Source organism: Podarcis erhardii (assembly GCF_964252035.2).
Source record: "Podarcis erhardii genome assembly, chromosome: 9".
Taxonomy (NCBI): domain Eukaryota; kingdom Metazoa; phylum Chordata; class Lepidosauria; order Squamata; family Lacertidae; genus Podarcis; species Podarcis erhardii.
Window position 1 is genome coordinate 59,005,798 of NC_138512.1, and position 288,358 is coordinate 59,294,155.

The 288,358-nt window shown below is 43.7% G+C and overlaps 1 protein-coding gene across 1 annotated transcript; it reads right to left on the minus strand.

The window, feature by feature from the left end:
- Positions 1–2,952: 2,952 nt before the first annotated feature.
- On the minus strand, positions 2,953–199,165 carry BANK1 (B cell scaffold protein with ankyrin repeats 1). Its single transcript, XM_081876829.1, has 17 exons — positions 198,993–199,165; positions 167,899–168,300; positions 124,804–124,931; positions 124,240–124,378; positions 120,754–120,896; positions 113,441–113,564; positions 105,431–105,627; positions 32,644–32,752; positions 29,827–30,126; positions 24,938–25,201; positions 15,853–15,921; positions 12,125–12,303; positions 9,701–9,764; positions 8,233–8,262; positions 7,289–7,359; positions 6,195–6,246; positions 2,953–3,883 (listed from the first exon to the last, which is right to left on the minus strand). Exons 1-16 carry the CDS (start codon positions 199,006–199,008, stop codon positions 6,235–6,237), a joined length of 2,247 nt encoding a protein of 748 aa, XP_081732955.1. The 5' UTR covers positions 199,009–199,165; the 3' UTR covers positions 2,953–3,883; positions 6,195–6,234.
- Positions 199,166–288,358: the final 89,193 nt, after the last annotated feature.

Sequence of the window (288,358 nt, forward strand, 5' to 3'; positions counted from 1 at the left end):
AGGGAAATGCCTTAGTTTCTTTCAAGCTTTCTCTCAAGAAGGGAGGCAGGGTTATTCTTTGAACAAAATCCTTGTGCATAGCAGTTCAGCCAGCTATGCAGTTGTGAAATTGCTTTTAAATTAGAATTGGTGTACAATCTGAGTTTACCAACCTGGGTTGTCAGTTGTCCCATATTTGAGACATGCTTTCACAAAAGCCCTCTTCAGGTCTTCAGCATGAAGGCAAGGACAGGCAAGTGGGAACACAAAGTGTGAGCCTATCCCTTCAAAGATGGTGTCACGGTCTGGTCTACGGGCGATCGAAGTCCCGGCTGAGGACGTCGGGACCGGGGGCAAGATGGTGGGGTGGGAGCAGGAACGAGAGTCCAGAAACCAGGGATCCGAGGGTCAGGAAGCAGGGAGTCATGATCCGAGGGTAGAGAAGAAAGGAGTCATGAAGTCAACGGTCCGAGGGTCAAGAAGCGACAAGTCAAGAAGCCGAGGTCTGAGGATCAGGAAGCAAGAAGCCAAAAGCAGCAAGGCAGGAAACGTGTTGCTGTGGCAAAGAGCTGAAGGGAAATGCTGACCTTATATCCCTTCCTGGCTCTTGCCACCAGGTGCAGTGAGTTACCAAGCGGCCTCACCTTGCCTCTCCAGTACAAACTTAGGAAGGCCCCAGTCCTGCAAAGCCCTACTGGTCACAGGGCTTGGCTCCTGCACATACTCCTGACAGATGATGTCCATTCTAAGCACACTCCCTGACAATGCATGGTTGACATTAAGAAAATAAGAAGAGCACTGCTCTATCAGGGCAATGACCCACCTAGTCCAGCATCCTGTTCTCACAGAGCACAAGATTTGCTTTGTGTGTTTAATAATATTAATAAATTAATAAAAGAATAAATATCCTGCCTTTTCCCCATAACTGAATGCTCATTTCTGTAAATAACAAGGCAGTATATTCTGTTGTTGTTATATAATACACATAGCGAAACACAGCTAGCCCTTTAAAGTTGAACTTCTCTGAATTTTGTAATGTAGTTCTCCAGTCAAATAATGTGAAGAAAATGCATATACTAGGGTAAAGGTGTGCATACAAATGCATATATGAGAGTCACCCTTCCCTAATTCAAGCAATGTCAATTTGCAAGGTCACTTATCATAAATTAAAGCTAGAAGTTAAAAATGAACTTGTTTCTTTCATTTATTATCACATTTGTATCCTAGTGTTTCCCCATGAAACTCAAAGGTATATTCATGCGTCTCCCTGTTTTATTCTCGCAACAACCCTGTGAGGTAGGTTAGGCTGAGAAACTGTGACTGGCCTAAGGTCACCAAGAGAGTTTCATGACGGAGTGAGGATTTGAACCCTGGTCTCCCAGTTCCTAGCCCAACTACAACACACTGTACTTAAATTGTGTGTGTGTGAACTTAAAATGAGCTTGGTTTATATCAATTTCTTGCCTCTGTTGGTCTTACTTAGATTCCATGTGCATAACCAAGGCATCCTTTTTGGTAGCAAACATCACTGAACATAGGGGGACTACTTAGTAAATAAAATGGAGGCTGCACCTGTAGAATTTAGCACTCTGTTTATCCTGGGAATCCTATTAAACAAACACCGAAATCCAAATACTCTATGTAAACATTGTATTTTGTAATCATGCTAATAGGTGTCGATAATTAGTGCTGATTTACATGCAAATGCAATGTACAAAGATGCAGTTGGATGTTCTTAGGGGGGAAAGAGCTAAAATTAGAATGTAATCATTCCTCTTGGTGAATGGGAGATATTCCTGTAAGGTGCCACAAATTACCATTTTGAATAAATAAATGAGGCCCTGCAACAAAATGTTGTTGGAGGGGGGGGCACCCGTCTACAGTGGGGAAGCCCACTTCTTACTAGAAAAGAGGGCACTTGGAAGGCATAGATCAACATTTGCCTGTAGGCAAAGTCTTTTTCAGAGGTGTGACTGAGTACTTGGCGAACAAGTAAAGGTAAAGGGACCCCTGACCATCAGGTCCAGTCGTGGCCGACTCCGGGGTTGTGGCGCTCATCTCGCTTTATTGGCCGAGGGAGCCGGTGTACAGCTTCTGAGTCATGTAGCCGGCATGACTAAGCCGCTTCTGGCGAACCAGAGCAGCGCACGGAAACGCCGTTTACCTTCCTGCCGGAGCGGTACCTATTTATCTACTTGCACTTTGACGTGCTTTTGAACTGCTAGGTTGGCAGGAGCAGGGACTGAGCAATGGGAGCTCACCCCGTCGTGGGGATTCGAACCGCCGACCTTCTGATCGGCAAGCCCTAGGCTCTGTGGTTTAACACACAGCGCCACCAGTGTCGCTTGGCGAACAAGTACTTAGGCTCAATTGCTAGCAGCGGAAAGCTCAATCTTGATCTATGGCAAGGTGCCAAAGACCCAAAACATTGGCAAGAGATGTCTGGGGACACCACTTGATTGACAGGGGGGAAACTTCTTGGGCCAAATTGGAACTCCAAATGGACAATGTTTGGCCCACAGGCTTCATGTTTAGAGTCTTTAGAGTCACAGAGCTGACCTGACTCCATCTGAGAAGAGATTTGAAGGCACAGAGCAGGCCACCTGATGAGATGTGTGCTTTGAGAGGCACCCTTCCTCAGCTGGAAGAACTTTGAAGGGTGTAACCATGCATAGGGGAGGTGGGGGAAAGGAGATGAGGTTGGGACAGGCTGGTTGGACACTGGTTTAACAGCTTCAGTGTGCATGCTCACATGCACTGTATAAACCCTGCAGTTCATGTATTTTGGGGGGCAGTAGGGATAGTTTTTGGACCCTCTTTTTTTTTTTTGAGAGTCAACGTGTGTCTGCAGACCTTAAAGCTCCCAGGTGCTGCTGACACCTCCTTCCTGTGCATGGGTGCTGCCATTTTGGCTACAGAAACAACAGCATTCACCCCCATAAAGATGGGAAATGAAAGGAATTATCACAGTGGTTTGTCAATAGCAGGACTGATAATTTATTCAGTTTCATGTATACCTCCTTATTCTTTGTCAATGAGGGCACATAGCAATATACAGAAATGAAATGCACATGAAACAATTGGAAAAATGTATACAGAATTCTGACAATGGCAAAGCTCTCATGCCTTATTCCCTGGCCTGTTCATTTTAATTGACATGTCTCTCACTTCTCTTGCTTGAAACAGAAGCCATGTTGCAGCGTCATGTATCAGGACGGTTAGGCAGGTGCCAGTAAGTTCATTTAACGCTAAGTTCTGGTGGGATATGTTGGGGTGGCGGCAGTCATATGACAATTACAAGCAGCGAACCATTAAAAAAAGTCCCGCCTCTGAACTTATTGGTGACAAAGGTTTTTGTTGCTTTCAAGAGCTCAATTTGTATAATTGTCCAATAACTTATGGTCACTTTGGAAAGCACTGTGCAAGACAGCACTTTGAAATAGGTTTCTGAGGACCTTGGAAGCTCCTTTCAAAGCGCTATATTATAGAGCACTTTGCATCGGGGTTTGCAGGCACTGATGGGTGGTGCCTGCAAACTCCCTTTTGTCTGAAGCAGGGTTCTACCTGCTCCACTCCCCATGCCTTATATGGTGTCAGGTGTAGGTTAGGTGGGTGTGGCTCGGTCAAAAGTGCCCTGTTGGCTAAGTGGGGGGATGCCTGGCAAGCCTCCGCTAGGGGTTGGTTCCCCAGCAGAATGAAAACATCATTTGTTTTGCCCCTGTTAATTTGTTTGCAGACTCCACCGAAACAAAGGCAAGAGGAACATTTGAAAAGGAGGCCTGTTGGGTGGGGACTTTTGCTTATCCAGTCTTCAAGGCTCAACTTAGTGCAGCAGAGTTTGCTGAAACTAGGATCATCTCTTGGTGATGCAGAATGATCGCTGCAAGGGGTCCAACAATCTGCTCTAAAGAGAATGGTGAAAAAGACACAATTACTGGGCAAACTGTTACCAGGCCAGCATATAAGAATAAAACAAAAGACTTATTGGCCAGCTTTCAATGCTTAGCTCCCCACCCCCACTCAGTAATAAAATTTGCTGAAAACCTCAATGGCAAGTTTGTCTGCATGGGTTTCTAATTCTTGTCTTGCTCCTTTAAGCTGATGAGAAGTGAGATTTCCCCCGTTAGGTTCTGCTAAAAATACCCCAAAATGGGTATTATAGTCTTTATTATATGTACAGTTATACATATAATATTATGCTCTGTGACATAAACTCAGAGCATGGGATGTGTTCTCAAGTTCTACACTATTGCTATTTTGGAGTGGGATGCAACCACATACCAGGAAATTCTAATTGCACAATTATAGCTGATGGGGTGGTCTTGTGCAACAAACCTGCTTCCTCAAAAGACTGGACTTTTTGTGATAACGGATGTGGTGGTAAAATGTCCTGGAGAGTGTGGGATAGCAGTTGCTCTGATGCAAAGCCATCTCACCTCCATGCAAACAAAATAGAACAAATGTTTATTCAGGCAAGAATGCTGCTTAATCTCCCGGCACACAAATCAGAATGAAGGCAGAATAAATAGGACCTCTGGAAGCACCCTTAAACTGTTGTTGATTCTTAGGGTTAGCATTAGAAACACAGATAAATATGGGGGTGCAAAATATCTAGACCTTTAAATATAAGGCTGTCAACTAACAGGTCAAAATTTGTAGGAAAGAAGCACGCAGCATAAACTTCTAAAATGCACCCAGCATACAACTTCTATATTTTCTCCCTTGTGCGGTCAAATCTAATAACTTATATCTCTCGGGATGTTTATCTGATGGAATAATGAATGTAGAAAAGAAATAATTAGAAAATGAGACACAGGTGGCAGGACTAATAATTTAAAACAACACCCCTTTGGTGCAATGTACAGTGGCAGGGAGGAGAAAGCTATTTTAAAAAGGAAGAAGAATTCCTGCAGAATGGAATAATGAGATGCCCCAAGTAAGAAGGTCATCCTCATTAAGAAGACCATGGTAAAATTTTTGCTGGAGGGGAAGACAATGGTAGGTAAGATATGTAAGGCACAGCTTTTAAATGACAGCTAATGCATCATGCACTGATCAGATAGTTAATTAATGTTTCAGCCATTCTCAGAATTCCAAACCTTTGAAATTCTGGAAGACAATACAGTTTAACCCATTGGTGGGCTGAAAATACAGCCATGTAAAAGGACACTAACACCCACACATGCACTATAGTGGCCCTGAAGCAGCTAGTACAGTGGTAACCTCGGGTTGCAGACACTTCAAGTTACAGATGCTTCAGGTTACAGACTCTGCTAACCCAGAAATAGTACCTCGGGTTAAGAACTTTGCTTCAGGATGAGAACAGAAATCGTGCAGCAACAGCATGGCGGCAGCAGGAGGACTCATTAGCTAAAGCGGTGCTTCAGGTTAAGAACAGTTTCAGGTTAAGAATGGACCTCCAGAACGAATTAAGTTCTTAACCTGAGGTACCACTGTAATTTATACGGATGCCTATTTTCCTTTATTGAATCAGGTTACAGTACACTGGCTCATATATGTTTCACAGCATACGCTGGTAGTTATATTACCTTAATACCACCACCAAGCAAATTTCCTTTCAGTAGCAGAACTGAGCCCATGTTCCTTTTTCACACAAAATTCCACCTCTGGGTTTACCCCGGGCATTCTTTACATAAGAAAATAAGAGGAGCCCATCTGCTGGATTAGTCCAATGGCTTGTCTAGTCCAGCCTCCTGTCCTCACAGTGGCCAATCAGATGCCATGAGAAGCCCCCAAAGCAGGAACTGCCTGCAACATCACCCGCCCCACTTGTCACCCCCAGCAAATAGCATCCACAGGCTTACTGCCTATAGCAGCGGAGGGAGAACTTAGCTTTTCTTTGTTTCAACCACCCAATTAGGGAAGGGGAACCTTTTTATTGCTAAATAATTTGGAGCCAAAGAACTGTGTTCTCTTTCTCATTTTGTGTGTCTTGGTTATCTTACTGTACCCTGTTTTGATAACTTCTGGCTGCGACGTGGCTTAGAAGTCTGAAATACAAAGTAAAATAATAAAAGAAGTCTACTGAAAATCGCTCTGATCTTCTGCCTGCCCCTGCCTTAAACATTTCAAATATCCAGCAAGCGTTAAATAAAGTAAAGGAAAGAAGCTGGTTTATTAATGAAAATGAACCAAAGAAGCATAGGGAGTTAAGCGATGTCCGTTTGCAAAGTGTGTTGTATATATGCCATTACCTCTGTTATCAGGAGACGCCTGCTCTTTCCCTGGTGGGTTTCAAAGCAGAGTCTGAAATAACACATGCTGTTCATGAACACTGTTAAGGATCTGGAAGTGGTAGCTATTGACATAATAAACTTTTTAATAAATATTTAAAACCAAACAAGCATCTGGCATATGCCCCAGTGACTTGTTACTGTTGGATTTTCTATGTGGGTCTGCCTTTGAAAAGCTTACAGAAGCGGTCCAGAATGGGACTGCCAAGCAACATGGAACACACCTCTCCAATTTTGGAGCATGGGGGTGTGGGTAAAAAAGCTGCGGGACAAAACCCACCACCAAATTTCAGGGGCAGGGGCAAAATTTGGAGGAGGATAAAGCTTACTGCTACTACTTGAGCATCTCTAAATGGTTGCTGGGTGGAAGCTGCCTATCCTCCTTTCTCTGTAATGATGCTATGACATTAAATATAATTGCTTTAGAAGAGTGGGGTGGGGACCTGGACAAAGGGGAGTGCTTTCTTCATGTCATCATAGGATTTAAGTGTGGCCATTCTGCAATACCCCTTCATGGATCACTGCCTTGTCATGGCAAAGAGGCTTGAGTAACTCTAAGAAGCTATGAGCTACGTCGTGCTATGAGCTACCCAAGATGGACATGTCATAGCCGAGAGTATAGACTAAATGTGATCCACCTGGAGAAGGAACTGGCAAACCACTCCAGTATTTTGCCAAGAAAATTCCATGGACTTAAAAAAAGGAGAAGCTTTGAGAAGAAAGTGAGAGTTTCCAAGGCATGCTCTGGTTCATTGGGACACAGAGAGTCGAACATGATTAAGATGACTAAACAACAAATTCTGCAATAAATGCTCATATGGAATAGGCCATTGGAGGTATACAGTAAATGGTACGTGGGGGCACAGAATGATGTTTTGAGGTCTGACATCAGGATGGCATTTATTTCCAGCAGTTCCTAATTGACTGTAGGACATTCATTCCAACATATTATCATTTAACGATCGATATGGGGAAACATATGCTTCAGAATCAGCACTTCTGAAATTTAACTTCAGAACTAAAACACACAATTTTGGGGAAATCTTGATACATACCTGCTTTGGAAACGGATGGGTGTACACAATGCCTTCAGCACTAAGACTTGCTTTTCGTCTCGCCACGGGAACTATCAAAATAAGAAAAGGCTTGCAACTTTTAGCGTCAAGCTGGTTTGGAACTGTTTGGTACTGATATATTTGTCTTACAGCAGGCAATCCAATTAAGATAAGAGTCTAGCATACACAAGGTTTAAAGCCTTACATAATATGGGCCTTGTCTACTTGAAGGAAGGCTTCCTCCCATAGATCTTTTCTTATGAAAAGAGATCTCCTGAAGGTGCCCTCTTCTGAACACCTCTGCTGTCAAAAGAACAGCCCCAAGACTACCTTAGGTGTGGTACCCTAGTTGTTGAGCTCTTTGGCATGGAAGGGACACCTGAATACCAGCTTTGTTAGAGGGTGGTTCAGGGGGACATTTGCATTATACCCCAGACCTGATGCCTGTTCTCCTGCCCTTTTTAATTAACAAATGACATCATATCATTCCAAGAGTGCATTACTGGAGGGAAGAGCTCAATTAATTTGCAATGATGGATAAACGAATGAGAGAAAGAGAAGGAAGAAGATGTCCCATGACCTTCCCTGGTATTCCCCCCCACCCTGAAGTTTACTAAGGTTATGTACCACACTTAAAACTGACCAGTCCTTTTTTGAGGGTCGGGGGGGGGCATTATCAAACTTTACCCATCTCAAATTTGGCAAAATGGAGGTGGGTGGAAAATCTTTGGCTCAGTGCTAAAACAAACAAACAAACAAACAAACAAACAAACAAACAAACAAACAAACTGCTTTCTTGTGATGGTAGTCACCAGAACAGTGAGTACCAGCACCACCTCTAATTTTTTTAACCAAAAAAATACTATTCAGTAGATGCCTATTCAGGAGGCACCTTGTAGACTGGCTGTAGGCATGATTTATGAGGTAAAGGTATTGGAACTTACCATCTGGATGGTGAATAATGGTGATTTTGTCTGTTAGGAAGAAAAATAAGCCGAAATGTGGTTACAACAATTGGTCGTGTGGGGTTTTTTTAGTCCAGTCTTTCCCCAAGTGCCATTTGATCTGCATTCATAGAATTGTGAGCATAGATCTACCTCAGAATTTCATATTTTTTCCCATTATTCCAGGGATGAGGAGCCTGCAATCCTTCAGCTCCTGTCATCCCTGATCATTAGCCCTGCTGGATGGGGAGGTTGGGAATTGTCCAATGATACTTAAAGGGCTCTGCATCCCTGCACTGTGATCTTAACTACACTAGTGTGGCACTGAAAGTGGAAGTTAGTGTATCGGGATTGGGCCAATATATCCATTTTGGTTTCTCTCACTTTCTCCTTTTCCCTAATTTTAAATCAAGTTCTCCACACTTCTACATCAGTTTGAAAATTTGTTTTTTTTAAAAAAGTCCTCATGAACATTTATCAGCATTTTTGTGTGAATTCTAATATGTACATTTTTTTGTATGCAGTTCCCCCCAATTTGAATGCAGTTTCCCATAATGTAATGCTTTTTGGTACATTATGTTCACTAATACGTACACTTATATGCATGCTTTGCACTAGTATATACGTTTTTGTACACATTGCTTGGCTGGAGAACTGCATTGCAAAATTCGGAGACGTGTGGCTTTCAAAGGATGACTGTGTTTTGGTTCTCATATTCTTTCAGAAAGTGTGAACTAGTTAAGTTCACCTTGAAATGGAAACAAAGTTAAACTCTTTCTAGTGGAAGGCCGGGTAAGAGAAAGGTCCCACAGGCATACAAATGCCCTTCCCGTGGAAAAAAAACCAAACACTTTTCATGTTGAAAAATGCAGAGTGTATTCTTTCACAGTCTCTTACCAACCCCGGACTAAAGAAGGCGGGGGATACAGAGTACTGTGAATCACCTCTAAAGTGATCACTGCTATTCCTTCTCCTGTCTGGGGGCAACCATAGAAAGCTTCCCTCCAGCCCTCTCCATGTTTCTGCCAACCTTCTGTAGTGCTTGGTTTTTGTTGATGAGTTGTGACAACTAAGACACAAATGGGAGTAGTTCAGGGCAGGGATTGTTCGGCCCCTGACAACTCTCTATAACTTGTTAGGGAGGCCTGATTCAAACTTTGAGCATCCCTGGTATAAACAGAGGATTTCCTGGTCCAAAAATACTGAATTGCTGTTCAAAACACGTTTCTTGATTCCATCGCCTATAATTTTGGCATTCCACACAGCTGCTCATAATTACTATTATGAATCATTTTGTGTTCTTCTATGGGAAGGCAAGTCTCCGCATTTGACAAATTGTCACAAAACTATGGAGAAGCCTATCAAAATCTTTCCATGGGCTTCACTAGTCTTTGGTTCAGGCCTTGAAAAAAATATATATACAGTTCCCTTCTGTAGCTTATTGAAATGCTAGTTAAATGTAATTTACCATACGTGCTTTCCTCCTCCGGTCTTTTTCTGATAATAGAGTCTCTGAGCTGGCGTATTTTTTCCTTAAGTAAGAAACAAACACACAAACAACAACAAAAATCAATAGCTGCAGTTGATTGTTAAAAATAATGAATGAGTAGCTGGAGGAGTTGGGCTTTTTAGTATTCTGCACACTTAAGCTTCCTAGCACAGGAAATCATTTTAAAAGACATTGGGGGGGGCGGAATCTCTCTCTCTCTCTCTGTGCTTTAAAAGAGAATCTTGGTAGAGTTATGATACATAAAGATCTCTGGAAAGTTTTCTCTAAGAGCAAATGCAATATCTCCACAGCTGCCACCCACTCCCTCAAGAGGCAATAATTGCCATCCATATGGGCAGCTACCTTGAATTTCATGGCCAAAATAAGAAAGAAGTATTTGTAACCACCCAAGAAGCAATGAGTTATTAGGAAGAACCTGTTCAGCTTTGTTCTGTCAACTTTAGTTTTGCTGCCCAATCACTCCAGTTGTCTCAAAGAAGGACAAGTCAAGTCTTCTCATAATGGTTCGGGTGTCATGCTAAACCATGGCTTGAATCTGGCTTGTTTCCAACCAGAGTTAACATTAACCATAGTTTGTATGTTTGGACAATGATGGAAAATCAATTGCAGCTATGTGAAGTCTCAATATTTTCAGGGCTCTTTAAATCCAGCTAATTTCTATGAACACTCAAATGCAAATGGTGAGGTGGACTCCAGAAAGAAACTTCTGCAATATTACATATATTACAAATAAACTAAGAGAGTCAATGTAGGTGGTGCAGCAACTGTGGCCAAACCCTGACCCACACTCATTAAGAGCATTGCAAAATCCCACATATAAATCCAATCCAGAGGTTGCACTTTTGGTCTAATAAACTATGCTTTAACAGATGGGGAATGAGCCCTGCGCCCATGTACTCTTGTCACTCTCCTCCCTTTCATCTTTTAAGGGCCTAGCTTTAGTGAAAACACGATTGTTCCTTAAACCAACTTTCCCATAACATTCAAACAAGGACACTGTAAAAATTGGAGACTTATTTGAGGGATTTTTCTGTCACTTCCTGTTTGGCATTACCATCACTAGTATGGTCACTCTGAAAATCAGCCCCAATATATTCTCCTAATATACACACTTTTGCAAGCAATTTTCCATAGTGTCATGCATTTTTTTAGGATATTTGCACCAATGTATGCATTTTATGCAACATTTTGCATGGTAGACGTATTTTTGTACACATTACTGGGTGGCAGAACAACACTGCAAAATTTGGATAACTGCAAAATTTGAAGGATGGTTGAATTTCTGCCTGCACATTGTATGGAAAGTGTGAATTAGCTAGCTTTGCCTTTGAATGTGAATTGACTCAAATTTCTCCTAGACCCCTAACTATGAGAAACACATGTGGATGTGGTCATTAAAAATGCATGCATGTCATGAAAGTCCTAAAATTTGATTTGTATCCTGGCTATATGTAGAACTATTCACAAGAGTGGGGCAGGTCAGTGGCAGAATTGCCTGCTTTGCCTGCAGATGATCCCAGGTTCAGTTCATGGCATCTCCAGTAAAACAGATCAGGTGGCAAGGGATGGAAAGGTCTCTGCCTGTCAGGTTTGGGGGAAGCGGCTTCCTCCCACCCTTCGGCCGTGGATAAGCAGAACAAAGCGAAGAGAGTCTCTTACCATTTAAAGATATTTTAGTTATCACAGCGAAAGAACAAAGAGTTCTTTCTTTGTTCTGCATGGGACAATGACAATAAAGATATCATATATCGTAAAGAGTCCATTCTCAAAGTAAAGGTGCTCCCGATTAAGGTTTCCACCTACTTCCCCCCTCATCACCCTCGTCACTTCCTTGTCTTGCAACCTGATCTTGCAACCACTATGCCTTCTATGTAGCTACCTTATCTAATCTCTTTGACCTTGGACTGAGCGGCTGGACACATTCCAGCGAACCAGAGTCTGTCAACTCTCTTTTTCTTAGTTCTTCTTCCCCTAGCTGTTCCCCACTCAACTCTGCCCAGCTCTGCAAACTCTGCAAACCACTGCTCCAAATCTATACTGCTCTGCTGCTCTTGGGCAGCTTCAGGATCCTGGTCAGGAAGAGGGGGAGGCTCCCACCATTCCTCATCAGAGCAGCACTCCTCAGCCTGGTCTCTGACACTGCCTGAGATCCTGGAGGGATGCTGACAGCCAGAGAAGATAATACTGGACCTCATGGACAAAGCGACTGGCTTAGCACAAGGAAGCTCCCTATGTGTCTAACGCTGGTACACCCAACTCAGGTTTGAAGACACACAACACAGGAGAAGAAGGAAAATGTGAAACCCACTAAAACTGCAGAGATATCTTGATAAACATAGCAGCTAGCTTGTAACCACCACACAAAATACACAAGGCTTCTACCTGCTGGGTCGCTTCTAATCCACTTCTGTGATTCTGCCATTCTTTAAATTTCTCCAGAGCTTCATCCACAGAAAGTATCCCCTTCTTCACCTGCTCCTGCAATAGGATGAGCTCTTCTTGCCTCAATGGGATGCTTGGCTTGACGGTGCTGTATGTGGTCCTGTCACCTTGAGCTTTATCTTCAGGGAGCAAATGCAAACATTCAGGACAGAAGCAAAAACCCTTTTTGAGCTGCATATATGATAGAAATCTAGATTTCTGAAGCAGAGAAAATGGACAGCCTAAGTGCAATTACTAGATACCTTTTCAGTGTGGTATAGTGGTAAAATGATATAATGGTTATCATATCAGACTAGGGGTGGGGAGACACAATTTAGTTGCCTAGGCTAATTTCACTATATTTCAGCCACACAGGGTTGTTGAGAGGATGCAAATGGAAGGGGGTGACCCACCTTTAGCCCCCTGGAAGAAAGGCAAGATATAAAGGAAATAAATACATAAATCCAAACGGTAAAGGTCTCAATGATGGGGGGAAGATGTTGCTTCACCCTGACTCCTTAGAGACACCAGAACATTTAGCTTATTTTCCTTGGTCAGCTTTTGTATTATCAGAGCTTTGCCACAACTCCCATTAAGACAGGGATAGTAATTTTCCAGATGATAGTGGACTCCAGCTCCCATTAGCCCCAGCATGGTCAATGGTGAGGAATGATGGAAGTTGCTGACATACAAAATTTGGATAACTGCATATCTCCCATCCCTGTACCAAGAGATGAGTAACAGGTAGACCTTTCCCTAGGACCTTGTGTGGTGTAGTGGTTAAGAGCGGTAGTCTCGTAATCTGGGGAACCGGGTTCGCGTCTCCGCTCCTCCACATGCAGCTGCTGAGTGACCTTGGGCTAGTCACACTTCTTTGAAGTCTCTCAGCCCCACTCACCTCACAGAGTGTTTGTTGTGGGGGAGGAAGGGAAAGGAGAATGTTAGCCGCTTTGAGACTCCTTCGGGTAGTGATAAAGCAGGATATCAAATCCAAACTCTTCTTCTCTTCTTCTCCCCTCCCTGCTAGGTCAGATTTGAATCTGGATCCCAACTGGAATATCAATAACTTTTAAGCTCCAGGATTAAATTCTATGTTGATAAATGAGACAAGTGCTGGCAGGGATTCCAATATCTAGCTGTGATGAGGGTTTCATCCTGGTACACAAAGCATTCACATTCATGGCCATTTGCCTGATTAATTCACTCTCTGTTGAATTTAGTTGTCGTTGGAGTTCCTTTTGTGAGACAGCACTGTACCATTAACTAATTATGAAACTCAAGAAAGGAATCACTGACACATCACATTAAGGCCAGGCCCTTTGGTACATAAGCAAAGACAGGAAATCTAGCACTACCAAGATAGCTTTCCACAGCAACCAGTGTGCACACCACACTTTCCTGAAGACAAACTCTGTGTCATACTGAATTATCTCTATACTAGAGCTGTACACCATTGTTGTTGTTGTTTAGTCGTTTAGTCATGTCCGACTCTTCGTGACCCCATGGACCAGAGCACGCCAGGCACTCCTATCTTCCACTGCCTCCCGCAGTTTGGTCAAACTCATGCTGGTAGCTTCGAGAACACTGTCCTATGCAATATTTTTCTTTACAGCATTGGACTGTATACAGCTTAAAGCAGCTCGACATCCACTTGAGTCGGTGCTGGGAAGGTAAAATAGGTTGGCCAGGAAGCTCACTTGCATTACAGTTGCCTGGCCTTCATTGTATTCCGCATGGATGAAGATCAGACATTCGGTTTGCAATCATATGCGAGGCGTAAGCTGCATTGCACACAGTGGAACTTACTTTGGAGGAAAAATATATGGGGTTGTGCTGCCTGGCAACTGAAGGATGATGTGCCAAAACTCCCCATGGAAGTGACCTCGAAACACGTCAGAAGTGCTGGTTCAATTAATAGCATGATGGCCAATTAATGATTAGATAGGAACCCTGTAGTAGTAAGCTGGTGATGATGAGCTCTGACTAATTTTCTGTAGAATAACATGGTACCTCCTCCGTCATGTTAATGCTTCCTTCTTGTGTGAGGGCTCTTTTGTGGTCCCTCAACCAACAATATATGGATCCTCATTTTATTGTCTTGTACCAGTGAAAAGCTTTAAAAGATTCTGATTTGCAGTTTTTATTGTACCCGGTGGGCTACTTGTAGCATGGTAGCATGGAGAATCTGGCCAGCCTATTAAAAATGCATTTATTTCAGCAGGTGATTGATGCTTAGAAATTATTTGAACTTGTAGAGCAGTAACCTTGGACATCGGTGAACCAGCAGCGTCAATAATACCGATATTTAATCATCTCCTAGGAAAATGTTATAATGCCGCTTGAAGGTTATGGTAAACTCACTGCTCATAAAAATGGAACAAACAGTCAGGAATTCTCTTTTCATTGATTAAATGGCTATGAACACAGTGGTGTCCTAAACAGGTCACCAGATAATATGCTGACCGCCAACTCTACATATTTGCTCAAAAGAAAGTCCCAGTGGTCTGAACTGGAGCTTCTCCCTTGCTAATTGTACATAGCTCTGTATCCTTAAATTGTTGTCCTGTCCCAGTAAGGACCCCTGACCATTAGGTCCAGTCGTGGCCGACTCTGGGGTTGTGGCGCTCATCTTGCTTTATTGGGCGAGGGAGCCGGCATACAGCTTCCAGGTCATGTGGCCAGCATGACTAAGCCGCTTCTGGCGAACCAGAGCAGTGCACGGAAACGCCGTTTACCTTCCTGCCGCAGCAGTACCTATTTATTTACTTGCACTTTGATGTGCTTTCAAACTGCTAGGTTGGCAGGAGCAGGGACCGAGCAATGGGAGCTCACCCGGTTGCAGGGATTCAAACCGCCGACCTTCTGATCAGCAAGTCCTAGGCTCTGTGGTTTAACCCACAGCGCCACTCGCGTCCCTGTCCCAGTAAAGGAAGTTACAAAATCTAAACTGCATCCTCTTGGAAACTTCTGATTCTCTGGGTTAGAACTTAAGAGCTTGGAGGTCAGTAGAGTTGCACAGCACAGCTCCTGACTGAGAACTATACCACTGGAAGTGGGAGGCTCCCTTTTCTAATGCCTTGCAAGTAGACAAGTAGTAGATCAAGCATAGCTTTTCTTCCCAACAGTGTTATTTCTGTTGGGGAGCACTAAAACAAGTCCTGAAATGTGATGTTCCAAGGAAAAGGAGGAGGTGGGACTGAGCTAGTCTGGGATCTGCTGGATCCTGCACCAGTCTTGCTGTCATCAGATGATGGTGTCAGGCCTGATCTGGACCTGATCTCTGTACCAGTTATTCTGCCCTTCCCTTCCACTGCTCCTCCTCTGAGTGGCTGGGCTGTGGCTATGGCATTGGTCCTGTCACTCGAGAAAGCTCTGCTGGCTGGTTGGATTGTGCCCTAAGTCTCAATCTAGCTCTGTAACTGTCACATTTGCCCTGTGATTGCTACTGTTGGCAGTGCAGCTTGGCAAAGAACAGTAAGAAATGAGAAAGGACTGTAGAAGAATAGATGCATTTAACATCCAGTCCTAGACTGACAATGTAAACTTACCCTGCCACAAGTTGTGTCAGGGAACCAGCAAATGGGAGTTTTTGCAGATTGTTGCATTGGGTTATTATACTGCCATGAACAGCCTCTCTGGACCATATATATATATATATATGTATATATAAATCAACAAAATCATCATACCTGGTTTTCTGGCAGTGCACAGCAACTTCTCATTACCAGCATGAGTTCTGGTTGCCTTCTGCTGAAAAACTACACGAAAAGGAAATTAGGAAATGAAAGATGGCAGCAGAATAAGTATGGTGATTACTTTTCAGAACTCCAGTGCCTCACAAGAGCATCCAAGGACCTTGAAAACAGATTATAAGGAAATAGCATGAGCTCTCACAGTGTCGATGGGCATCATTTTGGAATACTTCTGGGTAGAAGCAAATTCAGAAGTGCAGAATCCCTTCATGATGCTCACAGCCATGCCTCCTTACAGCCGCACCCCCTCAAAGTCACACCCGTACTAAGATTATACAAGCGTCTTAGATTATACAATAATCTCATAATCATACAATAATAATACTAATTAGGGATGCATTGTAATGCAGATCTCTCTGTGTTGCCTTTCAGATAGATCTACAATTTTCTGTGCAAATGATTTGGACTGTTCCAATGTCTGTTTTTCAGAGTTCCTTTGTCCATAACAAAACTTGCACACCATTCTCTTCAAACTGAAGCACCTCCCTGCAGCCTTGCCCTCCCCTTCCTGGTCCAGCTCTCCGCTGCCCCAGACCACACTTGATCACACATGGTAGGAAGCTTGGTTGTGTCGACAAATAGAGAGGACATATCCGTCAATCTGCTGATTTATCTCATTTTCTCATTTCTCAAATCTGAAGTTCAGTTCTCCACATTTTCTCACCAGGATGTGATTTCTTTTTACACATATAGAAGTCCTCATGATAACACATCATTCTAGCAGGAATGTTTCCTACAAGACACACATTTTTGTCTGCAGTGGTATAGTGGTTAGAATGCTGAACTAAGACCTTGGCTCAAATTCCTACTTAGGTCTCTGGGTGACCTTGGTCCAGTCACTGTCTCTCTCAGCTAAACGACCTCACAGGGCTGTTGTGAGGATAAAATGGGAAGAGGGGGAATTGTAGGCACTTCTTGAGTGAGGTAGAAATGTAATAATAAACAATAAATAAAAATAAACATGCACATCTTTGCAAGTTGTCAGGCAGTGGGCTGAAGAGGAATGGGTAGAGACCGCTGGGAAATGATGGGAGAGGAAGAAGAGGAAGCACCAGGAGGGTGACAGCTGACGGACACAGTGTTTTTAGAAAGCATTCCAGAACTCCCCTCTCCCAGAACATGGCAAGCCTTGAAAGTAAGAGAGCAAACAGCTCAGAAGCAGAGGGCCCTCAGTGCCACCCGTAGGGGAGATGATGATGATGACAAAAGAGGAAGTGGGAGGAAAGGGGGGGTGAAGAGTCACTCAGGACAGTGCCACTATCCCAAGAGGCTGTGTACAAGCCTTTCTCTGTAAATATTGAATAAAAAGCAGATGGTAAGAACTTGTCTTGTATGTTCCTGGCAACTGGCCATGGGAGTTGCTTACTTCTGCCTGACACAAGAATTCTCCCCCAATATAATGTATATTGTGTGTTATTTTCATCAATATATACATTTGTATGCATACTCTCAGGGGTCAGCAAACTTTTTCAGCAGGGGGCCAATCCTCTGTCGCTCAAACCTTGTGGGAGGCCGGACTATATTTTGGAAAAATAAAATAAAAAATGAACAAATTCCTATGCCCCACAAATAACTCAGAGATGCATTTTAAATAAAAGGACACACTCTACTCTTGTAAAAACACATGGATTCCCAGACCATCCACGGCCAGATTTAGAAGGCAATTGGGCCGGATCCGGCCCCCGGGCCTTAGTTTGCCTACCCATGGTCTACCCTAATATACACATTTTTCTATTTGTTGTTTGGTTGGAGAAGTGTGCTGCAATTTTGGCGGGAAATTTTGCTTATGCTCAGGGGGCAGGGCAGGGCAGGGCAGCAATGAGGTTAAGTGAACCAATGGGCGTGCCAGGCTGTCTCCACCAATGTGTCTGCATTGCCCAGACCATATTGCTGTGCTGTCCGCATCAACCCAGTATGTGGCACAGCCACTACTGCCAGGTGACAGGCTCCACAGTGCCACCCCACCAACATGGCCACTCCTGCAATGCCATCATGTTCACGCCAGTCTAGTGTCAACTGCTAGCAGCAAAGGGGTCAGGGTTTGAAGAGAATTCTACCCTACCCAATGGATGTAAAGTCATGGACAGGCCAAATGTTAATGGCCAAGGGCAGAAAAATGAAGAGTGTGTCCTCTAACAAATTACCCGAAGAGAAAATAAATTGGGTCCAGGACAGGGATACATTCAACAATGTCCCTGATTAGGAAGTACTTTAACTGATAGGCCTGGGTATTTCTGCTGAGTTTTGCAATGCCACAGCAATGAAATAAATGGAATTACTTCTCCAGCTGTTCAAAGTCAAATTGCTAGAACCACTTTACATTCAGCGTCTTGCTGAAAATCATTTTCAGCTGGCAACAAACACTCTGAGTGGGCGAGGTAAGAGAAAATAAATTATTCACTTTTTTTGGACGGAATTAGGAAAACATGTAACTAAACTGCAACACAGCAGGCACACGGGCATGCTATGATGTGAGGAGAAAACAGTGAAGAAACATGTTGACATTTCTCACAACACTTAACAAGCCAAGGCACACGATTTTGGCAATGACAAACTGGAGCACATCCAGTGAATGGACAGCATATTGAAGGTCTGGAAACTTAGGTCCTATGAGGAATAGGTGAAAGAGCTGGGTATGTTTCACCTGGCAAAGGGATGATTAAAGGAAGGAATGGCTGCATTGCCCCATAGAAGATGGAGGAGATTTGTTCTCTCTCTGTGAGATCTTGTGGGTTCTGTGAGATTCTGCAAGAATTCAATGAGTTCTTGTGAGATTTCAGCAAGATCTTACCAGAAGCTGCTGATACTTCACCAGGGGCTGAAGTGGTGGGATGAGTGAGGTGCCCACAGGGGTGCCACCTCGTGAGCTACTGCTGCCCAAGGTGGCTGTTTCACCTTGTCTCATGGGCAAGCGGACCCTGCTCTTGCTCCACAAAGGACCTATGGGTGGAAATGGGTGGAAGTTGTTTGGCAGTGGAACATACTGCCCAAGAGCTGAGGATCTTTCATCCACTGGAGATACTTAAGCGGCTGATGGATGACTATCTGTTAGGGGTGTGTAGTTTTATCTTGGGTTGTACATTCTTTATTGATAAGGGGTTTGGACTAGATGAACCATAGAATCATAGATTTGTACAGTTGGACATTATACCTGGTCATCTAGTCCAACCCTCTGCAATGCAGGAATCTCCGTTAAAGCATCCATGACAGATGCTTAAATCTCTGCTTAAAAACCTCCAATGAGTCTACCACCTTTCAAAGAAGTTTGTTCCACTGTCAAACAGATCTTACTGTCAGAAAGTTCTTCATGATGTTTAGTCAGAATCCCATGACTTGTAACTGGAAGCCATTGGTTTAGGTCCTACTGAAGTTTGCTCCATCTTCCATGTGACAACCTGTTAGATATTTGAAGATTTCTATCACATCTCCTCTCAGTCTTCTCTTTTCTGGGACAAAGATACCCAACTCCCTCAACTCTAAGGCTTGGTTTCCAGACCCTTAATCATCTTGGTTGTCCTCCTTTGCACACATTCCAACTTGTCAATATCTTCCTTTAACTGTGGTGGCTAGAACTGGACACAGTACTCCAGGTGTGCTCTAAGACAGAATAGAGTGGTACTATTACTTCCCTTGAACTGTTGATGCAACCTAGAATAGAATTCACTTTTTTTTGCTACTGCATCACACTGTTGACTTATGTTGAGCTTGTGGTCTACTAAGACCTTGAGATCCTTTTCACATGTACTTCTTGCAAGCAAGGGTTTGAATGGATCTGGTTCTTCTTGCCTCTATTGAAATTCATTTTGTAGTTTCGGCCCAGTTCTCCATTCTATTAAGGTCATACTGGATCCCAGGGCCTTGGACAAAACCCTGTGGCACCCCACTTCTCACTTTTTCCCCCAGGATGGCGTGAACAACCAGCTACAAATCCACTTAACTGCTTTGTATGGAGAAGAACCTGGGTTTAATCCCCAGCATCTCCAGGTAGGATTTGGAGAGACCCATGCTTGAAAGCCCAGAGAGTCACTGCCAATCCGTGTGGACAACCCTGTACTAGATGGACCAATGGTGTGGTTCAGTGTAAGGCAACTTCCTATGGCTGTGGAGGCAGGTGGGGGCAGTCATCTGCAGCTTTCCATTGACTCCAATGAAACTTTTGAAAATTTACGCCATCATTGCAGGTAGAACTGATCTTTGAGCAAGCACAGGTCCTGCTGGACTCATTCTGGTTCCCAGTACATAAGCACCTGCTTTTCTAATGGTGGAGTAATTATTGTATATTGATTTTGTGCAGAATTGCTTTGGGAATAACGTACTTTAAAGGGACATTTATGAGATGGTGTCAGATGATATAGTGAACCAAAGCAAGAAAGAGCTATAGAGACTACATTCAAAAAACATTAACTTTGGTGAATTCAGTTCCTTCTCTCTGATCTTATTTTCTAAGCTTTCACTATCTAATGTAGGATGTTGAGGCAGCAAAAAACTGATTTGCTCCATTGGAAGCACCACCTGTTATGACAAAAGCCCTCAAATATCATTGATGACATTATACAAGTCTTGTTGACTTGAAGGAAACACTCGATGTGAATGAAACAACATTAAGGGAAATTGTGCTTTGAATGAGAATGTGCCTGCTATCAGACCGTCAAAATAAAACTGCAGTTCTTGCAAGAACTCAGGCTGGTGGGTGGAAGGTTAAGAGATGTGCCCCCTTAAATACATTGCATCCCAACAAAGCTGAATGCCAATGAATGGGCCAATGAAGGCAGACTCAGAGACTGGGTTAAATTGTTCAATCTGCTTGTTTTTGCTGCTTATTTTAATGCTACAGAAACACTAGCAACATGGTTCCATTTACTATGAAGACGCCATTGCTGCACAATGCAGCCCTCCCTTTACCCCCAGTTGGACTGGTGAGGGGCCCCTCTGAGCCACTGGGGACCATCAGTCACTGCTGGGTTGGGGCAAGTAATGACCCCAGGCCTGTATATAAGCCTGTATTGGCCACTTATGTTTTCCCTTCATTGCCTAATAGCAGCTATGGTTGTGATGTCTTGAAGTGATTTGCTAACGGAATTGTCATGGTGGCAGGAGAAGAGTTAGTCCCTCCTATGCAAAAACAATTTCTTTACAAACTTGATGGGGGATGCATTCACACATATTCAATGTAGTACCTAGTTTTGCTTTGAGGCTGCATTTTTTTGTACAGTTACTTGAGAATAAGCTCTGTTTCTATTATTATTATTATTGCTATTGTTATTGTTATTATACTTACATACCACCCTTTACCCTGGGGTCTCAGGGCAGTTCACAGAATAAAATCAAAATATAAAACCACAAAATACATAATCAGAATAAAAAACAACCCAACCCCCCCAACCACACATTTTAAAAGGGCATTGGATGTCAATCAAATCAACCAAAGGCCTGGTTAAAAAGGAATGTTTTGGCTTGGCAACTGTCAGGGAACTGCCATCGGAGCCAGAGGAGGAGGGAGGGCTCCAGAGGGATGCTGGAGAGCGTCCCGGGAGGGAGAGAGGCAGCCCATCTGCTGGGGAAGGAAATCAGTGTAGCACCAGTGGAGAAGGGGGGCAGATGGGGGAATCGGCAAGGGGGCTCCATGACTCCTCGCCGGAGACCAGCGGGGAGAGCACGGGTCCTCCGCTGCCCACACCCTCCTTGCACAGAAGACTTCCGCGCAGGGAGAGTAGGCGGAGACTAGGCGTCAAAGAGCTTCTTTGCTGGAAGAAGTTCAAGAAACGCACACTGACGGATTCTGCCAGCGATTGAGGCAGCCACGGATGGGTGGCTGTCCGGACAGAAAGGGTTCACCCAGGTAACCCAGCCAAGCGTGGCGCCGATTTATGCACGAGCAACCCCTAGAACCATTACAGCACCTAAAGATGTCTAATGAAGGTACCAGGTGAACCTCCCTGGGGAGAGCATTCCACAGATAGGGAGCCACTGCTAGAAGGCCTGTTCTTGTGTTGCCACCCTCTGGACCTCTTGAGGAGGAGGCACATGAAGAAGGGCCTCAGAAGATGATCTCAGGGTCTGGGTAGGTTCATAGGAAAAGAGGCGGTCCTTGAGGTAGTGGAGTCCTGAGCCGTTTAAGTCCTTATAGGTCAAAACCAGCACTTTGAATCAGGGCCTGGAAACTAATCTGCAGCCGGTGCTGTTGGACCGGGATCGGTGTAATATGCTCAAACCGTCTTGCTCCGGTGAGGAACCTGGCCTCTGAAATCTGCACCAGCTGAAGTTTCTGAACCAACTTCAGAGGCAGCCCTACATATAACGCATTGCAGTAATCTAACCTTGAGGTTACCAAAGCATAGACAACAGTAGTTGGGCTATCCCTGTCCAGATAGGGGCGTAGCTGGGCCACCAGCCAATGCTGCTGGAAGGCACTCCGGGCCACTGAGGCCACCTGAGCCTCAAGCAACAGCAAAGGATCCAGGAGTGCCCCCAATCTATGAACCTGCTCCTTCAGAGGAAGTGTAACCCCATCTAAAGCAGGCAATCTCCCACCCATCCGGTCTAGGAAACCACCCACTAACCCACCCTCAGTCTTATCTGGATTGAGTTTCAGTTTATTGCCTCTCATCCAGTCAATTACTGAGGCAAGACACTGGTCCAGAACTTCCACTGTCTCACCTGCAGATGTAAAGGAGAAATAGAGCTGAGTGTTATCAGCATACCGCTGACAACATACTCCAAACCTCTGGATAACCCCAACCAGCAGTTTCATGTAGAACGTAGGGGGTAGGATTGAGCCCTGTATTGAAGGTTCCATGGGGCTGAAAAGCACCCCCAAGTAACACACTCTGGGAGTGACCATCCAAGTAGGACTGGAACCACTGCAAAGTGGTGCCACCCACTCCTAGTTCGGAGAGTTGCTCCAGAAGGATACCATGGTCGATGGTATCGAAAGCCACTGAGAAGTGTTTGGATTTAGATTTGATATCCCGCCTTTCACTCCCCTTCAGGAGTCTCAAAGCGGCTAACATTCTCCTTTCCCTTCCTCCCCCACAACAAACACTCTGTGCGGTGAGTGGGGCTGAGAGACTTCAAAGAAGCATGACTAGCCCAAGGTCACCCAGCAGCTGCATGTGGAGGAGCGGAGACGCGAACCCAGTTCACCAGATTACGAGTCTACCGCTCTTAACCACTACACCACACTGGAGAAGTCGAGAAGAATTAACAGGGACATGTTTCCCTTGTCTCTCTCTCAACAGAGGTCATCATACATAGTAGAACTTACTTCTGAAGAAGCATGCACAGGTTTTCAATGCACATCCCATGGAAAGCAACAAGACTTTACCATAAAGTATGTTGACGACTGGAATGTGTTTGTGTAGCAAATCAAAGAGGGGCAGGGAATTACAACAGCACTAAGCAGGCTTCTTCCTTGGCAGTTCTATCCAGGGATGCCAATGAGTCAGCAGGCACAGAGACTGAAGTATCCCCCTTAGGCCTGAGGCAATTCTCTAAGGTCAGAGCTGAACTACATGGCAGATCACTGTAAGCAAAACTGCACCTGTCTCTGTGGTTAAGCTGTGCTAACTTCAGTCTCCTGGGCAGATGATCCTGTGCCTTTAATGAGCACAAACCTTTTGCTATGTGCTACGAAACAAAATGCTCTCATGCATTTATTTAACAGTTATTCTGACATTGTGTAATTGGAAGCATATTGAAATAACCTGGTGAGGAATATTAAGAAGCCAAGGAACAGGAAGGAAGCGCGCCGAGAGTGCACGCCATCTGGACATAAAGCCATTTGGCACGACGGCGTGGCTTCGTCTTGATGAAATTTCCCTATGTTACTGAATATTTATCTGAGTATAGATGGTGCAATGATTGAGGGCAGGGGGAGGTGTGTACGTAGTAAGAGAGCGATCCCACTCTTTCCTGAAGGGGACAACATGTTTTGCAATGTGCACCTGATATTATTGCAAACTGAAATAAACATTGGTGGGGAAACATTTCCCTGCTTTAACCATTTTTGTATGTGTAGCCTTGCTGGCTGGGGATGATGGGAATTATAATCCCAAACACCAAGACGACACCAGGCTGAGAAAGCTTGATCTCAGCTTACTCCATTTCCTGAGCTGAGACATTTAGTCTTCAACTGTTCATTGCCTTTCGCTAGCTAATTACACATAAATGACAGCCTTGAGATAACTACCACCCCCAGATTCACCGCCAAACTCCTTGTTAAATGAGAATCTGTTTACAGATCATCCGCTGATGTTTTCAGTGCAAAAAAAAGAAAAAAAAGAAAAAAAGCTTTCTCCCAAAGGCCTTGTGAAGTGTAGTTCCTTAAGTGAGCTAGGAATATCCAGTTAATGATTCTTAACATGGTCTATATGGTGCCTCTGGCACCAAATCACGACAGTTAAACTGGTATAAAACTGATGTAAGTACCTTAGAAGTTCTCAGGGGTCTTTAAAAATAAAATAAAATTAAGAAACATTATTCAACTTGCTTGTTTCCAGTCTGCACTGATGCTTTCTCTTTTCCTGTTCCTCAAGGGCAGGACTGCTACTGCAGCAAATCAATGCTGTTGTGTTATGTTGCAAACCTCCCTGTGATCTTTGGATGCAGGACAGTATATAAATTTAATAAATAATGATAATAATGCCTGGATTCTAGCATTGGGTACTCTATGGGTGGACTCCTGATAGGCACTTAATGGAACCTGTGGCTGGTTTGAATAGAGTTTAAAAAGCAGATTTAACGAAAAATGCTTTGGTGCCTGAATCTTGCTTCATCACTGGCAACAGGACAATATCCTGAGCAGGTGTTAAGGGACACATAGCTCTGCCTTCCAACCCATACTAACTCTTTATCCACTAACAAAACCATAATATTTAAGTTTTTTATGTGTTGTGTTTTTCTGCAAAGAGCTGAACATGAATGTACAAAGAATGTTAGACTGAGATTATTCTGTATATTTACAGCAGATATTTGCTGGGCATTAATGGAACTTTATTAAAAGTGAATGGCAAACAAAAGTTACCTTGTGCTATGTAAGGAGTGCTCTCCTGTTTTGTGGGTGCAAACAAAGGACGAGGTGCAGGCGCTGGTGGCCGGTTCATAATAAAGGACCTGCCACCTTTTCTTCGCTCTTTGTTGTCGTTGTCAAAAATGATATCGTACACACCATCATCCACAAGAGCAGAGCTGTATGGATCTTCCTCTTCTGATTTCTCAGATTCACCTTCTTCTTTCTCCTCCTCGTGTATCTCATCGGTTTTCTTTTGTTCTTTCTCTGCTTCCCATTCTACAAAACACGCACAACAGCAACATCATTATCCAGGCTCCTGGGTTTCCAGGGTGAATGAAAACACCACCATACGCCTGTTAAAATAAGCCTTAGTAAAAATCTTTGCACGTTGCATACAAAGACCATGTATACCTCTATAAATTGGACAGCTCAAAATCACATTTATTCCCTTAAAACTACAGTTGCCTGCCATTTCTATTAGAGGCAAAATGGCCTTTTAAAAAACAATACAAATTCATCGGGATGAACTCGTGTAAACTGCTATGTAAATGCTAAAAAAAAGTATTATGGGCTCCTTATAATTGTGTAATCTGGAGAGGTGTGTGTCTCACTTTAAGAAAAAAAGAGTAGTGAGGATGTTAGACAGTGCGAAAAGCACAGTCATTGCTGGGTACTTTAAGGACTTTTGGGAAACACAAATTTGACCAAAAATTGCATATACTGTACTAATTTGTATGAACAGGGGCTTCTGGTTGAATTAAGACTTTGGGGGACTGGTGTCTCACCGGGGCAGATATTTTGCACTGTTGACATAGAAATTCTGCAAAAACCATTCTCAGTAAGCCCAGATTCAAAACTGCAGGGGTGGGGGGACATCATGGGAGAAGCGTAGCTCTGACTGAGTGAAAAACAACCAACAGATGAGATGCAAGAAGGGTTGTGCATGTACAGTAAAAAACACACACGAAAATCCTTGGGTTGAGTAAGTGTTTCCATAGAGGAAGAGATGATGAGGTGCTGGGGTGGCAGAAGGTGACAGAAGGTGGTTCAACAGCCAATTTGACATATTTTTCCTATATAGGGAAATTTTTTCACAGACCTTTTTAGCACTCTACCCTGTAATGCATTACTGAATAAGAAATCTGACTGATTGGGAATCTGGTTTGAGTCCCCATATTGAACTTCCAAAGGGAATTTTCTCCCACACTGTCACTACACCAAGTGTGTTTTTTAACCAGTTGTTTTTAAAAGGGGGAACAAGAACAGATATATCCTACTGAGGAATGAAATCTTCACTGAATGTGCTTGTGCTGCAGTTTAGCGGCAGCTTCAACTGCCCCGACTCCCAAAGAACCCTGTGGAATGTAATCTGCTGAATGCTCTAGCCCGACGCACGAGCCACTAGTGTGGAGAGCCATTCTGTGATGAAGCAGGAATGGGACCACGTTTTTAGCTCTACCCTTCCCATTGGGGCTTTTTCCACCAACACCTACCCATTAAGCCCCTGCACGTGAACAGTTGCTTGCTCATTGAGGTTCCTTGACAAACACCTGTATTTGTCAAGAGTCTGGTCTTGTTTCAACACAAAATGCCCTAGACAAGAGTATCCTATGAAAAGGGCTTCTGTTAGAGATGCCTGATTCCCCCCCTCACAGAACCTCAGTCCCCAGGGGCTCCCTGTGGAATGGCAATTTTATTAAGCCAGTTTGAGTACATATACTCTGTACAGAAGGTTTCCTCTCAGCAATACCAAGGTTCCTGTCAGCATCTCTCCTCCCTTTTCTGGAACTGGTAGAACATTGCATCCCCCCCAAGGAACCCAGCTATTAGATTCATAGAATTCTATGGTTCTAATAGTTAGAGTACAGTGGTACCTCGGGTTAAGAACTTAATTCGTTCTGGAGGTCCATTCTTAACCTGAAACTGTTCTTATCCTGAAGCACCACTTTAGCTAATGGGGCCTCCCGCTGCTGCCACACTGCTGTGGAGTGATTTATGTTCTCATCCTGAAGCAAAGTTCTTAACCCGAGGTACTATTTCTGGGTTAGCGGAGTCTGTAACCCGAAGCGTCTGTAACCTGAAGCGTCTGTAACCCGAGGTAGCACTGTACTTGGGAAGGCTGTTTTAGGAAATGGCTATTACAGGAGTATTAAAAGAAATGCTTCAAACACACGAAAACTTTTCACACACTACACAGGTATTCGTTATCTCTACACATTTTGTCCTGCTCTAGAGAGTAGGGTTTGAACCAGTGGCTTCTAGTAACAAGAAAGGAGATTCTGACCAAACAACAGGAAAAACTTTCTGACAGTAAGAGCTGTTCAACAGTGGAGCAGTTTCTCCTTCCTTGGAGGTTTTTAAGCAGACGTTGGATGGCCATCTCTCTCAGCTAAAGGAATCTAAAGGAATCTTTAGCTGAGATTCCTGCATTGCAGGGGGTTGGACTAGATGACCCTTGGGGTCCCTTCCAACGCTACAATTCTATGATTCTATGTACAAGTGTTTGTGTGAAAGAAGCTCCAGGTGCCCATTCAGTTCAGCTACTGCATACAGAGCAATGCGGATAGTAAACCCATTGAATGCAGCACATGAAAAGACCTACAATCAGAGATATTTCCTTGATGACTGTTAACGAAAGGCAAATTAAAACAGAGAGCATTGGAGAAAAACAAGTGTGGCACCCTGTGTTTCATATGAAGAAGAGTCCCTTCCCAACTTGCCATTATTATTACTATTATTACTATTATTATTATTATTTTTCCACTTTGTTAGCATTCTGACCTCCCAGCTTCCACAGGGGGCACTCATGCCACTGGCAAACAAAGGATGGCAGCAGTGGGTTGACTCCAGGTTGCTCTGCAGCTATTCTCCTGCAGTACCTGCAGCAAATGACTCTCTAAAGAATGTGGATGGATGACTCATTATGGTTTCTCTTTGAAAAAGAAACGATCGCACCCCTCCCAAAGATGAAACCAACCTAATGCTTCACAGAAACACAGCGCAATTAAACTGAAAGATTCATACAGAAAGCGCTTCAGAGGGATTCGGCTTCATCCCCAGGATATTAACTGGCACTGCCTGGAGTTAGTGCGCACGTCTGCCTGCTTAGAGACACGTCCGTGATGCAATAGAATTATTCATGTGTGGCGTCGCCATGTGCCAGTTTGGCGGGCCGACGAGCCATTCCAAACCCTTTCCAATAAATCCTTTGATCCCTTCTCCCCTCCTCTGTCGGCTGCTCTTGTGGGAACAGTGGCACTTCAAGGGCACAGCCACGCAAAAGGTGATTTGGCAAGAGAGCAGTATCTTTATCATGGGCAGCAGCACCCACCAGACTATTTTGTCGCAACACTTTGCACATTTCTATGCTCCATAGTTATATTGGTTTATGTAAACCAGTTATACCTGCATCTATATCTAGATCCAATATTGATAGGGCTGGTTCAGGTGAGATTTTCTACAATAGCAGGGGTCAGCAAACTTTTTCAGCAGGGGGCCGGTCCGCTGTCCCTCAGACCTTGTGGGGGCCCAGACTATATTTTGAGGGGGGAAATGAACAAATTCCTATGCCCCACAAATAGCCCAGAGATGCATTTTAAATAAAAGGACACATTCTGCTCATGTAAAAACACCAGGCAGGCCCTACAAATAACCCAGAGATGCATTTTAAATAAAAGGACACATTCTACTGTTGTAAAAACACGCTGGTTCCTGGACCGTCCGCTGGCTGGATTCTGAAGGCAGTTGGGCCAGATCCGGCCCCCGGGCCTTAGTTTGCCTACCCATATACAATAGCATTCAGAAACTTGGAGGCCTCCATATATTGCAGAATTACAACACATGTCGCCCCTGACCATTGGCCATGGTGGATGGAGCTGACAGGGGATGAAGTCAAACAAGATCTGGCTCCCCATTCCTGTTCTAAAATTACTCTGCTTTACACTGGGTGACCCCATTTACAGCATTGTGTAGATAGCCCAGTCAACGCTGGCACAATGACAAGGTTGGTGCCAGGCAGACCTCCCTATGGAGAGCATTTAATAAACAAGGAGCTACTACAGAGGAGGCCCTTGTGGGAGGGCATTAAATGTTTCACATGTGCAGACCTCACTTTTCACCATGTGTCTTGTTATGTACTGAGTTGAATAGGATCCAAAAGGCAGCAGTCTGATTGGTCCTAGAACAATAGGATCCAGAATGCAGCAGTTTGTTTGGTTCACAGGAGCCACCCAATCCAGCTCCAGGTGGAAGTGAATCCGCAACCTGATTGGCCTACAGGAGAATCCCGGAATTAGCCAATCATGTGGGGCCCATTGTGTAAATAATGTATATAAAGCAGACATTCTGGGGGAACTTCCATTCCTCCTCACCATTATGAGCTGAATAAAGAGCATGAAATCCACTCTCGACTCCAAGTATATTTCATGTCTCAATGCAGAAAAAATAAAATGTAAAACATGCAAAATTAAAAATGAGTTTTAAACATCAGAGAGCAGAACATCGGCACAGCATTCATGGTGCAAAGGCTTCCTGAAATGAAACCACTTTAACCCGATGTCTGACCCTTAGCAGGAATGGTTTCTGCCTGGTTTCTAATGGGAGAGAATTCCACAGAGTCGTGCTCCGGTCAATGCAGGAATGCTACTGGTGCTCCCCCAGGCAAACTCAGTGATCAACTTGGAGTCCTGGGCCAAATACACTAGTGCAAGAACCTTGAACATGGCCCCAAAGCAGTTGGGAAGTTACTGAAGGTCTTTGAATGCTGGTGCCATGTGCTCATGGTAGTCTGTTCCCATCCCCAGCAACAGGCAGCATAAAATGGCTGCACGGAAATATCTAGATTAATTAAATAAATACTGCAAATATTTTGGGAGGATTTGTTTGCTTTCATGACTCCGTACCTTTGGTCCAGTTGAAAACCTCATCTTGTCTTGCGGTGGTAAGTGGGATTCGAGGCGGCAAAGGTGGCCTCTCAGGGTAGACCACATCTTTGCTTCTTCCTTTAGGAGCCTTCTCCTCCTTCTCCTCCTCCTCCTCCTCACTTGAGCATTGTGGATTTCCCCCTAATTTATTTTCTTCTTCTTCTCCTCCTGTTTTAGCCTCTCTTTCCTGTTCATCTCCATCACCAACCATTCTCGAGTCCTTCTGGATTTTCCAGCAGGCTCCAGGCTGTTCTCTTGGGATTGGCCTGGCGGCTAATGCTGGGGAGGACATGTTATCATTATTTCATTTTAAAATACAGTATGCGATCTGGAAGCATTTCATATTTCACAGATTTCCACTGAAGCAACGGCAGCACTGCTTATAAAACTTTCATGAACTAATACAGTGGAAAAGCTGACACATGTATAACTCCAGTGAAAAAGCACCTAAAATATTTATTAAATGAATGGTGGAGGTTTTCATTAGATTTTGTAACTTTCCTGTGTAACATATTCATGCGTGTGATAATGTTAGGCTTTCTCCAAATGGTGGTGGAAACCCAGATCTGTGTCTGCTCCCCTTTGCGCACGCACCCCCACTCCGAGCTCAAATTGCTCGATTATGAATGCAGCACAGCACATAGAAGTGAGTCGAGCAAGCTATAACTTATGCAGCTGTATGGGGTTATATATTTTTAATAGACTGTGACTCGCCAGCTTATCATTTGGCATTCTTTAACATGGAATAAATGTTGCCCTTAGGAGAAGAAATGTTAGAATTGCTGCAAAGATGGTCCTTTAATGGGTTTGTGAGGCCCTGGTGTCTCACTGAGCACACATATAAAGGATGAAGCCATCCAGAGTAGTGGGGAAGGCAAATGGCTTCCACATAGTTGATTTTTTTTAAGATACGGTCTCTATTTTGGATGAAATGATGCCCCTCGTGCATTCCATTTGCTTGCAGCTGCAGTTAACAATGCCTTCGCCTATTGAACTGCCGACATCTGAGGCTGGGATGTGACACAGCTACTTGGCACTGGCTTCATTTGAGAGGTCTGGCCGACTACCAACAGTGGCAAAACTAAGGGTCATTATAAAGCTATAATATAGTGGCTCCCCACCACCCATGAACCACTTGAAAATGGCTGTGGGTCTTGGTAGAGCTCTTAATGATTTCTCTGCCTGTGTGTAGCATAGATGCTGTATGCCTTTTAACTGCCTTTTATTGCTGGGAGAGATCATCAGGGAGTTTGGGCTGGGCATTCATCAATATGCGGATGATACCCAACTCTACCTCTCTTTTAAATCAGAACCAGTGAGGGCAGTGAAGGTCTTGTGTGAGTGTCTGGAGGCTTTTGGGGGATGGATGGTGGCTAACAGATTGAGGTTGAATCCTGACAAGACAGAAGTACTGTTCTTGGGGGACAGGGGGTGGGCTGGTGTGGAGGACTCCCTGGCCCTGAAGGACAAGGGGAACAGCCTAGGAGTCATTTTGGATTCACAGCTGTCCATGGAGGTGCAGGTCAATTCTGTGTCCAGGGCAGCTGTCTACCAGCTCCATCTCGCATGCAGGCTGAGACCCTACCTGCCCACGGACTGTCTTGCCAGAGTGGTGCATGCTCTAGTTATCTCCTGCTTGAACTACTACAATGCGCTCTATGTGGGGCTACCTTTGGAGGTGACTCAGAAACTGCAATTAATCCAGAATGTGGCAGCTAGTCTGGTGACTGGGAGTGGCCGCCGAGACCATATAACACCGGTCCTGAGAGATCTGCATTGGCTCCCAGTATGTTTCTGAGCACAATTCAAAGCGTTGGTGCTGACCTTTAAAGCCCTAAATGGCCTCGGTCCTGTACACCTGAATGAGTGTCTGCACCTCCATCATTCATCCTGGACACTGAGGTCCAGCGCCGAGGGCCTTCTGGTGGTTCCCTCACTGTGAGAAGTGAGGTTGCAGGGAACCAGGCAGAGGGCCTTCTTGGTAGTGGCACCTGCCCTGGGGAACACTCTCCCATCAGATGTTAAGGCAATAAGTAACTATCTTACTTTTAAAAGAATTCTGAAGGGACATCTGTTTAGGGAAGTTTTTAATGTTTAATGCTGTATTGCGTTTTAATATTCGGCTGGGAGCCACCCAGAGTGGCCAGGGAAACCCAGCCAGATGGGCTGGGTATAAATAATATATTATCTTCTTCTTCTTCTTCTTCTTCTTCTTCTTCTTCTTCTTCTTCTTCTTCTTCTTTTTACTTCTTATATTCTGTCTTACAGTATCACAAATCGAATTCCATCGAATTCAGATGGTAGGGGTTCTTCACAGACCACCCGAAGTGGATGACCCTTTGGGAACTCCTGGGGAGCTGGTTAGGACTGGCTGCCAGGGACATGGAATTCCTGACAGCTGTTTTGACAATGCAGTGCAGTGAGGAACTTAGGTTAGTCCAAAGGAGGGACTGGTACCAGCCTCCTTTTGCTACATAGCCAAAGGTGCTCCTTTCTAGACTCAGATAAGGAGCTATGGTCTTCAAGACGGCCACTGGAGTACCTGTGGAGTCCTGGTGCTTGTGTGCAGTTTAGGGCAAGGGATGCTAGTGGTAAAACACCAGGAATACCAGAGGATGGAGTGTGCTCAAGGGGAGAAGAAAATGGCAAAAAGCTAATGTGCTTTAAATTAACTAAGGTAGAAGCTGCTCACAGAACTGTAGCTCTTCCCTGTGGATGTATGCATTACGACATATAAATTTATATTGTCACCGTGGAGAAGAAGTAGTGTTGGAGATCTCTATACCAGAAACGTACAAAGTCCATTGCAGAGAGATTCTGAGCTCATCATCACCACGTAAGTGTCATCTACGGTCTCGACTTCTTCCTCCTCCTGATTGTTGCTTTCCTTGCTGTCTTCTTTTATCTGGGAGGGAAAAGACCAAACAGTGCTCAGTAGCAGGAGTGTCCATCAGGGTTTCAGTGCAGGCCACAGAGCACAGTTCTGGAGCCAGCCATGCAGATCTCCCATCTGGTTCCCTACTTTCTGCAGAACTGGTTTCCCTCTGAATGAGCTTTTCCTTCAACACAATCCAGTTCTGTAAAAAGTGTAACAGGAGACAAAGGAACACAGGGAGAAAACATAAAAGGTCGACCCCCTAATTGCAATAAGTTAAAGCTGACAACTTGTTGGCATGTTTGCACAGGAATTAATCAGCTCTTTTTGTGTGTGTGTTGGTTTGTTTTGCAAGCAACACTAGGCATAGACCACAGCAAAAATCCAAAGAGCTATTTTAGGAGTGCCCAAGCACATCTGGTGCAGCAGAACTTCTATTTGATAAACATAAGCCCCAAGGTCCCTTTGGCTAGAGGAACTAATCTGGGAATAGGGAAGCTCAGGCATGTGGGTCAATGTGGCTCTCCAGTCCTTTGTAGTGTTGGAAATCAAGCCTATATAGGGAGTAACTGGCAACACTCCCAGGCACCCGGCTTGGTCTCCTGCTGACCTCTCTGGCTGCATTCCCAGCAAGATCCAGGCAAGGTCGCGATAGGCGATTCTTCTCAGCGTGAGAAGAACACCCCCCCCTCCCTCCTGCACTCCCGGCAGGGAAAAGGAGATAGACAGAAACGTTTTTACATGCTTTTATTTCTGTCTTTGCAGCATTACAGAAAACATGACTGCTCTCTTCAAGCTCCAGCAGTCGAGAGACAAACACCTCCTGTACTTACTGTACAAGAGCAAGAGGAAGAGCTCATATTACACTCTGAGCTAATTCCGGTGCTTCGCACTGTGAATTGACTGTCCCTCTGTTTCCCACGGACAGTCACAACATTCCCATCATGTTTACTTTTCAAGATAGCAGTTTGCAGCTGCATTGCTTCTATATCGTAACATGTAACTGGTCCTTAGGACTCTCCCCAAGCCACAAACCCCTCTGGCCTTTGCTTTGTATCCCCCTTGGATGTTTTTTTGCCTGGCCAGAACATATCTATGAAATCTAATTCTAAATCCCCCCTTCCAATATACTAGGTTCCTGATCAGGATCCTCCACACACTTATGCACACCAGTTAAAAAAACAAACCCCTGTATTTAGGGGTACAGATAGGAAGCTAACATATTGCTGAGGTTGGCCCTCACTTTACTCTGTTCTTTGACTCTCAGTCAAGGTACTTGAATTTGATTGTCTTTGCCCTGTATCAGCATCTCTCTATTGTCAGAATCAATGTTGGCCCTGGGCCATTTGACATCACTCCCTTTCTGATTTTGGGGCCAGCGCTCATGTGATACAAAAGCTCTGGATAGAAGATTTCTGACTGGATCTCATGATTTATTTTTTTAAGTGCCTTTCCCATTCACCACACCCCTTACGAATGGAAAAAAGATGGCACCATATATATTTCCCAGGAGAGTGACTTTGGCCACCACCAAAAAGCTTTTATTGATGAGCCAAAGAGCAGGACCCCAGTAGCTGGTTGTATAGCCTTTGCAATCTCATATGGATGCAAGATTCTTGATACTCAAAAGGGGTACACATTCTGAACAAAAAATAAAGTCTGCTTTCAGCAGCTGAATGATTTGACTGATACACTACACTTGTATACACATTTGTTTATTTTGCATATTTTATTCTGTCCCTGCTAGTTGTGGGAGAGGAGAAACAGTTATACAGGCACAAAAGCAACCCCCTGCCCCCCCCAGGCAATCCCAATAAACCCCTTTTCTGGTTTCATACATTTCACCTGTTTTTACTGCCACGAGGTCTAGAAACATGTCTCTGTTTCTATGGAATCACCCTGCTGAAACACTACCCAATGGTACCCAATGGGGCAGAACCATGATGGATAGGTAGGTAGCAAATTACTTTTTGTACTCACTTTGAATATTCTATCTGTTGGGGGTGCTAGTTCACTTGCCAGTGCACCGGCAAATTGCATTAGGTTGTATTCTACTTACAGCAGACCTGAAAATAATGACTAACTTAGGTTTAAAAATTTCAATGGGTCCACACTCAGTATAACCTACTTGTGTACAACTCAATGCCTTTTTGTTTTGTTGTTCTCTGTTCGACTCTGTGAGGGCTTACATTATATTTTATTTTTTCATTTTAACAAGGTAGTACTGCCTGGCATTTGCTTTTGAAAAAAGAGAAGACATTTTCAAGGCTGGAATTTAAGGAGCATATGTTGGAACTCCCTCCCTTATGGAAATTTGCCAAAAGCCTGAACATCTTTTAGACATGTTGTAAGATCTTTCTATTCAGCTTGGCCTTGGCTGTCAGGCTTTGATACCTGCTCAGCTTTTGAGCTGCTCGCCAGGATCATTTATATGAGCACAATTCTTTCCCAGGCCAGCAAAATACATGAGACCAAAGGGATATCCACAGGATAACAATTCCCCTGTTTTTCTCCCTCAGTACTACATCAGGCCATTATGGGAGTCAGAAAGCTGTGTGAGAGACTGCCAGGAGTCCCTCAGAAGTGATTTGCTGTGTTGAGCAGAGCTGGTGCACTAGCTTCCTGACAGGTGGGTTGATGAGAGAAGGAGAGATGAAGTGGGGTGGTTGATGCAGTGCTGTCACACTGGTGGAGCTGATCCAGCCCTCCTGCCAGTGCATTTGCTGTGTGCCAGACTCCCCACTGCTATGTCTCTCAACCAGAGTGGTGCATGCTCTAGTTATCTCCCGCTTGGACTACTGCAATGGACTTTACATGGGACTACCTTTGAAAGTGACCCAGAAACTGCAACTAATCCAGAATGCTGCAGCTAGACTGGTTACTGGGAGTGGCCGCTGAGACCGTATAACTCCACTCCTGAAAGACCTACATTGGCTCCCAGTACGTTTCCAAGCACAGTTCAAAGTGTTGGTGTTGTCCTTTAAAGCCCTAAACAACCTCGGCCTGGTATAACTGAAGGAGCATCTCTATCCCCATTGTTCAGCCCGGACACTGAGGTCCAGCTCTGAGGGCCTTCTGGAGGTTCCCTCCCTGCGAGAACCAGGCAGAGGGCCTTCTTGGTAGTGGCGCCCACCCTGTGGAACACCTTCCCATCAGATGTCAAGGAAATAAACAACTGCCTGACTTTTAGAAGACATCTGAAGACAGCCCTGTTCAGGGAAGTTTTTAATGTTTGATGTTTTATTATGTTTTTAATTTTGTTGGGAGCCGCTAGAGTGACTGAGGAAACCCAGCCAGATGGGTGGGGTATAAGTTGTTGTTGCCTCCCAGTAAGCAACAGTGTCCCATCTGCTCCACCCCACCCAGCGATCCACTTTTGGTCTCCCCTTCTTTGGGGGATGAGCCTGAGAATTCTTAGTGAAAATTGCCCTCTGGGCTAGAAAGCAAGTAGCACAAGAGAGGCCCATTGTTACAGTACCTCACTCATATCTGACTCTGAGGATTCCAGTTCAGATGTCCTAGCACAGAGATAGGAAACTCAGGCTCAGGGACCACAAGTGGCCCTCCAGGGCTTTTTATCTGGCCCTCAAGTCTCTTCCACTCACTAATCCCACTTTTCACCCTCCTTAGGCATTTTTGCCTGACTGGCACATATCATTGATAACACCTCTAGTTTGATTGGATGAAGGATAGAGAGAGGTGTGTGCATTAGTTGCCCCACCCACTTTCATCTGTGCCCCTGCCCACCATTAGCATGTGGCCTAGAAATGAATGAGGCCATTGGCCTGTAAGAAGCTTCCTATTCCTAGCCTAGCTTTTCCTCTGCTCCATCAGAGTCAACAGCTGCTTCTATTTAAGGCTCAGTCTGCTGCTGAAGCAACATCTGAGGAGCTCTGCTCTCTTGATATCTCCAGCTTGAGCCCTGCATGGAACTGTCCATGGTATCTTCCCATCCTCTCTGCTGAGGTCAGTGCTCACAACAGAGCTTCTGTATCCCTATCCATCTCAACTCATGCTTCTTGAGCAATCAGAGAGGGTTCTAAAATGTATTGGGAACCTTCATGAGTGCAAGAGGCTCTCCAGCTCATGGAGGGTGATGCGAAAAATGACAAGGGAGGTGAAGCTAGCACACCTGTCCCCACAGTCCCATCTTGTGATTAGATTACATGCAGTGTTGTTGTTTTCTGTCAGTATGCATTGGCATGGTGTACCGCCACCTCTGTTCCCCCTGCCGCCATCTTGCCACCACCACTTGCCTGCTACCCCCCTTTTGCTGCTTCCTCCTCCATCTCTGCTGCTTCCCACGACTGCAGGCACAGCCTCCCAGAGCTGCTTTGGCACGACCCCCCCCCAAACAATGTCAAAGCATCATTCATTAGCCACCTTCCCAGAAGACGCTTGGGTGATTGTAAAGGTCGCACCAAAGCACCTCTGCTCTGGCACATCAGGTGGTGGTAATGATGAACAATCCCACCCCAGCTGTCCCCCCCCCCAAGAGAGAAAAGACACATATCTCTATAAGAAGTATCTATTGGGAGGAAAATAGGGTTGATAGAGTGGAACTATGGCTGGGAAAGAAAGAGTTAAACAGCCTCCCTTCTCTGCCGGAGGAGGTGGCATCAAGATTCACATATTCATATGCATAACGCTCAAGAATTCAACATTTCAATCTATTTCAAGGCCCACTTAACATCAGAACATAGATTCTGGGGCTCAAGTCAATGGCTTATCTAGCACAGCATCCTGTTCTCACAGTCACCAACAGACAGGACACAAGCACAACGGCACTCTCCTCACTTGTGATTCTTAGCTATTGGAATTCAGAGGCATACTGCCTTCAACAGTGGAGGTAGATCATAGCCATTGTGGCTAGTAGTCACTGTCTGTACAAATGCCATTGCTCTACATTTTATATCAACTTTTATTTTATTTTTTGTATTTTAAAGTTGTAAACCACCTTGGGTGCCTTGTGATATGAAAATGCAATGTAATCCACTAACCATTTTAAGATGTCCATTAAGAGTCCCAGCTTTCTCTATCATATACTAGTCTCCATGACAGATAACCCTATCCATCCTAGCTGGAATAACTAGAAGACAGGATCACACTGTTAGTCTGAAAAATGCAGTATCAGTATTATTATTTTTGACAAATGCCCAAACCAGATAGCACTCCAGCAGTGTTTGTATTGCAAAATGCTGCAATATACAGCTCATAAATATGAATGGTCTCTAAGAACTGGCCAGGTATGGCAAGCTTCTTCTTCCTCAACCAAACAAGCAAAACATTCCCCATGCCTGTTGATTAATTTGTTTCTTGTGCTATATTGACCTTTAAAATAAAGTGAACAACAACAAAAACAGCCCTCTGCAAATGAAAGGTCTCTGGAATTAGCCCATTAAAACTTGCACTCAGTTCTCCTCAGTAATTCATGCACTTCATGTTGTTTGAAGAGTACAGTTAAATCTAAAACCTTGAACATAATCAAAATCTTTTATGTTTTCTTTCCCTCTTCTCTTTCAATCGACATCCAAGCCACCAAACTGGCTCCCTTAAAACTGCACAGGCTTTTGCCTAAGGACGGAGGGGAGAAATTCACTTTTGTTTGCATTTTAATGAGAAGCTACCCCATCTGCACTTCTCAAACCAGTATGCAAACCAAAACACAGCTGTCCTTCAAAATTTGAACTTCTCTGAATTTTGCAATGCAATTCTCCAACCAAATAATATATCTGCAAGTAAGAATGCATGTATTATGCATAAGATAATATTATGTATAAAAATGCACAAGATTAACAAAAAGCGGTAAGAAGGGAGAGCAGAGAGGGCTAATCACTAGCTATAGCACATAGACAAGAAACTGAGCAGACAAACAGGCCATGTGGTCACCATCTTCTCTATGGTCAGATATATTGTATTGTATTTGAATAATTATTGCTCATGGTAACATTTTAAAAAGACATCTCCAAAAACAACAGCAGATTTAAAAAAATAGGAGCTATCCTGGTAAAATAAACATATACAGTCAAGCCAATAGTGGCATATTTTCAGTCCCACAGTGAAATGAGTAGAGTTTAAATCAGTGTAATGGTGGATTGCAGCGCTTTTCTCCAAACTAAGAACCAAGCTAGAAGTAATGCTAAACTACGAGTAGGGAACCTGTGGCACTCTAGATGTTGTTGCTGATGGGAGTTGATCCAACACTGATGGCTACTGCTCAGGGAAGAACTGTTATCCAGCAATATCAGCCAACCAACCAATCTTTATTATGATGATCACAGATCAGCCACATTCAAAAATATCTAGAGGGGCACAGGGTCACCATCCTTGCACTAAACATGTTGTTAGAAACCACACCAGCATTTTTAAACAATTACCAATAGGCATGTCACTACTACCCCTCAATATTCAGCATGTCCACAGTATGAAGAGAGAGAAGATTTAATTCTTGACTTCCCATGAAATCCACCAGCCCCAGCATGGCTATTAGCCTTGGATAACACTCCCACTGTTCAGAAATAAAGCATCATCTGGTTCTGCAAACTTAATCAACCCAGAAACAATATTTCCTATTAAGTTAGCAATGCCTCTCTAAGATTGCTCCTTGCTATTACGGGAAAGCAAGTCATATCTGATGCAATATAGATACACATCTACCTATTGTCTCCCATTTCTCATTTTCTCTTCTTTAAAGACTGAGGACTAATTCTGCACTCACCCTTATTCACAGTCTACAAAACAGAATGAAGGGAGCTGAAATGAGAATTTGAATCACACACACACTGTACACAGAAAGCACAACTGGGGAAAAAATGTTAGCAATTCCTGTTTTGTTTTATTTTCTTGGTGAAGTGTTTTGCCTTCTTTTTTCAGCAGTTTTTTTCCCTAGATGCCAAGGACTGTTTCTTCTCTATCCCACTGGCCCCAGCAGACAGGGAACGGTTTGCTTTTACATTGCCAGTATATAACAATTCGCAGCCCACCCAGCGATATCAGTGGGTTGTCCTGCCTCAGGGCATGTGGAACTCCCCTACACTTTGTCAACATTTTTTGGGTGAAGCATTGAAACCTTTCCGCATGCGCCACCTAGAGGACAAGCCTTTGTGGGTTCCAGCTCAATGCGTGAAGCCATGGCGAGTCCCTTCAATTGCGGAAGTGCCTTCCCCACCATCTGCCTCGCCATCCTTTGTTGCACCGTTATACAAGGAAGAGAAGCAGACGACCCAGTCCAGTTGAAACCACCATATTTCACCTTATCAGCTGGCAAGCTGCAGTCGTCAGAATCCTACTCTGGCTGGCAGCATCCACGGCTCAGCCACTCTTGAACTAGAAGAACTGTGTTGTTGAATAAGACTTTTAGGGGAGAAAATTATCATAAGATATGGAGGGATAATATTTTTGTACAAGATATCATTATGTTTGCCAGTTTATTGCATGCTGCTAGATGCTGGCTGTGCATGCACATACCCCCTTTTGCCCGTCATTCAGGCTTAATGCTTCATGGTGTGCCTGTCAATGGATCTTTTCAATTTACAAATGTTATATCACCTAACCAAACTTTTTGGCCTCCAGTACAATTGACCCTCCAAGAGCCTGCCTCAATTTGTTTCCAAATTAAAGAGGGGAAAGAATCATGGGGCATATATCCAAACTGTCAATATACATTGAATTTCACCTTTAATAGCTCTTGTTCTCTTACAGGAACATACAGTGACCAATCTCAGTGCTATAGGAGTGACACCAGTGCATGTCTAAAAATTAGAAAAGAAACCTACCATGCAAATTGGAGTCTGAATTCTTCTATCCCTGGCTTAGCAAATGCTGCTGATGAGCAATTTCATATCAGTTCTTTATTTACTGCAGCCTTTACTTGGTCCCAACAGAGTAGTAATATCAGCTAATTACTCCAAAGAGAGTTATGGTTGCTTTGTGGCAGATCCATGGGCATGGTTATATTCTTGGCTTCCGGATGGAAGTTGGCTTCGACATTTATTGATTTTAGTGATCATTATAGTAGTTATTTGTGTTATTTTGTGTTGCTGTATACATTGTATTTCTTCTTTAATCTCTATATGTACTGCATGGTTCTCCGGTCAGTGGCCTGCTCCCACCCTTACAAGAGTCGCTTATCGCGCTCGTTATAACCGTATTGGTACTGACATATATGATTCTGATTAATAAAATAAAGAAAGAGGGCATGTGGGAGTCATAAAGCCAAGGCAGAGGCTTGTAAATACTGCAGGGTGCCCCCTGACATTCCTCTGGGCAATGATTACCTTATATGGTGACGGATGCAATAAAAGCCTTGACCGGATGAGGTAACAGGAGACTTTGGAAAACGGCCATGCGGCTGGGAGGACAAAGGATAATTAAAAGTTGCCGGAGGAGAGAGGTTGGAAGGGGCTGCCCGGCCATTATGAAAATACTCTCTGCCTCATTGTGTCTTCTTCTTCTTCTTTTAATAATATTTATTGAACATTTTCAAATATAACAGAAAAAATAAAAAATAAAAATAAAACATCCATTTTATAACCTTATTTTCATTGATATCCTTTCAGGACTTCCCCGCCCCACCCCCTTTTGTATTCCAATTCCTTCAAATAGATTCAACAAGTTCTTACCCCAAATTTTAAACTTATTATGATTAACCCAATGTTAAAAATGTTTTTCCATCCCCTAAAATCGACCCCGCTCCCTTCCACGAGTTCCCCTCTTTAATATGCAGAACAGGTTAAAATAAAAAAGATAGAAAACAGAATAAAGTATAGTTTAACACCCTTTGGATTCCAATATCCCCCCCCCTTTCCCGGTTGCGTTTCCCAGTGTCCATCCCTGCTGTCATCCTGGAGATCCCACATCTAGGCCGAAATCCTTCACAAGTCCACTTTGCCGTCTTTTTAAAAGTCTTTGCCGCCTTTTTGGTCATCTTTAATTTTGAACGTCCAATCTTGGAAAAAAAACTCTATCTCAAAAAGGCCCATTTTTTCCATCCAAATCTCTATATTCAAGAGCAAAAACTCCAATTTTGTTTCTTTAGACCTTTCAAATCTGGATGTCCCAAATGTTCCCACTTCCAACTTTATCCAATTCTTATTGTTCATGTTGTTCTTGTTATTCTCTCTCCTCACTTTCCTCTAGTTTCATTTCCTGCTCCCCTGCAAAAATGTTCTAATTCCAAAAGCTTCTAAGTCCTCTACAGAGGCTTTGTTATTCAGGAACAAAACTTTACGTCAAGTCCCTTCCATTCTTCAATAGATAAATCCATTGTCTCCTTTAGTGTAGAGACCTCTGTAGACAAAATAGTATTCCATTTCTGCAGTTTCCCAGGAGATAAGAAGTCCTGTTCAAATTCCATACCAGCAATACTTGTAGTGTCCCACATCCCCCCTAGAGGGATTATAGTAACTCAGTTTCCTTCCAGATCACACCCAACAGTCAAAGTAACTTGTTATTCCTTGTTTTAAACAATTAATATCCAATTTGTAACGAATATAACCGGCAAAGTCCTCGTAACAAAGTTCTCTTTTTATTCTTCAACTTTGACAGCTCCTTTGACAGCTGTCAAAGCCTCTGTTGCTCCTCTCCCGGCGCTCTCGCGGATCGCTCCCGGTTCACGGGGGGGTTGCCTTTTAGCTCACATTTTACTTTTCTCCTCCAGCCCAATCTTATAGTTTTCCATCGTGAAATTAGTAACTTTATCAAAATAAGGTAGCACTCGATCTTAGTTGTCAAATCCTTTGCTTTAATTCCTCTACAACCGGGGGGAGACTGACTTCCTTTTTGCACCTCCCCCGCTCGCTCCGAATTTAATTCCCCCCCCTTTTTAAGTCCAGTTTCCAATTACTCACGGGTTATTCTTTTTGATCCAAATTTTCAATGGAAGAAGTCAGCGCTCTCCGCCGAATGGCATGCGGCTTCGCTCAGCAGGGGAAGCGGAGGACTCATAGCACCACACCCCCCCGGCACCCGCTCCGCAGCCTTTAAAAAGGCTCCTTCACGGGTCGGGGGGCGCAAACGGTGCCCGCCGAGTCACCATGCCCATGGGTTTCAGCGCCCATGGTTTCTGAGGGTCCCCGCGTCGCCGGCGCGGTAGGACCCAACCCCTGCCGAGCTGGCTCCCTCCGGAGCTCGGAGGGAGTCCGCCATTCGGCGATGGCGCCAACCCGGAAGTGCCATTGTGTCTTCTTTCTATGCTATGCTAAGCACCATCTATGACGGCAGGATTCCGTCAATTAACGACATTTTATAAACCGTTTTGAGGTTTTATACAATCAAGTGGTATAAAATTTTATGAAATAAACAAACACATTTTTAAAACATCTATGTATGCATCAAGGAGTAAGTGTAATTGCAATGTGGACACCAGTCTTTCCTGCTGCAGCTTGGGTGGCATACATCTTTAAAAACCTGCCTGCACACCTCTGGAAACCCTACTGTGATAGAACCAGGGTTTCCAGAGGTGTGTATACAGGAAGAAGTATAGGTAAGGTAAAAAGGTAAAGGACCCCTGGACGGTTAAGTCCAGTCCATAGTGACTATGGGGTTGCGACGCTCACCTCGTTTTCAGGCCAAGGGAGCAGGTGTTTGTCCACAAACAGCTTTCTGGGTCATGTGGCAAGCATGACTAAACCGCTACTGGCACAATGGAATACCATGACAGAAGTCATAGTGGAAGGAAACGCCGTATACCTTTCTGCTGCAGTGGTACCTATTTATCTACTTGCACTGACGTGCTTTCGAACTGCTAGGTTGGCAGGAGCTGGGACAGAGCAACGGGAGCTCACCCTGTTGAGGGGATTCAAACTGCTGACCTTCTGATCAGCAAGCCCAAGAGGCTCAGTGGTTTAGACCACAGCGCCACCCGCATCCCTAGGAAGAAGTATATTTGCTCCTTAACATGTATACTTACCCATCCTTCTCACTAGGGCAGAGAAAAAGGAATAGATGTGTATGTGACTTTTCACATGAAGTGTGCCTGCATGAGTGTGTATGAGAGAGATGCATGTGTGATGTGGTCTGAATGTATGTGGTGAGTGCATGCATGTGCTGTGTGTGAGAGTGTGTGTGGTTGCATATTTTCCTTGCCACTGGGTACCAGGGAACTTTTACTTAGTATTTGTCATTATTAGACAGCAGTGGCATCACTGTGTGAACTTCACAACCAGGACTAGCAGGATGTAGCTGACTGCATGAGGTTGTCCAGGGCAGGTTGGGGGAGCAGCAATAACTGCAAACTCTCTAAATTTTGTGTTATGCCATGCCGCCAGGGCAGCCATGTTGTGGCTGGTGCCCATGGCTCTTTCTCAAAATTCAAGACAAACCCACAGATCAAAAAAGATTGGCAGCTCTTGTATAAATGTGACATCTTCAGAATCCTATTGTAGCTATGAACTATGCAATCAAGCCTTGCAATTAATAATAAACATTCAAAAATGCAGCTCCCTAGATATTTAATGATTGTTCAGAACAAAAATCTCTTTGTTTGTAAGCCACTTTTAGCTTCTAATAGCAGTCATGTAATTTCGTGTGTTTTAGTGCCCTTTCCCAACAACAAATTCTTTCTGCCGCTCAAGCTGAAGACAAAAAAGACATCCAAGAAGGTGTTTCTGATTGCTAATTAAAGCCAGGTACAGATATTCGGTAGTGAAAACTTGTCTCGGGTTCCTGCAGCGAACTGCATGGGGAAATTTATTGTGAAGAAGCAGCTGTCTACAATAAGTAGGCTAGAATATTCTTAGGGGGTTTATCATGTTGACTAGTATTAACAACTCAGTAGATGAAGCATTAAGGAAGTCAGACAGGGGTGTATGATTCACCTTCATAAACACCCTGGGTTTATCCGTGCTACAGATTTCAGCTGGCTTAATTGTCATTGGACGGATCCACACTATTCATTTGAAACACATTTGACACACGATCCATTAAGGTTGCTGGAAATTTCACCTTTGTGAAACAGTCCCATTTCTGGGACCGAAGTTTACCCCCTCATATAGCTAAACTTCCCACCACGCTTCCCAAAATCCAGTTCCCAGGATGCTCTGGGGAAAGTCATAGGCTTTAAATGTGCTTTAAGTATACAGTGTTCACACAGCCTTAGTTATCAGTGGAGTAAATATTGCAGTGGAGTTCTTGGATCTAACAACAAGAAAAACAACAACAACCACATTAAAATATGTTAAATGTGGATTTCAATGCCAATGAGAAGAATGGCCTTATGGGAGAGCACAAGTGTTCATAGACTGGAAATGGAGTGATTTATCTATCGTTAGTTTGGGGGCACCTTTTGCTCTCAAGCTCCACTAGTTTCCAGCCAAAATTTCTCTTCGAAGAACTTTCAGATCAGCTTTACTTGTATCATAAAGAAGACTGACAGTGTCAGATATAAGAGGGCAATCACTTCTTGCAGGAAGATAGGGAGATTGGGGTCTCCTGGAGCTTCCCGTTCCAATACATTATTTGGCAGTGCTTATGAGAAGAGCAGACTCCCTGGAAAAGACTGATGTTGGGAAAGATTGAGGGCACAAGGAGAAGGGGACGACAGAGGACAAGATGGTTGGACAGTGTTCTCGAAGCTACAAACATGAGTCTGACCAAACTGCGGGAGGCAGTGGCAGTGGAAGACAGAAGTGCCTGGTGTGCTCTGGTCCATGGGGTCACGAAGAGTCGGACATGACTAAACGACTAAATGACTAAACAACAACAACAACATGTGGTGTAGGAACACCATCAGCACACTCTTGGAGGCAGGATACAAGGGTATTCCCTGAGATCTTTGGACTGCATGAATAGAGCTGCAAAGGGCTGATCATCACCTGGAGAACTATTTCCACACTTTGGTTATGCTTGCATGATTGAGTACCACACAGACACCCCTGTATTTTGTTTTGTGACAAAACTGGACATTCTTGTAAATGCAGAGCTGCCACTGAAAACAACAGCCGGTTGTCTAATTTCTCCTTCCCTTGAGGCGAGTAGAATTTACTTCGTTTTGTGATGACGTGACATTCTGCATTTCCCCACTTTCATTTCAAAATGATTGGCAATGACATGGGCTGAGGAGAACATCACTGCCCTCTTTCTCTTAACGTTTGAACACAAGAGCATTCTGCCATATAGTGAAGGAGAATGTTGCATATATTAAAAAGCTGATTACTCTGTGAGGATAATATGAAAATGATGTCAAAATAAACCATTTCTGGAGGGGGAAAAGAGAGCATCTCTAGATAGATATTGTTCTTTTCTAGAACATTGTGAACATTACTAAAACAATTCCAAATACTTTCCATTCCACATTCCCAAGAATGATAGCAGTGACAGGAAGGGTCATGGGCACAGAGAAGAAATGTTTTCTCCATATTGCACAGAAAGACAAAATGAGCAATTATTTTTATAACGGGATACAATAATGGTGAGTGCTTCCTTGACCTTTCTGGAGTTGACTGCCTTATATTCATTGAAATGACTTTGGCAGTTTTCAGTTATGGAAGATAGCATACAGTTTGTCTTTCATAACTCAGGGTGTCATGAAGATTCTTGGAGGAACTGACAAGAGCCCTCTTTCCTCTACCTCAAAATGTGTGCAAGAGGTTTTGTGACTGTGGAGGTTATGTACACTAGCAGCTATTGATAGTCTTATCCCCCATGAAAGCTTGTGTGGAGCTACTGAAGTTTCTCTCCATTTAAATATGCAGGTTCATTCCTCCAGTTTTTTATTCTTCTGAGATGAGCAGCCCACATCAATGTGTGAGGAATTTCATCTCTGCAAATTTCTCTATGAAATAACTGCACCTACACCTCTGGGACATGGACCATAACTGAGCTGCCCACTGTATTCCATTTTCTACAAATGTTGCAAAGCAGCTCTTGAGTGCATCCCTTCACCCTGGCCTTTGATACCTGAGGTATATGTTTTCAGAACCTACCCTGTTCCTGTGATTGTAATTTCTTTTAACTGTTTTTAATACTGAATTTTAAATTGTTGCAACCCAATCCTGGGTATTACCTGAAGGGTGGGCAATAAATTTAATTATAATAATAGGTTGCCTTCTACTCAAGAGTACACCCACTTGAATTAATGGACTTAAGTCAGTAATGTCCATTAGCTTCAATAGGTCTACTCAGTACGACTTCAGTAGGACCAGTACTGAATACCCACTACTACTAACAATAACAATATATTTCCCCTTCTTTAGATACACACTCCATGTTCCTTGTGATAGAGCAAGCTGCATCATCACCACCATCTCTGGTTTGCCATATCTGGCTCCATCCCCAGAAGATCCTAATGGCTGGGTTTAACCTACACATTCTTTCCACTTGAGTTTCTACCCATGCCTAAATGGAATGCCATGCTGTTAGCATTGTAGATATACACTTTTATTCATTAAATATCACATATCTCTATGCCGTCACCTAGCAACCAGGCATTGTGGATCTAAGCATTGTGCCTCCTCTCACTTCTGCATTCATGTTGCTAATATACGCACACTCTACAATGTAAAATATTCAATGAAATATGTAACTGGAAATGTTTAAGTATTTATATTCATTTTCACCTGACCCTGCTTCTCCACAGTAGCGAGGGTACCCATAAGAAATTAGCTCCATCCATTTGCTCACATGCCTAGAGACAGGATCAACTCCGTTCTTTGGGGAAATTAATCCAGAAGAGTATTTATGGTTCTCTAATCCTGTCTGATTGGTCCTGCCAGCCAAGAAGAATGTGGGAACTGTGAACAAAGCAGCATGACGTTGTGGTGATGATGCTGTTGCACAATCTAGGAACTTGGCGAAGAATGAGAGGAAGCAAGAAATGATGGATGGATGGATTGGAAAAGGAAACTGGGCTTAACAAGTAATACTGTGCTATTGTCTCCATTACACACACTTACACTGAGTTAGAGTGTAAAGAGTAGAGTAGTGAGTCTAGGGGGGTGTTCCAATGGATGGGGAAAAAGTGAAATTTTAGGAGGGATTTGAAGGGGTCTAAAGAGGCATTATGGAAGGCAGCCAAGGACAAAATGCAGAGTCAGTGCAGGGAACAGGAGGCACTTGAGGGACTGATGAAGCGCTGTGCATCAGATCCGGCCAAATCCTGAAACAATTTGGGCCAATATCGGGGGAGAGTGGGGGTTGGGCTTTGGCTGATTTGGGTAGAGACAACCCCAGATTGCCCTGAGCTGGGTTGGGTCACCCAGAGCAATCTAGGCCTGGTGTCAGTCAGGAAACAGAAGCAGACGTAGGAAGAAGTAGTAGGAAGAAGCCTGGGAAGGAAAGTTGGGCAGGAAGAGAGAGGAGAAGCTGCAGGGGTGGGGGTAGGGCTGTGCACAGCCTAAGACTGATGAAGTACTGTATTTTTCGCCCTATAGGACGCACTTTTTCCCCTCCAAAAATGAAGGGGAAATGTGTGTGCGTCCTATGGGGTGAATGCAGGCTTTTGCTGAAGCCTGGAGAGTGAGAGGGGTCGGTGCGCACCGACCCCTCTCACGCCCCAGGCTTCGGGCAGATATCCGCAAACCTGGGGAGCCCGCGGGAATTCCCGCCAGGCTCCCCAGGCTTGCAGATAGCAGCCTGCATCCTGAAGCCTGGGCCCGCCTGGGGGAGGGGAAAATATATATTTTTTTCTTTATTCCCCCCCCCCCCAAAAAAAACCCTAGGTGCGCCCTATGGGCCGGTGCGCCCTATAGGGCGAAAAATACGGTAATTCATTATGAGTAATTCTTTACACTCTTTGTGGGGCTGCCCTTGATAATGGGCAGTCTGACACTCTATTTTTTTCTCCACACTGCTAAACTTTTTAACTTTTTAACAACTGGAGTAGCAAACATTTACTAACAGCAATAATGCCACCTGCATTCAGTGTCTAGGTGGGTCATCTGGTTTCCTCCCAATTGCAACAGTAAGTTCCTGCCCTTAGCAAAACACTTGACTAACATATTTGAATCCCCCTGTAACTGATGTGTGGGTGGGAAGAATATTCCTTGGGATTTTATTTCTCCAATCCCTTTGCCAATAGGTTGTTTCATATGTTACACAGCCACTCTGAGAAGAGGGTGCTGGACTAGATGGCTGTTTGACCTGTTCCAGTGAGGCTCTTAAGTTCACTCTGGAAATGACTATTGCTGTTGTGGGTGACTTGTCCTGAATGGGCAAGTGGATGGACTCCAGTGGCGTAGTGGAGGTTGCCAGTGCCCAGGGCCATGCAGGGAATGGGGTGGGATGGAGGGAAATGGACCGAGTGCACATGCGCATTCAGCTGCCTAATGGTGTCAGCATCACCCAGGAGCTTGTAGCAGTAGAGCCGTTCCATTGTCTGGAGAGGTCACTTCCTGGTTTGTATGGAGAAGCCATTTTCATTGAAGCTCAGCAATGGAAGCACACAACTGTATTGAGGCAGCACCGGGTGTTGAAATTTTGCACCCATAACAATTTTGCGCCCAGGGCAACTGCCCCTATGCCCTCTCACGCAGAGTGAGAATCTATCCATTTGCCCATGCATGGGACAGTAGCGGTTTCTATTAGAGTGCTTAGGGAGCACAGCTTGTGAGTGGTGGTATCAAGTGACAACAGCCACTGGGGATCATTCCAAGCATTTGCTTCTCTGTACAGGAGAAGACAGATGCTAGCAACAATCTCCAGCTGTCTGCTCCTTTCTTCCAGAAGCTTTAATCTATCCAATCCCTTCTTTAGAGCAGAGATGTGGAAATTCATCTCCCTTGGGAGAAAATAGATACTTTTCATCAACTGTTTAAGACCACTGAAGTGCTCCAGGCCATGGTTTCATAACACCTGTTCCAAATACAATTAAGTTAGATTAAAAATGGCCTCTCTGTTTATATAGCGTTTGCGTGGTTTCCAAGCGGAGGAAAGATCGAGCCACAGTTGTCATGTTCCTTAGATTGCTTTCAGGTGCCACTTTTGCTTTGCTCATTATTAGGGTGGGAATAATTTGTTAGTTTGTCAGTTTATGATGGCTTCACCATCCTTTGCCAATCCCAGGATCACTGATGTGGGGAAGGCAATAAAAAGCTGTAATTACCACTCAGAGTGATAGTGCTAGCTAGAGGTGGGGAATGTTTTTCAGCTCAAGCTCTGCATTCCCTTCTGCACAACCTTCCCAGAGTCACATGACAGTAGTGGGCGGGGCCAGAGAGAAAAGTGGGTGTTGCTTTTTGTTACAGTAGGCTAGTTTCACTCACATGCACCTTTCTACCCTCCAACAAGGCAAGCAAAGTGCATTATCAGAGTTCAAGGGCTTATTCTTACCAGGCAAAAAGACTTAAGGAAGGTGGAAAGCAGGGGCAGTGAAGACCCCCCCCCCCGCTGATCTTAATGCCCAAGAGGAACTGCAAAGAAGCTGAAGTCTTGAGGAAAGGTCCACAATCATTAAGTCAAGCCATGGTGAAATGGGTGTGATTTTGCATGGACTTCATAATGTAAGTCAGGAAATAAGTGTGGCCTCAAAACATTCCCTATATTTTCTTCTCTCTCTCTCTTTTAGATGAATGCACTTATATCCCTCATTATGTAATCTCTGGTGAAAGAGCCCAACACGTTCATATAGTGCAATTAGTATCTTGTAACCAGGGAAGCTGAAAGGAAGTTGTTTGAAGTCATGCCACAGCACTTAAGAAGCAAAGAAACTAATATTCAAGATGAATAGCCACATTTCGGCACCCACAATCATTTCAATAATTTGAGCACTAGGACAATTTGAAGGAAAACCAGTCATTGCAGTTGGGTCTCATGGCAGCCAGCAGTTGTGACCTTCTGTAACATTATGTTCTTTCTGCAATCTCTAGTATGCTTAAAACATATGACTTTTTACCAGGCTGCTGGAGATGACAAATGAAGAAGCATAGTCTCCTTTCAAGCATATACAAAGGCAATCCATCACTAATACATCTAATTTTGTTGTTATTGCTGTTTGGTGTTATTGTTACCAACAGCCTTAGTGTGTCCCTTTGCTTGCATCACAGCAGCAGTGGAAGCTAGACTGGGCAGGTGCACACCTGACCTCTGTCTGCCTGCTTTGCTGCTGCCACACACTGGGAGAAACAGGAGGAAGGGTGAGGTGGCAGCAAGGTCAGCTTGTGCAAAAGTATGCACACGCTTGCCTATGTCCCCCAGAGAGCAGCAACACATAGTATAATGCCCAATGGATTAGAATCAGCTAACAGAATCAAAGACTAGGTGTTTACAGAATAAATTCAGGTTGTAAAAACACACAGAGAAACACAAAGGATATCCAGCTAGCTGAAATATAACTTTTACTTATTAATGAGAAATGCAAACAACCTTGCAAAGAAATGTTACAGTTGAAACTGCTAGCATGAAGAAGCAACTCCACAGGAACGAGAGTTTCCATGAATGGGAAAGGAGCAGTGCTTTTTCCCAGGGGGGCGCATACCCTAAACATTTTGTGAATTTAAGTTTGGCCTCATTGATTTCAATATGAGTAGGAAAATGAGAGTACCGCTAAACATTTTTAAAGAAAAAAAGCACTGGAAAGGAGTATCCAGTATCCAGCTTCTGTTTGACTCTTTCCCTCATTCTCTGACTTCCTGGGCTTTTTGAGTTTTTCAACTGAACCTTCAAGAAGGCCCATGCCTTCTCTTCCCCCTTCTGCTTGCGAGGGGTCGGGGAAGGAAGGAAAGGGGAAGGTAGAAGTATTTTTTCCCCTACCAGGGCCAGCCCAATACAGTCTGCTTTAAGGGGTGATAGAAAAGATGGCACCCACTGCCCATTCCACATACAGAATCCTACTGGACTTGTAGCTGAATCTTCTTTCAACATGTGTGATTCAATAGCATCGTTGTCTGCATTTGAGGCAGCAAGACCGATTAGGGGCTCCAGGACAGACAGGGAATGTGGCACCAGAAAAGAATTGTTGGGGAGCAGTGGGTGGCTCAGGGGGATCACCCAGGGGCTGTTGGTGTTGCTCCCAGGATTTTCTGCCTTGGGTGATTGCTTCACTCTGTCACATAGTAGGGCCGGCCCTGCTATCTGAGTCACAAAAAGATGCAGATAAAAGTTTGTGTACTTTGATGAAGTCCCACCCCCAAAGAAGAATAGTAAGCTCAACACAGGTCCCAATCAGTTTTTAATTTCAGTATACGACTTCAATTTGTGCTCCTACAGCCAAATGCCTGAGATGAGATATGGCTTTTCATCCTAAGTGGCCATCTGGTATATAGCATAGCAATTCAAATAACTGCAGATGCTTTTGCACCATTGCCTTCAGAAACAATAAAGGAAAAAGAAAGCTGAAATTGGCAAATTGAATTTACAGTTATATACAGAAATGCTAATGCTGGGGAGCCATTTTTATTAACTTAGAAGGAAAGCTTTTGTCTCTATTTGAAGTGCAATACTTTCTCAGTGTTTCTTTCATTCTATATAGTATGAAAACCAAATACCAAGGGAGCAAGTCTGAATTCAGAAAAAAAGAGGTTTCCCTTAATTCATTTCCCCCTGCTTCTTCTTTGACTACAATTCGTCTCAGACATCTGCACTATTTTTTAAGACAGAGGACATATATGCCACTGTTTAGGAGACAATATAATCACTGCACACTTTCCAATATTCTGCTGAACTCCATGGCAGCACATTGTTTGCCAATCCAGACGGCATTGAAATGTGTGTGCATGGTTTCTCACATTCAGTTGTGTTCGGCAGAAGCACAAGCACACTTCAGCTGCTTTCTCTTTTGAAAGGTCAGCTCTAATCAAATCAATTCAACAAGAAGCAAAGACCATGCTGCTGTCAAACTAGCCCACCACACAACATGTGTAGCAGAAAGTGATTCACAATGGAAGCCTATACATGCCTACTCATATGTACACCCTACTGAGTTCAGTAGGACTTGCTCCCAGGTAAGTGTATATAGGATTTCAGCCTTCGTCTCAATTTGAAAAAAAAGATTAAGATCTCAAGTGTAAATTAAATCTGTCAGGGAAAGAAATACCATATTTTTCCGTGTATAGGACTAGGTTTTTTCCCTAAAAAATATCGTCCAAAATTTGGGGGCGTCTTATACATGGATAGATTCCCCCCATTTTCTTAAATCGGAGTCCCCCCAAATAGGGGGCATCTTATACATGGGGATGTCTTAACAGACGGAAAAATATGGTACTTAACTCAGACTGGTGGTGTAGATTATTATGCAGGAGAGCAGGAAAGATAGTATGCCGATAGTCATCTGGCCTTGCAACAGGATACTGGAAGAACTTTCAGATCTCTCCCAATACCATGGGTTCATTCATATATAAGAAGAACCCTGCTGGATAATATCCTTCTAGTTAAGGATGGGGTACATATGGCCCTCTGGATATCCAACTCCCATCAACCCCAGATGGCATGGTCAATGGTCAGGGATGATGGGGGTTATGGTCCACCAGCACCTGAATGGCCACAAGTTCCCCATGGCTGTCCTAGCTCAACATTCTATTTCCCAAAGTGCCCAATGAGTTCTCTCTGGGAAGTCTACCATCAGATCATGAAGTCAATAGCACTTTCTTAGTGTTGTTTTGTAATAACTAGTATTTGGCGGCCTTCTGTCTCTGAACCTAGACATACTGCATAGCCATTATATCTGGAAGATAAACCTTACCCTCCATGAATTTCTTCAATTTTCCTTTAAAGCTATCCAAGTGAGTGGCCATCACCATGTATTGTGACAGCAAATTCCATCACTTATGAGTCATGAATGGAGAATGACCATGAACAAGTACATTCCTTCCCTGTTCTGAATCACTCGCCAATCAGTGTCATTGAATGACCCCCCCCCCATTATGGGAGAGGGAGAAAGAGTACCCCACCTCTATTTCATACAGGTGCCTTTGGAGGAGTCAGCGCCATGACCAGACTTACTCTGAATTAGGAAAGAGTGCAACCATTAAGCAGCTATCTGTGGTTACTTAAGGCAGACTATTTCTCCTGCCACTCACAGAATCTAACAGCATACCGTTAACTTATGATGCAGGACTATGCAAATGCGGCTCCATGCATTATTTATAGCTAGGCTGACAGTGGTGTGAAAAAAACCTCCTTCCTTCAGTAAACAAGCAAGGGCACAGTGCATATACTGTACTAGAAAAGTTGCATTATTTACTATGTGTTTATAATTATTATAAGTGCTTATTTATATAAGGTCAAGCGATGGCCTCTATGGATGTTGTGCAAGAAAATGCACGCAAGCGTCCAGAGCCTGCACAGTTTAAACATGATAATTTTTTGCGTCGTTCTTTAGTATGGTATAGTCGTTGCCACTCAGCATCTACAGTTCCAGTTGCTTTGCTATTCTGCACCACAAATTCATCCAGGCACTTTGCATATTCTTGAGGAATAGCTGAGAGAATATCAGATGTGTCCCAGGGCATTCTGCATACCAAAGAGGCTGCTCTGTGTAATCTAAGAGGCAGGTGCTAGTCCTAGCAATCTGTGAGGGTGCTAGGACGCAGCTCTGGTCCACTGACATCAAGCGGGTTCTTATGCATTGTCACCAGCCCTATAGAACCCTTGGTCAGGTTCCAAGACCACAATAGGTCCTTGGTGGTGGAAACCTCCAGAGCCAGTTGCTGACATTCAGCCTTAACCCTTGAGACAGAGGATCCTGAAAGAGGTGCTACCTGAAAACAAGACACCCCAAGACAAATTTCTCAGAGGAACCAGACCCCTTTATACAACAGGTGTCACGCTCCTTAGTGCCTGCTCACCTATTCAGGGCATGTAAAATGTAGGAAGGGACTGAGAAGCAATGGAGCGCTAGGCTCTTCCAGGCCTATCCTTTTGATCTGTTGAGACTGGCAGAATGGGGCAGGGCAGTGTTGTTCACCTGACTTCCCAACATGGAGGTTGCTGCAGGGAATACAGAGTGAGAAGGACAAGGTGCCAGGAAGGTCAATTTGGTGCAGACACACTGGGAACATTGATTTGACCCTGTTGCTGTGCCTGCCCTGCCCCAACCTCCCTGCTACCCCACTGTCCACTGCTATCTTTAAGGATCCTCATATTTCAGGAAGGTAGCAGAACCTGGGAGGGATAGACTGGTCCAAGAGAGATAAAATGGAGCTCTGGACTACAGCAGCTTCAGACTAAACACTCACCCATTCAATCAACATATGAGCTAAAGCTGCTCTAATTAGCTGTATCCAGCTTGAGGTCCAGGTGTATAATGGGAATGTTTGTGAGATACACACAAAGGATTCCTTCCAGTCAAGGGGCAGAGCAAGCTGATATGCATGATATCAGGGGTGGGGCTAGTCACTGTGACCGCACTCTCTGCTGAAGTGTTCATTCAGTACAGGACTATTTCATCTGAAGAGCTCTTGCTGGGAGCAAGTGGTCTGCTTGGCGCTCTCCAAGGTATTGAAACTCAAACCTTATCCAACCTGCTGCCTAATTAAGCTATCCTGTGATGTTTACTACACCCCATTTGCTCTTCTCATGGTCAGAACAGGAGAGGGAGCTAAATGGTTGGTGATGGTATTGAGGAGTGGAGCTTCTGTGTTTGGCAATGATCCTTTCAGGAACACACATGAGATTTATGATGCCACTTTAACACAAAGTGCAAATGGAATTCATTGCTCTTTTCCTTTCAAGTGAAATGATGAGCAAAATCTCTTACCATGCCTTCATTAAAATTCAGTAATGCTACCAAGTAGGGCAGACCAGTAAACAGGAATCTACCTTATACTGAGTCAGCCCACACAATTAATATTGTTTGCATTGTTTACATTGATTGAAAACATCTTTCTTGGGTTTCAGGTAAGACTCCCTACCTGGAAATACCAGAGATTGATTTTCTGCAAACCCTCTATCATGTGCTCTACCACTGAGCTACAGGTAAAGCTACTTTGACAGCCAAATTTGTTATTTTGATAGCCAAATCCAGGCAACATGCAAACTCCTGACCTGTCTAGAACACCAAAGCAAGAACTTTGAGTTCTTTCCCTGCCATTAGGCAGACTCATGTCACCCCCCCCCTCTAGCTTTGCAACTTTACAGTTCCTTCCTCATATTGCACAAGCCCTGTTTGATATTTTTGTCCCTTCAGTATGTTTTGCTAGAGGGCAAAAGAGCTGAAACTGAAAGTAGAGGTAGAGGTGAATCATCCAGACCTTCCTGGTCTGGGTACAATGCATGTACTCCAATTATCTGTATAATTCAGAAGGTCTGTGCCACAAAAACATATGGCATTTAGTAAATACAGTGGTACCTCTGGTTACGGATGGGATCCATTCTGGAGGCCCGGCCGTATCCCAAAAAGTCTGTAACCAGAGGTGCTCTTCTGTGCACACGATTAAGCGCTTCTGTGCACACACACAGTACACAGATCACTTCTGCGCATGCAAGCTGCACACAGATCGCTTCTGTGCATGCACTCGTGGTGAATCCCGGAAGTATATACTTCTGGGGTTGCCACGTTCGCAACCCAAAGATTATGTATCTAGAGGGATACGTAACTGAAGATACTACTGTAATAGGGATAAATGGTGACACATAAGTGAAAGGGCACTAACAAAGCAAAGAACATCATTTTTAAAATACAGAAAATACAAAAAATAGCTGAGTAAACTTTCCCCCCTGTAGCTAGCCAATTGTCTAACAGAGAAGAGGAGATGGAAGATTATTGGATTGTGTTCAACACAGAATACAGCTAGCTTGCACATTTCAGATTCTTGTACAATCTTACAAAGTAGAAGCCAGAGCCAATTATTTATTGACTCGGACTAGATCCTAATAGATTGGAGAGAACCATATTTCCATGACAAAATGTTGACCTTTTGAGGGAAAAGTGTGGTCTCTAATTCTTAAATCACTTTGATAGGCATTGGACAGGAAATCTCAGGTGCCTTCTCACAGATATTGACAGAGTCAACATTGTTGGGAAAAGAGATGGTTAGAGACCTATTAATTGGTGTATTTGTAATAATACAATGGTAGATCTGCACAGGGAATTGGTGCTAGAATGTGGGCAGACAGCCTAGTCCCCAAATCACAAAGTCAGCCTATTACTTTGTAGGCAGAGTGACTGCAAAAGAGGAAACTTCTCCAAAAATGAAAGATTGAAGTAAAAGGTAAAATCTCTCTAAAATGCTTGAGGTGATTTAAAACCACAATAATGGTATGTGTACAGGAAAGATGCCAACCAGGTGAAGAGAATGCAAGTGTGGTTAACAAGCAGAATCAAGGAAGCTATTAGAGAGATGAGATTTCTTTCAGAAAATGGAAGTTTTGCCCAAACCAAGAGAAACTTTGGCAAAAGTAATTGATAGCAGGAAGGCATTGAAAATACATTAAGGAGCATATTGCTAAAAACATTGAAACCAACAATAAAAAGTATTGGTGTGCATCAGAATCAGGAATCAAGCTAGGGAGGGGACTGGAGTTTTGGAGGACAAGGGAGTCAAATATGTGTTAAAGGAAGAAAATTATATAGCAGAGAAGCTGAATGAATTATTTACATCAGTCTTGGATGTGGCAGGTGTAGGGCAGATCCCTGTCCCTGAACTAAGTTTTAGGAAGGAGATTAGAGGAACGGAGGCAAACAATGGTGGCAAGAGACAAAGTTCTAGCCCTTAATGACAAATTACAAAGAAAGAAATCACTGGGTCCAAACGGGACCCAACTAAAACTCCTTTAAAAATTCAATTGGGAAATTGCTTGACCTGCTAAGTTCCCAGCTTCTTATGTTTAGCAGCCTAGATTTAAACCATAAAGTTCTGCAACAAGTATGAGACAGATCATATAGTATTCTCAGAAACACAATGCAATGTTTCAGCAGGTGATGCTATGGCGGGGCTGCAGTGCTGCTGAGTCAGTGATGCTTACAGGGAGGGTCAAGGTCAGCACAGTGCAAACAATGATCATTGGAAAGGCAGTTTGGCCCTGACGCTATAGCAGCTTTGGAAACACCCATGCTGCTACAAGATTTAAACTCTGCAACAAAAACAAAAAACTCTACATTGCACTATATAAAACCCTACTCAACAGGAAGAAATATGATTTAGAATATGATAGACAAAAATGGAGTCCAGAGTTAGGGGTACAGATAACAAATGATATATGGGAGTCAAGTATAAAATCAACAGAAATAACCTCTATGGATCTAAGACTAAGACTTATTCAACAGAAAATATTATTCAGAGTCCACTGGACTCCAGCAAAACTATACCAGAAGAAAATAACAAGTGCAGACAACTGCTGGAGATGTAGGAGTAAAAATGTGAATTTAGTACATATGATGATTAATTGTCCCATGATAAGGTGAGGATATTTATAGCAAGAGTAATAAAAAGAAATTGTTATTTAGAGGAATTGAGTTGAATTCTAAATTATATTCCGGAAACGTGGGAGATTACAAGGGGTCAAAAAAAATATGGATGTACTGTGCTATATTAGAAGCAAAAAAAACTTGTTTTGATGAACTGGAAGAGCCGCAAAAAAGATTCCATTGAGCATATGGATTGATAATATGGGCATACGAATGAATCGCATGTCAATGCAAATTAAGAATGGATAAATATGAAGAAATATGGAAGGAATATTTAAGCGATAAGGCAGATAGTGGTGGGAAGTAGGGGGGAAGAGGTGGGAAAATATTGTTAAAAAGGTATAAAATAGGTATATCAGTGTATTCAAAGCTGAAATATCAAATTGTGTTATTAGTGTTACTATTGTTTTTGTTGTATGTGTCTTTTGCGGTTGTTGTTTGTACTGAAAAAATGATTAAATAAATAAATTACAATGATCATGGATCCTCAGGAAAGACAAGGATGTGGGAAATGAGCACTCACATTTTACATTGCGGGTGCCCTTTGTGGGATCGCTTGTGGTGCTACAGTTCCCAGGGAGCTTACTGGCAAACAGGGGCTGGCTTGCCTCTCAGTGTTAATTTTTGGAGGTTCACGCCCAGCCTCAGTAATCAAGTTTCTTGCTGGGAGGTGGGGCCAGCCCCATTTTTAAACAAGGAGTGGAGCCCACAATAGCCAGGCAGTCAGCTCTGGAGATTCACCTTCCTTTACCCTCCCTTTCTTTCATGTTTCTTGTTTCCAGGTTAACTTTTCTTCCTGTTTAGCAGGTGCTGCTACGGTCTTTGACTGGTTGCTGTTGAAGGACTGGAAAGAAATTTTCCTGCATTGGCAGGTTTTGTCTTCTCCGTAGCAATTCGTCACAACTTTGGTGGTTATGGCCTTGGATGGAATCCTTTAGTCTTTTCTTCCCTATATTGGGGTGTGTGGGTGAAGTAGTGACTCACCCCCCTGCGGCGGCGATTTCAGGGTCCCCCTCTTAAAGGGGTTATATATATGGGTGTCACTGGCCATACACTGAAAAGTCGTCAGTGAACTACGCTGCTTGGCTGCCTGCTACATTTATGTCTCGCAGAGCACCCCCATATCCCACATACCTTGGTGAGCCCCAGTTACCCCCGGCTGGGGGGCTGGCAGGGAAACACGCCCAAGGCCTAAGCCAAGGTCTTCCCACATTCGGAAGTTTAATAAAGTTGTGGCCTAATTTTAATTCCATATAATGTTGTCAGAGTCTTTATTCCTTCCTTATGATCCTGGGGGGCTGTGGCTGTTGCTGCCTGGTCACGCAATGCTGGTACACCAGCAATGACCATGTTATCTCTAGGCTCACTGGTGGTGGGTTTGCTTCCTCCTTCACCTCCCATGGATTTTTTGGGATACAATCTCTTTTTCCTAGCAGAGAAAAATCCTTCCATTGACTTGCATAGGAGAAGGGCTTGTGTAGAAAGGAAAGTCCCTGTTGTCCCAGTGAGGGGTGGGTTTCTGCTCTAGACAGTTTACTGAGAATACTATGGGTGTCTCTTAATTGACTTGAACTTGGACAGGGAAGGCGTAGAGGCATGTGAAAAACCAACACTGTTTCTAATTCCTCCCTAAAATATCTATGGTTGGAGCAACCTGGAAAAATAATTCACGGTTATTAAAAGCTAGCCCTGTACCTCAAAATGAAATGTCTCCACCTCTCCACCCATTCCTCTCTTGAGCTCTGGGCATCTCCCCAGGCAACCTGGATTTATTACTTGTGGTTGTGCTGGCTCTGGGGGCTTATGGCAGCATAGCCTGGCTGAGCTGGGAACCTACTGGCTGAGTTGGAGATCTGCCACATTCCAATTCACTTCTGGTGAATCTTGGATAGTGCCCTGATAATTTTATCCAATGAAGGAGAAGTTGTATTTCATTGGGAAGCCCATAAGACCTTGACTAGCCATGGCCAACCATGCAAGTTTGATATTTCTGATGTTTCATGCATGGTGTTAATGTCCTCCTGGAATGCTTATAAATAATACCATGCCATTTTATTCTCTACACTTGTGAATTAATCTTTTTGGAGATACTCTGAAGGAGAATTACCATGTACCAGCAAGAGAATCATTTGTGTTGATTTTTTTAAAAAAATCGATACACTCGTTTTCATTCATAAATAATGAATTTATAACCCCACTTGGCCTTGTAAGAAAGCAGAAATTACAAAGAAGTACCCCTACCACAATCAGGATAGTAGATTGTGGAACTCGCCGCCACCCTGAAACAATAGGTGGCTTCCAACATCGGCTTCCAGAAAATTTCCAGTTTGATTAGAAATAGTAATTTTAAGACTACATCATGGGAGCTCTCCACACTGCTCAACAAGGAAAAAGCAAGTTATATATCAAATAGGGTTCAAATGGGGTAACAGTGGTCTTCCAGAAGTTGCTGGACTACAACTCCCTTCAGCTCTTTGCTAACTGGGGCCAATGAGAGCTGGAGTCCAATAACATATGAAGGGCCACTGATTCCTCAACTCTGGTTTAAATAAATAAAGGTTTCCTGGGTAGATAATGAATGTTGCATATTGTTCTTGGAGCATCTATTGCTGTTAACTCTGAAAATGCAAAGTCCTCCCCAGGTATTTGTTTCTCCATGTGATGCTCTGAACTGACTGAACGGCCTGTGTCAACAGGAGCCTCCTTACCTGGCCCTGGCTCCGCCCCCAAGCCACCGCCAATTGGTTGATTTGAACCAGAGCCAGGCAGGAACTCTGCAGTCCAGGGGACAGAGCAATGGCCAGGCAGCTATGGTGTGACTCTGGGGCCCCAGGGAGCCCACGCTGGGTTGCAAAAGCCGCCCACCAACGAAACTGATGAGTGGTCATTGCATGAAGAAGGAAACAGAGATGAGTACACCTGCCACATGCCCTACATCTCTCTTGTTGTCCATGAGCCAGAAAGTGACCAGCTGCAGTGTGGAGTCTATCTTGTTGTTGTAGGTTCCCAGGGTAACGTGGAATCCTGATTTTCCAGAGTTTTACATTGTGCCAAGAGCCTCCATGAATACAGCAGGCTCCCTCTGTAGAAAGTCATCCCCCCCAACTCATGGAAGATGATAGTGACACGCAAGTTCACTTCCACCTCCTTCTCCATGCAATGTTAATTGCCCAAGGAAATAACTGAGTGAAGGAGGCTTAAAACAGCGTTTAAAAAGAATATAACTGTCTCCGTGCAATTGCTTAATCTTAATGTTTCCCCCCTAAAGTAATCATTACATTAATGAACATTGGAAAACATGTGATGGTTAACAGGAAATGTGTATAATTGTTCTCATTGCTTTATAACATTAAAGACATCCCCAGCAAAATGAGGACCAGAAATTTTACATAAATTGGGTTAAATCCATAAGGTGGTGCTATTGTATTTTTATTTTTTTATTTTTGCTTTATTGATGTGAAGATGGTGATCCTAGTGCAACAGAGGATGTGCATGCTCAAGGTATTGCAAGTGCTCCTTTTGAACTAATAGCACAAGCTTAGCAGTCTCTTGATCTATGCAGGCACTATATCACAATGCCCTGGGCAATGTATACACAATTCTTTACACAACAGAACCAGACTACACTGCTTTGTCAGTTTGTCCTGTATGCTTCATTTTTCAAATGAAGTTTGAGAACAGGAAAGGAAACCTCTAGGCCAGAGATAGCCAACGAGGTCCCCTTCTAGATGCTGCACAACCTCAACTCATTGAACATGCTGGCTGAGACTGTTGGGACTCAAAGCCTACCTCAGAAGGCAGTGGGCTCTTCTTCCTTGGAGCTCCCAGGTTTCTTTGGGGGAAAGGCATGACTATTTAAAGTGCTATGGTACTGCTTTAAATGTATAGTGCAGATGGGGCCTATGTTATCAATTACAAAATATTAGAAGTAAGGGGGGGGGGGAGAGAGTGAAGAGAAGTGGTGGCATCTTGCCTCACCTCAGGCAGTGCCATGTCTTGTGGCAGTCCTGATGTGTGGGGGGTGGGGCAAGATTCAGCAATATAGTCATGCATCCTCCATAGCATGCAATTAGGCCCCAAGCTGCCAGAATCTCACACAACTAGGACTAGCCTCCTGAGAAACAGTTTCTACTCAAATGCAATTTTGGTTTTAAACGCATTGTATTTAAAAATGGGGTATCAGAGTTTTGGGGGGCTAACCAGGTTGGGATAGCAGGCTTGTTGGATTTTGTAGATTTTTCAGTTTCGTTGTTCTGTATGGGACAATGACAATAAAGATTATCGTATCGTAACTGTGTGAACAATATAAGAGTTTTCTCAGTTTAGCCCAGTTCAAGTGATAAGAGTGTCGAGACAACACAGTGGCAGTTTTTCCTTCTTCTCTTCCTCACTGCTGCAGACAAGCAATTAACATTTTGAAGCATGCAATCTGATTAGCACTAAATCACTGTCTCACAGCCAACAAAACTCTAGAAGCTGTCAATGGTTATAACATGATCTAATGCATTTGAAAATCAACCAAGCATTTCACTTGTTGGTCTACTCAGCAATTAAACTTGGATGCGATGTACAAAGAAGAGAATCATTTGGCCCTGGAATCACTGCGGCACAGCAGATAAGAGCTCCGAGCTTAGAGCAAAGAGATGTTGGTTCAGATTATCAAAAAATTCATTGGGCCAGGAGAACAGATGATCAGGTTTTTGGGGGAGGCAGGGGTGATTTGATAGGAGCAGCTCACCGGGACTGCTGGGAGCTCCTCCTGGTGTCGGCTGGGTTTGCTTCCCCCACCCCACTCAAAGCCAAAGCAATGCTATGTCATCACAAGATGTTGTGTGGCTTCCAAGAAAAGGATAAATGGTGGCTGCTGCCTCAGCAGTAATAAGTTTGTTTGGGCCACCCTCCTCCCTGAAAATCTGTCCCCTGCACCCTCCAAGCTCAATCTGATTTTAATTTTATTTTTTGGTGGGGAGCCAGGACTGATTAAAGTTGTATGATGATGCTTTAAATATTTTAAAGGCTGTGCAAATGGGAGGTTCTACCTTAGGTTCTGGGGAATCCCAAAGCAGCTTCCATCAACATTTAGAAAAGAATAATCCAAAAACAATGAACAAATACAAAACATCCAAGAAGACTACAAGTACAATCCCATCCTCCATATTGATGGCTGCTGTGGACAGGGGGTAGGATTTTGTATGGTTGACTCTCAGCTTGCATAATGATGTGCTGACAGCTGAACCCCAGTTTTGCCTGGGCAGGTGGAAAGCTACCAGCAATTGGAAAGCACTGAAACAGGATGGTGAAAGGGTGTAGCACTTGTGGTTTAGGATATGCTGGATCCAAACCCCTGCAGGTCCTTGGAAGGATCCATTTTTGGGGTCCTGTAGCCTCCCTGTAGCTGGGGCAGTACAAAATTAAATGACACTACCCCCACTTCTGTCCTGGCTCCCGTGAGCTGGCAGAGCTTGGATGTGGTGGTAGATCCATCACTCTGCTCATTTCTGGCCTTATACCTTAATTAAATCTCTGATCTATAGAAAGCAGAAGCAGAAGAGCTCTTCACCCTCATCCCCAAATGAATGCTACACAATCAAACACAAAACACGACCATGTTCTTGGAGCCCCACACAACCACTGATGTTATTTAAGTGAATCGTGCCAACTAATTTATACCTATTACATACTATGGCTTAGTACTACTGCGGTTAAACAGAAACAGCCGCCATGAATAGCATTATGAACTCTGAGAGTCCACTCTGTTAAAGTTTCAAGTGTGTGTATCAAATGATGAAGAAACAAGCGTTGCTTAGATGAGTCCTCACCCAAATCTTCCTTATATCTGCTCCCCTCTGAATGTTCTGACACAGGTACTCAGTTTATCCAAAGTGATCAATGAGTTAATTTTAAAGGTCTGACAGTGTAATGTAAAATTCTGCTGCTGCCTTTCACTAAGTTATTTGAAACAGGCTGTAAACTGAAATTAATGGAATTATGTTTTGGGGGGTTCTTGTTTTTTGTTTTGTTTTTAATAGCGGTTCTCCCCGCCCCCCCCCCATCATTCAGCATTCCTATGGATGTGATGCAGGGAAAGAAAGAAAAAGCCCTGTTACATTTTTTGTATGTTTGTTCTCAGTGATCAGCTACACAATTTTGCAATCGAAAAAAACAAAAAAAATATGATATAGTGTTTGTAAAAGGAAGCTCTCTCTCTCTCTCTCTCTCTCTCTCTCTCTCTCTCTCTCTCTGTGTGTGTGTGTGTGTGTGTGTGTATCAATGCTTGCTTATGTCAGACCAAAGATTTACACAGCTGAACAATATTTTTCTATGGGTGGTTCAATCCAGATGCTGTAGGAAGTTTTTAACAGACTTCTGGCATAGTTAAAAATACTTTGATAGAATCTGCCAACTGCCAACACCCTCCCCCCAAATCATCATGAATAACAGGCCCCATATCCAATACTGTATGCATGGAATTCCACTCATGTAATGGGATTTCCCATTCATTTCATCTCCTTGCACACTCCTTGCACATGCTCAAAATCTGGAGCAGATTTTGAAAGTCCACCAGGAATTACACAAGTGGAATTCTGCTGCACTAGCAGAATGACAGCATTGGACATGACCCTATGGCTGCAACTGAAACTCCCCTTACACTGGACTGTGAAGATATTGGTTTGAGGGCAGACATTCCTCCACTTGCTTCTGCCAGCTCAGTCTGCCTCCTGTCACCATGAGTGGCTGGACTGTGCATGCAACAGTAGCTCCACTGCTCTCCAGAGCCTTGGCAGTGACAGGAGCGAGTTTGGATTGCTGGCTACTTAAATGGTGACTCCTGACACTGTGAATGTTTAGGTTTCCTGTGTAGCACATTACTCTTATCTTTTTACCAACTGCACTGGCTCCCAGTGGAGTACAGGGTCAGGTTTAAGGTGCTGGTTTTGACCTTTAAAGCCCTATGCAGCCTAGGACGCATGTACCTACAGGACCGCCTCCGCCCCGCGGAGGACCTTAAGGTCCACAAATGACAACATTTGGAGGTCCCAAGTCTCAAGGTGGTTAAATTAGTCTCAACTAGGGCCAGGGCCTTTTCAGTACTGGCCCCGACTTGGTGGTACACTCTCTCACAAGAGACTAGGGCCCTGCGGGACTTGACATCTTTCTGCAGGGCCTGCAAGGCAGAGCTGTTCCACCTGGCCTTTGGTTTGGACTCAGTCTGACCCTCCCCGTATGGTTTTGATCTATGGGCTACTTTTAAAATGAGGCTGCGTTTTAAATTGCATTTTAACCTGTATTTTAAATTGGTTCTCTCCCCCCCCCTTATGTTTTTACTGTCATTTTACTGGATTTAGCCGCCCTGAGAGTGGAGGTGGGGTATAAATAAATTTATTTGATAGAATTATTATTATTATTATTATTATTATTATTATTATTATTATTTACTGGGTCAATGACCCATCTAGTCCAGCATCCTGTTCTCACACAATGGCCAACCAGACACCTGTGGGAAACCCAGGATTCAAGCACAAGAGCAGTATTCCTTCCTGTGCTTTCCAGCAACTGGTACTCAGAAGCATCGCTGCCTCTGAGCATGAAGGCCGAGCACAGTCATCCTGACTAGTAGCCACTGATGGTCTTATCCTCCATTAATGTACCTAATCCCATTTTAAAGCCATCTAGGCTGGGGGCCATCACTGCTTTCTGTGGGAGTGAGTTCCATAGTTTAACTATGCATTCATGTACAGTCGTACCTTGGAAGTCGAACAGAATCGTACCTTGGAAGTCGAACAATTGGAAGCCGCAGAAGCCCCTTCGGATGTTCGGCTTCCAAAAATAGTTTGCAAACCAGAACAGTCACTTTCAGGTTTGCGGCATTCGGGAGCCAAAACGTTCAAGAACTAAGCTGTATGACTTCCAAGGTACAACTGTACTTTCTTTGATTTGTCCTCCGTCTTCTAATGTTCAGTTCCATTGGACGTCAATGAGTTCTGTTCCATTGGACGTCAATGATATGAAAGAGGGAGAAAACCTTTTTCTCTATCCATGTTTCTTCATGTTGTGCATAATTTTACAATCTATCATGCCACCTCTTACCTGCCTATTCTCTATGCTAAAATCCTGCAATTCCAAAATGTTCCATCCCTGTGGTCATTCTGGTGGTCCAAAGTGTGCGCCATTGCCTCTTTCAGCGCTAGATCAGCCTTCTCCAACCTGGTGCCCTCCAGATGGTTTGGACAACAGCTCTCATCAGTCCCAGCTACTATAGCCAATGATCAGGGGCAAGGGGGGTTGTAGTCCAACAAATCTCAAGGATGTCCAGTTGGTGAAGGCTGCCATAAGCTATTCAAGCAGAGCCTGTTCATTGCTGTATAATGTGTGGTGTGCCTGGCTCTTAAAAAATAAAATAAAATTACTTCGAAGTTGTACTAGGCTGTAGGCACTCAAAAGCTAATCTCTCAAAGATTCTAAGCAAAAAGCCAAACAGCTTCTTGTGAAGGGACTTAAATGGAGAGCCTTAATAAACCAAACAGTAAAAAAAACAAAAAAAACAAAAAACCAGCACTTATCTAAGGTACCTTAATACATTTAGATTGCCCCTAGGGCTACAACTTTTAAAACAACACTGTTTCTGAAAGCCATACATGCATATTACAAGGTCTCATTCCTCCCCTGTCCATTATATCTTACATAAGACTGCTAACTGGATTCATGTCTATAGAACTACTCTGGGGCAAACTCCATGTAGTTAAAATACAGCTGTATGCAACTCGGAGGTTTGCTCTCTCAAGAGGGAGGTTTGCATTGGGGAAGGGACAGGAGGGAAGTAGATTGCAAAGTTTGCTTATGAAGTTTCTTTCCATGGTCTTGAGAATTGTAGTTTGGAAAAGGCACTTGGAGTTCTGCGCTAGACATCCCTACAGCCCACTTACCAAACTCGATTCCTGGGCTTTCTGGGGAGAGGAGATGGATGTCAAACTCATTTAATTCTGTAGTGTCAATGTATCCTGAGCAAATTCAGCTGACTATACTCCTCCTGCACATTAGAAGAATGCAGCCAGAATCTATCCAAAGACCTGAAACAGGTTATATCCGTCAAGCCGATATGATTCAATTTGAGGTATTGGAGAAGCATAGTCAACATTTTACTAGAGCTACTGACCTTTTGGGGAGGATATATGAGAGAACAAATACCACCAGGTTCAAGAAATGATATCATTATATCACACTGTAAAGAAAAGGTGGATTTAACCAGCATATGAGCTGGAAATGAGTAACAAAAGTATGAATCCCAAGCAAAATAAAATAGCTATTGCTACATTATATAATAAGGAGGTTGAGCTCCATTTTGTCTAGCTAGATCATACGTTGCAAGGTTATATTCCTTCTCCAGGAGTTTATTGAAAAAGCCTTTGGTTGGCAAATCCCATCTTAATTAAGTTTATTGATTCCAGAAGAAGGAAAAAGTTTGGTAGGTTCCACAAAGCAAGAGTGTGGCATATTGAATGAAGCTATAGGATACATGACAAATTAATCAATGTGCTTCAAAGTTATTACGATGAAAGGAAGGACCAGGAAGATTGGGTCTAGATCTGAGAGAATAGTTGTATGTAGCTGAAGCAAATGCCAGTTCTTTTTGGCACTTTTAATAGATTGGGCTGTGAAGCATGCATCCAAAAGAGTAGAACAAGTGCCTTTATAGCAAGGATGGAGCCAGCAGTGACTTGGTGGGGTGGGGAGCAGGCAGCTGCACCTCATCCTTGTCCTGATGAACATAGTGCCCCCAGTGCGTGGGAGACAAATCAGGAGTCACCAAACCTTCAGTATTGACTAAGCAGAGATGAAAATGGAAAATACAAATTCTAGGTCTGGTATTTGAGATCAGGTCTGAAGGATCAGGGTTTTGTTCCACACTCCAGATACTTCAGAGAGTGATGCTGAGGTAGAGATAATATCTTTGACTATGTGAGTCAGCAGGGATTGAACCTGGAACTAACTGCATCAAAAACATGTGCTCTACCCCAAGCTATGGCCCTTTCAATCTAATATCGAAGCATGTGTGATACATGTGTACACATCCTGTTGTATGTATGTATGTATGTATGTATGTATGTATGTATGTAGGGACGCAGGTGGCACTGTGGGTTAAACCACAGAGCCTAGGACTTGCCAATCAGAAGGTCAGCGGTTTGAATCGCCGCGACGGGGTGAGCTCCTGTTGTTCGCTCCCTGCTCCTGCCAACCTAGCAGTTCGAAAGCACATCAGAGTGCAAGTACATAAATAGGTACCGCTCTGGCGGGAAGGTAAACGGCGTTTCCGTGCGCTGCTCTGGTTCGCCAGATGTGGCTTAGTCATGCTGGCCACATGACTCAGAAGCTGTACGCTGGCTCCCTCGGCCAATAAAGCAAGATGAGCGCAGCAACCCCAGAGTCGGTCACGACTGGACCTAATGGTCAGGGGTCCCTTTACCTTTACCTTTTATGTATGTACATATGTATGCATACTATTTGTATTCTGCCCATTAACAATGTTTTCTGCATGGCTAACAATGAAAAAAACAACAACAATAAACCATAAGAGTCAAGCAAGAACCTATAACTATTGGAAAAGCATTGTATATGAAAAGCATCCTTCCTTCAAATAAACACAGAGGAACAAATGGGGGGGGGGGACAGTGAAGCTACTAGACTAGGGATACCACAAGCTCATAGGAATGTCGGAGGGGGAGAGATTCAGTTAGGTTCATATTGTAATAGGGACTTAAATCCTAATTCACTGTTCCCAAAACAATACAGGGATCAAATACAGCTACAATTTTGATTTTAATTAATTTTTATAATGTTTTTATAATGTTGTATTGTTTTAGTGTTGTTAGCCGCCCTGAGCCCGGCTTCGGCTGGGGAGGGCGGGATATAAATAAAATTTATTATTATTATTATTATTATTATTACTAGCCTTTGAAAGTCACACTTTGCCAAATGTGACGCAGTGCTCCAGCCAAATAATGTGGACAAAGATGTGTATATTGGGGGGCAGTGTGCATAAATATGCATATACTACTGAGGGGAAGCACACAGAAATACATGATACTAGGGGAAATTGCTTGCAAAAAAATGTGGGTTTTTTTAAAAAAAATGAGAAATGCACACTAAAATGCTAACAAAATCTTGTGAGGACTTTTTAAAATAAAAAGCTTAACTCATGAAGAAAATATGGAGAACTGAAGACTGGAAAAAATTAGACACCAAGAGAAATTGAAATTGACAGATTTGCCCGTCCCTAGACATCAAACAAAAGGGCACCAGCAGGCATAGTGCAGCACAAGGAGCAGTAATGATGCTGATGGCAGTCTTCCTATAATTCTGATGAAGCAGGGTTCAGAAAATGAAAAAAAAAGTTGAGCACATGCTAGAAGTAGATGAGCTGTGGAAGTAATCAGTGTTTTGTAGTACTCAGCAGGATTTCTGATTACATCTATTGTACAGTTTCAGCATTGTATGATTTGGGACCCGTGGATGCTCTCTCCAGCAGTAACTTCCTATGTGAAGCCATACTAAAATTAATGGGAGTTGTGGTGTGATTGAGAAGGTGATTTATATTAGAACACCAGGTGTCATGGGCTGCATGGGGTGCGCATTGTGTTTAATGGTAGCCACAGAGAAGTTACACATACAGAAAAGCCAGTTTCAGTTTGCGTGGACCAGAGTGCAGAAAGAAAAGCATCAACGTCTTTGCATAAGCACCATAAGAACCATGACCTTCCCTCTCCTAACATAAATTTTATAGATTCAGTTTTAACATTTTAACATATAGGTACAATTTTAACATTTATGGAATGTCATAGAAAATATTAATGATATGAAATGAAATATATCTTCTAGCTTTCTTCATTTCTAGTCATTCCTACCTTACAATTCCTATTTTTTTTTTGGGGGGGGGGAATCTAGCAGTATGCAAATTCATTTGGAGGGGTGCACAGAAATTAGGGTGAGTGTCCTCTGCAGCGCATCTCCTATTCTGATCCCTTGAAGTAGCAACACCACAAATTTAATATGGCCAAATTTACAATATTTTGTGGCGTTATATCTTTTAATGTTGTACAGGTAGCAGTGGATACCCCAAATCTCTGCTTCCTGAGATACTTTGGGATAAGCTGGGATCTCATAGCCAGCATGGGGGAGAGTGTTTCCTTCCTTCCTTCCTTCCTTCCTTCCTTCCTTCCTTTCTTTCTTTCTTTCTTTCTTTTAAAAAAAGGAGGAATGAATGGGGTGGACAATGCAGAAACCCAGCATTTTGACCTCCAAAGCCCCACTTTTGTATCTTTTTTTTGGGGGGGGGACTGCATCACCATTTAAAAATGGCAGATCACATTTGTAAGCACCTGTCTGATTGGCTGCCATTTATAAAGACCTTTGGTACTCTTTGGTGTAAGATCAAAGCAATCAGCAGGTGGAATTGGTTATGGAAGCGGAACAACACCGTGGAAGGACTGGAAGTGTCATGAACGTATTAGGCAATATCTGAAGCCTGTGAAAATCAATAGGGCAGGGGGAAGCTTCTGCAATTAAATAGATGTGGGTTAGAACTAGGGCTGTGTTCAGCCCCACCTCTTACCATGAGCCACTCCATGGCTCTGACCTGGGAGGCCCTGCACAGGCTAAGCTGCCCTGGGCCAACCTGGGGAGCAACTGGCCTGCCTCAGATATCGTCCTGAAGTTGTGTTCCCTCTCCCTGACCAAACCAGTGGGGGGGTCAAATGCACGGTGCTTCTTGTCAATTATGTGTGATGGTACTTGTGAAGCAATACCTGCACTCCACAGGATCAATGCCTCTGCTCCTCAGGCACCATCAGGCTTTTACCTTCTTCCAGGAAGATGCAGCTGGTGGTCAGATAGGTCTCAGCCTTTTGGCCTGAAATGTGATGCTTGCCAGTGCCCTACCTCCTGGCAACCCCAGATCTCCCTGGGTCATCCAGCCCACCGCATAGGGATCTGTGGCTGTCTCAACCTGAGGCCCCAATCCCTCCAGATAAGCCTGTTTTGGGTAAGGAAGCCAAATTTGGTACACAGCCCTAGTAAGAGCCTAACAGTACAATCTTTTTGTATGTGTGTGTGTGTTCATAAGTGTGTCCCAATGTACTTAATGGTGCTTACACCCAGGAAAGTCTGCTGAGGACTGCGGCTCGAATAAAATGCCTGCACAGCCATAGACATAATTTCCTCTCTCTTTAAAATGGAAGAGAAAAACATCTAAATGTTTAATGTTTCCTTGCTTTAGCCAATAATGCTGTTTTCAAGAATAAATTGATAAAGGGGAATAAAAAAAGAATTGAACGGGACAGCTGCCAAGTACATTGAATGAAAGCTGTTATGATGATGAATGATAATTTATTTTGCTGTACCTTATATCAGTCTTCTGTGTTCCACTGGGTTTTTTCCCTAGGAGTTCAAAATTCATTGATGGTTGAGGCTGGATTTTTCACATCTATTTAGGCTGTTCCATTTCTAAACATGATTGGTATGGCAGAAAAAGTTCAGGGGCATATGAAGATGCGTTTGGCAGCCTGACCAGTGAGCAGGAGATATAAACTGGGGGAAACATTTCATATTTCCATAGTGTGTTCTCGGAATGCGGCCAGGATTCAACAAGGTCTTGCTTCTCAAGCTTGAATTATATTTTGGGAGGGAGTATTTTAAGAGCACTGGGTTTCTCTTTTAGACTTCATGAAAGTAGAAAAGAAAAACAAATGATGTAAGCATTCAAAAAGCATGTCATGCATTAAGTTGTGTTAAGCAAGAGGCAAGATCTCTTAGGATTAAGTTACGAGAGGATAGATTTTGGCTGAAAACAAGGATAAACTTGTAGATGGTAACAGCAGTTTGGCAACCAATTATCTAGATGTGCAGAGGGCTCCCCATTGTTGGAATATCCTTAAGAAATCGTAAGATTTTGGTGATGAAGCTAAAAATGAAGGTAGCTGAACTGCTGTATCCAACATTGGCAAGTTGAGGGGGAACTACAGTGGGCTCCAGGGCTTCTGACCAATGCTTCTGTTAGTATATTTAACAAAATTAATGCTTCTTTCCCTTATCTATATTTGTTATGTACTGAGTTGAATAGGATCCAAATGCAGCAGTCTGATTGGTCCTAGAACAATAGGATCCAAAATGCAGCAGTCTGATTGGTCCTAGAACAATGCAGCAGTATGATTGGTCTGCAGGAGCCACCCAATCCAGCTCCAGGTGGAAGTGAATCTGCAACCTGATTGGCCTACAGGAGAATCCAGGAATTAGCCAATCATGTGCGGCCCATTGTGTAAATAATGTATATAAAACAGATATTTTGGGGGAACTTTCATTCCTCACTACTATGAGCTGAATAAAGAGCATGAAATCCACACTCAACTCCGAGTATATTTCAATATTCCTCTAAAATTTCTGCTGGATGGAAGACATCAGGGGAAGGGCATAGCTCAGCAGTGGAACATCATCTCCTTTGCATACAGAAGTCCCAGATTCAATCCCCAGCATCTCGCGAAAGGAATGGTAGGAAACTCTCTCTGAAACCATGGAGGGCCACTGCCAGTCAATGTAGGCCAGGCACAGGCAAACTCGACCCCCTCCTGTTGTTTTGGGACTACAACTCCCATCATCCCTAGCTAACAGGACCAGTGGTCAGGGATGATGGGAATTGTAGTGTCAAAACATCTGGAGGGCCGAGTTTGCCTATTCCTGCTGTAGGCAATGCTAGGCTAAATGGACCATTTGGTCTGACTCAGTATAAGGTCACTTCCTATGTTTCCTATGATCTTACTGAAGCAGTAATTGAAGGAACATTGCTGCAACACCTCCCGTGCTGTGATGTGAAAACAATACTCTCATTCATGCATACAAATAGGGTGTTTAACTGTGAGGGCAGAGAAGCATTCTTGCCCTCCTGCATTTTGCAACTCTTAAAAAAAGAAAAACACCATGATTTCCTTCACATTGGGAACAATGGTATGGAAACTAGGTGGAGAGACTGAGAGCAGCTCCTATGTTCATTTAAATTTCAGCTCCACATGGTGGCTATCTTAAATAGGAGCAGTGTTAAGAAAATTAAAATTGAAGTTTTTTCTGCATCCATAGGTAATTTTGTTTATCTTAATGACATTTTCTCCCTGCTCCCCCCCCCCGCCTCCATTTAGCCAATCTAGCACATCACTTGCATTTCTAAGTGGGGCAATTTCAGCACCATTCATGGCTAATTTAAGCATGGCACAGGTGTGATGTTCAGAGTTGCATGAGGGGAGGAAAACTGGTGTTAACTCCCACCTCCAACTGCTGGCCCTATGTACATGTGGTTCAGCAAAAAGAAGTGTCTCTAATTGTGGAGACCAAGCCTATGCACATATAGTTTCTATATCCACAGGCTTTTCCAGAAATTATGCTGGACCAACAGGTGCCACAATTTATTTATTTGCTGCTTTCAGGTGCTGCCCTTTTTTGCAAACAGCTCTAAGTGGTGCACATAGTTCTCTCTCTCCTCAATTAATCCCCACAAGAACTCTGTGAGGTAGATTAGGTTGATAGACAGTGACTGGCCCAAGGTGAGCTTCACAGCCGAATCCAGTGATACCTTGGTTCTCAAACGTAATCCGTTCTGGAAGTCCGTTCCAAAACAAAGCGTCCCAAAACCAAGGCACATTTTCCCATAGAAAGCAATGCAAAATGGATGAATCCATTCCAGACTTTTAAAAACAACCCCTAAAACAGCAATTTAATGTGCATTTTACTCTCTAACAAGACCATTGATCCATAAAATGAAAGCAATAAACAATGTACTTCAGTCCGTAGCTGAACTGGGTTCCACTCAGTCCCAAAAAAGAGAGAGCCACAAAAACAAAAACACAAAATAAAAAGCAAAAACAGACAGACCTCAGTGTAACACTCAATATGGAAATATGGCACTCAAAACGGAAGCCTAATACTCAAAACAGTGCAAATTCGGCTTCTGAAAAAAGTTCGCAAACCGGAACACTTACTTCTGGGTTTGCAGTGTTTGGGTTCCAAGTTCTTTGAGTCCCAAGGCATTTGAAAACCAAGGTACCACTGTAGGGATTTGAACCCTCTAATGTTCTGGTTATTGCCTTCACTCTCACCCCTTGTTTGTCCCTGTAAGCAGAAGCAATGCAGCCAACCAGAAGTCAAGTCATCCCCAAATATAGCCACACACACGTGGAAGGTAGCAGCAGGTTTAGGGGAACCCCAAGGTTTGCACAAATATGAACACAATATTGTTTGGGGGGAACCTTAAGAAGGAACCCCCAAACTGCCCAGTCAGAACACAGCTTGTTCAGTGAGCACAGAATGCTGGCTGAGGGATGCAACGGTGCAAAATGGAATGGAGTATCCTAAGCCCAGAGATGCCACTAATGGAAGAGGAAATGGCTTCCTGATTTCAGATCGCCTCTCTAAATTAACGGGGGTAGCATAAACAGAGTAGTGGGGGGGGGGCAGACCCTCTTTCAGAGGAGAGCTGCTGGAATTAGTCTGTAACTGAAATCTGCCCTACTTTCACGGAATGGCTGAAGTTAATTCGTGAAACCATACTGTGTATATTAAAAAGGATGCAATTAAATATTATTACATTATACCAGGTCAGCATTGTGTCATTAATTCATAGCTTCATTACTTTTGCTATAAAGCACAATTTTCTTTTTAATTTGCACTTATGATTCAGGCTCAGCACAGCCATGATTCCATCCCTCCCTGAACTCTACAGAGGAAATTGCCAGCAAAATTCACACACAGAGAGAGCCGAAAGCAGCATGTTCTATTAGAGATAATAATCTACTGCCCATTTCCAAACTCTATGCGCATAGAACATTCTTAGTGAGTGGAGACTTCCCTCTTTTATTGTAGCATTGTGCCCCCACTCCCAGGTTTAATTTTCTCCATTTAAAATCAATGAAGCTTCAAAGTGCTACTTATTTTCTTATTGTATTGATGTCCCCTTCCCCCCAAATCTAAAAGATGCCAGCTAAAACCCCAAAGCATGAAGAAACGCAATGCCAACCAGTGCTAACTTGTTACAACAAAATCAAGATGAATGCATCACCATAAAATATCAATTTGTATGAAGATTTAGTAGCTCAAGCAAGGTTCTGGGGCAGGGGGTGGAGGACAAAGAGCTTTTGTTCCTTTTAGCAATAATTCAGGTTCCTGTTTTTGCCACTTGCGCTGAAGAAGAAACTCAAAACATGCTAGAAATGATGATTCTCAAAACACTTGTGTCAGCAGAGTGGCAGGATTAAATTGTGGATTAAAGGCAGTTTAGAGGGATTTATTTATTTATCGTTCCACTTTTCCCTTTCTGAAAGAAGCACTGTGCCTTTTATTTTTTTACAGTGGTGCAAGGCAGAAATTCAACAGGTGCACTTTCCCTGATATGTATTATCTCAACCTCAGAGATTCAACAGGAGTGGGATGGACAAAGGAAAAAGTGGGATTGTAGCAGCAGGCTTCTCGCCTGATTTATGTGTGGGCATTAGAATATCTGTAGATTGGTTACTGGGACAGATGTACCACTGCTGTTTTGTCGTTATGTTGATCGGCATTGTGATTTTATGCCTGTGCGAGCCACTTTGGTATTTATTTTATATTTTTGAAATATAAATTCTCGATAAATTAGTAAAAAAATAAAGACTCTCACTCTGACCAGGAACTCTGAGTAAGATGTGTGGGTGTGGATTTTTGTGTACTGGGGGTTTCTGTCCCTGCTCACATTGCTCAACAATACCCTCACTGCAGCAGGACAACTTTTCTATTACCAAAATATTACATAGTAAGATACAGTGCTTTTTTCTGGGGGGACACAGGGGTACACATACCTTTAAACATTTTGTGAATCTTTGTACTTTTGTCCACTTGAAAAGGTAAAGGTAAAGGACCCCTGACAGTTAAGTCCAATTGTAGACGACTCTGGGGTTGCGGCGTTCATCTCGCTTTACAGGCGGAGAGAGCCAGCGTTTGTCCATAGACAGTTTTCCCAGGTCATGTGGCCAGCATGACTAAGCCGCTTCTGGTGCAACAGAACACCAAAACCAGAGCAGTGAAAAGAAACACCGTTTACCTTCCCACCAGAGTGGTACCTATTTATCTACTCGCATCGGCATACTTTCAAACTGCTAGGTTGGCAGGAGCTGGGACCAAGCAATGGGAGCTCACCCTGTTGCAGGGACTCGAACTGCCTTCCTTCTGATCAGCAAGTGCAAGAGGCTCAATGGTTTAGACCACAGCGCCACCCGCGTCGCTTTTTGTCCATTTACTGTATTTATTTTCCTTTATTTGAACTATAAAATGGTGATTTTCTTGAGTCAAAATGAGAGTACCCCTCAACATTTTTTTTAGAAAAACAAAAAGCACTGGTAAGATTCATACGTGTATGTGGGTATAACTCCAATTTGAAGTCTATATTAGATTTGAAATAGTTTCATGCAGGTTCCCCCCCCCCCCCCGTTAATGTTTTTGCAGTTGCTTTAATTGTTGGTTGCTTCAGGATATTTCATGGGAAGCGACTCAGATACAAAATGAAATTTGTACAATTAGCCACCGATTGCCACTTGAACTCATGCAAATACTGTAATGCAAACTAACAATGTCGCGTGCACAATTTTGAAAGCTGCTTCCTTTCTCGTTGCTATTTTCTATTTTGATCTGCTTCAGTCAAAGCCATCCCCGCATGCAGGAGCTGGGCATATTGAGTTTTTGTTAGTAGGAGACTCAGAACAATGAGACATGCTCTGTTGCTAACTCGCTGTTCATTGTTCACTGCCTGGAGATAAGTGCACTCTGCCAAGTTCAGTGAAAATCAAAAAACCTTTTGAGGTTGCGGTAAGGAAAATTAAAGACAAACCCTGGCAGGTCTGAATTCCGACGGTATCCAAGTGAAATGTAGCAGATTAAAGCTGACTCATGCATCATTTCTGAAGTGTTCCCCCATCTCTGTTTTATTAACGTTCGTTGCAGTATGCTTAAGGACATTAGGCTAATCAGTACAAAGATTCAGAAGATTGAAAGGAAACAGTGAGGAAATTACTGCTTCTTTTCTTCCCAACTGGTGGCAACAGGTTTGGGCAATTTGCAGGGATGACTTAAGCTTGTCTCATTTTCTGCTGAAAGTAAACGGGATCATATACCTACCATATGGAAGTTAACAATGGAGCAACAAAAAGGGATTTTACATGCTCTAATAGTATCCAAGAGACTGATAATTTTGAACTGGAAGAATAAAGACATGATCTTCAATCAGTGGATTGATAATATGACAACACTTGCAACTTACAAATGGACTGCTTACAGACGTAGACTGCTTGGAAAAATACAATCATATTTGGAATGAATTTGTACAAAATGTAGTATGCTATTAATAGTAGTATAATAATATCAAATTTATAAAAGAATGTATAGGTGAGGGTATTTTGTATATATTTATATATATATTCCCCCTTTACAAAGTTTTGTGTGTGTGTTTTGTCTTTTGTCTTTTTGTATCACTTTATTTCTTTATAATTGAAACATTTTCAGTAAAATATCAATTAGAAAAGACAGCTGATTACATGTAGTCGAGATGAAGTCTACTATAATTAATTTTTCTCTTACAATGCACAGGTGTCCTGGTTAGCTCCAGCAGAACAAAAAATAGCACAATGAACAATATACAGTTTTCCCATTGTTACCATGCTGCAGCTGAAAAAGCAGCTTTTCCTGCCTTTCTCCAGCCACTCGGCTTACACACCCTCCAACATTCCCCTGATCATAGAATCATAGAATCATAGAATCATAGAACTGAAGAGTTGGAAGGGACCCTGAGGATCATCTAGTCCAACCCCCTGCAATGCTGAAAATCAAGATGCAAGAATGCAGCACCACAGCGAGTGCAAGTGCTGCCGCAAGCACCAGTTCACCTGCGGGACATTCCGGGGTTAAATCAAAAGCTGAGATAGCTTCTGGGATTCCAGGAATGTCCTGTTAAAATAGGGGTGGTTGGAAGGTGTGCACTTATGTGCCAGATGGGCAGGGAATAATAATAATAATAATAATAATAATAATAATAATAATAATAATAATGGGCTTCCTTTTCCTTGCCCTTCTACTGCCTTGGCCATCTCTAGCTTAACTTGTGCCTTTTCTTTTCTTTTGCATTAAGAACATGTACCCCTTTCTGTTTCCAGAACCTGTAAGCCATGGGTAGGCAAACTAAAGCCCGTGGGCCTGGATCCGGCCCAATCACCTTCTAAATCCACGGACAGTCTGTGAATTAGTGTGTTTTTACATGAGTAGAATGTGTCCTTTTATTTAAAATGCATCTCTGGGTTATTTGTGGGGCATAGGAATTCGTTCATTTCCCCCCTCAAAATATAGTCCGGCCCCTACAAGGTCTAAGGGACAGTGGACTGGCTCCCTGCTGAAAAAGTTTGCTGACCCCTGCAATGTAAGTCATTTTTTCAGGCACAGACCCCAGCCTGATCTTCTGCTTCCCTCCCAGAAGATCCACTGTCTATGGTCTTTCTCCTTCAGAATGTTTCTGGACTTTCCATGATGATAAACAGCATGTAGTATTAACATAGCATGTTCAAGGATTCAAAGCACTTCACATCCTTTTGCTGTAAGCTTCTGTGATGACAGCTCTGCAGCGTAGGTGGTATTATTCCCACTTTGCAGAGGGCAGAGCTGAGGCTGGGAGAACAGTTGCTTATCTAAGGCCACCTAGAGACTTCATGGCAGAGGTGAGATTCAAACTAAAACCTTCCTGATTTGTCAACTTAGCCTCTTAGCCCACTACACTATACCAACATCCCATTATTTCTAACATTTTTTTTCTGTGCCGGCTCCAGATTGGGGCAGCAGAAGGGCCCAAATTGGAAACCCCAACACTAAATGGGCAAGCTTCCATCCATTAGATCTGGTGCCAGTTCTATCCCACGCCAGTTATGCCCTGTTTCAGGGCCTTATGACAGCTACTTCACTGCATGTTTGTCAGCAGCAACAACAAACACCTCTGTGGTGGTCAAATGCTCTTGCCCCACTGCACCCTAAAGCCTGCTAGTAGCAAAGATCTTAGACCCAAACTGAGGTAAACCTGGGTATTATGCAAAGGGTGGGAAAGCATTATAGTAGGGGAAATTGCTGTGCAAAATATATTTATTATTTACTAAATTTATATCACGCCTTTTCTCCCAAAGGAGTCCAGGGTGGCAAAATAGGCATGCAAAATTGCATACAAAAGTACTCAGGGGGGGAATGCACTAAATTCCTGTTAATTTTCATGAGGGCTTATTTAATTCACAAACTCATGTGAGAATGTTGAGAAATGTTGGGAAAATGAGAGAAACCTAAATTGACAGGTGCGCCCTTCCCTACTTGGTTCTGAGACTGTTCAGAAGGCTTCCTCCTTTTAACTTTTTGCGCAGCGCGTAGTGCAGAATCTTTATAGAAATACAGTGGTGCCTCGCAAGACGAAAAGAATCCGTTCCGCAATTCTCTTCATCTAGCGGTTTTTTTGTCTTGCGAAGCAAGCCCATTGACGGCTTAGTGGCTTAGCGCTGTTAGCGGCTTAGCGGCTTTTAGCGGCTTATCGGTTTAGCGGATCAGCTGATAAGCGGCTTAGCGGCTTAGAAAAAGGGGGGGGAGGAAAAAACCCCCGCAGGAACTCGCAAGACATTTTCGTCTTGCGAAGCAAGCCCATAGGGAAATTCGTTTTGCGAAGCGCCTCCAAAACGGAAAACCTAGTGGGTTTTCCGTCTTGCGAGGCGTTCGTCTTGCGGGGCACCACTGTAATAAATACAAATACTATTCTTCAAATCCCTGCTAAGCTGTGAAGCTTGCTGGGCTGCTTCTCCCAACCTCACTGACCTTACTGGAGTGTTGTGATCATCAGCTAGATAACTGGAGGCAAGACAGAAGAGAGAATTCAAAGAAAGCAGCTTTAAGCCTCAAGGTTAGATGGGATGATTTTGTTTTGTTTTGCCAGAACATTTCAAGCCTCACAGTTTGTTTGTATGACTTCTAATTCACACAAAAGGGAATGAGAGTGATAAGAACAAGAGACGATGGATGCCTTCTGCCAAGTGTTGACTCAAATTAGATCCTGACATTTCAGCCACAAAGGATGGTGGGTGTATAAGTGACCTGTTGCCACATACCTCTTTAAAACAATCATGATTTTGACATTCCAACAAAATCTTTGTTCCACATACATATGTCGGTATAAAGTACTTCCGAAGGATATTGCAAAATGGATTCTGCATATTGATGCACATTTCCTTCCCCATCCACAGATCAGTAGCATGATGAAAATGCAAACATATTTGAAAGGGTTGGTGGGAAGAATCCTAAACTGAGAGTGAGATAGTTAGTTGCTTGGGAAATGTATCCCTTAAAATTCCTTATATACATTGCCACAGGACGACAGTGGAAGCACGCAGTAAGGGTATCAGTAAAAAGGTAAATGGACCCCTGACCATTAGGTCCAGTCGGGGCTGACTCTGGGGTTGCGGCACTCATCTCACTTTATTGGCTGAGGGAGCCGGCGTACAGCATGACTAAGCCGCTTCTGGCAAACCAGAGCAGCGCACGGAAACACTGTTTACCTTCCCGCTGGAGCGGTACCTATTTATCTACTTGCATTTTTGACATGCTTTCGAACTGCTAGGTTGGCAGGAGCTGGGACCGAGCAACGGGAGCTCACCCCGTCGCGGTCATTCGAACCGCTGACCTTCTGATTGGCAAGTCCTAGGCTCTATGGTTTAACCCACAGCGCCACCCGCATCTCTTAGGGTATCCGTACCTACCTACTAATTTTTGGATAGCCAGACTTCAGACAATGGAGAACTTCAGCCAAAATTTTAAACACGTTTGCCCATATATCATAGACAAAATGCATGACAAGTGGCATCACATGATATATTTTTAGTAGATTGTACCTCAATCTGAAGGAAGACCCATAGACCGAGTGGTTCCTTGTGTAAATTACTGTCATTAACATTTTTTTAAAGAGCATGGGAATGCGAGAGATAGGTAATATAGTGTATGTTGACAGCTACAGAACAAGTTATGACATTTGGACTGAACTTTGCTTAAGTCTGTATTCTGAAAGTTCATCAGTAGCACAGATTGCTAATATTAGTGTTTAATTAGCAGAAAAAGAAAGAAAGAAAGAAAGAAAGAAAGAAAGAAAGAAAGAAAGAAAGAAAGAAAGACAGGCTGACTCCCCTACCCCAAAAGGGTCCCCCTTCTCCCCTTCTTTCTCCAAGAGCTTTAATATAGCAGTTACAAATTCATTTGTCACTACCGTAACTATAGAGAGGAGCAGCGACAGCAGAGGGAATTGTGAATAGCCTCCAGCTTGCAATGAGAAAATACAGCTCTGGACAAGGTTTGCAAAAGCATCAACATTCTAGGACATGAAGCACAGAAATGATATGAATGATATCCATATTTCTATTAAACACTTGGGGTGCAGCCTACCCAATGCAAAACACTTATGAGCAGAGGCAGGTGTGCTCTTAAATCTGTCCCATTAAAACCAGTCTGACTTGGAATGCAGTTTTTAATATCCTGTTGGGAGCCAGCCAGATGGGTGGGGTATAAATAAATAAATAAATAAATAAAGATGGTAGTTGGTGGTCAATGTTCTGTTCATTGGTGAGTTGGAAGGGTGGTAGCTGTTCCCCAGTAGGTTGAGAGATGTTGTGTTGTGAAGATGCTGTTTGTTCTTCTTTGTCTTGTTGTTGTGTGTGTTGAAAGTACTCCTTCAGGTGTATAGCCAGAACAAACATACCCAGAACAAACTTAGTTGGTGTTGGAGGAGACTCTTGAGAGTCCCATGGACTGCAAGAAGATCAAACCTCTCCATTCTGAAGGAAATCAGCCCTGATTGCTCACTGGAAGGACAGATCCTGAAGCTGAGGCTCCAATACTTTGGCCACCTCATGAGAAGAGAAGACTCCTGGGAAAAGACCCCGATGTTGGGAAAGATGGAGGGCACAAGGAGAAGGGGACGACAGAGGACGAGATGGTTGGATAGTGTTCTCGAAGCTACCAGCATGAGTCTGACCAAACTGCGGGAGGCCGTGGAAGACAGCAGTGCCTGGCATGCTCTGGTCCTTGGGGTCACGAAGAGTCGGACACGACTAAACAACTAAACAACAACAAGGTGCTACTGGACAATTTGAAAAAAAAATTTCACTGCATCAGACCCACACAGCTACCTACCTGAATAATAATAATAATAATAATAATAATAATAATAATAATAATAATAATACTATGGTGGATCTGCCATTCCATTCTGTCCTGAAACTCCTGGCTGGGGTGCTTTGGGTTGTTCTGCCCAAAACCTGTATCTTTCACTGATGTAAGAGGCGGTAAAGCACATTCAGTATAAAAACAGCTTGAATTATTTGCAAGAAACAGAAAAAAAAAACAGCCTTTAAACCAACTAATTAAACTGCATAGGTGGGGAAAAGTACATTGACCACAACTTAAAAAGCAGGAAGCGGATCACCAATTAGCTAGGCAGCCTGTGGAGTTGATGCAGAAAGTGGACCAGCACCAAAGCACTGTTAAATGTCCAGCTGGTAAAAATGGCACAGAACAATGTGCTTCTCTCAACCCTATATTATCGAAGCCCTTTCAGCTTTGCATTCTGTCAACAAATTATTGCCTTGCAATTATCATGGCCAGGCAAATTGGTGCAAAGCTTATTGAACAAATGTGCCTGGCAAATAGAGCCAGTGTAGTTTAGTGTTAGACTTTTGACTAGGGAAGCCTAGGTTTGAGCCTTAGAGAATGACAATGATCCAGTCACCCTTTCTCAGCCTAACCTACCTCAAAGATAAAATGGGGTAACCCCACCTATGTGTACCATCCTGAGTTCCTCAGAGGAAGAGTGAGATAAAAAGGTTAGGAATAATAAATTTAAAAGTACCATGCAGCTGATGATAATTTACATTACACAATTCTCTGTGTCTCTGTCTGCTTGTCTGTCTCTCACTGAGTATAATTCAGTAGCTAATATACGCCTCCTGACCATTCCTGAAATGCTACTTTAATAGAACACTCCACATTTTTAGGTCTAATAATCAGACAAAAAAGGAGATTGTGATAAAGAGGTGAAAAGTACATCTTGTGAAACGCCGTTTAAAAGCTCCCAGAGATGAGCCCATGGAAAAGATGTCATAGAAACTCCTCAGCGACGCAGTCCGTTGTCAATTATGGTGGTAATAATAATGGGGGGGGGGGGAGCCACAGAAAGCTATAGTCAGCAAATTTTTAAAGTGCTAACCTGTAGAAAATGCAGTATAAACTCAATCTAATCAATAAAGCTGCAGCCTCAGAATACACATTATGTAGATTGCTTTCATTCTCTGCACTCAGTGAGGAATTAAAAGGCTAGCAATACACAGGGTGTTTGGTGGGCAAAGTAATGAGAATTTTCAGCACCCTTTTTGCCTCTATTTTCCAAAAGTCGTTCATATATTCAACAAATGGAACTTTTGGAGACAATACTAAGCCAGATTGGCCAAAGGTCGGATTCAGTATAAGGCAGCTTCCTATGTTCCTATACTTCATCCTCAAGTGTCATTTCCTGCCAGAAACACCACATTTTCTGTGTCTCCTGGCCCAGTTTTTTTTTTTTTAATAATTTTTATTGGGTTTTTACATTTTATAACAACAAACACACACACAAAGACAAAAACACACAAACACACAAATACAATTACATACCCTAATTTTCTTTACCCACTTTCATTGACTTCCCCCCACCCCCTCCTCTTACATCCCAGTTCCAAAATTAATTCAGCAAGTTCTTACCTAACCTCTTAAACATAATTCATATTGTTTTTAAAAATTAAATTCTTTTTGTTTATCTATATTCAACTTATCCAATTCTCTTATAATCATTAATTTCTTTTTTTTTAAGGTCGATCTAACTTCCCTTCCACAAATTTTCCCTTTATTATATTAATTATAGGTCACATTGACCAAGTAAAACAAATCATAACATTTTATAGTTCTATTCTCTCTCCCCCCCCTGCCCCGGTTTCTGTCCCTTCCCAGACAAATGTCCAAAAAACAAACAAAAAATAGTTCTTAGCCCGGATTCCTCACGTCCGAGGCGTCTGATTCTCTGTCAGTCCCTCTCTGCCAACTATATTGGTAATCCTCTTTGTTGGTCCTAAGACCCCGAAGGAGTTCAGTCAGAGTCACATCATATTTTCTTTCATCCAGAATGTTAAAGAGTGTTTGCTGCGAAGGACCATCTAGTTTTCCATACTCAAGAGGAAAGTCCCAATCATGTTGCTTTATTCTTTTTAGTTTTAATATTCCAAGTACTCCAGGGACTTCTCTCTTCTTCTTTCTCATCTTTCGCAGGTCTTCTTGCTCATACTCTAACAATGCAGATTCCTGGTTGATATTTTCCACTTGTAGTGTCTGAACTCCTTCTTTCTTCTCTGTCACTTCCAAAGGCATCTCTTCCTGGCCCAGTTTATTGAAAGCGGAAGCATACAGAGCTTGTGATCTAGGAACCACCCCGCACTGTTTTGTTTGTTTGTCTGTTTTGTTCTTTATCATGCTGAATCCACAAATAAGAACCCTGGAAGGTAATTCTGAGCATGTCAGAGGATTGCATGCAAAACCCAAGATGGTTTTCTGTACAGTGGTACCTCAGGTTAAGTACTTAATTCGTTCCGGAGGTCCGTTCTTAACATGAAAGTGTTCTTAACCGGAAGCACCACTTTAGCTAATGGGGCCTCCTGCTGCGGCTGGCGCCGCCGCACGATTTCTGTTCTCATCCTAAAGCAAAGTTCTTAACCCGAGGTAATATTTCTGGGTTAGCGGGGTCTGTAACCTGAAGCGTCTATAACCTGAAGCGTATGTAACCCGAGGTAACCACTGTATAACCTCCTCTAATGTTTTTGCCCCCTTGCTTTCTCCCTTTCCGCTTTAGCCCAAGGGTAAAGGCTAACTGCAGGGACACGGGTGGCGCTGTGGGTTAAACCACAAAGCCTAGGATTTGCCGATCAGAAGGTCAGCGGTTCGAATCCCCGCGACAGGGTGAGCTCCCGTTGCTTGGGCCCTGCTCCTGCCAACCTAGCAGTTCAAAAGCACGTCAAAGTGCAAATAGATAAATAGGTACCGCTCCGGCGGGAAGGTAAACGGCGTTTCCGTGCACTGTGCTGGCCACATGACCCGGAAGCTGTACGCCGGCTCCCTCGGCCAATAAAGCGAGATGAGTGTCGCAACCCCAGAGTCAGTCACGACTAGACCTAATGGTCAGGGGTCCCTTTTCCTTTAAAGGCTAACTTCAGGGGCTGGAGTGGGCCTGATCCCCATTTCAAGCCAGACCCAGACTTGAATTAGGTTGGACATGTGCCTGACTTCATAGCAAACACTCTTCTTTTCATAGGGATCCTATCTTGAAGGTCTTTCTGGTCTTAGTCCAGTTTAAAGAACCCTATCTTTATATTAAGAACCCTAAGAAGGGAGAAAAGAAGATGCTCCGAAGTTGCCTATCAGCAGGTAGAAGCACCTGGTCAGCAGACTGAGCAGGAACACAGGTTGTCAGGTCATAGTCTTCTCCACTATGACCCTCTTCATTGAACTTCTTCAGCATCACTATAGGAAACTATAATTCCCACACATCCTGGCAAGAAATGGCAGCTGAAAACATATTTGAGAGCAGGCATACATTGCAGCTGAGACTGGGGATCAGGGAGAAATTTGATTCGGCTCACATTTAAAGCTGAGCCTGCCTAATGCACAATATCTAAAACAATATGCAAATTGAAACACTGCCATCCTTCAAAATTTACAGCTCTCTGAATTCTGCAATGCAGTCTTTCAGCTGAATAATTGTGCACAAAAGCAGTGATCCATGCAACGGTCTTCTCCAGGCTTGACTACTGTAATTCGCTCTATGCGGGGCTGCCCTTGAAGCTGTCCCAGAAACTCCAGCAGGTGCAGAATGCTGCAGCGAGGCTCCTCACGGGGTCTCTGCCATGGGAGCATATTCACCCAGTGCTTTCCAGCTGCACTGGCTCCCGGTGGAGTACAGGGTCAAATTTAAGGTGCTGCTTTTGACCTTTAAAGCTCTTCACGGCCTAGGACCCTCGTACCTTCGGGACCGCCTCTCCCGGTATGCCCCACGGAGAGCCTCAAGGTCCATAAATAGCAACACCCTAGTGGTCCCGGGCCCTAAGGAAGTTAGATTAGCTTCAACCAGAGCCAGGGCCTTTTCAACACTTGCTCCGGCCTGGTGGAACGCTCTGCCTGATGAGACCAGGGCCCTGCAAGATCTGATTTCTTTCCGCAGGGCCTGTAAGACAGAGTTGTTCCACCTGGCCTTTGGCTTGGAGCCAATTTGATTCCCTCCCTCTCTTTCTTTTTTCTTTTCCTTCTCCTCCTGCGATGAGGCTACATTTTAATATTTTAATGTTGTTTTTTAATTTTGTTTTTAAGTTGTAATCATTCAACTTGTTTTTATTATTGCTTGTAAGCCGCTCTGAGCCCAGCCTTGGCTGGGGAGGACAGGGTATAAATAAAAATTATTATTATTATATATATATATATATATATGTATGTACCAAAGGAAATTGCTTTGCATGTAAATGCATAGATTAATGAAAAGAACATACAAAATATCAGGATGAATTGCTTTGTGTCTATCAGGCAAAATTACATGCAAAAATGCATATATTAGGATAAATTCTGCCACCGCCTCCTTAACCACCCATGGTAGCCTCTGCGGGGAAGCCATGGTCTGAGGTGATGGAAAGCAGCCTGGGGAGCCCTGTCCAGAGCCCTGTCCAGGCAGCCAGCCACAAGATCCTGAAATCCCACAGCCAGAGGTGCGCCCTTCTCTCTGACCTGCTGCCCCTCCCAGCTGTTCCCAGCCTGCTGCCTGAGGCCACTGCTTCAGCCAGGTTAATGGTTGGGCCGGCCCTGCCTCTCATTTCCAAAATGTGCAGCCATCCCTGGTATCTGAATTTAAAATGCAAAAATGTTTAGAACAGCCCCAAACAAAACTGAACTGTGGACAATATTGAGAAATGCAATGCCAGGTACCATAAAGGATCTATGCCAAAAACTTCTCTGGCGGGGGTGGGAGGGGGAAGGCAGGCTGCCAAAATGAATGGAAAGATCAGTTTTATTCCCTTCACAGGCTTATTCACCAAGAGTCTTGCAAATTAAACTAAGAGAATTTAGTACAGCTCTAATAATGAGGTACCACATTTTTTTCTGCAAGGGTGATTTATTGCTTAATTAGGAAAATTGTCCTTAGGCTCTGCAACAATAGATCAACCATTAAGAGACGACATTGTTCAAAGCTACTGAGCCCATTATGTGAAAACCTGGTGTGTGTGCTGTAGAAAAATCCATTCTTGCCTTGCGTTGGGGTTGTTATGCGTTAGACAGCTAAACAAGGTTTCAGTGTCTAACTACTAAAATGACCATCATTCTAATGAGAAAGAAGGTTAAGTGTGGGTGGGTGGGTGGGTGGTGGTGTGGGTGGGTGGGTGGTGGTGACTCTATTTCCTGCAGTGACACATTGTGGAATGCAATTGTGGAATGCCTGTACACCAGGACACACTGCACTCCTCCTATAATGGTTGGACATGGGATAAACTCAGCCCTTCCATGCCATGACTCCAGCATCTGAAACAGGTAGCATATTTTGACCCCACTCCTTCACTTAGATCCAGATTGCAGCTAATGGTTTTTGTGCCATACAACTCAATAGGAAAGAGGGGGCATTAAAGAGGGACCCTTCTTGATTGGTGTTGTCACATCCTTGGATTTTGTTCATATAAACAAACAAACAAACAAACAAACAAACCCCACCCATCTGGCTGGGTTTCCCCACCCATTCTGGGTGCCTCCCAAAAGATTAAAAACAGAATAAAACATCAAACATTAAAAACTTCCCTAAACAGGATTGCCTTCAGATGTCTTCTAAAAGTCAGATATTTCTTTTATGGGAGGGCGTTCCACAGGGCGGGCACCACCACCGAGAAGGCTGTCTGCCTGGTTCCCTGTAACCTCACATCTCACAGTGATGAACCACTAGAAGACCCTTGGAGCTGGAGCTCAGTGTCCAGGCTGAGCGATGAGGGCGGAGATGCTTACATAAGTGATTTCTTAACTGTGTTTGGAAGCGGACATGTGTCTAAGGACGACAGCCCAGGAAATGTTGTTCCCCCCAAGAACATTAGCTCTAAGAGCCCCTCCAGATTACCTATTTATTAGGGTTGTGCACAGTCCCCATCCCCCAATCCACCCCATGGCCCCAATCTGGGCGACATCTGGGTGATCAGCCCCGAGTCACCTTGGAGACCATACATACATAATTTTCTTTGTATGCCTGCCTGTACCAGCTACCTACCCCTGCCTCAGGGCCTGTTCCTGCCTAGGGTCTCCTTCAGCCTCCACCTTCTCTTCAAGCCCAACATGGCTCACTTTCTCCTTCTTGTTGTTATTTGGCATGGCTGGCTGGATGGTTGGCTAGGGGCCCGCCAGGCCAGAAAGTCACAGCCTCCCACAGCAGGGATGATGGGGGCCATGCATTCAGTATCAACATGAAAGGGCCTTAAATACATAGAGGCTTCTCTATGGAGTGGAAAACCCCAAGAAGCCCTTTGGTATGTGCTTCTAATGTCTCTTCTCACTGAGGCCAACATTGCGCCTGTAGAGGTATGGTGGCACATGCATTGGTGATAGGGTTAATTCAGCATGTGATGGGGTAGTGTTGAAAGAGGCAGTCTTATTGCCCCCTTATTGCCTTCTCTAAATAGACGTTGGGATGCAGGTAGTGCTGTGGTGTAAACACCTGAGCCTAGGGCTTGCCGATCAAAAGGTTGGCGGTTCAAATCCCCGTGACGGAGTGAGCTCCTGTTGTTCGGTCCCAGCTTCTGCCAACCTAGCAGTTCAAAAGTGCAAGTAGATAAACAGGTACCACTCTGGCGGGAAGGTAAATGGCGTTTCCATGTGCTGCTCTGGTTTCGCCAGAAGCAGCTTAGTTATGCTGGCCACATGACCCGAAAAATCTGTCTGCGGACAAACGTCAGCTCCCTCGGCCAGTAAAGCGAGATTAGTGCCGCAACCCCAGGGTCGTTCACAACTGGACTTAACTGTCAGGGGTCCTTTACCTTTACCTTTTTTCTCTAAATAGACATAGCGCTTAAGTCAAGTGCTCTAAACTCTTTTCTGCTGAAGCACTAACTATAAGCTAACAGCAATCATTCACAGTAGAGGAAATGCTCTGATTAAAAAGCAACTTGGCCCATGGGGAGGTTACACACCTAAGCCCACTTACTTTGGAGTAAGCTCTACTGAATTCAGTAGGACTTACTTCTGAATAGACACAGTTAGGACTGCATTGTTATTCATGTCCTGGGACCCCTCAGGGAATGCACATGTCTGAGCTGCAATGGAGTCAGATGAAGAAATAATGCCATTGCTACAAAGACAAATGAAGCCAATTATTGATCCACACAGGCTCTGAAGCACGTTACATCATGATGCTATCTAGTGTGCCGCAGTCCCGATGGCTATAAATGGCTTATTTCTTGCAGGTGGTCAGCAAACTCTGTAATTTATCGTTAGAACGCTAGTGCTTAGGGGACCCCAGAGATTTTTTTCTTTTTAGCCTGGATTTTTTCCAAAATTGATTTTGTATTGTGACTAGCCAAGTTGTTACCTGTTGGGCAAACAAGCAAACAAAGAACACCACTAGAGAGGAAAATGAGAATGCACACAATCACACTGCAGTGCAATATCTAACGTGGAAGTCAAGAGCCTATGATATATCTCAGCTGGGGAATTAAAAAAATGACAAATGAAAACCTGTCTTGCCCTTCCAGTTATGCTGCATAATCATGTGCAGATCTTGTTTAGGTAATGCAACTTGTTATTGCAATCAGAGGAGAATAAGAAGCTGTTCACGAGTGAAAAAGGTGTTTACCTGTGCATACAGACAATTAAGCTGCACACTCATACAGTTATTCAGATTTAATGTTCAACAAGGATACAGTTTGGGTTCTTGTGCAGTGACAGCTAGTACCTGTGTTCAGTGTAGTGTGTGAATAAGCCTCCGAGCATAGCCTAAGTGTCTACACATGCTGAAGAGCAGAAGATCTAGGAAAACATATTTTTTGTGCTATGTCATGTGATGGAGAGAAGCAGGCAGTTCAGGGTAGGGATTGAGGAAATTTTCTGTTAGGCCCAGATTTTAATGTGAACCTACCATAAAATGGGTCGGCTGTTCGAATCCCCTTGGCCAGTAAAGCCAGATGAGCACCACAACCCCAGAGTCGTTTGCGACTGGACCTAACTGTCAGGAGTCCTTTACCTTTTACCATAAAATATGTGCAAACAGGCATATAATGAGATAAAGTGTACATAACATTTTTATTTTTAGATCTGCCCTTTCCTCAAGGTGGCTTGCACCTTGAGTTCTCGCCTTCCCCGTTTTATTCTCACAAAGCAACCCTGTGATGTAGGATGGGCTATGGGTGAATGACTGGCTCGAGGACATATCCTTCCACAATGCCTCTTTGTGGTTCCCTTCCCTTTCAAGCCAGCCAAATTTAGAGTTTAGTGCCCCTGCCTAGGACCAGTGGCGAAGCTGCATGCTCCGCTACCGGGGGCAGAGAGAAGGCGGGGGCGTGGCTGGCACCCCAGGGGGCATGGCACACACCCAGGGGTGTGGTGCGCATCCCAGGGGTGTGGTATGCCGCCCGCCGAGGGCATGGTGCGCGTTCTGGGGGCGTGGTGCACCCCCTGGGGGTGTGTGGTGCCCAGGGCGCCCAGGGGGTCAGCAACGTGTGTCCGGGGCAGCTGTCGCGATGGCACCCTATCGGAATAGTGGTGCCGGGGGCGGTCCGCTCCCTCTGAACTCCCGTTCCTCCGCCAGTGCCTAGGACTGGCTCCAGTTTTGAGGGATCCTTCAGCAATATCACCTCCGGTGTGCTCCTCTCCATAGGGGGGTTTGCCTGCTGTTGGCAGCGAACAGCTACCCACCATTTTAATTACCCACAATGCCCCTGATGTAGCATGAAATTGGACATTGTGGGTAATTAAAATGGCAAGTCCCAATGTGGGGAGGAGGCTGCACAATATTGATGTGCCATAATGCCTAGGAGTTATTGTTAATTAAACTGATGGGTGACTTGCAGACCCAACCATCAGAGATGAGGGTCCCAGGACCATCATAAATAAGCTTCCAGAGAATAGCCCTGCTTCTGTCCATCTAGCAGGTGATATGACTCAAGACAAATGTCCATTCTTTTTCAGTGACCATAGTAAGTGAAGAGAAAGAGATATTTGCTCAACAACAATACGCCTCCCACAACTATTAAGGGCCACCATAATATGTTTTCTAGAATACGCCTTTTTTTTTGGAAGAACGATTCCAGTGTGGATGGGTTGTTACTAGCATTATAGCCCATGAGTCTGCCAAGCCGCTTCTTCTAGGCAGATATGATGGAAGAGTCAATATCATGACATGAGCAAATAGATGAGCATATAATGAAGGATGATCCATCTTCCTAATATGGATAGACTCAGATATAATACCTCACTTTGGAGTTACACCGCTTGTATTTATTTTTGGTGCTATGCTGTTGCAACAAAATCTCAGCTCAACTAAGAAATGGATATCTCTATTTCTGCTGCTGCTTCTAGTGCAGGCAAGAAGGGCAACATGAGGAGATGCAGCAGGGAGGCACACACCCTTCCAACCAGCTTGATTGCTCTGATTGGAAGGGCACATGCCTGTTGCGTCCTCCTGATGCCTTGCCAGCCCCATACTGCTTTGAGAAGCTGGGATGTGGGATTGGACTCACAAAGCAGCGCGGAGCTGGCAGGGGAGGTGTGAAGAGCAAAATGCACCCTTGAAGAAACTGTGCACCGGGCAATGGCCTCCCTTGCAATGCCCATGCTTTGCCTCTGCTCCTGATGGCTGTACGTTGCCCACAACTCACTTCCATAAAGCAGCATGCTCAACATGCAAGCCTGATAGGCCTTCATCTTTGTTTGGATCCTTAGCATCACATTCTCCCATACCCTTTAGGAGCGGTGAGCCATTGCTGTAGCATCCTTGCCAATAGGCTTGTCTACTTCAGTGTTGATGGAGACGTTGCTGTTAGAATTCCTGCTCTGTGATTGCAGCCATGGGATTGTTGTCTTTCACATGACGGTGTATGTTTTGACTCCACAAGGTGGGAAGTGACGGAGACAGGATGTTTGTGTTACTGTGTTCCGTGAAGTGGGACTATTGTCCTTTGTTCTTTCTCTTTGCTGTCTGATGCTAGAGAGAGAGGGAGCCATGTTGCAGTGCTCCGTGTGTGTTTATATGTAAATAAATGTAGATTAGCCAAAATGCTGAGTTGCTGAGGTCTGTTCTGCAAGCTGCAAAGACTCTGTGGATCCCTAAGTGTGTTGATGTCTGTTGGCATGGGTCGCTGTGATGTTCGGGCTGAAGAAAGCTTTTGAAGCTCCCAAACGATCGACCAGGAGAGAGAGAACATGCCAGTCGGGCATGTGTCTCTGCCAGGGTCCTACTCAAGAGTAGGACAAGCTCCTGACAGTTGCTGGCTATGGTGGAATCCAGGTAGACAAAATTGTCTACTCCCTCAAGTGTGTGGTCACCAGTGCTGATGTGTGGAGGATATCACCCAAATCAAAGCATACGAATAGCCCTCCTGAATCAAGCCATTGGCCCATCTAGTCCAGCGTGCTCTTCTCACATTGACCAGCCAGATGTCCAAGAGAAGCTCACAAGCGGGACCTGAGCACAACAGGACTGTCCTCTCCTATGTTTCTAGCAAATGGTATCTGGAAGCATGCAGCCTCCACTGTGGAGACATAGCATAGGCACTATAGCCACCATTGTTCCAATGCCTGTAATTAATAGGAGTACATAGCCCCATGCCTGTAACTGAATAAGAAAAGAAACTATGTAGCTGTATGCTGTGTGTCTAGCAAATATTTGGTTGTGTTGTGCATGGAATTGCCAACTTCATAAGCTACCTGGCTGTTAAAATCAGAGTTAGTTTTAAGACTTCCAGTTCTTCTGTGTCAGGAAGTTGCTCCCCCCGCCCTTAGTTTTGGCTCTGAATGTACTCCTTCCTCTCCAATAAGCAATTTTCACTGGCAGCTTTGGAAAGCACAGATGGATGCCCAGTGCCCACAAACTAATCAGGGCACATCTGGGAAAGCCCCAAACTACATTCATAGTAATTAGCAGAGAGGCCACCACAACCCCTGTGAATCAATGTACTGATGAGGGCTTGCGGGACTGACAATAAGCAGAGGTGCAGGAAGGTTAATAAGAAACAGTATGGGTGAACAGGTCATGGTTTGGATAAAAGTGGGGGAGCAAATAAGGAGCCTTTTGTCAATAAATGCAATGGTATTTTTTGGCAAATATACTTCCCAGACTGTCAAGTGACTCACAGCACAGACACCAAAGTACAAAGGTAGCATAGGAATCTATGCTCACATCCATTGGCACCACCAAGGCCAGAATGCTGTGGGGGAGGGGGAGAAACTAATGTGATCACATGTTCATGCCAAACTACCAAACGCACACTTCCTGAACCAATAAGCAAACCAAAATACAGCTCTCCTTTGAAATCTGTGCTTCTCAGAATTTTGAAAAGAATGCATATGAAAATGTGTACATGACTGAAAAGCGCAGGCAAAAAAATACGTTATGTGACAATAACGTACATAAATGGATTCTATTAGGGTGAAACTGCCTACAAGAATGCACCCGCTAAGCAAAATGGAACACAAATGTGACTAGTAAGGGAAATGCATGCAAAAATGAGTATCAATTTTCATGCAGCCTTCTTTTCTTCGCCAAGAAAAAGCAAATGTATGCAAAAATGGAGCAAAACAAACTGAAGATAGATCCATGCTTCCCTAGATTGCTGCCATTCATGAACCCTGTTGCACAGAAAACTCAGAGAATGAGGTAGATTATCCTGCGTGGCTCGAACCCTGCACATTCCACACTGTAACATTTAATTGCACATCCCACTTGCTCCCCTCTCCTCTAAACCCACTAATTTATGTGCTCAGTTATATAACAGGATCAGGATCCCAAGTGTCCATGCAGGTTATCCGCCAAGCTTGGAAGGAAGAATGATGTGAAAGATGGACAAGATATGAAAACCAGTTTCTGAGCAGCTTCAGCAAGGGCAAAACTCATTATGTTCCCTGTAACCCACTAACCACCCCACATATGATCTCCTGCATATTCATTGTCTCATAGCTCAGATTTTCCCCTTGAAGAGAATCATCTGAACCTGACTTTATGGAAACTTAATAGCTGTTATTTAAGAGGACTATCCACCTTTGGTCCCCCACCCTGCACTCAGCTCTCACCTTTGGCACCTAGAAGCTGTCAGCATGCGACAGTGGCCAAACCCTGGGAAACAGCTTTGACTGGCTGGCTAAACCAGGTGAAGGTAGCCAATGGGTCTTCCCCTGCATGCAAAGACAGGCTCTGGTGGATTGAGCAGACAAGACCAATAGGAGGTCCAATGGTCAGGAAGGCGTTTTCTGTACATGCTGTAGAGGGAAATGAGTGGCAGAAGGGCTCATCAACCTGGGAAGGCAGCCTATCTAGGAGAAGGAAAACTCTGATCATAAAATTCTGCTTCAGGAGAATGAGAAAGGCTTCAGGAGTAAACCCTGAGAAAAAACCTGCAGAAAAAAGGCTAAGGAGTATACCCTACATGAATCCCAGTACCTCCATGAAGTTAAAAGGTAAAGGACCCCTGGACAGTTAAGTCCAGTCAAAGGTGACTATGGGGTGCAGTGTTCATCTCGTTTTTAGGCTGAGGGAGCCGGTGTTTGTCCACAGACAGCTTTCCGGGTCATAACTAAACTGCTTCTGGTGCAACGGGACATTGTAACGAGTGCCAAAGTGCATGGAAATGCTGTTTACCTTCCCGCCACAGCGGTACCTATTTGTCTACTTGCACTGGTGTGCTTTCAAACTGCTAGGTTGGCAGAAGCTGGGACAGAACAACAGGAGCTCAGCACAATTGCACAGGTTCAAACCACCAACTTTCTGATCCTCAAGCCCAAGTGGCTTGGTGGTTTAGACCACAGCGCCACCTGTGTCCCCTTTACCCTTTTACCACCATGCACACTGCCCAGGAGAGGTCACTTCAGTGCTGCAAACACAGCAAAAACAATGTGGGAGGAAGCAGTTATGAGTTACTGGTCTCTGCAGCCACAGCAGGCGCTGTGATTCTCCAGTAGATTGACTTCAACCCCAGAGGTGCACGTCATTGTCTTTTGAGACAGAAGGATGTCAACAACAATTTGCTGTTGTCGCCAGCAGGTTCCAATGTGAGTTACAGCAATTCAAAATTCAAAATTAAAAGCAGTTAAAACAGATTAGAGGCACAGGAATAGGGTGGGCCCTGAAAACACATGTCTCGGGTGTCAAATGTCAGGGTAAAGAGATGCCTCTTCAGCATTTGCCAAAAGCTGTATTGTGAAGAAGCCAGACACACCTCTGTATGATGTTTTGAACATCTTTTTTATTGCACACTGCTTTGAGACTTTCAGGAAGAGCAGTCTAAACATGTTGTCAATGCATAAAGGGCATGGTATTGGCAGATAACAAATTGTGTAGGGGAGCCATTGATACACCATGCTTGGGGGAGTTGCTCCACGTCAGGAAATTGCTGTTGTGTGAAATGGCCTTTGGATTTCAACCTCCTAAGGGTATAGCCCTGCCTTTGGCCAGAGCTGTGTAAACTGTTATGCTTCCTTATGCAGTAACAACAGTTAATAAAAAGTCGTTGCTTGCCAGTAAGTGTACCTGTCTCATCAGTGCAGTCTCGCCTGATTAATTAAACAAAGGTACATGTAGAAAGAAACATTCCAATGCCCAGTATTGGGCTCAAGCAGGTCCAAAAGGCTCATTGGACCCATCATTTTCTCAAACTAAACTAGGCAGCTGGGTAAGAAGTAGAAGAACAAAGCATGTTATGGATTTTTCTCCACGTCATGCAGGCCCTACACTGGTCCATGCTCTAATGAGTATGGCAATCATTGCACTTAAATGGCTCTTTTGCTAACCACCAGGACACCATTTCAAGGTCTATTATGGAGGACTGTCAATGGGCTGATTTGCATTAAGCTACCAGTAACAGGTTTCAAAAGTGCATTTTAGCTGGAATCTTGATGCCTGCACATAGCAAATTGTCTTCCCTTGCTGAACATTAACTACACCGGAATCAGTGTGAGCTAAAAAGAAAAAGAGATATCTCCAGTCCAGGAAAACTTGGGAAAGAAATGTAGCTGCCCATAGAGTACTTTGCTACCCATAACGGTGGTGATCCTGTGCATGCTTATTCAGAGATAAGCCCCACTGTATTCAGTGGGACTTATTGCCTCCTAAGAGTCTTTAGGATGGCAGCCTCAATAAGAGATTCTCAAGTTTACCATTACAAGTTTCTCTCAAAAGGTTCAGATGACCCCTTCATGCATGGAAATATTGTGGAAGAATGGTCCTGGGGTGGTGTGAGCTAGCCCCATCCCTGCAGCCAATGTGCCCAGAAGATCATGTTGGATGGTTCCCTATGAACATACCAAGGTACACACATCCCTACACAACGGGGGAACTCTGGTCTAATCAATGTATGCATGTGTGTGTGTGTGTGTGTGTGTGTGTGTGTGTGAACTCTCTTCAAGCCATACCACTTAAGATAGTGGCTTGGAACACAAATACCTGAACAAGCACCTACTCTCATATCAACCTGCCCATCTTTCGTTGGGTATAAGCAGCCTTGCATGCCTTGCACAGCAGAGTGCACAGTTGAGACTAACAGATAGGGGAAAATACACTTTGTGGTTTCCCACCAAACTCTCAAGCTCCACCCTCTCTCATTCTCTTGCATGAAGCAGCCATGAGAAACTAGCTCCCATATACACATGCATCTCAATGATGTAAGTGTCTGTACATGGACACCACACTGCAATGACTCAACAACCATTGGGAAAAAAAATCAAGGACAAGACGTGTAACATTGTGGAACAACTGTCTTATGAATGACATTAAACAAATAATAATATAGCATATTTATGAGCACTTGCAAGTAAGTCAGAACTGGCCAAAAAGAAAAAAGAAAACCCAAGATGAATGGCAATGGTAATTAAAGGTAAAGGGACCCCTGACCATTAGGTCCAGTCATGGCCGACTCTGGGGTTGTGGCGCTCATCTCGCTTTATTGGCCGAGGGTTCCGGTGTACAGCTTCTGGGTCATGTGGCCAGCATGACTAAGCTGCTTCTGGCGAACCAGAGCAGCGCACGGAAACGCTGTTTACCTTCCCGCCGGAGCGGTACATATTTATCTACTTGCACTTTGACGTGCTTTTGAACTGCTAGGTTGGCAGGAGCAGGGACCAAGCAACGGGAGCTCACCCCGTCATGGGGATTCGAACCACTGACCTTCTGATCGGCAAGTCCTAGGCTCAGGTGTTTAACCCACAGTGCCACCCACGTCCCATGCAATGGTAATTACAAGCTTACAATATGCAGTCATTTGAAACAGAGGCACATGAGGCCACCACCTCACACTTAAGCTAAGCAGGTTTGGGTCTGTTCAATGCCTCTGTGCTACAAATTCTAGTGGATAACAGCAAATTCAAGTGGATAATTGCAAAAGCAGTTTTGATTAATTTTTGTGTTCTTTGGGGGCAGTTGCTAGGGTAACTCAGAGATTAACTCCCCAGTCTGCTTGCAATTGACTGTAGCCATTTAAGATACCCATTTGGGGATCACTCTTTTAGCACTGAACAAAAAATGATTCACCTTTATGTTATCTCAGTGCAAATTATTTTTTTATTTGAATACTGGATAAGAGATATGACTTGAAATTCAAACTTTGCATATTTAAGGTGTAGCTACGGGAGGCAATTAAATATCCGGTGGGCTTCTTTTAAAAAAGAAAAGAAAAGAAAGAAAAATGTGTTTCGGGGGTTTTGAGTCAGATAGTCTAATCCTATCATCCCACCATTTTTCTGGTTGAAACTGCCAATCCAAAGCTGCCAGATGAGGTAGACTATATAGGGCTGGATCCAGAGAAGTATGTATAAAATTGCAATTGTGTAATTGTGCTTTCTTGCACCCCTCTGCAGACCACTATGCTCCCTCAATCCACTCAAAGGTCTGTAGCCTTATTGGAGTTCACCGATTGGGTCTGCGTTGCGCCCAGACAGGAGGAAGGAAGTCAAATGACGCCGAGGGTTGGTTCAGAGAAAGAGTTCTTTATTTCTGCTCTCCAGAACAGCAGAAAGGCACCTGCATGGTGTGTCCACAGCAAGTCCAAAGAATGAGACATTTCATGCAGTATATATATATCCTCCAGGCACCCTCTTCCTCCTTCCCCAGGACTCCAACCACGTCAGCCTATGTACGCAAGTTGACATCACATATGTTCCTGCTCCGGCACTCTTAACCATAAAAGGGATTTCCTTCCTGCACTCCTGACCACAAAAGAATATTCCTGTTCCTACTCCTATCTTGGAGCCAGAGGTCACCATCTCCAAGAACACGCTCTGGCACTGTTCCCAGACTGGGTCTGTGCGTCTTTTGTGGTGAGGATATAAGATAAGGCACAGATGCGTCTGTGTCTATTCTACTGGTAGAGTCAAGGCCAGCCTTGCCGTCACAAACAGATAAAGGAGAGAGCTGTGTTCTTGTTAGGCATTTGCTCAACAGCTCAAGTTTATGTATTTTAGCTAAGGAAAAATAGGGATTTTGGTGCAGTTTAAAACTGCCTGCACAGTCAGTTTTGGGTTTGGGAAACCCATTCCTTCAGGTCTAGGGACCCTCTAGAATAGTATGGCTTGGGCTATTACTTTTGGTGCAGAGGATGTCTCCCTGCACTGTGGTCCAAATTCAAGTCTGTTACTATTTCGTGAATGTTTAAGTAGAGATGCTGAAGAGCATCATAAAATCTTGGCCTATCAGCCCATTAACACTTCAGAAACTGTGTAGTCAAAAAGCTGCTGGTACAGGAATGATGGAAGAGGTTTTCTCCCCTTATGTGTGGGAATTGCATAAAGGTTGCAGAGGTCTAGTTGAAGGTGATTAAAATGATTAGGCACAAGGGGAGAAAGTCAGTTGTTACCAATGTTATTCTTCAGGTTTATGCTAAAGATCATGTCAAAATACCTTCCTATCGATTCACTGGCAATATGTTGTTGACTGTACAGATCTCAGCAGATATAAAATAAAGCTCTGCTGCAAATCCCATCACTTAAGGAATGGCTAATGAATTGTGGAGTACTGCCAAATTGGCTAAATTAAAACAATTTGTTCATACTAGACAAAACAAACATCTATCCAGAGGGAATTTGCATATCAAATTTGTTTCTGGTTTTTTTGCTTTTTGTTTTAACTAGCCTAGTTATTTTTTTAAAAGAAAACTCTAAGTCAGTATTCACACACTAATAGCATGACAGAGTGTGGTGGTTTACAGGAACCAAGGTAACCTGTTTACACACGTGTCTCCCTCAAAAGGAAATGCAGTACCAACAAAAGGGGAGAAAATAGGACAAAGATTTCCATAGGCTACTTTTTTCGTAAATTTGGAAATAAGTGCTGGCATCCATCTGTCATGAGAGACAATGGAGTGTGCCTCCGGGGGTGAAGTCAAACTGTGGGAGAATCACAGCATAATTATTGTAATTTAAATAGTAATACAATATATCTCACCTTGATGGGGAAGACTGTGATCAGGTGACCTATGGACGCTCTTCAGAGCAAGCATGAATGAGCTTAGGATTGATGGACAAGGCTTCTCTCCCTCTCCCTCCTAATTATGGTTCTTTATCTTTAAACTGGACTTGGGTCAGATAATAATAATAATAATAATAATAATAATAATAATAATAATAATATATTATTTATACCCCGCCCATCTGGCTGGGCTTCCCCAGCCACTCTGGGTGGCTTCCAAAAAAATACTAAAACACTGCAATACATCAAACATTAAAAGCTTCCCTAAACAGGGCTGCCTTCAGATGTCTTCTAAAAGTCTGGTAGTTGTTATTCTCTTTGACATCTGGTGGGAGGGCGTTCCACAGGGCGGGTGCCACTACCGAGAAGGCTCTCTGCCTGGTTCCCTGTAACTTGGCTTCTCGCAGTGAGGGAACCGCCAGAAGGCCCTTGGTGCTGGATCTCAGTGTCCGGGTAAAACGATGGGGATGGAGACGCTCCTTCATATATACTGGACCGAGGCCGTTTAGGGCTTTAAATGTCAGCACCAACACTGGGTATGTTCTCTGACATCCTTTAAAAAGAGAACTGTCCTCTACAATGTAGGACACATGACCACACCTAGATTTAGCTATAGTTGGAGGCAGTTGTGTTTTCAAATTCCAGTTGCTGAAAACTGCAGGGAAGAGAGAGTGCTCTTGTGCTGAGAATCTGCTTTTGACCATCCCATAACCATCTGGCTGGCCATGGAGAACTTAATGCTGGACCAGATGGGCCATTGGCCTGATGCAGCAGGCTCATATTATGTCCTTCTGAGCAAATTGCAAAAGACCTTGGAAGAACTGCAGCTACCCTAACCACCACTTTTTTAAAATTAAAAAAAAATATGGGCTATTAAGGGAAGAGAGGAAGGTGTCCTGTACTGAGTCAGAACATTGGTCTATCTCAGTTGTTGCTAGACTCCCATAATCCCTGACCATTATACTAGCAGGGCCTGATGGGAGTTGTAGTCCAATGACAATTGAAGGGCATCACATTAGCTATCTCTAGTTTATCTAGCACATGGGTAGGCAAACTAAGGCCCGGGGCCAGATCCAGCCCAATAGCCTTCTCAATCCACCCCGCAGACGGTCTGGGTATCAGCGTGTTTTTACATGAGTAGAATGTGTGCTTTTATTTACAATGCATCTCTGGGTTATTTGTGGGGCATAGGAATTCATTCATTCCCCCCCCCAAAAAAAATAGTCTGGCCCCCCACAAGGTCTGAGGGACAGTGGACTGGCCCCCTGCTGAACAAGTTTGCTGACCCCTGATCTAGCACGATCATTCTTGACACTAACTGTCAGTGGCTGGCTAGGATTTCAGACAGGTGTCTCCCCTAGCCCTATCTAAAGTTGTTTGGGATTGAAGTTGGGACCTTGTGCATGCAAACCAGATGTGCTACCACTGAGCTGTGGTCCTTAAGGCATTATGGACATAGCTGTCAATGTTTCCCTTTTTTAAAGGGAAATTCCCTTATTCCTCGCAAGAAAAGGGAAAAGTTGACAGCTATGGTTATGGAGACTTAGAAATATTTGGAGGTAAATTGGGGAAATTTGCCTAAGACAAGAAGAAAGGCTTACTTTTCATCTCTTCTACATCTACTCTTGTAACAACCATACTGCCCCAAGAGGAAGGGATGCCATGTGTTTGGGCAGTGGCAGAGTTGGGCTTCAGTGGTAGAAGAGGATGGTTCAAATTGTTGCGTGGAGGATGGGCACTGCCAAGAATCCCTGCACCGTTCAGCCTTTGAGACAGTTTTCCTGGGCTTTCAAAGTTTGCTTCTGAGCCTAGCTTAGGAGAAGTTCGCCATATCATTAGACCTGTACATCTTGAGTTGTTCCATGGCAGAAAAATCGAGCACTGCTATTGATGTTAAAATAAGCCCCAGGTTCAAAACCACTTGCATTATGTATGAGGACCAGCTTTAAAACTCTAATGGGAAAATTCCTGGAAGGATAAGATGGAATCGTTAAGTTTGGCTCCAGGCCACAAGGAAAGAGTGACTGCTTTTCCATATTCCGCTGCATTATATTAGTACAGTGAAACGAAAGCATTCTGCAGTCATAAACAAATGAAAATAGCATAGATCAGCTATTTTCCTTTCAGCTGGTGAGTTCCAACCTCACAATTTCCAGAGGACCTGTAGTTCTAGCCTAACATTTGGTTGCAGTTTGCAATAAGATTTCTAAGGGGGGGGGGGGAGGTGTTAGCCAACTCCTTTTGAGCCTATTGCCCAAGTCAAATCCAAAGTATTATGGACCTATGGATCTCCTGATGCTCTTGGACTCACTCCAATTCTCATTAGCCCCTGTCAGGATGGCCAATGGTCAGCGATGATGGGAATTGGAATCCAACAACATGTGATGGGTCACAGGTTCCCCACCCCTGTATAAAGGTAAAGGTAAAAAGTAAATGACCCCTGGACAGTTAAGTCCAGTCAAAGGTGATTACTGGGTGTGGCGCTCACCTCGCTTTTCAGGCCAAGGGAGCCGGCGTTTGTCCACAGACAGCTTTCTGGGTCATGTGGCCAGCATGACTAAACCGCTTCTGCAAAACTAGCCATGTTTTTTTAAAAAAGCAGCGAGCAAAAGGGGAGCCATTTTGCCCACCTACGTTCCTATCCACCACCACCATTCCAAGCAACAGATTCTCATCTGAGGACTTCTAGCTCAAATCGAGCTCCAGAGCACAAAATCTTGTGCTGCAGTCTTAGTAGGTATGCATAAGAACATAAGGAAGACCCTCCTGGATCAGACCAAAGGCCTGTAAAATCTAGTTGTGTTTCCACAGTGACCAATCAGATGCCTATGCGTAGACCACATGAGAACAATGACCCACTGCCACTGTTGTTGCATTGTTCAAATATGTAAACTAAGTGGAAAAAACTTCCCAGCTTTACTGAAAATCGTTCTGGCAAGAGCACAAAATCCTGCCTTTTAGTCAAAAACTTCTGGCAACCGGCCTAGAGGTCTGAAACCCAGCTAGGCTCGGTTTCCTGCCTGCCTGGTTGGTTGGCAAACTGAAATGAACACCACAGGAAGGTACTATAGGACAAACAGCTATAATTGCCTCAGACCTAAGAACTAATCTAAATACTACGAGGGAAGGCATTTTTTAAAAAATGAAGGAACAGGAACCCTTGTGTTGAACTGAAAGTTTTTTGGAGAGGATTTTCAGTTTGAGTTGGGTGGGGGTGAAAAGGGCTACCAAAGCTGGGGGCAATTTTCCATGGGGAATTTGTCAGAGGATTAATGGGATTCAGGAAGGGGGCATTTTCATTAGAGACATAATGAAAATTTCATTCACAGACATTGCCGCCACCACATTCTGTGATGAAATGTAGTTGTTTAAAAGGAGTGGATTAGGATCCCACCAATGGTAAGCCCATTCCTGCAACCCCTTTATAGAATTAATCACCTTGAAATATTGTCTAACCCTGCTCCATTGTCTAACACGCCCCCCTCCATTTTTAACCTGCAAATGGGATAGTGAAAGGAGGGGTGGGAGAAGACATTTTCATTCAGCACTATATATTAGAAAAACAAAACAAAAGAGCAACACTAGGGGTGCCAGTCACTGTGACTGGAATGAAAATAAGTTTTCAATACAGTACCACAAACAGGACAACCTATGCTCATTTTTTTAAAAAAAACAAAACAAAAAACAAATAACTCTGATCATTTAAATCAGGGGTTGGGAACCATACCCACAACCCAGTCACACACTGCACTGTCACAGTGTTGCTTAGCAACCAGGCAGTGTGGCAAAATCTCTTTCAGTGAGGTAGAATGTGCTCTGATTGGCTGTGTATTTCTGATAGAGTTTTTCCTCTGCAAGTTTGGCTGAATGCCTCCCTTCTCTATACAAGGCCTGATCTAAGAAAGACAAAACCTCTCTGTCCCTTTCTCCACCAATTATACACTGGTTTTGTTCAGTTTGCTCAGTAAAGTGCTATCAGGACTTTTCTTTCTGGACTCCATGTGCCTTAGCTAGCATGAGCTATGATCTACAAAATCCCCCCTGTCATTTTCAATACACTGTCATTTTCAACCTCAGCTTTGGGAAGCAAAGCCTTTCTTTATTTCTCAGGGTTGCATCAAAGAGACAGGAAGCTTACCTGTTATACACTGAACAATCTGCATGATGTGGTTTTTAACACGTACAACAATATGGTGGCTTCCATCCCCTGCACCCCCACATTTTTTTTTGCTTTAACTGTGGATTTATGTTCTTTGTACTTGGATCCCATCCACACCATTTCAGTAGAGAAACAGGCCCTGCCTTACACTGCGTGAGGCCAGCCTAGATGAACTCCCATAATAAGCTCACATGCCGGGCAAGCTGTTCTTTCTCCTTTCCTCCTTCTGTGATTAAGAAATGAATATGGACATTCTGGCTGCATAATGCAAGAAGCTGAGAAGGAGATAAATGTCTTTGGCAACACCAGTCCACTTAGGGGGCACAAGTGCATTTATGTCTCATTGACTCCAATGTGAAAGGTCTGAGCACAGGCTCTGTTTCCTTTCCCATTGAAATAAGTGGGAATTTAAGTCTGCAATCCCACACACACATCTCTGGAAGAAAGCCCTATTGATCTCAATGGGACTGGTTCCTCAGTAGACATGCATAGAATAAAAACCTCGAATTAGCATCCTATATCCTTTTAAATGTGTTTTGGGGGAGTCATTGGTTTGCTTTGCATTTGTTCTTGTTTTCAGAATGGACTTCGTGTTTCTATCTTGCATTCTTATGCTGTAGATTGCCCTGAGATCTTCAGATAAAGGGTGATATACGGATTTAATACATAATAAAATAAAATAAAAGGTGCTTAACTTTGGATGGATCATGCCTACATCTTTTAAAGGGAAAACAATATCCTATTATGTCATGAAAAATTACACAGTTGTACAAAGCCTGTTTCTTTATTTTCATGAATACTGTATATCTGCCACCCCACAGGCTGGCATTGCAAATTTGGACCATTTAATCTGGAAAAGTGATTATTCATTTATAGTCCACCTTACCTTCCTCAAATAAGGCCAAGGTAGTGTAAGTGGTTCTCCACCACCTCATTTAATCCCTACAACATCCCTGTGAGGTAGGTAAGGCTGAGAGGCAGTGATTGGCCCAAGAGCACCCAGTGAACTTCATGGCTGAGTGGAGATTTGAACCCTGGTTTCCCAGGTCCTAGTCCGATGGTCTAACCACTGCGCCACACTGACTCTCACTGCAATCGCTGCAAGTGGATCCAAGTCATTACCGCACACATCTCACAAAGCACGGAGACCTGGAACAATACATATTCTTATGGAACTGGGCTGTTATTCTATGCTACATGCACCATTAGCAGAAATTCAGTGTGTGGAAGTAAAAGCCAACATATATCTGATTATATCACTGTCTCCTTCTTGTTCAGACATCCAAATGCAAATTCCACAGCAATGAATATGCTCCCCTTTCTTTAGGAAAATCAATATTCCTGGAATCCCTAAATAGGACAGTTGCCCCCACCTCTTTTGAACCAAACTGGCTGCACTGTGAGTTTGTAAGAAGTTAGTTACACATATTATATGAGTTCTATGGATAAGTAGGTACTTACTGACAATTCGGTGATGATTTTCTGAATCTCCTTATAGCCATACTTTTCTGCAATACATGCTGGGGTTTCTCTGTACTTATTGGCTATCCCGCAAGCCCGAATTGCATCAGGACATTGGAGAAGAAAAGCAGTAAGCTTCTTTAATCCAAATTTAGCTGCACAGTGGAGAAGAGTAGGAAGCTCTTCCAAATGTGAGTCTGCATTGGGTGAAAAGGCATAAACAAAACTTTCAAAAAAATTTATTTTACGTCTATAGTTCATATTGCAAATTTGAGTGTATGGGGAAGGGCATTCACAAATGAAGGAGTCATGTGGTATGGTAGACAATGGACTTGGGAGACCCACATTCAAATGCCTGATAAGACATGATGTTATGTGGGTGACGTTGGCCCTGCCTCACACAGCTGTTGTAAGGGTAACTTGGGGAAAATCTCATGCTCTTTGGAGAGCGAAGAGGGGTGCAAATGTGATAAATGAAGAATAAAAAAAGCTATGGTTCAGGGGTCGGCAAACTAAGGCCTGTGGGCCGGATCAGGCCCAATTGCCTTCAGGATCCGGCCTGTGGATGGTCCGTAGATCAGCGTTGGGATTTTGCGCCATTCAATTTCTCCCCCTCTCCCTCACCCCCCCTCCTCCTGGCTTCTCACCACTGTTAAGTTGTGGGTGAACATATCAGACGACACAGCGATTCTTCAGACAGCTCTTGTTTATTCACAGGCTAGAACAGAACTGAACTGAAGGGTTCAGCCAACCTGCTTATATAGAGCTCAACTACAAAGCAACAGTAACAACTTTCTGTAACTATCCAATCCCTGAATGTCACTTTCAGTTCCTTACTTGCATATGTGGACCTGAGTGAAAACTATATACAGTATCCCCCTGTCCCAGGGTGAGAACTTCAGTACATAACACCCGCCCAGCCTCGAGGAGGAAGGGGGCTGGGCTGAGCTGGCTGAGCGCCATTTTAAGCAGCCCCTCTCCAGAGCCAGCCCTTTCATACCACTCATATTCCCTCCGCCACCGCCACCGCCCTGGTGCTCCTGGGGGCCAGAGAGCAGAGGGGACGAGCTCGCTCTGCCTACCCACGGTGGCAGTCCCAGGGAAGGTAGGCTGGGGGTGTGGGTGGGGAGGAGGACTACTTGCCCCCCTCACCTCTTCTTCCAGCTCCCCGCCCCCCGGTGCCACTTCTTCGGCCCGCCACAAGGTCTGAGGGACAGTGGACCGGCCTGCTGCTAAAAATTTTTGCCGATCCCTGCATGTGGTTCAATCAGAACTTTCTAAATTGCCCTCTGTTTCCAGATTAACTATCCTCCTTAGCTACCATCTCTGGGTGTTCATCCTTGAAATGCAAGTCAAAAGCACATAGACTCTACAGTGGTACCTCGGGTTACAGACGCTTCAAGTTACAGACGCTTCAGGTTACAGACTTCGCTAACCTAGAAATAGTACCTCGGGTTAAGAACTTTGCTTCAGGATGAGAACAGAAATCATGCGGCGGCAGTGGGAGGCCCCATTAGCTAAAGTGGTGCTTCAGGTTAAGAACAGTTTCAGGTTAAGAACAGACCTCCAGAACAAATTAAGTTCTTAACCCGAGGTACCACTGTATACTGTAAAAGGATAGGGATGGTGGTGCATGCTCAGGTAGAGGATATCTTAAAAGCTAGTATGGCTGATAATGTGGATTCCTTCATTTTTAAAACGGAGGAAAGAAGTTCTACAATGTAAGCAGGCTATGGATATTTGTTTTAAGTGCACATTTCCCCTTTGTTGCCTAGTTAAACACAACATTTCTAGAGGGGATACGCTGTAATAATTGGGCATATAATAGCTTCGTTCCATGGCACAGAATTACAACTGCAGCTAAAATGTGTGAAGAATATCGGTTTGCTAAGCATCCAGATTATTTAGGGCTGTAATAGTCGCTGAGCATTTGGGGATGAGGTTGTTAAGCACGGCTGCAAAATAGCAGGTCAAGAGCTCAAAGTATCCCTTTTATTTTGTGCCTGGGATGCTTGTGAAGAAGGTAAACTGAAATCAATTGATTGTTACATAGCACTTAATTGTTAACACCTGGAGCAGTGTCAATGGGGAGGGGGGAAGACAGAGTTCTTGCTCAGCATCATTAGGAAGACACATTTTTAAAGACAAGGGATAATTGCACAAAACAATCCACAATAGCATGGGTAGATTTCAGGGTGAAGGCAATGAGGAATGATAACCTGTGTTTTGTTCATAAAACATCTAAGTTACCTTCCCTACCCTAATCGAATGCCCGACATGACACACAATGCAATAAAAGAGCCACACCCAAATGTTCAATTTAGGAACATAGGTAAAAGGTAAAGGGACCCCTGACCATTAGGTCCAGTCATGACCAACTCTGGGGTTGCGGCGCTCATCTCGCTTTATTGGCCGAGGGAGCTGGCATACAGCTTCTGGGTCATGTGGCCAGCATGACTAAGCCACTTCTGGCAAACCAGAGCAGCGCATGGAAACACCGTTTACCTTCCCGCCTATTTATCTACTTGCACTTTGACATGCTTTCGAACTGCTAGGTTGGCAGGAGCAGGGACCGAGCAACAGGAGCTCATCCCATCGCCGGAATTTGAACCGCTGACCTTCTGATCGGCAAGCCCTAGGCTCTGTGGTTTAACCCACAGCGCCACCTGCTGCCTTAAATTGAGTCAGGCCTTTGGTCCATCAAGTTCAGTATGGCCTACACTGACTGGCAGCAGCTCTCCAGGGTTTCAAGCATGAGTCTCTCTCAGACCTACCTCAAGATATCATGGATCAAAACTGAGCCCTCAAGCATACACCCCTAGGGATGGAAGTGATCTGTCAATTTTGATTCTCCCACTTTCTCATTTTTCAGTTTTCCACATTTCTGTAGCAATTAGCTATTTTTTTTTTTAAAACTCCTCATAAAATTTCAGCAGCATGCTAGTGTGATTTTTTCCTATTAAACATATTTTCGTATGCAACTTTGACTAATGTACAGATTCCCCCCCCCCCCCCGCAAGCAGTTTTCCCTAATGTGATGCATTTTTGTTTGCTGTTTTCACTGAAACATTCATTTAAATGCACATTCCCTCCCCCCCCCCATAGATGTGCATTTTGCAAACGTCATTTCGCTGGAGAACTGCATTGTAAAATTTCGAAATGTGAGAATTTCAAAAGATGCCTATGTTTCAGTTGTTTCCCCTTGGGATAGGGACTTGTTTTCTCATTCTTCGTTAAGTGTCGTAGTCACACAGGTACTATATAAACAACAAGAAGAACCTCCAGTTAAATGGATCCCAGAGAGCTGATGTTGAAAAACACCGCCAACAAAAAGTAGGCTAGATCAGGCTTCCTCAACCTCGGCCCTCCAGATGTTTTGAGACTACAATTCCCATTATCCCTGACCACTGGTCCTGGTAGCTAGGGATCATGGGAGTTGTAGGCCAAAAACATCTGGAGGTCTGAGGTTGAGGAAGCCTGGGCTAGAAGGACCAATGATCTGGCTCAATAGAAGACAGTGTCATATGTAAGCCTTTTATCAGAATATTACAGTCCTCTTTTGCACTTATATCCTACTACAGTGGTACCTCAGGTTAAGTACTTAATTTGTTCCGGAGGTCCATTCTTAACCTGAAACTGTTCTTAACCTGAAGCACCACTTTAGCTAATGGGGCCTCCTGCTGCTGCCGCACTGCCGGAGCACGATTTCTGTTCTCATCCTGAAGCAAAGTTCTTAACCTGAAGCACTATTTCTGGGTTAGCGGAGTCTGTAACCTGAAGCGTATGTAACCTGAGGTACCACTGTATTTCAAACTTAATTTGAAGGAGCATAAATACATTTTTAGAGTGCAGTAGATTAAGCAACCTTCACTATAGAAGGCATTTGACCTCCATATGTTGTTAGACTCCAGCTCCCACAAATCCCAAGTAACATGGCCAATGGTCAGGGATGATGGGAACTGTAGTCCAACAAAATCTGGAGGACCACAGGTTTAGATGATATTAGGATGAACCAAGTTGGGGATTTACAGCACATTCCCATGCATGTCTACTCAGTCCAACTGAGTTCATCCAGATAGGTGCATATGGGATTGCAACTGATATTCTTTTATTATCCGCATTTCTCTAAAAAAACAATAAAAAACACCTGCCCCCTAACTCCCCCGCTCTAAGTGTTTCAAACAAAAAAACAGCATTTCATGTAGGAAACGCTAGGAAGCAATATAGTTTGAGCTATTATCTCTAACACGTTTCCTATGTAGAAGAATCTTGCATAATTATATGCAATTAGACCTAACTTTGACGTTTGCCTTCTAGAAAGAAACACCCACAACCCACATATCTCCCCTGTGACGTATGTCCTATGGCACAGAAAGTTTGCTGTGCATGCATCATTGCGCAGTTGATCAGCAGCATCAACTCAGGAGTCAGGCAGTCTTTGCTAAGCACAAGGGAAGGGGAAACAGGGCCGGGCCAGACGACCAAACTGCATTGTCAAATGCTGTATTATTCATTATCTGTTCAGAGGAAGAGGGTCTATGAAGGCAGCAATGAATGCAAAACCTCCTGCTGTGCTCCATATTCCCTGGATCCGATAGCAGGGATGAGGAACATGTGGCTCTCAAGATATTGTAGGAGTACAAATCCCACCAGCACCAGCCAGCATGGCCTATGGTCAGGGATGCTGAGAGTTGTGGTTCAACAACCTCTGGAGGGTCACAGCTTCACCACCACCCTCTGTGCTGATGGTCCTTGAGCCAGGAATTCACATGCTTCTTATGTATTATTCATGTTGTATTTGGTGGCGCTGTGGGTTAAACCACAGAGCCTAGGACTTGCCGATCAGAAGGTCGGCGGTTCAAATCCCTGCGACGGGGTGAGCTCCTGTTGCTCGGTCCCTGCTCCGGCCAACCTAGCAGTTCGAAAGCACCTCAAAGTGCAAGTAGATAAATAGGTACCACTCCGGCGGGAAGGTAAACGGTGTTTCCGTGAGCTGCTCTGGTTCGCCAGAAGCGGCTTAGTCACGCTGGCCACATGACCTGGAAGCTGTATGCCGGCTCCCTCGGCCAATAAAGCAAGATGAGTGCCGCAACCCCAGAGTTGGTCACGACTGGACCTAATGGTCAGGGGTCCCTTTACCTTTACCTAATCCAAAGAATTCAGTCTGTTTTATTTACATGCAAATAATCCAGGCACACATCCCTCCAGTGAAACAAATGAGGAAGCTACTCCAAGCAGAGGAAATGAGCTTTCTTTTCGTATCAGATTGCTTGATCAGTGCACTGATATAATCCTATAATCAAGGGAACTAGGCAGGACCTGGGGCTCCAGATGCAGTTCAGTCCTTTTCTATCCATTGTTTTAACTTAGGTGCAAGTCATTGCTTAACCCTCCCATTGAAAAGTGCTTAAATCTTGTTGGGTGTTCCCTATGACATCCTAACAGAAGGCTTCACTAGGTCACTGCAACAACAATCTTCCTCAGGCATTCAAAATGAACATGTGAAGATGGCAGGGGAGAGTTGTGCATGCAAACCCCACCTCAAGGTCCCCATCCCCACATTATAAGGTCCCTGATTGTTAGTGGATCTCCTGGATAGGGCTATTGTTGTATCCAAACATGCGAAGGTTTTTTTTCTAGACTTATCTCTCGGCTTTCAAAAGCCTCTCCCTTACAAACCCAGTGAGTGGCAAACCCACATTTATTTCAGAGATGTCCTTTATTTTCTTTATTTTCTTCATCAGTTCAAGAGCCAACACATGTGTTTTACTTATTAAGCAAAATGCACATTTTCTTGTTGTTATCTCTTACTGAATGGACAGTGCTTATTTCCCTCCCTTGTTCAGAACCCATTGTAATTACCAATAATTACTACTGTTGACCTTGTAAACCTACATCTTGAGTATCAGCAGAGAGAATCTGAATGCATGTGCAGCAATTATCTCCATAAAAACACAGTTCACCACAGCATGAGGCACTTGCATGATGCTGCAATCCTTTCGAATCCAGATGCTCTGTGTTAAGGAGCCAGCAAGGAACATCTGGAGGCGGGGTTTCAGAGAATCCAGCTATCTTTACCCTACCCCATTCTTCTGCACCTAAAGAGTTACTGGGACTGCAGAAGTCTTACTCCTTGAGTCTGTTCTTAATTGCAACACGGCTAAAATGCATTTGCTGTCCTGAGTCCTCCTCAAAAAAATTCTCTGCTACTGATTCTGAGGTTGAATTTGGAACACTGAACATTCAGAGTTGGTGCTTGATGTACATTGCATTTATTTAGTCACAGCAGAAATTGTTATGACAGGTGGGATGTATTTGGAGGAAGAACATATGAGTGAAGAAAGCTGCCTTCTTCTGAGTCAGTGCATTGGCCCACCTACTTCAGTCGACAGTGACTAGCAGTGACTCTTCAGGGTTTCAGACAGGAACGTTCCCAATCCAGCTACGATCCCTATCTCTTCTAAAACACAGTGGCTCCAGACAGGGGCTCAGGAGCAGAGGCACAGGAGAGGGAGGAAATGGAGAGCGAGGGGGAGGAATCCGAGGGGAGTGTAGGCAGTGACAGTGGTCAGAGGGATTCCATGAGCCTCTCCAGCGAATCGGAAGATTCACAGAAGGGAGCGCCGATGGCCAGGGCAAGGGGGGTGCCAAGGGGGAAACCCCAGAAGGAAGGGGCCAGCGGGGACTCCCAGAGCAGCAGTTGGAAATCAGGACCAGCTTCCCCACCAGAGCGCAGTGGGGGGGAGGAGTCCCAGGCATCGGGACCAGTGTTCTCACCACCAGCGAGAGGAGATGAGTCAGGATTGACCACGCCTCCATCAGAGAGCGGGGAAACGTTCAAGAGGAAAGTTACCGGCTGGGCGCGCACGCCAAGTTCAAATGTACAGGCGAGCGGCACAGCAGGTAGCCTGGATAGGGAACCAGGTCCTAAAGCCCGCCGGAAGGAGGGGCAAGACTCAGGGGGGTCAGCGTCAGAAGAGTTCAGAAAGGATGAAACCCCAGGGGGCAGAAGGACCCAGAGCAGGAAAGAACAACGGAAGAGGTGGAGTAAGGCTAGAGTCTTAAACTGGTGCCTAGGGGGCGGAGACTCAGATGGAGCTTCGCCAGTCTAGGTTCTAAGACGTAGAGTTGCACGCTGCGGTTTGGAAATGGAAACTAATCTTCAATAAAGACTTTTATACGTTATTACTGACTAGCGTTGGTCCTCTGTGAGCTGGGACCTAGAGGCAACTCTGACACTATCCATCGTGAAATTGAACCACACAATGCTTCTTACCTTTGGGACAGTTTAAAACATGGAGTACAATGGGTGCTCAAGAAGTTGGTCAGGTGTTTGGTAGGAGCACAGAATGCAAGTGTGAGGGACCCATGACCCTCCAGATCCTGCTAGATTCCAATTCCCATCATCCCTGACCACTGGCTGGGGCTGATGGGACTTGTAGCTTAACAGCATCTGGAGGACCATAGTTTCCTCATCCCTCAGCGTTGGGCTTAAATAAGACATGATTGTCACTCTCATTGTGACATCCAGTCATTTGTCACTTTCCAAAGACACAGGCATGCTCAGAAGATGCCTCCCCCCGATAGAATGTCTTAGCTCATTATACGTATTGATTTAGTATTGATTATGAATCCCCTGCCCATGAGAAACCACCATACATTCAACTTTTAGCTCAACCTGCAACAAAATGCCACATTGAGGAGCTCAGCCATTCAACCAGCCCTGTCCTTTTCTAGGATTCACCAATTCATTCTCCCCCTTTCCTTTTCTGTTTCCCCTCAAGGGAGCACTCCATGTCCTTTGGCAACTGAGCATGTTTAGTCTTCATTGGCTTGTTTTTTATCTCTCCCCCCCCCCTCCTGGAGTCCTGCTAAGACTTTCTCTTTCTGCATGGATGCTTTGGGCTACATACAGGTCAGTAAGTTCCTTATTACTGTATCTGAATGGACACCCTAAGAAAGGTCTTCTTTGGCAACCGAAGAGAGTAAGGAACTATATACAATACTTACCAGTCTGTCGATGATGATCCATGACTTCATTTGGAAAGGCGCTGAAATTGTGAGAAATGATTGGACTTTTCAATAAGAATGTGAGAAGATTATCCACTTTCTCAGCAGAGGAAAACTTGGAAGCCTGTGTAGTGAGGAGGAGAGAAGAGAGGAGAGTAATATGAGGGAAGGTGCACATTCATTTTATCATCCAAAAGCAATATACTGAACAAAAACAAGTTCTTTTTGGGGCATTTTACATCACTGAGGCTGGAAACAGTCAAAGGTTTGAGGTGGTTTGAGAAGACGGATAATTTCCTAGATGGGTTTCAGGGATTACAATGGGCAGAAGATCTCACAGAAGATCACAGTTTCAAGAAAAATGTTTCTGCTTGTGAAGGACCTTCTGGTTACTAAAGCAGCAGTAGCAATCTTCTGTGGAAGAGGTCTTCTGATGCTGAGCCACCTACGCAAGTAGACTTCTCAGCTTCTGAAGGCTGCTCAGTGTCTGAATGGGTTCCTACTTCTTTTGAATGGTTTTGCTCCTTTCAAGAACACTATGAAATCCTGCCAAGCTTGCTTCCAGAGATGACAGTGGGATAAGTGGCTGCACTCTTATTATTATTAATTAAATTTGTATACCACCCTTCATCCATAGATCTCGGGGCAGTTCACAGCAGAAAAATACAAGATAAAAAAGCAAAATACATAATGAAAATGAAAGCAGAACAATAACCCCACAAACACATTTCCAAGCGTGTAGGATATCAATCATCCAAAGGACTGGTTGAAGAGGAATGATTACATCTGGCCCCTAAAGGTGTACAATGAAGATGCTAGCTAAATCTCTCTGGCGAGAGCATTCCACAAACAGGGAACTACGGAAAAGACCCGTTTTCATGTTGCCACTCTCTGGACCTTGTGTAGAGGATGCACACAACAAAAGGCCTCAGATTATGATATCCACATCCAGATAGGTTCATAGGGAGAGAGGTGATCCTTGAGGTATTACAGCCCTGAGACATTTAAACCTTAATAATAATAATAATAATAATAATAATAATAATAATAATAATAAATTTTATTTATACCCTGCCCTCCCCAGTCAAGACCAGGCTCTAACACCAGGTATAAAACAATTGATTAAAATACAACATAAAAACAAGATTAAAATACAACATTAAAATGCAGCCTCATTTCAGTAGAAACTCAAATAAAAAACTTTTTGGGGGATGAAAACGTCAGTGCTCTCCACTGCAACATCTCCACCATTATCACTTTCAGCTCTGTACACCTGGATGCTGTCATTGGAGACCTGTCTCTGGGTGCCTCTGCCTTGAATTGAGTGATCACCAGGGAGAGGCTTTCTTGGTAGTGGCGCCACAATTTGTACAACTCCTTCCCGTTATCTGTTGGCACGGTATGGAATTGGGTGGCATTTAGGTGCCAGGCAAAGTTGTATTTTCCAAGGGCATTTAAAACAGCTTTTAATAGTTTACTGGCTCCTGCAGTTTTATTACTGCCATTATGCTGTTGCTGTTTGGTGGTGTTTTATTGCTTGATTACGTATATTTTATTGTTTTAATCTGATGCCTTAAGAATCTAACCCAAAAGTCAGGGTAGAATTATTGCATTAAAGAAAGGAAATTACTCTAATTACACGAATTGGCTCTGAAAGGTCTGCATTGTTCTCTGTTTTCTGCCTTGAATTGTGCAAAGGCTGTGTTTCAGAGACCCTGGGCAATGTCATTTTCCAGGGTGCCTAAGATTTTATCTAGTATGGATGTCAAGTGCCAAGGAAACTAACTCTCCCAGCCTTTTTGGATCTGACAACTGCATCCTAGGTACAATGAGCCCTCAGGCATATGGTTCACAGTCCGAATTGGAGAAAATACTTGGGAAGGATTGATGCTTGACTTGTAAACTATGCTATTATAAATTGGGCATAAAAAGCTACCTTCTACCTTGTCAGGATATTTGGCAACATCGATGGCTAATACATTTTCTCCTTTAAACATTTTCTAAAATCCAAAGAAAGCTCATCTTCTGTCCCTTAATTCTGGGGTTTTAAATTATTAATGCAATAACGATTTTACGAGGTGAGTAAACTTTGGAAGTTCCATTTTGCTTTCAGTTTATGGCAATGTACTTTTTAACAGAACAATAGTGTCCTTAAAAATGTGCGGTTGAAAGGAATTTACTACTGCCCTTAACCAAGTGCTAATAATGTAATGCATCATTTTTTATTAATCCTTTTGTTATGAACGTAATGCCTTAGGCGGCAGACATGGCAGATTTGTCACAGGAAAATGAGACTGTCTGAATTACAAACACAGCTATTATTTTTGTTCTTGCTTTGCAATTACGATATAGACATGTCAAGTGTACGCAGACTGGCCACTGTGGGACAAATGATATTTCAGGTCCTTTCCTCTCTTACAATAGATTTTCTTTTCCCATTACATGACATTGGCAGAGGCAGCTTGTGCACTACAGAAGCTTTATTCTCTATTATATGGTATGGCTGCACTCCTGAAACGTAGAATAAGATATCTGGATGGCAAATCATTTGCTGGATCAAACAGCTGCATGTGATTTGATTTATTGCTTTATAAAACAATTTGCACCACTTAATATATATATATTTTTAAAAACCAATCAGTTTGCATCAAAACAATACAAATGCGACAATATTCAATACAATTTGCTAAAATTAGATAAAAACAAAACACAACTGTTTCATATAAAATGTATGAGTATAGCACACAAAAGCAGACATGGAGTAAGTTGACTGCATATGACCATTCATTGTTTTTCAAGAAGAGGATGGGACGGTGAGGTTGTTAACTAGATTTGCTGTTGTGTTTCAATGATCCCTCCCTGCCCAATCAGGGGTGCTTTGCTTATGATCTGGGTCATTCACACAGAGACAATGGCTTGAAACCTTAGTTTCCTATCCCAATTAAACAAGGCTTATAGTAAATCTGCCTGGAAACAGATAGCAACTTGATGATTTACAACAGTACTGTAAACGGGGGGGGGGGGGGAGATAATGATATCAATTCTGTAACATTATCAAGCCACTGTCAGGAGAAACAAAACCAAGGTTATTTTCACAAATTGCCATACCAGGCCAAGATCACACAAATTTGTGTGTTCAGACCCAGAGACCTCCCCTCTAAATAAAGTCATGCTTGACTCAAATTTTTGTTTTGGTTATTGGCAGAATTTAGGCCACAACTTTATTGATTACAGAAGGTGAGTGGTTGCATAGGCTCAGGTTCGACTAGCTCCCTGCACCCTTGCAGGCAGCGCTGACGCAGGGTACCAGCATAGGTCAGCCAAGGGTGAACACCTGGGTAGCTGAAAAGCTGGGAACAGACTATGTTCACCTCCCAGATGCCCCCCTGGACTCAGGCATGGGCACAACCCCCTCTTGGGGGTTGACCAAACCAGATGAGTCCCTGGATTCCTTTAACAGAATACCCTTCACATAGGGATGGCGAGACCGTTCTCCCATCCCTATCACCTGAACCAGTGCCTATCCGGAACCTTACAAGTTGTGACGATTTGCTACGCGGCAGGCGAAACCCAAATGGCAACCGCCAACCAGCCAAGTGGGGAAATTCCTGCCATGCCCATGTCCCAATGACAGATGACACATGATGGCATAGCAAGGTCAATCACAAAATGCCCTAAAAGTAGGGAGAGGTGTGTGGGTGTTCCAAATGCATGAGCTGAAAGAGAAGCTCTGGGTCACATGCATGGGTATATATAGGTCCCTTGTATATAGGTCCCTCGATCCATTTAGACTGCACCCCATTGGCCAGATTGAACCCAACATCGAGGGACCTACCAATCGGGTGTTGTGGCTGACCAATCTTACCCACCCACAACACAGGTGGTCAGTCTCCAGGTCTCACCGCAACACGTGCCCTCTTTTAGGGACATGATTTAACAAACTGCAACAGACCGAGTGATCAAAAGATGAACAGATACTGAAAAGCAAACTACATTCCCATGCACAGCACATTACAGTAGTCTTATTGTGTAGCTGTCCACATATGGACCACCATGGAAAGGTTACCCCTATGCAAGAATGGACTTAGTTGGCACAGCAACTTAAGTTGGTAATAGGTTACCTAAGCCTCTAGTAATGGCAATGGATCTTGGAGCACCCCCAAACTATGACCTGCTCCTTCAGTGCAATCCTGTCAGGAGCTGGTACACATCATATATATGCATTGCAAGTGAATGTTTTTCACTGAAAACATATTAATTAGTTGGACTTGGCCAATCTATCAATCGTAGATTTCAGATGTGAATTCTGTGACACTGGAACTGCCTGCTAAGGATGAATTTTCAGTTGTGACCATTTTGGTATAAGGCAGATTTCCCCAGTCTGGTTCCCCACAGATATTTTAGAGTGTGATTCCCATCAATTCCACCCAGCACAGCTGACTCAAAAATGATAGCAATTGTCGTCCAAAACATCTGGAAGGCACCAGGTTGGATAAGGCTGGTATAAACATTTCCTCATGCACTGACTAAGAATGACATAAAGATTTTCAAGAAAACTAACAAGCACATCAAATCCACGCAACCAGATTCTCCTCAACTAGACAAGCAGAGCATTTTTAAAAAAGAATGACACTCTTATCCATCTTTCCATATCAGAGTCCTTGAAGTGTACATGTATTTGGAAAATCATGTCACAATATTATATGTCTAATGACGTTAAACATATTTATTTTAGAAGGTCAGAAACAGTAGACAATTTAGTGAGCCAGCAAAAAAAGGGAACGTTTTAAGATGCCAAATGTATCTGATCCACAGCAAAAAAATAAATAAAACAAATCATGTTCCAAAGTTGGTCAGAGCATAATGGGAAGATGGGGAAAAGTGATGAATTAGCTGTGCACGAGGTAAATGCTGGTGGAAGAAAGAAGTGCTGCCTGCTTGGCATTCATAAGCCATGCGGGCACTGAAGTATGACTCTGCTGATCCCTGCTAGTTCAGATGGCAGATTTGGGACTAGCAGGATCAGTGTGGGCAGCTGAACTGCAGGTAAGTCTGAACTGCAGGTAAAGCCTCCTGTGCCATTCAGTAAGCTCATACTGGCAGTATTTCTCTGCCTACAATGCTGCCTGGACAAGCCACAAGTTGGCTTTTCTCCAGTAGGACTATGGGCAAAAAGACAACAGAGTCAACATTATGAAAGCAGCCGAGCGACCCTGATGCTCTCCAGAAATCTGATGTTAGACTGCTATTTTATTTTAAGGAAATGATGCTCCACTCCTCTTTATCATGATCTTTCATGACATGAAAAACTACTACACAGTGATTCATTCTACATTCTCCAAAGTGTAGTCAGCAAATTTTGCGCATAGTGCCACTTGAAGCACTGATAACGCCAGCCTTGGTATGGGAAAGAAAGTTAGCATCCAGTTGTTTATCAGTAGGGGGAGAGGTGAGGCATCAGGGAAGTCAGCACAATGCAAATGCATCAGCAGGAGCACCACATTGGCTCTGCCAGTGTGTTTGCACTTCACTGACTGCACTGCCTTCCCAAGCACCCCCTTTCCCTCCCAGTAAGCAACAGTGACCCATCTGCTGAGAAGCTAGCATAGCAGCTCCACACCATTCAGAGAGCCACTTGTGATCCACTGACCACAGGGATATCAAAGAGCTTTGGGATTGTGGATACTCTTTTTTTCTAAGCTTCAAGAATTGGCCCTTTTCAACAGCTTGGGTGGTACCTGTGCTTTAGCTTCATAACTCTGGATTATCAGGTGCAACAACAACAACAAAGATCACCGCATAGATGGGCACATTGGGTATAGCAGAGGCTGCCAACATCTTGCCCTCCAGAAGCTGTTAAATGCATTTTTTATATCCAACCTTTTGGTCCAGAGCTCCGCAAAGCAGTGAACATATTAATACAAAATAAATAGACAATAAAGGTACAAAAAATATAATCAATCAGTCAAAACATTATTTATTTATTAAATCTGCATACTGCCTTCATCTGCAGGTCTCAGATTGGTTTGCAACATATAATTACAATATAAAAAACCACACACACACAAAAACAGTATAAAAATAAGAACAAAAACAAACCAATAATCTGCAAAACAAACCAATAAACCCATAGGAATCCCCAAGAAGCTGGCAAGGCAGACAAGGTCAAGTAACACATTTTTTTTATAACATAAAATAGCAAGGTCACAAAATGCCAATCAATCACACTTAATATATGTTAAGAAAACCAATTAAACTTGTGGCAAGGAACAGAAAAAAGCTCCAATAAAGCCATCCCTATCTCTCAACTAGCTGATGCTTTGTAAACAATGTACTCAAGTGTACTTCCTCCCCTCCTGTTTCTCACTTGGAGAGACAGGTTCAACCAATAAGCTGTCCCCCAGGGACAGAACCCAGTTTACTTTCCCGTTGCAACCAACTGACAAAATACCCATTAATCACACAATATAGTGACCATAGCATGAAGAAAAGTATGGAGAATCATACAAATCTGGCACACAACACTCACTTTCCTCCCACCTCTCACCCAGGACTCCAACTTCTACCTACCCCATCCAGCATGGTTAATGGTCAGGGAGGAGTCAAAGTCCAGCAACCTCTGGCAGGGATCCCATTGACCACCGCTGCCCTATAGAAAGCCATTGAGGTCTAGCTGAAAGACTTCTAGACTTGGAATAGGAAGTCAAATCCTTGCTCAGTCTAGAAAATCACTAAGTGACCTCAAGACAGTCATTTCCCCTCAGTCTAATCTGTCAAACAGAATTGTTGCAAGAAATACAGTGGCGGTGGCAGCAAGTTGTGTGTGAAGAGAACCCAACAATTGTTGTGCTGAGCTAATGGAGAGGGAAGGAAGGATAGCAATTTAATAAATAAAACAAACAAGAAGTGTGGGTTCTACGTACACACTTTCAGAAGGATAAGCCTTATTCTTGCTGTTACGTCAAGGTTGTGATTGATTTCAGTTATTAAAGTGATTGCTTATTATAAATAAGCACTGTTGAGTCAGGAGGAACAAATGTTTCAAATCTGGGAAGCATCCTGCATGTTTATAGCATTGGACAGACAGCAACAAACAGCAGCTAAGCAACAACAATTTATTTTTTGTTGGCGATGTTATGCCTAGGCCTGTTATCAACTGGTTTCATCACTGTTGCTTCTTATTGATCCATTCTCATTATTCTTATTAGATCAACGTATGGCATTTACAACACAATGTACATTCTCTTATCTCATATTGGCACATCTCCTCCCACCTTCCTTTTATTAACTTTTAACACTGCAATCATCCTTACCTGACAAGCAAAGACTATTGGATCAGCCACTTTCTGAAGAATGCTTTCAATCTCCTCAACGGCTGTGTAGTATTCAATCTGTGTCGAAGCTTTAATGACTCCCTCACAGTAGACATTTACGTTTACAAAGCCAGCAGGAAAATCTTATAAAAGAGAAATAAAAAGCACAGAGGATAATAAGAGGACAGAGAAAAAGAGAAGGATCATCACCACCAACACTTTTCCACCCATCAAGTACAATGAATACAATTCACTGGCAGGAGACATTTTCGGTCATCCAAATTATCATACCCCCTGTTTCACCTATTTAACTGTTACATGTATCAACGTGGTCAGTGCGTTGTCCCACAAGCAAGATATAGGCCATGTTTGCACCATACATTTAAAGCACTATGACACTACTTTTGTACTCTTCCAATCATTCTGTCTGCCCAAGCATTCCAACTTGCCAGATGGAAAGATCCCCGTTTGCACTGTTTGGAGAGTCTCCTGACCATCCCCCAGAGCCAATGGGGATGGGGCTTGGGGGAAGGAAATGGGGGGGGGGAGCCCTGTTGCACAAGCAGAAGTCCTTGTGCTGGGCTTCTGCTGATTTGGTTTGTTAGGTGAACACTGCCCTCTGTTTACAGGGAGAGGTAGCCAGACCTGTTGAGCCTCAACATCACTTCAACAGCATCCCACAGGAAATGCGAGCAGCACAGAAACAGAGAAAGTTTGGGAACCACTGTGGTGTTATTATTTGCTGCCTTTACACTTAGTACATAAAATGAATCCTAGTGACTCAAAGTGTAAAGGGAAGTTTTTAATGTTTCATTATGTTTTTGTATATGCTGGAAGTCGCCCAGAGTGGCTAGGGCAACCCAGTCAGATGGGTGGGGTACAAATACTGGTATTATTACTACTGCTGCTACTATTTCCTACTACTTCCTACTTCCCCCAAGAGTGCTGCTGTTTGTCAAGGGTGCTAAGAGTCCCCCATTCCCCATACAGAGTTTCCTGTGAAGAGGGACTGGAAACTGTAGGTATGAAAAGGGAATAGGGCCCTCTGAACAATTTTCAGTAGCCTTAATAAACTTCAGGTCCCAGAATTCCAAGGGGAAAGCTATGGTACTTTAAAGTGGTATCATGCTGCTTTAAATGTATGGTTCAAATGTGGCCGTAGGAAGGCAGGCTTCACAAACTCCAGATGTTATGGAAGTTCTTAACCCGAGGTACTACTTCCGGGTTAGTGGAGTCTGTAACCTGAAGCGTCTGTAACCTGAAGCAACTGTAACCCGAGGTACCACTGTATCTCATTTTATTTAGTGGTTTTATATACTGGATAGGGATATAATAGCTTATATTTTAGCTGTACTTATCTGTTTGGTGCAACAACAACAAGAATGTCAATCACGTAACTTTGGCAGCATGCATGATTGCCTGAATATTTTGGGACAGGAAAGCATCAAGGCACATCATTTTATTGTATATAGCCACAGGCTAACCTATAGCTCAGTGGTAGAGCACATGCATGCAAAAGGTATCTCATTTCCTGGTATCTCCAGGTAGGGCTGGAAAGTATTCCAGTCCGAAAGCTGGGAGAGACAGTGCCAATCAGTATCTCCTGTAGAAAGCATGATACTGTTTATTTATTATTAAATCCATATCCCACCCTTCCTCCTAAAAGATCCCAGACTAATTTATTAGGGGGCTGGGGGCAAGGATGCCAATAGATGCCTTGATCCCTTGCCATTAGATCTTATTCATCTGAGTCACTCACTATTACATTTAAGGGTAATTGACCTCTGCATACCAGATGCAAGGGTCAAACAGCAGGAGAGAACTGTTGCCTTCAGACTGTAAGCTTCCCAGAAGCACCTGGCTGGACTACAAGATGTACATTTAATTCTGTCTAACAAGAGCTTCTTTTAGCAGTTGGCCACCTAACATAGATGAAATGTACCACCTATTTTCTTCTGTCAGATGTTTGGGAGGGTATCATCAACGATGCCAATAGGACTTCCCAAGACATGGTATGATTATTGGGCCCTGCTCACAAAAGACACGAAATTGCATAAAAATTATATATGTATTGCTCCATATGCAAATTAGAGCCCACTTTTGTAGATGGCATAAATTGGGGGTTGCACACAAGGAGTAACATGTCTTAGGGACAGAATGGCAACAGGTAAAGAAATATCATTTCCAGACCAGAAAAGCCTTGATCTGTTGACTTCTGCCTGGCACATAAGCTGTTCAAGGTACAAGAAGCTTTAAAACATGCAAGGAACTCAAGGCTCATGAGCTGCAAAGCAGTTGCACAGAAACTGGGATGGAGTGGATCATGAAGATAAATGTGTTCTTTCATATCTCAAATCCAAAGACAGCCCAAAGCATTTTGCTGCCTGGGGTGAAGGAAAAATATGATGCCACACATCCTTCCCTGTACAGAAACTGACCGGATTAGTTTCTTCAACACTGGTGACAGGGCAATGTTCTCCACTGCACTTGACGGCAGCAGACTGTTTTAGGGGACATGCTGTCTGGGGTGGCTCCCTCGTGGTGTCTAACAGTAGGGCTGGCCCTGCTGAAGTTCTAGCACTGGTAACATTTTGAATTTCTCTTTTTAGGTGAAGGGTTATCATTGTTTGGGAAGAGAAGTACAAATGGTGCAAAAGAACTCTAGAGGCTATTAAACACCAAAGGAAAAAAAATGGTTGAAGAATTCAGTATGAATAATTGTCAGGCAAAAGACCAGAAAAGGGGCGGGGGGGAGATACCCAAGCAACTTTCTGTAAAGCAAGAGAACATATTGCTAAGATTCATATAGTAATAAGAGAATATGTGCATCCACATTTTATAGAGGGAATAGATTGAGAATAGCAGTCTGTGACTAATCAATGACATTTTAAAAGACTGCCACCTGCCATTTTATCACACATAAACAATCCAATAAATCCAGTTTCTCATGAGCCCTGTGTTTTTATGTCTGTGCATTAATAAAATAGCACCCTGCATTCAAAACTCATGGATCAGGATCACCACAAAGCGGTGCTTTGAAATGGGTAGAAATTTTATTCTTTTAATTTGCTTTATGATGTGAAACAGCTATACACCTTTGCAAGGTAGTATTCAAACACAAAAATGGATAAATATATGCTGTGTTCTGATTGGAAGCAAAACTCTGTGTCAAAAGGCCAGTGAAGAGAGGAGGACTAGAAGGTGGGTCTCACCTGATCTCAGGTTGGTTGCATCCCTGCTGAGGGAGATAGTGACAGACTCTGCCAGTGCATTTGCACTGCACCAACCTTACCACTGCCTCCCCACCCCCTCCACCTCCCAGTAAACAGCAGTAACCAGAGGTGACATGAGCACTTCCTCCTTAGTACATCGTCTAATGCTACTCACTCACTTGCCTCTTGAGTCAGAATTTTACCTCCAGTAAGCTACTGGAAAGGAGACAAGAACTATTGTTTGATATGAAATATCCCTGTCCCCATTTCTTACCTAAAGCTTTCATATACCTGACCTTCTGACTCCAAAAGTGTGGCTCAGTCCTGATCCATTTGTTCTCTGTCACAAATTCAATCACCACTGAGTCATCAGGAACTTCGTCTCTCAAAAGAACGAAAATTTCTCCAGGATTCTACAAAGTAACAGTTACATCCAATTAGCCTTTCACATCAGGAAATGAAAACCAAACCAATGGAAATGACAAATTCTCATTGTGGGTTTTCATGTACGTCGCTTGAAACATTACCAGGAGGCATGTTTTGTCTGGATACATAAGGATATAAAAATGTTGACAGCCTACTTCACCACAGGATGAAGATGGGATTGCCAATGGGTACTGGTGGAAGCAATGGAGGCTAGTCCATTATGGCAAATGGGGCATTGTCCTACCAATCTGCCCTCAGAGAGCCCCCACTTGCTATCTTCTTCCATAGAACCATCATCCCCAGCCACCACTGCTATACGTTGAGCCACTCTTGGGATAGAAACATTTGAAGAGTGGTGCTTTTATTTCTCTTTTAAAAAATAAAAATAAAACAACAAATGGATAGATCTTACCTCACATGATATCCTTGTTGGCAACAGTAAGACTGCTGGGCTTTCTAATGTTTCAGAAGTCGCCTCAGTTTCCACACGGTGGTTTTCTAGCTTTAAGCTCCTTTTTAAATCCAAAGACAAGGCCTCATCTGCCAAAGAAATTACACTAAGTTCAGATGAGGGCAACAAAGATGGACAGCAGCAAGAAAACAAATCTTGGAAGGAACAGTTGAAGGAACTAGGTATTGTTTAGCTGGGAGAAGGGAAAGGGTAGTTTAAGGCTTAATAAATGTATAACCTGCTTTATGAGGGGATTTTTTTTTCATAAAGTAGCAAATAAGATAACACAACCAATACATATATAAGTTTTAAGGATTTAAAACATCCAATTAATTAGTCACCTTAAAAGGCCACCACAAAGCATAATCCATGTACTATAAGCAAACCAGCAGTTTGTGCTCCTTCTGAGGTAGTTTGTTTACCTTTGGTCCCCACCCTGCACTCAACTCTCACCTGTGGCTCCTAGAAGCTGTCAGCATGTGACAGAGGCCACAGCTTTTGACGGACTGACTAAACCAGGTGAGGATAGCCAATGGGTCTCAAACCCTCGGTGAGTTAGGGACTTCCCCTGCCTGTGAAGACAAGCTCCAGCGGACTGAATAGACAAGACCAATGGTGGGTCTCACAGTCCACAAGATGGTTTTTGCATGCACTGTAGAGGGAGGTGAGGGGCAGTTGGGGCCTTGGGAATATTTAGGGGACTAGCCTAGTCCCCCTAGTCCACTGACCACATGCCACTGCTGTGGAATCTGCTTGAAAAGGTGAATTCCATAGATGTGGGCTGTGTTCATATGCCCACCGGACACACTTGGAGCCCTCTTCAAATATCTGCAATAATTGTCACTTAGAACAGAAGAAGCACTTGTTTTCTGCCACCTAAGAGGGCAGGATTACACCTCATGGGCTTAAGTTACAGGAGCAGTTTGCCAATGGAACCAATTACTTTGAGGGATGGTGGGTTTTCCACGAGTCACGTCTCCCAAATTCATTCGTTCATCCGTTCATTTTATTTGTATGGCACTTTTGCACACAGACACACAATCATGCTCAAAGTGGCGGACAACACAGAAACAGGGATGCTTTTAAAACAAATACCGCAAAAAGAATTTCATAATAACACAGCAAAACAATAACATAGCAACGAAAACAGTGACAATAGAAAATATAAGAACATACCCAAAAAATCATATTGCAAATCAAAAGATAGCAAGTACATCGCTGTACCAGAACCCTTTCGGTTAGGAAAACTTTAGGAAAATGATTTAATATTTCAGAATATTAAAGTTAATGCTAATTAGACCATTTTTAAAAAGTTGCTTGCAAAGCATTAAAAATGAGCTTGGCTATTTGGCAAGGTCAAGAGTGCTTCTTAAATTTTCACAGCAGAACAATTTCTCATTGTTGCTGTTAATGTTATATTTGTTTACATAAGAGGTGCATATTCGGCTCTTCAGATGAAAAAGAAAACAATCCCAGAGTGGCTAACATAATTAAAATGCTAGAATAACAATAAAGACATAGAAAAGAGCACAAAGCAATATAAAAAGGAGTAGCATAAAGAATCATCAACCCTAAATTTATTGGTGTTGAGAGTTTTGTTGTTGTTTAGTTGTTTAGTCGTGTCTGACTCTTCGTGACCCCATGGACCAGAGCACGCCAGGCACTCCTGTCTTCCACTGCCTCCCACAGTTAGGTCAAACTCATGCTGGTAGCCTCAAGAACACTATCCAACCATCTCGTCCTCTGTCGTCCCCTTCTCCTTGTGCCCTCCATCTTTCCCAACATCAGGGTCTTTTCCAGGGAGTCTTCTCTTCTCATGAGATGGCCAAAGTACTGGAGCCTTAGCTTCACGATCTGTCCTTCCAGTGAGCACTCAGGGCTGATTTCCTTAAGAATGGATAGGTTTGCTCTTCTTGCAGTCCATGGGACTCTCAAGAGTCTCCTCCAGCACCATAATTCAAAAGCATCAATTCTTCGGCAATCAGCCTTCTTTATGGTCCAGCTCTCACTGGCATACATCACTACTGGGAAAACCATTGCTTTAAGATGCTGTCTAGGTTTGTCATTGCTTTTCTCCCAAGAAGCAGGGGTCTTTTAATTTCGTGACTGCTGTCACCATCCGCAGTGATCATGGAGCCCAAGAAAGTAAAATCTCTCACTGCCTCCATTTCCTCCCCTTCTATTTGCCAGGTGGTGATGGGACCAGTGGCCATTATCTTCGTTTTTTTTTATGTCGAGCTTCAGACCATATTTTGCGCTCTCCTCTTTCACCCTCATTAAAAGGTTCTTTAATTCCTCTTCACTTTCTGCCATCAAGGTTGTGTCATCTGCATATATGAGGTTGTTGATATTTCTTCCAGCGATCTTAATTCCGGCTTGGGATTCATCTAGCCCAGCCTTTCGCATGATGAATTCTGCATATAAGTTAAATAAACAGAGAGACAATATACAGCCTTGTCGTACGCCTTTCCCAATTTTGAACCAATCAGTTGTTCCATATCCAGTTCTAACTGTAGCTTCTTGTCCCACATAGAGATTTCTCAGGAGACAGATGAGGTGATCAGGCTCTCCCATTTCTTTAAGAACTTGCCATAGTTTGCTGTGGTCGACACAGTCTAATAATAATAATAATAATAATAATAATAATAATAATAATAATTTATTATTTGTACCCCGCCCATCTGGCTGGGTTTCCCCAGCCACTCTGGGCGGCTTCCATAAAAACCAGAAATACACTAAAATATCACAGATTAAAAACTTCCCTGAACAAAGGCTTTGTTGAGGGTAGGTGTTTGGTTTTAGCAGTCTATGATGTTCCATAGACACCAGTTTCTGAACTACAAATACCATGTTTCTTTACCTCTTCATCAGAGATGGGGGCCTGTGGTCCTCCATATGTTGTTGGACACCAGTTGCTAATAGCCCCAGGCAGTATAATCAATGGTCAATGATGATGGAGAGCTCAGTTGGTAGATCATAAAACCCTTAATCTTAGGGTCACAGGTTTGAGCCCCACATTGGGTAAAAGATTTCTGCATTGCATGGGGTTGGAATAGATGACCCTTGTGATCCCCTTCCAGCTGTACCATTCGATGATTCTGTGAACATCTGGAGAGCCACATGTTCCCCATCCCGGTTCTGTTTTACACAGAGTTCTTTGAAAACCAGTGGTCTTTTTCAAAGTGGCATTTTAATACCAGAGCTAAACATTTCACAGCCATGCAGCTAAATAACCGTGGACTGGAGGAGATGCTTGTTTCTCTGGCCTTCATTACCACCATTTCTAAATGTAAATGAACAATAAAGCAATTTCTCACCTTCAGAGACATTTCTAGCAAACAGACCACATAATTGCTTTGTTTTGTCATATAGCCAATGGCCTGTAAGCTTGTACCTTGTGGGAGGAGCACTTTGAATAATGGGGCCTTAAACACAGGTCCTTTCTTTCAGGATTCAAACATCTGAACTCATTAGCAGTATCTAATGATGCTTAGACTGTGTTCTGAGCTGGAAACTAAATAGAAAAATCTATGGCCCAATCCCCTTGGGTATTTAAGGTACACTGCTGCTGAGAATTATAGTCGATCACAAAGGGTAATGCTCTCTCTGAGGCTGCTTTCTTTGGCATGCTTTTGACAAATATCTATTGCCATTCTTTGTGCCAAAAGAATTAATCTCCAGTTGCACTTTATATCTCAGCAATCAAATATTAGCCCAGTATCCATTACATACATTTACTGTAAGAGTGATGCATTTAATTGAGTATTGTGCTGAGGCTTTGAGTTTTATTTCAGCCTTTTGCCTTAATTCATATTACTCAGTACCTCGTTTCAGCCAGCCTTATGCAAAATCATTTGGACTGAATTATGACTTTCAATTCCACATTTCCACATGAGCAGATGAAACGGCTTCAAAATCACACTTTTTATTTAATTAATTCTCACTACCCCAGCCTTTCTTCCAAGGAACCCAAGGTGGCAGACATGGTCCTCCCCACCCCACGCTATGTTTCTCCTCACAACCACCCTGTGAGGTAGGTTAAGCGGAGAGATAACAAATGGCCTAAGGCAGGGAAACTGGATGAGGTTGGCAGGCCGCATCCTGACACCTCACACCACCCTGCTGGCCCTGTCCACCTGTGAAACACCTCACATCACCATGATTCCCTTTTAAACAACATTCTCCAGCTTGGGTTTTGTTTGTTTGTTTTTATTTTTTTAAGAAACCCAAATCCTGAAATGGAAAAATACAGCTACAAAATACCATTGGCAAAGCAACAGCAGTGAGTTCTTACCAGCTCAGTTAAGAGTGGCTGGTCTCAGAGGGACACTGCTTTGCTATATATAACTATGGTGACATAAAATTGCCTATCAGATGATTCTCACATTATTTATTGGAATTAAGCATCATAAATCCTCATCAGCATGATTAGAATGCCATTAACAGGTGTTTTTTCATCCCTCCTTGGCCCTAACAAATCAATTGCTTTCACATCTGCCTGCACCTTATATTTCCCCAAAGGATTCCAGAGATCATATTGTTTTTCCATTTTCTTACTTGCATGCTGCTGACCCTCCCCTTCACCCTCCAGGCTTTGCACAATTCACTTTAGTCAATCACTCAGCATTGATTGTTGAGTCTGGAGCATTCCCCATCTATCTTTGTGTTATTGGATATATTGTTTACTTTCTGACCATTTGTCTTGTCAAGGGCTTGTTCTGTTCTTTCTAGTACTGCTGTCTCACCTTTTCATTTAGGTGTTGTACCTCTGAGACAGTAAACTTTCATTCCTGATCTATGTGGTCAGCAATATGCCCCCCCTCTTTTCTCTTGCGGATTCGGATGGGAGGATTTGTCTGTTTTGGTTCCCTCGGTTTCTCATTTTCAAATCTTGCATGAAGCTCTTCATACCATTCCTGCAGCAATTTGTGATTTTTACCTTTTTTTTAAAAAAAGAACCTCATGAAAATTCAGCAGCATTTTAGTGCAAACTTCCTCAAATATACATATCTTTGTATGCCAGTTTGATTAATGTGCACATTTTTGCAAGCAATTTCCGCTAAATTAATGCATTTTGGTATGTTGCTTTCATGAATACATTCATTTTTGTGCACATAGCCCTCCCTAATATATGCATTTTTGTAAACTTTGGAGAATCACAAAACTGGGATAAAGACTCTCCTCCCTGGAAGAGAGGGGAGTGGTTGTGGGCGGGAGCCCGAGCTCCGGATTGTATCCGGATTGGCGACCAGGCCTTATACCGGAATGATGGGGTGCATCTCTCAGACACGGGGAACGACATTTGGCTAGATCATCAGCAGTATTTGGGATTGGTTGCAGCTGTGATGGTATTGGCGGTGAGCCTTTTTTGGCTCAGGTGGCGGTTAGGCATCGGAATAATGTGTTGTGGTGTGTTGAAGAACTAGGTGTGGCCATCGCCTATGCCTTCAATTTTTGGGTATTCCGTTAAAGGAATCCGGCGGTCGTGTACTCTGTCCGATGCCTGCTTGGTGGGAGGCCATGGCACGACCCTCGGTGACATCAGGGGAGAGCCTATAGTTGGATTAGCATCAACAGGCTCCACCTACTGGTGAATAAACCCCCTTGTTTTAGACATCCAATGCCTAAGCCAATACCTTATCTTTTTTTTTTTTATAATGATATTTATTAAATTTTTGTTTAAACAATGAAAGACATACATAATAACATAGTATTTTCCAATATCCACATTTCATTCTCATTGTCAGAGCCACCCTGGGTCCCAGCTCACAAGAGACCAAAGTCCAGTCCAAGCTATATACAAAAGGTTTTATTGAAGATCATTGTCGTCATTACATCCAAACTCCGTGGCTCCGCATCTGTTACCCTTAGATGTTAGAAGTCCCCTCTGAGTCCGTCCCTCCCCTGCACCAATTTAAGAGGCTTGTACTGCTCCACCTTTTCCTCTCTTTCCTTTTCCGCAGGGTCTTCCTGCCCCCCTGTCTTCCCTCTTTCCGGGACTCCCCAGAGGCTGAGTCTTCTCCCGCCTGCTCCCCCCTCCTTCGTGCTTTGGCACCAGGCTCCTCCTCAGAGCTCTCCTCATTTCCGCGCGCCTCTATATTTGAACTTGGCGCGCGTACGTTGCCTCTGACCTTCCTTTCTACAGTTACGCTGCTCTCGGTACTACACTCCTCCCTTTCAGGCAGGACGTCTTGCTCCGAACTCCTCCCCCTTCCTCCTTCCTGTCCTGCTCTTTCTGACACACTGGCAACTCCCCCCCCTCTACTCCGTTCCGACGGGGGAGCTGGTCCCGCTTTGCCACTCCCACTGGGGATTCCCTCTTCGTTCCCCTCTCTCTGACTGATTCCCTCTCTATTGCCCCTTGGCCTGACCAGGGGGGCTCCCTTCTGGGAATCCTCTGATTCGCTAGACGGACTTTGGGACAACCTCGGCTCGTTGTCGTCCTCTTCCTCCTCGCCCTCGCTCTCTGTCTCCTCTCTCCCTAAAACCCTGACATCCATCCCCCCCTCGAAGCCCCCCCTTCCCCCCTTCCGCTCATCGGGTGCAGGTTGTGGAAGCTGCCGCTCTTCGGAGGCGGACGCAGGATACAGATTCTGCACCTCCATCTCCTCTGTTTGCAGTTCGTTGTACGAGTGTTCGAATTCGGGTTCTTGACCCAAGGTGTTCTCTTCTCCCTCCTCCATTGGTACCTGGTCCGGTGCTGCCTGCCAAGGTCCCGTCAGCCATTTCCTGCGCCAGTCCTCCTCTGGTTGCTCGTCCCACCAATAAGAGGGTTCTGTGTCCACCCCCGAACACGATCCCCTGGGCGAGTTGGAGTCCGGCGACCTTTCTTCAGCTGAAGAAAAGCCGTGGAAAGTGCTGCCTGAACATGTGGGCGTAAAGAGCCAGTCATCAAAGTACTCGGCTGGCATGGGTCTATGAGGGAAAAGGGCATGGAACTCGTCTTTTAAAAGAGGTTCGTCTAAGGCGTAGCCCGGCACCCAACCATTGGCACTGACTGGGGCACCCTCTCTGACTAGAAAATATTCTACTCCCTCTTGCCCCCATCTCGAGTCCAGGATCTCTGTGACCTCGTTGAGTGGTTCGGCCCTAGGCGCCCTCTCCCTCTCCTGTGACTTAGTGTGTTGTTGCGTGACTGTGTCAGACTCCTGAAACCTGTGCGGTGCCTTGTAGGGAGTGAGCACCGATCTATGAAAGACCGGGTGCACTCTGGAACCTTCGGGGAGGGCTAGTCGAAAGGCTACAGGGTTGATTTTAGCCTCCACCTGGTACGGCCCTAACTGCCTGTGCCCCAGCTTCTTCTTGGCCAACGACTTGGCTGGCATCGCTTGGGCCGCTAACCACACCCAGTCCCCCACCTGGATCTCCTCTCCCTCTCTCCTGTTTTTGTCAGCCTGCACCTTATATGCTTGCTTGGCCAGCTCTAAATGTCTCCGCAACTCTTCGTGCACCTCCTGCAGCTCCGCTGCAAACTGGTCGGCTCCTTGCGGCACCCCCTCTCCCGGTGCCACGAACCCCGGGAAGGTTCTGGGGTGACGACCATTGTTCGCGAAAAACGGCGTCACCCCCGTGGACGCGTGCTTCGTGTTGTTATAGGCAAACTCTGCCATCGGCAGGTAGTCCACCCAAACTGCTGGTCGCTGGTTGGCGTAACATCTCAGGTACTGCTGCATGATCGCGTTGACCCTCTCAGCTTGGCCGTTGGTTTGTGGGTGTCTCGCCGATGTGAGGTTGATCTTGACGTTCAGGATACCTAAAAGCTTCTGCCAAAAATTGGAAACAAACTGGCGCCCCCTGTCGGACAGGATGGACTGCGGCAGCCCATGCACCTTGAACACGTGATCGATGAAGAGTTTGGCAGTCTGTTCCGCCGTCGCCACCTTTGCGCATGGAATGAAGTGCGCCATCTTGGTGAACAGGTCCACAACCACCAGTACCGCCGTCTTCCCCCTGGAGCTGGGCAGGTCAGTAACGAAGTCCAGAGCTACCCTCTCCCACGGTTGCTGTGGCGTTTCCAGCGGTTCCAACAGCCCCGCTGGCTTCTGGTGTACTGGCTTGAACCTCTGACAAGTGTCACACCTGGCGACGTAATCCGCTACCTCTCCACGCATCCGGGGCCACCAAAAGTCTCTTGCCACCAGTTCTATTGTCTTCTCCTTACCGAAGTGGCCCGCACTGGGGGCGTCGTGCAACTGCTGCAGAACCTTTGCGCGAAGCTCGTCGCTTGGCACGTAGAGGGCACCTTTGCGAGTTAGCAGCCCGTCGCGTAGTTGGAACTCTTCGCCACTCTGCACACCTCTGCGCAATTCCTCCATCTTGGACTGTGCGAACTGATCCACTTGCAACGCGCGTCGCACCGCGTCCAGATCTACTGTGGCGGCAGCGCACGACCACGCCTGCGGTGCGAAAATGTGCTTGGCTGCTACAGGCGCCGCTTCATCGAGATATTGCGGTTTCCTGGATAGCGCATCGGCTATAACGTTGGAATCTCCTGGGACGTACTCTATCCGAAAGTCGAAATCCGCGAAGAATTCCGCCCAGCGCATGTGCCTCTGGCTTTGGAGCTTCGCCGTGCGCCAATACTCTAGGTTCTTGTGATCCGTGCGGACCTGTACTGTGTGCTTGGCTCCTATGAGGAAGTGTCGCCACGCTTTGAAAGCTGCGTGAATGGCTAACAGCTCCCTGTCCCATATGGTGTAGTTTTGCTCCGCTTTGCTGAGCTTTCTGGAGTAAAAGGCACCGGGTCTCCAGTTTCCATGTGGATCTTCTTGCAGGAGTACGGCTCCAACCGCTCTGTCTGACGCGTCGGTCTCTAGTCGTATGGGCTTGCCTGGATTCACGTGCAGCAGCTGCTCCTCGGAGGCGAAAAGGCTTTTAAGCTTCTGAAAAGAGCGCTCCGCCTGTTCCGTCCACACGAACCTCTTTTTCTTGGAACTGAGAGTGTCCGTGATCGCTGCCGTCTCCTTTGCAAAACCTCTGATGAATTTGCGGTAGAAGTTGGCGAAGCCGATGAATCTTTGGACTTCCTTCCGATTGCGAGGGCTCTTCCAGTCCAACACCGCGCGGACCTTGGCGCTGTCCATGGCCAGCCCCTTGTCGGACAGCTTGTAGCCTAGGAAATCCACGTCCGTCACATCAAACTGGCACTTCTCTAACTTGGCGTAGAGCTTGTTCTCCCGTAGTCTCTGCAGGACTTCCTTTACGTCCTTCTCATGGGCCTCCTCCATTTCCGAAAAGATCAGGATGTCGTCGAGGAAACACACGCATTTCTTGTAGAGAAGTCCCGCTAGCACGTGATGCATAAATGCTTGGAAGACGTGAGATCCATTTTGGAGACCAAATGGCATAACTCTGTATTCGTACGTGCCCAGAGGCGTGAACATGGCCGTCTTCCACTCATCGCCCTCCCGGATGCGTATGAGGTTATACGCTCCACGCAGATCCAATTTGGTGAAGATCTTCCCCTTCCTTACGGTTGCCAGGAGATCATCTATCTTGGGCATGGGGAAGGCCTTGGGTTTGGTCTTACTGTTTATGAATCGATAGTCCACAATGAGTCTTTTCTGGGGCGTGTCTTTCTTCTTTACAAAGAAAACAGGACTGCCCCCCACCGCTTTCGATTCTCGGATGAATCCGCGCTTCAAATTGTGCTCTATGAACTCCCTGAGTTCTTGCATCTCGTCCTCAGACATGGAATACAGCTTTGCAGTCGGCAACTGCGCCCCTGGCACCAGGTCGATGGCACAATCATAAGGCCTGTGGGGCGGCAACTGGTCAGCTTCCTTCTCGCAGAAAACCTCCAGGAACCCCTCGTACTTGCGGGGTACTGCCTGCACCATGCCAAGTTGCAACTGCTGCTCAGCTCCCTCCTCCTGGCTGGACTGGATGCAATGTTGAGCACAGTACGATGAGCAAAAGGTGATCTGCCGTTGGTACCACGCTACAGCAGGACTGTGTCTCTCCAGCCAACTCATGCCTAATACTATAGGCGTGTCTGAAAGGCGGGTGACATTGAAGCTGATGACTTCTCGATGATTTCCAATCCTCATCACCATGGGAGGCGTCTGTTGCACAACTTGTCCTCCTAGCAATTTCCTGCCATCCACCGTGACTACGTTCAGAGGTGTTGTCGCTGGCAGAAGCCCTATGCGATGCTGCTTGACAAAGTGCGTCCCCACAAAATCTGCGTTGCTCCCAGAATCAATCGTGATGGGGACTTCCAGGGTGGTTCCATTCGGCAACTGAAGTGTTGCAGTGAGCTGCACCGCTGGCTTGGGTGGTAAAGGGTCTGTGCGTTGCAAAAGCGCTGGGGACTGCTCTACAGATTCGCCTGGCTGAGCCCCAGCAGCTCTGCTTCCAGCCAGGCACTGTCGTTTCCCTGAGGTTGCTCTGCTTGCATCATTTCTGCTGCAACAGTTGCTAAAGCTGCAGTGTGTTTCTGCAGCCTCTGGGGACACTCTTTCGCCATGTGCTGTGCACTGTCGCAAATGTAACACTTCCTGGTCCCTCTAGGAGGCTTTGCCTTCACTGCACCGGAAGCTGGGGCTCTGGCTGTTGCTTGAGCCTTAGCACCACCAAGTTCCATGGGCTCCTCCCCCTGCCTTCCCAGTGGCGAAGGATGTGACTGACTGAACTCCCTGGGGATGAAAGAAGACGTCCTCGCTGGTGGACGCACCTGACGTTCTTCCTCAGTGTGCCAAGGACGTCCCTCGTGCCGTATCCCAATCGCCAAAGCCCTCTGCACAAGCTCCTCCAGGGTCTGGGGTCTGTCTCCCCTGGCAAGTTCATCCTTAATGGGACCGCTGAGCCCCTCCCAGAACAAATCCCTCACAGGTGCACAATCCTTCTCCCAGCTTAGCGCAGTCAGTAAAGCAAAAAATCTAGAATGGTACTGACGCACAGTGGCTTTGCCTTGCCGCAATCCAAAAATTTCCCTGCGTGCAAGATCCACATCTACAGTAGACTGGAAGCAGGCATCCATCGCTTTAATGAATTCATCTGCATCGCGGCGGGCAGGGCCATCTTCACGCCACAAATTGCGCAACCAGTCTCTGGCCGGCCCATGCAAGTGAGAAACAATAAACCCCACTTTCTCCTCCTCATCCTTAAAGTCATGACGAAGCAAGTGCAATGCATACAAAACGTCTGCTCTGAAACTGGGGTAGTGCTTCAGGTTCCCATCGAAGTGGGTGACTAGGCTGCCCCCCCTCCGTCCAAGTCCAATCCCCTCTGATCTGGACCCTGGGAACCCTTCCCTGCTTGCACGTTCCCACCTTGTTTGCAGGTCCTGGCAGCGCTTCTCCATTTCGTCATGCTTCTTCTGAGACGCAAGGACTGCAGCAGTGAGTTCGGAAACTGTAGTTCGCAGCGCTGTCAACTGCTCCTCCGCAGTCATGGCTGTCACCGTTCGTGAGCTTTGCAAAAAAAAAAAATTTTGCGTTCTTTGGAGGGGACTTTCTGTCAGAGCCACCCTGGGTCCCAGCTCACAAGAGACCAAAGTCCAGTCCAAGCTATATACAAAAGGTTTTATTGAAGATCATTGTCGTCATTACATCCAAACTCCGTGGCTCCGCATCTGTTACCCTTAGATGTTAGAAGTCCCCTCTGAGTCCGTCCCTCCCCTGCACCAATTTAAGAGGCTTGTACTGCTCCACCTTTTCCTCTCTTTCCTTTTCCGCAGGGTCTTCCTGCCCCCCTGTCTTCCCTCTTTCCGGGACTCCCCAGAGGCTGAGTCTTCTCCCGCCTGCTCCCCCCTCCTTCGTGCTTTGGCACCAGGCTCCTCCTCAGAGCTCTCCTCATTTCCGCGCGCCTCTATATTTGAACTTGGCGCGCGTACGTTGCCTCTGACCTTCCTTTCTACAGTTACGCTGCTCTCGGTACTACACTCCTCCCTTTCAGGCAGGACGTCTTGCTCCGAACTCCTCCCCCTTCCTCCTTCCTGTCCTGCTCTTTCTGACACACTGGCAACTCCCCCCCCTCTACTCCGTTCCGACGGGGGAGCTGGTCCCGCTTTGCCACTCCCACTGGGGATTCCCTCTTCGTTCCCCTCTCTCTGACTGATTCCCTCTCTATTGCCCCTTGGCCTGACCAGGGGGGCTCCCTTCTGGGAATCCTCTGATTCGCTAGACGGACTTTGGGACAACCTCGGCTCGTTGTCGTCCTCTTCCTCCTCGCCCTCGCTCTCTGTCTCCTCTCTCCCTAAAACCCTGACACTCATCTTTAGACTTCCTCACATCTCTTGTTCCTGCATTCTAAACTCATAGATTTTGCTAGCAAATTATTAACTTGTTTCAATTCATATAATGTAATTTTCCAATATTAAATCTCAAATTTTAGAATTTAAATCACTCTTTTGGAGACTTAATTATAACATACTATTTATCCAAAATTTGTCTTTTCTTTCAATTGCATTAAGATTTATATTCCTTATAACTAATTTGTTGGAGCCATACTATTACTAATCTTACATCTTTCTTAACATTCATACAGTTTACAATATTTTTGTAGATAGTCCTTAAATTTCTTCCAGTCCTCCTCCACCAGTTCTTCTCCCAGGTCTCGGATTCTGCCAGTCATCTCCGCCAGTTCCATATAGTCCATCAGTTGCATCTGCCATTCTTCCAGTGTGGGCAAATCTTGAGTTTTCCAGCATTTGGCGATGAGTATCCTTGCTGCTGTTGTAGCATACATAAAAAAAAGTTCGATCCTTCTTTTGCACACTCTGGCCGACAATGCCTAAAAGAAAGGCCTTTGGTTTCTTAGGGAAGGTATACTTAAATACCTTTTTCAGCTCATTATATATCATTTCCCAGAAAGCCTTCACTCTAGGGCAAGTCCACCAGAGGTGAAAGAATGTTCCTTCAGCTTATTTACACTTCCAACATTTATTGTCAGACAAATGGTATATCTTTGCAAGCTTGACTGGAGTCATGTACCACCTATATATCATTTTCATAATGTTTTCTTTCAAGGCATTACATGCCGTAAATCTCAAACCTGTGGTCCATAACTTTTCCCAGTCAGCAAACATGATGTTGTACCCTATGTCCTGTGCCCATTTTATCATAGCTGATTTGACCGTTTCATCCTGTGTATTCCATTTTAGCAGCAAGTTATACATTCTTGAAAGTATCTTAGAGCTGGGTTCTAACAGTTCTGTTTCTAACTTTGATTTTTCCACCTGGAATCCTATCTTTTTGTCCAACTTAAAGACTTCTTTAATCTGAGCATAATGTAACCAATCTCGCACTTTATCTTTTATTTTCTCCATACTCTGCAACCTCCAGTTATCTCCATCTTTTTCTATTATTTCCCAATATTTCAGCCATTTGGCCTCCATATTGAGTCTTTTCGGGGCCTTAGCCTCCATTGGTGATAGCCACCTTGGGGTCTTATTTTCCAATAAGTCTTTATATTTTAACCAGACATTGAACACTGCTTTTCTGACAACATGGTTCTTAAAAGCCTTATGTATTTTAGCCTTGTCATACCACAAGTATGCATGCCATCCAAAAGTATTGTTAAATCCTTCCAAATCTAAAACATCTGTGTTTTCGAGGAGCAGCCAGTCCTTCAACCAGCAGAAAGCTGCTGATTCATAATACAACTTTAAGTCCGGCAGGGCAAAGCCCCCTCTTTCTTTAGCATCAGTTAATATCTTAAACTTAATTCTGGGCTTTTTGCCCTGCCAGACAAATTTAGAAATATCTCTCTGCCACTTCTCAAAACACCCCATTTTGTCCACAATCTGCAAAGTTTGAAACAAAAACAACATTTTTGGCAATACATTCATCTTAATAGCAGCAATACGTCCTGACAAGGAAAGTTTCAATCTTGACCAGACTTCTAGATCCCTTCTAATTTCAGACCAACATTTTTCATAGTTATCTTTAAATAAATTCATGTTCTTCGCTGTTATGTTTACCCCTAGGTATTTTACTTTTTTAACCACATTTAATTCTGTCTCTTTCTGAAACCTTTCTGATTCTAAAGAGGTCAAATTTTTTTCCAAAACCTTGGTTTTTTGCTTATTAAGTTTAAATCCCGCCACCCGACCAAACTCATGAATCAGTTGCAATACCCTTTTGGTACTAGGCTCTGGCTCCTGTAAGGTCAATACTAGGTCATCTGCAAATGCTTTAAGTTTATACTGTTTCGCTCCAACCTGAATACCTTCCACCAACCGGTCTCCTCTGATCATATTTAAGAGCACTTCCAGGACCGATATAAATAACAAAGGGGAAATAGGGCAACCTTGTAGTGTTCCTTTTTCAATTTTAAACTCTTCCGTCACCACATTGTTCACTATCAATTTTGCCTTTTGCTCCGAATAGATTGCCTCTATCCCATTCTCAAATCCCCGCCCCACTCCCATTCCTTCCAAGTTTTTCTTCATAAACTTCCAAGAAATATTGTCAAAGGCCTTCTCCGCATCTATAAATATCAACACTGCTTTTGTATTGATATTTGTTTGCAAGAGTTCCAAAATATCAATAATGTTCCTTGTATTAGCAAACAAATGTCTACCTGGGAGAAAGCCTGCTTGGTCCTTATGAATCACTTCATTTAACACTTTTTTAAATCTACTTGCTAAAATGTCTGCAAATATTTTGTAATCCACATTCAGGAGGGAGATGGGGCGGTAGTTCTTAAGTTGTGTCTTTTCAGTTTCTAGTTTGGGTATCAATGTGATGAAAGCCTCTTTCCACGACTCCGGTGCCTTCTTCCCTTCCATAATTTCATTGCAAACCTCCATTAATGGGTGTATCAGATAGTCTTTCAATGTCTTATAATATTTGGAGGTGAGTCCATCTGGCCCTGGAGATTTGCCCAGTTGCATGTTCTGAATGGCTTCTTCCATCTCTTGTTGTGTTATTTCATAGTTCAGGATTGTTCTATTTCGCGGAGACAACCTTGGTAAGCCATTCTTCTTTAAAAATTGTTCTATCTCCGATTCGTTTTGCGGCCCTTGTGTATATAATTGTTTGAAATATCTCTGGAAACACTTTCTGATCTCCATTGGGTTCTGAATATTTCTTCCTTCAATTTCTAAATTTGTTACCGTGTTCAGTTTTTGTCTCTTTTTCAGCTGCCATGCTAGCAGCTTTCCACATTTATTTGCCGATTCAAAGGATCTTTGTTTCATTAGCTTAACTTTCCATTCCACTTCCTGATTTATCAATTTTGAATATTGTGCTTGGTAATGTTTAATTTCTCTTAGAATCTCCTTTGATTTCGGTCTCAATCTCAGCTTCTTCTCACCTTCCTTAATTTTCTCCAAAATCTTGTCTTTTTTCTCATTCTGTACTTTTTTCTTTATAGTATTCTGTTGTATCAGAAACCCCCTCATAACCGCCTTACTTGCGTCCCAGACAGTTCTTTTTTCCACCGTGGTGTTCAGGTTTATCTCAAAGTAGTCCTTCAAAGCTTTTTGGGCCTTTTTAATAATCTCCTGATCTCTAAACAAGTTGTCATTCATCCTCCATCTAAAGGAGCCGGTTGAGGTTAGTCTCATATCAATCTTTACAGCGTTATGGTCGAAGCAGGTCTTTGGGCAGATTTCCACTTTTTTTATCTTAGGTGCCAGGCCTCTAGTTGTCCATATTTGGTCGATTCTTGTCCATGTCAGTTGGGCTTCAGAAAAGAATGTTCCTTCTCTTCCTAGAGGGTTCTTTGTTCTCCAGATGTCAATCAAGTCCATGTTGTCAGTCAATTCAAAAAATGTTTTAGGTAGTCTGCCTTCTTTTGTTACATTTTGGCTGTGCGACTTATCCATGTTAGTTGATACCACCCCGTTCATATCTCCCATCATAATGATGTTATCATAGTTCAGATAGTCCAGCATTATCTCATGCAGCTTCTTATAAAATTCCGATTTTCCCTCATTTGGCGCATAAATTCCTAATATCAGAAACTTTTCTCCTTGAGTCTGGATCTCAATTGCCAGAATTCTTCCTTGTTCATCTTTAAATAGAAATTTTGGTGACAGGCTCTCTTTTGCATATATCACCACACCTCTTTTCTTTACTCGATCCGAACAGATAAATTCTTGGCCTAATCTTTTATTTATTAACACTTTTCTATGTAGCCTAGTCACGTGTGTTTCTTGCAAACAAATAATATCCAATTGTTTTTTTTTCAAAATATGAAATATCCTTCTCCTTTTCTCCGGGATGTTAGCGCCATTTATGTTCCAGCTCAGAAGTTGCAGAGACATCCTGGACAAATCTGTTATTGCCCTGGTGGTGGTATCTTTTTGTCCTGGTCTTCAGACCCCACAGGTGTAGGTGTGGGTAGAAGCTGTGGTCCGGCCCCTGAAGGTCTTTCAATCCCTTTCTGAAGGTCCTCTCCGTAGATATTCAAAAATTTATCTCTATCTTCAGCTGTTTTAATTTTCACCTTCTTCCCTCTGAACGTAAAAGATAGTCCTTGTGGAAATTCCCACCTAAAGATAATTAAGTTGCTCCTCAACAGCCTTACTAGTTCAAGATAGGTGGATCTAAGGTCCAAAAGTTGTTTAGGAATATCCTTGTAAATCTCTGCTCTTTTGTCCAAAATTTCAAGTGACTTTCCGTAGTGTAGTCCTAGTATTTTGTCTCTTTCCTCCTTAGATCTCAAAGTAATCAAACAGTCTCTGGGCTTGTCCTTCCTTGTTAATTTCCCAAGTCTAAAAGCGGTCACAATTTTAAAGTCCTTTTCTTCCTCCAAAGGCCACCACTTGGAAAATTCCTTTGTCAAAAACTCAATTAAGTTCCCTTGTTCGGGTTCAAGTTCTGGTATAAACCTCAATTTTAAGTTATTTTCCCGGGCCTGAAGTTCGATCATGGACAGATAGGCCTGCTGTTCCCCAACCTGCTTGTGCAGTGGTCTTACCTCCTGCTCCAGTGCCTCAGTTTTCTGGATGGCTTCCTCTGCCAATTTCCGATTTTCTACAGTGGATTCAGATAAATTGCCAATTGCTTGAGTGTTCAAGGTAACTTGTTCAGTTAGCTTGTTGACACAATCTCTGGTCTGATCAATTTTTGCCGTTTGTTCATCCACTTTTTTGTCTAGGCCTTCTAGTTTTTCAAGTATTCTGTCTAATACTGAAGCAGATCCACCTGTTGCCATATCTTCTCCCAGCAGATGCTCACTTTCTTCTAGTTCCAAAACATCAGGAACGGATGATCTGCGCGGCTGTGAAAGTAAATTCAAGGTTGTTTGCTTTTTTCCTCTAGCCGCTCTTGTTAGTCTCCCAGTGCCACTCATTCCAATTCTGTCTGCTAGTCAAGGTCAAATTGAATATGTTCCCATGAGAATCCACACGCCCATAAAGTAAACAACCAAGTAGGAGGAAAGGAAACCAAAAGGAAAGTCACATATGATTGTAAATCCAAAGCCCTCTAGAGGGAGCCCACTTATATTGTAGGGAAGAAGTCAGATTATTAATATCAATTGTTTAAGTCTTCAAGATTTTTCCAAATTTCAATACTTTAAAAGCATTGTCCAAACAGCCTTTAATCTCCGAAAGACCTTCAGTTTAGTTGTGTTTAGCAGAGTTGGTCTCAGAATATCACAATGTCTCAATAAGTGCAGAATATAACAGTTCAATGTAACAGTTCCACTAAAGCTCAGCTAGTAATAACTCCAGCAACAAAGTATCAAAATCTTGCAATCTGACAATTCTGTTATCTAGGCAGTCCGACTGCCTGGGATTCTTTGTCAATTTGTAAATCCAGCAGAACAGGCGAAACACAGTCGTATTTCGAAATAAGGCTTTTAAAGAGTTAAGTCCCAACGCAACTTGAATAGATGCAAGAGTTGATTGCCTTTTAGCGCCTCTTCAAAGGCTCCAAACATCAAAGTCTTTGCTTTAAATCTTAAGCAGTGGCAAGAGAAGGACTTCCTGGTTTCGTCTCTCGCTTTTAGCCGAATTAGCAAAAATTTATCCTCCAAATCTTTCTTTCTTTTCTTACTCACGAGTTGTTGGTTTCAAGCCAAATGTTCCCAGGAAAAGAGGACAGCGCTCACCGACAGCAGCTACGCGGCTTCACTCCACAGAAAGAGCGATTGACTCACAGCACCGCGCCAACCCTTCCACGTTCCGGGACCTCTTACGGGGTCCCTTCTACGTTTCGGGGGGCGATCCTGGTGCCCGCCGAGTCCCACGGCCACAGGCTTTCGCTGCCTGTGGTTTCCCGATGTGGGTCTCTGCTGCGCTGTAGCGGACGACCCGTTTCTGCGGAGCTCCCTCTTCGCAGTTAGAAGAGGGCAGCCATTGCCGGACGCGCCGCCTCCAGAAGCCTAAGCCAATACCTTATCACTGCTGTAATCAATAAAGTTGTGGCCTTTTCTTGCCCATTAACCTTATATCACGTGTCCTTGTGTATTCATTCCACATTGTGGGGGTTGGGTCCTCGAACCACAAGTGTGAGTTTCAAAGGATGGTTGTGTTTCAGTTCTAATATTGTTTGGAAATTGCAAATGGGATGCATTTGCCTCTAAATGCAGAGCAAATACAATTTATTCCCCATTCCTACTTGCAGCCCTAAATACTTAACATCTTCACCAGACTGTGCTTTCCATTCATCCCTAATACTTTGATAGTTTATGAAGTCACCTTTACAACGTCTCTGTAAATATCTGAGCATGTTAATGCCATCCCTTTCTTCCTCCTGTGAAGCCAAGAGGAGGAGTTTGGAAGCTTCTGCTTTGATTTAATGATGGTGTCCTGTGCCCCCCATTGAAATCTTGGCTCAAACATGAATTTATGAGGTTTTGAATTTATTATTGTTAGATCTGCAGAGGAGGTGGGGGGGATCAGTGAGTGCATGATGACAGATAAGCAACAGTGATTCAGATTTACAGTAGAATAATGTCTGTGCATTTGCACAGTGCATATAATGTGCAAAGAAGTCTTTTGCAGTTAATCAGAATGTAAAGCACATCAGTGAAGTGAATGCAGCTTGTGAAGATGGTATATCCATTTTTTTTTTAAAAAAAAAATCATTATTTTAAAGTATTTATAAACCAGTTAATATTTTTGTAAAAAAAAATTCTAAGCCATGTCCTTGAAGTCTGATAGCATATGTCACTCAATTTTCAAACCCCTTTTTGAATGATCACCTTGAAGGCATGGCTTTCCCTTCAACCAAAAATGCCTTCCTTCCCATTTTCCCCATTTTTATATGTTGCTTTTCTGAAAATAAAATTTAAAAAAGCTCTGTCAGCTCAGGCAAGGAGACTGCTGGACAGAGAGATGGAAAATTAACCCGGCAGAATCCCTAATCTGTCCTGATTTTCCAATGTCAGGAACAAACACTCCCCCAAACTAGATAGAGCTTGGAGAGAGAGGTGAAATCTCTATAGACCAAAGCAATTCCCCCCTCCTGATGCTCAAGTTTGCCTTGATGCTGCACTAAGTACCCAGATGAACATTGCTGGGTGTGGAACAGCCACCCTGCTCTTCCACTGAGATCTCAGTGATATGGACCAGATCAGTCTCCATAAGCAAATCATGGATGAAGGAAGTCTTACTCAGAGCCAACCTGGCATTCAGCTTTCACGGTCACAGACCTGGGGGCTGGCTGATGGGACAACTGGAATTTTCCAGATTGGAGGAGGAGCTGGCACATGACACAGTCACTAACTGCCTGTGGCATGTGCCCTTTACTCAGCCTGCCCCACCTCCCAGTGAGCCAGTGTGGTGTAGTGGTTAAGAGCTGTGGACTCGTAATCTGGGGAACCGGGTTCGTGTCTCTGCTCCTCCACATGCAGCTGCTGGGTGACCTTGGGCCAGTCACACTTCTCTGAAGTCTCTCAGCCCACCTCACAGAGTGTTTGTTGTGGGGGAGGAAGGGAAAGGAGATTGTTAGCCACTTTGAGACTCCTTAGGGTAGTGATAAAGCGGGATATCAAATCCAAACTCTTCTTCCTCTTCTTCTCCCACACCATAACTCCCTTTGCCCAAAACACATACGCCTCAACTGCCCATACTAAATCAGGCCATCCCAATTGGAGGGAGGACGTGTTCTTGAGAGCACGGCACCCAAAAATGTCTGACATGGTGTCCTGCCCCCGAAAGACGTTGGTGTGCGATCTTGTGTGAGACCGCAGTGTTGAAAACCACAAGTTTTCATTCGCCGCGTGGAAGCGCATCCCGGAAGATGTGCACCCCGGTTTTCTGTGGCAACATGTTGGAGGGTACGAGGAAGCACATATTTTTCATGTCAGGCCCCATGTTATGTACAAATTCACTATACATCAGGTGATGATGTAACCGTAAAATAAGATAAAAAAGGATTCGGAAGGTATGCAGGTCTAAAGACTAACTGACTAGGATAATCCTAAATGCCATGCGTTGATAAATCCAAGTCTGATGGTTCCACATCTCGGGGATTATGTAAGGAGACCTCCTGAAGAGCAAACTGCACGCAGTGTGTAAGAAGACACTGGCTTGTCCGAGGCTTCCTGCCACTAGATGGAGCAGCAGAGGCATCTTATGGCAACGAGAACTGTCCCATCGTCTTCCTTCCCTGCACCCATTCCCTTGTAAAGAAATATTACATTTCCCCTAGCTGGATAGCCCTGTCCATCAACGAACAGGAGGATAAGCCAGTTTTGCCACTCGAAAGAAATAAGAGTAGGACACCAGCACTTTCACTTAAAAACTACACATAATTCTGTTGGGGAGCGAGGAGAACTAAGCTGTTCGCTTGCTCCTTCTGTTTCTGACAGCCCCAGGAGGAAAGGGTGGGTGGGCAGCAAATGCGTGGGCGGCAGAACACAGGCATCTTGCCCCTGCACTGTTCCATATTCTGAAAACACCCATTCTCCTCTTTTTAGTTCTGACAAGATGCAAATGAAATGAAAGAAACACAAAAGCCTGAAAGCCGTTTTTACACTCTTGACGCTGGAGAATTCAAGGCTCGCCCTGCTGGAGGATTTTTCTGGCAGGTGGGAGAGCACGGTTCATTTGCTTCCTCGCTCTGCAGTCTTTTTCTCAGAGCAACGCTGAAGCTGGGGTGGGAGGCGTAGTGTGGGAAGTAAAAAAGAAGAAGCATTATTATTATTTTTTAAAGAAAAGAATGTTTAATTATATGCTTCAATCTGAAGGGCTTGGGTGTGAATGAAAGGTGTAGCATCCACTTGGGTGGGGAGGGGGTGATTGGCTCATTAATGAGCGCCATCATTATACAGAATAGATTTAACTTTAAAAAAAGAAAAGAAACAACCTGAGACAATGTAGTATTAAGGAATTGATCAGGCTAAGGTAGGCAGAAAACAGAGTAATTTCTGTAACTAAGGTTTGAGGATAAATGCTGCAGGCTGCTGATTTGTTGGTTCATTGGTTGCTACTTTGAACTAGAAAATTGCACGGGGAAAGCAAGATATACTGCTGTTATGTACACATTTTTGTTGCAGCTGTGTTACATGTGCAGTAGTCTTCCATCCTCATAGGCTATTTGCTCACTTTAGCAGATGATGCCATCCACAAATGCATACAGAGTTGTCCTCTTTGTTGACATGAATCTCCTGCAGTTTTCAGGGTCTCTTTCTTGTCTAGGGAAGGGGAAATCTATCCAATTCAGTTTCTCTCTGTTTCTCATTTTCCCACTCTTAAATTCATTGCTCCACATTTCCACATCCATTTGTGATTTATTTTTTTTAAATCCTCTTGAAAATTCACCCACATTTGATGTGGATTTCTCCTAATATTCACATATCTGTGTGTTTTCTCTAATAAACACATTTTTGCAAAGCAATGTCCCCGTATTGTAATGCATTTTGACAATGTTGCTTTCGTAAATATATGTATTGTTATGCACACTTTTCCCCAGTATATGCATTTTTTGTAGACATTACCTTGTTGGGGAATGGCACTGAAAAGTTCAGAGAAGTGCACATTTTGATAGATAGCTGTGTTTTGCTCTATGTATCTGGCAAATTAAGATGGCAGATAGCCCCCAATGAGCAAATGTGTTTCTTTTTTTAAGGGACAGAAATGGGATTGGCAAAACAAACCTGGGGCTCACCCCCCTGGCCCAGCGTCTAACACACCACCTTTTGCTGAACTCAAAGAGCAGCAGCCCTAAATCTGACATGGAGTTAGGCATGCTTGATTTCAATGATGGATAGGAAGTGACAATCTTTCAGCCAGAGTGCAGGCTCCATCTGCTACAGTGGTCCCACTATCACCCTCTGTGTTTGCAGTATAGACTAGTGGAAAACCAGTGTCAGCTGAAGACTGGTGCACCTGTGGCCTGACTTCAGGGATTGAATGTGCATCCATTTCCCTGAAACATGGTCCTGCAGGTGCAGTTGAAATGCCGCTGTGCCAGTGCATTGCTTCTGAGGACAAGTCCCAATAGCTGTGCCAGCACAATGTCAAATAAAACAGCGTTCGCGATACATGCTACCGTGTCTTTCTGCCAACACAAAACGCTTAGGAATGGAGTGTTAGGCATATTGAAATGGTGTGATGACAGCTGATTTGAATATGTACGGTTGCTTCTCAGTGGCTCTGGAATTAGAATACTGGGCTCCTTTTCGTGCTTTGTCACGGTTGCTGGTTGTCTCAGGATTCATTCTGAGCTTGATTCTGCTGGTGGGGGGAGACCATAATTCAGTGGTGGAGTGCAGATGGCTTCAGCCTCGAGCCTTGCTAGGGATGGGCAGATATGTCAACCTCAGTGTCTTATTTTTCCGATCTTAATTTCAGTTCCCATCATTTCCGTACCAGTTTTTTAAAATATCTTTTTTAAGCCTTTGTGAAAATTCATCAGCATTTCAGTGCAAATTTCTCCATGCACACATGTTTTTGCAAAGCATTTCCCCTAAGGTAATGCATTCCTGCATGTTATTGTTTTTACCAATATATGAATTTATACACATTTGTGCACACATTACTTGGCTGCAGAACTGCACCGCAAAATTTGGAGCTGTGCAAATTTCGAACGACGGCTATGTTTCAGTTTGTGCATGACTTTGCAAAGTGCAAGTTAGACGAGTGCACCTTTAAATGGGAATTGAATCAAATTTCTCCCCCCATCCTAATCCTTGATCTCATTAAAAGAATAAAGTATGAGTGTGATGTGAAAAATAAGGGTAAGGGTACAGTTGTGATGACAAAGCTGGCAGTAGCGTGGGCATGATGTCAGAGACAGGGAGGGGGCAGGGACCAAGATCTGTGGGAGGTGGCATTGGGGATGGGGGCAGTGTTGGTAGTCATGGACAGGTTTCATGTACTGACAAGTAACCCTAGGTGCTCATTCTTCAGAGCATCAAAAGATATATTCAGTAACTAGGGTTTGGATGAGCATTGCAATGTCATTATGAACATGCACCTTCATGTGGTTGAACACAATGCATCATTTTACTCTTGAGCACATTTCTCTGTCAAAGCAATTGCATTTTGAGCTCCCTAACTTTTGCTCAGAGGTAGCAAGAGCTTAGTGAGGTGTTTAAGATATACAGTAGATTATTCTACTAAGCTGCCAAAGTTGTGACGACTGCTAAAAAGCTAAAAGCTTCATGTTTTGGGAAGCTTTTAATGTTAGATGCATTACTGTATTTTAATATTTTGTTAGAAGCCACCCAGAGTGGCTGGGGAAGCCCAGCCAGATGGGTGGAGTATAAATAATAAATTAGCTTGTTGCTAATGTGAATCCTACACAGAGGAGACTTATTGAAACTAAGGGACAAGATGAACTTAGGTCCACAGTTTCAGTGGCTTGACACAGACTTGTTAAAGGAGGAGAGTGTTTCCCACATGGTTTAGACTTAAGGGAATTATATAGAAAGTGCTGCTTTCTAAAAGTGCAAATCAAATGCAATAGTAAAAGGCATTAGGCTGCTCCATAATTCAGTCTTATTTTCCTTTCCTTTCTGGTAAAGGTTAACATTTTCTTTCTAAACAGAAAAAATGCAATATTTTTTAAATCTGTTGCATATCGGATTCTCTGTAGAAGCCCACCCCCTGCCCCACATTTATGGGTGTGCCTGGCTGCAACCTTGACATTGTTTTGGCACCAGGCAAATGCAATTTTGTTTGTTTGTTTTTTCTTCTGGCCAGTAGCAACAGTACACCACTGTCCTGCTAAAACAGTTTTTCATGTTTATATGTTTCTAAGGTATTTTTCACTGTGTAAATCACTTTGGAACTTTTTGAGTGGAAAGTGATGCGTAAATGGAATAACCCCAACTTGAAAGAGAAAAGTTTAGTTTAAAAAGAAATGAGAAGATTGTTGTGTAAAGAATAATTTTAACTGTTGTATATCAATTCATTCACTTATAAACTACAGAAAAATGCCAGTGAACTCAGAAGGGAAACTCATACTAAGCTTAATGGACACATTGCATAAATTCCTTATGATTATTATTTTTTTAATCATAGAATTCTAATATAAAAAGGAGAGACTACCTTTGAAATTTTCCCAATGAGAGATTTGAGATACCATCAAAGGAACAATGACAAGAAAAACTGATGAACTATGCAGAATTGGCTAAGCTAACAGATAAACTAAAAGAGAAGGACAAAAAGGACTTTTTAAAAGAGTCTGGGAACCATTTACAGTCTATTTGCAGAAACAACAAAACGGACTGAATTCATTGGCAGGTTTTGAATAAACATTCACAACTTTATTACAGTAACATATAATTTAAAGAAATGGTAAGGGAAGTTACTTTTATATAAAAAAATGCAGGAGACAATAAATAAAATCAGATAATTCAGTAGAGGGCGAGTTGAGGGAAGTCCAGGGGGAAGGGAGGGAGAATAAATGTATATAATATGATGATTGAGATTTGTATTTTTATTTGTTATAAAATTTAAAAATTCCTAATGTGCCTTCTCCAAACTTTTCTTGAAAGTACCCAGGGATTCCACAATGTGATTAAGTTCCTCTTACGGTACAAACAGAATTCCAAATGTTTGACTCAGATTGGCTTTCCTGTAGCTTAACTGATTGCTCCTAGTCACATCCTCAGTGCAGAGGGCAAACAATTGTTTTGCTTTATCTTTCTAGCATCCTTTCAGTATTTGAAAGCTGCCAACGCACACACATCCATTCTTCTTTCCTTTAAAAAAACATACCCATTTCCATAAGCTTCCCCTCATATGATTAGTCTTCCAGCACTTTGGCTGAGCTCATAAGCACACTTACATGGAAGGAAGCTAACGGATATCAATTACTATGATCTAAGACTCTCCAGAATTAAGGCAGCCAACATGCACTACTGCGGAGCATATTCCACAACTGTATTGATGATGGCAATATTAATAATATCTGAATCAAAAGCAAGAAGGCTTCATGAAGCTCATTGGCCTCTGCTATTTGAATGAGGAAAAAATGCCATTATGAGTGCAACTAACCATGGACTACGTATAATTTTGTGTGCGTTACACTGTTTCTAAACAGAGTAGCCATTTACACACCATGAAAATGAAGGATACGGGAGAGTACAGATTTGCATAAAACGTTCGTTTACTAGCTATTGATATAAATGCAAATCTAGACATCATTACTATAATTTAAATGTATATAACAAACCGCTCACCATACTGGGGAAGACTGGCCTGGTCCACCTGCTCAGTCTACTGCCCAAGTGCTAACTGTTAATGGGCAGCTTCATGGCCCCTCTTGCTATCCTTTCTAGAGGTCCTTTATCTTTAAACTGAGCTTGGACCAGACAGCCCCTCATGAAGGCGCCTTTAAACAGAGGGTTGTCTTCTATAAAGTGGGACGCATTGCCACCATATTTCTAAATGTAAGAGGGCCACCAGCCTGCAGTATGCCCATAAATGCACTTAGGTCTACTGCCAAGCATAAAACATCTCTCTTTCTCTTTCTCTTTCTCTAAGCGCATGCATTAAAAAATCACATGGATAACTTGAAATGAATCTTTGTATTGTGTATGTCTATGAGATCAACCATTACATTTTTGTGTGGATGGGCGATACCAACAATAAAATTTGGTACTGATATGAGCTCTGCTTTATGCGCAAAAGGAGTCTCTCTATTGCACCAGGCCACTCGCTTTACCAGGTGTAAGCATTTTTCATCCAATTAGTGTCTTGAGGAAGAGAAACACATCACGTCCTCATATGCAGCCTTCATTATTCAAGAGCACAGGTCACCGCAAATGGTTAGACACATCAAAACCTAAACTGCCAGAATGCTATGCAAGCTTGGTTATCTGATAAGCAGAGGCTCTTGGATATTTTGGGGTTATAGAAAGGAGGTAGGAGATAGTTATTAAGAATTTTTAACTGCTGCTCTGAGGATTGCTTCGTTTACCTGGGGTGGTGTTGTTTTTATTAGACTTTTCTCCCCTTTCTTTCTGCCTCTGAAATAATTGCTTAATTGATTTGCATGATGGAACAGAGATGCACAGATCTGGTCACTATGTTAGCAGTGGCAACTTCCCTCTCCTTTTAGGAGAAGGATGAGGCAGCTGTGGCCTTTTAGGTGTTGTTGGGCTCCCAAGTTCCATCAGCTCCAACGAGCATAGCCAATGGTCAGGGATGATAGGAGTTGTAGTTCAACAATATCTGAAGGTTTCCAGGTTCCCTGTCCTTAGAAACTGCCCCTGTACTCAATGTCTAGCACAATATCTTACCCATACCTCCAAAGTTGGACTATCACCTGGGTTTGGGAGTGGGCAAAGGGAGAAGGATGAGCTAGGGATCTGACTCTTCCCCTTTCACAAGCTGCTTGTGTGCACTACAGGTGTCAGAGGTGCCCAATACAAATATCACATCAGTAACAGCCACAACTGACAACTGGCTAGAAGAAGAAGAAGAAGAAGAAGAAGAAGAAGAAGAAGAAGAAGAAGAAGAAGAAGAGTTTGGATTTTATATCCCGCTTTATCACTACCCTAAGGAGTCTCAAAGCGGCTAACAATCTCCCTTCCCTTCCTCCCCCACAACAAACACTCTGTGAGGTGAGTGAGGCTGAGAGACTTCAGAGAAGTGTGACTAGCCCAAGGTCACCCAGCAGCTGCATGTGGAGGAGCGGGGAAGCGAACCTGGTTCCCCAGATCACAAGACTACTGCTCTTAACCACTACACCACACTGGCTACTCAGCAGAACCATGATTCATGGACCTTTGATGATGAAACAATGCACTGATTGCAGGTGTCAGGTGTGTAAAACACATACACAGAAAAAAATATCAGAACTGAATGGCCCATTTGTGATATAAGGTCCCCCTGTGGAAGCACCCCCAAACCTGAGCAATCAATGTTGTGCTCCTAGAACATATTGCTGTTCAATAGATTTAACCAACCCCATTACCCCAAAGAGACTCCCAATGCTACGGTAGATGAATACAACATACAGAACTTGAGAAGAGCCTTTAACAATGTGCAAACCTGGAGCAGGTGGGACCTGCAAAGTGATCCTTGGTATGAGCACCAGCGCTAAAAGCTTATCCTTGTTTTCACCTGTGAAGTGCTGGGGGGCACGGCTGCTGCAGCTGCTGTGCAAGTACAACAAAAGAGAAGGTGGGTGCCCAAAACAAGATGATCTGCAGCTGTCATGCAGCTGCGGCTGAACAGAGAGCAAAGCCATTAGTACTCTGTTAAAAGCTCTGCAGGTCTGATCCCAGCAGCTCTCCCTCCCATCAAAACCCTGCAAGCAGGCAGTTCTACACTATGCAAGGATCAAACTGCACTACACTACCTGAAACACCAGTAGAGCACAGTAGGAACTCGCTGGATGCACACAACTTCCCAGTTAATTAAAATAGAGACCCTGTAATGAGCAGTTGATTTTACTGTATGTATATTATAACTCCTGTATTTGCTGGAAACAGGGGGGCTCCCCAACTATTATTTGCTGTTTGAGAATGGAAGGGAGAGAGATATTGGGCTCCTGCCCGGCTTGCAGGCTTCCCAGGGCCTCTAGCTGACTATTATGAAAATACGGAGATGGAATAGATGGGCCTTTGGGATCGATCCAGCAGAACTCTTCCTTTATTCTTAGCTCCCACAGGAGTGGACACTGGGCTCTCAAATTTCAGAAACATCCTGTGTGAAACCAACAGTGTCTTCCACCTCTCACCTTCCATTCTACAGCATAGTTGTCACAACCCCAAGGCTCCACGCTCAATGTGAACGAACCGGTCATGCTCCCCTAAATCCTCCTCTGGCTCTGAAGCCCTGCCCAGAACGAAATAGGTAGCACTGTTGCCATGAAGAGCAGTGGGTTATTTTTCCTAACCCTTTAGTGTTCAGAATATGGAGAATATTTATGTGCTACTCTTGAGAGTCCCATGGACTGCAAGAAGATCAAACACATCCATTCTGAAGGAAATCAGCCCTGAGTGCTCACTGGAAGGACAGATCCTGAAGCTCCAATACTTTGGCCACCTCATGAGAAGAGAAAACTCCCTGGAAAAGACCCTAATGTTGGGAAAGATTGAGGGCACAAGGAGAAGGGGACGACAGGGAACGAGATGGTTGGATAGTGTTCTCGAAGCTACCAGCATGAGTTTGACCAAACTGCGAGAGGCAGTGGAAGACAGGGAGTGCCTGGAGTGCTCTGGTACATGGGGTCAAGAAGAGTCGGACATGACTAAATGACTAAACAACAACAAAACTCTTTACATAGCCAGAACATGTTCAGAATGTATGTACTGCATAGGTCACATAGAATGTTCATGAACTTTTATGGCAACACCTAAGTCAAACACTATTAGATGCCACAAATCCTCTGAACTCAATGTAATATGTGGAAAAACACCTAGTAGTATAATACATGCCGGGGAAATATCAAATGCTTCCCTTTACAGTGGCCAAATTCATATCTGTGTGATACAGTGCTCATTATGCTTAAGTATATATCATATCATATTATCACCTCAGAAAGAAGTCATAGATTAATTCGGAAAGTTTTACAGCAGAATCCAATATAGAATTTGTATTTGGGTGGTGCACTAAGTTGTGACCATGCACATCTCAGCCAACAAGTTGCAACACTTAACTGAAAATACATTTGGTAAGGCAAGGGCTGTTTTGAACACTCTCTAGAAAATTTCATCTCAGGCTCAGATCATGCCGCAAACTGAACGTCCAAAAAATTTCACATCCACCATGCCTTATTAAAATTGCTTTGCAGTCATGAGCCAGAAATGAGATGCTGTGATGTCACCATGCATACATATTAATGTCACCACATACCAAATGTGCCACACACCCACACAGTCCTTCTACCAGCCAATATCTCTGTGGAGCAGAGGAGAGGAGCAGGAGCATCAGTTTGTCTGGCAGGCACTCTTGAGAATACGAAGCATGAATACATTCTGGAATTTTGCACAAGAGACTATTGTAAAATTTTGGACTGCTTTTCCGGTACCCATAAATATTGACCTCTGCATGAGCTGCAAAAAGACAATGCATCAGAAAGGCAAGCAATGCATTGTGGTTTTCAAGATGATCAAAACTAGGGATGAGCCAAACTGGTAAGAGGCTTCAAAACACTCATTTGGTGTTGGCCCTTAAAAAAAAAAGTCCATCTGAAAAATAGGCACCACAGAGTATGCTGTAATGATTTCAGCAGTAATCTGTGTATAACAGCAAACAGTGTGGTACGGCTTTGCCACTCACCTGTCCTCTGACTGAGTTGCTGTGGCACACCAGAGAGGGAGGGACGCAGTGGCACTGAGTTCAGCATGGTGCAATTGGGCCTCCAGGAGTGCCAGATTGTCTCTGTCATTACATTTGCACCATGCTGATCTCACCCTGCCCCTCTTTATCCAGGTGCCCTTCTCTGTGATGTGAGAGTCAACCAGATGTAGGTGAGGTCCCTGCTGGGCTCAAGGCAAAGTGGGGTTCAGGCTAGACTCAGACAGGCACAGTGCTCTGATGCTTCCCCAGCAATGAAAAGCTGAAACTGAGCCCTTAAATAGTGATAGCAGCAGGTGCAGCCTGACTCTTACCACCACCTGTGCTGCAAGATGCTGCTTGGATTCAAGGCACATCCCTCTCCAGAGGCCTGCTACCACAATGGAGCAAGAGAAACTCAGGCTTTCCAGGGTCTTCTATAGTGAAGTCATCAGAGCCAGAGGATAGCATTATTTCTGGAGCTGGCCCTCCATGTCTTTCCCCTTCAGGTTCAGAGTCCTTGTCTCCATCACCTGAAGAATAATTTGACTTGCAATCCTGCAGTAACTCAGCTGGATGGAAATCAGGTGAGTAGCACAGCACCATCCCACCAGTTGTCTCAGTTATCAGGAGTACAGCCCTAAGGCCCAATGGTAAAACAATGGGTACAGGTGTCACAAAAGCAGAGGTACTTGTTGTATGAAATTGCTGTTCAGGCACAGTCATGGATAAACATTGACCCAATTTCATTTTCTCAACACTATATTAGGGCAAACTGAACTATGGAAGCGCATTAACCTAATGGCATCTGCCAAAGGCTTAAACAAAACTAACAGCATCTGCAAATCAAATAGAGAGAATTGTAGGAGATAAATGTCATCAATCACATGAGGAGGTTTGGCTGATTCCAAGGCAAAAAGGCATCCCAATTCCTCCTCCCCCCCCAAAAAAAATCTAATTAAAGATGCAATGCTGAATACAACTGCATGGATATGAAGCCACTGAAGTAATTGGAAAGTACATGAATGTCTGTTTACTGAGCAGTGGTTTGAAATTCTAAACCCTAAACTGATCTAGACAGGATTGTGCAGTACAGAATCATGCAATACAGGTTCTTCTGAACTGTACCATATCAGACTCCTGTATGGGTATCACACGTTTTATGTTTCCTTCACACACAAAAATTCTCTGCCTGCATACCAGAAACTAGTGTTTCAGAGAGAAGCACTCTAAGCTAGCCTGTGTCCATAGTTGTCCATGCGCAGGAAGGCATATGTGCAGAGGAGAATTCAAGCATGATTCTCTCTCATTCTGATGCAGTTGAGCCTAAGAAAAACTGCATGGTGTTACATTTCTTCATTAGTCAATGGACTTTCCTTCCTAAGCTGGTCTTCATTTGTTAATCTTTTAATGTGCAACAGGACTCTGTTGTTCTTGCTGCTAAAACAGGTTAACACAACTACTCCTCTGAAAGCCTTTCCCTTGTTTATTTTCTGAAGTGTCCACAAAGAGCACACCATTACATCCATTTCTTTCCCTCTAAATATAAGGTCCTTTACCTCCAGATCACCACCTCTGCTTTTTTGTACAGTCTCAAGTACCACTACTTAGGTCTGAAGCAGCCCTTAAATCACAAACCTCTCATGCCTCTCTTTACTAGATAGTGAAGTACCAGGTTGTTAGTACTGGAGAGACCCATGACCAGGTCCACTTGCGGTATACAAGATAATCTGGGGTATAGAAGGGAGGAGGAACTAAGATTAGGCTGACCCCCTCCCAATTTCACCGCCCCATTTACTGGTGGTGAAATTGGGGTTGTTTTGGAGAATGCCCTGAGTGTGAGTAAAAGGGCAGTGGCTTCTCAGTTGCAACAGAACTGACACTCTTCCATAAACTCAGTGTGTGAGACAGAAAGGTGGAATGCTTGGATACTCTTTCATGGAAATAAGCTTTTAAATGTCTGTGGCCCATAAATATCTACTGAGTCATGTAAAAACCCTTGTTTCTTATCCATAAGTCTTTGGTTGCTGTTGGGTTTCATTCAATGCTGCCTGGGGCTCTTTAAAAATAAGGTAACAAGAAGGAAGGAAGGAAGGAAGGGAGGGAGGGAGGGAGGGAGGGAGGGAGGGAGGGAGGGAGGGAGGTAGGGAGGGTGCTCAGGAGAAAATCCTTCATATGCAACAGAGGAGACTGGCTGGATTAACAGGACCCTTTTCCTATTAGCTGGCTTGGGAAAGATCAGACCAATTCATCCATCTCCAAGCATCCAGAGTTTGCTTTCTATATCAAGGGGAAGTGCTGTAGGTCAGCGATAGAGCATCTGCTTTGCATGCAGAAACTCCAAAATTCAATCCCCAGCATCCCCAAGCTGGGTTAGGAAACCCTGTCTGAAGCCCTGGAGAGCTGTTTCCAGTCAATGTAGACAAAACTGAGCTAGATGGACCAATGGTCCAATTCTCAAGCAGCTTCCTGTGTTCCTATGGAGAGCAGACCAACAGTTTGTTGGACAAATGGAATATAAATATAAGAAATTAAAGATGCAATAAATATACAATTAAAATCATTTGAATGTGTTGTGCCCACCATTCACAGTTACTTTTTCATGCAGACACACTGCAGATCACCCCAGTGAAGCTCGTGGACCACTGATCATCTGCAGACCACAGCTTGGGAGCCTCTGGTTCAGTCAATTCCTGCTGCTCATAACGAATGAGATCCACTGGAGTCCTAGCCATTCAGGTCTTTATATGCAATCCATATGAATAGTCAGCAACCTATTTGGCAGTCGCTGAAGCCACTAAAACATTATGTCAGTGTAGATTTCATTCCACAACTCTTACTCACTCTAATATGTGGAGTAGCTCTCTGGCATGCACACAACAACTATCTCTGATGGCTTCATGCCAGCAAAATGCTCTCGTATACAAAGGAGACTGTGCTATTTCAACCCAGAAGAAGACATTATGCTACGCGTGATGCTACCCAAAGGGAATTAAAGAAGGAGAAGAAACCATATTCTTTTTCCTTGACTGTGCAACAAGTGATCACACTAGGTGATGCTTGGAATGAGACAGATGCTTCAGTAAGAAGTGTTTTCACACTTCAGTAAGAAGTGTTTTTGGATTAAAGTGTTTAGTGGTCGCTGGGTATTTTTTACCTGTGCGCACTCAAAACGTGCGAATTTGTTCTAAAATAATGACATGGTGCTGTAGAGGACATGTACCAAGATTGGCTCACAATCCCTGCTATTCACACATGCCTTTAAAAACACATAGAGGTCTTGCATTGTAGCTGCCGATCCAAGGTAAAATGTCGGAAGTGCTATGGGGCCCACCAGTCATGATGGATGGTGCTCACTAGACCTGTTGGGCTCCATGGGTGTCATGAGGGCATGGCCCATGAGCAGTCACAGTGGTGTGGCCAAGTTGCTCCTGTTTCCTCCTCATCCTCTTCCCTTGTAAAACTACTGAAGACACTTCAGCATTGCAATTTTACAAATAGCACCTTACTAAACTAAAAAGTTGACTTTGGTTCAGAAGGCGTCCCTGCTGCCATAGAAGCTTCTCTGCTGGGCCTCGCCTGCTCTGATTCGCTCCCTATCCTTCTCCTTTGCCAAGAAACTGCGGGAAATTAAACATTGTGGTTTTGTTAATACTTAGCATTTAAGTGTCTGACTTTGGTTGAGAAGCGGTCCCTGCTCTCACAGTTTCTAGTGTGTTTGTTTCTAGCAAATGTGGAAACAAGTTAGCTAACGTATGTTTCCAGAAAACAGATTTCACCATTCTTTACACTTAAGGGGCTGAGCTATTCCATTTATTATTATTATTATTCTGTTGGGGCAATATAGGGGCAACCATCATTTATTTTATTTTATTGTAGGTGGCGAGTGGCATTGATTATGTAGCCGAAACTACACCACTCAATGCACTAGAGGGCAAGATCAGCAGGCTTGAGGGAGGCCCAAGGTGTGAAGCAGTGCAAAAAAAATTCAGGAAAAAAAGCAGCCAGTAGAGACAGAGTATGCTCTGCAGCTATCAAATACTAACTCAAATGCACTGGGAAGTGGAGACATAAAAATAAAGTAGGGAGAGGGAGTGGAATGGTCAGAATAATTAGCAGCTGGTGGGGCAACCCAGACAGGCCTGGGTTGCTGACCTTGCTTCCTAATCTCAGGTGTTGCCAGGGATTGGATTCAAGAGGACAAGATGGATGAGGAATGGTGGAGATCACACACACCCTCTCCTGACGCTGCATTGATTTACAGCAGGGGGTTGAGGGGGTTGAGGAAAGTAACACCTCACAGATAGATGAACAAAAGAGTTGGGAAGTGTTAGAAGAAGCGGTGGGGGATTTTGACAGGGCAGGCAACTGACACATCACTGGAGAGAACTTCTGGTCCCCCTTCTCCCAGAACTCGGTGTTCATTAAGGGTGCAGGAAAAACGGAATCAGAGACATTTGGCCACGAGCAGCCACTGTAAAGGGAGATGCTGTTGCGAGGGAGGAGAAGCCCAGTTTGGAGCAATGCCATTGTTAAGGCTTGTTGTGTTCTTTTGTATCTTGCTATGAAAAAGGTAAAGGGACCCCTGACCATTAGGTCCAGTCGTGGCTGACTCTGGGGTTGCGGCGCTCATCTCGCTTTATTGGCTGAGGGAGCCAGCGTACAGCTTCTGGGTCATGTGGTCAGCATGACTAAGCCGCTTCTGGTGAACCAGAGCAGTGCATGGAAATGCTGTTTACCTTCCCGCTGGAGTGGTACCTATTTATCTACTTGCACTTTGATGTACTTTCGAACTGCTAGGTTGGCAGGAGCAGGGACCGAGCAACGGGAGCTCTCCCCGTCACGGGGATTCGAATCGCCGACCTTCTGATCAGCAAGCCCTAGGCTCTGTGGTTTGACCCATAGCGCCACCTGCGTCCCTCTTTCGCTATTAGGATTGAATAAAACTCATTAAAAAGGACTCTGCTTTGTTTTCTCTGCTTTTGCTGCAACCGGGGGAGGAATAGCTTTCCCGAAGCCTTGACAGGTGTCATGGCCAGATCCTAAGGGGTAGAGCGGGGGGGGGGGGAGCAAGGCAGCGGGGAGCTCAGCCAATCCACCACATTCACCGTTGCAACCATATTGCCCCAAGCTCAATGTTCCTTCCCCTCTCTCCCTCTTGGCAACTAACAATGATGTATGGCACGGAGAAACCAAGTCAGCAATGCAGCTCTGCCCAAGGCGAACTGCGCCACCAGCCATGACTCTTTGAAATCCAGAACAGAGACTTTGCTCTGAAACATTTTATCTATGTAATAATAATAATAATAATAATAATAATAATAATAATAATAATAAATTTTATTTATATCCCACACTCCCCAGCCGAAGCCGGGCTCAGGGCGGCTAACAACAATAAAATAGTGCAACATTCTAAAAACATTTCATTATAAAAATTAATTAAAATCAAATTGATGGCAACCATAAGCTTAAGTTCTGTAAAGATTGCCAAAGGAGGGAGTCAGGCTGTGCCTTGACCAAAGGCCTGGTGGAACAGCTCTGTCTTGCAGGCCCTGCAGAAAGATGTCAAGTCCCGCAGGGCCCTAGTCTCTTGTGACAGAGCATTCCACCAGATTGGAGCAGTAGCCGAAAAAGCCCTGGCTCTAGTTGAGGCCAGCCTAACCTCTCTGTGGCCTGGGACCTTCAGGATGTTTTTATCTGAAGACCATAAGTTCCTCTGTGGGACATACCAGGAGAGGCGGTCCTGTAGGTATGAGGTACGAGGTATTGCATTGGAAAGCATCATTTTATCCCATTTTTTGTCCAAAAGAGAGAGACTTGTAAACTTCAAGGATAAGATAGTTAGGCTCACAATCTGAACAACAGAAAACGGGATTGGGATCAGGTAGGGAGAAAGTTAATTAAGGCAATATTTCTTAGTTATAAAATTCTTGTACTAACCAGCTGGAATTTAAAGACGTCAAGGATTTTCTTGCAAGTCCCACCTGCATATGTTTATAGGATATTGTTTTTTACAGGGAAAATGCAAGCTTTCTGCAAACTCTTTTTCAATGCTCTGAGCTTGCATAACTATGGCGACATTTTGCTGAGCCAACACTGAGGATCCTGTTTCTCTTTATATCATGATTTGAGTGCCAAGTGATTCATGCTGGCTCAGTTTTCAAGCCAGTCAAACTTCTGAAAACACAGTTCAAAAGGTGTGCTTTATCCCATGTCTCTGCTCCTTAATCCCAGTATCTCATAACCTCTCCTCACTATGTAACGTTTATTAACTTGACACTTTGCTGGCAGCAACAGGGAAAAAGCATACTTTCTTCTTTCAAATTAATCTTCTAATTATTTATTCACCAAGAAACGGATATTTTGACAACAAGGATGTCTGAGTGCCAGTTGGAGCATTTTGTTTAAGGGGAAGATCCATGAGCTGGAGGTCCCTGGTTTATTTAGGGACCAGCTGAGCCATGAACTCTCTGGGATGACCCTTGGTCATCCATCATCAGGCCTCATCTGCAATATGGTAATAATAACCCTAGTCCACCTTACTCCGGGTGACCTGTTTATTGAGCATTCCTTCTGATTTTCTTGCAGAAAGCTTATGCAGACTGTCATCAACTGGCTGGTTGTAGAGGAGTAGCGGGAGGAACCATCTGGGGAGCCCCCAAGGGAATTCCCAGGGTACTGGCACCAACTCCAGGGGGGCCTGGAACCTACAATATTTTTGCTGTGGGTGCCCAGCCAATGCCCCTGCCCCTGCCATGTGCCGCTGCCACGTGCCACCCGCTGCTGTCAAGCAAATGCTTCCTAATATTTATAGTTTCAGCCCAATGTAAAGCATTTCTGTATGTTCTCTTCACTAATATACAGTGGTACCTCTGGTTGTGAACAGGATCCGTTCCAGAGTCCCGTTCACAACATGAACAGAACGCAACTCGTGTCTGTGCATGCACGGGTCGTGATTCACCACATCTGCGCATGCGCGTGATGTCATTTTGAGTGTCTGTGCATGCACGAGCGGCAAAACCCAGAAGTAACCCTTTCCAGTACTTCCGGGTTGCCCTGGGATGCAGCCTGAATAGATTTAACCTGAAGCAAATGTAACAAGAGGTATGACTGTATGCACATTTATGCACACTTTACCCTAGCTTATGCGTTTTTGTACACATTACTTGGCTTGAGAACTGCATTGCAAAATTCAGAGATGTGTGGATTTTGAAAAATGCCCATGTTTAAGTGTGCATATTGTTTTGGATAGCGTAACTCAGGTAGAGCCAGGGTTTTTGATCAGCCGGAACACACCAGAACATGGTTCCAGCACATTTCCCCAACTATGCCTCTGGCTCATGAGAAGATTCTCCCTGGAGTGCAAAGAGGACATCCTCTGTGGGCTCTGGAGAGGGTCTACTCATGAGCCAGAGGTGCAGCGGGGCTTTAATGAGGCTCTTCAGCTTCCGGGGCTAACAGCTGAGGTGTGGGAAGAAGTCTTCCCTGCGCATCAGCCCTGCCAGCTGCTCTGCCTCTTTGGCTTGCCTGCGCAAGCAGGAGGAACCAAGCAGTTTGCAGACCTGATGCTCAGGGAAGTCTTCTTCCTCATTCATTAGCTCTGCCCAACCACAGAGCAGCCCTCCTTCTTCCACTGGCGCAGAAGCAGAAGGGACAGGGCAGCGTTCCTGCACCATTTTTCTAGGGAACAAAGCACCTTTAAATGCCAGCTGGATCTAATTTCTTCCCCACCCTAGTCTTGGGGCCTCATAGGCTTCTTTCACATGCAGAATGTGCAGAAGTGCATTGGTGGGGCCAGGCCTAGACTGCAGATCCTATAGACTTCCCTCACAAGTTCCTCCACACAGAGGGAGGCCTGGCTTAATGGGGATTTCTTCTCTTGAATTGAGAATCTATCCACATGTATGTCTGCACTCCTGTAGACATTTCAAAAGACGATTGGAATAAAAATGTAGAAAAGCAAGACTCTTTCTTAATAATCCTCCTCCACAATTAAACTCTCTAGCCAGAAACTTGGGGAAATGTCAATCGAGAAAGGAAACCTTTTTGCTTCTAAGTAACTATCTGTATTTAGCATTCAAGGTAATGTTTGTAATTTCTGTTAATATATCCCATGGGTATATAATTGGCTTTTCTCTCAACCCCGAGAGATGATTCATTTCACTTCAGTGCAAAGTTATTTTCTTCATGTTCGGAACTAAGAGGTATAAAAGTTTGGTGACAAGCAGGTTATTTTAAAAAGACAATGCAGCTAGAACAAGAAGCAATTGTGTACTAGACAGGTTATCTAGTCAAAATGAACTGCATTCTTGGAGATGGGGGGCGAGAATCAAGATTTCGGTTTTGTTTTTGATTTTTTAATTCAGAAAAAGCTTTAAAGAAGGTGGAGTCAGAGACAGAAGAATGAAATTCCTATTTAAATATGCATTTTCACCTATATTTTCAGAAAATTTGCATTTCTGAAGTATTTTCTCAGAAAACATGCATATTCTAAATGCATAGTGTCCCAAATCAGCATTTTGTCCAGATCAACATTACCCCCATCTCCTATTTTAATTGTTAAATTGTTGCACTGTTTTAATAGACTTGTCTTATCATAAACCTTAGTTGTGAATGTTTATTTTAATGTTTCAACTGAATTGTTTTATTTGTGTTCTTATTATGCATCTTTCTATTTCTATTTTTATTTTTTGTAGCTGCTTTTATACTTGTCACCCACTTAGAAGCCACTCTGGCAGTTGTGGCATATTAATTAATTGGTTGCACCCCTCTCTCTTGTTTCTTACACATTGAGCCAAGAACTGCACCTTACAGGAAGAACATAGGATGCTGCTTTATATTGAGTCCACCTAGCTCAGCTTTGTCTACATTGACTGACAGGAGCTCACCAGGGTTTCAGGTAGAAGTCTCTCCAAGTTGTACCTGGAGGTGCCAAGGGAGATGCCTGGGAATTTCTACATGCAGAGCAAATGCTCTACCACTGAGCTACAGTCCTTATTCCCCCAAATTTAGAGAAATGTGAAATCCAAATGATAACTGTGTTGTCATTTAGACATCAGTCCAAGAGCTGCTGATCAGATGTATTTGCACTGGAATCCACAAAGAGCAGGACGCGGGTGGCGCTGTGGGTTAAACCACAGAGCCTAGGGCTTGCCGATTGGAAGGTCGGCAGTTCGAATCCCCACGACGGGGTGAGCTCCTGTTGCTCAGTCTCTGCTCCTGCCAACCCAGCAGTTCGAAAGCAAGACAAAGTGCAAGTAGATAAATAGGTACTGCTCCAGCGGGAAGGTAAACGGCGTTTCTGTGCTTCACCAGAAGCTGCTTAGTCATGCTGGCCACATGACCCAGAAGCTGTACGCCGCTCCCTCGGCCAGTAAAGCGAGATGAGCGCCGCAACCCCAGAGTTGTCCGTGACTGGACCTAATGGTCAGGGCTCCCTTTACCTTTACCACAAAGAGCAAATTGCTCAAGCATTCCAACCTCAAAGTACCCATTGATGGGGGACAACAACAGGAGAGAGTTATTGCCTTTATGCCCTACTCCTGGGCTTCCCAAATGCCTCTGCTTTGGGCTCTCCCATTGTTCTCAGGAAGACTGAACTAGAAATTTCACTGAATGTTCAGATGCTGCCAAAAGTGGCAACCCACCACAATGACTAAACTATTCTCTTGTCCATGCCTAGCCTAAAGCACTCAGTGTTCCCAAGCAGTTTCTCATCCAAGTACCAATCAGGCCTGATCTGACTTAGCTTCTGAGATCAGACATGTTCAAGATGTTATGGCTTGCAGGAGTTTGATACATCCAGTTTTAACAGCCAGGCAAGTAAACCCTGCTTGTCTTTCAAGGTAATATGCCAGTGCTTTTGTTACAGGTCCTCCAAGTTTCTCATTCCAAGTTACTGCTGGAACAAAATAGCATGCAGAATATTATTTTACCAGAAACATTATGTATACCACCATTCTGGGAAATTAAGGTACATGCAGTGCTTTGCAAGTTTCTTACAGGTCAAGTGGACCCATAATTCCTACATTTCCCTGGGCGTATTCTAGCATTAAACTGGGACAAATGGACCTAGTCTTCATGCACATGCAAACTAAAATGCTTTTTTATGGCTTTTGAGTGCTTCTTTTATACTCATAATATTTTTTCTAGCAAGCTTTCAAGGGACAAGAAAAACCCATAATGAGAAGCTATGGGCTGGATGTTGCCGAACGATTTGTACTACACACACTCTCATTAATTTACCTTTAGGCTCACAGAATGGGCCCTTTGCATATGGAAAAAGAAAACATGCTTGGGGGGTGGTGGGGAGACAAAGTCTATTTCACTTTGTTAGTGCATGTAAATACTTTCCTCTTTCAGCCAACAGATACACATCGGAAATCTTTAACTATATGCTTCAAGAGTATTTTCAACAAGAATTTAACCATAAGGCATAGGAGAAGAAAAGTAAGGATTTGCATAGGCAGTTCTATTGCAACCCCCCCCCCCAATGTCTGAATTCCTTTTGGGAGGCAATTGTGAGCAACTCTAATCTTTATGCATCTGCAGTGTTACTAAAATGTTCTTAGTTCATATAGTCCTTTTGCAGTTTCTTTATGGATACTATCCATATTCCTACTATAGCAGAGGTGATGTGGTGCAGAGAGAATGAAGATACATCACAATTAGTTCCTTTTCCTGTGACATCTTTGGTTTTCAAGCATGGGTGAATACTTTAAACTGGGAAGCTACATTTTTAATGAAGTACACATTTTTTTATAGCCAGCATTAAGTACTTTTAAGTCCCATTGATCTGAATTGGAAAGAGTTAGACATATCCTTAAATTTTCCATTGACTTAGAGGTACTTCATTTGAGAAACATTTTGCCTTTTGCCTTATATTTAAAAACTTAAATATAATACATTTAGGATACACTTGGGGAAATATCTGGATATATGGTAACCATTTCCTGCTCTATAGTAATTTTAAGGGGATATGGTTACAATATAATGATTTGATATTTTGTGTGGCGCTGTGGGTTAAACCACAGAGCCTAGGGCTTGCTGATCAGAAGGTCGGCGGTTCGAATCCCCGTGACGGGGTGAGCTCCCATTGCTCAGTCCCAGCTCCTGCCAACCTAGCAGTTTGAAAGCACGTCGAAGTGCAAGTAGATAAATATGTACCGCTCCAGTGGGAAGGTAAACAGAGTTTTCGTGCACTGCTCTGGTTCGCCAGAAGCTGCTTAGTCAAGCTGGCCACATGACCTGGAAGCTGTACGCCGGCTCCCTCGGCCAGTAAAGTAAGATGAGCACCGCAACCCCAGAGTCGGCCACAACTGAACCTAATGGTCAGGGGTCCCTTTACCTTTTTTAGTTGACATATTGTTTAAAGTTCCTGGCACTTATAATCCTTTATGCTGCAAAAGTAGAGAGGAAAGAAAACGTTTCTATCATCTATAGCAGTGATGGCCAAACTCGGCCCTCCAGCTGTTTTGGGTCTACAATTCCCATCATCCCTAACCACTGGTCCTGTTAGCTAGGGATGATGGGAGTTGTAGTCCAAAAACAGCTGGAGAGCCAAGTTTGGCCATCACTGATCTATAGTGAACTTGGCCATTCGTGCAATTTATAGTATTGCTGGAATATTGTACAAATTTGTACAATATTTGAAGCTTTTGATTATTATTTTTTTATATATGAGAACCAAGCACAGGAGTTAGCTAGACTTGCCAACTTACATAACAACAACTATCATATGAAGAATATATTCCAAATATTGAAGAATGAAGACCTAGAGGACTGTGTCTTAGTAACATAACACATGCATTGCATGGAAAAGATCTCAAGTTCAAACCACATCATTTTCATGTAGTGCTGGGAAAACTTCTGCCTGTAACTTCAGAGAGCCACTGCCATTGTTGACAGTACTGAGCTAAATGACCTGACTTGGTATAAGACAGCTCCCTATGTTCCTACGTTATTAGGTCTCTTCTGCAATAAAAAAGGGGTAAATAAAATATTTGGATCCAGAATTATGGCCAAATTGAGCCATTATGTAAGAACTAAGGACAACCATGGGGCTACCTTAGAAACGTTTTCAGAACTTTTCATGTGGTCCAGAATTCAGCTGCAAAAATCTTGGTAGGCTCACTTCCGTGGGACCAATTTCCATGGTTGCCCATTTGCTTCTAAGCACAATTCACGCTGCTAATGATATTCTTTTAAAAGCCCTAAACAGCTTAGGTCATTAGAATATCTTAGGGATGACTTCCTATTCTATCCTGCCTGCTCCCTAACATCAGGAGGAGTGGCCTTTTTATGAGTCCCACTGAGTGTTGAGGCATGGCTGGGGTGAGACAAGAGAAAGGGCCTTCTCAGATTATGGAGCATCTTGCTACTTCCATCACTGTTTATTCCTAAGCCCCTTTCATGACTGAATCAAAGAAAGCACCACATGATCACCGGGAGCTGGGACACATTGCTGCCAACACACCCCTAACATCCACATATGTGAGAAGCTCAGACTGTCCACGCCCTTGTTAGCCGCCCCATGCCCACTAATCACAAGGAAGTTCTAGAGAGTGCAGTGGTGCACTTCAGGTCTTCACCTGGTGCCTACGAAGCCTCTGAGCTCCCCACTCACTGTCCCCTTAGTCATGATGAGTTCTGTTACCTTTTCCTCCCTTGAAAATGCATAGAGTTGAAAGAGGAAGTGAGACGAGTGACCTTCTTTCCCACTTCCTCTTTCAGATGAATTCTACCGGATACAAGTTTTACTGAGCTCTCTTTGAAAAACTAAGTGACACATCTGTCTGCATCTTTACTCTCTTGGGCAAGGATGGGTGATCTGAGGGAGTGAGGAGAAAAGTGACCAGAAATCCCCATCACTCAAAAATCCAAATGTGGCTTTCAAAGGTTGGTGACACCTAATTAGGAATTCTTCACTGCTTGCATTACAAAAAAATGCAAGAAAAGAGTGTGTGCATGTATACATGCATTTCTTTTTTTACAAAATTCCAATAAAAGGTTCTTTCAGTTCACTTCTCTCTCCCCCCCCCCACACCATCCATGTTACTGTAATATATGCAAATCACATCAAAGTTGCTTTTCAGATGGAAAGAATATAAAAACCATTCCTGCTTATTGGGACAAAACCATATGACAAATAAATCATCATTACACTTAAACTATTTGTTGAGCCAACTGCTGAGCTTCAGAATATTTTAAGACTGTCTCAAAAAATGTGGTATCTGAAGAAGTGTGCATGCACACGAAAGCTCATACCAAGAACTGACTTAGTTGGTCTTTAAGGTGCTACTGGAAGGAATTTGTTTTGTTTCAAAAAATGTGGAAGCACACCTATCTGCTGTGCCCCAGTCCCTGAAAATAAAGTGGATTTTTTAAGAGAGAGGAAGGAGGACAAGGAAGAAGAAAGAAAGAAAGAAAGAAAGAAAGAAAGAAAGAAAGAAAGAAAGAAAGAAAGATGTTACCTTGTTGAATAATGCCAGTAATCACTGCAAGGTAGACTTCTGGATCATGATTAGTGGTAATCAATGGATTGTGTGGGTCTAAATTCAATATTTGATAGATAGTGTCTGAACTTTCAATCCCACAAAGCAAAACAACCACCCTTTCAGGAGGCTGAAGGATCTTGTCCAGAAAACGTCTTTTCTTTTTGTTCAGACAGTTAACAAGTCCACTTGAAAGTATCAGCAGTTTACATCTGTAAGATCCCAGGGATGGCAATCCCAGGGGGTGAATGGATGGAGATCCCATGTTGTAGAGCAAGATTCTGTCCTCTGATAAGAGATGCTTGAAAATTGTTTTTAAATACAGTGCCCATTCCTCTGCATCTTCTTCATGGATAATAACAAGACTGCTCTGTGCATTTTCTGAAGAAGAAAAAGAAAAAGATTTACAGGTAAGTGTCACTTTATATCAGTGGCTAATAATTTCAGATGCGATTAAAGATTGGTTCACACAAGCCCAAACACATTCCATTCCATTCATGAAGAAATTAGCATGAAACTAGCATGAAAAATTGCCATGTTTGGATCAGACCTGATATATCCATTGACATTGGTGATCTTTAGAACAGTGTTTCCCAACCTTTTTTGGGCAAAGGCACACTTGTTTCATGAAAAAAATCTCGAGGCACACCACCATTAGAAAATGTTTAAAAAATTAACTCTGTGCCTATATTGACTATATATAAAGTACAGTGGTGCCCCGCAAGACGAATGCCTCGCTAAACGAAAAACCCGCAAGACGAAAGGGTTTTCCGATTTTTTAGCGGCTTCGCAAGACGAATTTCCCTATGTGCTTGCTTCGCAAGACGAAAGCCCATAGGGAAATCTCCGGGACAGCGGGGAACCCTCCTCCCACCGCAAGCCCTGGGAACAGAGGAGAAGCTGCGCACCTTCCCCTCTGTTCCCGGACCTGTCCTGAAGGCCTGGGCGGGAGGAGGGCTTTCCTCCCCACCGCCAACATTCAGAATGCTGTTCTGAATGTTGGCGGTGGGGAGGAAAAACCCTCCTCCCACCGCAAGCCCCGGGAAGAGAGGAGAAGCTGCGCGCCTTCCCCTCTGTTCTGGGACCTGTCCTGAAGGCTTGCGGTGGGAGGTCCGGGAACAGAAGAGAAGGCGCACAGCTTCTCCTCTCTTCCCGGGGCTTGCGGTGGGAGGAGGGTTTTTCCTCCCCACCGCCAACATTCAGAACAGCATTCTGAATGTTGGCGGTGGGGAGGAAAGCCCTCCTCCCGTTGCAAGCCTTCAGGACAGGTCCGGGGCAGCAGGCTGCTATCCGCAGCTTGGAGAGCCCTGCGGGGAAGTCCTGCAGGGCTCTCCAAGCTGTGAATGTCTGCCCCGCGCGAGGGGCGCTCTGCTTAAGAGCGCCCCTCGTGCAGGGCAGCAGGCTGCTATCTGCAGCTCGGAGAGCCCTGCGGGGAAGTCCGGCAGGGCTCCCCAAGCTGCAGATGTCTGCCCCGCCCAAGGAGCGCTCTGCTTAAGAGCACCCCTCGTGCGGGGCAGCAGGCTGCTATCCGCAGCTTGGAAAGCCCTGCGGGGAAGTCCTGCAGGGCTCCCCAAGCTGCAGATGTCTGCCCCGCCCAAGGGGCGCTCTGCTTAAGAGCACCCCTCGTGCGGGGCAGCAGGCTGCTATCCGCAGCTTGGAAAGCCTTGCGGGGAAGTCCTGCAGGGCTCCCCAAGCTGCAGATGTCTGCCCCGCGCGAGGGGCGCTCTGCTTAAGAGCGCCCCTCGTGCGGGGCAGCAGGCTGCTATCCGCAGCTTGGAGAGCCCTGCGGGGAAGTCCTGAGGGCTCCCCAAGCTGCAGATGTCTGCCCCGCGCGAGGGGCGCTCTGCTTAAGAGCGCCCCTCGTGCGGGGCAGCAGGCTGCTATCCGCAGCTTGGAGAGCCCTGCGGGGAAGTCCTGCAGGGCTCCCTAAGCTGCAGATGTCTGCCCCGCGCGGAGCTCCCGCCGGGCGCGCAAGGCTTGGGGCGGCAGCCTGTTGCCCGAAGCACAGGGAGCCCTCCGGAGGGCTCCCCGTGCTTCGGGCGAGTGTCTGCAAGCCTTGCGCGCCCGGCAGGAGCTCCCGCCGGGCGCGCAAGGCTTGGGGCGGCAGCCTGTTGCCCGAAGCACGGGGAGCCCTCCGGAGGGCTCCCCGTGCTTCGGGCGAGTGTCTGCAAGCCTTGCGCGCCTGGCAGGAGCTCCCGCCGGGCGCGCAAGGCTTGAGGCGGCAGCCTGTTGCCCGAAGCACAGGGAGCCCTCCGGAGGGCTCCCCGTGCTTCGGGCGAGTGTCTGCAAGGCTTGCGCGCCCGGCAGGAGCTCCCGCCGGGCGCGCAAGGCTTGGGGCGGCAGCCTGTTGCCCGAAGCACGCGGAGCCCTCCGAAGGGCGCCCCGTGCTCCGCGCTGCCAGCTGCCGCCCCAAGCCTTGCGCTCTCACCCGCCTCCCTCCCACGGCACACCAGGCAACGTCTCGCGGCACACTAGTGTGCCGCGGAACACCGGTTAGGAAACACTGCTTTAGAAAATACCATACTGAGCCCAGGGGATTTTGCTGCCTATGGTGAAGGACAAAATGGCAGCTTCCAGTCTATGTACAACAGCTAACTGGACTGGCAGTTGAATGTTACTGAGCAATGCTGGTAGCCTTCCAAAGTCTCTTGCTAAGCTTTCTTTCACCTGAGCAAGGACCTCCAAATTCACACTGAATTTCATTTAAGGCAAAATCCAGCAGATAGATAGATAGATAGATAGATAGATAGATAGATAGATAGATAGATAGATATTCAGGGCAGACGTACTATTAGCCACTCTAGTCTTCCCCACTATGGTGCTATGGTGAGACATATTTTATTTCTGGTTAAATTATACTCATTATTTCTTAATTTGCATCTATATATTAGCACACACAAATTTCATATAAATCTCTGTTCTCTTTTTTGCTGATGCATTCTCCTTTGGGGGGGGGGAGTGGGATGTCAAACTGGCCACTGTGCTCAGAAGGTTGAGGCATCTGAAGGGCCTCATCCTCTTCAGTACAGGTGAACGTTCAGACTCAGAATATTAAAAGGGAGTTGATTGCTGAAGCTCATGCATTAGCTTTCATGAAGCTTTTCCCAGGATCCTCTTTGCTCGCAGGCAGGAAGTGAGTTTCTCATTAAAAAATAATAATCAAATCTTAACTTTAGGTCTCCACAGTTCCACACCGGTTTGCAATTATTTTTTAAAGTCCTCATGAAAATTCATCAGGGTTCCTGTGAAAATTTCTCCTAATGTACACATGCTTCCTTGCAATGATACCCACACGTATTGTATGCATTTTGTACACATTACATGGCTGGGGGAACTGCACTGTAAAATATGTACAAGTGTGAATTTCAAAAGATGCCTGTGTTTCAATTTGTATTGTTTGAAGAAGTATGAGTTAGGTAGATTCACCTTTAAATGTGACCTGAATTGATCTTTTCCCCCTATCCCTGTTCTAGCCTGACAAAATTCTAAAGCAGCTGCAGTTGGAACTCCTCCTGGACGTAAGGCAGTGAGATTTTTCACAATAAACTGAAAATGAACAATATGGTACAGACAAGAGTTAATCCTGAGTTCTATCTCTGGACTGTAGTTTTCCTGGGATGTCTTGTGCTCCTTTTTTATAGGTCTGCATATAAACATGTTTTTTTTAAATAATCTCACGTTAAATTAAAGCAGACAGGCTTCACATTTATTTATTTTTGGGAGCTTGGCTGCATTGTGTGGAGGTAAAATGAAGTGACATGTGAAGCATAATCTTACCTGTGACATGGCTACTGTAGAGAATAAGAGCCTATTAGCTGCACTAGGTCTATTGATCATTAACAATGTGTTGCATGGCACAATGTGACACAACAATGAATATAGGTAGTTCAATTGCTCCAGGCTTATTTCTGCAGGAAGCATAATAGGACTGTGCTCCCACAGCAATTGTCACACTGTAACACAGCTGGAGACAGCAAAGAAAAGCAGCCCAAAGCCATGTTTTATAAAGGTTTTTTAAAAAAGAAAATTAAAAAGAGGGCATGAAATGCACCCTGCTCTCAACTACAATACTGTCATTTTACTTGGTTACTGGTGGTAGAATTCTACTAGAATTGTCATATAGCTAGTTCAGATTCATGCCACATAATTAACTGCAACTATAATATAATAGGACATATTTACACATTATTGTGGGTAGGAATATGCACTAGCCTAGGCATGTCTACTCAGAGGTAAGTCCTAATGAGTTTAACAGGGCTTACTCCTAGGTAAGCATGTCTGAAATTCCACACACCAGCTTTTCAAAACCTCATGCCATCCAGATCTTTAGGACTGCCAATCTCATCAACCCTGACCATTGGCCATGCTGGCTGAGGCAGATGGGAGTTGTGGTCCACAAGAGGGCACAAGATTGGGGAACACCAACTTAAGCCCCACTGAACACAGGAATATAGGAAGCTGTCTTAAACCTATCAGATAATTGGTCCGCCTAACTCAATATTGTCTGCCCAATGGGTATTGGCTCTCTAGGATTTCAGACAGGAGACCTACCTAAAGATTCCAGGTACTGAACAAAGGACCATCTGCCATTGTTTGAATTACAGGAGACAGGCAAAGGAGGATCACCCCAAGCTTTTGTGATGGCCCATTAACTAGAGTTTTTGAAGGCTAAAGAGGGCTAAAAAATGGGGAAGGGTAGACAATGGATTTCAGTAATGGTCCCCTAATTCTTCCTTCGTAGTTTCAGCACTGACCTCTACATGCTGCTGCTGCTGCAGTAACAGGCAACTCCTGCATTTCATGTATAAAATGTAAGTTAAGGTGAATGTTGCCCTCTTAAAACTTAATAGAACCTATCACACTTTGACAAAATTAAGCTATGCTTCACCTGTTTTGTACTTGGAAGCCCTGTGGAATAAAAATGTATTATTAGTTCTGCAATGAGGAACAAGAGGCAATTGTGTGCTGTCATCCAGAGCATAATAGGAGCTTTCTGACAAGGCAAAGCATTCTCTAGGTTACTGGTGCGCGGCCACCCATAAAGGCGTAATATAACAGAACCACCAAATGTGGCATCTAACCATTGCTCAGAAAGAAATATTGATTCTGTGACGTTGAGGAAATACATGAGCATTTTCTTTTGTGATATATGCAGGGGATATAGGAGGGGATGGGAGCAGGCCGGCAGCTAGGGATGGGCCACAAATTCAGTGTAGGTTGCATTTAAAAGCAAACCTATCTTATTTGCACTTTTCAAAACAATACACAAACTGAAACACAGCAGTCCTCCCAAACTGGCACTTCTCCAAATTTTGCAATGCTGTTCTCCAGCCAAGTAATATGTACAAAAAACCTGTGCTCTACCATGATGCTATAGGCAATAATGTGCATATATCACCAAATATAATGTACAGAATGCATCATATTGGAAGCAATTACTTTGCAAAAATGTGTACGTTGGACAAAGTTGCATACAAAAATATGCACATGGTGAAATTTCATGAGGGCTTTCTTTAAAAAGACAACAAACTTTTGCAAACTGATGTGGAAATGTGGAAAACCGTTCTTAAGATTGGAGGAAGAAAAAACTGAGATAAACCAAAATCCACAGACTCACCCATCCTTATGCTCTACCATGATGCTATAGGCATTTCTCCCATGCATTAAAAAGTCTATAAACTCAATCACCCATGTCTTTATAAGATTAAAGAAAGAATTTCCCAACATAAGAACACAGCAGTCTTGGCTCCAGAAAGCAGTGTTCTCCAGCCAGCACCTTGCTTGATTACTAAGAGCACTCTGAAGTTTTATAAGCAGCCTTTAATCATCTTCCTTTCCATTAGTGGCACATTTCTTTGAAGCCATATGACTTAGACCCCCCCACCCGCATCATTTCCCATTATCCGAGAGCGCTGCTAAAGTGCTTTGGGTTATTCTACCCATACCCTAAATTGATTTCGGTTTTGCTTTATGAATTTGCCATCTAACAGTCCACCAGCCTAGAGATGCTAGAAGCATACATGTGTTTACTTTTTGGATGAAAAATAGTGTTGAGAAGTAAGGTTGCTTCCCCTCCTCCTTAGATAGTGTGCAGTTCCTGGTTCTCAGTCAGAGAGAATACTTCTAAATATGCAAGATGAATAGAAAAGAAAAGTAACTCGATTAATATTGCCTTTTCCTGTTAGTCTGGTTGAAAAAGGTGCAGATGGACACATTCACTTCCAAGCATCCAGTGGTTGCTTTCCATATCATAGAACCACAGAATTGTTGGAAGAGACCCTGAAGTTCAACTAGTCCAACCGCCTGCAATGCAGGAATCTTTTGCCCAACATGTGGCTCAAACCTACAACCCTGAGATCAACAGTCTCATGCTCTACCAACTGAGCCATTCCATATCTGGGGAAAGTGCTATAGTTTAGTGGTAGAACATCAGCTTTGCATGCAGAAGGTCTCAGGTGCAGTCCTGGGCATCAGGCCAGTTTACGGCAGCCATGGAAATGGTAAATTCCATGGTAAGTGGTATTAAGAAGACTTTTTGTACAACCCATTTTCTGATAGCAACTGAGGGTGAGTCAATGAAAGATGCAGGAGAAGGCATGAATCATAGAATCATAGAATCATAGAATCATAGAGTTGGAAGAGACCACAAGGGCCACCGAGTCCAACCCCCTGCCAAGCAGGAAACACCATCAGAGCACTCCTGACATATGGTTGTCAAGCCTCTGCTTAAAGACCTCCAAAGAAGGAGACTCCACCACACTCCTTGGCAGCAAATTCCACTGTCGAACAGCTCTTACTGTCAAGAAGTTCTTCCTAATGTTTAGGTGGAATCTTCTTTCTTGTAGTTTGGAACCATTGCTCCATGTCCGCTTCTCTGGAGCAGCAGAAAACAACCTTTCTCCCTCCTCTATGTGACATCCTTTTATATATTTGAACATGGCTATCATATCACCCCTTAACCTCCTCTTCTCCAGGCTAAACATGCCCAGCTCCCTTAGCCGTTCCTCATAAGGCATTGTTTCCAGGCCTTTGACCATTTTGGTTGCCCTCCTCTGGACACGTTCCAGTTTGTCAGTGTCCTTCTTGAACTGTGGTGCCCAGAACTGGACACAGTACTCCAGGTGAGGTCTGACCAGAGCAGAATACAGTGGCACTATTACTTCCCTTGATCTAGATGCAATACTCCTATTGATGCAGCCCAGAATTGCATTGGCTTTTTTAGCTGCCGCGTCACACTGTTGGCTCATGTCAAGTTTGTGGTCAACCAAGACTCCTAGATCCTTTTCACATGTACTGCTCTCAAGCCAGGTGTCACCCATCTTGTATTTGTGCCTCTCATTTTTTTGCCCAAGTGCAATACTTTACATTTCTCCCTATTAAAATTCATCTTGTTTGAGATCCTTATGGTAGCCATTCACCAAAGTCTCAAGTCTAATTCACACTTGCATGCTCACTCGATTATCATTACTTCACAACCATCACTTGTGTATTGCAACATCAAGTGACAGCTTCTCTGTATGAATGGGGCATCACAGATAGAGCATACAGACAGAAAGTTCATATCAATTGGCACACAGTGGAACCCATATTATTCATATAGTCACTAGTTTGGGGACCACCTCCCTCGCTTCTTGTGTGACCCATTGACCTTCAACAGTTGTCCCTTATCATAAGACATGTGCTTGTTAGATTATCTCACAAATGGTAGCACTATCATCCCTTCTCCATTTTCAAGGATCTAGAAAACAAATGTGGTGATTTCAAAGTGACTTTAACACTGATCAATTGTGGTATGGAGAGGGAACCCTATTACCCACCAAATAGCTAAAGAACAGGCTATGCAGCCAACAGTCATCAATACTGGGTGGAAGGGAACAGCTCAAAAGGACTACTAAGTGCACTCTGATACATTCTACAAAGTGTAATAATTCATGTGCATTGTGTCCTTGGGATTTTCTGCCTGGCATGCTTCCTGTGTGTATTTTCAACAAGTAGGTTTTGACTTTGTGGACTAGGAAATAGAATTGGAGTCAGCTTAGGACTTGGTTCCACATTGTCAGTGCTGAAGGCCCGGCTTTAAATCTGTGACAAAAAGAGTTTGTGTGAATTTCAGTAGGTGCTGGGTGTGTGTGTGCATCTTGAACCAGAGTTTCTAGTAGCTTCCACCATTCACACACTGCTTTCCCATGAACCTTATAGACAGTGCTCTGAATACAACATGTTTCCAACATATATATTTAAGCAGGAGCAACCTGCCAGACCATCTAGTCAGCTGACCCCAAGGCCAATCTGTGTCCACTTGGACACAGTTCTCGCCTCAGAGCTTGCTACTCTCATTAGGCAGAGTGAGGTGACTGCCTGAGCTGACATTTCTGGGAGCACAGAATGGACAAGACACTCTGTGCCCCCCTCCTAAGCTAACATGCTGCTTTCAGGTGCAGTGGGGATACCAATGCTAGTTTTGAAGCTGCTAGTCTGGTCAGTTTTTGTACATGGAATTGGGGAGGCACCCTCCTGCCTGCGCCTTGGACAGCAAAATGTCTTGGTGCAGCCCTGCAAAGTAAAGGTCAAATGACGTGCTGTTTTAATAATAATAATAATAATAATAATAATAATAATAATAATAATTTATTATTTGTACCCCGCCCATCTGGCTGGGTTTCCCCAGCCACTCTGGGCGGCTTCCAACAAAGATGAAAAGTACACTAAATATGTATTTGTCATTATCTTTCATTAGTATTAATACGAAGCGTAGACATTATTCTCACCAGGACTGCAGTGCACATAAAAAAGAAGTTTAGCTATTTCTCCGCAACTGCAATCCCAATGAAAATCCCTTCACGTGGCAATCAGCATTAGGGGAAAAGCTCCCACTGGAACTAATTTGAGTTTTGTCTCTAATGCTAATTGCCACTGGACTGGGGGGAGGAGAGATTTAAGTTTGGCTCATGCCTAGGGGAAGAAGGGTTAAACTGCTGCTTCAGTTTAGATTAGATTTGTTTGGGCAGTATTCAACCAATGTGTCCATCAACACAAGCATGTACGCTTACACAACAGGACTTTCCCTTTTCTCCTCCCCACACATGCCACTGTGCCCTCCCCAATCCTACTCCAGAGAGACAGGGGAACCCCTAAAACAGATTTAGGGAGCATGGGGAGGACAGAAGAATACTATTTTGTGGCACAAGCTGGAATTCTTACTTCCATGGCACTTTCATATAAACCTCTACACTGGATACAAGACTTTATTTGCATCTAGTAAGTCCATCGTCATGTTTAACAGTGTGAAGGCTCCATTTAAATTGCCTTGGAACATTCACATTCAATATTTTAAAGCTCTGGCAACATGTTCGCACACTATTCATTTTATATAACATGTAGGCAGAATCACAGAATTGTAGAGTTGGAAGGGATGACAAGGGTCATCTAGTCCGCAATGCAGGAATCTTCTGCCCAACATGGGGCTCAAACACACAACTTTGAGATTTAGCATCTCATGCTCTACTGACTGAGCTATTTTGACCTTCAGTGTTTCATGCGATTCCATGATTTCTGCCATGGATCTTAATCCCTACCCATTTACATTAAAATAATAAACTTTTAATAGGTGTTGGCTTGACCATATCAATTTCTTCCATCAGTTAATTACTTTTGGAAGATCAAATTGCATATAAAAGCAGACATCTCCCTATTTGATTTGATTTTCCACACTTGCAGAAACTTTCCTATTAGATCTGCACAAGAATGATAATGAAAACTACAAACTCTTCCTTGAGTGAATTAAATCAAAATTTTAAGCCACGATGTTTAAGTACAAACAGAAGGCTAGTCTTGAGGGCTACTCTCTCCCTGCTTCCTAATGTAGCCAATGAGAGGGAAGGGCAGGTTGAATTCTAGATGAAGTAGTTAACACCTCTCAGAATTAGGTCTCCTGCTTGGTTTGATTTTGTTTATGAAGCCACTATTTTCTTTTAAACAGAGGATGGCAGTGCAATGAGAAGAAAAATTTCTGACATGCTAAAGGCAGAAAGAGAGTTGCAGAGACTAATCTTATGAAAATGATACTGACTTAGCTCACTGCCACTATGATTGCATCTTAGCACCAATGGCACACGTCCATCAAGTGGGACTTGAGATTGGCCAGAACGAGGTATGTTCATCCCACAATCTGTTCTTGCATAGCTGCTGCTGCTGTTGTCTTTTCGTTAACTAGTGCCCAGTGGATGGGTGAGCCAGATTAGGACCAGGGCCAGTTCAAGGTGCTCACATTGGTGTTTAACATCCTAAATGCCTTAGGCTCCAAATAGCTGAATGACTGCCTCCATCCTGATTTAGGGGCTCTTTTGGTAGTTCCACCACCCTCAGAAGTGCAACGAATTGCAATTCAGGAGAAGGCTTTCTCTGTGGCAGCTGCTAAAGTGTGGAAATCCCAAACAGGGATGCTCAGCACTATCATTACTCAACTTCTGGTGTATGCTAACAACGTCTCTCACGACCACGGCCTATGAAAGTTAAGGTCAAATATTAGGTCAAATTAGGTCTATGTGCACACATATAGGCAAACAGTCTCATTCAAGTAGGAGCAGAGCAGTGAAGAACAGCCAGCAGCAGGGAAGCAGTCCACAGGGAGTGGATCCCCAAAATTTGGATGCATTATTATTATTATTATTATTACTACTACTACTATTGTTATTATTACTACTATTGTTGTTGTTATTATTATTTTGAATTAATTCTTATTTGATTTTACAAGTGTAGAGTTACAATACAAAAAACATATCCATATTTAGAGATTTCTCCGAATCTCTAGACTTCCCACCTTTGCCTCCCTGGGTCCTATTATGAACCTTTTAAACTGCATATTATTTCATCATCCAAATTTTATATCTCTCCATTTTGTCCACAATATTTCCTACATTACAAGTGTTATTACAATCCTGCTAATGGTTTCATCTGCTTACAGTGGTCTCTCAAGTAATTTATAAAATTTCCCCATTCTTTATTGAAGTTTCGGTCTTCTTGGTTCCTGAGTTTTCCCGCACAGTTTGGATGCTTTAAAATGAACATTTGTTGTTGTTGTTTAGTTGTGTCCGATTCTTCGTGACCCCATGGACCAGAGCACGCCAGGCACTCCTGACTTCCACTGCCTCCCGCAGTTTGGACAAACTCATGCTGGTAGCTTCGAGAACACTATCCAACCATCTCGTCCTCTGCCGTCCTCTTCTCCTTGTGCCCTCCATCTTTCCCAACATCAGGGTCTTTTCCGGGGAGTCTTCTCTTCTCATGAGGTGGCCAAAGTATTGGAGCCTCAGCTTCACAATCTGTCCTTCCAGTGAGCACTCAGGGCTGATTTCCTTAAGAATGAATAGGTTTGATCTTCTTGCAGTCCATGGGACTCTCAAGAGTCTCCTCCAGCACCATAATTCAAAAGCACCCATTCTTCGGCAATCAGCCTTCTTTATGGTCCAGCTTTCACTTCCATACATCACTACTGGGAAAACCATAGCTTTTACTATACGGACCTTTGTTGGCAAGGTGATGTCTCTACTTAGCAAAGCACAAATACAAATGATATAACCACACATGTACCACTACTACCCAGTGGAGACTGATCTATTAGGGCAAATGTGTCATAGCCCACCAACCTCAGCCTGCCCCCAGACAGCCTCCAACTTTCTGCCTTCTTTCTTCCAAGCTGTTCAAAATGTGGCATTGGCTGTCAATTTCCTCTTCTTCCTTAGTCTCTGTGTTTCCCCTTGTAGGACTCAGCAGGGAGGATGGGGACAAAACTTGAATTAATTGGTTCTGCCTGTCATTGGCTCTGGCTTCACCTGCTGCTGGTTTCCCTGCATTTTACCTCTATAGTCTCAATGGGCACCAGCCACTACTACCACTGTAGTGTCCTTTCTGTATATTCTGTATATTCAGTTCAGGGAAAAACAAAACTAACACCATGGGGCATCCAGGGATATTTCAGACCAGTATTACATTTATTGTGGCTTACTAAGTGTGGCTCATCAATACAATTGTATACTGGAATATATTTTTGGCTGTATGAAAAAGAACTTGCCTAAGATGTCAGTGCAGAATCTGGATGGAAGCAGAGTGCTTCAGTCATTGAGATATATACAGTGGTACCTCGGGTTACATACACTTCAGGTTACATACACTTCAGGTTACAGACTCCGCTAACCCAGAAATAGTGCTTCAGGTTAAGAACTTTGCTTCAAGATGAGAACAGAAATCGTGCTTCGGCGGCGCGGCAGCAGCAGGAGGCCCCATTAGCTAAAGTAGTGCTTCAGGTTAAGAACAGTTTCAGGTTAAGAACTTAACCCGAGGTACCACTGTACAGTCAGTGGAAAGAAAAGGAAGAGAAACTGGTAACTTCTAGATAGTAAATTCTGGACTGTAAGATACTAAGTGGTTTATTCCTTCTGGCCACAGTGATACAGCTGAAGTTAGTACAGGCTGTTGTTGCAAACTTTAGTTCCTAGACCTGTTCCAGGTAATGCTCATCTTTTGACTGATTTTAATTGTCTTAACAGGAAACACTGTACTTATTTAGGTACTCTTCTGTGAGAGCCAGTGTGGTGTAGTGGTTAAGAGTGGTAGACTCATAATCTGGTGAACCGGGTTCGCATCTCCACTCCTCCACATGCAGCTGCTGCGTGACCTTGGGCTAGTCACACTTCTCTGAAGTCTCTCAGCCCCACTCACCGCACAGAGTATTTGTTGTGGGAGGGGAGGAAGGGAAAGGAGAATGTTAGCCGCTTTGAGACTCCTTCGGGTAGTGATAAAGCGGGATATCAAATCCAAACTCTTCTTCTTCTCTTCTTTATCTTTGTTGGGTTCTACTTGTTTTCTGGCTTCTGCTTGAATCATGAAGGTTACTAGGAAATGCTGATAATGAACTTGCCACCAGTCACCGTTTTTTCCAGGTAAGAAAGAATCTTTGTTTATGCTTTGGTATCCTTCTTGGCTCGCTTTTGTCATTTTCTCATCTTGACTGAAAACCACCTCTACCAATATAAATTCTTGTCATTGCCCAGTGATGCATTTGAGCAGTGTTCCTGGGCTTTAATTTATCTATGTTGTTCCACATTTGTAAATACTTTTGAAGGGACTTCAGCCACATCCTGTAAATGCAATATGTAAATGCAAAGCATGAGTAGCCCCAGTACAGAAACTCACTGGTGTGGCACATTATGCAACATGCATACAACCCTATTGCTATCGCTTTTGGGAATTTATTGTCTCGAGGGTGAAGTAGATGGAAAAGATTGGATGATTGATTTATACTATAGTTAGTCTGAAAAATCACCAATAAATGAAGCAAATGCATAAACATATCTAAACTCTACTGAATGTACTCTTAGCAGAAAAGAATATTATTTAAAAGCTAACATATATAGCAGCTGCCTTGAATGCTTCCACAGAAAATATATTGCCCCACTTCAGTCATTTCGAGTTGCAGCTGATGAATTCTAGTAAAAATTAGATTCAGTCTTTCTAAAATTGGTTAATCTTGATCTGTGAACAGAACTGGTTGAAAGCCTTCAGCAATAAGATTACAGAGCTACAAATGCAGAAAGCAAGTATGAAATTTAACAGGTGTTTTTTTATTAGAGACAGTGGGCCAGAACCTCGGTTTGAGTAAATCAGCAAACAAACATTTGTTATAATTATCGTTTCCACCAACTGAACCACTGACACGACTTTTGTTTTTATTTTTCTGTCATGAAAGCTTGAAACCAAGACAAATTTTCTGAAAGCAGCTACAAGGGAACAATTCAAACTCTGACACTTAGAGATAGCATTGGAAGCCCTATTTTCTTTGAGACTTTTTTTGGTTTCTTTTATTGGTTGTGTCTTAATTTTAAACAGCTAGCTTCTTTTTTATTACATAATGTCAGAGCCACCCTGGGTCCCAGCTCACAAGAGACCAAAGTCCAGTCCAAGCTATATACAAAAGGTTTTATTGAAGATCATTGTCGTCATTACATCCAAACTCCGTGGCTCCGCATCTGTTACCCTTAGATGTTAGAAGTCCCCTCTGAGTCCGTCCCTCCCCTGCACCAATTTAAGAGGCTTGTACTGCTCCACCTTTTCCTCTCTTTCCTTTTCCGCAGGGTCTTCCTGCCCCCCTGTCTTCCCTCTTTCCGGGACTCCCCAGAGGCTGAGTCTTCTCCCGCCTGCTCCCCCCTCCTTCGTGCTTTGGCACCAGGCTCCTCCTCAGAGCTCTCCTCATTTCCGCGCGCCTCTATATTTGAACTTGGCGCGCGTACGTTGCCTCTGACCTTCCTTTCTACAGTTACGCTGCTCTCGGTACTACACTCCTCCCTTTCAGGCAGGACGTCTTGCTCCGAACTCCTCCCCCTTCCTCCTTCCTGTCCTGCTCTTTCTGACACACTGGCAACTCCCCCCCCTCCACTCCTTTCCGACGGGGGAGCTGGTCCCGCTTTGCCACTCCCACTGGGGATTCCCTCTTCGTTCCCCTCTTTCTGACTGCTTCCCTCTCTATTGCCCCTTGGCCTGACCAGGGGGGCTCCCTTCTGGGAATCCTCTGATTCGCTAGACGGACTTTGGGACAACCTCGGCTCGTTGTCGTCCTCTTCCTCCTCGCCCTCGCTCTCTGTCTCCTCTCTCCCTAAAACCCTGACATCCATCCCCCCCTCGAAGCCCCCCCTTCCCCCCTTCCGCTCATCGGGTGCAGGTTGTGGAAGCTGCCGCTCTTCAGAGGCGGACGCAGGATACAGATTCTGCACCTCCATCTCCTCTGTTTGCAGTTCGTTGTACGAGTGTTCGAATTCGGGTTCTTGACCCAAGGTGTTCTCTTCTCCCTCCTCCATTGGTACCTGGTCCGGTGCTGCCTGCCAAGGTCCCGTCAGCCATTTCCTGCGCCAGTCCTCCTCTGGTTGCTCGTCCCACCAATAAGAGGGTTCTGTGTCCACCCCCGAACACGATCCCCTGGGCGAGTTGGAGTCCGGCGACCTTTCTTCGGCTGAAGAAAAGCCGTGGAAAGTGCTGCCTGAACATGTGGGCGTAAAGAGCCAGTCATCAAAGTACTCGGCTGGCATGGGTCTATGAGGGAAAAGGGCATGGAACTCGTCTTTTAAAAGAGGTTCGTCTAAGGCGTAGCCCGGCACCCAACCATTGGCACTGACTGGGGCACCCTCTCTGACTAGAAAATATTCTACTCCCTCTTGCCCCCATCTCGAGTCCAGGATCTCTGTGACCTCGTTGAGTGGTTCGGCCCTAGGCGCCCTCTCCCTCTCCTGTGACTTAGTGTGTTGTTGCGTGACTGTGTCAGACTCCTGAAACCTGTGCGGTGCCTTGTAGGGAGTGAGCACCGATCTATGAAAGACCGGGTGCACTCTGGAACCTTCGGGGAGGGCTAGTCGAAAGGCTACAGGGTTGATTTTAGCCTCCACCTGGTACGGCCCTAACTGCCTGTGCCCCAGCTTCTTCTTGGCCAACGACTTGGCTGGCATCGCTTGGGCCGCTAACCACACCCAGTCCCCCACCTGGATCTCCTCTCCCTCTCTCCTGTTTTTGTCAGCCTGCACCTTATATGCTTGCTTGGCCAGCTCTAAATATCTCCGCAACTCTTCGTGCACCTCCTGCAGCTCCGCTGCAAACTGGTCGGCTCCTTGCGGCACCCCCTCTCCCGGTGCCACGAACCCCGGGAAGGTTCTGGGATGACGACCATTGTTCGCGAAAAACGGCGTCACCCCCGTGGACGCGTGCTTCGTGTTGTTATAGGCAAACTCTGCCATCGGCAGGTAGTCCACCCAAACTGCTGGTCGCTGGTTGGCGTAACATCTCAGGTACTGCTGCATGATCGCGTTGACCCTCTCAGCTTGGCCGTTGGTTTGTGGGTGTCTCGCCGACGTGAGGTTGATCTTGACGTTCAGGATACCTAAAAGCTTCTGCCAAAAATTGGAAACAAACTGGCGCCCCCTGTCGGACAGGATGGACTGCGGCAGCCCATGCACCTTGAACACGTGATCGATGAAGAGTTTGGCAGTCTGTTCCGCCGTCGCCACCTTTGCGCATGGAATGAAGTGCGCCATCTTGGTGAACAGGTCCACAACCACCAGTACCGCCGTCTTCCCCCTGGAGCTGGGCAGGTCAGTAACGAAGTCCAGAGCTACCCTCTCCCACGGTTGCTGTGGCGTTTCCAGCGGTTCCAACAGCCCCGCTGGCTTCTGGTGTACTGGCTTGAACCTCTGACAAGTGTCACACCTGGCGACGTAATCCGCTACCTCTCCACGCATCCGGGGCCACCAAAAGTCTCTTGCCACCAGTTCTATTGTCTTCTCCTTACCGAAGTGGCCCGCACTGGGGGCGTCGTGCAACTGCTGCAGAACCTTTGCGCGAAGCTCGTCGCTTGGCACGTAGAGGGCACCTTTGCGAGTTAGCAGCCCGTCGCGTAGTTGGAACTCTTCGCCACTCTGCACACCTCTGCGCAATTCCTCCATCTTGGACTGTGCGAACTGATCCACTTGCAACGCGCGTCGCACCGCGTCCAGATCTACTGTGGCGGCAGCGCACGACCACGCCTGCGGTGCGAAAATGTGCTTGGCTGCTACAGGCGCCGCTTCATCGAGATATTGCGGTTTCCTGGATAGCGCATCGGCTATAACGTTGGAATCTCCTGGGACGTACTCTATCCGAAAGTCGAAATCCGCGAAGAATTCCGCCCAGCGCATGTGCCTCTGGCTTTGGAGCTTCGCCGTGCGCCAATACTCTAGGTTCTTGTGATCCGTGCGGACCTGTACTGTGTGCTTGGCTCCTATGAGGAAGTGTCGCCACGCTTTGAAAGCTGCGTGAATGGCTAACAGCTCCCTGTCCCATATGGTGTAGTTTTGCTCCGCTTTGCTGAGCTTTCTGGAGTAAAAGGCACCGGGTCTCCAGTTGCCATGTGGATCTTCTTGCAGGAGTACGGCTCCAACTGCTCTGTCTGACGCGTCGGTCTCTACTCGCATGGGCTTGCCTGGATTCACGTGCAGCAGCTGCTCCTCGGAGGCGAAAAGGCTTTTAAGCTTCCGAAAAGAGCGCTCTGCCTGTTCCGTCCACACGAACCTCTTCTTCTTGGAACTCAGAGTGTCCGTGATCGCTGCCGTCTCCTTTGCAAAACCTCTGATGAATTTGCGGTAGAAGTTGGCGAAGCCGATGAATCTCTGGACTTCCTTCCGATTGCGGGGGCTCTTCCAGTCCAACACCGCGCGGACCTTGGCGCTGTCCATGGCCAGCCCCTTGTCAGACAGCTTGTAGCCTAGGAAATCCACCTCCGTCACATCAAACTGGCACTTCTCTAACTTGGCGTAGAGCCTGTTCTCCCGTAGTCTTTGCAGGACTTCCTTTACGTCCTTCTCATGGGCCTCCTCCGTTTCCGAAAAGATCAGGATGTCGTCGAGGAAACACACGCATTTCTTGTAGAGAAGTCCCGCTAGCACGTGATGCATAAATGCTTGGAAGACGTGAGATCCATTTTGGAGACCAAATGGCATAACTCTGTATTCGTACGTGCCCAGAGGCGTGAACATGGCCGTCTTCCACTCATCGCCCTCCCGGATGCGTATGAGGTTATACGCTCCACGCAGATCCAATTTGGTGAAGATCTTCCCCTTCCTTACGGTTGCCAGGAGATCATCTATCTTGGGCATGGGGAAGGCCTTGGGTTTGGTCTTACTGTTTATGAATCGATAGTCCACAATGAGTCTTTTTTGGGGCGTGTCCTTTTTCTTTACAAAGAAAACAGGACTGCCCCCCACCGCTTTCGATTCTCGGATGAATCCGCGCTTCAAATTGTGCTCTATGAACTCCCTGAGTTCTTGCATCTCGTCCTCAGACATGGAATACAGCTTTGCAGTCGGCAACTGCGCCCCTGGCACCAGGTCGATGGCACAATCATAAGGCCTGTGGGGCGGCAACTGGTCAGCTTCCTTCTCGCAGAAAACCTCCAGGAACCCCTCGTACTTGCGGGGTACTGCCTGCACCATGCCAAGTTGCAACTGCTGCTCAGCTCCCTCCTCCTGGCTGGACTGGATGCAATGTTGAGCACAGTACGATGAGCAAAAGGTGATCTGCCGTTGGTACCACGCTACAGCAGGACTGTGTCTCTCCAGCCAACTCATGCCTAATACTATAGGCGTGTCTGAAAGGCGGGTGACATTGAAGCTGATGACTTCTCGATGATTTCCAATCCTCATCACCATGGGAGGCGTCTGTTGCACAACTTGTCCTCCTAGCAATTTCCTGCCATCCACCGTGACTACGTTCAGAGGTGTTGTCGCTGGCAGAAGCGCTATGCGATGCTGCTTGACAAAGTGCGTCCCCACAAAATCTGCGTTGCTCCCAGAATCAATCGTGATGGGGACTTCCAGGGTGGTTCCATTCGGCAACTGAAGTGTTGCAGTGAGCTGCACCGCTGGCTTGGGTGGTAAAGGGTCTGTGCGTTGCAAAAGCGCTGGGGACTGCTCTACAGATTCGCCTGGCTGAGCCCCAGCAGCTCTGCTTCCAGCCAGGCACTGTCGTTTCCCTGAGGTTGCTCTGCTTGCATCATTTCTGCTGCAACAGTTGCTAAAGCTGCAGTGTGTTTCTGCAGCCTCTGGGGACACTCTTTCGCCATGTGCTGTGCACTGTCGCAAATGTAACACTTCCTGGTCCCTCTAGGAGGCTTTGCCTTCACTGCACCGGAAGCTGGGGCTCTGGCTGTTGCTTGAGCCTTAGCACCACCAAGTTCCATGGGCTCCTCCCCCTGCCTTCCCAGTGGCGAAGGATGTGACTGACTGAACTCCCTGGGGATGAAAGAAGACGTCCTCGCTGGTGGACGCACCTGACGTTCTTCCTCAGTGTGCCAAGGACGTCCCTCGTGCCGTATCCCAATCGCCAAAGCCCTCTGCACAAGCTCCTCCAGGGTCTGGGGTCTGTCTCCCCTGGCAAGTTCATCCTTAATGGGACCGCTGAGCCCCTCCCAGAACAAATCCCTCACAGGTGCACAATCCTTCTCCCAGCTTAGCGCAGTCAGTAAAGCAAAAAATCTAGAATGGTACTGACGCACAGTGGCTTTGCCTTGCCGCAATCCAAAAATTTCCCTGCGTGCAAGATCCACATCTACAGTTGACTGGAAGCAGGCATCCATCGCTTTAATGAATTCATCTGCATCGCGGCGGGCAGGGCCATCTTCACGCCACAAATTGCGCAACCAGTCTCTGGCCGGCCCATGCAAGTGAGAAACAATAAACCCCACTTTCTCCTCCTCATCTTTAAAGTCATGACGAAGCAAGTGCAATGCATACAAAACGTCTGCTCTGAAACTGGGGTAGTGCTTCAGGTTCCCATCGAAGTGGGTGACTAGGCCGCCCCCCCTCCGTCCAAGTCCAATCCCCTCTGATCTGGATCCTGGGAACCCTTCCCTGCTTGCACGTTCCCACCTTGTTTGCAGGTCCTGGCAGCGCTTCTCCATTTCGTCATGCTTCTTCTGAGACGCAAGGACTGCAGCAGTGAGTTCGGAAACTGTAGTTCGCAGCGCTGTCAACTGCTCCTCCGCACTCATGGCTGTCACCGTTCGTGAGCTTTGCAAAAAAAAAAATTTTGCGTTCTTTGGAGGGGACTTTCTGTCAGAGCCACCCTGGGTCCCAGCTCACAAGAGACCAAAGTCCAGTCCAAGCTATATACAAAAGGTTTTATTGAAGATCATTGTCGTCATTACATCCAAACTCCGTGGCTCCGCATCTGTTACCCTTAGATGTTAGAAGTCCCCTCTGAGTCCGTCCCTCCCCTGCACCAATTTAAGAGGCTTGTACTGCTCCACCTTTTCCTCTCTTTCCTTTTCCGCAGGGTCTTCCTGCCCCCCTGTCTTCCCTCTTTCCGGGACTCCCCAGAGGCTGAGTCTTCTCCCGCCTGCTCCCCCCTCCTTCGTGCTTTGGCACCAGGCTCCTCCTCAGAGCTCTCCTCATTTCCGCGCGCCTCTATATTTGAACTTGGCGCGCGTACGTTGCCTCTGACCTTCCTTTCTACAGTTACGCTGCTCTCGGTACTACACTCCTCCCTTTCAGGCAGGACGTCTTGCTCCGAACTCCTCCCCCTTCCTCCTTCCTGTCCTGCTCTTTCTGACACACTGGCAACTCCCCCCCCTCCACTCCTTTCTGACGGGGGAGCTGGTCCCGCTTTGCCACTCCCACTGGGGATTCCCTCTTCGTTCCCCTCTTTCTGACTGCTTCCCTCTCTATTGCCCCTTGGCCTGGCCAGGGGGGCTCCCTTCTGGGAATCCTCTGATTCGCTAGACGGACTTTGGGACAACCTCGGCTCGTTGTCGTCCTCTTCCTCCTCGCCCTCGCTCTCTGTCTCCTCTCTCCCTAAAACCCTGACACATAATTATGACTTGGGGGGCAAATGATTAGTCTGGTTTTAGAGATGAAATTGTGAACAACTTAGGGATTGAATCTGACTAAAAAAATCAAGGGGGTAACATTAGGTGCAAACGAATATAAAATCAAAGCGTATGCGGATGATGTGGTTATTACGGTGGAAGAACCTTTAGAGAGTATAAAAGCCCTTCTGGTTGAGACAGAGGAATTTGGTAAACTTGCAGGCTTTAAATTGAACAAGATTAAGACAAAAATGATTGTAAAAAACATGGATCAGGACAAGGCAGTAACAATACAACAACTAACCGGAATTGAAGTTGTTAAAAAGATAAAATATTTAGGGATTTGGATTACCAACAAAAATATTGACTTATACAAAAATAATTACGTCCCGGTTTGGAATAAAATCAAAAAAGATTTAGAGGTTTGGGCCAGAATGAAATTATCGTTATGGGGTAGAATATCCATGGTGAAGATGATGCTGTTACCTAAATTGCTGTTTCTGTTTCAAACAATCCCCATTTTAAAGGGAACAAAGAATTTTAAAGAATGGCAAAGAACCATCTCAAGATATGTCTGGGAAGGGAGGAAGCCCAGAATTAAATATAAGCTGTTAACGGACGCTAAAGAAAGAGGGGGCTTCGCCCTCCCAGACATGAGACTTTATTATGAAGCGACATGCCTTTGCTGGATAAAAGACTGGGTTAGGCTGGAAAACGGAGGGTTGTTAGATTTGGAAGGCTATAACAACAAATTCGGGTGGCATGCGTACCTATGGAAGGACAAAAAGAGGGTTCATAAGGGGTTTACCAGTCACATTTTTAAGGGTCCACTAATAGAGGTCTGGGACAGATATAAGAACATATTAGAGCCGAAAACACCACACTGGCTTTCCCTACAAGAGTTAATGAGTGTTAAAAAAGTTAACATGGAAGAAAAGTGGGGGAAGCTTGAAGATATGGTTATAAAGGAAGGGGGAAAGTGGAAAGTAAAACCTTATGACCAGATAAAATCATTTACTCAGGGCTGGCTTCACTACTTTCAGATAAACGAATTTTTTAAGTTGGAGATGAAAGAAAGGGGATATGAGGAAAAAGAATCTACATTTCAAAAGGAGATAGTAAGTAGTGAAGTTAAGAATCTTTCCAAAATGTATAAAATACTACTAGAGTGGCATACGAAGGATGAGGAGGTGAAGTCAGTGATGGTGGAATGGGCAAGAGATCTCGGGCACAATATATTAATGGAAGACTGGGAAAGGCTCTGGAAAGTAAATATAAAATTTACGGCCTGTATGTTACTTAAGGAAAATGTGATGAAGATGCAATACAGGTGGTATATTACACCCGTGAAATTGGGCAAGATGTTTAAAGTAGATAACAAATGCTGGAAATGCAAACAAAAGGAGGGGACCTTCTACCATCAATGGTGGGAGTGTAAAAAGGTTAAAAATTTCTGGGAAGAAATATATAATGAATTAAAAAAGATGTTAGGTTACACCTTTGTGAAAAAACCAGAGGCCTTCTTACTTTGCATCATTGGAAAGGACATTAGGAAAAAGGATTATAAACTCTTCCAATATGCGGTTACGGCAGCTAGAATTGTGATAGCTCAGAGATGGAAACAGGAAGAAATCCCAACGGTGGCAGAATGGAGAACAAAACTAACAGAATATGCCGAGTTAGATAAATTAACAGGGAAAATAAGATATTTAAAAGATCAGACGTTTATTGAAGATTGGGGAAAATTTGTAAGTTACCTGGAAAATAAATGTTCAGTAAATACAACGTTAGTGGGGTTCAAAGAGGCTGTGTGAAGGGTCAACAAGTATTGTTTAAGCTGAAATAATATTTAAAGGAGGTACGAATGGCAATATAAAAGAGGAAATGTGATAATAAGATTTAAATGCGAATGAATGTCAATACCGCTGAAGGAAGTTCAAACTGTATAAGAAAGGATAAACTTCGAATACATTGTATATATAACTGAATTTAATAAAGTTTTCTTCAAAATGCAAAAAAAAAAAAAAAAAATCTGACTATCCCAATCCATTCCCGCCATGACAACAAGTCATTAAGAGTTTAACAGACCAAGAGTTGCTCCTTGGCAAACACTGTAGCAGTTGGTTAATTAAAATCCGCTTTACGTATCATACCCTTCAACATTTCTCCAAAGAAAATAGGGACGTCCCTTTCCATAATGATAATTTCACTATTTATACCTCACATGCATCTTACTGGGTTGCCCCAGCCATTCTGGGCAGCTTCCAACACATATAAAAACATAATTCTTATTTTATTATTTAATTACTTATACATTGCCCATCTGGTTGGGTTTCCCCAGCCACATAATAAAACATTAAATATTTTAAAAAACTTCCTTATATAGGATTGCCTTCGTACAGCTGGGAAGGGGGGCGTGTTGAATAATTCCATACCATCCAACATTTCTCCAATGAAAACAGGGACATCCTAAGGAAAAACATGACATTCTAGGATAAAATCAGAAACTGGAACAGCTTCTCTAAATCAGGGATGTCCCTGGAAAACAGGGACACTTAGAGGGTCTGACATATGTGGGACTACTCTAGAGTCAGCTATTCATGCAGTGAAACCACTGGATTTTCCAAGATGAAGCACATAGAAAGGGGATAATTGTACAATTATTGGAAGCACGACATTATAGCTTGCGAATTTTAAGGAGAATATTTGCATTTATGATTATGAATTCTAAATCTTGTCTTGTATCAGATCTTTTCTGACATCAGACTTAGGTTCTAGGAAACTACAATGAGCAAACATAATTAAAATATTTCACAACGAGCATTCTTAAGAAACTCCTATTCTCACAGAGCTACAGTTCTCTGAGTGGTTTAACAATCAATCCCTCTTCCCCGAGAGCTCTGGAAATTGTACCTCTCTGAGGTATATAGCAGTTTAATTGTATCTCAGAATACTAAACTTCTAATTTAAATGATTTTTTTGACGAAGAGATCAATTTTAGAATGCTATTTGATAACTAATGTTGTTTCTCGAGTGCATTATTGAGGTCATTCTCTGGAACTCAGCCATATAATGAACATATCTATTCATTACACCCAGACAGGTAATCTACAGAAAATCAAAGCAGTAAATTGTGACTCTTAATAAGCACTGATAAAAGATTTCAAATCAGTCTGTGATCAGAGAGCTAAAGATGTTGGGGCATTTCCATCCTCAGGCTTCTCAAACAATATATCTCTAAAAGGGCTAATTTAAAAGCATGCATTGTGTTTCCTACTTCCAGTAACACAGAAAGTTGGAGGATGGCGACATCTCTATCTCTCCCCCGCCCCCACACGCACCAACCCACAGGAATTGACCTTCCTTTTGAGGTTAGAATGACAAAGAACACAGAAGTCCTAAGATAAAATGTGCAGTGTTTGAAGTAAAGTAAGAATTTCTCACACATTTCCATATTCTTTCCGTTATTAATGCACAACCATTTTTAAACTGGGTTTATTATTCTCCCAAGAGAGCATAATTTTATTTTGTTTTATTGTGTTATTATTTTGTTTTCTAATTCACAACTTTTTAAAAAGAAAAATCACTTGCGCCTTGCATGATACAGTAAACACTACAGACTTCAAATGGTAAATCTGAAAGGAGCCCTCTTCAGAACTTTGAACAGGTACAGGTTTAAGTCAGTGACTTCCATTCAGATAACTAGGGCAGTTTCTGCAGACGCGGGAGTGTGCATCTGATCTCCAGTACTACATAGAAATGGCTGAGTTCATACAGCTGAGTTTTAGTTCCTGTTTCCACATAGCTGTTTCCAGTGTCTGTGTAATTCTTGGAATCTGGTCAAAGCAAGTGTGTAAATAGCATATGTTTCATTCCAACTCCAGTTTTACATAGAGCCAGAACGGAGAATACATCTCATTTCTGGTCCACTTGATGGAGTGGAGAAGGTGTACACAGCCCATCCAACGGTCCATGTCACCATGCTGCCACCATCCCCAGGTGTACCTGTGGGAACGGAATGTCTGAATCGCCTAGGATTCACATAGGAATCACCTAGGAGAAAATGGCTGCTTGGAAATCAGTTGTGAGATTTTCATCTCTGTGTTGGCACAGTGCAGGTGGCATTTGAACACTCCATTTCCATGTTTGGAAATGCAAAGGCAGGGTTGGTACACTGGGTGAAAAGGGAGGAATAGTGTGTGCTCACTTCCTTCCATACAGTGGGTCAGATTGCGGGGAAAGTATAGCCCACTGGGTAAGTGACACACCTTGCTAAGAGGTCTAATGTTCCTTCTGTGTTATGCAAGTAGTACACAATGAGGATGAGCCAAGGTTTCTAGCTGTACCCAGACCAGGATGGGAGCAACAATGGAGCTATGCAGCTACATGAATGGGAGAGGCTTTACAGAGAGAATGAGACTGAGCAGCCATAGCCCTCTAGACATATTTTTTTTACTACAACTCCCATCAGCCTCATCAATAGATAGGGATGATGGGAATCATAGTCCAACAATGTCTGGAGGGGTCACCATTCTCCATTTATGCAGCTTTCCAAAAGTTAGTATCTTGAGTGATTTCCTATCCCTGATTCAGGGCATGCTAAACATTCTGGACTTCTGTTCCAAGATGCAGATCAAAAAAAGTTAAGCATCTGAATTTTTATTACCGACTTTTTAAAATTGTGACTATGTTTCTAGGTTGAAAAACAATACAAAACAAGGTAAGTCTGATGTCTGGCTGTTGCGATTATGACATTTATCTTCATGAAGGTGGTGAGAAGCAGTAACTCAAGTGTGGCATAACCATTAGTGAAGTATTCTATCATTGCCTCTCATGTGAACTGAAGATGGATGTCATAAAAGATGAGTCATTATGTATGCTTCGGATTTATTTACAGAGCACATTCAGTTGTACCAAAATTACAGAGACAATTGAATGAACTAGGACTTGCTATTGAGTAGGCAAACTATGTATAGGATTGCACTGTTAGGCTACAATCCTATACTCCAGGCATGGGCAGACTTCAGGCTTTCAGGATCTCCTTTGCTTATTTACTAGATCCCTGGAGTCCATGTACCACAGACCCAAGTGCAAAATAGCCCTATGGCTGAACCACTAGTGTTTCCAAACCAGATGCCCTCAACTAGGGATGGTGGTGAGGATTTGATTCACTTCACAGTTGAATGTGAATTTATAAAATCAACATTTTCTGAAACACAGCTGTCTTTCAAAATTCAAAACAAAATAAAAAAATTCCTTCCAGTAGCACCTTAAAGACAAACTAAGTTAGTTCTTGGTATGAGCTTTCGTGTGCATGCACACTTCTTCAGATACACTGAAACAGAAGTCACCGGACCCTTCTATATAGTAAGAAGGTGGGGAGGGGTATTACTCAGAAGGGTGGTGGGATTGGGTGATTGGCAGATAGCTGTGATGAGCCTGTTGACGACTCTTAACGACTGCAATAGGTCTTACAGGAAAAAGCAAGGGGTGAGAAGGTGAAAAATGGCTTTGTCATGTATAATGAGATAAGAATCCAATAGACATTCGACATAGGCATGCACACGAAAGCTCATACCAAGAACTAACTTAGTTGGTCTTTAAGGTGCTACTGGAAGGAATTTTTTTATTTTGTTTTGACTATGGCAGACCAACACGGCTACCTATCTGTAACTGTTTCAAAATTCACACATCCAAATTTTGCAGTGCAGTTCTCCAGCTAAAACTATACAAATTTTGCAGTGCAGTTCTCCAGCTATAACATACAAAACTGCATTATAGTAGGGGAAATGACCTCATAAAAAGCTATATTGTGTATAGTAGGAGAAATAGCAAAATGTATGTAGGAGGATAAATTCACACAAAAATATTGACAAATTTTCATGAGGACTTTGTAAGTAAGTAAATAAATTGCACTGATGTGGAAATGTGGAGGACTGATTAATAGAAGATTGAAAAAATAAGGAACTGAGAGAAAACGAAATCAACATTTTCATCCATCCTAAGCCTTGCCATTGTCTTTGTGAACATTTACACCTGCATAAAATAAATATGCAGAGTATAGGACTGTGTGTTACTTATCCTTAGGAAAGCTATCAGTACAGGGAATCTTTAATTTGACACGTTCTCATAATTGCAACATGTAACAAAAAATACTGAATGAAATTTGCTCCAGCAAATTTGCTGCAGTCTAGAGAGAGGCCATTGTTTTTTATGGAAATGGAAAATGATGTCATGGGGACACCATTGTCATGTAGGGGGTTTCAGAGGCTTCCCCAAAGATATGAGGGGATCATGGGCCCTGCCAGTGTCACATTTAGCATGCATCAGAAGGAGCTCTATGCATGTTTTGATACATCAGGGCAGATCTTAGATTTCTTATGGGCAAGAACTCTACAAACACATGTTGGAACACCCCTACACAGAGTCCCTGTTCACATGTGCCAAATGTGTGGCAAGAAGAGGATGACCATAGCACCTGGAGAGACAGGCTTAGCTTGTGCAATCCCATGAGCCCTTGCATGCATTTCTTGAAGGTATTGAGAACTTATCTGAATATATTGCCTCTGATTAATGGACAGGGTTTCCCAGGTTTTCAAAGCGCTCAAAAATCCTCAAAAGCTATGAACAGAAACGAGTGTGCCCATCCAAATGATAGGCAATGGGGCCTTTTCCACACAGTTTTTTTAGAGACGTTGTCTCAGCCTTAGAAGTAAGTGAGAAAGGCAACTGTGTTTTGCATTCATGTGATGATTGCCCATTTAGAGTCTGGTGGCTGGACTGGACAGACTCAGCCCGGGGACAAATAACTCATTCTTCTGCACTATAAATGTGCAATAATACTCACTTTAGGTTAAAGTCACACTGTTATTCATTAATGCCAGTTATATTCATTTAGTTTAAGGAAACATTATAGCCATTTGTCCTTAGAGACTGCCTACTTAATGAAAGTATTCTCTTTTAAAAGCCTTCTGTTATAACTCTTTTGCTGAAAGGTTAATTCTGATGACTTCACTCCAGATAACTTTCAAGGATCCCTGTTGATAAAGGAGCCAAAGAGCCAAATTCTTGGGACAATGGCCTGGCACAAAGCCAAGGACAACGTTGCCTGCCCTATCATTCTGAGGCTTATGGAGAGGGTTTTAAAGTTAAATGTCTGAAGCATGATCAGTAAATAACTCCAACTAAAAGCCAAGGAATGTATATCTCCAATTTAAAGTGGGTGCTCGAGGGACAGTCAAAAAGCACAGGGCAAGTGTCACTTTCACATTTCAAAAAGTTGCCCTTGAGCTTCATTCGAGAGCCCTTAAAATGTGATCCTAGCCTCTTCAGTTCTTGAAGAAGAGTGCACTGGGCACAGAACAGCAAAGAGACCTGCCAGTGAGCAACTTGCTCTGGTAATGCTTCAGACCAGACCAGTCTTTGATGCTTTGACATTGCGAACCCGCTCTCAGGCTCCACCTCTTTCAAAAAGTGGTAGGCCCAGCGGTGGAGGAAGCCTTTGGGGCACCTGGGGCAGCGTGCCCAGGGGCGGGGAGCAGCGCCCATAGGGATGGTACGGCCTGTGCCTTCCCTAGGGGTGCCACACGCCCCATGCCATCCCTATGGGCACCCTTAGGGAGAGACAAGATGGGGTGCACTGTGGGGCCTCAGCTGCCCTACAGCTGGGCGGGAGGCAGCCGGCAGACAGTGTGGAGCCCATGGGTTCTGAGATGTGTAGCTCGTGTGCGCTACAGGCCCTGCAGTCAGTGCCACCAGCCATTTTGTCATCCCCCGTCAGGGTGGCACCTGGGGCGAACCACACCCCCACACCCCAATTCCTATGCCCCTGGGCAGGCCTCTGCCTTGGAGCCTAATGCTCTGTCGTCTCTCGAGGAGCCCAATTGACAATTGGAATCTGGATCTTATTGACTGTCTGGGCTGAACCTACAGGCTACCGGATATTGAACAGAATTGCTAATTACAGAACGATGGAGATTCTTTTTCTATGGAGAATATCCAAATAATTGGCCTCCGCCACATGACTCAGTTTTTAAAATATCACATTTGTACAGCAGAAGAGCTGCTTATGGGAAAGCAGTTCCCTTGTGGCTACAGTGTCACTGAAAAGGTATATCACATGAACATTTTTGAAACTGAAAGGATTCACATTTAGTAAGAATGCAAATTACTATGTCCTGAATTGTGGTTTTGAAAATGTGGAACGCTGTGATCATTGTACTTTGGGGTGCTTGTACGCAAGACTGCCTTGCAATGTTGGTTGTTGCACAGTCAAAATGGATACATGGGTGATATTATTATTATTATTATTATTATTATTATTATTATTATTATTCTGTCTTACCCACCCAGAGTGAATGTCAGCCATTTAAAATGCAACACAAAAAAGTTCAAAGCAAGCAACAATCACAAAAGTTGAGTGTGTCCCATCAATATATATTTCAGGTGTCCAAGACACCATTTCACCTCCAGAGCAAAGAAGGGAAAGAGATGACTTACTGCTAACAATCTAGAACAGTCTTATGCAGGTTTGAGGTCTCTTTGGCCTTAGGTTTTTCAAAAACCCTGGGAAAGGAGGATCTATTTAGCTGTTGCCACAACCTCTATGGAAACCTTCAGCAAAAACTTGGTTCCCTCCAGAAGTTTTAGACAACAACTCCCATCTGCCCCAGCCAGCACAGTATGCTGGCTAGGGCTGATGGGAGTTGTAGTCAAAAATATCTAGAGGAGACCAGTTTGTGAAGACTGCTCTGTGGTGCACAGAGAGCCCTAAATAGGCAAAATGGATCCTGTCAGAACTATTCACTAAGTGTCTGAGGAGCCAGCAAATCGGCCAAATCCCAGCTTAACATCAGCACCTTAATCATCTCTGTCCAATTCACTTCCAGCCATTATTGCACTCATAGTGTCAAGAAAGTGGAAAATATTTGTATTTCTTCAAGTACTCTGAATTGACTGGTGATGGGTGAATCTGTTTCCTACCTGTGTCATTTTCAAAATTTTCACCCATCGTTCCATTCCTTCCATATCCACAACAATCTGCCATTTTGAAAAAGAACTCAAAATATTTTTTTTAAAGTGTGTTTTAATATGTATTTAAGTGTGTGTGTGTTTTCTCTTAAGAATACATTTTTAAATACATATGTTTAAACTGCCAAGAAAATGTGCAAACCAGAAAAGGACTACAGTATTGGAAAATATTTGGCAGAGGTTATTATCTCTTGGCATCACAGCTTTCCCCTTTTTGTCCTTTCTCTTCCAACTTCTGTCTTTAATGCCATCGTCACCAGTGCATTTTCTTTGGAGGACCACTATGAGATTGGAGTGATGGATAGAGGGTCAGTGATTTATTTGTTTCCCAACTCCACCTTGACACCTCTTGTATTTCTAGGTTGGGCACATACAGTAGGGGCAGCCGGTAGCTCTCAGGAAGCCAAATTATACCTCCAAACAGCATTAATCTAATGCCTTTATCACCATCAATCAATCAATCAATCAATCAATCAATCAATCAATCTTTATTACTGTCCAGAGACCCGACAAATCATTACAAAACAATACACAATTCATACAGCCTACCTCCAGGTTAAACAAGCATTTTGTTTAGAATACAGTGGTGCCTTGCAAGACGAAAAGAATCCGCTCCGCGAATCTCTTCGTCTAGCGGTTTTTTCGTCTTGCGAAGCAAGCCCATTGACGGCTTAGCGGATTAGCGCTATTAGCGGTTTAGCGGCTTTTAGCGGCTTTTAGCGGCTTTTAGCGGCTTAGCGGCTTAGAAAAAGGGGGGGAAGGGAAAAAAAACCGCAGGAACTCGCAAGACATTTTTGTCTTGCAAAGCAAGCCCATAGGAAATTCGTTTTGCGAAGCACCTCCAAAACGGAAAACCCTTTCGTCTAGCGAGTTTTCCATCTTGCGAGGCATTCGTCTTGCGGGGCACCACTGTATAAGGATCATTTGTTCTTGCAACCACCGATAAAAACTTTGCCACTGCTAATGTTCTAGCATTTGTCCGGTCTTCCAGTAGGAACCTGACATAGTGAGCCTCTGATTTTCCTGGGGAAGGTACCAGCAAGGGTAGTATCTCCATCACTATTTTCCTTACTGGAAAGTCGAGAGGAGCGTCCTCTCCCCACACCCCACCCCACCATGGAGCGAGTTTCAGGTACTTAGGGATGGAGGAGAAATTTGATTAAGTTCACATTTAAAGGGGAACTTAATTCACACTTTCTGAAACAAGATGCCAACCAAACACTGTCATGCTTTGAAATTTGCACTGCTGTTCTCCAGCCACATAATGTGTACAAAAATGCATAAATGCATAAAACTAGTTTAAAGAGTGCACATAAATGCATACATTAGTAAAACTAATATTTAAAAATGCTTTATATCAGGTGAAATTGTGTATGTGTTGATTGGAAGAAATTCACACAAAAATGCTGGTGAATTTTCATAAGCAAAATTCACAAATTGCTGCATAAATGTAGATAACCGAATCTGAGATTGGGAAAATGAGAAATGGAGGGAACAGAAATTGATAAATATATCTATTCCTGGAAACCATGAAGAAGAATACTATCTGAAAAAGATTTTATTGGAAGCAAGTACCACTGAATTCAATGGGATGTACTTCCTAGTAAACATTGCCTCCCCTCCATCTCCATGCATAGGCTTATATTGCACTAGCAGCAGCACCCACCTGAAATGGCAGCCATCGTTGTCCCTGTGGTGGGTGAGACCTTATCCCTCCCTCTTTGAAGAGCAGGTGGAGGCAGAAGCAGACCCAGAGTAGCTCTGCCAAAGAAAATGCCTGGAAAGGCTTGCTATGAGGTTTCTCCACTAAGTACAGGGTACAGAAGCTGAACTGATGCAGCTCCTATCAACCGGCGCTTCACTTCCTGACTCCTCAAGGGGAAGTTTGCTTCACTGCAGAAGTGAATCACTCTCCAGAGAGCCTCACACACTGCTGATTTGTTGGGCTTCCTCCCAACGCCCATATCAAGGATGTACAAATGTGTGTATTTGTGATAACCATCATTGCTGGCAGCTGGATGGCACATTGTACGCCTCTTTCCAGCAAATCCTACGGCCACGTTGGTGCCAAACGTATTGCTCTGCTTTCCTTTGGACCACTTCAATGAGACCGAGGGGGGGGTCTTGTTGTCTGGGCAGCCCAGGACCTCCACGCACACAGGCTTGCACCCCGAGGAGGTCACTCTGGTGCTGCTAACACAGCAGTTTGCCTTCACCCCTGGAGTCGCACTCCATTGTCTCTCGAGACAGATAGACAGATGCCAACAACAACTTCCATCAGCCCCAGTCAGCATGGCTAGTGCTCAAGGATGATGGAAGCTGTAGACCAAAACATCTACAGGGCACAAGGTCAGTGAAGGCTAATGTGATCATCATCTAGATTACAGGTTACGGGTTTCATTAATCCCAGAAATTCAACATGTTACATTATTCAAAACGTTTTAAAGAGCACAAAGACTGAATGGGACTTTGGACGTCTTCCCTCCTGTAGAAAAGGATCTTTATCTCAGCCATGCAATTTTAATGCTCTGCCTTAGAAGGTGTTCAAAATCATAATGATTTAGCACCTCCAGGCTATTATGCCTTATATTAATTCACTATGTTGAGTTGGGAATAGAGGAGATATACGCTTAAGAAATCAGCTTCTAGGAAGCATTTTGCTTCTGTTTTGGGGAAGGGCCCTGGATCACTGGTAGCGATTCTGCTTTTTTATCCAGGTTCAATCCCTATTATCTCTAGGTAGGGATGGAAATGGCCTGAAAACCTAAAAGAGCTACTACCAGGCATTATCAACAATGGGTTAAAGATGCACTGTGTGAGGAGGGATCAGGCAATGGACTACTGCAGCTCTTGCTCCTACATATATATACATGAAGCAAGACCTCCTCCTTACATTTTATATGTGCTAAGAATTAAGCGGTTTCATTAAGAAAGGATCTGAGAATAAAACTGCTGCCAATATCAGAATGCCATTGTACAAAACTATAGTGCAATTGCCCTTGGAATATTATGTCCAGTGCGATGTGTGAATGAAGCTAACTGCCAGGCAGACTGTATGTAGGTAGGTACTGACTGCATGATTGGAGACCCTGAAGTTTTAGGCCTTTGGGTTTGCAGCTGAATTGATCCAATTTTATAGCCAACTATGCCTCTATAGCCCAGTCCTAAATGTCGCTTAGCAGTAAGTCCCATTGAGTTCAGCGGACCTTGCTTCCTTTTAAGCAGGCGTTGGGAACCTTTGATGCTCCAGCTGAACTACAATTACCACAATCTCAGGCCATTTGGCCATGCTTGTTGGGTTGATGGGAGGGCAAAAGGTTCCCAACACCTTCTTCTCAGGATTGCATATTTGTTCTCTCAATTTGCTTTAGGTTTTGTTTTTCCCATTCCAGCAGGGAATGGAGCTAAAAATCAACCGTTGAAAAAGTACGGAGCAACTGCGCAGGGAGTGGGGAATCCAAAATAATTAGTTAGAGGCAAGCTAGGTGTATAAGGAATAGATCACACCAGACAGACAAAAGAGTTTTTTTCAGTAGAATTATGATAGAATTAGAAGATGACAGGAATCCACTGCAGATAATAATTAGATTGTTACATAACATGGTTATCAACTCTGCACTGGCTCCCGGTGGAGTACAGGGTCAGATTTAAGGTGCTGCTTTTGACCTTTAAAGCCCTTCACGGCCTAGGACCCTCGTACCTACAGGACCGCCTCTCCCGGTATGCCCCACGGAGAGCCTCAAGGTCCATAAATAACAACACCCTAGTGGTCCCAGGCCCTAAGGAAGTTAGATTGGCTTCAACCAGAGCCAGGGCCTTTTCAACTCTGGCTCCAGCCTGGTGGAACGCTCTGCCTCATGAGACCAGGGCCCTGCAGGATCTGATTTCTTTCCTCAGGGCCTGTAAGACAGAGTTGTTCCGCCTGGCCTTTGGCTTGGAGCCAATTTGATTCCCTCCCTCCCTCTGTTTCTTTTTTCTTTTCCTTCTCCTCCTGCGATGAGGCTACATTTTAATATTTTAATGTTCCATTATTTTAATGTTGTATTTTATTTTTGTTTTTAAGTTGTAATCATTCATCTTGTTTTTACTATTGCTTGTAAGCCGCTCTGAGCCCAGCCTTGGCTGGGGAGGGCGGGGTATAAATAAAAAAATTATTATTATTATTATTATTAACTCTATAGTTCATTCCTTGAAGCCTAGTTCAGTTCCTCTCATGTGATTCCCCTTCCACACAAATAGGCATTTCAGACTTGGGCGGAATATTTGGAAAACTAGCAAAACAGGGTGCTACCTGCTATTGTTGTTTTTGTTATGAGGGCTATCGTGAGGAGTAATGGGTGCTCCCTGGTGCAAGCAGGGAACTCCGAGGGCATGTGATCTTTCCAAGCAGTGGATGGTGTGGTCAGGTGTTGCCACTCACCTGACCTTCATCCGGCTGACTCATTGCACCATATCAAGTTGGAGAAAGGTATGGTGGTAGACATGGTGCAATCGTAATGGCAGGAGCAGCATGTTTGCAGTCTGCTGACTGTGCTGCCACTGCACTCCTCCTTTCTGCCCCAGTATGAAGCAGCAACTCAGTCAGATGGAGGCCAGATGGGAACTTAAGTTAGGGAGTGAACTTAAGTTAGGGAGAGAGCAGCAGTAGTGAGAGGGCAGAAGCTACCTATAAAATAGATGCTGGCATATTGGGTGGGTGGGGTTGGTTGAATTGGTTGCATTTCAGTATTTTTGTTTGCCATTAGCTGCCACGGCCAAACCAAGAGCTGCTGCTGCTTAGCACAAAACATTTCTGCATGGAAGACACAAATAGAAAGCCACATGTAGATCACCATGAATTAAGATCCTTCCAGGGTATAATTCACTGTGTTTGCAGAGTAGCACATGTGCCAGTAATAGTTGCTGCCAGTTATACCTTTCTGACCACCATATACAAAATGTAGCAAGTTATTCTGCTTGCTGTCAGGACAAGCTCTGGTCAAGTCGGTGGGTGGGGGGGGGGGAGTGAAGGGGAGCCAAGGAAGATGAGATCTTGGTAGCAACATAGTTTCCTGGTTGCTTATAGCAGTATGCAGGCTTGACCTTAGAAGCAGTCAGGAGGATATACTGTATACTGCATGACCCACTCTGACCTATTGCTGCTGAAAAGGTTGTTTGCTGTTCTGGCTGGGTTTTTTGAGGTTCTCTCTTTGGGCCAGAGATTAAATCCTGCCTGTGATCTCCCATGTTGAGAACCCCAGCCTATTCTGCCAGCTTCATGCTTCTTCCTACCCATTCATCCTACCAAGGCATTACACTAATTAGTCCAAGTGATGGCCTATGTGCCATCAGCAAGCATGGCACTTTGCAGAAATAAATAGAGAAAACATGAATTTGGGGCAATTCAAGGATTCCAAAACAAGATTAAAAATAGACTGTGAGAAAATTTAAGTAAGCAAACCAACCTCTTGTTTTCATCTCTTTTGCACTGAGGATGTGGAAAAGTAAGGAAATGTTGCAATCTTCCTTTAGAGAGTTGCCATAAATAAATATTTCTGTGGTCTCTTCTGACCTTAAATACATACATAGCATAAGTGACATGCTTGAGAGCCCAATAATCTTGTACAGCTCGCACAGCAAAAACATATATCGTATTCTGTGAATGACCTTAGGGGAGGAAACAAAGGTTATGGCAACTGGGAAGCCCTCATCAATGTGCCCAAACCTGTCATATGAGTAAAAGTCAAGATGTTGCTTTGACAGCTACATAGACTTGAAGTGGACCAGGGGAATGCGAACTATTCACTGATCAGGCAGAACAAAGAAAGATAAGACATGATGCCTCCACTTGCAGGTAAAGCAATTGTGTCAATCCAGAATGTTAACTTTTTCTTTCTTTCATTTGGTTTGTCTGTGGCTGGCTAGAGACTGAGGGAGGTTCCTCTTAGCAAGTAAAGACACTTACAGACAGAAACAAATCATGGAACTCTTATTTATCCCTGAAAATCTGAGAAAATGCCCCATCTCCCTCTCTTGCTTAAAGTAGGGAGTACTGGGATCCTAATTCAAAGTAGATTTCACTCCCATTCTAAACAGTGGTGGTGCCCACTACAACAGTAGTGTGGGAATTGATATTTTCTGTGCTTTCATCCACAATGCTGCTGAAATATTTTTGAGAAACTATCACATAGCATGGCCATCCTCTACTCTTATTTTCCACGATCCTGGCTGGGCAATCACTGTGTGGAAGAACCCAGGTGACTGGCCCCACTCACATGGTGCTACCTTTTTTAAAAAAAGTTACTTAAAGTAACTTTAAATTTTTAAGAATGACTAACCACCCAGGAAAAGTAGTGATGGTGACACAGACATTTTCCCATGCCTCCTCCGCCAGAATGCTTCCCTCTGAGAAAGGACCCCTTTCCCTTTCTCACTCTGCCTAATTTTAGGACTGGCCTAAAGAAACAAAGGGTGTGCAGGAGACTGATGTGGTTGTGCATCAGTTTACCTCAGATAAGCAGAAGTTCCAGACACCTCAGAATACCCAAAGAAGTCAAGGAAGCCGTATCGGATGTCTTGACACTAATCTATATTTGACTCTTGAATTCTTGTCAGGCCTCTTTGAACCTATTGATTCTTACATACTAATAAGCTGAAACACCTCTGCCTCCTTTCCAGCCAAATTAATGTGTGCTGCTGTTGTGGTGTGTGGGTCAGGAGACAACTGCTGTAGGCCTCGTCATGCTCTTCTTGCTGAGTGTGCGACTGCTCTGCTCTGTGTGGTGACTGACCTGCTAGCAGCACATTATGGAATCTCTCACTGTATGTGTGGCTCGCAATGGTCTTCAACTTCTGTGAAAACCTTTTACGGTACATAACTATTTGCAAGGAAACAGCGATGCGGAAGAAAAGAGAAGTGAGATGTCCCGCTAGGTGAGCAAATGCTGTCACTTCTTCTTTTTTGTGGTTTAGGCATTAATATTGTGAAAACATAAATGCTATCAAGTCACTTCTGCTATGGTATACAATGATATACGCTAAGGATTTACTTGCCCAGAGAAAACTAAGCAGGAGGTCTTTCAGCAGGGTTGCAATATGGGGGAATATTATTGTGTTGTGCCAAGTGACCATGTTTCAACTTGGTTGCTACTAAATTGCCCTTGAAGGTTGATGGTAAGCAGCTAGTTGGTGGACATATCACATGTGGGTTTTTTGGTGGGTCTGAAAGAGTTCAGCAACTTTGAATATGTCTGGTAAAGGAGAAAGAGGTTTTGCAGCTAGATGGCGAGAAACAGCCTAAGAGACAGTCTGCGCACTGTTGCTTTTTGGGAAAGTCTGCTGCTTTTAAGACTACTTTTGTTGGCCTGGGTTTCCTACTCACCCTGTTCACAACTTGTGTACTTCTAAATAAGCGCAGGAAGTTGCCTTGCACTGAGTCAGATAACAGATCTTTCTAGGCCAGTATTGCCTGCTTTGATTCCCCAATGGCTCTCCAGGGTTGTAGATGGGAGTCTTTCCAAAGTTCTTCCAGACATAGGCTGAGTTGCTGCAAAATATGTGCTCTGCTTCTGATCTACACTCCTTCCCTTAAAGGGTCAAACTGTACATGACATTAGTAATGTAGTTCTATCCTTAAGTGGAGGGTCTCTCTCTCTCCCCCTCCCCAATAGCTAGTTTGCCCCATTTGGATTCTCCAGGCTTTGCTGTTTGGCCAAAACCACACACCTCACTGGTTGTAAGAGGTATAGGTTGGTTGCTCAAGAGCAATCAGGCAATATGGTTCAATAGTCTGTTTTAAAGCTTTCTTATTGGTGATAAAAACCTTTGGAATGCAGAGCGCCTCTGTTCCGTGTCTTGCTCATTCACTGGCAGAATCTGAGAGTGGGCGGTCCTTAAACCTTCCCCAGCAGAGTAGTTTCTTGACGCCCAGTCTGTGCCTCCCCTCTCTGTGCGGAAGCCTACTGTGCAAGGAAGGCGTGGGTAACGGAGGACCTCTCTCCTCTCCGCTTTGCTCAGGCAAGGTGTCCTGGCACCGCCTCGCCTCCTCCGAGCCCTGCATCTCCTTTCCACTAGAGGCATGGTTACTCTCCTCCACTGAGGAGGTGCAGCTTCCCATGATTTTTGGGGGCTCTCTGTAATCCATCCAGCTTTTCCCCTCTCGCCCCTGAGCCGATGGCAGTTCCCTGACACTGGTCCTGCTTCACACCCCAGTGCTTTTGCCTGGCTGGAATGTGTCCTGAAACTCTAAGAATACCACTTGCTTGCCTGGATGGAGGATTGAGAGGGTGTGGTAAGCGTGTACACAAGCTAACCTTGATCCAGTTTTTCTCCTGACCCTACCAACCACTGCCATGTGGTCCTCAGAAGGTCACCCAGAAGGGAATTCAGCCCTTAGACTGCAAAATGTTCCCCAACCACCCCTGCTCTGATTTTTCACTCTTCTCCCCTGTCTCTGCACAGCTTCTCCATGCCCCTTGTGCATTTGAAGTGAGCCTTTTGAAAGTTGTTCAGAGAGTCTTGCAGGCACAGATGGGGGATTTATTTATTTTTTGCCGCGATATGCTTCTGCTCTTGCTGGTTTTGTAATGCCTGTGTGGACACAACCGAGAGCTGTGAAATTTGGAGGTCAATCTACTTTACTTTTAGGGAGGGCCTGCAATAAAACCGTAATCGGTTCCTTATTCAAAAGAATAACTTGAAATAAAAGAGAGGATTTCCCCCCGCCTTGTCTGAATATATAATGTATGAATGACTTCTTCTGAGATACCGATATATGAATTATAGATAGCCTTTCAGATTCTACAGCTATGTATTATTAATTAAAAACTAAAGATCTTCATCTGTGCTCAAAATAAACCCAGATATCTAGGCCACTCCGGCAAATGTTATAGTGGCAAGAATGGGATGTGGGGGGTGGGGCTGGGGTGGGGAAAGATCACTAGCTAGTGCTATTTTATGCATTACTGCTGGCGGCATTTCAGCACAAAGAGAATGTCTTGATCCCTTTGAAACAGTGAGGGACACTAGGTTTTGGCTTTTCGATGAAAGGGGGCTTGTTTAAAATGCAAGCACTATTTTATTAAGTAAATAAATAAATGCATTAATTAAATCATTTAAAAGCCTTAAATGGTTTTAAATCTCTGACATAAAACCAAACAATTACAATGAAAATGTGACCTAAAGCTAATAACACAACAATATAAAAGCTTATAAAAAAAAATAAATCAAGGGTTTAGGGCCTAGTCTCATGGGTCAGGGATAGTCTGGCCAGGTAAGTATTTACAAGGTATCTGAAGCAATGGATTGACTGTGAAATAAATCTTTGCAAGTTATCTTTTTCCTATATGCTGCAGTCTCTCAAACTGCATCATTTAGAAAATATTCATTTAAAATGAGGTGTATTTTCTCTTTTCCTGTCCCTCTTCAAGCAGATGCAGTTTGATGGGGGGTCTATGAGTGTCATTTGGGTCGTTTCTTATGTGTAAGAGTGTAACAGGTGAAGACTATCCAAATTGCCTTCTACTTTTAGGCAGTCAAGCTTGTGAAGTGAAATCAAAGAGCTATGTGCTGCAAAGCAAGCACACCCTGTAAACTCCAGTCAGCCACAATTTCCTTTTATGTTTTTTTTTAAAAAGAAATACTTCTATTAAAGATTTTCCTCCTTTACAAAAGCACATGCATTGTAAGTTCTAAGCAGCCCTTCAGAGACGATGAAAATGTTGCCATGTCTAATTAACAGTGTAGATAGAATGTATGTGTGTACCGTAAGAAGGTCATTTTCTCATTGAACACATTACAGTGGTACCTCAGGTTACAAACGCTTCGGGTTACAAATGCTTCAGGTTACAGACTCCACTAACCCGGAAGTAGTACCTCAGGGTAAGAACTTTAACTTAGAATGAGAACAGAAATTGTGTGGCGGCGGTGGGAGGCCCCATTAGCTAAAGTGGTACCTCCAGTTAAGAACAGTTTCATGTTAAGAACGGACCACTGGAACGAATTAAGTTCTTAACCGGAGGTACCACTGTATCAGAAAAGACAGTGTCATGATCAGTAACCCAGCCTTTGACAACCTGGTGTCTTCCTGATGTTTTCGACTGCAACACCCATCAGCCTCCGACAGCTTATGTATTGCAGTCCAAAATATTGGGCGGGCACCAAGTTGAGAAAGGCTCAAATGGCCATAAGAAAATTACCAATTTATGGAAAGCAGTGTTCAAGATTATCAAGGCAGGAAGCAACAAAAAAAAGGAAAAAGGGCAAATCATTTCTGCAAACAGAAACTCAAACAATTTTTTGAGAAGGAACATTAGGAATTAGCAAATCTGTATATTTGCTGCAATTCTACCAAAGGGCCCCCCCCCCAAAAAAACACAGCAATGTGGGTTGGGGGGGAGCTTCCTGAAAATATTAGCATTTGTTTTAAAGCAGAATAAATTATGACAAACATCTGGGATCTAATCCTAGGCTGTATCTCAGAACTGATTCCTCTGGCAGATTGCAACCAGGCACTGCAGTGAAAGGTACTAGATTACCTTAGTCATTGGAGCCTGTTGTTCCCAATCCAACTGGAAGTGTGATGTCACAGGGAGATGCAGCCCTGTAGTTGCGGCCATAGGACCAGGTCTCTTGGCTCACTTTACTCAATAAGTCTTGCAAGGGGAGATGCCTACCAGCAGAGATTTAAAGTCAAGAGGGGTATGGACCAAGCAGGGACAGAGGAAGGTGGGTGCCATGGATGCAGACCATCCCGGGTGTCACCACTGGGGGGGGGTGACAAAATGCCGGGCGGCACTCACCGCGGGGCCTGCAGCACATCCGAGCAATGCTTCTCTCCTGGGTCCACCCGCTGCCTCCCACCCCATCCCAGCTGCAGGGCAGCTGAGTGGAAGGAGGCAGGCAGACTCTGAAGGCCCTGCAGAGAGCCCTACCCCTATGGGCAGCTCGCCCCACCCCTGGGCGCGGTGACCTAGGCACCTGAGTGGCTTCCTTCACTGCTGGGACCAAGGAGGACCTCCCAACAGTTTTGGTGGAAAGCTGCTAGTGAAAGTGCATGGAGAAGCAGGAAGAAGAAGAAGAAGAAGAAGAAGAAGAAGAGGAGGAGGAGGAGGAGGAGGAGGAGGAGGAGGAGGAGGATTTTGAAGCCCTTTTGCCTCTGGTTATGAGGCCCTGGAGAGGCCATTAAGGAGGGTCAAGCTTACATGGTGGGGTTATTCCAGGGGTCAGCAAACTTTTTCAGCAGGGGGCCGGTCCACTGTCCCTCAGACATTGTGGGGGGCCAGACTATATATTTTTTTGGGGGGTGAACAAATTTCTATGCCCCACAAATAACCCAGAGATGCATTTTAAATAAAAGCACACATTCTACTCATGTAAAAATACGCTGATTTCTGGACCGGATGCGGCCCCTGGGCCTTAGTTTGCCTACCCATGGGGTATTCCATGTAAACCGTCACATAAAATTGTGAACAATCATGCAAGTTGGCTGAATTTGAATAATGTATGCAGCTTCCAGAATCCATCTCCTCTTGTTGCAGAACTTGTTTCCTTTTGAGTTTGTGCAGAGTGGAGACTAGTTTAGATACTGACCAGAAACCACAGACTCCTCCCTGCTGCCATCACGCATGATGAGTTCTACCGAAAGAAGCCAGTGAGAGGAGATGATCTGAGTGAGTGGACTTGGCTCAGATCTTGATGAGCACAAATGACAGGAGGGCTTCCTTGGGCCCATAATGCCTCAGTTCCCAGATTGCCCTCTCTGGTACCTCTGAAGGAGCTAGGCACTTAACGCACAGGCCAACAGGCATGCAATGAAGAGCTGAAGGGCAATAAAGTGCTTTTTCTGTCCTTTTACTGAAAGTCTCCATCCCATAGGCCACTTGGCAGCAGGATGGGGGATGCAATGTTTGTCTGAGTTATATGAGAGGTCTGGAGGGTGGAAAACAAGAGCGGGCCTTTTCTGTGTTGGCTCCCCATTTGTGGAATGCTCTCCAGGCAAAAACATTCCTTTCAAATAGGTCATTGGCTGATTAGATAATCTATGGCCTTTTAAACTGTGTCTGTGCAGCAGGGGATTATATATTTTGTGTTTTTATGTTGTAAACTGCCTTGTGATCTTTGGATAAATGATCTAAATATAACATAATTTAATAATATATATTTTTCTTTCATATTAAAGAAGACATGATAATGTGTTACTCCACACACACGGCACCCCCAATTTGTTTCACCTCGAACAACATATTTTAAATGGTGAGATTTTTTTAATACACATTTCCAAGCATAATAGGTTTTAAAGTAGTTATGTTGCCTTATTATTAAAGCACTGTGATCCCCACATAATAGAAGCAGCACCTTTGACTAGCAAAAACAAAAAATGAGAAGGTAATTGAAAAACTTATTAACTCTGAGCTTCAGTTTAATATTCTTTGGCACTCGCCATGTTTATATAATCAGATTATCACCTGGGGCTTCCAGAATGTGTGCACATTACCAATTTTATTGGTAGCGTGGGATTCATGATGGAAGCATTTAACTCTTTAAGCAAGATAAGTTCTAACTAATGCAAGTGTCCCCACCAGAATTTAATACAAACACTGTTGTGTAATTTTGTATTTTAATTGCATGACTTTATCTGCATGGATATTTTGCACTTAGGAAAGGCCGCCCAGCTGAGATGCAGTATCTTGTTGACAGGAAAATCTGTTGGGGATTGCTAAATCATGCAGATAAATGACTGTGGTGGTATTTAAAAGATTTATCTCCTCACCCCCTGCCCCACTTAATCTGAGCAAAGGGGTAATGGAATGACGGTCTGGCTTCCTCCAGAGAAATATTTCCATACTCTGCTCACTTTACTTTGCATTTAATATTTTCAAGGTATTAAAGAGAAACCGAGAGTTCTTGGTTCCTGCAAAGTAGGCCATGCTGGATCTGATATTTGATTTTGGTTGGAAAGCAGGGTCCCTTGGGCAAAGGTGATACCTGAAAGACATGACTACAACCATGCTGGTGTTATAGGTATAGCAGTTAGAGAAGTGGTGGGCAACCACCAGCCAGCAAATCTAATTAGATCTTACTAGGCTTTTGGGGCCAAGCCATGTCCACCTGCCCTACCTGAGGCAGGGAAAGGCACAGCTCTCTGCTGAAAAGTGGAGTTTGCAGGAAGAAGAGGAGGTGTTTGGATTTGATATCCTGTTTGAGACCTGAAGGAGTCTCAAAGTGGCTGACATTCTCCTTTCCCTTCCTCCCCTACAACAAACACTCTGTGAGGTGAGTGAGGCTGAGAGACTTCAAAGAAGTGCGACTAGCCCAAGGTCACCCAGCAGCTGCATGTGGAGGAGCAGAGACGCGAACCCGGTTCCCCAGATTACGAGTCTACTGCTCTTAACCACTACACCACACTGGCACCACTGATCAATGGCACTTGGGCACCATGCTTTGGAAGCATGAACAGTCCTCTGAACTTTGGTGCCTGAAAAAATCGGCAGGTTAGTGTCTTTATTCATGCAGCTTGGTTTCTAACCATGCAGGTCACCTGACATCATTGTGACATCAGGTGATTGACAAGAGGGCAACCACCAAAGTTGGTCCACAGGGAGTAAGACACGTATCTAGCTAGATCCAGTTCCTTACCCCTGAATTAGAGTATTGGGCTTGGAGCATAAGGAAAGCCTGCAGGATCAGGCCAGTGGCCCATCTAGTCTAGCATCCTGTTCTCACATTGGTCGACCAGATGCCTAAGGGAAACCAGGAAGCAGGAGCTCAGTACAAGGGCATTCTCCCTCCAGCTCAGAAGCATACTGCCTCCACCTGGAGGCAAAGCTTAGATGTCATGACTAGTAGCTGCTGAGCTCCTCATCCACCTCCCTGCTAACATCCAATGTGGATATAATATGAATGGCAATACTGCAATTACCATGTCTAGCTTTTACAAATTTTAATAGCAGTTGCTGGGGTGGAGGATCAGATCAGGACTGTGGCCTACATAGAGGAGGTCCCCCCCCCCATTCTCCTACATACTTTGTCCTCAATGAATACCCCCACCTCTCCACTTGATATTTGCACTGGAAGGAAAGCTTCCAAAGCCATTAAAACAACAACAATAATAAATTATTATTATTATTATTATTTCATTATTTATACCCTGCCCATCTGGCTAGGTTTCCCCAGCCACTCTGATTTTATTAATGATAATAATAAAAAGCAATAAAACAGCAGACATTAAAAACTTCCCTAAACAGGGCTGCCTTCAGAGGGATACTGAGAAGTCAGTCAGCCTACATTACTTCATAGGTTGCTTTGTGGATACATAGACTGGCATTATCATTAATAGTAATATTTATATACTGCATTTCATTATATACTTCGGTGCATGACAAACCGTGTATGTTTACCCTGGATGTGTTAGTTGGGATAAAAATTATCCCTTTCTTAAGCACCATTTCACTGCCCATCCCACCTCCTAAGGCAAGCATGGAAAACATCTGGCCTATGAGCCAAACATGACCCATCTCTGTCCAGGCATCAATATTCTCCCCAGGCCTCACCAATCCCATTCCATGCTCTCCACGGGTTCCTTTCCCTAGCTGGACCATGTCCTTGGAGTGTGGTGTGCCTTTTGCTTGCCTGGCTGGAGGGTGGAACGTGCCTGTTGGGGTATCTGTGTACTGCCCCAATAGGTCTCCATGTACCTTGGGAGAAGTGTGTCAAAAATGTGCCACTGAGGAAGGATTGGCTGCAAAACACATTGAGCTTCGGATAAATCCTACTTCAAGCAGCTGCAGTGTTTTCCTCTTCCCCACCCCAACCTTGGAAGGTTGCCCATGAGGGCATTTGGTACTGAAAAAATGAGTTCTTAACCCATGTATCAAAGTATCTCTTTCTTTTCCACTTAGCAGTAAAATATACCTATTCTATTATAGGCCTCAGTACTACAACCTTATTTCCTCATATGTACCTTTCACCCCTTTTTAAATCTCCTTCGCTTTGTGGTTTTGCATCCTTAATGCGAACTCTTTTTCATCTGTATCCCACTTTTCACATTCTCTATCTCAAAATGGGGACATAAATTAGTTTCTCTGGACAGAGCTTGACCACAGCTCCAGGACTGGCCCTACTGCTAGGCTGTGGCGAAGTTGGGGACAGCAGTAACAGTCCCACCACCATCCTTCCAGAACCATCTAGCAACAACAGAGCTGTGTGTGCCATATGGCCTCACCTGCATTACCCAAACTAGCATCTTCACCTCAGGTGGGGTGGAGGATGCTGTCTTGTATTCCGTGTAGAACTAAGGTTGGTCTGCCAGCTTGCTCCTGGTCTCCTTGGCAACGCTTCCCCCAGGTGGGATTGGACAACTGACTGAGGTAGGCGGAGACCTCCAGGTATCCCACCTGAGGGAAGGCAAAGCCAAGCCTATGCTGATGGGGCTGCTCCAGATCTAGGGCTGCAAAGGGCGCCCCCCCATTTTAAGCGGGGAGCAGTCAATGTGAAATGTGTCCCAGAATTTCGACTGATGGGTGAAATCTTTGGATGAGCCTGTCTTGCAGCAACATCCTAAACTAGGTGGTCATGTGAATGCTGCAACTAATCAAATTCAAGGCATGCCTGTGAAGTCAATGGCTGTTGGGTTAAATCCAAATACTTCAGCTTACCTGGACTACATTGGGCTTCTAATGGAAAGGGCATGTGTGACAGTCTTTAAGGTTTGCCAGTGAAAGACATTGTACCTTCAGAAAAAGAAAAACAACTTTTAGCTTAATGGTCACAAGGCATTCTGATGGACATCCCATTCTCCCCCTGTGCTGATTAATTAGCCTTGAAGAAGCAACAGTACCTCTAGCAGAGTTAGTTCCGAAAAATGAAATTCATATTCCAAGAGACTGTATTTCTGTCACTTCCCGGTTCATGTCTTTTGCTTAAAATGCTCTTTTACAAAAATAATAATCTGCCAGCGTTCAGTTAAAACGAGGAACAGTGCTTAGTGAGAGCAGGGAGAGGCTAAGTGCAAACAAGAGTGTGAGAGGGGCTCCTGCTATTTACTGCTTTACTATCAAGTTTTTTTAAAAAACAAAAACCCCACATTTGCTCCTGTGGATCAAAGCATCTTACAAAGTTTTAGAAGATATTATATTCCTGAAAATACATGGGAGAATGCAAACATAGATGTTGATAAAATATATACCGTAGGTATAGATCATATATATAGAAATATAGAAGGGTGTGTGTGTGTGTGTGTGTGTGTGTGTGTGTGTGTGTATTACTGGCAGCACAGTTTGGGCTTTACTGAAATCTGACGCTCTGCTTCAAACTGGGTCAGAGCTGTGACATACTATTACAATAAATACCAGCTGTAACACTAGATTCTAGAACTGGGTGGGGATCCTTTTTCAGACTTCTGGGCAACCTTCCAGCAGCCATATGCCCATGGTGGGTGTGGCCTGGGGCAGAAGTGGGTGGAGCAACAATTGAATTTTACCCTTGTACAGTAGGCTAGTGTCTACACTTGCTCAAACAATCCTATCTAGTATCCATCCAGGCAAGCAAGAGTCATCATCAGAGTTAACAGACAGCTTTGTTGAGTCCCCCTTTGCAAGCAAAACTTTATGACAATGTTTTGAGGGGAACAATATATGTTATGAATCCAGCCTCTTTAGCTTAGGGCAAATCCCAATTTGTGGAGGCAGCTAGAATAGGTAGGGCAACTTCATGCTGTTAAAAGTTTTTTATTTGTCTATTAGACTAATAATAGCCACAGTTTTCTGGTTTATGTAATCTTTCTATTTAACAATTTAACAAATATTAAAAAAATATTCTACACTTTTTGAAAAATCCTTGTTTGGTCTATGGACATTATGCATTCCTGAATCCAGCCTGCTTGCCATGGTTGCAGCAAACTTCTTATCATCACAGCTGAGTAATGACATCATAGAATCGTAGAATTGTGGAGTTGGAAGGGACCATGAAGATCATCAAGTCCAATCTACTACAGTGCAGGAATATGCAGCTGTCCCATACGAGGATCAAACCTGCAGCTTTGGTGTTATCAGCACCACGCTCTAATCAATTGAGCTATCCAGGCATATCACCTTACTGGATGTTAACTGGATGTTAAGATGTAGTTGATGATAAATCCTTACTTCCCATTGGATAATCAAAGTTTCGGTCTCATTACCTGGCTGTGGAATTTCCCCTAATTTTTCCTGACATCTTGTTCATATGCATATAATTAATAAAGAATGGGGTGTGTTTTTTGGTCGGGATAGTAATCTAGCTAAATGTTAAAAGAACTAATTAGTAATTTGGTCAGCTATCCAGCAGATTAACTGGTCAGTTACGTAACACTCTGCTCAAATGGTTGAGCACATTATCTCTCCAAATGTCAACAAGACACAATTGTTGATTAACCAAAAGCAACACTCAATAATAATGAATTAGCAAAAAGCAAAATAGTATTATTAGGCCAGTGGTACGGCAGTCAAAACCTCCTTAGCTTGGAGGGCATAGATAAGAAGGAGGTATCCATGGAGCTACCAGTTCTGCCTATGAAGCAGGCAGGCCCAAGTACAGAAACTGGGATGTTCTAGGGCCAGGGAGTGTCTGAGTTGGTCCAGGATATGTCAGGTCTTGAGCCAGCCCCATTGCTATCATTTGATGGCATAGAGCCCAATCTGAGACCAAGCATTGCAACCAGCCCTGGGCTGCCCCACTCTCTGCCCCAACTGTCATGAGCAACAGGGCGCCACCATTTAGTCATGTCCTTCTGCTAGCCAGCAGGATTGCCCTGTTACTCTTCTTAATAATGCTAAATCCTCTTTTAGATTCAAACAGAAATTCCAAGCAAAAAGGAAAAAATATAGTCCTTATAATTCTTTGTGCATGTTAATCTTGCAGAGCGGATAAATAAAATATTGAGATCAAGGTTAGTGGTGGCTCAAATATGTTAGTGATAAGCTCACCCTGAGAATTTGTTAATAACCTAAAGTCCAGTCAAGCAAAACCCTTTAATCAGTTAGTTGTTCTTACTTTCTCATCCTTAATTACTAGCAAAATACCCATATCTTCATCCTTAGTTTGTTAAAGAAGTTCAGCTCGGTTCAAGATATTAGTAAAAAGTAGTTAATTAAATTTGGAATAAAACATTCATTCTTCTTGGAAATTCATTAGCAGTGGCCCCAGAGGAATACATCCCTTGTTAGTATTAAAAGGAGCTGAGTTTGTATCTTCACCACAGCAGCACATACCATTCCACCTGTCTATTGACAGTCCTGTTCATGCTTCTCAGAAGCTCCCTCCCAGCAATTCTCCTTCTCCTCCATGTGCCAAGCTGTGACACACGTTGTGTGATGCCTCATGTGGTTTAGCACATGCTGCAGTGCAAACCATGGCTTGTTCAGGGTGAGGGGTAATCCCCAAACCTCCTCAGACACACCTATTCTCCTCCATCTCCCCAGCTCACCTGAGCAAGACCTCTGAGTCCATGGGTTGTTGCAAAATACAGGCCAAAGTGGAGAAAGATCCTCTTGTCATTCCAAGATTTCTTTTAAAAACCCGAACATATAATTTAAATGAAAAGGACACTCTTATCTTATCTGGGTTATTATGTGCAATCTTTCCAAGAAAGCTCCGTGTGTGATCATAGTTATTTGCTTTGCAGAAGGGGGGAGCGTAGGAAGATGAGATGCATCCTCCCACAATAACAAGGAGAGCATCAAAAGTGTCAGTAACAGCAGGAGAACTGTGAGAGTTTTGAAACTGCTTGCATACACTCATTTCTCTTTTTTTTAATTGCTTTGATCTAGTGAAGGGTCTGTGTTATGAGCTCAGAAGCCTGAAGAGAGCACCTACGATCTTGCATGTATTTTGCAGCTTTAATCACATGGGGATTCGTCACTATATTCCAAATCCCCATACAAAGTTATTCTTAACATGCTTTAATGCTGCTGTTTTCCTCCAATGAAAAGTAAAAGGAATCTGTGGGCTGCGCTGCCTGCCCCATGTGGAAAACTGTCGGGAAATGGTGAGACTCTGAAGAGCTGTTCATATGTGATGAGGACTTGGTGTTAATTCCTTTAGTGCTAACACCTCCAGCGGCAGCTAAAGAAGCAGTTTGCTAATTGGAACTATCCATCCATCAGTATGAGGTGGTCAAGTACCAGGAGATGGTGGCAGCGGTCAGGGACATGCCAATCATCACTGAAATTGATTGGCAGTAGATCAAGCACCAGGTGGATCAGGCCTCTCAGTTTTTGACTGATTTTGGAGTAAGGCCAGTTTTGTTTTTGTAGCTTTGGCTTCTGTGGTTTAATAGGAGACATGATAGAGGCAAGGGCTATGGCACAGGGTTCAACTGAGGCCTGAATCCCAAGCCAAATAAAAGCCTATTCAGAGACACCTGGACCTCATTCGAGTTGGGCTGAGAAACCTGATCACTACGCATTGGGCTGAGTGGCCCAGAGCCATCCAGGACCATCACGGCACCAGACAGGAAGGGGAAACCACAAAAACAAGGATCCTAGCAGACAGCACATCTTCACAGGAGAAGGTAGGGGTGCCTTTCTCACCAGGCCTCTCATTCTTGCTTTCCCACAAAGCATCACCACACAGGATCTGACCCTTCTGCAGTTAACAGGAAGACCTGCTCCTACATGGTGCAGTGTGTTAGTGGAATTCCGACCCAGTGCACCATCTCCCAACCATCTTTTCAAACCCAATTTTAACTGTATGCCACCTCCTGTTTTTCTCATCTGTCATTACTGCTGATTTAAGAAGCTCACGGCAACCATACAGCACATTGTTGAAAACATAACACAGACGTGCCATCATTTAGCAACAACAAAATACCACAGTCGTGCACCTGTAGGCTATCAGTACACATCTCATGTGACCAAATGTCCTTCCGATCCAACCTTTACTATATATTGTGTGTGCAATAACAGTCGACCACCTATTCGCTGTACACAAAGACTTTGCACCTCAATAAAACTGTGGTATATACACCAAGCCTTCCAGACATCTCCAACAAATATTTATAATGGTTGGAATGAGAATGTCAAGAGAAAAGACATTTGTTATGCATGAGGAAACCTTGTATTAGAACAAACTGTTTGCATGCAGAAAGGACTGTGTGGTATTGATATAACAAACCCTGAATAACTTAAGTCCACGATATATTAAGGACCTCCTGAGTCCTTATATCCCAGTTTGACCCCTGAGTTCAAATGGAGGAGCACTATTATTTGTCCTCCATGTTAGAGAGGCCAAACTGTCCTCAAAGAGAAGTCAAGCATTAAGTGTCATCAGTCCTATGCTATGAACTGCTCTTCCAGTAGAGATTCTGCAAACAGCCTACACTTGGACTTTTTGCCTTCTTTTGAAGATGGCCTATACTGTTGTTTAAGATTTTCTTGGGTAGCCAGTCATTTTAACAATTGTTCTGCACAGCTTTTAAACTGCCCTGATGTTTTGAGAGAAGGTGGTACACAAATACTTTTATATATAAGTATAGGACAGAAACCGGGACTATTTTCTTATCTACTCTCCTTAATAAAACAAACTAAGCAGGCGAACAAACCTCCACATTTTTCATTAATAAAGGGGTGGAAAGATTAAGAAGCCTCTTTCTCCAGACTGGTGAAATGACATATGGTAATTTGCCATGCATAGTAGACTGGGAAACAGCTTTCATTATAATAAACCTCCAAGTAGTCCTGTTGGAAGTCTGCCAGTATTTTAATTAACAAACCTGTCATATGTTTGGGTCATTTATGCCCACTTTGTAGACCAGAGAAAAATGGATTTCATATTTAGTTCTCCAGCTGATGGGTGCTGCTGTGCTATAGCTATGCTTCACACAAGCACTCAGTAGCAACCGTCTGTTATTACTCTAAATGAAATTATTTCAACTTGCACACTGCTTACTCATTTGCCCTTGACATGTTATTTGTGACCTTAAACATATGAAAACAATTCTGAGCAAGCTTTTTGCTGCTGCCCAGGCACCAATGTTTGAATCCTGATTGTTCTGGAGGATAAAAGCCAGGGCTTTTTTCTCCAGCTGGAAGTCAGTTCTGGCACCTCTCAGATGGGCACCATTGCCATTCTAAGACAATGAGGGGAGCGTTCATGGTGAGTTCCGGCAACACTTTTTCTAGAAAAATAGCATTGGCAAAAGCAGTGTTATGTCAAGCAAGGCTGGGCCCAGGTGCATAAGAATTCCCATCAAAATGGCCTTCCGTACCTAGTGCAGACCCCAGTTAGGATGGCTGAGCAGACATCACTAAAAAGAAGACAAGAAATAATACGTAGTCGAAATGGAGAATCCCAAGCCTAGGGTCAAAATTTCTTGTGTAAAAATAGAGTAAAATGGAAATGTGAGCACATAAAGGTAAAGGTAAAGGGACCCCTGATCATTAGGTCCAGTTGTGGATGACTCTGGGGTTGCGGCGCTCATCTGGCTTTACTGGCTGAGGGAGCCAGCATACAGCTTCCGGGTCATGTGGCCAGCATGACTAAGCCGCTTCTGGCGAACCAGAGCAGCGCACGGAAATGGCATTTACCTTCCTGCCGGAGTGGTACCTATTTATCTACTTGCACTTTGACGTGCTTTCAAACTGCTAGGTGGGCAGGAGCTGGGACCGAGCAACGGGAGCTCACCCTGTAGCGGGGATTTGAACCGCCGACCTTCTGATCGGTAAGCCCTAGGCTTTGTGGTTTAGACCACATAGACGCATGAAAATGTTTGTGTGGACAAAGAATAATTCACAAACTGATGTGCAAATGGGATGAACTGGAAGGCTGAGAAACTGAAATTGACTGATTTGTGCTGCAGGTTCCTCACAGAAAGCTAGTCCTTCCTGTATTCTCTCTCCAGTCTGTTCATTAACTGTCAGGCCATCCTACAGCACTCTAACACTGAGTTCTGGGAGGGAAAATCAAAATCAGGCATGCAAATCCTCCCAGCTCTATTATCTGGGAAATGAGCATTTTTTCTCATCTCTGTTGGGCTTCCAGATGCATGAAGTGCAGTGGGGAAGGAGACAGGGGCATGCTTAACTTGTATACCTCCACTGGCCTATTCACCCATTTATTAACCTTTCCCTCAGCATTCCACCGGGACGTGGGTGGCACTGTGGGTTAAACCACAGAGCCTAGGACTTGCTCATCAGAAGGTCAGCGATTCGAATCCCTGCGACGGGGTGAGCTCCCGTTGCTCGGTCCCTGCTCCTGCCAACCTAGCAGTTCGAAAGCACCTCAAAGTGCAAGTAGATAAATAGGTACCGCTCCGGCGGGAAGGTAAATGGCGTTTCCGTGCGCTGATCTGGTTCGCCAGAAGCAGCTTAGTCATGCTGGCCACATGACCCAGAAGCTGTACATTGGCTCCCTCGGCCAATAAAGCGAGATGGGCGCCGCAACCCCAGAGTCGGTCATGACTGGACCTAATGGTCAGGGGTCCCTTTACCTTTAGCTTACAGCATTCCACCACTTTGTCCACAGATCAATGAGATACATGGCAGTCCAGGCAGGTGCCTTTCTATCTCTCTAGGAGACAGGACTTCCAGCCCCATCTTCATGTAGCATCCAGATGCAGCCAAGAATGCACTGTTGAAACACAACGCCGAAGTGTATAATGTTGTCATCAAAGTTGGGGACATCTTGTCTGGGACTCTCTGGGAAGATGCTCAAATTTTAATCTACTTGTTTCTGAATTATAACCGAACATTTAAAAAAAATGTAGTCTAGGAAGTTTTGTGCTGCTTTCCAATCACATTAATCTTGGCTGGTGTGTCATTTTAATCTGTGTAGCAGTGTGTTCTTCACTCCTGGACAAAAAATTACGAGAGGCTCCACTCTGATAGAAGTAAATAAGCTTTGTTCTCTCCAAGCTCATTTAGTCCAACCAAACATCCTTTGATATATTTTGAGATACTAGAGCATGTTGTTCCTGTACACATAGGTCATAGAATCATAGAACTGTAGAATTGGGAGGGATCCTGAGTGTCATTTACTCCAGACCCTTGTAGTGCAGGAATCTCAACTATAGCATCCATGACAGATAGCCTCTGATTTAAAAACTTCAAGGAAGGAGTGTCTGCCACCTCTTGTGGGAGTCCATTCTATGGTCAAATAGCTCTTACTGTCTGGAAGTTCTTCCTGGTGTTCAAAGTTGGAATCTTCTTTCTTATAACTTGAAGCCATTGGTTCTGTCTTCCATGTGACAAGAAGATTTAAATCAGGGATGGGGCTAGCAGCTCACAGGGGTGCCACAAGTGTCCCAGGGGGGTGCCACCCATAGTGGGTGGCGAGCGTCCCAGGGGGGTGGGACGGTGATGTCACCCCCCTCGGGGATGACACCTGGGATGGACCGCCCCCACCACACCCCCTTCCTCCGTCACTGGGGTGTGGAATTTGCAGGCCTCCAAGATGTTGGTAGACTCCAACTTCCACCATCTCTGACCATTGAGCATGCTGGCTGTGTCTGATGGACTAAAGGTTTCTGAGCCCCAATTTAAATAATTGCATGAGCTATAGGACAAGTCATCATAGTCCACATTATATTTTTGACAATAGAGAAACTATTTCTACCATATCCTCAGAATTAAATCTGGTGAACTGATTCTTAAATGCTTTAATGCCACACTGCAGTACAGGATACCCTCATGGTTTTAGAGATCTCCATCCAAATTATGTGCACTAAACCCTTTTTACACCCCAAACACTTTGTGGTTATCAATCATTAGTAATTTAAATACCTTTCTCATTTTTTTTTATCTAGAAAAAAAGCCCCCACAGCCTTGTGTAACTGAAAGTATAATGTTGTTGTTTAGTCATTTAGGCATATCCAACTCTTCATGACCCCATGGACCAGAGCATGCCAGGCACTCCTGTCTTCCACTGCCTCCCACAGTTTGGTCAAACTCATGCTGGTAGCTTCGAGAACACTGTCCAACCATTTTGTCCTCTGTCGTCCCCTTCTCCTTGTGCCCTCCATCTTTCCCAACATCAGGGTCTTTTCCAGGGAGTCTTCTCTTCTCATGAGGTGGCCAAAGTATTGGAGCCTCAGCTTCAGGATCTGTCCTTTAAGTGAGCACTCAGGGCTGATTTCCTTAAGAATGGAGAGGTTTGATCTTCTTGCAATCCATGGGACTCTCAAGAGTCTCCTCCAGCACCATTGGAAAAATATAATAGGAGATCCAAAACTTAAAACTAGGCTCAGCCCATTGGAAAGTTTGTTTCCCTCCAAAGTTCAAAAATGGATGGTATGATTTCTGAAACAGTAACTACAAGCAGTTAAATTTGTATGACACATTTCATGTTCTCAGAGCTGTGTAATATATAAAACATTGGTAATATAATTCTGGAGATGCTGAGACACCTGTGTAATTTGTGTGAAAGCTGCAAGATTCAACTCTGAATCCTTTCAGAATATTGGTTTCTTTTTACTGCAATAAAAGGCATTATGGCTTTTTCTCCTTTAAAAAAAAGCAAAATCTGTCATCTTGTGAATATCCTCTCTTTTGTTGATCCCAGCTTTAACACTTCAGAAATTTTCTTGGGCTGTGAATTAAAAGGAGAAAAATGTGACATTTGAAGCTGCATACTTCAATATATCAATATATTTATGGACAGAGAAATCCAAAATGGATGTGAGCAGAAGAATCTAAGCATTGTCAGATCCAGAGCTTTGCTGATTGAATTTCTTAGGCTTTTGTTTTTTCCTTCTTTTTCTGGGCAGTTGCTTTTCCCCTTCAAAATCTTGGTCCCAAAAGCTGGATGGGAAGGAACGGTATTTTGCTGAAATGGATTGTTTGTATGGACACTGCTTTTATAAGCGGTTGAGAAATGCATTGGCAATGTTAATAGTTCTGATCCAACAAGGAAGCCTCTTCCCACACACAGCCAGCTCTGGATAGAGCCAATTAGATAATAATTTCAGTATTTGGCTTGCTCTTTTTCTTCAGATTCTTTGAAAAGCTGTGGAATGCTTTGGATTCTGCACTTGCTTTTATATTTTCTGCTCTGCATATGTTCATCTTGCCCTTGCTTTTTCATGCTATATAAAAATTAATTTAAAACATTCAAAAAAAGAAATTCATGGAGTTAGGTGTAGTGCACATCCTTTGTATGCAAGGGGTCCCAAGTTCAATCTATGACACCTCCAATGGGTCCAATCTGATAACTTAGAGGAAGGGCCATAGCTCACTGGTAGAGCCATCTGCCTCACATGCCAGAATTCCCAGGTTCATCTCCAGGTAGGGCTGCTGTCAGTCAGTGTACACAACACGGAGCTGGATTGCCTGTTGGTCTGCCTCAGTATAAGGCAGCTTCCTATGTCCCTAACTTTGTTGTTGTTTAGTCGTTTAGTCGTGTCCGACTCTTCGTGACCCCATGGACCAGAGCACGCCAGGCACTCCTATCTTCCACTGCCTCCCGCAGTTTGGTCAAACTCATGCTGGTAGCTTCGAGAACACTATCCAACCATCTCGTTCTCTGTCGTCCCCTTCTCCTTGTGCCCTCCATCTTTCCCAACATCAGGGTCTTTTCCAGAGAGTCTTCTCTTCTCATGAGGTGGCCAAAGTATATCTTAAACAGAAATCATGCTCTGGCGGTGCGGCGGCAGCAGGAGGCCCCATTAGCTAAAATGGTGCTTCAGGTTAAGAACAGTTTCAGGTTAAGAACGGACCTCCAGAACGAATTAAGTACTTAACCTGAGGTACCACTGTAAAACAAATCATGAGAATCATGCGGGATACTATGGTATTGATACAATGTGGCATATATTGGGGGGGAGTTATATAATTGAAAACTAATAAAAAATATTTAACAAGAAAGGAAAGAAGAAGATATCTATTCTCCTCACGCAGCTAAAATTCCCAGAGTTTCTTGTGAAGCAGAAATGATAGCTAAATCACTCTGGGAAATGTAGCTTTGTGGGGGGGAATAGGCATCAACAATACTTAGCACACTTAACAAACTACAGCTTCCAGGATTGGGAAGCCGCAACTGTTTAAAGTGATACCATGGCACTTTAAATATATAATGTGAACGTGGCCTTGGTCACACTCAGCAAGGCCCAGATAAAACGCTTGGGACTGCCTCTTTTATATATACCAGCAGATTGAGGTTCAGAGCAGTCTTGTTCAGTGTGTTCCCATCTGAAGGCATTTCTTCTCTATAACACTAACTTCCTCCACAAATCTGCACTTCTTGCTCTTGCTTCACAGGAGGAGATTTAATGAAGCAAACATTTAAACCTCAGTGTCCTGGTCAGGTCTCTACCCTGACGCAGCTGAATAATTTCCAGACACACAGTTCTGCAGGACAGGATACAGCAATGGTCACAGTGAAAGTCTGGACACAGTGTTCCTGGATGTCCCTGGGCAACCTTGAACATAAATTTGTGCAGCTCTAATGGGCCCGTTATTCCACTCGTACCCAAGGAGAGGGCACAGAGGCATTGTCTTGTTTGAAATAGATTTGAGACACTTCACCTATGGGCCTCTGCTGAGACGTTTGAGCAAAAATTAACAACTGTGAAATGAATAGTTAGGAATCTATGGGCTGCTGTAGGTGGTTGCTAGAGCTGCTTCTCGTTTCATTGTTCAAGCACTGAATAATCAGCATGCAGTAAAACTCCGGGTGAAGATTTTAAGAAATTTGCTCTGTATAGAAACATACATTTTTCTGCAGAGGGGAAAATGTTTTCAGCATGGTTCAGCTTGAATGAGGAAAGGTCTGTCAGGGGGGCATAGTGCTTAGCAACTCTGAAATCATCACTGCACTGGGTCAAGAGGGCATTTACCCAAGAGTTTTCCAAAGAACTCAGATGTGAAATTGCTGATCTCCAAACAGAAATATGTAACTAGTCCCTCTATACCTGAAGACTGGAAAGTGGTAAAAGTGGCAAAAACAGTTTTAAAAGAGATTGGAGGGAGGGATTGAGGAAATGACAATAAACTGAACCCAGCTGCTCTCAGCAGGGAGTAGGGCAGAAGACACAGCACCGCTCTTGCCCCCACCCCATGAAACCTATCTATGATACTACACAATTAGTCACATTCCCAAGTTGTTCTGGGCCTGGATGTGGACAGGTGGTCCTAGGGCAGTGCAGGGTAGGTTTGCCCAATCTATGGGCCGTGAATTGGGGGCACAGAGCAGATCAGGGTGTCTCTGCACAGCCTTTTCAATAAAGCACCTCACTTGACAAATAAGGGTAGCAGACGTGTAACAGGAGGACAGTTCCATTTAAGCACTTGTTAAAGAATAGGAATCAAATAGTAGGAATAAATGGAAAATTATCACAGTGGAGGGAAGTAAGAAATGAGGTCCCTCAAGGATCATTATTTATACCTCTGCTTTTAAACTTGTTCATAAATGGCCCGGAATTATGGATGAGCAACGATGTGGCCACGTTTGCTGATGACATGAATTGTTCAGGATAGTAAGAACTAAAAGGGATTGGGAATGGATCCAAATGGATCTCTCCAAGCTGGGTGAATGGGCATTGCAAATACTTTTCAATGTAAGGCAGTGTAAAGCAATGCACGTTAGAGCAAAAAATCCAAGCTTCATATATATGCTAATAGGAGTCTGAACTGGGGGTGACTGACAAAAAGGTTTTACTTTGATCCAAACGACTGCAGGATAGACAGAAATTCAATGGAACAGGTATTCTTTCCTAGGGGTGGGTGAATCTAGGTTTTGGGTTCTCTCAGTTCCTCAGTTTTATGGCCTTAAGTGCACAAAACATCACTAAAAGAAACCAGAAACTGCTAGCAACATTTATCTGACCTGCTGAAGAGCTCTTAAACCAGTTTTACAAGCAAGAAATCAACAAATTTCTTAATATTTGCATACAGGCCAGACAACCTACTTACTACTGCTTGTATTTAGAGTGTGACCTACCTTTTGCTTTCAGCGTGCCCACCAGAGACTTCTATGATGCCAGTGAAAGGTCTCGGTAAATATTCCTTAAGAAACCACAATGCACAAGAGACTGTTCTGCCTGCTCCATTCCTGTTTGCACTTGCTCAGCTTTTCCTATGCTGAACACTCACTTTAAACATCCCCACATTTCAATGGATGCCAAAATTGGCCACTTGCCCTCCCATCCATTCTGAGCAAAGGAGAGGTGCAAAGAGCTTCTTCTCTTTCATCCTTCTACCTGGCGCTATTTTTCTGGAAAACAAGGTGCTGGAACTCACCATGAACGCTTCACTTGTTCTCTTATAATGGCAATGGTGCTCACCTAAGAGGTGCCAGAACTGAGTTCTAGTGAGTTTCAGCTTGAAAAAAGCCCTGCACAGAAGATTTTGTGGAGGAATCTTCTCCTCTTAAGTAATATAGACTCTATAGTTTCTTGGATTACATAGTGCTACTGTCAGGGAAAAGTCTACTTTAAATTTGTTTTATACTGTCCTTTAATTAATGTTTTTAATTAGTTCATTTTTATTTGTATTATTATTATTTATTTGTTGATAAATATTGTGAGTAGCCTTGAATTCCAATTTGGGAGAAAAAGCAGAAAATAAATACATTAAACAACAAACATTTAAGCAAAACAATGAAAGATGGCTACATGCTGACCCCGATCCACACATCCTCCCTGGCAGCAGCACACAGACAGCGCAGAGCATCACAAAAAGCAGGGTCCTAAAAGAGAAGCTTGTGCTTGTGCACTTCTCATCAAAGGAAATGTAACTATCAATACAAAAGAAAATACTGGAGAGACCATTGTGAAATGAGAGGGGTTTTAGGCATGTGCGTGCTGGCTGTGGACTAGATTGGAGCTAATGAGGGACAAGGAGATGAAACACTGTGCAAATTCAGAATACCTGTAAACTGTATTCTGAAGGTATCTGAAGAAGTGTGCATGCACACGAAAGCTTATACCAAGAACTAACTTAGTTGGTCTTTAAGGTGCTACTGGAAGGAATTGTGTAAACTGTAGAAATGGTTCGGCTGTATTGGTTTCCAAATGCAATGTGAAAGAAATAAAAAATAATGGAAATATTATTTTGCCTCCTAGTCCACCTACTCTTATGCACTAATATCTCCTGCTGAGGTCCTGCTCAGGGTGCCCCCCACCTTCCAGTTTGAGGAGCGCAATGTATTCGACATGTGGCTGCTGCCTCTGGAGACTGGCACCTAGCGTCAGCCATTCTGACTGGCTATAGGAGAGGAAGAGAAGAAGAAGAAGAAGAAGAAGAAGAAGAAGAAGAGGAGAAGGAGGAGGAGGAGGAGGAGGAGGAGGAGGAGGAGGAGGAGGAGGAATAGTTTGGATTTGATATCCCACTTTATCACTACCCGAAGGAGTCTCAAAGCAGCTAACATTCTCCTTTCCCTATCTCCCCCACAACAAATACTCTGTGAAGTGAGTGGGGCTGAGAGAATTCAAAGAAGTATGACTAGCCCAAGGTCACCCAGCAGCTGCATGTGGAGGAGCGGGGAATCGAACCCAGTTCACCAGATTACGAGTCTACCACTCTTAACTACAACACCACACTGGCTTCCTCCATTGGCCATGCAAACGTACCAGATCCATTTGGCACCTTCTTTCCCTCAACTGTCCTTTGGCGGTGGCAGCAGTGGCACCAAGTTGCCCCAAGATTGAGGGGGCCTGGTGCACATTGCGTGTGTTTGATGTCACGTCATCTGGAGGAGGTTGAGCGTTCTGGAGTAGCCGGACACTGAAACTGGACTCTACACTTGGCCTCTTATACCCCCTTAACATTGAGGGGGCCTGAACCCCTTCCAAAAAATTTTAAGGGGGCTGAAGACATCTTGGTCCCCTAGAGTAGGCACGCCTGAGCAGCAGCCCTTCTATCTGGCTGCAGCAGAGGCACAAATGAGGCAGCAGGGGCCACATCCCATTCGCTTGGCTGAGATACTAGCTCTATTTGGCCCTTCCTCTCCCTGAACAATTTTCATTCAAGCTGGTCAATATAAGTCACAGGGATGTCCAATTCCCCCCCCCAAGAGGGCCAGATTTGATGAAGTGAACATGCATGAGGGCCAACCAAAGATGTTGACCTTTTTTTTAGAATTGAGCTTTTTTGTGGATTTCCCCCCAAAGTTATTGACCTTTTTTAGGATTGAAGTTGTTTACCTTCTTTTAGGATTTTACCCCAGGAGATAAACTGCCACAGGGGCCAGATTAAACCGACTGGCAGGCCAGATTAGGCCCCCTGATCAGATTTTAGACATGCCTGTTATAAGAACTCTGTAATTCTACAAAGAACCGATGTCTGAGTTTGCATGTTTTTCTTCTCCTGATCCATCACTTGCCTTTTGTGTTACTGTCTTTTGCAACAGGTCCAAAACTTTCTAGACAAGGCCCCCAAATTTGGGTTCTCTAAACCCAGGTATGAGGGGGTTCTTTATAGCTATTTACTTGGAGCCGAGTGAAATACATTTCTCATCTGCTCAGGGGCTGTTTTATTTATTCATACTTCAGATGTTCCAGAGTTGAGATCTGGCATTATAAAAAAAAATATGCCATAGTTGAATCCTGGTATAAATGAAGCTCTACAGGGCAGCTGCAAAACTGGATGTGTCCTCAAGCCAAAAGGGGAATGTCAAAAAAAGCTTCTGTTTTGGGCAGGGTTTCATAACATCTGTGATATTCTGCACTGGAGTGACCCTCACTAAGTTCTTACAAATGCAATTGTAAATGTGGATCCTGTATTAAATACCCAAGGAAATAGCAACTGCACAGTGAGTTTTAGCAGTTTCAGGACGTCTAAAAATTGTATTTACAAGTCCTGTGCATCCTTTTTGATGAAATAAATGACACTTCTCAGCAAAGTATCTATACAAGTCCTTACCTATTCATATCAGAAATGGAAATAAGTGGAACTATTTTTTTCATCCAAAATCTCCCTGTAGGCAGTTATAACCTTTGATACATTCTTACCCAACTTCACAATAAACTGTGGCTATTTTTGCTCAGAAAAAGAATAAAAAGGTGGGAAGTTCTGTACAGCTCCTAATTGTGATAAGATAAATGAAACAAATAATGAAATGAGAGAGAGAGAAGATTACAAATGTTATTTTTTCAAGTTATCACAGTTACTATCATTTCAAAAATATTTACTGACAAGTTCATTGGGTTATTCTAGCCAGAGTAGACCCAATGAAATCAACCCATTGTTTCTAACTTGACACCTGCATTCATAGTCATTGGTTAGATTTCCCACTCCTGCCTAATAGGAAGCTGCCTTATACCATTGGTCAATCCAGCTCAGTATTGTCCACATTGCCTGGCAATGGATTTCAGGCTGGGGTTTCTCCAAGCTCTACCTGGAGATGCTGGGAATTGAACCTGGTACCTTGTACATACAAAGCAGATGCTCTACCACTGAGCTATGGGCCTTCCCCTGATAGAAATCTGTCCTCCTCTTATCCAATAGGTAGTAATCAGGAGGATCCAGCAGTGCATGTTCCTTCATCCCAGAAGCAACCTTTGATGCAACCTGAAACCTGCACAGCCCTGAACAGTCTCCTTTGAATGTCTGCTACTCCCTCTTACATTCCAGCTTAAGGCTGTGACTAAATGCAGAGGCCACAACTTCAACATTAACCAGATTTTTTTCCTCCTCTTCCACACCCTTGCTTTGTTTACCATCTAGCTTGATGAAGAGTTCTGGAGAATTTAAAAAAAAACCAGTACACTATTTTGTGACATTTGGGTGAGCTAAATAAAGGTAAGCGGGACGTGGGTGGCACTGTGGTCTAAACCGCTGAGCCTCTTGGGCTTGCTGATCAGAAGGGCGGCGGTTCAAATCCCCGTGACGGGGTGAGCTCCTGTTTCTCAGTCCCTGCTCCTGCCAAGCTAGCAGTTCGAAAGCACATCAAAGTGCAAGTAGATAAATAAGTACCGCTCCGGCGGGAAGGTAAACGACGTTTCTGTACTCTGCTCTGGTTTCACCAGAAGTGGGTTAGTCATGCTGGCCACATAACCTGGAAAAACTGAGGACAAACATCGGCTCCCTTGGCCAGTAAAGCAAGATGAGCGCCACAACCCCAGAGTCGTTTGTGACTGGACTTAACTGTCAGGAGTCCTTTACCTTTACCTTTAAATAAAGGTATTGCCCTAACTGGTGCTTTTCTTATGAGCCAACACAGCAACTTTTACTTTGTAGTTCTTTCATGATCTTATTGTAATGCATATGCTTCTTATTTTGTTGTCTATTTTTTTTTAAAAAAAACCAACCTTATTTCATAATAAAATAAAATTCTATGTTGTGGGGGGAGAGAACTGGAGGCAAAACAGAAAGTAAGAAAGTGTCTTTATCCTCATCACACATGCAAGTCTATCACTGGATGGGTGCAAGAATTAGCTTGTATGTCTAAATGAGCAATCACACCACAGATTATATTTTGTTGTTCAATTGAGACAGTTAACCTTTCCAACTATGGGTTGTCAAGTGATGAGAAATGGAGCAATAAATCAAGGTCTCCAATACATGGTTTATGAATATAATAAATATGGCATTTAAAAAACCTTCCATTGCAGGATAAAGACTGGAGTGGGAGCACAGAGAATGAGAAATGAGCCATGTTGTAGTTTTCTATTGCTATTGAGAACTTCAGCAGAAATAACAAGCATTATTGTTGCACACAAACACAGAATTCTGTGATACTGCAGATGTTATGTGGGAGTAGGATAATATTTTTTCAATATGTGATCATATTTATAAAATATTGTGCTTCAGGCAACGTTAAAATGAGCACTGGATTTTTAAGATAATGTTTTAACAATGATTTGGCAGTTTTTGCCTACACAGTACCATAGTCCTTTCAGGAAAATCCATATGCTGAGTTCAGAACAATGAACTTGTCAACAAATATTTGTGAAATGATGGCAGATATGATTACCATGACAAATGTGAAAAAATAAAATTAATCTCTTTTCCCTCTCTCTTTCCTTATGAGATTGTTTGCCAAAGAAAACAAACCTCTGCTTCATTGTTTTAGACACCTGTCTGATTCCAGCTAGATAGAAATATTTATCTTAAAAAAACTATACCATTTGATATGTCTATAATTGTCTTAATTATCTTTGTTTCTTTGATACATTTCTACTCTGCTATCCCATCACCCAGTACTGAAGGGATTATTTATAGCAAGTTTTTATTTGCCTGCTACATGGAAAAATGGAGATATTGTCAGGCAAATTTCTCTAGTGAGGGCATTACAGAGGTGTGGCTACCATAATTGAAAACACATTTTTCTGCTTGAGGCAAGTGCGCCCAGCCCAGTCAAGGCATAGGCCCTATCTACACTATAGATTTGTACATCATTGTACATGCCTTTTTCCCAGTGGGTGTGGTGCTGTGTGTGTGTAAACCCCTGTAAAAATTACTGAGAATTAAAACAGACAGAATAAGTGGTCACCCAAGAGACATCATAGCTTTGGAACTACTATAGACAGTGTTTTTTTCAGGGGGGAGGGGAGATGCAGGGGTACGCATACCCCTAAACATTTTGAAAATCTTTGTACTGTACTTTTCTCCATTTACAGTGCTGTATTTATTTTTCCCTGATTTGAACTATAAAATGGTGATTGAGTCAAAATGAGAGCACCCCTAAACATTTTTTTTTTTGGGGGGGAGCACTGACTATAGATCACTCATTTCTACTATACCACTATGTTCATATTTACTAGAGTGAAGAGAAAGACTGGCAACAGTAGTTTGGTGAATGAGAGAAAGGTATTGAAAGGATATTGGAAAGGATGGTGTGTTTGTGTGTATTGCTGAATATGTGAGGGTGATGTGGGTGATAACTGGATGAGTGGTGGGTATCTTGCAATTTGTATAGGTGTAAGCATTTGGTTGTTGTGTGTGTGTGTTATTTGGGTGAGTGTTGTATGTATATTGTGAATCAAGATCTGCCTGCCTTGGCAAGAAGGAGACTGAAGGAGGAAGAGATTCCAAACATCCCTTAGGATGTTTTCTAAGTGTGCTGCTATGCTTTTCACCAGTGGCAGCGGCGAAGAAGAAGTTGAAGTTTGGATTTGATATCCCGCTTTATCACTACCCGAAGGAGTCTCAAAGCAGCTAACATTCTCCTTTCCCTTCCTCCCCCACAACAAATACTCTGTGAGGTGAGTGAAGCTGAGAGACTTCAAAGAAGTGTGACTGGCCCAAGGTCACCCAGCAGCTGCCTGTGGAGGAGAGGAGACGCGAAACCGGTTCCCCAGATTGTGAGTCCACTGCTCTTAACCACTACACCACACTGGCTCTCTGGAAAAAGAAGGGTGCGGTGGGGGCTGTCTGCCCCAAGTGTCATCCCTGAGGGGGTGACAAAATTCCCCCTGGGTGGATTGCTGCCGTGCCCATTGCCCCGGGGGGGAGGGATCGCCGCCACGCCGATAGGGATGCCTATAGGGACAGGAAGGGGCGTGCCACGGGGCCTCAGCTGCCCTAGAGCTGGGGGGAGGCAGCAGCAGACAGTGGACGGGACGGGACGGGACGGGGCTTTGGGCGCCGCACACCCATCCCTATGGGCGCCACACCCCTGTCCTGTCCCTCCCTACAGGCAGTTTGTCCCACCCCTATGGGCGGTTCATCCAGCCCCTATTGGTGGTTCACCCCACCCCTGGGTGCGCCACCCCAGGTGCCCGAGAGGCTTCCTCCACCGCTGCTTTTCACAGGGATTTTATTCTTTTATTGCATTGTATTATACTGTAGTTTTTCAGTTTCACTGCTTGCTATGTAGATGTTGTATTTGCTGTTTTGTATATCACTTAGAGACTTAAGTTGTATTTATAAGTATATGAAATAAGTATTTTGTTCAGCTAAATCTGAAATCCCACCTTTTGCGCATCACCTTCACAAGTATTTGTTGTTTCTCCAGAGTGTTCTGTAACAAGCAAAAGATCTATAATAGCTCTGCTATGTAAAATATAGGTTTTAAAGGAAATATTGTTTGTATGTGTTCTTAAAATACTGCCTGTGCTGATGTCATGTAATACAACATCTCTGACCTTTAAGCCCAAGAAAATGCATTATGTTTCTATGCACTTCAGCAAGTGGTTCATGTGTAAGCTGTGAGAAAATAAAGCTAACTAAACAAAAACAAAAACCGGCATGGATATCATTTAATCAATAACACACTGGCCTGGTGAAATAAGATAGGCCTCTCATTTTTCTCCAGTTCCCTACTCTTTTTGTGTGTGTGCCCTCTAGGGATGGGGGAGGGATGCAATTGAGTTTGCATTTAAAAGGTGGACCTACCTAATTCTCTCATTCCGAAACAGTACATAAACTGAAACACTGCCATCCTGTGAAACTGGCAGGTCACCAAATGTTGCACTGCAATCCACCAGCCAAGCTAATATATGCAAAAATGTGTATGCTAAAGTGTGTATAAAAGTTCATATTATGAAAAAGCACGTGAAAATGCTTCACATTAGGGGAAATAGGATCATCAGTTAAAATTCACACCAAAATGCTGGTGAATTTTCACACGTACTTAAACAAAAAATTCACAAATTCATGTGGAAATGTGGAGAGTATGAATTTATGATTTTAAAAAAAGAGAAACTGAAATTGACAAATTTGCCCATCCCTACCACACACCTCAAACCAAAATCAGTTCTGCTCAATTCTCATTGTAAAACTGAGAAATAAGCTTCTGTTGCCCAGGGCATCACTTTATTTTCAGCTTCTCTTGAGTAAACCGCAGATGAACATAGCTGTGTGGACAGGCAGCTAAGTGTACAGAACTCTGATTGTAGGGGCAGTTCCACATGTAAACAAAACAAAGCTTTTTTTCCCAGGGAACAGGTATAGGTGGTCATTTTAAAAATCAAGACTTTTCTCTAATAAGGCACCCTGTGACCAAGGTCAGCTTCATGACTGAGCAGATTTGAACCCAAATTTCATCTGTCATACTGGCTTCTTTTTAAAAGCTGTGGTGGCCCCCACTTCAAAGGTAATGGGCAAATATAAAGAACTGAAGAAACATTTTTGAAAGCATATTAATGATGTCCAAACGCTGAACCCTAAGTAATACGTGTGTGCATATATGTAGTGAGTGAATACATAAAAGCAGGGAGCAATTGGCAGGGGGGGGGGAACCATTCTGACAAAAAAGAATAGCCCATTCATAAATCGAAAGGTAGTCTGTTTTCCTGTGTCATTGTGTAAATGAATCACTCATGTCTGCACATGGGAGTTGCTCCTTAGATCTCTTAGAGGAAACAGAGGCTATTTGCAGCCATGTTCTTAGGGATTGTGCCAACCACCTGGTTACAGAAAGGGCTGCATTCATGCCTGACCATTGAGAGGTTGTGCTATTCTGGAAACTGCTCTCGCTGAGCAAGCTTTATACCATTGCCAGGCTTATGCAGAATGGATCCAGTCCAGGAGCTGAGAGTGTTGATATGCCTGAAGGAGCCAAAAATATAAATAAGGAGGTGCAGCATTTCTCAGTCATTAAATGAGAAGGCTCTTGTGCTTGGGAGGTAGGGCCACGTGGTTTTAAAAGGATGGTAGTGGCAGATGGTTGGCTGGAAGGAGACCCTGGATTGTGGTTTTGAGTCTTTAAAAACAACCAGCAGCTCCATCTGTAGAACCTTGCTGCATGGGATACTTGATTCCCAAGGTGGGAGTGGGGTGGAGGGGACTGGTGCCCTAGCATGACATCAGTCTCCGAAGCATCTGTGGACATATCTGTTTCTTGCCTGGCTGAAAGATGGGCGGATGACTGTATTGGTGTTTTTCATAAACCCTTAAATCATTTCATAAAGTCATTTGTATGCCCTGCCGGCTCAGTTTCAGTTCCTGAATTAGCTCTCACGTGAATGAGGTCATTGCTATGGCTTTGCCTATCCAGCAAATCATGATCAGAATGCGTAGGGGCTTTTAAATGTGGGGGAGATTGGCTTGGTGCTCTAGGATTCCCTCTCCTATCAGAGTTTGTGGACGTCATCTAAGACACCTGTCAGTTTAGGGGAAGATATGAAAACCCCATTCTGGTGTTATAGCAACACATACTGTATCAGGGCTGAGGAACCTGTGGTCTTCCAGATGTTGTTGGGCTCCATCTCCCATCAGTGCCAGCCAGCGTAGCCAATAGTTAGGGATGGCGGGAGTTACAGTCCAACAACCCTGGAGAGCTCCATCTCTGCAATATATACCATATTTTTTACTTTATAAGACTCACTTTTTCCCTCCTAAAAAGTAAGGGGAAATGTGTGTGCATCTTATGGAGCGAATGCAGGCTGCGCAGCTATCCCAGAAGCCAGAACAGCAAGAGGGATTGCTGCTTTCACTGCGCAGCGATCCCTCTTGCTGTTCTGGCTTCTGAGATTCAGAATATTTTTTTCCTTGTTTTTCTCCTCCAAAAACTAGGTGTGTCTTGTGGTGTGGTGCGTCTTATAGAGCGAAAAATACGGTAAACCTTTGTAGGGCACACAGGGTGAGTGTCCCCTACACCAGCATCACCATCCACTCAATCTGTGACCTCCCCACACACCCCACACCCCATGTTGAACTAAAGGAGGCTTCTAGTGGCATTCACTTCAGTGTGAGCAGAAATCTCCATGCATCAAGGGTCCTACATCCAGCAAATGTGATTAGACAGCCCTCTTGAGAACTTCTTCAGTCAACACAGGAAGGGTGAGAAGAGAGGGCAGAGCCAACAATCACAGAGGCGGTGGGAGTGAGGTGGGCATTCATGCCCCCCCACCGCCTCCTTCACGGACTTAAATTTCCTGTTCAGACATAGTACCTGGACCAAGGCCAGAAAAATGTATTTAGTATATTTGTATCCTGCTTTTTGACTGGAGTCCTCTCAGGCTCCCGCAAAATCCTTAAGATGTAAGCGTTCCATTCAAAAGCTTACAATGCGAACACTGTAACCAAGATAGAGACACAAATCACTGGGGAAAGAGAGAGAGAACAAGTCACACATTCATGGACGATAAGGGGAGGCCCTGTTGCTCTCACGTCCTGCTTTCAGGCATCTGGCTGGCCATTGTGAGAACATGGCTCTTCTCATACTCTTACAAAAAATAGAACTTCTAAAAGTTTACAGAATAATGAAGAAACTAAAGGGGTTGGGAACTCTGTTCTTCATGCGAAGAATTGTTTAGTTCCTTTGAAACATGGAAGAGTAGTAGAAAGGGCAAATCAAAGCTGATGTTGCCCACCTTCCACTCTGGGTTCTCGCTCACAGAGAAGCAGGTCTTACATTGTCACTCACTCAAAAATCCCTGTCTATGAGCATGAACCAAGAACCTCTACACAAGTGACAAGACTGTTGTTTTCCATTCCTGTGTACAATTAGCTAAGAAATCAGAATTCTGCTCTGCTCTGGCTCCATCACAGGAGGGCAACTCAGAGGCAATTCCTAGTTTGTAAGTTTAGGGTCTGGTTCTAAATTGACAGTGAACACACTGACCAGAAGCACCATGGCCAATGCACGAGAGAGGCAAAGGGCAACATGGTCCTGTCCCCTGTTCCCCATTGCATGCACAGAAGCCAACTGAACTGTCAGTTAAAGGTGACTTCAACACTGGTGAAGGGACAGTATCCTCTAAGTCTAATGCACCTGAGAGCATCTGCTTAGCTTAGGCCAGGCATGTCCAACAGGTAGATCGTGGCATGAAGTTTAGTTACCACTTTTGGCCAAACAACTCTTGGCAATGACAATAGGTAGATCACAGCTGGTCTTTTTATACTGTGAGTAGATCGCAGTCCCTTGGGAGTTGGACATGCCTGGCTTAGGGGGTGTAGGGCAGGCCACATGAACATACACAGCTCTGCCCTCCAGTGGGTTGCAGTGCTTCCTGCCCCCTCAGTACCTGCTGCCTGACACTGTCCAATGGTAGGGCTGGCCCTGTGTTCGAATTGGGCTGTGGACAGAGTTGTGAATTTCCATTGGACATAGAGGAAACTGAAATCTAGCCTTGCTGCAGCAGTGGTGTAGAAAAGCTGTAGAAAACAGAAATGAAAATGGAATCTGAGGAGCCTTTAGGGAGCCCTGCAGAAAACTGAAAGCGCAGCCTTCATATCTGTTCTACATTTCTGTTCCCTCCTCCTCCTCCAAAGAACAGCCTGCTTTGTTTTATGCATTCATTTGGTTGCTCCTGAATTTGGAAACAGAAATTAAGGAGCAGTTTTGCAATCATTCCATGGGAGTCTCTAAAGCTCAACTGGCCTTAGGTTGATTTTGGGGCTACGATAATTCATCGCTTGCTATCTTATTTGTACCAATGTGAGGTCCCAGAAGCCTGCCAGAACTAGAATAAGTGAAAAGTCTGCATCTTGCCACGTAGGAGTTAGGAAATGCCTTGATGATGTGTTGCCTTTTTGAAACATAAAAAAAGAGAAAGTATTCCATTAAATGGTAGATTTATGCTCCAAGGCTTTCTAGCTTTTTAAAAGCCAGGCAAGAACTGCCTGCCCACCTTTTTTCATCATTAGCTTAAAACTGGAAATAATGGATCTAACAACATCTAAAGCTGGAAAGGAATGCAATAGTTGTGTCTTCTGGGGCTAAATGGGGGGGGGGAGAGAGAGAGACTAGGTTCCTTTTATATATATTTACATACTGATGCAGTGTAGAGAGAAAATTATCTAAAGGACACCACATATCTTAATGACCCCCACCTCAGATGAGAAATTAACCATCATATAAACACTGCTCTGTCAAGCTTAAACTGGAATGTTCTACTTTTGGGGAGCTGATTGTAGTGGTATCAGCCAACTGCAAATCTCCCTTTATTTGTTTAAAATACTGTTTATCAGTTTTCAATACAGCAAAATACAGATTCAACCAACACAACCCAAAGAATGGGTAAGCAAATATACACAGTTATAGTATCAAAAAATATGTCATTTCACATTTTTATTTCTTTCCTTATATATGCTACTATTTTTTTGCTGTAGGTTTACAGTTTATATTTATAAACCGGTATTGTGCTGTAATCATCAGGAGTACAATTGTTGTAAACAAGGTTAAAGTAAAAAGACAGTGGAAGAATATATATCCTATCTCCAAACAGGGCGATAGAATCTTATATTGTCACATTAGCCACAGGTTGGGGGTTGCTGTTGCTGTTTTGTAATTTAGACATTTGAAAAGGCTACAAGGCATTATAAAAAATATCTAAGAAAGCAAATAGGGTGAAAACAAGAAAAATCTCTGAAATTATATACGTCTTCCTTTAGGGTCCTTGCATTGCCATCACAAATGTCTATGGCTATGGGCCTGTGACTTTCTTCAATTCAACTTGGTAATATTCTTAATTAGGTCCTTGCCTGCAAACCTCTGAGTAGCACCGGGGGCCAGACTGTAGCATTTTCCAATCAGCTAGGTTAGTGCCCCTGTCATGCCTAGCTACTCTAGCACACAGAATAATAGAATTTTAGCGTTGGAAGGGACCCTTAGGGTCATCTAGTCCAACCCCTTGCAATGCAGGAATATGACCAAATTGCTTCTCCCCCAGCAGGAGAAGAAGAAACTGCTGACTACTGTTAAAAAGCAAAATAAAACCAGTGGGCAACTTGGTTTGTGCCTTTTCCCAGTGTTGTACAGTGTGCCGATTCCAAAAGTCAGCTGCTGGCAGCTAGCCTACTTTGGCGCCCAAACCTGCCATTTTGTATGTGTCCCCCATTTTTACTACTAGTGATCTGCATAGTTCTGTGTAGCTCTCAAGAATCATACCTGGCCCTCCCAGGATATCACAACTGTAAAGTCAGCTCTACAGTGCTGCACTTTTTGGCCTCCATTTGAAAACTCTCATGACACCAAAGGGCATATTCCAAACTAAACTATAATGAGAATTTGTGGGGCCACAACAGCCTTGTCTTACCTCCCTCTAGCACAGAAATAAGAAAAGCCAATACTGGTTCTTCCAACCCAGTTCATGGCTTGGGATAAGAATGTTGCAGCTTTACTCTGCTTTGTGTTTTACCAACAAAGAGTCCAGTTTGATTATTCCCTGTAGACCCCTTCACTGCTGAACCTACACTGGCAGACGTCTCTGAGAAGTAACCACTTCCTCAATGACTTGACTGTCATCTTAGGCTACTTCTTCAAACAGTACATTAGCTGTTACCTGCCACTCCCATTCCATGACAGTAGTTTCCTCTCTATCTGCAAGGAATTAAAGGCAGCATGACATACAACTCAGTGATCTACTGGCACCGCTTTTGGCCAACAGAGTATTGCACTTGACTCAACACGCCCAATAAGTTTGTATCTGGGCCAGGTCTTGGTTGAAGGAGTTCACAACGCCCAAAGTCTCTCAATAGGTGAGAAATTATTTTTAGGTTAAGGAAGCAATGTTAAGGTTTGGGCAACAATGAAAGCTGGTTTCAGGGTTACCCAGCAATGCTATAGGCACTCTTAGGCCAGGGATACAACTGCATGGGCATTCTTGTAGAACTTTATTATGGTTTTTCAGAATGGTCATTCCTTTCATTACCCCACCTGGGATTCCCAGAAACTGCTATTCAAAGTCCATCATGCCTTCAGCAGTGGAGAGAGAACATAGCCATTCTAGCTAATAGCCATGGATAGCCTCGACTTTCATGAATTTGCCCAATTCTCTTTTAAAACCATTCAATCAAGTTGCTATTGCTACCACCATCCATGTTTGTGGCCATCTAAACCTTTGACGATATTAGATGCAGTAGTATATTACCAAATCCAAGGGCTATCCTTAGGTGAAATAATGCTTACAGTTGTCCAAGGAATATGGATTCAGGAGATCAATGTTACATAAGCTGTCAGTTTCCCTCTGCTTTATACACATATGGAACTGGTGGAAATTAACACCACGGCCTACCAACTTCTTCAGGTGTTATTCCATGTAGGTTTTTTCCTCCATGTTGACTGCCCCAAATATGCACCACCTAATCCATATCATCAAAAGAAGGATTTGTTAGTGGAGACATCTTTCTACTCACCTCGTCAATCACCCTCTCTGTTACAGCTAAGATTGATTACTGACGGGTGGAGCAGCCTGCACACTGCTAACTAGCTCTCTCTATAAGAGCTCAGTTTCTTGCTAGAAAATCTATCTTCATCGTGCTTGTGGCATGTTGCTGATCCCAGTACTTAATCACCAAGTGTAGGAGGTGTTAAAAAGAGAGCAGACTTCTAGCCTAACTTCATTATTGTTTATCATTTGCATAGCACTGCAGCCGTACACTCCACTGCACAAACAGTTCAAAGATGACACGGTGACACAAGGCTTGTCCCCCAAAGCATATTGTTGATTTGTAGAGTGGGGTATATCAGGGCAACCAGGAGCAGGAAGAGTGGCCTCTAAAGCCAATAAACTTCATGGAACAGATGTCAGAAAATATTGTAGGAGGAAGAGGAGGAGGGAGCCTGTTCCAACATGGGAAATGGTCTGAAGCACTGAGTGGGCGACTAAACAACTTGAAATTTTTATACACTTGTGTCTGCTGTGTTATCAAGAACCAGTTGTACCATTGAAAGTGTATGGGATTTGCAAGAATAAATGCAGACTTAAAGGGATGTCAGCATTAAGTAATGCATAAAGAGAAGGTGCTTGCATGATGCTGTAAAATTAATTGCTGCTTTTAATATTCTAGTATGTCTGCTTTTATATATGAGATAGTAAGAGTGCCCTTTTCTCTAAATTGCATTTAAAAAACCAAACTTTCTAAATATGCACTTTTTTTAAATAAAAAAAGCGAGTGAAAAAAATAGAGAAAAATGTATTTTAAAACTTGAAATGTATAGATTGAAATAGTGAGATACTTTTGCAAATGAAATAAGAAATGCAAACAAACAGGTTAGGGATTAAACAAATGGGATATTAAGTTCAGGAAACTGGCAGGTTGCCTGTTCTTGATGTGGCTGCAGCCTCCCGGAAGGAGCAGGTACATAGCTTGGGAGTACAGCGAGATCCATCACTGTCACTTGATGCATAGTGGCTTTTTTCCCAGTGGCTTTTTTCCAGCTTTTGCTGGTACATAGCTGTTGCCATTCCTGAACAGGGACAGCTTGGCCAGAATGGTACTGGCATTGGCAACCTCTAAGCTGGACTGTTGCAATGCATTTGAAATAAGGCTAGCCTTGAGGTTTGTTCAGAAATTACAGCTAGTGAGGAATGCTGTGGCTCAGAATTTGGTCAATGGCAAACTACACCGAGGCTGAAGCTGCCATTAAATTACCAAACCAAGTTCAAAACATCACTATTCATTTGTAAAATTCCAAATGGTTTAGGGCCAAGATACTTGATGGACTGCCTTGTCCCTTATATGCTGGAGAAGTCCTCCTGCCTATCCCACGATTGGCTCATATTCATCTTAAACATCTACTCTACACTCACACTGTGTGCTCTGGCATACAGACCAAGGACTGGTTCTATGAGGAACTAGACCAGGCTATCAAGAGGCTGGAGACAATCAGTCAGGTTGTCTATCCACAGCAGTGACCAGAGGAGGAATGACCACTAGGAGCAGTGCAGAAAGAAGAAACAACATGGTGCACCCGCAGCAGCTCAACGGGATGCCTCCATCTGCAACAAAATGTGTCTATCCCATCCCCGTCCCCCACATTGGTCTCTTCAGCCATAGCAGGCACTGTAGCTCTCCTGGGGTTTGACTACACCCCCAAAGACATACTCTTCCATTGTCTCCCAAGACAGATGGATGCCAGCCAACAAACAATAATTGTTGCAAAACATCAAAATGCTACTTTGCATGTTAGCAATGGGCCTCAGTATTTCAAAGTCTGGTAAATCTCTCTCTCTGATTCCAGAGTGAGTGCATGATGTTTAGAAGTGAATGCTTCTGTCTCTCTCTCTCTCTCTCTCTCTCTCTCTCTCTCTCTCTCTCTCACACACACACACACACACACACCCCAGACACCACCTAAAAAACAACAGAGCAAACTGCTTCTCAGATGGTATATAAACACAGAGAAGCTCAGGTTACATCTCATGAGCATGAGTCAGGAAAAACACCTTGTGATTCAGTCATAAGACTCAATTTATCCCACCCCAGTGGGAAAGTGCCAGCCCTTTGTAACAGGCTTTGAAACATATTCAAAATATATAACATTTTATGTACGTTACACTTATAACTTCAACGTCTATGCTCCCTTCTGTCCCTTCCCATTAATTTCCCTGCTTTCATTTATCACCCAATGGTCTAAGAATCACACAGACAGCAATTATCAATGGTATAGTGTCAAAATGTACCAATCCCCTGAGGGCTGTCACTGGAATAATATAAATGAATATTTTTAATTAATTTAGGATGGAGTGAAGATTATGCTAATCAAATTTGAAAAGATGATAACGAAGATGGTAGCTGATGGGAGAAACGGAAGGAATAGATTGCAATCACAGCAAAGCATTCTAGCGGGATTCAATAAAGACACAATTGGGGGAAAACATCTGAGGAGACTTCTGTTAGCGTGCAATATCACATGGATACTGATATTAGGAACAACTGGAAAAGTCTCACATGGTTTTCAAATTATGGTGTGGTTCCACTTAGGGAACTGAGACACCTGAAAAGTGCAGTGATGTTTTAGGGAAGGATAAGAGCATGAGATGATCCAGCAGGATCAGGCCGGTGGACCAACTAGTTCAGCATCCTTGTGATCACAGTGACAACCAGACACCTGTGGGAAGCCTGCACATTGGACATAAGTGCAATAGCACTCGGCCCACCTGCGGTTCCCATCAACAGGCATTCAGAGTCGCACTGCCTCTGACAGCGAAGGTAGAGCACAGTCATTGTGGCTGCCCCAGTCATTGTTGGAAGAGACCCTGAGGGTCATCTGGTCCAATCCCCTACAATGCATCTGAGAGTTGTTAGGTGACCCCTATTCCTCTCACAGAACTACATCTTCCACAGTAGTTTAACAATCAACTCCTCTTCGGAAGAAATTCTGTTCCAGCAAGTCTGGCCAAACGTGCAATTTTGACTTGTGATTTTTTTAGACTGTCCTGTAAACCATGTGCATGTGTTTTGTTCCATTAAGTGGTATGTCAATTTTGTTAAATAAATAAGATGTTAAAAAGGTTGACAATCCTCTGCAGTTGCCCACATTCCCAAACCTCAGCCTGACACTGCCTGGTTCCATCAGTGTATACTACTATCTATTAGAAGAATCACTTGTGTTAATGTAGGTTACTGCAATAATAAGATGCTTATTATTATTTTTTATGACCTAAAGGGCAGCTGTACTTCATTTTCAGCTGCCAAGCAAACAGCTTGGCTTAAGGCAACATTCTAAGAAGCAATTCTGTATATCCTAAAATATGAGATCGCTAATCTGCATCCTTTGATTAATTGTAAAAATGAATTAATAATAAAATGCAGCGGATAAGCCTAATCTGTGCAACATTAACTTTATTTTCATCCTTAATAAACTCATTTTAGTTCTTTGGGGGTTGGAAGGAGGGGTGGGTAGATGTAATTAGGATATATTGCAGTAAAGGTCAGGAGACAACTAATATTTATACAAATATATCATCACTTATTCCCACACAAAGGCTTAGGAGAAAATCTGCCTAAAATCTATTTAATATGTGCAGGGTGAGATTCTTGCAATATTCTTGCTATTTTATGTTATTAGTACTTGCATCGCATTGTCAAAGATGTGTTGCAATGATACCTCCTGCTGTTCCCTGCTAGCATTGAATGGACTGCGTCCCCAGTTCTCTACACTCATTTGAAAGTAAGCCACACTTCCACATAGCTGTTGATGCGACTCAGAGCCAATTTATATGTGTCTGCCTTCCCAACACTGCTACCCCATTGTTTGGCTCCATGTTCCTTTGGTAAAATATGGAAAGCTGGCAGGGCAGTTTTAGGGGTGCCCTACTGAGTTCAATGGGACTTAATCCCAGGCAGTGGCATAGTATGTGGGGGCACAGGGGCAGCTGTCCTGGGCACAAAATTGTTAGAGCACAAAATTTCAATACCCGATGCTGTTTCAATATAGCTGCATGCTTCCGTCGCTGGGCTCCATTGACAAAGGCTTCTACATGTAAACCAGGAAGTGACATCTCCAGACAATGGAATGACTCTCCTGTGGCTGTGATCTCCTAGGTTATGCGGACACCATTAGGCAGTTGAATGCATACTCCATCTGTTTCCCTCCCTCTTACCCAGGGGTGCCAACTTGAATCAAATGTTCTGGGGGCCCAGGTAAGCACCACCAAACATAATTGATTATATGACCTGGTGCACACACATTTGGATGGTAATGCCCATCAACTTGGTGGGCCCCCCGCCCCCCTCAAATATTTTATTGGGGGGACCAAAGACCTCTTGGCCCCTAGGAGTTGGCTGGAGGCATGAGTATCTGGAGGCGGTTGGAGGATGGATGGCGGCTAACAGAAAGACCTACATTGGCTCCCAGTATGTTTCCGGGCACGATTCAAAGTGTTGGTGCTGACCTTTAAAACCCTAAACGGCCTCAGCCCAGTATACCTGAAGGAGCGTCTCCACCCCTATAATTCAGCCCAGACACTGAGGTCCTTCTCCGAGGGTCTTCTGGTGGTTCCCTCACTGTGAGAAGTGAAGCTACAGGGAACCAGGCAGGGGGCCTTCTTGGTAGTGGCACCCACCCTGTGGAAGGCCCTCCCATCAGATGTCAAGGAAATAAACAACTATCTGACTTTTAGAAGACATCTGAAGGCAGTCCTGTTTAGGGAGGTTTTTAATGTTTGATGTTTTATCGTGTTTTTTTAATATTCTGTTGGGAGCCACCCAGAGTGGCTGGGGAAGCACAGCCAGATGGGTGGGGTATAAATTATAAAATAATAATAATAATAATAATAATAATAATAATAATAATAATAATAATTATCCCATGCTCTGATCCACTCTTCCACACAGCTCCAGGCACTGGCAACCGAGCTACGCCACTGCTCCCAGGTAAGTGTGCCTTGGATTGCAGACTAAGTCATGTTTAGTCACCCTGGTCACATTCCCATATCAGAAGCTGAGCTGAGGGGGAGGAAAATTCTTGTGCAGAAAGAAACAATGTAATCAGAGTGACCCAAATTATCCTACTTTAATAGGCAGCCTGGATCTAGATCACAGCAGAGCAGGGGGCTGGTCTGTATGTTTTGTACAGGAAACCTTGGGTTGTCCTCTGAGTTTGCTAGATGACATCACAGGAGACCACTACCTCAGGAGAGCGAGGAAAATTCCTAGGGACAACTCACATCCTGGCCAGCACTTCTTTAATCTCCTACCTTCGGGCAGGAGATACAGAAGTATAGTCAGCCGCACCAACAAGTTAAAGAACAGTTTTTATCCATGGGCTGCTGAATGGGGAAAAATAGTGGTGTAATTGACTTCCAACAAGCACACAGAGAATGAACAAGACTGAGTGTATATGGGGGGGGGGGCTCATTTAATTTTACTGCACACAGGTGTAGTGACAATAAAGATTTTTTTAAAAAAAATAGAATCATAGAATCATAGAGTTGGAAGAGACCACAAGGGCCATCGAGTCCAACCCCCTGCCAAGCAGGAAACACCATCAGAGCACTCCTGACATATGGTTGTCAAGCCTCTGCTGAAAGACCTCCAAAGAAGGAGACTCCACCACACTCCTTGGCAGCAAATTCCACTGTCGAACAGCTCTTACTGTCAGGAAGTTCTTCCTAATGTTTAGGTGGAATCTTCTTTCTTGTAGCTTGGAACCATTGCTCCGTGTCCACTTCTCTGGAGCAGCAGAAAACAACCTTTCTCCCTCCTCCTTGTGACATCCTTTTATATATTTGAACATGGCTATCATATCACCCCTTAACCTCCTCTTCTCCAGGCTAAACATGCCCAGCTCCCTTAGCCGTTCCTCATAATAATTATTTATTATTATTATTATTATTATTATTATTATTATTATTATTATAGCAGGGAGTAAGTTGTCAAGGAAAGCCTTCCTCCTTGGAGCCAATGTCTGCGAAACCGTAAGCAGCAGGCTGAGCAGAATATACTGAATTGAACTAGGTGGCCTGTACATAAGAGGACAGTTCCTGTCCAACTCTAATTACTCAGACCCTGCCATACACAAGGACACAAAGTGATCTGTTTCCATCTAACCAGAGGTACAGTATATAGTGCTGGAAGCACGGGAGGACAGCGGGCAGAGAATCCAGAGCATCCGTTTCCTTTTCAGGCTCACTTGCCATTTATACTGCAGCCCCGAGAGGGAGTTTTTAGTGTTTGGTTTCATCAGGGCAGCTCAGACACTTTGGGAAAGGGCAGATTCCTTCTGGGGCAAGCAGCATTCCCAAGGAATGAGACACCAATTCTGCAGCTTCCATACAACCTCCCCCCACCCCTCATCTTCAGCCATGCTCCTGGCTGACCCATCTCTGCCTCACTTTATTTTTTTTTTTAATGCTTCTATCAGTACTGAATGAACATACAATGCAACTTAAGTAACAAAACTGCAATCAAAAGAAGATCTGTTGAAACAGCCTAAGGCACCATTCATTCTTGGTTGCTGCTGAATATTTGTTTTTAAAAAGTCTTAAGTATAACCCTTCCATTCATGTGTGCCTTTATGCTTTACCACAGTTTCCTCCCAGTGATGCAAGGCAATTGCTTCTTATTATTATCCACCCCTTTGGCCATTTATTATAATAGAACAAAAGAAGAGCCTGGAAGCTTATCTGGTCCATCATCCTGGGGCTGACAAGAGGCCACAGGGGCTGACAAGATGCCCGTGGAAACCAAGCACAAGAATGCTCTCCCCTCCTGCCGCTTCCATATACAATATGCAAACCGTTCCTGTGGTTTTGTTGTTTTAGCAAAGCAACGCTAAAACGCTTTTGTTTGCAAAGGGTGCCAAGAATTTAACGTGCAACTGAGAAAGCGGTGTGATGCTTCAGCAATGCTTTCACTCAGATAGCTCTTTCATCTTGCAGAATTATATTAGTTTTCAACTCTGCTTTCTCTCAAGAGCAGGTGTAGTGTGGTGCATAAGAGGCTGAGTTGTTGGGGGGGGGGAGTCCAGAATTCAAATTTCACTGCAGCCACAAACTCAGTTGGCACTTTTTATGGAAGTAATTCTTTTTCATCGTCTCAGAATCACACACTCTTATCTGAAGCGTTTTGAACACTAGGGCTGTGTGTACACCTTACATTTAAAGGACATTTCCCCTCAAAAACAAACCCTGGAAGCTAGTTTCTAAAGAGATCTGGGGATTGTAGCTCCTGTGAGGGATAAACTATAGTTCACAGGATTCTTTGGGAGGTGCCTTTTAATTGTATGGTGTTTACACAGCCTCGGAACACACCCCTATTTTCCAGGGGCAGTCCCATATTTACAGAAGCCATCCCAATTTCTGATTTGAACCCAGAATATCCCACTTTTCCTTAGAATGTCCCTATTTTCATCGGATAAATGTTGGAGGGTATGGAGTTATCCAACCCCTGAACCAAGGAGATATACAACCTTTAGAAGATATCTGAATACAACCTTTAGAAGACATCTGAAGGCAGCCCAGTAGAGAGAAGTGTTTTCTTTAATGTTTGATGCTGAATTATGTTTTTATATACAGTGGTACCTCGAGTTAAGTACTTAATTCGTTTCGGAGGTCCATTCTTAACCTAAAACTGTTCTTAACCTGAAGCACCACTTTAGCTAATGGGGCTTCCCGCTGCAGCTGCACCGCCAGAGCCTGATTTCTGTTCTCATCCTGAAGCAAAGTTCTTAACCTGAAGCACTATTTCTGGGTTAGCAGAGTCTGTAACCTGAAGCGTATGTAACCTGAAGCATATGTAACCCGAGGTACCACTGTATCTTGGAAGCCACTAAGTGGCTGGGGCAACTCAGTCAGATGGGTGCGGTGTAAATAATAAAATTATTATGGAATAGGATATCCCTCTTTTCACTGAAGAAATGCTGGAGGATATGTAGGTATTTATTGCATATGTACTATTAAGCTCTCTGCCTTGCTTGGATTTAACTTGCGCGATTTCAATCAGATTGCCTTCAGTCACACACAAATTCTATGTGCGTAAAAAGTGGTCTAATGTATGGTGTGGATTTTAGTGAGCACAGCATAAGAAATGGAAAGTCTGCTTGCATGGCATGGACACTAAGGCAACAAACTGTTGATTCTGCAAACTGCCCTGAGATCTTACCGCGAGGAGTGGTATATACGGTAAATCTAAGAAATAAATAATAAGCTTAACTTACAAGTTCCATGTTTTTGCTACATGCGTGAATTTGCAAGTACCAACTCATAACTTAAACTGAAAGGTGCTTTTTTCCACCCTATAATTATTTAAACCAGCTATTTTAATGACCTTGATTGAAACCACCCCACCCCCACCCCCCTACAATTCATTCAAGGATTTTTTCCCTTCTGTAACTCTCAAAAGCAAAAAAGGAACATTTAGCTTTCAGTTCTCTGTGCTTCTTGCACCGAGGTGGCTTTAAAGCTGAATCTTGAGCCTCGTCTTTAATATGCCCGTGTTTCCTCATTTGGTCCTGCTATCCTTATCTTCCTTTCTCTGGGCCTCCTCTCGGGCTTTTAAAGTCCCAGAGTGCACAGGATACTGCGAAGCACTGTATTTTGACATGTGAAGCAAGCAGCGTTCATTTAACTTTCACAGTCCCACTTCCATCTCCCATTTTGACCCCACTTGGGGACAACGGCAGCTGGCACACGAGGCCCGTTACAGTAACCTACCAGCATTTGTGCTGCACGGCACGTCCTCTTTGCTATGCACAAGTCACAGTTGTCCTGATTTTGTTACGGCTGGATGCTGCAGAAGCTGTTATTTAAATCTATAGGCAGTCTGGGCCTTATAGCTTGCTACTGTAACGTGGCCATTTATAGTAGGCAGTGCCCTCTGCTTCAGGGCATCCTCTGTCGGAAGGGCTGCCCAGATCAAGTCTGGTTCAAAGATAAAGAACCTTAGGAAGGGAGAGCAGGAACCTTGAAGATGTCAAGCCACAGGTAGCATCTATTCAGCAGAGCAAGCAGACGCACGGGCTTCCCGCACTATGGGGAGGTGCATTGTATTGCCAACTATAGTAATTCTGTCTACATTTTCAGATCATGAATTAGCAAATGCAAATTTTATGCCAATCTGTATTCTTCTGGGGTCATGAATTAGTATTTTCATTTTTTCCATAACATTTTATTAGTTTTCCAACAACAACAAAAATAAAACAGTAATAACAAAAACAAAACAAAACAGATTGACTTCCCCCTATTCCCTTCCTTGGTTCCCTTGTATATCAATGTGCTAAATGTCCATTATAAAGTTTTAACCATTTAAATTACTTATTGTCCATTCATAATAAAATTAGAAGGAGTCTTAAAACCCTGCCAGTGTATTAACCTGTGTACATTGCTTCTGTATATATACAATAAAGTCCTTCCATTCTTCCTTAATTCTTTGTTTTAATCTATTCCTCAATTTCATTGTCAATTTTGCCATTTCAGCATATTCTGTTAGTTTTACTTGCCAATCCTGAATTAGTACTTTCACCTTAGTGTGCTTTACCAAGGGATTTTAGTGCTCTTTATTTTGCCGCTGCTGTTTCATTCTCTTCTAACATTGCTGCTGTTTTTACTGGTCTTTTGATGTTGCTGGAACATAATGTAGAAAAGCAACTGGCAACTAAAAGGATATGGGAAACCACCCTACTAGAAAACTTATCCAACAAACTTAAACTAGCACAGGGACAAGCAAAGGAGGATGCCTTTACCCAGTGTGGTTCCCCTTTGTCACATACACAGCATAACTGGACAATGACTTATCCCTCATAACAGCATACAAATCAATATGGCCAGTGCTTCTTCCCCCTGAAAAAAAAATGTTTAGGGATACTCTAATTTTCCTACTCATATTGAAATACTGCCCCTCAATGAGGCCAAACTTAGATTCACAAAATGTTTAGGGGTATGCGTACCCCTACGTCCCTCTCCCCCAAAAAGCACTGAATATGGCTAACCAGATCCAACAGCCTACCCCAACATACACATACAAACAAGCCACACTGCAACCAACTAAGCTCTGGACTCCCTAACCTCTCACGTCAATAGGAAAAAACACCACACACCCCATCTCTCTCCTCTCTTTACCCCCAATTGTACTTTTCCCGCTTATTTGTCTGTTTTGCAGCAACAAAATCCTTAATAAAAACTATTTTTTTATTTTAAAAAAATGTACAAAAGCAACTAGTTATGGTAATAAACAAATACAAATAAATGAAGCATGTCTGGAGCAAGCTAATGTTTCCAAAACTAGAATTGCAATAGGTCTAGCCTCACACTTTTCCTGGAAGGAGGATGGATACAGAGCAATAAATCAGCTCATATAACTCAGCCAGAAGGCCAAAACAAGCAGCAAAGGAACAATAAGAACAAAGTAAGAGACTGAGAAGTTAGCTTACTAATTTGACCCAGGGTTGTGGACTTCCCAATTTCCCTGGGTACTCCTGCACGCCAAAATATACACAGTGGCAAGCTATGGGCCACCAGTGTGGTGTAGTGGCTAAGAGCAGTGGACTTGTAATCTGGTGAACCAGGTTCACTTTCCTGCTCCTCCACATGCAGCTGCTGGGTGACCTTGGGCTAGTCACACTTCTCTGAAGTCTCTCAGGCTCACTCACCTCACAGAGTGTTTGTTGTGGGGCAGGAAGGGAAAGGAGAATGTTAGCCGCTTTGAGACTCCTTCGGGTAGTGAGAAAGCAGGATATCAAATCCAAACTCTTCTTCTTCTTCAACAAACCTTGTCTTCAAATTCAGCATTATTCCCCTTTTCAGCACTGTCTATGAGCACTGTGAACGCAAGCTTAGCACCCAGCATACTCAGGCATCTGCCAGGGTTCATGTGCCCCAGCAGCTACCACCATGACTGATGTCTTTCTCCCCGCTGCCCACCATCCCCTAAGCATTGCCAGAGTCTTCAATCACCACCTGTCCTGAACACCTGGCCTACCTGGCAGCGAGTCAGTAGGTCAAGTTCAAAGCCACACAAGCAAAGTCCAGGAAATTCAGTCCAGGGCCAATCCAAATAGCCAAGTCTGAAGCCTAGCAGTCAGGATACAATCCAGATTCAAACCTAAACCACAGTCCCATAAAGATCCAGGAGCATCCATGCCAAGGTCCACCAACATGGCCAGTTAAGCAGACACAGCACCTCTGGTTCCTTTTTGTACTTTGCATGCTGATTGCAGCATCTGGGTTTCATGAGGCATGTGACCCTCACCTGCTCCAAGCCTACTCCAGCTGAGGAATCACACACCTAGCTAGCAAGCCCCACCTGGTCAGCGAAGGAGCTGGATACATCAGCACTAATGAATTGTTGGTGAATTTTCCAAAGTTGGAGAACAGAATATAACGAGAAACTGAAACAGAGATATTTAGCCATCGCTAGTCAGAACTGAAAGAGTCCAGGAAAATATTTAATTGATATTTTCTGTGAGTGAGATTTGTTTTAATGCTACTAAATATGCAATGGGAGCATATTCACCCAGTGCTTTACCAGCTGCACTGGCTCCCGGTGGAGTACAGGATCAGGTTTAAGGTTCTGGTTTTGACCTTTAAAGCCCTATGCGGCCTAGGACCCTCGTGCTTATGGGACCGCCTCTCCTGGTATGTCCCGCAGAGGACCCTAAGGTCCATGAATAATAATAGTTTAAAGGTCCCGGGCCCTAAGGAAGACAGACTATCCTCCACCAGGGCCAGGGCTTTTTCAGTGATGGCTCCGACCTGGTGGAATGCTCTGTCCCACAAGACTAGGGCCCTGCAGGACTTGATCCCCTTCCGCAAGGCCTGTAAGACAGAGCTATTCCGCCTGGCATTCAATTTGAATTAGCCTGATCCTCTATTCCCTTTTCCCTTTCCTCTTCTATGAAGAAACCCTTTGTGAGACCCTACATTTAAATTCTTCCTTGGTCTGCTTGCTGGCCCTAGTAGGACCAACTTGGCCAGTTAGCCCTGGTGATCATTCAATGTCTACTGACTGGGTTTTTTGTTTTCCAAAAATGACCCCTGAATTTTTTAATTTTATTGATATTGATGCTGCATTTTATGTATTCTATGCTGTTTTAAAGTCACATTTTAATCAATGTTTAATATTTGCTGTTAGCCACCCTGAGCCCGGTTTTTAAACCGGGAAGGGCGGGGTATAAATAAAAAAAATATTATTAATTTTTTAATTATTTTTTTAAAGGAGGGTTTCCACATACCCACCGCTTGCCAATGAAAGGAATACAGCTGAGGAATGAGAAATTGTTGGATTTGTTTTCTGAAGCAAACAAAATAATTCTGTCAATGCCAAAATATCTTAAAGGGATGAAGCCAAACATTGAGAAATCTTTAAAGTGGTGAGAGGACCATCCGACTTCATGGTGGGGAAAATCCCTATATCCCCTCTCCCCACTGGATCATAGCTGTCAACTTTTCCCTTTTTTAAAGGGAAATTCCCTTATTCCAAATAGGATTCCTCACAAGAAAAGGGAAAAATTAACAGCTATGCACTGGATAATGGAGACAATGAGAGTCAGAAAGAAGCTATATGCATTTCCTATAGCCCACATCCAGACTCCTTTTCATCAAGCAAACTTCTGTATATATGAATAAGATTAGAGAGGATGAGTCATAAGATAACATTAAACCTCATTCCCTTTAACTAGATAAACCCTATCTAAAACGCTTGAGGCAAAAAAGAAGGAAATACACTGCACACTTGCACAATACGCCGTAAAAATCTGGAAAGTGATTTCTCAGATGAAGGACACCTCAAGGGGAAATGAACAACTTTTACAGGTTTCAAAGGCCCTGGTGGAAAATTGTGCATCAATTCTCAATAGATTTCTGCTGTTTGGTACTCTCCAAGAAGAAAAAGGATGCTGCAGAAATTGTGGTTTTCTAGCTTACAGACAGCATTTTGCATAAGCTTGCACGAAAATAGACTCACATAGCCACAACCCAGAACTCAGGGGGCAAAATTACAATCTCTGGTACTTTTGGATTACAGAATTTCAGTAAAAGCAGACTTGAAATATAGTCTTTCTATACATTGGCAGAGGAGCAATGTCCCCAAATTTCAGCCATTTAACGCTTCCATTTTTCTGTCAGTACACAAAAAGTATTTTTTAAAAAAATCCCAAGAAAGTCAACTGAACATTTTTTGTCCCAGACAATGTAACCTGTTGGGGTAAGTTTTCTTTCTTTCTAACAAAACTGATATAATATTGCAGGCAAACATTTCTTTTTAAAAACCAAAAAGAGCATGGGACCCAAAATAACAAACTCCAAATACAGTGGTACCTCGGGTTAAGAACTTAATTCGTTCTGGAGGTCCGTTCTTAACCTGAAACCGTTCTTAACCTGAGGTACCACTTTAGCTAATGGGGCCTCCTGCTGCCGCCACGCCACCGCCACGTGATTTCTGTTCTCATCCTGAAGTAAAGTTCTTAACCCGAGTTACTATTACTGGGTGAGCGGAGTCTGTAACCTGAAGCGTCTGTAACCCAAGGTACCACTGTAATCCAAATTTGTTTTACTGCTGTTGTTCCACCCAAAGTTAATGTATTGGGATGAAAAATGTCACATAGCCTTTTCTCAAACAACAACTGATCCAGAAACTTAAGTATCAGAGCTTTCTTTTGATACATGACTTTGTTTGTAGTCATTTTACTACCCTAGGATATACTGACATTTAGTGTTGAGTGGAAAAAAGTTCACCCAACAGAATTTGTCTTATGTTTTTCAGGGCTCTGAGTTACTGTTAGAGGAGTATTGAAGTGGAAAGGGCCTGTGGTTTAATGGCAGAGCACTTCTCTTGCATGCAAAAGGTTCCTGGTTTAATCCCTGGCATCTCTAGGTACGGCTGAAGAAAGCTGGTCTGAAATCCTGGAGAGTCACTACCAACTAGTCCAGCCCTGGGGTTCACAACACACTCAATTGGTCCTGCTCCAATTCTCTTAATTAGTCCAAATACCACAATTCCAATCTTAAGCCTTTGTTTTAGCAGCCACTGGTGTGATGACTTTTGTTCGTATTTAATAAATCTATATTCATTAACTTGCAGAGGGAATTCATATCCTGTGTTTATCTTTGTGAAATATTGGTTTACCTTCTTCTTTTCCTTCATGTTGTAATCAATCAATTCTCTTCAACATTGCCTCTCCTCCAAGAACTCATTACTTGGCACACCACAACTTCTCTGTTTTGCCTCTCCAAAACCAAAAGCACTCCATCGTCTGGCCGTGTCTCCTGGCTTACTTCCAGCATTTGTCTCCTTTGATCCTTTCCAGCCTTCTAACGAGCTGATGTCTCACCAAAACCACAGTAAATCAGAATTAGAGCCCTCTTTAGTAGGCAATGTCAGAAGTCCTCACAGTATTTCACACAGTCTATTCTTTCAAGTACTCCGTAAAGAAAGTTATACATTCATGTTGAATCCCTTTTGCATTCCATATATAGTTGTAATCCATTCAATGAAGGCTTGCCTAATCATAGCACAGCAAATATAATGTTAAAAGATAACAAAGGCTCCCCTTCACTTACGTAGCATTCCAATTATGACGAGAGTCCTCTCCAGATCAAAACCTTGGCACTCAGTGGCTGATTCATTTAGTAGGTCATCTTTCTCCTTCATCAGGACACGTCTGTTTCTTAAGTCCAAATTCAGATCCATCTTAAAAGAAACAGAAGTACCTCTGCTCATGGCGACCACATTGGTGAGTTTCCAATATGTGCAGTGCTATACCCTCTGTGTCCCTGCCCCCGCATTTCATCAAAGCGAGAGGCAGTTATTGGACGATCCGCAAGTGAAAGCTCTCCCCCCCAACCTGGGGGGGGGGCTTACAAGGATAATTACTCCCAGATTAACCTTAATTAGCTGCACGGCTGGCACCCGCTATTGTGGGATCCGCTGTTCGCCATGGCGGCAGCGCCGGAAGCAATCAATCAAATATTTATTACGGTCATAGGCCAACATAAGTAGCATGGGGTACAATAATTTAAAATCTGTAAAATTTAGAATCTGTAAAATCTGTATCCTCAATTTTTTTTAGTGTTTTATTTGGTTTTGGGAGGGATATATGTGTTTTGCCTCCTTGATGGGGGGTTCTGAGCATCACCAGTTCTTCGTCTATGTAGAATCCAGACATTTAGAATGTCGACATGTGTTTTAATTGTTTTTTAGTTCATCATTATTTTTTAAATGTCTTAAAAACAACCATTTAACTAGGATGAGGTTACTGATCATGTTATATTTTTCTTCCTTTTGCAAGCCACTTTGAGGTTTTGTATGCCACCCCTCTCCTGGGGTGCCTGTTTTCCAAGCTGTTTGCCTTTGCAGACTTAAGTCCAGGCCTCTTATGCCTCCCTGTGGAGGAAGGGGGCTAGGTAAGTCAAAGATTCAGGGATCCCCCTTATGGTCCTGCCCCATGGGGTTTAGGGAAGGGAGGCTACCATTGTCACCTGTGTATTCACTGGGGCCTGCTTAAAAGGCAAGGTGCTACTTAAGAACCATAGCACACTGGCTGCTTATAACAATGCCATGTTTGTACATGAAGAACATTAAATGTACATTGGCAAGCTGAAGGTATTTCCACATCAGCTTGAGTGTGTCATGAGGAAGTGGACGAGACCTCTTTGTTTGATGTGATGACATCACAGCGTACCCATAACACTGCACCTTCAGCCAAAATGAACAGAATTTAATATCCTAAATCAGCAGGTAATAAGCAATGAAGGTTGATTCAATTTCACCACATAAGTTTAAAATTAACTGTGAAGAGAAGCAAATTATGGAGGTTAATTAAGGTGGTTTTTCATTTTATTGCATAATTTAGAAAGAGTGGTGGGCTCCCTTCCCCCCAAATTAAAGAGAGGGAGAAGAATGAGATGCAAACCACCTTGTTAAGATCATTAACGGAAGAGGAGGTTTTCAATCAAAACTACATATGCAACCACCATCAAAAAGAACGGGTTAGAGATGATGGGAGGACAATGTGGTGATACTGGAAAGCAAAGATGAGTTTTATCTTGGTCTCAGCATCTTCAAGTCTCAATTAAACCAAGTGTGCACAGCTCCATGAGGCTTTGCCTCCACACTGGGCTAGTCACATCTCACCTGGATTACTATGTATTCTGATAATTGCTGTCAGTGAACTGTTTTGAAGTCTATCTGCAGGTGTGATTTGAATTCAAACCATACCTGCAAACAGGCTTCAGAGGGCCTTAATGGTGGAGCCAATCTGCTCAATGACAGTTACTTTGACAGTTGCATCACCATCTGATCACCCTACTCTGGATATGCTCTAGTTAATGCTCTGCTTAAAAATGTGGAACCCAGAACTGGAATTAAGCAGCATATAAGTTAAACAATAACAGCAACACCCTACCCTGATGGTCTCACCTAGGTACTTTCAGCAGCAGCCTTTGTAGCTGGAGTCAATCATAACCTTGTCTTCCCAGGCCATGTGAAATGAGCCAGATAGACAGCAAGGATCAGGTCTTGTAGGATTCAAGTGCCTCCCCAGCTCAATCCTGCCCCCACCCCCTCCCTGGGCCACCCATTTTTCAGGGTTTACACCAGCATAAAATCCTCTGGGCTCAGCTGAGTCTGCTGAGCTGGGATGAGGGAGTTATGCCAGTGCGTCTCCCACTGAGCTGGGGTTGGGGACATACAGCTGCAGAGCCCACCTAAGCCAGAAATTCACTAGATCCTAACTTGCTCCTCCTGGCTGATCTAGGGTTAGAATTGCACCCTTAGAATTCTTTCTGATCTGCTGTTTCTCTTCCAGTTATGTCACTCAATATGTCTGCACACAAAATACCCAATTTACTAATGTGTAATGATCCCCCCCCCCGCAACCCTAAACAAAAGAGACACAAGTTATTGTTTAGCATCCTTGGTTTACAGGCATTAATTATACATTACATCATCTTAAATTTAACCGCCTGCACTGGCTACCAATTAGTTTCTAGGCTCAATACAAAGTGCTGGTTTTGACCTATAAAGCCTTAAATGGCTCAGGACCCAAATACCACAAGGACTGCCTCTTTCCATATGGACCTACCTGAGATCATCTTCTGAGGCCCTTCTTCGTGTGCCTCCTCTTTGAGAGGTCTGGAGGGCAGCAGTGGCTGCAGTGGCTCCCTGTCTGTGGAATGCTCTCCCCAGGGAAGTTCGCCTGGCACCTTATACACCTTTAGGTACCAGTCAGAAATGTTCCTTTTTAACCAGGCTTTTGGTTTATTTGATTAACATACTGTGCCCTTTAAAAATGTGGTGTGTGTGTTTTGTGGTTTTATATTTTGATTTTATTCTGTAAACCGCCTTGAGACCCGCGGGTATAGGGCGGTATATAAATTCAATAAAACAACAACAACAGCCACCTTGTGCTTCTGATAGCAAGAAGGAAGGTGGCTCATTTATTTTATTGTATTTTTTGAAATGAGACACACTCAAGATCATTTTGGATTAATGCCAAAATAATCTGCTGCATAAAGTGGGCCAGATTTGGCCCCATAGGCTGAAGGTTGCCCATTCACACCCTACTTCCTCTTTCTTAGTTGCTGTTACACATTGCTGAACTGATGCTATTAGCTGCAGACATGAAATACTCTAGTAAAAAGTAAAGGTAAAGGGACCCCTGACTATCAGTTCCACTCATGGCCGACTCTAGGGTTGCAGCGCTGATCTCGCTTTGTTGGCCGAGGGAGCCGGCGTACAGCTTCCGGGTCATGTGGCCAGCATGACTAAGCCGCTTTTGGTGAACCAGAAATGCCGTTTACCTTCCCGCCGGAGTAGTACCTATTTATCTACTTGCACTTTGTCGTGCTTTCGAACTGCTAGGTTGGCAGGAGCTGGGACCGAGGAATGGAAGCTCACCCCATCACGGGGATTCGAACCGTTGACCTTCTGATCGGCAAGTCCTAGTCTCTGTGGTTTAACCCACAGCGCCACCCGCATCCCTTGAAGTACTCTAGTACTGGTGCTTAAATCACAAGATGGGAAACAGAGAAGCCCTGACACCTTAACCTTTTGTGATACCCCTAATAGCTGCTGTTTTTAGAAGCCTGTGTGTGTGTGTGTGTGTGTGTGTGTGTGTGAGAGAGAGAGAGAGAGAGAGAGAGAGATAGAGAGAGAGAGAGAGAGAGAGATCTGGCTAGAGTTGAGCATAGAGAGGTGTTCCAGGAGGACAATACTAATTTCTTCATATAGGCACATCACCATACCCTTTCATATTTGCCATTGGTGACCACCACAATGTACGGCAGAGATGAATTGCCATAAATTAGTGCTCTGTGCCCCCTTGCTGGTTTGACAACATAAAAAATCATTGTCTCTGTGGGCTGGCTTCCTTAGCAGTCTGAGTAGGAAAAGCAGGAGGGGGTGGAATCCTTTTCTTGTTCAGGGTCCCTTGTTGACAAGACAACAGGGCAGCCTTTATTGACGGAGACAACTCTGCTCTGAGGATAAACAGGGATTTTGTTTATACCCAAACACCTGTCCAACATCAAGAATTAAATGTATAACCGGCGGAAAATATACTCTCCCAAACAAACACCAAAAACTAGTTCCAAGGATACAGAAGGTGTTAGACTGAAAGTTCTATTTTAAAAACCACATTAGTACTCTCGGCACCAATGTGTGAAATATTCTAGTTCAATATTCTTATGTAACATCCCTGTGTGTGTTTTTAAGAGTATTTGAGAACCTTTCAGTTTTGAAGATCCAACTCTTTTCCCATTTTTATTTTTGGAGCTCCTATTCCCATGTCTTATCTTATGCTGGGCAGCATAACAGTATTTATTTATGTAGTTATTTCAAAGCACACTGGCAGAGCAACCTGTGTATGCATGGACCATTTGCAGCACATTTATAGCACATGGCCTCTCCCAGAGCCATGGTTCTCAGGACCTTTATACCACACTTTATAGCACACTCAGGACCTTTATAGCACACTGGACAGCCAGTGTGGTGTAGTGGTTAAGAGCGATAGACTTGTAATCTGGGGAACCGGGTTCGCGTCTCCACTCCTCCACATGCAGCTGCTGGGTGACCTCGGACCAGTCACACTTCTTTGAAGTCTCTCAGCCCCACTCACCTCACAGAGTGTTTGTTGTGGGGGAGGAAGGGAAAGGAGAATGTTAGCCGCTTTGAGACTCCTTCGGGTAGTGATAAAGCGGGATATCAAATCCAAACTCTTCTTCTTCTTTAACAAACTACAGTTCCCAGGATTCTTTTTTTCTTGGGGGAGGGAGTGATATTAATGTTCTTTAAGTGTATGGTGTGTATGTAGCCCAATAAGGATTTAGGGTGCTTAGCAACAACGGAATGCCGATTGGCTGTTGGAGAGGGGAGGAGGAATGGAAGGCAATATCCTGGAAGATAGATGGATGGCAGGCTGGAACAGTGAGCAGAAGCATTACACACAGCAATGCTTCATTGTGGGTCTTGGTTGTCTTTACTATCTCAACAGGCAATTAGAAACCCTTGTGGAAAATGTAAAAGGTATCTTGGTGGGACTATTGCTGGCAAATAAGGACAACTGAAGAGTATAAAACCCTCACTTCTTTACTCTTTCCCATTAAGTCAGTGTCCATGGACTTCAGCAGCAAAAAGAGGTAAGAAATCTCTTGACTGCCTTCTCTGGAACACAGGAGATTTGCCCAACCACACACCTCCCCAGAAAGTGCAGGCGGCAACTCACTTTCCAAAACATTTTTGCATTGCTGGGTCAAGTTCTCCTGGAATTTTGGCACCTTAGTTTAGTTGCCTAGTTTGCCACCATGGTGTTATGCAGGCAATTCTGACATGTAGGCAAATTCAGACATGCCTTGAATACCATGTGTTCATGCCTGTGGTTTTCCAGCACAAGCATAAAATGGAATAAAACAGGTATTGAACTCTTACCCCCCTCAAAAATCATATGCTTTTTTCTGTTTTTCACAAAATTTCCTTTACCATAGCCATATAGATTTTTTTCTTTCACCAAAAAGCACACATACACGCACCCTCTCTTTTGGTCTGTGTATTTGCCATTTGTAGGGCATAGATTGTTGTTATTTTCAAGTGGGATTCAATCACGTACTGGCAAATCCATGTCTGTCTCAGTACGTTGTGTACTCGATACATATTGCAGTTCATACCCTCAATCTGTTTTCTGCAACAGGATGGATTGGCAGTGATCTACTGAACGGTGGGTGCCTTTTATCCCATTGTCATGAGCAGATCACTTCCCGGTGAACTTTGGAGTGCTGGTGATTAGAATGACCATCTTACAGAGACATGTGGAATACGATGGATTTCTGAATGTTCATAGCATCTCAACTATGGAATAGCGAGATGCAGAGAGCTACTGGCAGATTTCTTCTAAGTGCCCTCTCAGGTATTGTGGAACCTAGAAAGCTCCATGATTCCATGTGGAGTTCCAAACTGGACAGGGGGTGGGACGCAGATTATTATTAACATACAATCTATTCAGTTTAAATTCTTCTCTTCCCTCCAAATGAGTCCAGGGCAAAACACACACATCAATAACAGTATCATTAAAAAGACCCACTCCAACAACAACACCTTTGATGCAAGTCTAGTACAGTCAACTATTAGAGGCATCTAAAACTATTCACCATGACCACTTTTCAAAATGTCCCTCTCTTTCCAGCCTCTCCTGCTCCATCCTTACTTTGTAAACCTTTCCAGCTGGCCATGTCACCTCTTAAAAAGCAAAGCACCAATTTTCTCTATGCACCTAATGCTGTACCAGGGGAATGAAATGTTTTTGTTGGGTGCAAAGCCTTAGCCAAAACGAAACCTGTGACTTATTACCACAATTCATGCTCTTTTACCCCACTTGTGCATCTGTGTGACTGGTGATCTTTTTAATGCTTTTAGACACACTGTTATATTCTTCTATTCCTATATTCCCTTACCTAATGGAATAACGAGGTGATCTAATGTTATGCAAACTGAATAATATAGTATCCTTTTTTCCCATTTACAGAGCTGGGCAAGCAAGGCCGGTAAATTAGACTGAAATCCTAACCCCATTAACCAGGAAGTAAACCCAGTTGAATTACTAGGACTTACTTCTGAGTAATCCTATTGTGCTGCACTTTGGGTTTTCTATTCCTCTGTTGTTGTTTTATTTGTACCACGCCCATCTTACTGGGTTTCCCCAGCCACTCTGTGCAGCTTCCAGTATATACAGAAACATAGTAAAACATTAAGCATTAAAAACTTCCCTATACAGGGCTGCCTGTGTATAGCTATATGAAACTTTGATAAGATATTCAAGAAAAACAGTGAGAAATATAATCCCATGCAGGCAACACTGTTCTGCTAAACTGAGCATGCCCAAAACACAAATAAAACATGTGTGGAGTGAAAGGGACATGGATAGGAGGATGAACTCTCTCACTATTTACCTCATTGTGACCTCATTGCTCCCTAGGTGCTTTTCTTCTTTCAAGGCTGACTCCTCATATTGGAAGCAGGAATGCATGTCCTGGCCCTGCCTCTGACAGAGGGTGCCCTGCTGCTCCCTCGGCACTTTAACCTTCAGCATGTCCATCTGCAAAGGCAAAGCCTACAGCTGAATGTGGGTGGGTGTCCTCACAATGAGGAACTTTGCTGGTAGCTGGGAATCACAAGTGCTGAAGGCACCTTTGCACTCAGGTGCTGCTTGCAGGTTTGCCATAGGCATCTACTGTGAGAAAAGGATGCTAGGCTAGATGGGCCTTTGACTTGATTCACTAGGGCTCTTCCGATGTTCTCAACCCTGCATGACGGAGATGTCCAACTACATGGAAGCCCAATCACAGTCAGTTAGATGCTTCCCTTTGTAGATTTGGTGCTCGGTATGTAGTCCTCCAGAGACTGTGGGCATGGAATTGGGGGTTGGGCAACACAGTTCCACTCACCATGTAGCCATACGTGTTGTGGAAATACCTGATCTTCTATAGCTAGTATTTTAACAACAACGAAATAATCCAGCTAGACACATTGAATGGGACCACACCTTTCACATCCTGTCTAGTTTGGCCTGTGCTGCTTTGGAAGCACTTGTGCAAATAGCAGGCAGTCAACAAGTTGTGTGCCATTTAGTTTCAGCGGTGGTGACAGGCAAGTCTTTTGAGAATCCAGATGCTGCTTTGTTTAGAAAGTGATCACACCATCTACCTAACCTGCAAAGGAATGCCAGAAGGAATCATATAAATAAAGGAAGAAGATCCAGATGAAGGGAATGAGCGGCTTTCAAATCCTGTAGGGAGTGTTGCCTCGCCGCTGCAAGGAAGCTGCTGTTGCTAAACAAGCTATTTTTCACAGAGCTCACCAAGGAAGGTTTAATCATCCAGTGCATGGTTGGAAGAGGGGTGGGGAATGGCAAAAATAAGAAAAACAAGGAGCTGCTCCTGGGGAACGTTGAGTTTGAAAATTAGATCTCCCTCCAAGACACCATAACCTATGCAAACAAAAAGCCACAGATCTTCTGAATATGTGTGTTGTGATGCATTCTTGCTGTGATGGGTGTATTTTGATGAGTTTGCCCTGATGCCCGCAAGGTGTGTGCTTGCAGCAGTTATAGGGATATTTTTGCACAATATTAGCTGTGATTGTCCATCCTTTTTCTATGCATGTGTACTTGACAGCAAGTCCTCCTGACTCCATTGGGATTTATTTCTAGGTGAGTGTGTGCAGGATGTCAGCCTTAATTGTAGTAGCAGCCCGTGTGATGCAGTGGTGCCAGGGAACCACTCTCCCATCACCTGTGATGCTGGGGCAGCTGAGGAGTAGCAGGGTGGTGGCGTAATCAGGCCTTATACTGAAACAGATCTCATGAAGTCAGAGAAGATACAGCAATGGACACCGCCGCTGGAATTGTGACCATAACAGTGCCATCTGAATCCCTGCAGAGTCAAGTGACAAAACAATAGGCCAGATGGTCACAGCAGGCCTCCATTGCCTCCAGAAACCCATCCCCACCAGCAGGTGAGACCAGATTCCAAACAACTCAGAAAAGCTCTTCTGGACAATTACTTGAGACCATGAAGGAAGACCTTCTTCACTATCCTCCTTGCCACATTGTAGGTGTAATTATGCATTCTAACCAATGTTCAGTACATCTTGGAGTGAGTTCTGTGCTCCAGTACTCTAGCCATCATCCACCCACCCAGTGAAAGACCTGGTGTAGCACTGTCATTAAGAGGATGGGGTATGAACTGGAAACTGCATTTTAAGTCACATTAGCTCTGAACTTGATGGGTTCCTTTAGACTGACCATTGTTAAAAATACTGCCATGAGAGTTGCCGTAATAATACTGTACTGTTTTGGAACAGTTTTACTTGTATTATAATTAAAATGGTTTTATCTTCTTTTATAATAGCATATTCCTTATGCTAAAGGAATAAAGAATCTTACAAACAAATAAATATTTCAGTCTTCCATTCAGGCAATTGGATTTTTGCATGACTGAACTGGACCGTAACGGAACAAAGCTGTCATACTGTCACTGAATGGTGAGTATCTGGAACTAAGGTTTCCATTCCCAGTTGAAATCCTTCTACAATACAGCTCCTCCTCACCCCTCCCTTTTAAAAAATGTCATGTGTCTTACTTATAAAAACCTTAAAATAGCCCAATGCACTGGGGAGTTAATAACCAACACAAGAAAACAGTAAAAACAAGAGCATCCTCTCGTCCTTATGTAAACTCAGCATTCACAAATGATAATCCTGTTCTCCAGCTTCATTGATGCATAAGCATTTGTCCTCATGTATTGCAGAGACACTTATGGTCCTCTTTCTGCAGTGATATGAGCCAGTGATGAAAACTCAGTGAGATGAACTCTACTCGTCCATTATTAAATAATACTGTAAACTAATTATAGCTTTGCTTTTTAAAAGTATATAAAATATTTTGGGTTGTAAGTAATGCTGTGTGCAGAGTTCCTTCCATGCAGCAGGATATCTCCTTCATCTCATCTCCTTGCACTCACCCATTTAAAAAATCTGCTTCAGAGGGTCCCCCATACCTCTTGAGCAAAGGTATGCTCCACCTTTTCCTCCGATAGTGAATAACCCAAAGGGCTGAATTTAAGCTCACTAAAGCAAAATCTCCCTTCTGATTGGCCATGCATCTGATAAGATTCAGAGGGTCAGATAGGATTTTCACAAGGCACAGTCACAGAAGAACAGGAAAATTAATTGGGGAATTAATGGGTGCACAGTACAATCAAAATATGAACCAAGAGAAAGTGTGGGTATCACTCACTAATTGATTGTTGCTAGATGCTTCAAAAGTAGAGACATCACCCTGCCAACAAAGGTCCGTATAGTAAAAGCTATGGTTTTCCCAGTAGTGATGTATGGAAGGGAGAGCTGGACCATAAAGAAGGCTGATCGCCAAAGAATTGATGCTTTTGAATTATGGTGCTGGAGGAGACTCTTGAGAGTCCCATGGACTGCAAGAAGATCAAACCTATCCATTCTGAAGGAAATCAGCCCTGAGTGCTCACTGGAAAGACAGAATGTGAAAGACAGTGTGTTCTCGAAGCTACCAGCATGAGTTTGACCAAACTGCAGGAGGCGGTGGAGGACAGAAGTGCCTGGCGTTCTCTGGTCCATGGGGTCATGAAGAGTCAGACACGACTAAACAACTAAACAACAACAACAACAAAGATGCTTCAAAAGTCCTGCCAAAGGTCGGGAAGGCCTGTTCCAAAGCTCTGACAAATAGTTTCTGATTCTAGCAGGCATATAAGTTACATAAAGGCTCGCCCACTCTCTCTTTTACCCACATTTGAGAGAGACAAGAGAATGGGCCTTTTCAGTGGCTGTGCCTAGAATTGTCCCCTCATGAAATTTGGTTGGCCCCAGGAGCAGCTCACTAGGATTTACTTCTACTAGCGGGTAGAAGTCCCAGTAATAGCCTTCTGGTAGCAGCATCACTTACTTGGAGGGAGAGCAGAGGAGAGGTGATGAAGTCAGCGCTGTGTGAGTGCCTGGGCAGGAGGGCTGGATTGGCTCCGCTGGGGTGCCTACACAGCTCGGACCTCACAGCTGCTCCCCTGCTCCCCCTGCTGGTAAGTGACAGTGATGCCACTGCTGGGAGGCTATTGCTGTGGCTTCGCCCAAGCTGCCTTTCCTTATTTATTATCAGGTGTTTGTTGTGTGTTGCACAGAAAGGTTTTATGTTTTGGTTTTTTACTGCTGTTCCAGTTTTATATTGTTGCATTTATGGGATTGCAGTGAGCTGCCCTAAGTAGTGCTTCCGCACCAGAAGGTTGGAATATAAATGGTTTGACAAAATAAATAAATAAGCAGATTTGCATAGCTACGTACATAGCACTTATATTCAAAACAAATGCAGGAAACTTTTTTAAAAATTAAGAGGGGAAAATAAATCCACTCACCTTAGCATTCATTAAAGACATTTGGTTTCCCCCTTTGGAAAACACCAGAGGTGTTGAACAGAATGGCCTATTTGCTAACAGAGTGAGGCAGGTGAGTTGTTCTGTGCTGGATTTGTTCATCCCAGCATGAGAGTTACCTCAGTGGATGCCTTCAGGGTTATCACCCTGATATGCAAGCAGACATCAAAACCTACAGATGGACATGTGCAAGTAAAGCTGGTGCTCATGAAAGTGTTTAAATTTAGAAACCTTGACATGCAAACAGATAACAATCAGTGTGTGATCCTTCATATTTTTCTTCCTTTACGCTGCTGCATGTCTATGCACACTTTCCTGGGAGCAAACCTTGTTTGGCAGGATTTACACAGGACTGGCCCAAAATATTTTGTTAGCTGAAGCAAAGGAAAATACCTACCACCACCCCTCCTCTGCCGCTCTTCCACATACAAAAAGCAGTCAGGTTGGTAATGGAATGTTGTTGATGTAACATCACACCAGAGGGTTACAGGCTAGATTTGGGGCATACCACCTCCAACATCCTGCTGTTCCCAGTCCCACATCCACCAGCCGAGGTGGACACACCACTTTGCCCAATGGTAGGGCTGTTCTGGTATCTCTGAGGAAACTTCCACCGAATTGCACTGCATATCTTGTAGCTACGGCAGCTCTAATGAAACAGGGAATTGTGCCACGGTTTGGGAAAAGAGTAGTAGTACCAACACCAGACCAAGTGTATGTTTTTCCGTTGGTATTTCTGAAAATGAATTCGCTCTAAACAGGTAAAACACTGGATTTCTTTCTTTCTTTCTTTCTTTCTTTCTTTCTTTCTTTCTTTGGCTGCAACTCAAGCATTTTGACTGATTAATCGTATCAGTGAAATTAATTGATCAATGTTTGCATGCAACGTGCAAGATTCCTGAAGTAAGAAGCATACTTCCTTCATTTGTATATGTGTCAGAGCAGACATTCATCCTGATTTCTTTGCACAAAACATATGTGGAGGTTATAGACTATATCTTTTTTCATTTTTTGTGAATAAATTTTTGTTGATTTTCTTTTCTTCTTTCCACAATAAATAATAACTCCACAAATAACATCAAAAACAGGTTTCCCCCCCTTTCCCCATATATACATTTATCCTTTCAACACTATTTCTTGTGAGATTCTTAAAATCTCATGACTTCCCTCCATTCCCACTTCTGGTTCCTTATATATACCAAATTCTTCTGCACTTCCATATCCACGCTTAACCCATTATTATATCCTTAATTATCCAAATTTCTGGTACAGTAATTGCAAGCGTTTAGTCGAAGCCCGCTAATGTTTCAACTTGTTTACAATACTTTTGAACATATACAATAAATGTTTCCCACTCTTTTTTAAACTTCTCATTATCATGGTCTCTGAGCTTTGCTGTCAGTTTTGCCATCTCTGCATAGTTCATAAGTTTGATTTGCCATTTCTCTTTTGTTGGTATCATTTCTTCCTTCCATCTTTGAGCTAACCAGATCCAGGCCGCTGTTGTGGCATACATGAATATCCTCTTCCGTTCTTTGGGTAGTTCAGCTCCTATTAATCCTATTAAGAAAGCTTCTGAGTTTTTAACAAAAGTCATTTTGAATATTTTTTTCAATTCATTATAAATCATTTCCCAGACTATAGCCAGTCTTTATTTAGCATTTGTTTTGATCGGTTTGTGGATTATATAAGGATATAGGAGGAAGGGCCCTCATCCTGAATTCATTCTGTTTCACTTGTGCGATGTTTACACATCTTCCTATTAATCATTTGTTCATCACACACTTTTCAGTGTCTCTCCCAGGCACTTTCCTAACCCTAAAAAGTCTAGGTGCTCTTGTTTTTAAGTGGATTTTATTTCCTGCCAAGGTGACAGAGCACTTTAATTCACTTCCATTGCACCAACCAAAAATCCATGTTATATGCTTGCCTTCCTCCTGTAAAATACTGATAGCCTGAGGGCAACCTAATATTTCCCACATCACTTACAACAGCTGATTCACAACAAAGTCATCTAAATATCCTTCACTCTGAGCAGAATCCTGGTTTCATTTTTTAAAAATAAAGCTGCCTTACCTTCCTAGTGGTCTTTGTGAAGCGCTCAGCTGCTGCTGCCACTGGACACTCTCAGTATCTCAACAATCAATAGCAGGTGCATTTTGCCAAATGCAAGATGGCCATCGCAAGGATGCACTTGGCAAATATGTCCCCACCTTCAAAAAGAACAAGAAAAACATTAGAAAGCCATCTCCCAGCTGTGCTCCATGTCTTACAACCAGCTCAAAATAAGGAGTTGGCAGATCCAAGGCCTAGTCTGATGTCATAGTAGTTCAGAGCAACACACAAGAAAGAGCATCCAGGAACCTAGGAAGATGAGTGGTCCAGCTAGCTTTGTATTACCCATTTTGACAGGTGGTGGCTGTCCATAGTTTCATAGAGAAGTTTTCTCCACCCTTACCTAGCAGACACAGAGCCTGGAGACCACCAGTAAGGTCATGTATCTACAGCAGCAACCGCAGGAGGAATGACGACCACTGCGAGGAGTGTAGAAAGAAGAAACGCCATGGTACACCTGTATCAGCACAACTGGATGCCTTCATCTGCCCCACCTGCAACAGAACATGTCTCTCCCATATCAGTCTCTACAGCCACAGAAGATGCTATAACTCCAACTGTTGGCTTCAACTCTAATGGCGCACTCCTCCATTATCTCCCAAGACAGACGGATGCCAACCAGTGATACGTTGAAACAACTATGATTGAACCTGTGACTTTTGGTATGCAAAGCAGCTGCTCTACTACTGAGATGGATAGTTACTTCCTCCGCCCTGCCCCCCAACACACACACCTGTCTTCCAAAAAACGCACCTCAGAGACTTTGGCTCCTTGCACATAATCTAAGCACCATTTTATCTAATCATTCATTTAGAAAAAAATATTTATATACTACTATTCATTAAAAAAAATCACTAAAGTTTACAAAATTATACATTAAAGCATGCAATAAAATCCATATTGAAATGTTAAAATTAGAAATAAGCTATTATGGAAAGATGTAGTCTTGATTGCCTGCATAAGCCTGATGGAACAGAAACATTTTCAGCAGGCATTTACAAGTTGAAACAGAAGGCAATGCTGAATCTGTATTGGCAGCATATTCCATAATACTGGGCCAATGACACTAAAGACTCAAGTTTCTCTATGTTGTCAGATGAGCTTTGGCAGATCAGAGAATGACCAACACAGCTTCTGCAGATGATCTCAGGGATGGAGCTGGGATATAAGGGTTCGGGTGGCCCATGAGGTACTCCAAGTTGTTCATGGCTTTGTAAATAAGGACTTTTTGCAATATGGCATGTCTTAAAATCAGGCCCAGATACCTCTGACTACATTAAGGTAAAGGGACCCCTGACCATTATGTCCAGTTGTGACCGACTCTGGGGTTGCGGCGCTCATCTTGCTTTATTGGCCGAGGGAGCCGGCGTACAGCTTTGGGGACATGTGGCCAGCAGGACTAAACCGCTTCTGGTGAACCAGAGCAGCGCACGGAAACGCCGTTTACCTTCCCGCCGGAGCGGTACCTATTTATCTACTTGCACTTTGACGTGCTTTTGAACTGCTTGGTTGGCAGGAGCAGGGACCGAGCAATGGGAGCTCACCCCGTCATGGGGATTTGAACCACCAACCTTCCGATCGACAAGTCCTAGACTCTGTGGTTTAACCCACAGCGCCACCCACATCCCTCTGACTATATTACCTCTGAGCTAATGTAGGCAAGAATTCTATCACACATGATGGTTTGGATACAAAGCATTCGTGGAGAGATGTGATAGATAATTGGTGCCCTGCAGATGTTGGACTGTAGTTCTCATCAGATCCAGACAGTGTGGTCAATGGTCTGATATGATGGGAGCTGTAGTATGACAGCATTTTCAGGGCACCACATTGACTATTCCTGATACTATTATTATTCATTCATTCATCTACCCTTCACCATAAGGTTCCAGGCTGGAGTACAACAATATAAAATACATTATTTAAACAAAGTTAAAACAAACTATACTAAGAAGAACAGAATGGATCTAAAATGTATCTCAGTTGTCAGAGGCTAGGGTAAAGAGGTGAGTCTTCAGCATAGAATAGATTTTATATGTTGACTTTCGGCCTGAATACAATGCAAATCCAGTCTAGCTGGTGGAGTAACAATGTAAGGAATTAATGTTGTCAAGCCCATAAGTCAAAATGGTAAGCCTTACTGTTTAAACATAATAAATGTATAACCCAGAATATCATGATGCAGCACAGAAACAATCAATTACCTGTTCTGCTTGAAATTCTTGAGGTGCCCTGGCTGCTCTGTGAACAAACGAAGCAGCTTTCTTTGTGATGTTTTATATTTCCATTAGCATCCATGATCTTGCTCTTTGGCTAGGCTGACCAATGATCCTTTCATAAAAGAAAACTGTCTGTAAATTTAGAATTTATTTTGCAGTCTGGGGATTTTAGTTTTAGGTGATTCTTGTTGCAGCCCATCTTTGGGGGTGTTCAAGAGCGTGGAAATTGACAGTGAGGCCCAGTAGAACTATTCAGCACTCTATTGTGAACTGGGTATCTATTTGGGGCTAGGAGGGTGTGCCCTGCACATGGGGCGGGGGGAGAAAAGAGAGGAAAATTCTGTTACACAAGTGCAAATCCTTGCCCTAATGGAACAAGTGTATCCAACCAATAAATATTGCAAATTTAGGCCGAGTCTCCTGGGGGGTCGCCGCTGTGGCTTTTGCTGTCAATGTTAACCATGAGCTCTGGGGTACCAGCAAGATTTTCTGGACTAGCAAAGAAGGTTTAAAGATGCTTTTGAGGCAAATCTTTAAAAATAATTGGGAAACACTGGCCTGCAAGCACTCCAGCTGGAGAATAAGGTAAAGGTAAAGGTACCCCTGCCCGTACGGGCCAGTCTTGACAGACTCTAGGGTTGTGCGCTCATCTCACTCTAGAGGCCGGGAGCCAGCGCTGTCCGCAGACACTTCCGGGTCACGTGGCCAGCGTGACGAAGCTGCTCTGGTGAACCGGCACCAGAGCAGCACACGGAACGCCGTTTACCTTCCCGCTATAAAGCGGTACCTATTTATCTACTTGCACTTAAGGGTGCTTTCGAACTGCTAGGTGGGCAGGAGCTGGGACCGAACAATGGGAGCTCACCCCATCGCGGGGATTCGAACTGCCGACCATGCGATCGGCAAGTCCTAGGCGCTGAGGTTTTACCCACAGGGCCACCCACGTCCCTATAGCTGGAGAATAGCCTCTACCAAAGGTGTTGAAGTAGCGTGAAGCCAGGATAAAAGGGAGAAACGTGCTAAGAGGAAGGCACACTTGGCAAATCCAAACCGTGATCAACTCCCGCCCAGAAATCTATGTCCCCACTGTGGAAGGACGTGTGGGTCCAGAATTGGCCTCCACAGTTACTTACAGACACACCGTTAAGACCATATTCATGGAAGACAATCTTACTCAGCTACGAGTGATCACCAAAGAGAAAAGAGAAGAGCTTACATTTATTTTCCAGGGACATTATATGTAAAAGGTAAAGCCTGGGCAGGTACTGAGGTTTCCGTTTGTATTGCACCTGCATGCCAGCAACAGCTCAGCTGCTCGCCTGTCTTTAGGAAAATGAAAGATAAAAAAGAAAGAGTATTCACCCACCAGCTATCTCATCTCATTGTAAAACTCCACTCAAAAAGAATCATGATGCACATTCTATTTATTTTGAATTTATCTTGATCAGGGTAGGGGGCTAGTAGGGATAAGTGAATTTGCATGGAGATAATTAATTGAAGGAAAATTGATTTTGAAGCAGGATCAGGATGATCTAGGTAAAAATAGTTAGCTGGAGTAAATTAATTGAAGAAGGACTGATTTGGTGATCTGGGGTTGAGTGAAAATTAATTTAATAATTTGGGGGGAGTGTTTTTGATTGAAAATAAATTGACTTGCCTTTTGTGAAATTTAAATTATAATCATTGGGGTTTTTTTGTTTGCATGTATACACATATAAATTAGTGGATGCAAATTGATGCCCTCCTAAGATTCTATAAATTAAAAGATAGTGCCTTGAATTGTATCATGAAGGCAATGTTAATATAATATTTCAGGAATCCTTATTTATTGTATTTATAAATAGCTTTTCCACTTGATTTTTCCCCCCTGGGATGATCTAGACTCTAGAGCAGAGATTTCCAACCTTTTTGAGTCCATGGCTCCATTGACCAACCACATTCTTTCTGCAGCTCCCCTGCAGCATAAAGGGGAATCCCCATTTATGCGGGAGTTCCATGTAAGTGGGGATTCCCCTGTTCCACTCCTGCCATTTTCAGCATGTATGTAAGCGGGAGCATGCATGCCAATTGTGTACAAGTGAGGATTCCCCTGTACCTGGTAGAAATTTGTGTTGTTTTTTCATTTAGCGGTTTTGCCTATCATTATATTCTAAAAGATTAAAATTTCAGCTGCTCAGCTATGGAAAGACTTTTTAAAAATTGTGAGCCATTTATTGCCCTCCTCAATGTTGTTTTTGTAAGGTGGCACCCAATAAAATAAAACTGAGACAGGTTTCCTAAACAGTGACTCAGTAACTCAGGCTTGCCCTCAGCAGCCAGGATCATAGAGATGGACTAGAGAGGTGCACATTAGAGCAACATACTTTCAAAGGCAATCAGCATCGCATAGCACAGAGATACATGAAAACGTAGAGAAACACATCTCGTTTGTCTGTTTGAGCAGGGAGTTTCTGACTTTGCTTGGAAGCGGGGTTGTTTTTTTTCTTCATCAGAGAAGGGAAGGAAGGAGGCATGGGGGCCAGTGCTGCTCACGGCACCCCTAGCCATCATTCAAGTCACCCCAGGGTGCCAGGGCGCACTGGTTGAAAACCACTGATCTAGAGGGAGAAGGGTGAGTGCTACTTCTTCCAGTGTTCCTCAGATCTCAAAAACTTTTCTAGTTGCAATTTTTATAATTGCCGAAAAATGAAGATGCTACAGACAAACCAAAATAAAATAAAATCAAAGAAACGAGGAACACATATATTCCGTCATGAATAGAAAAATCTTTGTGTCTGAAGAACGTGCCAAATAAATTCACAGGATTAGTGTTTATATTTCTCCAGATTAGTGCAACTATTTCACAGCATTCTTGTACTGCCATCACAGAAACACTAGAAGAAGAAGAAGAAGAAGAAGAAGAAGAAGAAGAAGAAGAAGAAGAAGAAGAAGAAGAAGACAACAATTTTAAATGACAGACTTGTTGCTGGTATATCTGGTATATTCAAAAACCAAGATACCGTGAAGGCTGTTACAAAGCTTTTTGACTGACATTCACTCGGGGACATCCTACATAAATTACTTGTCAGTTTATGCCTATATGATGAACTGAGTTGTCCAAAACACTTGTTGATAAGGCTGGCATACAACACAGGCCTATTCTTATCAGTATCCTAGTGTGATTACCACCTACACAGTACAGGCAAACATCTTCCACATGGTCTGTCACTGTGACAGCCGCATAAACAGCAGACAGGCAGAAGGGCTGGCCCAGCCTCACAAGCAACCATGGATGATGGGAATTGTAGTCCAGCAACATTGGTGGGTGGCAGGGGGGTTCCCCCACACCTGATCTAGAGCAAAAATATTTCCAGGGTGCCAGTAGGAACAGATAAATCTGTCTGGTTTTTTTTCTCTCCATTTCTAATTTCTCCAGCTCAACGCATTTCCTCATCAGTTTGCAATTTTTAAAATTTTTAAAATGGTGTCTTCCACAAGACTCACTGAACATATGGCACTGAGTGGAGAAAAATATAAATAAATAAAAGGCAACCAGTTCCCTCCAGCACATAAATTTGCCAAGGAAATCTAAGCTTGAAGGTTGTAGAAGGATATTTAATTCTCCATCTACCTGGATCCCACTGTAATTGGGAGCTCTCAGTCATGAAATGCTGTTGTTTTTTAACCAACACCACCAGCCCTTAAAATCAATTCCGTTTCTCTGTCTCATCTATTCTATATGATGCCACTGGCAAAAGTTGCTGTCTATTAAATTTCTGCCTTAAAAAAACATACTGTGAGATCATTGGTGACTGCTAGAACATGTTGCTTGCTTTCCCAAACTTTGTTTATTTCCCTTAAGATCTCTCCATCTGTTATGCTCAGCTGCTCAACAAAATTTTCCATGTTTTACAGTTTTAACTCTGGCAAACATTATATTTTCCCTTGGTCTTTCCAGTCTTAACGTCGTGGCTACAGTTCAGTCAGCATTTAGTACAAATAGAAGAGTCAGATCCTTTGGGGGCGTATCCATTGCTTTTTCTCTTCAGACGGAAGGCTCTTTGATCCAGTTGAGCCGTTCCTCCTTCCCCATGCCACCCCACACCATCTGCCATGCTGTTGGGGAATGTCTGGAGCTCGGTGGAAGTGCATCAATGGTAGTGCAGAAGGTCCCAGGTTCAGTCCCTAACATCTTGTGGTACGTCTGTGAGAGGAACAAGTCTGAAACCACTCCCAGTCAGTGTAGACATTGCCAAGCAAGGTAGACCAGTGGTTTGACTCTATACTACAGCCTCCGGTGTTTCCAACCTTCCAGAGCAGATTGGGGGGGGGGGAATGCAGGAGCCACAGGGAGAAGGGGTTGCCATGGAAGATCTCCTGGAGCCATTTTCAACCCATAGATCACAGATTGTTTACTGAAACTTTGTCTTTCTTGAACTACACTAGTGGACTGTACTGCTGGAACTAAGGCTGCAATGGCTGCAATCCTAGTCCCATTTACCTGTAAAGGAGTTTCACTGAATTCAGTAGGATTTACTTGTAGATTAGGAATGTGCTGCTGGTCAGTTTAGGTTCACTGCTTATGGTATTAATGGGACTTGTAAGTGCTGGGTTATCATTGTGCTCTTAGCCTGCCTCCATTTCTGGTTGGGTCTCCATGGACCAAATAATGAAATTAAAAACATACAATTAATTTTATAGCACAAATGAAGTTTATTACATTACGCAAAATACTAGGATCATTTATTTAAGGCCCATTTGTTTTTCCTCCTTTTATTTTCTCTGTGCAAGTATAGTTTCATTCTCTAAATATACTACAAAAATTATGATCCATTTAAAGTTGTGTTCTTTTTGTTATCATTATCCTCGAATGGGTGGTTTGAGGCTTGCCATTTTGGTTTTAATTTCATAACGGATGCTGTCAACAACTGAAACAACCATGCAGTTCACCGTATCACATTTGTTTAGGGTTACTGTATTCTATTTTAAGAGGTTGAAAAGGAGCATTATTGGGAGTGGTTGGTGCTTTGAAGAAGAAAAATGTTGAGATTGGAGTGGGTTTGTTTTTTTTAAGCCAACAGGATATGCCTGCAGGATTAGCCCGCCTACGTAGCTGGTTTGGGCTGCTCCTCCACCCTGCAAAACTGCAAGATCATCTGGAGGGTGTTCTTGGGTGGTTTTGCTTGGTTACCCCATCGGAAAGTGGGTGACTCATCAAATTACAACCGCAGCTTGGCTGTGTGAAACTGCTTTGTTCCCTTTGACTTGGAAATGTGTATAAAACACACATTTTGTACAAGTGCTGCTTGAAATATACAAAGATGAACTGCTTGAAATGTGTAATCAAAATGTTATAAAAATAAACAGTATATGAAGTGCTATGAGACTTTCAAGGATGTATTCATCTATAACTCACAGCGTGAGGCCTCAAAGCTCCATATAAACAGGGCTTTTTTGTTGTGTTCTCTCTCTCTCTCACTCACTCACTCACTCACTCACTCACCTCATAACTGTAACTAGGGATGGGGGCGAAATTCAATTTGCATTTAAAGATGAACCTTCCTCATTTCCCATCCGGGGAATTGAGATCTGACCACAACAGAGTGCCCACCTTTTCCGTGCTTCAGAAACTCGCTGCCACCAGTTAATATAGGCCCTATCAGAATCTTCAAACAAAGGTTCTAGTCACTGTGGTGCAAATATAGGGCTTCTAAGAGTGTGTGCTATGTGATACTTAGTAAAATCTCAAAGCTGGGAACCGCACAGGGCTTCTTAACATGGAAGACATGTGTTTCTCCCTGCTATCACCAATAGTTAACATGAGCAGAATAAATTTCAGAATAAAGTTAGCTGATGCATGCAAAGATCCTTAATTTTCAGGTTCTGTTCTTTTGTTGCTGCAGAATTATGTGGGGGATTTTTTCCCCCTAGCTCATACAGAGTTCCGATTAAGCACCTCTTAATTAGTGCTGTGCCCCAAAATTATCCCACATTCATTTTCAACCATTGTCCACCAATTAATGGGAAAAGAAATTGCACTTGGAAATTGTCAAAGGGGAGGGGGGAATTCATGGGGGAGGTGTGTAGGGGTTTTGTTGTGCTCATCTTACTTTTGAGGTGGCTGAGGGGTGTTTGTGATGATCTTTTCTTTTGTCCTACAAATCACTCGGCAGCCTTCCCAGCGTCAATGCTTCTGTTAAAGTCCAAGGGAAGACACTGTGCAGTAACTCCTCCTATGAGGCCTTTTCAGATCAGAAAATATGGACAAGTCAGGGAGGCTAAGGGTGCCGTAGAAAAGTATACCAGAAAGAAAAATAACACATCACTCTCATCTGTAACATCACTCTCAGCCACTGGACAGTGCTAAGGTTAAGTTCAAAACCCCACATCTACTACCCCACAATATTATTTGTTTATTTTAAATATTTTATTTTGCAAACTACATCAGAAGAGAAAAGAGGTGAAAGATTAAAACATCACCAGATGACATTAGCAATAAGAATATTCCATCAATCCTAACTTAAACATATAGATTAATATGTCCAAATATGAATCTAAACAAGATTGATGATTCAGTTACAGATAGGTAGCCGTGTTGGTCTGCCATGGTCAAAACAAAATAAAAAAATTCCTTCCAGTAGCACCTTAAAGACCAACTGAGTTAGTTCTAGGTATGAGCTTTCGTGTGCATGCACACTTCTTCAGATACACTTCAGTGTATCTGAAGAAGTGTGCATGCACACGAAAGCTCATACCTAGAACTAACTCAGTTGGTCTTTAAGGTGCTACTGGAAGGAATTTTTTTAAGATTGATGATTATTAGTCATGCATTCCAATGCAAAAAGGGTACCATGAGATACTCAGTGAGGAGTGAATAAAATTCTAAAGAAATTTTAAGGTGCCCTGAGAAAAATGGAAGCCTCTTTTGCAGGTGAAGAAAACTGTTCAGAAACTAGAAGGCAGATTTCGACACAGCACTAGTCATGTCAGCGCAAGGTTTTCTGTTTGTGCAGTGGAACTTTCTGCCCCCTCCTTCTCCCTTGTGTGACCCACAGTTTCCTCAAATCTGCTCCAAAGCTTTGAGAGAACCCAAATAACAGATTTAGGGGGCACACAGGGGAGGAAAGTGGGGACAGTTCTACTGCGCAAGTGGAAATCCCTGAGTTGATTTGGATGTGGTAGTTGGAGACCACTCATCTTTCAAATCCATAAACTGAAAATAGCCCTATTCAGGCATTCAAAAGATGGATGAAGGGACAAACCAGATGGGGACCTCTGCAGGCTTCTGCCCACTTCCATTCCCAACCTTCACATGCTGAACATGAAGGTCTGAAGAAAGATTTTTACAGTCGTGCTTTGAATCCTCCTTGCCATTGGGAGCCTTTTGCCTGTCCTCACATGCCCTCACCTGTTCTTCTGCACACCTAAACAGAACTAATGAATTCACCTTTGCTACCTGATCCAAATGTACTTCCTTTGCCTCATTAATCCAGAGAACTGGATCTGGACTTTGTTCCTCAATTGAGAATTTGGTGCTGCAGTTGTGCTACTCACTAGTTGCCAGCCTTCTACCAGAGGTCTGGCAACCTTTGACATTGTCAGCTTTGGGTAGTCTTAAGCGCTCTGTTAAAAGATGGAATCCTCATGCGCCATGTCAGTTTTGCTTGCTTAACATGATCTGTCTCTTTGTCCAACAAAGCACATGATTTCCTCCCCGCTGTTGCGTTAAACTTTTCTGAAATGTCTTCGTATCACATTATGTAGTGCAACCGAGTGTAAAACAACCCCTTGACACTTGCTTTCGTTTTGTCAAGTTCTGTTTGCAAATTCAAAAGGACCTGACATAAATAGCTGTCATCGCTTACTTATTACGGTGACACACTCCACCACTAGCATTTGGGTACATGCAGACACGGCTTATCTCCAAAGCTATTGCGGTTCCACACCACGAACACCACCACCCTCTCATTGTGCTCCAATTAGCTTGCAAGGGAAATCTAATCATGTCACTCAAGACACAATTGCTTGGTTGCCAGAACAAGACTGCTGAGAAATGATACCACCTGTCCACTTTATGACTCTGACCTCGCAGAGTTGAAATACGTTATGGAATTGTTAGGGCCATTCCTGACTCCTTTTTAATGCAGTTCTGGTGTTTGGTGCTCTCCCAGAAAGTGTTGTTGTTGTTGTTGTTGTTGAATACTAATGGGATTTTATGGTTATTGCTCCTAGTGATGGTGGGTGGGTGACATAATGCTTTTAAATCAAGGCACATGATCCCCCGCCCTGGCAAATTAATTCTGGGTATTGTAGTTGAAGGATGCGGGGAATTGTAGTGCTCTCAGTTCCTAGAATTCATTGGCAGAATCCACATGTTTTAAATGTGCTTTAAATACAGTATATGCTGTGTACAAAGGCACAGATAGCTGATTCTAAGTTTGTTCCTAATACTTGTCCTAAAGAAACATTTCATAAATTGGAAAAAAAAAATAAACTGGGTGAGGGGGTGTATAATGGATGAGTTCAGTCTTATTTGTTTTCTACTTCCTTGTCATATTTTTGTATTATAAAAATAAATAAATACAAAAGAGACATTTCATTAGAGTATACCACATGAAAGATTGAACATTTTCAGTATTATTATTAAATACAGAAGAAAAACAAAGATGTATAATTTAATCCAGTACCTTCCAAAATATCTGAAAGTTAACACCACCGGCCTGTTCTTTCCAGTGATTTTTAAAACTTCATTATCACAATCTGCATACTTAATTTTGATTGCTTGAGTACAAAACTCTGAAGGGCATAACAGATCAACAATAGTGCATATACTTACAGTTCCATGTGGTTATGTAACTATGTAGATATTAAGGCAGAACAAACTAGTAAAATTATTTAGTGGAACACAAGGTGAATATTTTATCTATACATCTTCCCATTCTCTAATAAATTACATGTGAAAAGACCCATATCCTTCAGAAGGCTATCCATGCCCTATTCCATGTGATACAGACACATTGCATTCCCTTCTCTGTTAAATATTTATGCCTCAACTCCAGTTCACTGAACTAGCCTGACTTAATCTTTCATGCATAGCCCTTGTAATGTGAAAAAGAAAACGGTTATGTAATAATTCCATAGAAGTCGAAGGAGCAATGCCTTGTGACTGTGAAGCCTCTCCAAGTGATCACAGCTCACAGAACAATGAAAGCATAATTATTACTCATTCCTTGCGCAAGATACAATGTGAAGTTAGTGCTTCTCTTGGGACATATCACATTGTCCCAGAGCTCTGAATGATTTTGTTTTGTTTTGTTTTGTTACCAGAAAAAAGTGAGATTGTGCCCCACCCCCATCTAGAACACACAAACAATATACAGTGGTACCTCGGGTTACAGATGCTTCAGGTTACAGACGCTTCAGGTTACAGACTCCGCTAACCCAGAAATAGGACCTCGGGTTAAGAACTTTGGGTTCTGTTGAGGATGAGAACAGAAATTGAGTGGCAGCAGCGGGAGGCCCCATTAGCTAAAGTGGTACCTCAGGTTAAGAACAGTTTCAGGTTAAGAACGGACCTCCGGAACGAATTAAGTTCTTAACCAGAGGTACCACTGTATTAAAACTGCTACATGCACTTTGTAATGTGCTTGAATATCACGATCCCAAACTGTGCTTTGGTTCTAGATTCAAAATCAGTCAAGTCTTGGCCATCAAAAGGGGAGAAGCTAGCCAGATCAGGAAAGCAAGGTGCAGGGATGCTGTAGCCAGGCCTGTCAGTCAAGAGCCTCAAGTCAGAGACCCCAAAAAGAGGATCCTTGGGGAGACCTCAAGTCAGAGACCCCAAAAAGAGGATCCCTGGGGATAGCATCCCTTGAAACAGATTCCACTGGAGAACCAGCTGCCTCCACAATAAGGGTTTTGTGCTCCCAAGTGCTGGTCACCAGTGCAGGCAATGCACTGGGTGAAGGAGCCTGTCAGATTCAGGAGGGATATAAGGGCTCAGCCGGGCTCCAGGTTGTCAGCTTGGAGCTGTCCAATGTCCTGGGCCTCCAGCTTAGCCCTACATTCTGTGCTGGCTGACTCAAGGTACTCATCCTTTTGATGCCATGTATCACAGGAGAGTTGACAGCATAAAAAACACAAAAACACATAACAAAAAAAGCAACAAAGCCATAACGGACCCCGCCCAAGTTTAAAAGACCATAGATTGTTTAATTAGCCAAAGGCTTGAGAGACAAGGAATGTTTTTGTTTGGCACTTAAGGATAAGTAATGAAGGTGCCAGGGGAGAGCATTCCACAAGCAGGGAGCCACCACAGAAAAGGCCCATTCTTGTGTTGCTGCCTTCCAGACAGAGTTAGCTATTCTCCTCCAAATCTTATTTTTTGCTGGATCCTCCTTTTGCATTATGGGCAAGACATGGCAACCTGCGATATCATGAGTGAAGGGTTTTATTAGCCTTTAATTGTTTGTTTTTTATTTATCTGCTTTATTGGGGGGTATGCTTTAAAAAAAAAGTGTCAGGGAAGTAGCTGTGCATTCCCTCCCAGGTATTTTACTTTACTTTATTCGTTGCATCTATATCCCATCTTTTCTTCACGGAGATCAAGGATATGGTTTTCCACATCCTCATTTAATCCTCACAACAACCCTGTGAGGTAGGTTAGGCTGAAAGACAGTGACTGGCCCAAGGTCACCCAAGGAGCTTCATGGCTGAGTGGGAACTTGAGCTCTGGTCTCCCAGGCCCTAGTCCAACACTCTGACCACTACACCACACCGACAGTGGAGATCACATCCATTAATAGAAAAGCTAGGAAAGTTGCATTTGGCACCAGGGTCTGAGTTATTGTACTTTTTTCATTTTTAATAATTAAAAACTTTTATACCACTTTTTAGAACTATCGCCTTACAAAGTAATGTACAATCCATAGCAGTGCATCAGAATGGTTAATACAGTAATAATGCAATAAAGGCTCATTACATTTACAACAAAGTTGACTAAAATCAGCCTCATTGTCCGTTATCTCAATTTTAAACCCAAAGGCTTTAAAAAGATGGGGAACCCAGCCAGATGGGTGGGGTATAAATAATAATAATAATAATAATAATAATAATAATAATAATAATAATAATAATAATTAAAGGCTTGTTTAAAGGAGATCAAAGAGGGTACCTGCCTCAATTTCTGAAGCCCTTTGAGAACAATGGATTGAGCATTGTTCAATCACATTGTAAATGTAAGAAAAGTTGGGGCAGGTAACTGAATGAAAAAGAACAGCAACCTTCAAAGAACTGAGGTAAGATTATATGAGTTTATTCAAAGATGGGGTTGGGAGAGAAGGAGGGTCTGGGCTATCAGTTGTTAGAAAGGGCAACTAAGGTGAAAGCCAGATTATCTTGCATTGTGAAGGAAAGCAGTCAGATAATTTATGTCCCATGAAATGGCAATGCGATGCTAATAGAATGAAGAAGGAAACCTGAAAGGATTTCAACATGGATGACAACAACTAAACTCCTTGTTCAAGCTTTAGGCTGCAATCATAACCCTACTTGTTTGGGAGAAAGGGGCATTGAATTCAGTAGGACTTACTTCTGAGTAGACATGGTTAGGATTGTGCTGTTATGGTTGTTGCCACCTAAGTCCTACATGAACTTCGTTGGACTGGTCATGTTGTGCGGATACCTGATTATCGTCTTCCAAAGCAACTACTCTATTCTGAACTTAAAATGGAAAGCGTAATGCTGGTGGTCAACAAAAGAGGTTTAAAGACTGTCTCAAGGCAAATCTAAAAAAATGTAGTATAAGCACCGACAACTGGGAAACACTGGCCTGCGAGCACTCCACTTGGAGAACAGCATTCACCAAAGGTGTCATGGACTTTGAAGACACTCAAACTCAGAACACAAGGGAGAAACGTGCTAAGAGGAAGGCACACTTGGCAAATCCACACTGCGATCAACTCCCGCCCGAGAACCAATGTCCCCACTGTGGAAGGACGTGTGGGTCCAGAATTGGCCTCCACAGTCACTTACAGACTCATTGTTAAAACCGTGTTTATGGAAGACAATCTTACTCGGCTACGAATGATCACCAAAGAAGGAGAAGAAGACCCAAAGTAAACCCACTGAAATTAATGGGCTTCAATTAGTCATAGCCATTTCTGTGCATGTATGTATCTAATTGTGTGGAATGGATAGAATTCCTGATATCTGCAGAATGTCCTCTCCTGCAGAACACAGTGACTGGCAGAGTACATAGGAGAGGCGGTCACTGCACAAGCAGACCTCATTCCATTCATGCAACAACTTAGTTGAATCCTGCCCTGAACTTTAAATTATGAGTTGTTATCTTACCAGCTCTTAATTATCCATAATTATTTATTTGTTTTTTCTTGAATTGTGTTGCAACCTGCTCTGGGATCATCACACAATGAAGGGTGAGTTCAAAAACACTTATTGAATAATACAATACACAATATATTTCCGTCATCCTTACCCAACCCATTTCCCCCATGTCACTGCAGATCCTCTTCACCCTTATTATTGTTAGCAGTTTCTAGAGTGATATTACCTTGCTTGCCTCTGATATCTCTGGGCACTGGGCAGATGGAAGCTGACTGCCTTGTGGATTGCTGTTGGCAAGAGCTGCACACATGGAAATGCCTTCACAATTTGACATGGTGGGTAAGATAGGTGATTACCATAGCTAAAAGTTCTATATTTGAAAACCATGTTAGAGACAGAGGAACCTAGGAAGCTATATCATACCTAGCAACACCATTGGTCCAGCCAGCTTAGTGTCATTAATGCTCCCTGGCTGTGGCTCTCTAGATTTCAGGCAAGTGCCTTTTTGCAACCCTACCCAGAGACACTAAGGACTGAACCTTTTGCATGAAAAAGCATTTGCCCTACCACTGAGCCAATGGCCCTATGCCTCATGTTGCCAAATCTCCTTACATATTTATTTGGCTGGGCACTTTGCCATGCACCATGCCAGATTGAAGACAATTCAATTCAAACAAATTCTACTTGAGGTACAATGAAGTAATACAGTGGTAACTCGGGTTAAGAACTTAATTCGTTCTCGAGGTCCATTCTCAACCTGAAACTGTTCTTAACCTGAGGTACCACGTTAGCAAATGGGGCCTCCTGCTACCGCCATGCCGCCGCCGCACAATTTCTGTTCTCATTCTGAAGCAAAGTTCTTAACCTGAGGTACTATTTAAAGCCCTTCACGGCCTAGGACCCTCGTACCTACGGGACCGCCTCTCTCAGTATGCCCCATGGAAAGCCTCAAGGTCCATAAATAGCAACACCCTAGTGGTCCCGGGCCCTAAGGAAGTTAGATTAGCTTCAACCAGAGCCAGGGCCTTTTCAACACTTGCTCCGGCCTGGAGGAACACTCTGCCTCATGAGACCAGGGCCCTGCAGGATCTGATTTCTTTCTGCAGGGCCTGTAAGACAGAGTTGTTCCACCTGGCCTTTGGCTTGGAGCCAATTTGATTCCCTCCCCCTCTTTCTTTTTTCTTTTTCCTTTTTCCTCCTGCGATGAGGCTGCATTTTAATATTTTAATGTTTCAATATTTTAATTGTATTTTAATCTTGTTTTTAAATTGTATTCATTCAATTTGTTTTTATTATTGCTTGTTAGCCGCCCTGAGCCCGGCCTTGGCTGGGGAGGGCGGGGTATAAATAAAAATTATTATTATTATTATTATTATTATTATTATTATTATTATTTCAGGGCTAGTGAAGTCTGTAACCAGAAGCATCTGTAACCCGAGGTACCACTGTATAAGATTAAGAGACTGCGGATTATTTTGGAAGTATTTCTGGACAGAAGCAGCTTGCTAGTTAGGAACGATTTTAATATGGCAAAAACCTTGCAGGGGAGACAAGTTTTTAGAAAAAAACAAGTATGGATAATCCAGATGAATGTTTATTGATGGATGAATGCTCCTCAGGCATGCAAGGTTCCCCCCGCCCCTGAATCCACATAAAGTTGTCATAAAAATGCTGCCACATACTCCCCTTTAATCTGGATTTACCTTTCTGATAATAAATCCAACAAGTCTAAAACACAACCCATACCTGTTGCCAACAACCTGTTTGTGCGACCTCAGTGGTCCATTGGCAATACCATATTAATCCCCTTTGGAAGCACCCTATAGTTTCTCATGCCAAGGCTACATTAGAAGATTTCCACGTTCTAAATGTGTTTGATAGTTTATATTTTTAGTTCCTTACTTAGACCTGCTGCGTGACTAAGATTAACTGGAAATCTCACATCATAAATTACACAGAGAATGCTGTAGAGGTAGTAGCCCTCCATTTATCAGAGGTGAGTGTTGAGAGAAGGTAAAAGAACAGCAATTTTCTGCAAAACTCGCTACTTTGCCATGTTTACTGGAAATCAGGCATAAATCAGCACATCATATCCCAAAGAGAGGCCTTCAGTGGCTTCCATCTTTACTTTGCCAAATCCTGAAGGAACAGGAATTCTGACTTTGAAGCATATTTGTTTAACAGGGAGGAGGCATGCTTGGGTGTAGCAAATTCATCCCAGTTGTTTAAATCATTCCATACTAATAGGACCTGGAGCAAAATGTGCCACTGTATTCTCTCTACTAAAAGGAGTTTTCCTATTCAAGGGTGCAGCCAACCAGTTCCTCTAAACAGTATATTCCATTCCTCTCCCCACCCCCAGGTTCTGTTTTCTTTTCCAATTGTTAATTTAATCTACAATTGTTAGTGTTTACTAAGCATGCTCATTCCTGTGTGTGTGTGTGTGTGTGTGTGTGTGTGTGTGTGTAATTAAATTCATGCTTTTATAAATCTCAGGGTTTCCATAAGTAAGCTGGCATCTGATTCTTTATCTCAGATGCCCTGTTTAGCTGAAAATTCTATCAGACCCATCTCAAGAGTTCATTATTAGAAGGAGTGATAGACGTTGCCACTTCAGCCCCAGCCTTCTCTTCCTTAACCACCACCCAAATTGTTTGTTTGTTTGTTTGTATTCCAAGCTTTATATACCCCTTGACTGTAATAAAACTTAAAAGTTGTTTCCAGAAAGAAGAAAACAACAAAGCTACTGGTAAAAAAACCCCCAAATACTTTAAACATTCAAAAAATAATTTGCATTGTTAGATTAAAATAATTTAAATTTAATCCCCATTATCGCTGCTGCTGGCTTCAAAATGTTATTGTTCTCTTACATATTATGCATTGCCTGAAGACTGTGAATTACAAAAAACAACAAATGAGCACCTGATTTTGTGCCATGTTTATTTTCTGCTATTTGGGGTTTTTTTAAAAAAACGCTTTTGCTATCTTAGTATGTTTTTGCTAATTAGTATGCAATGCCAAATATTATTTTTAATCACATTTCTGCTGTTGACCCTGGGAACACGATTCTGTTGAAGGTGTGGAATATAAATAGTATGTATAGACAAACAAACGAAAGCACCCTGGAATCAAATTTGAATAATGGGGCTACACACGTTTAAAATAAATAAACCTTCCCAAATAAGGGGAAACTTGTGTGTTTGTTTGTGTGTGTGTGTTGTTTGTTTCACGTTGCTGGAGTCTGCATTGTTGTGGATGAAAATGATTATATTGGTAAGGCATCTGGGGAGGTGAGTTTTGCTTTTTTAGTATCAGTGATCTTAAAATAACATCAAATCCTAGTTAGGCTGTGTGTGTATGTTTTAAAAGTGCCCCTGACAAAAATGTTTTGGGCCTAATGTAAATATTTTGGTACACCTAAAGATCTCCTGCATGCAGAGCCCTTACTACCATTAGGCATTGTGAGGCACTCACCTCAGGTGCATGGTCTGTCTTGAACCCCCCCCCCCCCCAGTTAACCTTCTGCATCTGATGCAGTGGAGCAGGCATAGGCAAACTCGGCCCTCCAGATGTTTTCAGACTACAATTCCCATCATCCCTGACCACTGGTCCTGTTAGCTAGGGATCATGGGAGTTGTAGTCCCAAAACATCTGAAGGGCCGAGTTTGCCTATGCCTGCAGTGGAGGATGCTATCCAGTAGCTAGCAATGAAGTAAAAATGGACTGCCAGCTTCTGTATGTGAAATGTTGTTTGCCTCAGACACATATCTGCCTACATATTTCACCCCAGAACCTATGGCTGGGGTAAGCAGTGTGGTGCCATCCAGATGTTGCTGGATGTTGAGAGATGGAGTCGCAACAAAACCTGGAATGCACCACGTTGGCTACTCTTGCACTACAGGTACAAACAATGGGAAATGTTTGCACCTAGCAATCAGAATGTGAGTTACGACGTTTGCTCCAGTGAACTTGTCCCGGCATTCCAAATCACAGCGCACCAAGTTGCACGTAGGGTTGAACCAGGGGTGGGAAATTCCTATGCCTTTTTTGGGCTTGGATTTCAGGGAAGGGATACTTCCAATAGCAGCCAGAAGCTTCTTTTACTAGTATAAATATACACACAAGATGGTTTGAGCATTGTAATAGGCACGTTTCAAAGCAATTACGTTCATTTAAACCTTTTAGGCTTGACAATAACCTTCAAGGTTCAGTGTGCCGCTTTGTAAATATTTGACTTTTTATAGGGGCAGATTGAGAGCTAGCTGCTCCAGCATTTATTTTTCCATTACAAGGTAGTATGAAATGGCTGCCTGGGTTTGGGGATGGGGGCAGGGAGCCATTTACCAGAATGTGTACAACACTTAATATTCTAATGACCTGAATAATGCATCACAAAGTTTTTATTTTTGGATATCATGGCAGCTGAATTAACACTTTGGTGCATATTTCATATAAACTGAGACCCTCGTTGCTGTTCCTGCTATTAAGTGTGCATGTTTTAATATTTAGTGGGACACGTTACCTAATGAGAAGAAGTCACTGCAGAGGTGGGGGACTTCTGGTCCTCCAGATCTAACTGGGCTACTTTATCCCTGACTACTGACCATACTGACTGGTGCTGATGGGAGCTGGAGTTCAAACCCATCTAGAGCACTACCTGTTCTCTATCACTGGGCTGCTCTCCAACCTGCGCCAGCAAATCAGTTATCATCTTAGCAAAACCACAGGACTCGCTGCCCATGACAGCAACTGTAAGCATAATTTTGTTTCATTATCTAGCTCGACACTGTTGGCTGAATGTTTTTGCCTCTCCCCTTGCCATATCCTTCCCACTGCTATGGGATTACGAAATTGGATCAAAACTGAACAAAATGTAACCTCCTGCTTCTCAGATAAATGAAAGATAACCTTCGTTGAGACAGGCACACGCCGACGCAGCCAGGCACTCATACGCCTATTTCCGTAGGCTAAACAAGTTCATCTGGCAGATAAAACTGATTCTCAAGGGCATTCCTATTACTGTTAATCGCGTTCCAAACAAATGGAGGCACCATCCAAACAAGCGTTTATATTTCAAGCCAAAACAGGGGTAGGGGGAAAGTCATAACAGTTTAGTGGTAGAGCACATGCTTTGTCTGAAGATTCAATCGCCGGCATTTGCAGTTAGGGCTGGGAGAGGCCTCTTCAGAGAACCACTGACAGTCTGTGTTGTCAATATTGACCTAAAAAGACAGTACAGTCATACCTCGGGTTACAGACGCTTCAGGTTACGTTTTTTTGGGTTACGGACCCACCGAAACCTGGCAGTACCGGAATGGGTTACTTCCGGGTTTTCATGGTCGAGCATGCACAGAAGCACTAAATCGTGCTTTGCACATGCACATAAGCGCCAAATTGCAACCCACGTATGTGCAGACGCGCCGTTGCGGGTTGCGAACACGCATCCCACACTGATCACGTTTACAACCCAAGCATCCACTGTATAAGGCATCTTCCAACACAGGGGAATTTAGAGTAGTGTGATCAGTTCTGCAGAACTGGGCGCCGAGCCTAGGGGGTGCCACAGGGCATCACAACTATGACAGAGTGAATGAAGCAGAATGAACGGCAAGACGTAGGAGGGTGCCAGATTTTGGCCTGGCTCAGGGTGCCCTTGAAATTTGAAAGAGCAAAGCCTGCCCCTGCTTCTAATGTTCTTAAAGACACTCATGTAGGGGAATGGCTACTTGTTTTCCCCAGAACCTAGAACCAGCCAGGAATCATGCAAATGCACATTTCTCTAATGCTTGTTAATGTCTCCGGTGCTGCTCCTTTCCCTCAGCCAACATGTAGGGGGGCCAACCCTCCCAACAATTGCCCCAGGGGCAAAAAGATGCTTCGCCTTCTCTTTCTCTCCAAAGTGAAAATGGAGGAAGAGCACCAACCACTCTCCCACCCCACCCTTTTTTTTTGCGGGTAGAATTTGTACACAGTAGATGCACCGGTGCCTGCATCAACAGTGCAAGACTGAAAGTATAAAACTGTCATGAAAACTTTTTCTAATGCCTTGGAATTGGCTATATTTATTCAGTTTCAAAAGAAAGAAGTACAGTCAATCCAAACATTGTAAGACCTGAGCATGGAAATCAAACCTTAGAAATGAAGCCACAATGCAATTCTCGAGGTCCTCGCCCAGATGCTTCCTTTGAGAAGGAGAAATAAGCAAGTCAGTTTTATCATGCTTAGATCTGACTTTATAGAATTGCTCAGGGAACAAAGGCAGGGCAGTGAAAAGGCTTCAGGGCACAATGGAAGCCTGAATTCTGAAAACCTCCATCCCAAGATTCAAAAGGTATAGGAGTATTGGGTGGAATACAGCATCAAGCTAATGCAATTGTTCTGCCAGTGCAAGCATTTCCGCTTGCCAGGTGGAAAAATCTCTGCTCTGCTCCCCTGCCCCATGATGCTCTGGAGGTTCTCCTGACCCTCCCAAGCAGATTTGGGGAAGAGGAAAGCCCCATACAGTGGTACCTTGGGTTACATACGCTTCAGGTTACAGACTCCGCTAACCCAGAAATAGTACCTCGGGTTAAGAACTTTGCTTCAGGATGAGAACAGAAATCATGCTCTGGCAGTGCGGCGGCAGCGTGAGGCCCCATTAGCTAAAGTGGTGCTTCAGGTTAAGAACAGTTTCAGGTTAAGAACGGACCTCTGGAACAAATTAAGTACTTAACCCGAGGTACCACTGTACTAGCAGAACTTGTTGCATTGGCTTTCACTAGTACAACAAAGCTGAATCTGGCCCCATAGACCAAGGTTTAGAATCCAGGCCTTGACAACAGCAGCACATTAAGATCAACAAATCTACTATAGCATAAAGTTTCAAAGTCTGGCATTCTCTTCATGAGATGCATGAGATGTTATTCTCAGTTGGCATACAGACACAGAGACTTATAGAGGAAAAATGCAAACAGGGGTTCAAGTAGCAATGAAGCACAAAAGCAAGAGTCTGAAAAAAAA

What these genes read in the sequence shown, in the direction of transcription:
- BANK1 (XM_081876829.1), bottom strand. An exon ending in GGATCATCATCGACAGACTG is followed by an intron (nt 105,628 to 113,440) that starts GTAAGTATTGTA and finishes CACCCAATGCAG; the next exon opens with ACTCACATTTGGAAGAGCTT. An exon ending in ATCTCTCTGCAATGGACTTT is followed by an intron (nt 30,127 to 32,643) that starts GTACGTTTCTGG and finishes TGTCCTCCCCAG; the next exon opens with CATTAGCCGCCAGGCCAATC.